At 46.9% G+C, this 288358-nt stretch overlaps 1 protein-coding gene across 1 annotated transcript; it reads left to right on the top strand.

The window, feature by feature from the left end:
- Window positions 1-17972: 17972 nt before the first annotated feature.
- On the top strand, window positions 17973-182301 carry LOC142297459 (vomeronasal type-2 receptor 26-like). Its single transcript, XM_075341685.1, has 5 exons — window positions 17973-17978; window positions 150448-151230; window positions 157321-157539; window positions 166883-167006; window positions 181385-182301. The coding sequence occupies exons 1-5, from the start codon at window positions 17973-17975 to the stop codon at window positions 182299-182301; spliced, it is 2049 nt and encodes a 682-aa protein (XP_075197800.1).
- Window positions 182302-288358: the final 106057 nt, after the last annotated feature.

Consider the following 288358-nt stretch of genomic DNA (forward strand, 5'->3'; position numbering starts at 1 on the left):
CAGCTGCAAGCACCTTTCCAATTAACCAGCAGGGGACAGGATTCCAAGTCTTGTTCCACTAACAGCCCAGATAGAGCGAGACGGAAGCCCAATGAGGGGGATAGGGCGTCTGCAAGTGTCTGTTAACCCCTTCACGACCATGGACGGATCTTTCCGTCATGGATCGTGTCCCGGTAAGCCCCGCCCCCTGCCGCGGGCAGGCGGCGTGGATCGGCACACATATCAGCTGTTTTCAACAGCTGACATGTGTGCCTACATGTTCCGAGTGGAATCGCATTCCACCCGGAACATTAACCCCTTAGATCTTGCTGCCAAAGTCTGGCAGCGAGATCTATATGCGCGCGGCCATCTTTTTTACTTACCGCCGCCCCCTCCGGACGTCACGTGAGTGATCACGTGACGTTCGGTGGTTGCCATCGTAGCACAGGGTCATGTGATGACGCCTGGTGCTACGAAGTTTCACTTTCATTCTTCCTCGGCACGGAGCAGAGGAAGAAAGAAAGTGACTATTTCTGTTGTTTACAGCGGTATAGCTGTGATAAGCAGATAGCGATCAGCAATCGGATTGCTGATCGCTATAGCCCCCTAGGGGGACTAGTAAAATAAAATAAAAAAAGTTAAAAAAAAGTTTTAAAAAATTAAAAAAAAAACAAAAAACCTAAAAGTTCAAATCACCCCCCTTTCCCCCATTGAAAATTAAAGGGTTAAAAAATAAATAAATATACACATATTTGGTATCGCCGCGTTCAGAAATGCCCGATCTATCAAAATATAGAATCAATTAATCTGATTGGTAAACAGCGTAGTGGCAAAAAAATTCCAAACGCCAAAATTACGTTTTTTGGTCGCCGCAAGTTTTACGCAAAATGCAATAACAGGCGATCAAAATGTAGCATCTGCGCAAAAATGCTACCATTAAAAACATCAGCCCGAGACGCAAAAAATAAGCCATCACTGAGCCATAGATCCCAAAAAATAAGAACGCTACGTGTTTCGGAAAATGGCGCAAAACGTGCGCCACTTTTATTGGACAAACTTGTGAATTTTTTTAACCCCTTAGATACAAGTAAACCTATACATGTTTGGTGTCTACAAACTCGCACCGACCTCAGGTATCATACCTACACATCAGTTTTACCATATAGTGAACACCGTGAATAAAACATCCCAAAAACTATTGTGCCATCACACTTTTTTTGCAATTTTTCCACACTTGGAATTTTTTTGCTGCTTTCCAGTACACCATATGGTAAAACTTATGGTTTCATTTAAAAGTACAACTTGTCCCGCAAAAAACAAGCCCTCATATGGCAAGATTGACAGAAAAATAAAAAAGTTACGGCTCTCGGAAGAAGGGGAGCAAAAAACAAAAACGCAAAAACGGAAAGTGCCCCGGGGCTGAAGGGGTTAAAATCCCAAGGGTCAGTTCTCGTGGGCAACAGCTCCCACAAAAAATTCACCGGGAGTGGACTTTCCCCGTTTCATGCAGACTAGTCAACACACAAGACAACAACACTAAAGTGCAGGAGGAAGGGGCCCTGTTCTGTCCACCAGTGTGTGGGACCCAAGCACACCCTTCCGGAGGCTACCGGTTTTCAGCAGTTGGTTTACTATCTGGACTCTGTGATTTTATTCAAAACAGTGAGTACACTGGTATCATCCTATCCAGCCCTGCAGACTGCGTCCCAGCACTCCACCTACACCTGGGCCCTGGGATGACACCTCCCCTACCCATGGAGGGGATACCATCCTGCTGCCTCGCTCCATCAGCCCCGGGCACCTCATAATAAGGCAGCGGCAGTGTTACCAACAATCACTGCAACCTGTGGCGTCACTGACAAACTCTCCCCTGTAAATAACCCCCTTTTTCACTTGTGGGTGATGGACGGCTGCACGAGCCCGGATCCGGCTGCCACTCGAGCCACAGCAACCGCCATAACCCCGGATCCGAGCGTCTCGAACAGCCCCCTGCCGTGGTCTGTCCCACGCCCGCAACATATATGTGTGTGTATGCATGTAAATGCATTTGTGTCTATGTATTTGTGCTAGTCTGTGCATGTGCCTGTATTTGCGTTCTGTGTGCATGTTTGTGCCTACTTGTGTGTCCATGTACACTCCGCATACACACACACCACATACAGTGTGTGCAGACTTGAGCCTTTTTGTCTGCTTATGTGCATGCATGTGCATGTGTCTACATATGTGTGCATGTCTACATGCTTTTGCATCTACATGTCTACATGCTTTTGTGGTGTCTGCATGTCTACATATGTGTGTCTGTGTGTGCATGTTCCTGGCTGCATTCTTGTGTGTTTGTGTGCGTGCATCTGTCTGCGTGGTTATGTATGTGTGTGTGTGTCTGCATTCACGTGCATGTTTGTGTGAATATGTACATGTGTTTGTCTACGTGCACCTGTTTGCATGTGTGTAAATTTTTCTGCATGTGTGTATGTGTCGCGGGTGGAGGAGGGGACGCTGCGCTCTCCCACTGCTCGGGTCCGGCTGCTGCTGCGGCTGCTCGGCGGTGGCTCGAGCGGTGGGCCGGATCCCGGGGACTCGAGCGGCGCTCCTCGCCCGTGAGTGAAAGGGGGATTGGTTTTGGGGATTTATTGTCTGTGACGCCACCCACGGTTGTGGTGAGGTTGGTAACACCACCACTGCTCTGGACGGGGATCCCAGGAGCGATGACAGGGAGCAGCTAGGATGTTGCTTTCTCCCCTCCGTGGGTAGGGGGTTAGATTGTCTCGGGCCCCGGTGATGGGGTAGGGGTGATTGGCAGGCGGGCTACGGGGCCTGGCGAGGTGCAGGGTCGCAGGGGCAGCGCTGTGCCGCACGGCACGGTGGTACTCACTCAGCCCAATGATGTACACAGAGTCTCTGATGAAACAAACAGCTGGATGGACGGGTCCCATGGGTGGCTGCGGTGTTGTGTCTCCCGGCAGGTTGGTGGTGACTGCCTTTCCCTGCACCTGTGTAGTATAACGGTTTCGATGGGTTCCCACCGGTAACCCGCTCCCCAGCTAAGATGGGTGCTGAAGGAGCCCCTTTTGCCCGCAGGCTCTGGCCCTGGGAACTGTAGCCTTGGCGGTGACTGTGTTTCCCTCTCTCGGTTGGCCTGTTGCCTTCTTTCGGGACTTGGCTGCTGGGAAACCCAGGAGGTTCCCTTTAACGGATTTGGAAAATTCAGGGCGACTCCTAGCCTTGCCGGGGTCCGCAAGCCCCTGCCGGATGGTGCTGGCTTCTCTTTGCGTACCAGTCCGGTACCGCCGGGCCACCGCCCGTCCACGGTCCTTATGGCTAGCTCCAATAGGCCACTCCTGCAGACGGTCACCACCGTCTGCCAACCTTGCTATTCCGTCCAGGCCTCACACCCGGACCACTTTCAGTCTGCTCCTTTGCTACTTTACTCCTTCCACTTTCACTGTCCAAACTAATATATCAACTCCCAAAACTAATCTGAGCTCTTTTCCCGCCTCCAGAACTGTGAACTCCTCGGTGGGCGGGACCAACCGCCTGGCCCACCCCCTGGTGTGAACATCAGCCCCTGGAGGGAGGCAACAAGGGTTTTTGTCTGACTTCGGTGTGCCTGACCGGGAGTGTGGGGTGTGTTGTGCTGTTATCTGTGGCCCCTGGCTGGTCCAGGGTGCCACATTCCCCCTTAGTAAAATGCAGACCGTCCGCGGGCTGCCCGTCCATCACCGGTTTTATTTTCACAAACTGGAAAATATGAAAAACGGTTAACAGGTTACAATTATACTAACATCTTCCCACATCGGGAGGTAATCTTACTTTAATGTTACTAATGGTTACGGCTTCCGCTCTCTCCCACCCAAGCAACCTGGCCCTGATGCTGCCCCTAAGCAAACGGGCAGCACCCCTTGACCCCAGTCCAGCACAAGTTGCCAGAGCGGGTTCTGTCCTTTTCAGGGGACCCACGTCCATGGGGAACCCCTGAAACCCCCAGAGGATTGCCACCGGTGGTGGCTGGGCCCCAGCCTGCTCCACTGCGGGCCCTTCCTCTAATCTGCCTCTCCGGAGGCGGCAACAGTGAAGCCACAACATAACTATTTACATACCACAAGTTCGTGGTTGCCCTGCCAGTTCTCGGGCTTGTCCGTAGTAGTCTCTACGCAAAACTTTTCAAACAGTCCCCACGGGGACAACAGTGCTTCGTAGCCAACGGGCTACCCACAAACAAAACTATAGGGTCCCAACGAACACTTGCCGTAGGGTCCCGACGGGGACTGTCAGCTGGGTCCCAGGGGCCATCCACAACACCTGGCTCCGGTACAGCTTCCTCCTGCAGCTTTCCCACAGTCCACCATCAAACAGCACGAGCCCCCAACACCACCCACACACAGGGGTGACACTGTGCCACAGGACTCCATTTTCAGCTGCCGATGATGCGGGTAAGACTGCTCCTCCAACCGGACTCCTTAGAAGAGTTGAGCGCGGTTCGCGGTTCAAGTTTCTCCAGTTCGCGGTTCGAGTGATTTTGGGGGCTGTTCTAGATCGAACTAGAACTTGAACTTTTTGCTAAAGCTCGATAGTTCTAGATACGTTCGAGAACGGTTCTAGCAGCCAAATGCAGGGCTTTTTACAGCTACAGTGTGCAGTAGCCATCGCTGAAAGCCTGCCAGAAGCTGGTAACCAAGATAAACATCGGGTATCCAAGCAAAGCGCTTTGGTTAGTAACCCGATATTTATCCTAGTTACATGCAGGACGCCCACACTTCCCCGCTCAGCTCACTCCGCCCCCTCCTGCACGCGGCATGTACACACACAGACACACACACACACACACTCACACTCACCTGTCCCCAGCCAAGCAGTCCACGACACTGACGTCCACAGCGCCACATGACCCCGCTAGGCTCCACCCATGTTGCACTCCGCCGGCAGCACACATGGCTCCGCTCACCTGGCACTCTGCACACATCGTCCCGCTAGGCTCCACCCACCTGTCACTCTGCACACATTACCCCGCTAGGCTCCGCCCACCTGTCACTCTGCACACATCGTCCCGCTCGGCTTACCTGCGGTGATGAAGTCCCGACCTCAGCGCTGTCACTGTCCTCCATGGCCGCCGCTTGTCACATCACCTTCTCTCGCTTCCGACCCGAGACTGACTAGCGGTGACGTCACGGGCCTCTCGCGATACTTGGCTGTGAAGGTTATTGAACTCAGTGACAGGTGCTGTCAGCAGTGCAGGAGATCAGCGCAGGTAATGTACCTCGCTGACAGCAGCACTTGTCATCCCCTGCAGTGACCTGGGCTGACCCATTGATGTTAGCTCAGGTCACTGCACTGCTCTCCCAGCCAATGGGGAACATCCTGCTCTTCATTGACTGGGACAGTGTGGATCGTCATGGCAACCCCTTGGATTACACCAGACCTGGATTTGTTTTTCTTTCTAATAAATTGGTTGAAGAGGGAATGTATTGGGGAGTGTTTTTTCAAATAAAAATGTGTTTGTCGTCTATTTTTTTTTATTACTGACTGGGTTGGTGATGTCGGGTATCTGATAGACGCCTGACCTCACCAACCCCAGGGCTTGATGCCAGGTGACATTACACATCTGGTATTAACCCCATGTATTACCCCGTTTGCCACCGCACCAGGGCGCGGGATGAGCTGGGGCGAAGCACCAGGATTGGCACATCTAATGGATGCGCCACTTCTGGGGCGGCTGCGGCCTGCTATTTTTAGGCTGGGGAGAGTCCACTAACCATGGACCTCCCTAGTCTATGAATATCAGACCCCAGCTGTCTGCTTTACCTTGGCTGGTGATCCAATTTTGGGGGGACCCCTACGTGTTTTTTTTTTTAATTATTTATTTAATTTAAAGTAACAGCGTGGGGTGCCCTCAGTTTTGGATTACCAGCCAAGGTGAGGCTGCCAGCTGTGGTCTGCAGGCTGCAGCCGTCTGCTTTACCCTAGCTGGCTACAAAAATAGGGGGAACCCTACGTCATTTTTTTTTCATTTTTTTGGCTAAATACAAAGCTAAGCACCCCTTAGTGCCACATGAAAGGCACCAAAGGGTGCAAAATTACAAAATGCAGGAGAGTGGGACATTATGTGTCTTTCTGCCATTATAGTGACAGAAAAGACTGATATGAAGTGCACAAGCACAAGAAAATCACCAGAGCGCTCTACGCTGTGAAAAGCAGAAGAAAATGGCACTGGAGTGAACATGTGACCGCCTCATGTAGGATGAAGCTATGGATCCTGGGTAAATTTATGCATTTTCCCTCCTTCAGTTTTTTTGCAGTACACAAAAAAAACTAAAGGCACACGGATGACAAACAGATGACATACGGACCGTCTACGGAATGGAAACAGATGCCACACGGATGCACCCGTGAAAATAAACAGACTGTTTTTTGCAGACCGCAAAAATGGATCGGTCGTGTTAATGTAGCCTTATTCTGGTCTGCCGTTTATAAACAGCAGGCAGAAATAAGTGAATAACGCCCCCGGTGTCAGAAAATCTCCGGGGTTTCAGGGCTAGCTGAGACCCTGGAGATCATGATTCAGGACGGTTTTTCCGGTCCCCGCTCACGTGATCACAGGTATACACCGTACACCGATGATCACGTTACAGTAAATGACAGCGCCGGTAAAAAATTATTTATCTCCCATCTGGCATGAACAAACATGATAAATCTCCTCCCCGGTCCCCTCCGGTCCCCCGGTGTCGCCAAAGTGCCCCCCCTGATGCCCTCCCAGAAATCCAAGATGGCCGCGCGCACAGCAGCGCACCGGCCGCATTCACCCTACTCCTCTGATTTCTGTCGCATGTGCCATGACACATGCGACAGAAAACTCCTCCCCAGGCCCCGCCAGGTCACCCCCTATAACCCACCGGTGTTCCCCGGTGTCCCACGGTACTTGTGCAGCGTTGATCCCCCCACGGCCCTCTCCTTCACAATAGACGCTGCCGCATGCACAGAGCGGCTGTCAGCTCAGCTTCCTGTGTTCAGACACAGTGAGTGGTGGTTATGCATCTGTAAGCTAAATGGGCGGCACGGTGGCTCAGTGGTTAGCACTGCAGTCTTGTAGCGCTGAGGTCCTGGGTTCAATTCTCACCAAGGACACCATCTGCAAGGAGTTTGTATGTTCTCCCCGTGTTTGCGTGGGTTTCCTCCGGGTACTCCGGTTTCCTCCCACACTCCAAAGACATACAGCGCTATGGAATTAATAACGCTATATAAATGAATAAATTATTATTATTACTGCAATGCCCTGCTCATGAGGTAAGGAACATAATTGATCAGGAGAGCTATATACTACATTTCCAAATGCAGGGATTTGCTTTTATAGTTTCCCTGCTGAACGACTACCAAACATGAGAGTCCGTTATACGCCACAAGAAAACACATCTAAATAGCGAGCTCTGTTGTTTAGTATTCATTCAGCTGGATAACTGGACTTAAAGGGGTATTCCATCTCCAAGATCCTATCCCCAATATATAGTAGGTGGAATAGCAATAATATCAGCAAATACCAATATTTGGAAATGTAGAATAGTTCTCCTGATTAGGCATGCCCTTACCTCATGAGCAGGGCATTGCAGCTTTGGTAGCAACTATTACGACATGGACTCTGCTGCTGTGGACCCGGGGAGAGTGTGTGCAGATTCATTGCACCAACACTTCTCACATGAAGGGTCTGCACTCCTAGAAAATGGGGGATACGTTCCCTGAGTGTCTCCCCCCCATATTCTAGACGGTCCAGAGTCATCGTGTGACCCCTTTATTTTTTTTCTTACAATAAATTGGTGAAAGAGGAAGTGTTTTGGGGACTGTTTTTTCAAATAAATTTCTTTTGTCGATTTTTTTTTTTTTGTTAGTACTGACAGTTTATGATGTTGGGTATCTAATAGACGCCATGACATCACAAACTGCTGGGCTTGATCTCAGGTTACTTTACAGCTAGTATCAACCCGATTTATTACCCCATTTGCTACTGCACCAGGGTACGGGATGAGCTGGGGTGAAGCGCCAGGATTGGCGCATCTAGTGGATGCGCTACGTCTGGGGTGCCTGCGGCCTGCTATTTTTAGGCTGTGAAGGCCCAATAACTATGGACCTTCCCACCCTGAGAATACCAGACCACAGCTGTCCGCTTTACCTTGGCTGGTGATCCAATTTGGGGGGGACCCTACTTTTTTTGTGTAATTATTAATATTTATAAAATAATTATAAAAAAAGAGCCTGGGGGGACCTCCACATTGGATCCCCAACCACGATAAAGCTGCCAGCTGTGGTTTTCAGGCTACAGCCGTCTGCTTTACCCTAGCTGGCTATCACAAATGGGGAGACCCAACGTCATTTTTTTTTAACTATTTTTTAAATAGAAAAAATTAATGGGATTCCCTGTATTTTGATTGCCAGCCAAGGTAACGGCAGGCACATGGGGGTGGCAACCCATAGCTGTCTGCTTTATCTGCGCTGAGAATCAAAAATACCGTGGAGCCCTACGTTATTTTTTTTAAAGAATTATTTTACAGCACTGTGATGTCCAGCAATTAAAATACAGGGAAGCCCATCTTGTTTTTAGTTATTTAAATAAATAATTAAAAAAAATATATATGGGCTCCCGCTGCATTTTTTGTATTGCTAGCTAAGGGTAATCCAAGCAGCTACTGGCTGCTAACCCCCACTGCTTGGTGTTACCTTCACTGGCAATGGAAAATCCAGGGAAGCATTTTTATTTTTTTTGCCAAAAAACTACAAAAAAAGGACATGAGCTTCGCCATATTTTTGTATGCTAGCCAGGGATAGCAGGCAGGTGCTGGAAGAGTTGGATACAGCGCCAGAAGATGGCGCTTCTATGAAAGTGCCATTTTCTGAGGCGGCTGCAGACTGCAATTCACAGCAGTGGGGCCCAGAAAGCTCATGCCAACCTGTGCTGCGGATTCCAATCCCCAGCTGCCTAGTTGTACCTGGCTGGACACAAAAATGGGGCGAAGCCTACGTCATTTGTTTTCTAATTATTTCATGAAATTCATGAAATAATAAAAAAGGGCTTCCCTTTATTTTTGGTTCCCAGCCGGGTACAAATAGGCAACTGGGGGTTGGGGGCAGCCGTACCTGCCTGCTGTAGCTGGCTAGCATACAAAAATATGGCGAAGCCCACATAATTTTTTCAGGGGGCAAAAAACTTCTGCATACAGTCCTGGATGGAGTATGCTGAGCCTTGTAGTTCTGCAGCTGCTGTCTGTCTGTATGGAGAAGAGCAGACAGCAGCTGCAGAACTATAAGGCTCAGCATACTCCATCCAGGACTGAATTTTAATTGAGATTTTTTAAAATAAAAAATCCCCAATAAACCAGCGCTGATAAGAGGTTTTTTTATTAATATTTTATACTTTTTATTGCTATCCTTATTTTAGACACAAATTTATTCAAAACAATTCACACAATAGAACAAGGAAAAAGAAAGAAGAATAAACCACATATGGTAGAAATAAAAATAAAGGTAAAAATAAAGAATAAGTAATTGATAGTGCAGCAAACAGATACCAGGTGTCTGGTTGCAGTACCCCAGCCGGTAGTAGAGCAATTATTAAATCTAGTATAGTATATTAAGTGATGCTTCAAGGCATATGATATTTAATGCCAATTGAAACTATCACTGCAATATGATTTTTCAGATACCTGGAGAGTTTTTTTCAATCCATAAGCAAAAAGGTTTTTAATAGAGGCTTAAATTATAAGCAGCAATTTCAGCGTTACAAGTGCCTTTAAATGAATTTGAAGAAACTGCACTTCAGGATTGTAGTGAGGATGAGGTAAACTCCTATTGGAACACTTGATGAGCTGGGGCACCTCATCCTCACTACAATCCTGAAGTGCAGTTTCTTCAAATTCATTTAAAGGCACTTGTAACGCTGAAATTGCTGCTTATAATTTAAGCCTCTATTAAAAACCTTTTTGCTTATGGATTGAAAAAAACTCTCCAGGTATCTGAAAAATCATATTGCAGTGATAGTTTCAATTGGCATTAAATATCATATGCCTTGAAGCATCACTTAATATACTATACTAGATTTAATAATTGCTCTACTACCGGCTGGGGTACTGCAACCAGACACCTGGTATCTGTTTGCTGCACTATCAATTACTTATTCTTTATTTTTACCTTTATTTTTATTTCTACCATATGTGGTTTATTCTTCTTTCTTTTTCCTTGTTCTATTGTGTGAATTGTTTTGAATAAATTTGTGTCTAAAATAAGGATAGCAATAAAAAGTATAAAATATTAATAAAAAAAACCTCTTATCAGCGCTGGTTTATTGGGGATTTTTTATTTTAAAAAATCTCAATTAAAATTCATTTCTGATTCCAGGCAAATTAAAGGGGATTTTTTGCCTACAAACCTAGCTGCAGATTTAATGGTTATTGGGGTCAAGTGCTAACAATTGTCTGTAGACTACTTGGTATATCCATCCAGGACTGTATGCAGACGTTTTTTGCCCACCAAGAAAATGACGTGGGCTTCGTCATATTTTTGTATGCTAGCAAGGTACAGCAGGCAGCCACGGGCTGCCTCCAACCCCCAGTTGCCTATTTGTACCCGGCTGGGAACCAAAAATATAGGGAAGCCCGTTTTTTTTAATTATTTCACTTATTTCATGAAATAATTAAAAAGCAAATGACGTGGGCTTCGCCCCATTTTTGTGTCCAGCCAGGTACAACTAAGCAGCTGGGGATTGGAATCCGCAGCACAGGTTAGCCCGAGGTTTCTGGGCGCCTCTGCTGCGAATTGCAGTCCGCAGCCGCCCCAGAAAATGGCGCTCTCATAGAAGCGCCATCATCTGGCGCTGTATCCAACTCTTCCAACAGCCCTGGAGCCGGGTGGCTTGTTGGGTAATCATGAGTTAATACTGGCTTTGTTTTACTAGCCAGTATTAAGCCAGAGATTCTTAATGTCAGGCACGTTAGACCCAGCCATTAAGAATCTCCAATAAAGGGGTTAAAAAAAACACCACACAGAGAAAAAATACTTTAATAGAAATAAATACACAGACACATTAGAGACTCCATCTTTATTACCCCCTGTCAGCCCTCCACGATCCGTGGTCTTCTGTCTTTCTCGTTCAACAAATGCAGCTCTGCTCCATCACTGCTGCATGGCGGAAGACGCTGCTGCTCCCCGTGCAGCCTTCACTCCGTGAAGGCTGCACGGGAAGCAGCGTGCAGCCTTCACTCCATGAGTGATCAGTGCTGCTGGCTGTCAGCGGTAACAGCGGTAACGCTGACAGACGCGTTACCATAGCAACGGTGCTCCCTGAGCCGCGGTTAGCGGTGACGTCACCGCTAACTGCGTTGCTATGGCAACGGTGATCTCCGTTAATGACCGGCTGTGTCAGCCGGTCCCTAACGGAACGGGGAGTCGACCGTGTGCTAGAGCATGTTGCCGGTACACGGCGATACACAAATGTGCACCGTGTACCAGAGAGATGCACTCGCAGGTCCTACATGACGCGTCATAGTCATGTGACCAGTCTGTAGCCAATGAGATAATAGCCACGTGACTGGTCACATGGCTATTTTGACGTCACGATAGGTCCTGCATCATTGCTGGCAGTGCTGGTCACCGGGAAGATTCAGCGATGATCGGATGGAATAGCGGCAGGAGACAGAGTGCAGGAGGGATCGCGGGGACCGGTAAGTGTTATGGCAATGTTTATTAACTGTTTGTGTACATTTATCATGCATTTTTATGTGTTTGTGATTGCCTCCCATTATATCCTATAGGTTCGAGTTTGGTTCGTTGAACGTTCGACGAACCGAACTCGAACGGGACGTCCATTCGACGAACCGAACTCGAGCTGAACCACAGCCGGTTCGCTCATCTCTACTCCTTAGCCATGAGGGCCGTCCGGAACGTCAGCAGAGTCCCAATGGGGACCGACAGCAAGGTAACCGGGAACTGCTACCATGCTCTAACTTTTCTTCCTAAATCAGAAATCCTGCGGTGCAGCTGCCTTTGCTGCCGCTCCCGGTGCGGAGCATTTTCTGCTTGCTCCGATTCAGGTGGTGTGGGGGATGGGCCCAGCCAGAGTGCCTCCTTGCCTGCTACGACCGGTACCTTCGGTAATGAGGGACCCCGCTGTTACATGGCCTGCTCTGCCTCCTGGCAGCTGCATCCCCGCCGTGCCTCCGGTGCATCTTTGCTGACGGGCTCAGCCTTCGGCTTCTTCCATGGAAGCGGATCAGGGCGGTCACGGCTTCTGCTGCAGGTCGGTCCGCCGGGGCGGATTGGCAGGGTACCGCTACCGGTGGTGGTGGTAGCGGGCCTAGTGGCAGGGCAGCAGCAGCCAACACGGGTAGCGGGGGAGGTAGCAGGGCGAGCGGGTATGAACCGGGTCCCTCAGCTGCGATGACCGACCCACTAGGGGTACAGGGGCGTGGGTCACTTACCCTCCCTTCCAAGACTCCCTCCACCTCGCGTCTCCGTATGGCCACCACCACTTCCACCATGTCGGCCTCCCACTCCTCCAGGAGGAGCTGCATGCGGACCTGCAGATGGCTGCTTAGCTGGACGGTCCGGACTTCCACCCACGCTGCGGTGCCAGGCGCGGGGACCACGGTGTTGTCGGTCAGACTCAGCATCTTTAGCAGCGGCCTCTTCCAAGAACCAGTAAATGGCCGCAGGGTCCTGGCGTCCCTGCTTCCATAGCCGTGGGCTACATGCGGCCAGACGCCATCAGTCCCCCTTAGTTTCTTTCCGGCTCCTCCTCTACACGGGCGGGGTTTGGGCCTTCGCGCCTCTACTGCTCGAGGAGACGCTCGAGCGGGAATCTTTCGCGCCAAAGATGGCGGCTTCTCAAATTTTCCGGCCGGACACCTCCGGCGGTAACAAGGCGCACCTCTACCCAACGGCAGAGCGGTAGGATCATGTTCGTGACACCAAGTTGTCGCGGGTGGAGGAGGGGATGCTGCGCTCTCCCACTGCTCAGGTCCGGCTGCTGCGGCTGCTCGGCGGTGGCTCGAGCGGTGGGCCGGATCCCGGGGACTCGAGCAGCGCTCCTCGCCCGTGACTGAAAGGGGGATTGGTTTGGGGGATTTATTGTCCGTGACGCCACCCACGGCTGTGGTGAGGTTGGTAACACCACCACTGCTCTGGACGGGGATCCCGGGAGCGATGACTGGGAGCAGCTAGGATGTTGTTTTCTCCCCTCCGTGGGTAGGGGGTTTGGTTGTCCCGGGGCCCGGTGATGGGGTAGGGGTGGTTGACAGGCGGGTTACGAGGCCTGGCGAGGTGCAGGGTCGCAGGGGCAGCGCTGTGCCGCACGGCACGGTGGTACTCACTCAGCCTAATGATGTACACAGAGTCTCTGATGAAACAAACGGCTGGATGGACGGGTCAATCGGGCGGCTGCAGTGTTGTGTCTCCCGGCAGGATGGTGGTGACTGCCTTTCCCTGCACCTGTGTAGTATAACGGTTTCGATGGGTTCCCACCGGTAACCCGCTCCCCAGCTCTTTTTTGGTCCCTCTCCTTCGCAATAAAGAGTCATGTGTCTTACTACAACTCTTGACAAAAATTCTGGCCTCCCCTGGCTCTAAGGATGTTCGTTCAGGTGTTTACTTTTGTTTACGAAAAAGCAGATCACAGACGGCACAAAACTAAAGTAATTTCAAATGTCAACTTTCTGGCTTTAAGAAAAACTGAAAAAAATCATGAAAACAATGTGCAGCCGGTAACGGTTACTTTTCAAGTCCAAACAGGGGAAAAAATTATGGAATCACTCAATTATGAGGAAAAAATTAAGGGATCACCCTGTAAATTTTCATTCCCAAAACTAACATCTGCCTCTAATAAGATCTGCTCGTTAGTCTGCATCTAAAAAGGAGTGATCACACCTTGGAGAGCTGTTGCACTGAGTGGACTGACATGAACCATGGCTCCAACACGAAAGATATCAATTGAAACAAAGGAGAGGATTATCAAACTCTTAAAAGAGGGTAATTCATCACGCATTACAAAAGATGTTCATTGTTCACAGTCAGCTGTGTCTAAAATCTGGACCAAATACAAACAACGTGGGAAGATTGTTAAAGGCAAACATACTGGTAGACCAAGGAAGCCATCAAAGCGTCAAGAAAGGAAACTTTAAGCAAAATGTCTCCAAAACAGGAAATGCATAACAAAACAAATGAGGAACGAATGGGAGGAAACTGGAGTTGATGTCTGTGACCGAACTGTAAGAAACCGCCTAAAGGAAATGGGATTTACATACAGAAAACCTAAACAATAAAAAGATGACTGCCTGAAGAGAAGATGTAAATTTTCACAGTCACTTATGATATGGGGCTGCATGTCAGGTAAAAGCACTGGGAAGATGGCTGTCATTACATCTTTAATAAATGCCCAAGTTTACATTGAAATTTTGGACACTTTACTTATCCCATTAATTGAAAGAATGTTTGGGGATGATGAAATCATTTATCAAGATGATACTGCATCCTGCCAAAGAGCAAAAACTGTGAAAACATTAATTAAAAGAAGAAACAAGGTCAATGACAAAGCCTGCAAATAGTCCGGATCTCAATCCAATTGAAAATCTTTGGTGGAAGTTGAAAAAAATGGTCCATTTGTTTGTTTGTTTTTCATGATTCCCTAATTTTTTCCTCATAATTGAGTGATTCCATAATTTTTCCCCCTGTTTGGTCTTGAATAGTAACTGTTACTGGCTGCACATAATGTTTTCATGATTTTTTTTAGTGCTTCTTAAAGCCAGAAAGTTGCCATTTGAAATGACTTTAGTTTTGTGCCATGTCTGTGATCTGCTTTTTTTAAACAAAAGTAAACAACGGAATGAACATCCTCAGAGCCAGGGGAGGCCATAATTTTTGCCAGGGGTTGTATCTAACGCCGGTTATAGAATCTTGATTCCTGTGATCACTTTTGAAGGAGCTAGTTTCTGTAATAAACTGAGGAGGTGTTACTGTTGCAACTGTGGTGTTTAGGGCTCATTCACATGACCGTTCCGTCTGTCCTGGTCAGTCCCTGTTTTTTTGCGGACCCACGGACAGGACCATCTTTTCAATTTCTTTTGTGTAGGATCGGATGGCACACGGAAGAACTTCCGTGTGCATCCGATCCTAGAAAAAAACACATCAGATGCCATCTGTCCGCTCCGTTATTATGAAACATGTCCTATTCTGATCCGTAGTAACGGACCATGACTCCATACAAGTCAATTGGTCCGCAAAATCCCTGGAAGTCGCACGGAAGTACTTCCATGTGACCTTCATCGGGTGCCAGTGCAGTCTGTGTCCCACTCTCTGCCAGCCCTGCGGCTGCTCACACTGCAGTGTGTCAGTGTCTGCCCGCACAGCAGTATCAGTAGCTTTTCACACAGCAGTGCGGGCAGCCGAAGGATTGACGAGCGCTGCTGTCAGGAGGTTAGATGAGATAATTACCTGCTGTGACGATCTCCTGCTCTCCTGACGTCAGCTGTCACTGCCTTCTATGCCCGCTACGTTCTCACGTCACATCTCGCAGGCAGCCTGAGACTGTCACTAGCGGTGAAGTCACGGGCTCCCGTGAATCTTCGGTGTGAATGCGGTGGACAATGGAAGTCAGTGACAGCGCTGACGTCAGGACTACAGGAGATTGTCACAGCAGGTAATGATCTAATCTAACCTCCTGATGGCAACGCTCGTCATTCCCTGCAGTGACCTAGGCTGACCTCATGATGTTAGCTCAGGTCACTGAACTACTCTCCCAGCCAATGGGGAACATTCTGCTCTTCATTGACTGGGACAGTGACTATGGTATGGATCGTCATGGGACCCCCTTATTGGATTACGCCAGACCCGGATTTGATTGTTCCTTTCAATAAATTGGTGAAAGAGGGAATGTTTTGGGGAGTGTTTTTTCAAATAAAACTTTTATGCTGTCTATTTTTTTTATTACTGACTGGGTTTGTGATGTCGGGTATCTGATAGACGCCGTAACATCACTAACCCCAGGGCTTGATGCCAGGTGACATTACACATCTGGCATCAACCCCATATATTACCCTGTTTGCCACCGCACCAGGGCAATGGGATGAGCTGGGGTGAAGCGCCAGGATTGGCATATCCAATGGATGCACCACTTCTGGGGCGGATGTGGCCTGCTATTTTTAGGCTGGGGAGTGTCAAATAACGGTGGACTTCCCTAGTCTGAGAATACCAGACCACAGCTGTCCGCTTTACCTTGGCTGGTGATCCAATTTGGGAGACCCCATGGTTTTTGTTTTAAATGTATTTATTTAATTTAAAATAACAGCATGGGGTGCCCTCTGTTTTGGATTACCAGCCAAGGTGAAGCTGCCAGCTGTGGTTTGCAGGCTGCAGCCATCTGCTCTACCCTAGCTGACTACAAAAGATAGGGGGGACCACACGTCGGTTTTTTTTAATTATTTATTTATCTCTTGGCTAAATACAAGGCTAAGCACCCTTTAGTGCCACATGAAAGTCACTAAAGGGTGCCAGCTTAGAATATGCAGAGGGGTAGGATATTATATATGTCTTTCTCATCTATCTATCCCTCTCTATCTATCTATCTATCTATCTATCCACCTATCTATCTATTATCTATCCCTCTATCTATCTATCTATTATCTATCCCTCTATCTATCTATCTATCTATCTATCTATCCCTCTATCTATCTATCTATCTATCCCCCTATCTATCTATCTATCTATCTATCTATCCCTCTATCTATCTATCTATCTATCCCTCTATCTATCTATCTATCCCTCTATCTATCTATCCCTCTATCTATTATCTATCCCTCTATCTATCTATCTATCTATCTATCTATCTATCTATCTATCTATCTATCTATCTATCTATCTATCTATCTATCCCTCTATTTATTTATCTATCTATCTATCTCTCTATATATCTATTCCTCTATCTATCTATCTATCTATCTATCCCTCTGTCTATCTATCTATCTATCTATCTATTTATCTATCTATCTAGCCCTCCATTCATTCATTCATCCATCTATCCCTCTATCTCTCTGTCTCTATATCTATCTATCCATCTTTATATCTACCCATCTATTTATCTTTCTAGCTGCTTCCATTTTTTGCGGTCCGCAAAAAAACCGGAAGGCACACGGATGACACAGGGACCGTATATGGAACGTAACGGATGTCACACGGATGACACACGGATGCATCCGTGAAAAAAACTGACCATTTTTTGCAGACCGCAAAAAATGGATTGGTCATGTGAATGTAGCCTTAGCTGCATTGGAGGAGTTTGGAGTGTTTTCCTTTTGTGTCTATTTTCCCTGTCTGTCTCCCTTCCCTTGTGTTGCATTATTGCAGTGGTGACACTTGCCAGCCTTCTCACTAGTCAGGGTGAGCTCAGGGGAAGTGAAGGCCTAGGCACATGATTGGTGATGGACGAAGGATCCATAAAGGGACGTTATTAAGTGCAGGGATCAGCCTCAGGTGAGTGGCAGCGGGTGACCGCACTTCCCTTACCCTAGCGACAGGGCTCACCGTTGTATCGTGTCCAAAAATGAGCATCATCATGGGCACCAAAGTATGTTATTGAAAGGGTTAAATGACTTTGGACCACTGATATGACAATGCAGACACAAAGATAGTGATGCCCCGCATATAAGTCAGGTCGCTCTAAACTGGCCCTAACAAATTTTGGGCATCAAATCTGGTATCAAAGTGGGCAAACAGGCAATTTTCACAGATTTAAATAAGTGCCTGGTGTTTTTAAAGGGTTAAATAACCTTGAGCCCCTGATCTCACACTGACAATAGAGAGACAAGGAAGCCCCGCATCAAACCAGGTCACTCCAGCCTGGACTAAAGCGTTCTGTCAGCAGATCTATGATGTGTGGAGCTGTAACCGTGTGCACTTTTACTGACTAGTACTTTTATCTTTACATAGGACTGACTGGATTTCTCTTCAAAGGAGAAGAAACAACAGACGACATGACGGTAAGAGAAATAAGAGATATGTGTGTTACTCCTGATGGCACTTTGGCCTTACAATGTATATAGAGCCCAGAGAGCAGCGGTTCAGGGCCCATATTCCCGGGTTAAGGAGCGGACGCCCGTATGTACTTAATATTAATGACCCCAGCAGGACGGATGTATGGAGCAGTGGTCCGGTGTCAGCAGCGCTGCGTCCATTGTGGGATGCTGCAGATATCGGAGCACAATCCAGTGGGTGTGGGGAGGGTCTTGTATCACTGGGGGTCTCTGCACTGCTGTAGATTTAGGTGCTGCACTGATATTGGGGTACTGCACTTCCATTATTTAGGTGCTTCACTGTAAGTGCTGAACTTATACTAGGGTCCTGCATAGATATGAGTGAACCTTCCAAAGTTCAGTTCACCGAGCTTTGCCGAACAAATGCTACGCTCGCCGAACCGTACTCCAAACCTTTTCAAACTTTCCGAGCCCCGTTGGATTCAATAGGGATCCAAACCTAAAGCACAGAAAGCACCTTTAAGGAAGTTAAAAACTTACAAAACAGCAAGAATACATTTTACAGTGCAGTACCACTGTTTTTGCAAAACCATTCGCTTCCTAGACATTTGACATAAGAAATATAGGGATGTAGAGGTGGATGAAATAGGTGTAGGGATGACAAACGACAACCTCCCCAACCACACCTATTGCCAATCCATATCATACGCATAAATAGCCTGGGTCTCAGCTTCCCATACACGGTAGGTTTTTTAACTGCATGAGAGGACACACACAAGCTAGGGACCCCAACGTAGAGAAATACTTTGGCGTAGTGTTGGGGCTCTATTGCATTGATCAATTCAGTAGCTAAATTTCTCTTGATTCATATGTTCATGGCAGTAATGCAGGTTCCATTTTTCACATTTTCACTCTTACATATAGCTATTGGATTTTTCAAGTCAGTATTCACACAGCAGTTTCTGCTATTTCATGTATTCCCCTTACATAGTCACTGGTGTGCATACCTTATCTCCCCATAGTGATGTTTTTTAGGTTTTTGCACCCAGTTCAGACTTAGAATGGTGTTCCAAACGTTATTCCTTATTATTTATAGACAGCAGGACAGTGGCATCAATTACCCCTGCCCCCGCATTTCCCCATAGTGTGTCTGAACACCAGGGAATTATGGTCCATGTAATACACAGGATTTGGGCTGGCAATTTAATTTTAAAAATCAAGAGATGCATGAATGACAGGCATAGGTCACTAGGCCATTTGCTCCCAGAGCCCTGCCACTACAGACAAAAGACGATTTGGAGGCCCTACTTGAAACTTTCACATTTCAAAAAATTAAGGTCAGGCAACAGGAAAAGTGGCAACAATTGACACAGGTTACAAATAGTTCAACAAAGCAACCTGGATGCTTGGGATCAGCCCTGAATCAAAATGTTACCTTCACCAAAGCTAATAAGATGACAGACAGGCGTAGGCCTCTTGCTCCCAAAACCCTGGCAATACACTATTGCCTATTCTGCATAGTCTGGGACTGGGGTGGCAAAGTCATTGGACATCAACAACTTGTTCATCTTTATAAAAGTTAGGTGGTCTACGCTTTCAGGGGACAGCTGGATACACTTATCAGTCAATACACCGCCAGGAACACTGAAGACACATTCTGAGAGAACGCTGGCTGCCAGGCAGGCTAAAACCTTCAAGGCATGACTGGCGAGCTCAGGTCACTCTTCCATTTTTGAAGACCAAAATGCAAAAGTATCAAATCTCCCTCCTATGGCATCGATTTTGAGGTTTAGATATTCCTTAACAATCCTCTACAGTTGTTTACTATGTGTTAGATGTCTACTCTGTTCTGCTGGTACATGCGATGGTCTAAGAAATGTGTGCCAAACCTAAAGACATTGCTTCAGTCACTTGAACTGCTGCTGCTAATGTTTCTACGTTGACAACGCGATGTTCCCATGGTTGCAGAATGAAGGTGCTGTTGGATGTGTTGGATGCTTCCATGAGGTCAAAGTCCATGATATGCTTCCCTCCTCCGTCCCCTGCCACCAACCACAGACAAAAGAGACGGGATCAACATATTACTCATCTCTGGAGTTTTCTGCGCCCATCACCTCTTCCTCCTCCATTTGTTCCTTGGCTCCTGCACCTTCACTACCACTTTGTCAGTCACCATGGGCCCGCCTTGATCAATGGACTCCACCCTACCATAACCCCTGCCAGTGCTATGACTGTCTGGACCTCACAGGAAATGAATCCCTTCCACTTCCTCCTCTGCTTCCTCCTCTTCCCCTGGGACCCCCACCTCCTCCCATTGACTATACAAAGTGTGCTCCAACATGTAGCTGAGTGGAACAGTGATGCTGATGATGGCATCATCAGCATAAACCATCTTTTCAGCCATTTTGAAACTGTGCACTGTGGTGCAGACTTCCTTCATCTGTGTCCATTCTGCAATTGTGATTTCCCCACATTCGTACTGCATTGTCCCAGGCTATGCCTCATGGCATAGTGCTTCAGGGTTTGCTGCTTCTGCCACAGTCGCTGTAACATGTGCAGAGTGGCATTCCACCGTGTCAGCACATCGCATAGCAACCGGTTAACCGGTAGGCCAAAAGACCTTTGTAGAATTGCAAGTCGATTAGCTGCAGGATGTGAATGGCGGAAGGGAGCACACAGCGACCGTGCCTTCTACAGCAGCTCATCCAGGCCAGCATAGTCAGCTAGAAATTTCAGTACAACAATGTGCAGGACAGAGCCATGCAAGGCACATGTGTGATGTGGCCCAGGCGTAGGGCCTCCACCAGGTTTGCACCATTATGGAACACAGCCTTCTTTGGCTCCAGGTTCAGTGGAAACAGCCATTTATCAAATGCAGCCCGGATAGCGGTCCACAACTCTGCAGCTGTGTGACTTGCTTCTCCAATGCATATTAATTTCAGCACTGCCTGATTGCGTTGAGCCCTGGCTGAGCTGTACGGAGGTGGGTGGATTCTCTCTGTACTCTTGGAATGTGTTACATTAAGGGAGATGTTGAGGGTGCAGGTGGAGGCCCTAGAGGAGGTGGAGGAAGCGGTAGATCTACAAGTTTGTCTCGCAAGCCTTGGGGATTTCAACACTTGGGAAACAGCCCCTTCCCTGCCTGCCATCTTAGCGACCAAAGTAACCCAGTGCCCAGACAGCAAGATGTAACCCCTCTGGCCATGCTTGCTCATCCAACTGACAGAGGTGAAATGCACCCTGGGAGACACAGAGTTTTTCAAAGAAGAGTTAATGTTGTCTGCGATGTAATGTTGTAGCGCAGGCACAGGTTTATTAGAGAAGTAATGGCAACTGGGCAAATGGCACTGGGGGACTGCTACGGTCATCAGGTTTCGGAAACTGTCTGTATCTACCAGGCAGAAAGGCAGCCTTTCTATGGCCAATAGTTTAGATATGATGAAGTTCAAGCTTATTGTTTAGGCTTGTGTGGGAGGAAATTATCTTTTACGTGACCAAAGCTGCAGGACCAAGGGATGGCCGCTGTGCTGAGAGAAGGTGGAGTAAGGTGTACAAAACCGACCAGTGGACTGTGAGGGAGGTGTAGTGGGAAATGTAATACTAGATTGAAAAACGCGTGGTGTGCTCGGTGGGTCAAAATTAGCAGGCACTATCTCTTCCCTAACAGCTGATATGCTCCCACCCTGACTGAAGTGGGTAAAGTGAAGGTTCTGTGGTCAGAGATCTGTGTGAGAATAGTTTTGACGGTGATGCAGGAACAGGAAGAAGCCATAGACTCAATTGATTTGTTGGCTGGTAGCTGTGTAGGCCTAGTAGTCCACATTTTAGCTCAATAAGATTCCCACAGTAATGCATATTGGTTGCACATGTGCCGATTCATGCATGTAGTAATCAATTTATTTGAATTTTTGCCTCTGAGTCATCATTTACAATGTTAGCAGATAGCAAAAAGGGGTCATCCTTTGCAGTCTCCAAAAAGGCCTAGGGTAGGCAACCCTTCCTGCAAACTGCAGACCTGCTGGCCACAGCCAGAGTTATGGTTGAGGATGTGTCGCAGGCGGGGGGGTGCGCTGCTCGACCGCGCTTGCGGCTCGGGTCCGGCTGCTGCTGCTCGGTGGCTCGAGCGGTGGGCCGGATCCGGGGACTCGAGCGGCGCTCCTCACCCGTGAGTGAAAGGGGTGGTCTGTTGGGGTTTGGGATGTCGGTTTGTGATGCCACCCACGGTGTGTGGTGAGGTTGTGACACCACTGCTGCTCTGTACGGGGATCCCGGGAACGATGACAGGGAGCAGCTGGGATGTTTCTCTCCCCTCCGTGGGTAGGGGGGTTTGGTGGTCCCGGGGCCCGGTGATAGCGACTGGAGGGGGGATGGCAGGAGTTGGGGAGGCGCAGGGTCGCGGGGGCAGCGCTGTGCCGCATGGCACGGTGGTACTCACTCAGCCAGTAACGTACATGGAGTCTCTGGTAAAACAAACGGCTGGATGGACAGGTCCCACAGGCGGCTGCGGTGTTTTTCCGCTGACCACAGTTTGGTAGTGTAAGTCCTTTCCTGCACCTTCTTGTACGATCCTCCTGTGCTCTGGTTTCCAGCTGGCTCCCCGGTTCGGTACCGGTGGGCCACCGCCCAACCCCGGCTACCTACGGTTCCACCAAGATTGTCTTCCCGGCTCCCGCAGACGGCCACTACGTCTGCCTGACTGCTACACGAGAGCCCTAGGCTCCAACCTAGGCCCCCGTCTGCTTCTGCCACTCTGCACACCTCCTCTCCCTTCCTCTGCCTGGACTTGTCTCCGTTGTTTCCTGCTTCAGACCAGCTAGACTCCTCGGTGGGCGTGTCCATCTGCCTGACTCCGCCCACCTGGTGTGTCTGTCTGAACCCGAGGGAGGAAATCAGGTCTCACTGGAGATGACTGCTGTGACCTGCTGGGGGTGTGTGTGTGTGTTGTTACCTGTGGCCCCTGGGTAGTCCAGGGCACCACAGATGCAGTGCTTCTCATGGTTGCATCACTATATGTTTGAGCTGGAATTGCCACTATAACATCCTCCTTCTCCTAGTCCTCATCTGTTTAGCTACTCAGCTACGTTCCTCCTGGTTCACACCAAGTGGAATCTAGAACTTCATTGTCATGCTCCTTTTAGTCCCACTCCTCCTCTTCCTGATATGTCATCACACACAGGACAATATGCGTGCGCCTCAGTACGCATGAGTCTCATCATCATCACCTCAATGCCTGGGGGTTAACATCAGTTGAAGAGGGTCAGGATCCTGCTTGGACCCTACTTTGGCCTGGCCAGGATCCAACTGACAAAGATTTTGGGCATTGGTGCAGATGCTTTCCTCCTCGACTAATGGGAGTTGTTCTCATTTCTGTTTGGATAGGATGAGCTGGCATTTGCTCACTAGAGCTTTGACTATATCAGAACATCCCATATGTACACCTCCAACACCATGCCTATTCCCCCTTCCATGACAACCTCATTGTGATTTAGCACTCATGGTTGATGTACCCTTCCCCTCTCAAACAGATGTTTCACAACCTTACGCCCACAAATGTCCGACACCTGTCACAAATGATAAATTCTTTTTTTCTTGCCTGAGATGGCAATATTGTGAAGGCACTAAAAAGTACCAATACCTAGAAATGTGGTTCTCTGCGTAATTTTTAGCAGTTATAGAAAAGTGTCAGGAGCTACAGTTAGGTCCAGAAATATTTGGACAGTGACACAAGTTTTGTTATTTTAGCTGTTTACAAAAACATGTTCAGAAATACAATTATATATATAATATGGGCTGAAAGTGCACACTCCCAGCTGCAATATGAGAGTTTTCACATCCAAATCGGAGAAAGGGTTTAGGAATCATAGCTCTGTAATGCATAGCCTCCTCTTTTTCAAGGGACCAAAAGTAATTGGACAAGGGACTCTAAGGGCTGCAATTAAATCTGAAGGCATCTCCCTCGTTAACCTGTAATCAATGAAGTAGTTAAAAGGTCTGGGGTTGATTACAGGTGTGTGGTTTTGCATTTGGAAGCTGTTGCTGTGACCAGACAACATGCGGTCTAAGGAACTCTCAATTGAGGTGAAGCAGAACATCCTGAGGCTGAAAAAAAAGAAAAAATCCATCAGAGAGATAGCAGACATGCTTGGAGTAGCAAAATCAACAGTCAGGTACATTCTGAGAAAAAAGGAATTGACTGGTGAGCTTGGGAACTCAAAAAGGCCTGGGCGTCCACGGATGACAACAGTGGTGGATGATCGCCGCATACTTTCTTTGGTGAAGAAGAACCCGTTCACAACATCAACTGAAGTCCAGAACACTCTCAGTGAAGTAGGTGTATCTGTCTCTAAGTCACCAGTAAAGAGAAGACTCCATGAAAGTAAATACAAAGGGTTCACATCTAGATGCAAACCATTCATCAATTCCAAAAATAGACAGGCCAGAGTTAAATTTGCTGAAAAACACCTCATGAAGCCAGCTCAGTTCTGGAAAAGTATTCTATGGACAGATGAGACAAAGATCAACCTGTACCAGAATGATGGGAAGAAAAAAGTGTGGAGAAGAAAGGGAACGGCACATGATCCAAGGCACACCACATCCTCTGTAAAACATGGTGGAGGCAACGTGATGGCATGGGCATGCATGGCTTTCAATGGCACTGGGTCACTTGTGTTTATTGATGACATAACAGCAGACAAGAGTAGCCGGATGAATTCTGAAGTGTACCGGGATATACTTTCAGCCCAGATTCAGCCAAATGCCGCAAAGTTGATCGGACAGCGCTTCATAGTACAGATGGACAATGACCCCAAGCATACAGCCAAAGCTACCCAGGAGTTCATGAGTGCAAAAAAGTGGAACATTCTGCAATGGCCAAGTCAATCACCAGATCTTAACCCAATTGAGCATGCATTTCACTTGCTCAAATCCAGACTTAAGACGGAAAGACCCACAAACAAGCAAGACCTGAAGGCTGCGGCTGTAAAGGCCTGGCAAAGCATTAAGAAGGAGGAAACCCAGCGTTTGATGATGTCCATGGGTCCCAGACTTAAGGCAGTGATTGCCTCCAAAGGATTCGCAACAAAATATTGAAAAAAAAATTTTTTTTTTGAGTTTGGTTTATTTGTCCAATTACTTTTGACCTCCTAAAATGTGGAGTGTTTGTAAAGAAATGTGACAATTCCTACAATTTCTATCAGATATTTTTGTTCAAACCTTCAAATTAAACGTTACAATCTGCACTTGAATTCTGTTGTAGAGGTTTCATTTCAAATCCAATGTGGTGGCATGCAGAGCCCAACTCGCCAAAATTGTGTCACTGTCCAAATATTTCTGGACCTAACTGTATTTAGATTGTTCACTAGCCACTTTAGAGCAGGCACTAATAATCAAGCATACCTATAAATGTTGTTCACTGGCTAATTTGGAGCAGGCAGTAATATGTAGTAATACCTATTTAGGTAATTCACTGGCTACTGTTTAGCAGGCACTCATTAGTACCTATAGTACCTACCCCTATTTCTATCATGAAATGCTGATTTGTGGCACACAGCTTTCCCTACACTACACATCCCTATTCTACATTATCGCTCTCCTATATATCTCAACTACATATCATTAAACTGCTAGCTAAGCTGACTGTCTATCAGCACCGGTGGCAGCACCTTCTCTAATGTTTCACAGTCACAAATTGACGCCAACGTCACATGTGATCATTTTATATGCAGAGGGACATGTGACTTAAGGGTGCTTTACACGCTGCGACATCACTAGCAATTGCTAGCGATGTTGCGTGCGATAATACCTGCCCCCATCGTGTGTGCGATATCGTGTGATCACTTCCGTAGCAAACATTATCGCTACGGCAGCGTCACACGCACATACCTGGTCAGCGACGTCGCTCTGGCCGGCTTCAAAGCGACGTCACATGGCAGCCGTCCAATAGCAGAGGAGGGGCGGAGATGAGCGTGGGTAACATGCCGCCCACCTCCTTCCTTTCGCATTGCCGGAGGAGGCAGGTAAGGAGATGTTCGTCGCACCTGTGGTGTCACACACAGCGATGTGTGCTGCCGCAGGAACGAGGAACAACATCGCTAATAAACAGGCATCGATATTTGTTTTTAGGACGACCTCTCCAGCACCAACGATTTTTGCCTGTTTTGCGATCGTTTAAGATCGCTCGTATGTGTCACACGCTGCGATGTCACTAAGGACGCCGGATGTGCGTCACTAATGACGTGACCCCCGACGATAAATCATTAGCGATATCGCAGCTTGTAAAGCAGCCTTTAGTCAGCCAATGTCACAAATCGTTGTGTCTGAACCTTGTGGATGTTTGCTGCACCGTGATTGGATGCAGGAACATCCGCAAATATAGTTAAGAAAAAAAGGCATTGCACGCACGCTTGGCTTCTCCCAAGTCCCCAACCCCTCTATTCATTAAACACATTTCCCCGTTCATCACACATCACCACATTCCTGTCCAAAAGCAGATCATGTTATTAGAAAAGCATTTTTGGAAAACGCGACCAATGATCGAACGAAACCGAACATTGCTGACTTTTGGGGAAAGTGTTTGGATTACCGAGCTCGAACCAAACAGGCTAAGGCTCGTACCAAATTTGAAATTGACGAATCTTTATCAAACAGGTTCGCTCATCTCTACTCAGCATTACAAGCAGGGCCGGCTCCAGGTTTTTGTGGGCCCTGGGCGAAAGAGTCTCAGTGGGCCCCATCCACACGTAGAGACGCACATACACAGATACGTACACATACAGACATACATACACATACATATTTAAAGACAAATTCACATACATATAGACAGACATAATCCTATACAGCCATATACGCTGACATACATAGATACACGCACACACAGACACATATTATTAATATTGGGAAGTCGGCAGCAGCCTCACTCACCTCCCCCGCTTGTCTCCCGTCCAGCTCCTTCTGGGCATGTGGCTGTGCCACGCTGATTGGTGGCCACAGACAGAGCACACTGACATTGCTATATACACATCACAGGAGGGGCTGAGGGGCTACAGTATATAAATGACAGGAGGAGCTGGGGGCATAGATGTTACTGGGGTAGCATACAACTCTATGGGGCATACACAATACTGGGATGGGTGGCATAGAGCTCTGCGGGGCCACGCATACGGCTCTGGGGTGGCAGTGCATACGGATCTGAGGGTCCTATACAGCTCAAGGAGGGGCACTTACTGCTCTGAGAGGGCCCATGCAGCTTAGGAGTGGTGGCCCATACAGATCGGGGGGGTGGAACATACAGCTCAGATGGAGGGGGGCTCAATACAGATCGGGGGGTGGAACACACAACTCATGTGGGGGGAACCATACAGATCGGGGGGGACATTCAGCTCAGGTGGAGGGGGCCATATGCTTTGCTCAGTATACTGGCTGAAGCTGCGCTGCAGCTCCTCTTCATCTGTGAGTCAGGAGCACACTGAGCGGTAGCTCCGCCCACAGATGCAGGAAGAGCACAGAGCATTCAGCAGTGAATGCTGTGTGCTAGTGTAAGGGGTGGGCAGACCCCTTACAAGGAGGTGTTTTCCCCTGAGAGTTGTTAATGCTGATGATAATAAAAAAATGTTTTTACTGTTTTAGTGGGTCCCCTAGTGGCCCGGTGGGACGGCTGTCCCCATAGAAACAGGGCAGAGGAAAGGAGGAGCCGGCAGCAGAAAGGGGAGGGAGAAAGAGAGTTGTTAAGGAAAAAGTTAGAGTCAGAGGCAGTTGAGTCCGGGACGGGAGAGAAGAAGCAGAAGGGGCAGAGTGTGGCAGCTGGGTGGACAGGAAAGCGAAGGAAAAGAAGAGAAAAAGTGTCCTCAAGGGTGAAGCAGCATTGGTGTTGGTCCAGTCTGTGTTAGCCGGAGTGGGAGCCAGGTGAAGTGGAGTAGCCGGGCACATCCCCACTAGATGAGACGTCCAGAACAGGTTTTCCCCTAGCAAAAGCGTGAAACCATCTGATTTGTTTTGCCTCTGTTACGAAGAAGTGTACAATAAACAAGCCTTCTGCTTCAACCGACCTACGTCTGCAAAGTGTTTGTACATCTGACGGCGTTATCTGCACCACCACACTCTGCCCCACCAAGTCATCTCCTGTCCCAAAAGTGACGGCGGAGCCGGGAGTAAGCCTGCTAGAAAAAGGGGCAACGACTACAATCCCCGAGGCGCCCCTGGCACCCTGTTACATGTGGCGTAGTCAGCAGGATCCGGATTATATGCAAGGGGTCCCGATCCAAGAAGATGGAGACCAAGTGGTGCCTAGGGCACAGGATCCGGATTATTGGCGAAGGGTCCCGATTCCATGGTGGGAAGAACAAGTGGTGCCTAAGGCGTTGGATCGGGCACAAGATGGCGGCAAGATGGCCGCCGTCTTCATGAACACAGTGAGCGCGCGAAGAATTGGCGCCAAAAGAAGAGCCTGGGGCTGGCCGGTGAAGAAAAAGAAGTGCGGAGTGCGCCGCTCAAAGAGGAGAGGTGCTGGCCCCAGGATGCTGATGAAGATATGTGAAGTGGACGGCGTTACAGGAAAAAAGAAGAGCCGCCTTGGCCGGGTCAATGTGATGTGCGAGACTGGGGGTGGAGTGTACCCAAGAGCGGGAAAAGAAGGCCCGCCTCCACCTTCTCCAGCATCTCCACTGTCCCCAGCGCCATTGCAGGAAACGCCAACTCAGAGATTGACTCTGAGCAAAATGGAGACTCCGAGAAAACAGCATGCTGCCGTGGGCGCGCTGGTAGCAACCAGCCTGGGGAGAGGACGCCCGAAGCAGACTGCGGCCGCGGAAGGCCTTGCCCTTACCTTACCGGCTGTGCCAGAAGGACCGGAGCGGCCCACAAAAGTAACCTGGGTCACTACCTGGGATGCCGCGACCGGTGAGACCTCGACTGAAGTCCGGGCCACCTACAAGGCACAGCTACATCCGGGAAACAAAGTCATGGGAACTCCACACCAGTGTCCGGAGGTATTCCCGCCAGTCGAGGTGGGATCTCCAACCCACACAGCAGTTCCGGCCCCGGAAAAGTGACATGCCCGGGAGCTAGAAGAGGACGAGTGGGAATTCTTTTGGGAGCCGGTGAAGCCGACGCCCCTGACTCAGCGAAAGTCCCCATCGCCTGAACCCGATCCGGTGCAGGAGAGATTACTGGCCGAGACCGTGGCCCGCGAAATGATGGCTGGTCCCCTTAGCGACGAGTTTGAACGGCAGTGCACCGTTGGCACCGTAGTCAAATTTAACCAGAAGGAGGGCTATAGATTCATTGAGGATGAAGAGACCGGTGACCATTTCTTCTACAACCGGGTTAACCTGGACACTGAGGGCTTACCACAACGCCTTCATACCTTGTACCCGGGAGAAAAAGTGAAGTTCCGGAGAGAAGTGGGATGCCGGGGCCTATTTGCAGTAGGGGTGACCCGGATACCCACTACACAAGAGGCCGCGCAGTGGCAGCAAGAAATCGAATGGGAAGAGTGCCAATACCTAAGGCGTACCCAACAGAGACCGGTACTGGCTGAGATTTCCCGGCCGAGAAGCACACTGGCGGTATCGCCCGAAGTCATGACAGGACTGAGTGCTGACCCAGAGAAGGGGACCCCGGCGGTGTTGGCAATTCACCAGAGCCTGGTCACACACCCAGTGATCGTCGTGGGCAGCCCACAGCCGTCCCGTTCAGCGACCCCGTCACCCCCGTCGGGGGTTGAAGAGGCAAAGCCGGAGGCAGAGGCACCAGAGCCACCCGTCAACTACGAACCATTCCGGAGGCTGCGCCGCTTGCCAGGTCAGTCCCTTTCTGATTACGTGAGGGCTCAGCGGGCTGAATGGCAACGCGCTTACCACCCCGAGTGACCCAGAATGACCGGAGATAATGGACCTGTTTGTATTGAGTACCGGCGTTGTTAAAGAGCCAGAAAAGTTCCACAGTTTGCAACAATGTTTAAGCTACGGAGCCCGGAAGGAGCCTGATGCTGGACTGAGCCAGGGGCTCCTTCTGTGTTGTCAAAGAAGACTTTCTTGTTTTATGATCCTGCCTTCAAAGACGGGGAGTGCTGTGAAAGCCTCCAGGCAGAAGTCCAGCAAAGACCGGGAGTGCCTGCTGAAGGCCTCCGGGCACACTATCTACCAAGACCGGGAGCTCCCAGGAGGGACTCCGGGCGCCGGACTTGTGCACCCCTTGAGTGTGCCTTGATGTGGACATGTTTGGAGTTTTATAAAAATGATTTTGCTGCTAACTTGTGTTTTTCAGGGTCGTGCCTTGCCGGGAGGCTTAGGCAGAAAGAGGGGAGGAATGTAAGGGGTGGGCAGACCCCTTACAAGGAGGTGTTTTCCCCTGAGAGTTGTTAATGCTGATGTTAATAAAAAAATGTTTTTACTGTTTTAGTGGGTCCCCTAGTGGCCGGGTGGGACGGCTGTCCCCATAGAAACAGGGCAGAGGAAAGGAGGAGCTGGCAGCAGAAAGGGGAGGGAGAAAGAGAGTTGTTAAGGAAAAAGTTAGAGTCAGAGGCAGTTGAGTCCGGGACGGGAGAGAAGAAGCAGAAGGGGCAGAGTGTGGCAGCTGGGTGGATAGGAAAGCGAAGGAAAAGAAGAGAAGAAGTGTCCTCAAGGGTGAAGCAGCATTGGTGTGGGTCCAGTCTGTGTTAGCCGGAGTGGGAGCCAGGTGAAGTGGAGTAGCCGGGCACATCCCCACTAGATGAGACGTCCAGAACAGGTTTTCCCCTAGCAAAAGCGTGAAACCATCTGATTTGTTTTGCCTCTGTTACGAAGAAGTGTACAATAAACATGCCTTCTGGTTCAACCGACCTACGTCTGCAAAGTGTTTGTACATCTAACGGCGTTATCTGCACCACCACACTCTGCCCCACCAAGTCATCTCCTGTCCCAAAAGTGACGGCGGAGCCGGGGGTAAGCCTGCTAGAAAAAGGGGCCACGACTACAATCCCCGAGGCGCCCCTGGCACCCCGTTACACTAGTGTGGCTTAAAGGGCTGGTAACACACATTAAACATTACCTCATCTTGCAGTTCCTGATCGGTGCACAGCTGGATAGGAGCCGCTGGGAGCCGCAAGGAGGCTGCAGCAGCTGAACAACAGGACCTGCCGGGTCATCGGTCATGTGATCAGGCAAGGTCCTTCACCTTCTCAGCCTCCGTTCGGCTCCAGTATGTTTCCTGTCCTGCGCTGCACCGATCATCACATACATCAGTGCAGAGCAAGAAGAGAGTGGGCAGCTCTCTGTGAGCGACCCGGGCTCCCTCATAGCCCTGATGGCGGCCCTGAGTGTGGCTGCCAGCCCAATGGCACTGCAGTCGCCGAAACTCAGTCTGCGGCCTGCAGGACTGAAGATGACCAGTGGGCCCCGCAGCTGTCCAGGGCCCCGGCATTTGCCCATGTGTGCCGGGTGCTGACACCGGCCCTGATGACAAGAATTGGTAGGTCTGCATCTGAATAAACAGGGATTCAATCACAACTATAGCTAGTAGCCCAGTAAGGGATTCATTGCAGAAATGAGTCTCTTACAAATGCTGCTCTCAGATGGGGTTGCAAAAGCTTGTGACAGTTTCCCTTTAAGAGAATTGTGAAATGCAGCCAGCTTCTACAACACCCATAGTCTTCAATGAAGAGATTTATATGTGCACCAGGTGCCCTCCTTTCTAGAGTACTGATTGGGTAGAAGAGCTCCCCATTCTCCAGATATGTGGGCGTCCTGGTAATGGAACCTGCATCTCCAAGACATTTATGGCATGCAATTATGTTGTGCCATAAACCTCCCAAAAGGTAATAACACTGCTTTAAGGTTTACTAAGGGCCTTGGAATTCATTGATATATGGCAATGTGAATAATGTGTGCACCCCCGGTCTAGACAGTAGGAAAATACGCCACATTTAGCCAAGAAGCTCAGCATGGATGGTGTATTTGGTGCATATTTTCCCATTATTGGCTAATTTTACACCATCTAATTACTGGCTTGCTTTGTGCCAATATTTTGCTGCAATTCCAAAACACAGTATCATACTTCCCGTCTGAGCCCCTTACCCACTGAGCCACATTACATTATAGTAACAAGGTTCCTTGTCAAGTGACACTTAAAAGAAAGTCAAGTAATAAATGTAGTGCATGTGTCGCGGGCGGAGGAGGGGACGCTGCGCTCACCCACTGCTCGGGTCCGGCTACTGCTGCTGCTGCTGCTCAGTGGTGGCTCGAGCGGTGGGCCGGATCCCGGGGACTCGAGCGGCGTTCCTGACCAGTGAGTCAAAAGGGGGGAAGGTTTGGGTTTAGGGAATATTGTCCGTGATGCCACCCACGGTTGTGGTGAGGTTGTGACACCATCGCTGCTCTGGACGGGGATCCCGGGAGCGATGGCAGGGAGCAGCTTGGATGTTGTTTCTCCCCTCCGTGGGTAGGGGGTTGGTTGTCCCGGGGCCCGGTGAAGGGGTAAGGATGGATAGGCAGGTTACGGGGCCTGGTGAGGTGCAGGGTCGCGGGGGCAGCGCTGTGCCGCATGGCACGGTGGTACTCACTCAGCCAATGAAGAATACAAAGTCTCCGGTAAAACAAACGGCTGGATGGACGGGTCCCACAGACGGCTGCGGTGTTTCTCCTCCCGGCAGGTTGATGGTGACTGCCTTTCCCTGCACCTGTGTTTTGTGTACGGTTCCAATGGGTTCCCACCGGTAACCCGCTCCCCAGCTTGGATGAGTGCTGAAGAAGCCCCTTTTGCCCGCAGGCTCTGGCCCTGGGAACTGTAGCCTTGGAGGTGACTGTGTTTCCCTCTATGGTTTGAACTGTTGCCTTCAATCGGGTCTTGACTGCTGGGAAACCCCGGAGGTTCCCTTCGCTAACGGATTTGACAATTTCAACGGTGACTCCTAGCCTTGTCGGGGTCCGTAAGCCCTGCCAATTGGTGCTGGCTTCTCTTTGTTCACTGGTCCGGTACCGCCGGGCCACCGCCCGTCCACGGTCCTTACGGCTCACTCTAATCGGCCTCTCCTGCAGACGGTCACCACCGTCTGCCAACCTTGCTGTACCGTCTGGGCCACACACCCGGACGCTGTCAGTCCGCTCCTCTACCACTTCACTTCACTCCTCAAACTAATCTGACTCCTTTTCCCGCCTCCAGGACAGTGAACTCGGTGGGCGGGACCAACCGCCTGGCCCACCCCCTGGTGTGGATATCAGCCCCTGGAGGAAGGCAACAAGGGTTTTGTGTTTGGCTTCGGTGTGCCTAACCGGGGTGTGGGGTGTGTAGGTGCAGTACCTGTGACATCCTGGCTTGTCCAGGGCGCCACACATGGCACAGGTAACATCTTCTTGGTAGAAGCTGAGCCTGATTTCTAGTGCCGTTTGCTTAGTAAATTGCTTTCCTCTCTTGTACTGAATATAGAAAGTATTCTAAACCCGATCCTTTTAAGACCGGGGTCACAGTGGTGTATGGCATCTGGCTGAATATGCTAATGACTTTTGGCTGAATCTCTGCTACGAGCGTGAACCGAGTGTCACCGTGATCTGGTCCTCTCACATGTGAGATTCAGATCACAGCTGAGAGACGGAGAGATTAATTTCTCCATCTTCTCCATTGTCGTTCTCTGTGTATATTGGACACACACACAGGCTCAGTTTGCATGCCCAATGCACCCAGGGCAGAATGCCCCCACATCTCTTCATCAATACTACCGCTAGAGCCATTCTCCTCTAGGACACTGAACCACCTTTAACAGTAAACTCTGAACAAGGCCGTTGCCTGAAACATCAGAGAATTTAAATCTGTCTAAATAAGTTCACTTCCTTTGCTTGGCTTTTTTGAATAAATCAAATTTATATTCGTTACCTTGAGTGTGCAGTGTAACTTTTATACAAATCGGTGGGTTAAACCCAACCACTAGCACCTCATCCTCTTCAGTGTGCATGCCCTTTTCTTATATCGGACTGATGACATCTGAGTGTAGTCCGATGTGTCACCCATAGACTTGTTTAGGTGCGTGTGACCTGAGCCTCGCTGCATTTTTTTATTCTTCAGTCTGATTACAGCTGAGGAAGAACTCGGAGCCCTGACCTGTATCATTGAATAACATTGGGCCGAGTGCCATGCTGTATTTTATCAGATTGACCTCGTCCTATTCATACGCTTCTGTTGTTGAGGATAAGAATTAAGTAACCAAAAATACTTAATTCAGCCATTTCATAGACTCAGGTATATAGTTTAGTTGAGGTAACCTAACACACATATTTATGAATGATTATGTTTTCTACTAACACATATATTCAGTGATTTTCCTTGATACAATATATTAGTATACGTAACTTTAAAGATGGCTCCTACATCCTGGCTAACACCCAAGATGATGAACACAAAGGAGAATTCTCAACGTATGGACTGACCAATCCAGCAGAGACTATGCAAATTCCTATACGTCCTGAGTCCAGCCTGCGATATTTGATTGTACTATATTTTGTTTACACCGTTTACTCCTCTACAACTATAAAGGCTTTGTGAGAAAAATAAACAAGCAGAATTTTTTGGCGCTCGTCATGGAAGAAAGCTCATTACCGATCTCGAATCTGTTATCCTTTCTCGCGTGCACACATGACAATATAATCTGAACACAGCAGTAAGACCTTAAGGCTATGTGTCCACGCTGCAGAAAATGTGCGGATTTTGCCGCGGATTTCTCGCGGAAAAGCCGCGGATTTCCCGAAAATCTGCAGCTCAGGCACTTCCCAGCCATTTCTATGGCATTTTGGAAATGCTGTGCCCATGCTGCGGATTTTTCCGCAGCGGATTTCGTGTGGATTTTGATCCGGAAAAATCTGCAACATGTCAATTATTGTTGCGGATTTTCATCCGGATTTTGGCTTTAAAATTTGGAAAAAAAAAAATCCACACCAAAATCCGCATCAAATCCGCGGCAATTCCGCAGCAAATCCACACCTTTGAAAAGGTGCGGATTTTGTGGGAAAGCCGCGGATTTTGATGCAGAAAAATCCGCAGCTACATTCTCGCGTGGACACATAGCCTAAGAGACTCTTTGTAGTCTCACCTCAACAGTGTCACCCTGGCCTAAAAGGAAAAGAAAGACACCAGACAAAGCTGAATTTATTGATTACTAGAAGGTGGCCCGATTCTACGCATCGGGTATTCTAGAATTTACGTATTGTGTAGTTCATGTATGATTTTTGTTATAGATATAGATGTTGTTGTGTGTAGTTACCAAGTGTTTGTGTAGGGCGCTGTACATGTTCTGGGTGTTGTCTGGGTGTGGCGGGGGGTGAGAGCGGTGTTGTATGTGTGTTGCGTTGTTTGTGGAGCGCTGTGTGTCTGTCGTGTTGTGTGTGTGTGTGTTGCGCGGTTTGTGTGGGTGTGGTGTGTTTTGGGGGGAGGTATGTTTTGTGCAATGTGTGTGTTGTGCGGTATGTGCGTATATTTATGTATGCCGCGGTGTTTGTGTGTTGGGTGTTGTGTGTGTGCAGCGTTGTCTGTGTGTGTGGGTGTCTGTGTATGGCGGTGTTTGTGGTTCCCTGTGTGTGTGTGTGTGTGTGTGTTGGGGGGAGGTGTGCACCTCCCATCATGCTCCATCCCCCATGCTGCGCACCCCCCATCATGCCCCATCCCCTATGCTGCGCATTCCCCATCGTGCTCCATCCCCCATGCTGCGCACCCCCCATCGTGCTCCATCCCCCATGCTGCGCACTCCCCATCGTGCTCCATCCTCCATGCTGCGCACTCCCCATCGTGCTCCATCCTCCATGCTGCGCACTCCCCATCATGCTCCATCCCCCATGCTGCGCACTCCCCATCGTGCTACATCCCCCATGCTGCGCACTCCCCATCGTGCTACATCCCCCATGCTACGCACCCCCCATCGTGCTACATCCCCCATCGTGCTACATCCCCCATCGTGCTACATCCCCCATGCTGCGCACTCCCCATCGTGCTACATCCCCCATGCTGCGCACCCGCCATCGTGCTCCATCCGCCATGCTGCGCACTCCCCATCATGCTACATCCGCCATGCTGCGCACTCCCCATCGTGCTACATCCCCCATGCTGCGCATTCCCCATCGTGCTACATCCCCCATGCTGCGCACTCCCCATCGTGCTACATCCCCCATGCTGCGCACTCCCCATCGTGCTACATCCCCCATGCTGCGCACCCCCCATCGTGCTACATCCCCCATCGTGCTACATCCCCCATCGTGCTACATCCCCCATGCTGCGCACTCCCCATCGTGCTACATCCCCCATGCTGCGCACCCGCCATCGTGCTCCATCCGCCATGCTGCGCACTCCCCATCGTGCTACATCCCCCATGCTGCGCACCTCCCCATCGTGCTACATCCCCCATGCTGCGCACTCCCCATCGTGCTACATCCCCCATGCTGCGCACTCCCCATCGTGCTACATCCCCCATGCTGCACACTCCCCATCGTGCTACATCCCCCATGCTGCGCACTCCCCATCGTGCTACATCCCCCATGCTGCGCACTCCCCATCGTGCTACATCCACCATGCTGCGCACTCCCCATCGTGCTACATCCCCCATGCTGCACACCCCCCATCGTGCTCCATCCCCCATGCTGCGCACCCCCCATCATGCTACATCCCCCATGTTGCGCACTCCCCATCGTGCTACATCCCCCATGCTGCGCACTCCCCATCGTGCTACATCCCCCATGCTACGCACCCCCCATCGTGCTACATCCCCCATCGTGCTACATCCCCCATCGTGCTACATCCCCCATGCTGCGCACTCCCCATCGTGCTACATACCCCATGCTGCGCACCCGCCATCGTGCTCCATCCGCCATGCTGCGCACTCCCCATCATGCTACATCCGCCATGCTGCGCACTCCCCATCGTGCTACATCCCCCATGCTGCGCACTCCCCATCGTGCTACATCCCCCATGCTGCGCACTCCCCATCGTGCTACATCCCCCATGCTGCGCACCCCCCATCGTGCTACATCCCCCATCGTGCTACATCCCCCATCGTGCTACATCCCCCATGCTGCGCACTCCCCATCGTGCTACATCCCCCATGCTGCGCACCCGCCATCGTGCTCCATCCGCCATGCTGCGCACTCCCCATCGTGCTACATCCCCCATGCTGCGCACCTCCCCATCGTGCTACATCCCCCATGCGCACTCCCCATCGTGCTACATCCCCCATGCTGCGCACTCCCCATCGTGCTACATCCCCCATGCTGCGCACTCCCCATCGTGCTACATCCCCCATGCTGCGCACTCCCCATCGTGCTACATCCCCCATGCTGCGCACTCCCCATCGTGCTACATCCCCCATGCTGCGCACTCCCCATCGTGCTACATCCCCCATGCTGCGCACCCCCCATCGTGCTCCATCCCCCATGCTGCGCACCCCCCATCATGCTACATCCCCCATGTTGCGCACTCCCCATCGTGCTACATCCCCCATGCTGCGCACTCCCCATCGTGCTACATCCCCCATGCTGCACACCCCATCGTGCTACATCCCCCATGCTGCGCACCCCCCATCGTGCTACATCCCCCATGCTGCGCACCCCCCATCGTGCTACATCCCCCATGCTGCGCACTCCCCATCGTGCTACATCCCCCATGCTGCGCACCCCATCGTGCTACATCCCCCATGCTGCGCACTCCCCATCGTGCTACATCCCCCATGCTGCGCACTCCCCATCGTGCTACATCCCCCATGCTGCGCACTCCCCATCGTGCTACATCCCCCATGCTGCGCACCCCCCATCGTGCTACATCCCCCATGCTGCGCACTCCCCATCGTGCTACATCCCCCATGCTGCGCACTCCCCATCGTGCTACATCCCCCATGCTAAAATAGTTCTCCTATTATACTTAGAGAGGAGTATAATAGGAGGACTGTAATAGGAGGAGTAGTCCTGGGGGGAGAGGAGTATAATGCCGGCTCCCTGCACATGTGTACCGGGAGCCGGTGTACACTGGTAACTATGATACACATCGGGTAACCAAGGGACCTTAGTTACCCGATGTGTATAATGGTTACCAGCGTTCACGGGCTCCATCAAGATCCCAGCATCGCAAGGTTATGTCTGGCGCTGCTGGGATCGTGACGGAGCCGGTGTAGAAGCAAGCGATATCCCAGGATGTAGTGAGTGTGTGGATGTGATGTGTGAGGTGTGTGTGAGAGTGAGTGTGATCTGATGTGTGTGTGTGTACTCACCTGGGAGTCGGAGCTCCGTGTCAGTTGGGCCAGAGCGAGCGTGCATTGCGTGAGGGGGGCGGGGCCTGCAGAGAGCCGGGGCGAGAGGCCAATCCGTGTGGGGGGGCGGGGCCATGGCGAGCCCAGCAGCCAATCAGCTTTGTGTCACCGTAAGGACACAATTTTGGAGCATGACAGACAGACAGACAGACAGACAGAATAAGGCAATTATATATATAGATATCGATGAGTTCCAAGAAAAGTCACAGGAGCTCATCAAGTAAACAGTTGCCCTAAATGTCAACCATCTCCCAAGAATCCTGTTAAAAAAAATATTTTTTTTTGTGCGTGAATTTTCCATATTTGTACACCTCAGGGATGTGTATTTATCTTCCACCAGGTTAATCTCAAGGAAACACTGACCAAGTTCCTGAAGCCCGTATTACTTTTATCCATGTTCCAAAGCACAAAGGACAAAGTTGACCATCCAGCATGTTTCTTAGCGGAGCCCATCATGCCGCAGGAGTTCTCCCGGGAAGGAGATATCATGATCGGTGGAGCGCTCCAGGTCTACAGGAGCGAAACAGGGATTTTTCTCTCTCACAATATGTACACAGAGAATCATTGTGACTTGTAAGTATAAATCAAGCTGGACGCCCCTAGAAGATGAAAAGGGAAAGAGTCAACCATTAAGTATCTGTATAAACGAAAAAACGGTGTTTTTCAAGATGATGGAAGGATTGTATAATCTACGTACTATCTACGTATCTAGGTTTTATTTTCATTGTTAATTTGCTTACCAAATGCAAAGTGTTAAGTTTTTTTATGTTAACAAAAAACACACCACAAAGATAACTTATCATCATAACGACACAAATAATTGAATAAGAAGTGATCAAAAGTCTTCTGAAAAAAAAAGGGATGAAACAATCCCGCAAAAACCACACTCTTCTAGGGCTCATTTGTAGTGACGGGCGAGTGTGCGCAGAACTGCTCGGTACTCGATCAAGCATCGGGGTGCTCGAGACACTTGGTACTTGATCAAGTATCTGGGCACTCGGGTGCCTTGCCTGAGTCCCCCTCACTCCTGTGTGTTTTGCTGCTGTTTTTCAGCCATTATACATGCAGGGATTGCCTTTCAATCATGGTTATGCTGTAGCCATGATGGCTGCTGGCATTACTGTGATTGGCTGGCCGCATCACGTCATCAGGTTTATATAAGACCCAGCGATGCCATACTTGCTGCGCTGTACCCGGAAATAGTGTAAGGAGAGTTTCTACTGGAGAAGGCACAGTGTGTTACAGCATCACAGTACCTGCTGGTGCAACATTAAACCACCAATCCATTTCAGGGGTAATTGCAATAAATTCAATTCTATACAAATACCGCTTTTATTCTACAATAAGTGAAGGCTAGCTTTTGGAGTAGGGATAGTGTATTAGAGGCATTTAGGCAGGGTTAATTGCATTACAGTTATTGATGAGCTAGCATGCTTGGCACTGCTCTGTACTCATTCGAACAGCAGAGTACTCGCGTGCTCGATCAAGTATCCTGATACTCGGGCGACAGGCTTGAGTCCATGCTCCTCATATTTCAAGGCTGATTTTCAATCAACAAATACATGGGGATTGTGTCACAATGACGATGGGAAAGTGGGCAACCAGGAGTAAAACTGAAACTCTGTCAAACAGCACATGGATAAGACAAAAAGAAATTCAGGAGGAAAACAATAGCAGGATGGAAGCTATAAAACAACAGGGGTAAGCTCCACAACTGCACCAACAGAAAGTACCACTAAACACAACGTTCAGCAGACAGTCTAGGATATCATACCTCACAGACCAACATAGAAAAAACTGTATCTGGCATGGGTGGAAGGATTCAACCAGCATAAAAAGTAGGGAAGCAGTCATGATAGTTCTCCCCACCACATGTGATCAAAGGAGTAAGTAGACCAGCAGAGAATAACTCTTGCTAGTACAGCACTGAATGAAAGCCATGGCACTCACTTCCAGTGAATAAAATCTTCTTTTAATGCAACATAATAAAATTCACCTCTCAATGGAGGCCAAGGCAGGAGTGGGGGGAGGGAATGACAAAGTGCAGACAAGTGCAGATTCGGTCAGAAGATGGACTGAGTCGTGCACCTGTGCTTCTACAGGTCTGAGAAGTGCAGTTGTGTAAAACAGTCCATCATCTGATCGAATATGCACTTGTCTGCGCTTTGTCCTTCCCTGCCCCCACTCTTGCCTTAGCCTCCATTGAGAGGTGAATTTTATGATGTGGCAATAAAAAAAGATTTTATTCACTGGAAGTGAGTGCCATGGATTTCCTTCTGTGCTGAAGTACCTTTGTTTCCCCATGTTCTGGGGGCATCTTTGGTCATGATGAACCCCAATACACAAGTGGGAGGAAATACATCGAGTTTTAGATTTTTTCATTTTTTTTTGATGACTATGGAAAACCTGGATGCCATAGAGAGAAAAGTGTCATGAGGGCATTGATCTGAATACATCGATCAGATAAGTGACTTTGCTCCGTATATATTTTGCCTAATTTATCCTGTCTAAATAGGAAGGAAGAATAGGGCAGTATCTAAGGGATAGCCGCCAAGGAATGGGGGCACCAATTTACCTTTAGGAGGCGTGTAACGCAAGTTATATCTATATTGACAGGTAGCGGACATAAATATTTAAGGGTTTATGTAGATTTGTTGCCCTGTATACACCATCATTACATATAATTGGATGGTGAGCTCCCTACTCAAAAACCTTGGTTGAGGAGTTTAATAGTCAAGGCTTTCTATAGTCTAGAACTTGTTATATTTTCTTGGTGTGAGATAGTATGTGATTTTAAGACATTTGTCAATAAAGGTTTTTTTAGGTATATGAATTAAGGTAGCTTCTGGATACTAAAAAGTAGTTCTTGCCAATTTTAATGGACTGCGCAGAATTCCGCAAACATATTTTTAATTATTACTAGTTAGCAGTGCATGACCTAAAAGTTGCTAGGGAAGTATCTAAAATGTGGTTCTTGTCAATTTTAATTGCCTGCTGAAAATTACGCAAATAGATATATAGGTATTGCTAAATGAGAATGCATGGCCTACAAAGTTGCTGGGAAGTATGTTGGACAATGTGCTTTCCTGGATCTATTCCTATCTTTCTGGCCACTTATTCAGCGTATCATTTGCTGGCTCCACATCTTCTCATCTTCCTCTCACTGTGGGGTCCCTCCAGGTTCAGTCCTTGGCCCTCTTCTTTTCTCCCTCTACACTGCCCCAATTGGACAGACCATCAGTAGATTTGGCTTCCAGTACCATCTTTATGCTGATGACACTCAACTATACACCTCATCCCCTGAGCTCACGCCCGCTGTACTACAGAACACAAGTGACTGCCTGACTGCAGTTTCCAACATCATGTCTGCTCTCTATCTGAAACTTAACATTTCCAAAACTGAACTTCTTCTATTCCTTCTGTCTTCTAACCTTCCTAAAACCGACATATCCCTCTCTGTGTGTGGCATTACTATAACTCCTAGGCAGCAGGCTCGCTATCTGGGTGTTATACTTGACACTAATCTCTCCATCACCTCCTATATACAATCTCTTGCCCACTCTTGTCGCTTGCACCTCAAGAACATCTCTAGAATCTGCCCGTTTCTCACAATAGAAATGACAAAAACCCCCACCATTGCCCTGATCCACTCCCGCCTCCACTACTGTAACTCTCTATTAATTGGTCTCCCCCTAACTAGACTCTCTCTTCTACAGTCCATCCTTAATGCTGAAGCCAGGGTCACCTATCTAGCTAACTGCTACCCGGATGCTTCCTCTCTGTGCCAGTCATTGAACTGGCTACCCATATATCACAGAATCTAATTCAAATTGCTTGTTCTCTCCTACAAAGCTTTCCACTGTGCGGCACCCCCCTACATCTCCACCCTCCTTTCTGTCTATCACCCTACCCTTTCCCTACACTCTGCAAATGACTTTCGACTAACATCCACACTAATCCGAACGTCCCACTCCCGGATCCAAGACTTCTTCTGAATTGCACCAATCCTCTGGAATGCTCTACCCCAAGAAGCTAGGAAGAATCACAACTTACTCAGCTTCAGACGCTCCCTAAAAACGCATCTTTCTAGGGTGGCCTATCACATTCCCAAGCCAAATTAAATTCACATATTCCCTCCACGACCCCTCAGAATATAACTCCACATCAAACTCCACCGCACACAAATACATCCCAAGGTTCTGGCTGACTGATAAAGGATGCCTTTATCTATCTATTTCCTTGTGATGGCTGGATTGTCATTGTAAATAAGCACTTGTACCTTTTCACCCCCCCATCTCATTATAGATCATAAACTCTATGTCACATCCCCACCGGAGCCCGCTCCTGCGACCTCTGCTCTGATCGCCAGACGACGCCATGTTCCCACCATGGATAGAGCACAGGCTCCGCTCATCCACTAGGTTGGGTTTCCCTGGAACCTGCAGTACCACTGGCTAACTGTAGGTGGCATGTGTGTCTTCCATCTGAAGTTGCCAACATTCACCTGCAGCCAATGCAAAGACACCACACCCTTCTTATTTCACCTCCTGTCACATGACCACTGCCAGTGATAGTTCTGTACTCCTGGCTCATGTGCTGTTTGTATTGTGATTCCTGTACGCTGACCTTGCTAGTTTTTTGACTCCCCTCCTGCCTGTCGTTTTTGTACCTTGCTGCCAGTTCCGGATTTGACCCCTGCTTTGTCTCCTCACTACGCCCTTGCCTGCCGATTCTGTTCCTGTTTTGCATCTCCTGGATTTTGACCCTGCCTGATGACCACGGACTACAGTCTACCACAGGTAGCGATCTCTGAGGCTCTGTGTAATTCCAAATCCCTGTAAAGGGGTTAAAGGGTTGCAGGGTTTTTGGGGTCCTGCTTTGTGAGTGGCTTTTCTCTAGACTCTCTCCTTATAGCCAGTCTGAGTCTGTGGCTCCTATCAGGCATTACATTATCACTGGCCCACTAACACAAAAAAAAAATGGATCCTCTCCAAGCTGTGATGGACCAGTGCTGACCCTGTCTGGCTTGGTGTAAGGACTTGAACAGCAGGTGCAAGAGGTCCAAGCTGCTACAGCACCTTCCTCATCATGTCCAGAGTCCCGTCGACATCAAGGGAGCAGATCACGTTGGGGAGACCATCATGGAGAGCCTGGATCTCAGAGACAATCACCTCAGGAGCAGCAACCGCACCTGATTGAGCCCCAGGAAACTCACTCAGGTGCCCAGGTACTCCCTGCAGACCCTATGAAGTTAATGTTACCTGTCTCATTGTCTCACTAGGGAAAAGCTGTGTGGCGACAGGCTTTTATTGATTGTGGATCTGCGGCTAATTTCATAAACTCTGATGTAGTAAGTAGAGATGAGCGAACCGGTCCCGGTTCGGCTCGAGGTCGGTTCGCCGAACGGAGGTCCCGTTCGAGTTCGGTTCGTCGAACGTTCGACGAACCGAACTCGAACCGCATAGGAAACAATGGCAGGCATTCACAAACACATAAAAACACATAGAAAACACCCTCAAAGGTGTCCAAAAGGTGACAAACAACTCACAACACAAAACAAACACATGAGAAAGTGACAAGGACATATACTCATGTGAAAACAAAAGAGCAGGACAAGGAAAAAGAGGAGGAGACACAGATATAGGCATGGCACGCCCTTCTAAAATCATGTAAAACACCGCAAGGTGACTCCAAGCGGAGTCTTCCTTTTTTCCAAAAATTGGGCCACACACACACCCACCCATTCAGTGGCAGCAGTTGTGCCCCAGTTGTACAATTCACAGCTAGGTTTGCATCAAGCACATTCCAAAATACGCCATAATTAACCGTCCCCAGGATGACACCGGGGTAGGTAGCAAAGTCTTTCCTGATCCCAGCTCTGTTCATCTTGGCTCCTTTTAAAAAACACAGCAAGCAAGGGTTACTCCAAGCGGAGTCTCCCTTTTTTCCAAAAATTGGGCCCCACACACACCCACCCCTTCAGTGGCAGCAGTTGTGCCCCAGTTGTACACTTCACAGCTAGATTTGCATCAAGCACATTCAAAAATACGCCATTCTTATCCGTCCCCAGGATGGCACCAGGGTAGGTAGCAAAGTCTTTCCTGATCCCAGCTCTGTTCATCTTGGCTCCTTTTAAAAAACACAGCAAGCAAGGGTTACTCCAAGCGGAGTCTCCCTTTTTTCCAAAAATTGGGCCCCACACACACCCACCCCTTCAGTGGCAGCAGTTGTGCCCTAGTTGCAAACAGGATGTTTTGATTTGCAACAAGCACATTCCAAATCCACAAGCATTTACTCTCCCCAGGATGACACAGGGGTAGTAAATTCCTTCTGGATCCATGACTTGTTCATTTTGATGAATGTCAGTCTGTCCACATTGTCACTGGACAGACGCGTGCGCTTATCTGTCAGCACACACCCAGCAGCACTGAAGACACGTTCAGAGACAACGCTGGCAGCTGGACACGACAAAATCTCCAAGGCGTAACTGGAGAGCTCTGGCCATTTTTCTAGATTTGAAGCCCAAAGGAGCAAGGCTCCATTTGCAAAGTCATGGCATCAATGTTCATTTGGAGATACTCCTGTATCATCCTCTCCAGCCGTTGACTATGTGTCAGACTTGTTGTCTCTGGTGGCCTTGCAAAAGAGGGTCTAAAAAAATTATGAAAAGATTCCATAAAATTGCTGTTACCAGCACCAGATACGGTCCTACTGGTACGGGTAGACTGTTGAAGATGACGAGACCGTCCCATGTTTGGCAAGTTACAACTGGGAGAATCACTCCCTGCACCTGCACGGTTGTTTGGTGGAAAAGCCGAGCTAAGATCGAGTAACAGCTTCTGCTGATACTCCTGCATACGTGCGTCCCTTTCTATGGCTGGAATTATGTCACAAAATTTGGACTTGTACCGGGGATCTAATAGTGTGGCAAGCCAGTAGTCATCATCACTTCTAATTTTGACAATACGAGGGTCATGTTGGAGGTAGTGCAGCAAGAAGGCGCTCATGTGTCTTGCGCAGCCATGCGGACCAAGTCCACACTGTGTTTGTGGCATAGAGGTGCTAACCGTTCTTTCTTCCTCTGACATCTCCCCCCAACCTCTTTCAACTGAAATTTGACCAAGGTCTCCCTCATCTGCTGAGTCTTCCATGTCCATGGACAGTTCGTCCTCCATTTCTTCATGTTCTCCTGCACCTTCCTCAACATTTAGCCTGCTACTATGCGCCCTTGTTGATCCCTGTCCCCCATGGTCCCATGCCTGGTGCCTTGTTGATGATGAATGTCTGGACCTTGGTGATGTTGTTGTGTCTTGCGCATATGAATCCTCCTGTAGTTCATCCCCTTCCTGTTGTCCCACCCCCTGACTCCGAATAATGTTTAGCGTGTGCTCCAGCATGTAAATGACTGGAATCGTCATGCTGATAATGGCATTGTCAGCGCTAAACATATTCGTCGCCATGTCGAAACTGTGCAGAAGGGTGCATAGGTCCTTGATCTGAGACCACTCCATCAGGGTGATCTGACCCACCTCTGCATCTCGTTGGCCCAGGCTATACGTCATGACGTATTGCACCAGGGCTCGGCGGTGCTGCCACAGTCGCTGTAACATGTGGAGAGTTGAATTCCAGCGTGTCGCCACATCGCATTTCAGGCGATGAACCGGCAGGCCGAAAGACTTCTGGAGCGATGCAAGTCGCTCAGCTGCGGCGCTTGAGCGGCGGAAGTGAGCAGACAGTTTTCGTGCCCTGTTCAGAAGGCCATCTAGGCCGGGATAGTGTGTTAAAAATTGCTGGAAGACAAGGTTCAACACGTGAGCCATACAAGGTACATGTGTCACCTTGCCCAGGCGAAGGGCCGCACCCAGGTTTGCAGCATTGTCGCACACGGCCTTACCAGGCTGCAGGTTGAGTGGAGACAACCATTTATTAAACTCGGACCGCAAAGCTGACCACAACTCCTCAGCTGTGTGACTCTTATTCCCAAGACATGTCAAGCTAAAGACCGCCTGATGCCGTTGCGCTCTGCTGCCAGCATAGTAATGAGGGGTGCGTGATTCCTTCTGCGCAGTGAGAACGCTGGTGGCCTGACCAGGCAGGCTTGGGGCGGAGGTGGAGGACCCAGATGAGGTGGAGGATGCAGAAGCAGTGTCGGAACTTGGACAGACAGAGGATTGACACACGTCGTGGGGACGGCAAGACTTGTGCAGCAGACCCTTCACCATCTATCACCATAGTTACCCAGTGCCCAGTCAGCGACATGTAACGTCCCTGTCCATGCTTACTGGTCCAAGTATCGGTGGTGAAATGCACCCGTTCACACACAGAGTTTCTCAAGGAAGCGGTGATGTTGTGTGCGACATGCTGGTGTAGCGCGGGCACACCTTTCTTAGAGAAGTAGTGGCGACTAGGCATCTGGTACTGGGGCACAGCGACAGACATAAGGTCTCTAAAATCCTGTGTGTCCACTAGGCGGAAAGGCAGCATTTCGGTAGCCAACAGCTTACAGAGGGATAGAGTCAACCTCTTAGCTTTGTCATGGGTCGCAGGAAGTGGCCTTTTATTTGACCACATCTGAGGGACAGAGATCTGGCTGCTGTGTGTAGACGGTGTTGAGTAGGGTGTCCCTGGAAAAATGCAGGTTTGTGAGGAAAGTGCAGGTGGAGACATGATGTTGCCTTCATCCAACGTTGGTGCTATCGATGTCTGAGAGGGCTGTACACACTCACTTGTTTCCCCTTCCAAACCAACTGACGACCTACCAAGCAAACTGCCTGTTGCGGTTACAGTGGTGGAAGTTGTGGGTGGAAAAACAGGTGTGACAGCTGTCCCCACAGTCCTAGAATATGACGAGCGCGCGGATGCACTGGAAGGGGCAGGCGGTGGATGGTTCGCTCCGCTAGGCCGCATTGCAGCACGGTGAGCTTCCCACCGGGACATATGATATTTATTCATGTGACGATTCATGGAAGAAGTTGTCAAACTGCTGAGGTTTTGACCTCTACTAAGAGAACCATGACAAATTTTACAGATCACATAATTTGGGCGATCTTTTTCTATGTCAAAAAAGGACCAGGCTAGGCAAGGCTTAGAGGCCATGCGACCTGCTGAGCCCCCCCGACTAGTGCTCAAAGGCAGAGTGGTGGCTGAGGATGCAGTTGTAGACGTGCTACCAGTGCTCCGACTGTGTCCAGGAAGGCGCAAGGTAACTTCGTCATCAGTTGCATCCTCCTCCACCACCTCTGTTGACCTCCTCGAGTGCCTGACTGTGGGTTGACAGTAGGTGGGATCTAGAACTTCATCATCAATTGTTGTGTTTGCACTCCCCTCCCCCTCAGACCGAGCCTCTTCTTGCCCTGACCGAATATTTAAGTTGTCATCCCAATCGGGTATCTGCGTCTCATCTTCATCAGTATGTTCCTCATTGTCTATAACCACAGGTGTTACAGTTTGTGACAAAGGGTCAACATTATGCTCAGAAACTTGGTCCTCACGGCCTGAATCAGAGTCACAAAGGTTCTGGGCATCACTGCAGACCATTTCCTGTTCTGTACTCACTGTAGCTTGGGAGCAGACCTCTGATTCCCAGGCTATAGTGTGACTGAACAGCTCTGCAGACTCAGCCATCTCAGTTCCACCATACTGTGCAGGGCTGATGGAGACTTCAGAGCTGGGAGAAAACAAGTTTGATTGGGATGACAACTCAGAGGACTGGTGTTTTTTGGATGCGGTACTTGAAGTGGCTGAGAGGGCACTTGATGGACCACTTGAGATCCATTCAAGCATTTTCCTTTTTTGGCCATCATCTACCTTTGTTCCTGTTGTTCGTGTCCGTAAAAAAGGGAGCACATTAGATTGTCCACGGTAAGTAGTAGACATCTTACTTTTGCTGGTAGATGGTCTCTCTTCAGCAGATGATAATGGAGCTTTGCCACCTTCCCCACGGACAAACCCTTTTTTTCCTTTTCCACCACGCCTCTTCCCCTTTCCACCAGCATCTGTCATTTTGCCACTCATGTTGATTGCGACAAGATTGTGCACTTAAAATGTGGTAGTAAAAATTGAGAGGTGGTGTAGATTGCAGAGGTGGTCTAGCTTTATTAACAGCAGAATAATAAAGAATAAATATCCCTGACAATGCAACTACGGCCCTTAAACTGGCAGCAGTGTTTGCTAGTATAATGGCTTAGTTATAATGAGTTGGAGTGTGCAATGCAGGCAGAGGTGCTGCAAATGTCTTTGCACTAGTGTGACTAGACAAAAGTCCAATAGCCACGTTTAGGATGCCACTAGGTACACTGTGTGTTTGCTAGTATAATGGCTTAGTTATAATGAGTTTGAGTGTGCAATGCAGGCAGAGGTGCTGCAAATGTCTTTGCACTAGTGGGACTAGACAAAAGTCCAATAGCCACGTTTAGGATGCCACTAGGTACACTGTGTGTTTGCTAGTATATTGGCTTAGTTATAATGAGTTGGAGTGTGCAATGCAGGCAGAGGTGCTGCAAATGTCTTTGCACTAGTGGGACTAGACAACAGTCCAATAGCCACGTTTAGGATGCCACTAGGTACACTGAGTGTTTGCTAGTATAATGGCTTAGTTATAATGAGTTGGAGTGTGCAATGCAGGCAGTCGTGCTGCAAATGTCTTTGCACTAGTGTGACTAGACAAAAGTCCAATAGCCACGTTTAGGATGCCACTAGGTACACTGAGTGTTTGCTAGTATAATGGCTTAGTTATAATGAGTTGGAGTGTGCAATGCAGGCAGAGGTGCTGCAAATGTCTTTGCACTAGTGTGACTAGACAAAAGTCCAATAGCCACGTTTAGGATGCCACTAGGTACACTGAGTGTTTGCTAATATAATGGCTTAGTTATAATGAGTTGGAGTGTGCAATGCAGGCAGAGGTGCTGCAAATATCTTTGCACTAGTGGGACTATAGCAAAGTCCAATAGCCACGTTTAGGATGCCACTAGGTACACTGAGTGTTTGCTAGTATAATGGCTTAGTTATAATGAGTTGGAGTGTGCAATGCAGGCAGAGGTGCTGCAAATATCTTTGCACTAGTGGGACTATAGCAAAGTCCAATAGCCACGTTTAGGATGCCACTAGGTACACTGAGTGTTTGCTAGTATAATGGCTTAGTTATAATGAGTTGGAGTGTGCAATGCAGGCAGAGGTGCTGCAAATGTCTTTGCACTAGTGTGACTAGACAAAAGTCCAATAGCCACGTTTAGGATGCCACTAGGTACACTGAGTGTTTGCTAGTATAATGGCTTAGTTATAATGAGTTGGAGTGTGCAGAGGACAGGAGGGTACAGTGCCAGGATTGTGGGGCTCTGGGTAGAGGAATGGAAGCCTGCCTTTCTATTCCCTCCTAATGGGGAAATGCAGCGACGAAATCCCTGACCTTAGCTACACAGACGCTGTCTCTGTTTTCAGGACCTGTCACCTATGGCTCTGACCCTGCCGGTACGAGCCCTTAAAAGGACTGATGGAAAGTGCTATCCCTATGCTGTCCAGCGCTGTGTATGGAGCGCATACAGCTGTATCAGCGATAGGACTCAGGAGGACGGAGCTGCGCCAGTGATGTCTGACACCAAGGACGCAGAAGGCAGATAATGGCGTCCTGGAGGAAAATGTCCGGTTTTATAATGCAGGGACATGTGACATGGACATCCTATCACACATGCCGTTGCTTTTCTGGCTAAAAGTCCACTTAGCTGTGTGTGTGTCTGGGATTGGCTGACATGCTGGCCCTCCCCACTACACGCGCGCGCTTAGGGAAGGAAGACAAGGAAAAAAAAAAAAAATGGCGATCGCCATTATCCAAACAGCAGTGATCTGAAGGCGCTGTTCCCGCACACTATACACTGAAATTTCATAATAGTGTGAGTCACAGAGTGACTTACACTATTACAGCAGAAAGCCAGCTAGGAATTAGCTGGTTTTTTTGCTGCTAGAACCGTTCTCGAACGTTTCTAGAACTATCGAGCTTTTGCAAAAAGCTCGAGTTCTAGTTCGATCTAGAACAGGCCCCAAAATCACTCGAGCCTAGAACTGGAGAACCTCGAACCTCGAACCGCGCTCAACTCTAGTAGTAAGAGAGCTGGGTTTGCCTTTGCTGAGACTGAACTCTCCATTAAAATCTCTGCTATTGATAGCACCCCTCTCACTCAGGGTGTGGTTACTTTTGTAACTCCAGAGATCTCCATTCTTGTGGGGGCTCTGCATGTAGAATCAGTGTCATTTTTTGCTCTTGAGAACCTGACAGCAGCAGTGGTATTGAGCATGCCATGGCTGCGCAAACATAACCCGGTCATAGACTGGCACCAGGGTGAGATTGTGCGCTGGAGCCCTGAGTGTCAGGAGACGTGTATGTCATTATCTGTTAACCTGACTAGAGCTGAACCTGTCCTCATACCTCATGCATTCAGGGATTTTGCTGACGTGTTCTCTGTTTCTGACTCTGAAAAATTACCTCCACACAGAGAATATGACTGCCTCATAGATTTGGTCCCCAATTCCCGACTCCCCAAGGGTAGGATTTATAATCTTTCTGGTCCAGAACGTCAGGCCATGAAAGATTATATAACAGACAGTCTGCAGAGAGGGTTTATCAGACCATCCAGGTCACCAGTCGGCGATGGATTCTTTTTCGTTGATAAGAAAGATGGTGACCTCCGACCTTGTATTGACTACCGTGAACTTAATGCCATTGCCGTAAAGAATCAGTACCCTCTGCCACTGATCCCCGATCTGTTTAACCAGCTCACAGGAGCCTGGTGGTTTACCAAGCTGGATCTCAGGGGTGCATATAACTTAATCCGCATCAGAGAAGGGGATGAGTGGAAAACAGAATTTAATACTCCAGAGGGACACTATGAGTACCTGGTAATGCCGTTTGGGTTAAGTAATGCGCCGGTGGTCTTTCATGCCTTTGTCAATGACATTTTCAGGGATATCTGTGGTCAATATGTGGTGGTCTATCTGGATGACATCCTGATTTATTCTCCTGATGCTAAGTCACATGTCAAACATGTCCGCACTGTACTCCAGCGACTCAGGGAGAACTCCCTATTTGCTAAGTATGAAAAATGTGGGTTTTTTTTGTTGATGAGGTTAATTTCCTGGGTTATATATTGTCTGCAGAAGGCTTCCGCATGGATCCCTCTAAGCTACAGCCGATTAAGGAGTGGGTACAACCCAAGTCTCTGAAAGCCTTGCAACGTTTCCTTGGGTTTGCAAATTATTATCGCAAATTTATTAGAGATTTTTCCAAGATTGCCAAACCCCTCACTGATTTGACTAAAAAGGGGGCTGATGTGGTAAATTGGAAGCCAGAGGCGAACCATGCCTTCGCTACATTGAAAGAATGTTTTTCCTCAGACCCGATTCTGGTTCAGCCTGACCTTATGCGTCCGTTTATTGTGGAAGTCGATGCATCCGAGGTTGGAGTGGGAGCGGTGCTATCCCAAGGTACTCCATCTCTCACTCAACTCCATCCTTGTGCCTTCTTTTCCCGCAAATTTTCCCCCACCGAGACAAACTATGATATTGGTAATCGTGAGCTGTTGGCCATTAAATGGGCCTTCGAGGAATGGCGCCACTTCCTCGAAGGCGCCAAACATAAGGTCACAGTCATCACAAACCATAAGAACCTCACTTATCTGGAATCTGCTAAGAGACTCAATCCTAGGCAAGCTAGGTGGGCATTGTTCTTCTCCAGATTTGATTTCATGGTGACGTTTCGGCCCGGTACCAAGAACACAAGAGCTGATGCACTTTCCCGTAGCTTCTGTCCCTCTCAGTCAGAAAACATCGAACCAGTCCCTATTTTAGGTAAGGGCATTGTTGTATCATCGGTATCCATAGATTTGATAGAACAAATCCGTGATGCCCAAGACCAGGCCCCTGAAACCACTCCTGACCGTAAACTGTTTGTCGCTTCCCCACTTCGTTTACGGGTACTCCAAGAGTCCCATAATTCTGTCCTTGCAGGTCACCCTGGTATAGGCAATACCCTCCGACTTGTAATTACTAGCTTTTGGTGGCCAACCATAGCAAAGGACTGTAAGGAATACGTACTGGCCTGTGAAACTTGTGCTCGAGCCAAGACACCCCGTACCCGTCCCGCTAGGTTTCTCCAGTATCTACCTATTCCAGAAAGTCCTTGGACCCACCTCTCCATGGACTTCATCACTGACCTTCCACCCTCAGAAGGGAAGACTTGTATCTGGGTAGTATTGGATAGATTCAGCAAACAGTGTCATTTTGTTCCATTGTCCGGTTTACCTAATTCTGAAACGCTTAGCAGGTTGTTCATTAGGCATATTGTGCGGTTACACGGGGTTCCTGAAAATATTGTTTCTGACAGAGGAACGCAGATGGTCTCGAAATTCTGGAGGGCTTTTTGTAAAAAGATTAATATAGAGTTATCTTTTTCTTCCGCCTACCACCCAGAGACCAATAGTCAGACTGAACGTACTAATCAAACATTAGAACAGTATCTCCGGTGTTATGTGTCTGATCATCAGTCTGAGTGGGTGGAATATCTGCCGCTAGCTGAGTTTTCCATTAATAACCAGTATCAGGAGTCTATCCAGACTACCCCGTTTTTCTGCAATTTCGGGTTGCATCCACGTTTTGGGTCCTTTTCTTCCGCTATGGTGGATACTCCTGAGGCTGAAAGCACTGTGAACAAACTGAAGGCTATCTGGTCTGAGGTGAAAGAGAACTTGAAGAGGGCACAGGGTGGTCAAGCCTCAGCTGATAATAAGAGGCGTTCCAAGGGCCCAAGCCTTGGACTTAGGGATAAGGTTGTCCATCCGTCATATTAAGCTCAAGGTTCCTTCTGCTAAGCTGGGTCCCAGATTTATTGGACCTTACGAGATAGTTGAGGTCATCAATCCCACAGCTTTCCGCCTGAACCTCCCTCAGTCCTTCAAGATATCGAACGTGTTCCACAAATCCCTCCTCAAGTTGTATCGTATTCCCATTCATCCAGTCAGGCCCCTTCTCTCCTCCTGTTTTGGTCAAGGGTAACCTGGAGTATGAAGTACAGAGAATCCTTTAGTCCCGTATTGTTAGAGGGGCAGTGCAGTATCTTGTACATTGGAAGGGTTATGGCCCGAAGGAGCGGTCATGGGTCTCAGCAAGTGAGGTCCACACTAAAGGTCTTGTCGGGCGATTTCACCTCCAGTTCCCTGACAAGCCAGGTTTTGAGGGTCCGGTGGCCCCTCGTGGAGGGAGGGTGCTGCCACCAGATGACAAAAATGTCATCAATGAAGCGGAGCCAGCACTGCACATGGGAGCTTGGGAGCTAGCCGGCACGCCGTCGCCGAAAACCTCCCTCTCCCAGTAACCTAGGAAGAGGTTTGCGTACGACGGCGCGCAAGCCGCCCCCATCACAGTGCCGCGCCGCTGGAGGAAGAACCGCTCACCGAAAGTGAAGGCATTGTGCATCAGTACGAACTCCAACAATTCCAGAATCAGGTGTTGTAATGGTGGTGCCCAGTTGCTCATACCCAAGAAATACTCTACTGCCTGCAGGCCATGTTCATGACAGATGTTTGTATATAAGGTCTCAACATCCAGAGCCGCCAGCAGCATCCCACGCTCAACCGTCAAGCCATTTATCCTCCTAAGGACGTCCGAGGTGTCTCTAACATGGGAGGGCAGCGTCTCAACAAGAGGTTGGAGATAGAAATCAATAAATTTGCATACTGCATACTTAACTGGACTTTTTTGTGTCCTCTTCTTTCTACAGTTTTTTCATTTTTGTGCTTCTGGTGGATATTCTCCTATGTCACTAACCTGGTGGTTCTACTGCATTGGATTAGGAGCCGGGAAGGAATACAATATACTGTAAACATCCATATGTGATTACCAATTGGACTTTGTCTTGCTGACTACTGTGTTGCTATATTTGATACTGTTCTATCGTACAGATAATGTAATACTTCTTAATGTATATCACTCAGGATGTTATTATGATGTTATTATATGCATCTCCGCCCTCCTACAGTGCTATGTATTTATTGTAACTTATAATATGACTTGCCCTTTCTTCTGCCAAAAGTGGACATGGCGTTTGCAGTTTCATTTCCTGATCGCGGTTCTGCGCATGCGCAGTGTGCGCGGCTCTCCCTGAAGTGTCTCCTGGGTAATATTGACGTCATCAAAGGGGTTTTCCCTAGCCCAGGTGACGCTGGAGTAGCCGCCCACGCTAGCTCAGCGTGTCTTAGCACTCTGGAGCTGCGACAGGTGCTGCAAATGATTTGATATACACTAGTGTATAAAACCTACCATTCTCTTTCTTTGTCCACGGTCCCCCAAGGAAGTCATCACGAAACACGTGTTGGGACTGCTCCCCATGTGTGTCTGCATGTGAGTGTCCACATAAGGTAAACTCCCTGTTTGGTTATGTGTTGTGGTAATGTGCTTGCGGTTCTCCTATGGATTATTACTCTATCCTTGATACTTTGAGCCTTTGTCTTGCCTATCATTAAAACCACTTACACTGACCCTACTAAGGAGTAAACATACCTGTTTGTTAGCCTTGCTATATCCATGCAGCCCCACATGGGGATTTTTTGCTCGTCACTCTGTGTCATACAACCTTTGTACGTCTCATGATGTTTTTTATATCCCATTCCCATGTAAAACTTATATGCCTGACCCAATAAAGTAAAAAAGTTTTTTTATGTGCAGTTATGTGCGTTTGTATTGGTGGTTCTTGGGCCATGGGATATGATTTAATATGAGGCAAATTTAAAGACTTCGTTTTCTTCCCTTTTTAATATGCTCTTTGAAGTTGTTGCCTCTTACTCTATTAGGTCCTTTATGACTGTCTTGGTTGTTGCTAAACACATTTATAGGTATTGCTAATTAGTCAAAAGTGGCCTATAAAGTGTTAAAGGAAGTAGGTAAAAAGTGGTTCTTTAAAATTTTAATTGCCTACTGAAAATTACGTAAACATATTTATAGGTAATGCTAAATAGCAGTGCATGGCCTAAAAAGTTGCTAGGGAAGTATGTAAAAAGTGTTTTTTGCCAATTTTAATTGCGTGAGGAAAATTACGCAAACAGAGTTTTAGGTATTGTTAGATGAGTGTGGCAGAAAACTTTGCTAAAGAAGTATCTAAAAAATGGTTCTTGTCAATTTGTTTTGCCTGCTGAAAATTACGCAAATAAATATAAAGGTATTGCTAGTTAGCAGTGCGTGGCCTAAACAGTTGCTTGGAAAGTATGTAAAATTATTTCTTGCCAATTTGAATTACCTGCTAAAAATTACATAAACACATGTATAGGGATTGCTAGTTAGTCGTGCTTGATCAACAACATTGCAAAGGAAGTATTAAAAAGTATTTCTTGACAATTTATTTGCCTGCTAAAAATTACGCAAAAACATTTATAGGTATTGCTAGTTTGCAATGCGTGACCAAAAACCTTTGCAGGGAAGTATGTAAAATGTGAGTCTTGCCAATTTTAATTGCATGCTCAAAATTATGCAAACACATTTAAAGGTACTGCTAGGTAGCCGTGCATTGCTTAAAAATTTGCTAGGGAAGTATTTAAAAGTGGTTCTTGCCAATTTTAATTACCTGCTCAAAATTACGCAAAAAAATGTATAGGTATTGCTAGTTAGCAGTGCGTGGCCTAAACAGATGCTTGGGAAGTATTTCAAAAGTATTTCTTGCCAAGTTTAATTGCCTGCTCAAAATTACGTAAACACATGTATAGGTATTGCTAGTTAGTCGTGCGCGACATATAAAGTTGCAAGAGAAGTATTAAAAAGTATTTCTTGCCAATTTTAGTTGCCTGCTGAAAATTACGCAAATAGAGATATAGGTATTGCTAAATGAGCATGGCCTAAAAAGTTGCTGGGAAGTATGTTGGACAATGTGCTTTCCTGGTTCTCATTCTATCTTTCTGGCCACTTATTCAATGTATCATTTGCTGGCTCCACATCTTCTCATCTTCCTCTCACTGTTGGGGTCCCTCAAGGCTCAGTCCTCGGCCCTCTTCTTTTCTCCCTCTACACTGCCCCAATTGGACAGACCATCAGTAGATTTGGCTTCCAGTACCATCTATATGCTGATGACACTCAACTATACACCTCATCCCCTGAGCTCACCCCCGCTGTACTACAGAACACCAGTGACTGCCTGACTGCAGTTTCCAACATCATGTCTGCTCTCTATCTGAAACTTAACATTTCCAAAACTGAACTTCTTCTATTCCTTCCGTCTTCTAACCTTCCTAAAACCGACATATCCCTCTCTGTGTGTGGCATTACTATAACTCCTAGGCAGCAGGCTCGCTGTCTGGGTGTTATATTTGACACCGGTCTCTCCTTCACCTCCTATATACAATCTCTTGCCCACTCTTGTCGCTTGCACCTCAAGAACATCTCTAGAATCCGCCCCTTTCTCACAACAGAAATGACAAAAACCCTCACCGTGGCCCTGATCCACTCCCGCCTCCACTACTGTAACTCTCTATTAATTGGTCTCCCCCTAACTAGACCCTCTCTTCTACAGTCCATCCTTAATGCAAAAGCCATTGAACTGGCTACCCATATATCACAGGATCCAATTCAAATTGCTTGTTCTCTCCTACAAAGCTCTCCACAGTGCGGCACCCCCCTACCTCTCCACCATCCTCTCTGTCTATCACCCTACCCTTTCCCTACACTCTGCAAATGACTTTCGACTAACATCCACACTAATCCAAACTTCCCACTCCCAGATCCAAGACTTCTCCTGAGTTGCACCAATCCTCTGGAATGCTCTACCCCAAGAAGCTAGGAAGAATCACAACTTACTCAGCTTCAGACGCTCCCTAAAAATGCATCTTTTTATGGTGGCCTATCACATTCCCAAGCCAAATTAAATTGACATAGTCCCTCCACAACCCCTCAGAACATAACTCCACATCAAACAGCACAGCACACAAATGCATCCCAAGGTTCTGGCTGACTGATAAAGGATGGATAGTAGAGTTGAGCGTGGTTCGACGTTCGCCAGTTCGAGTGATTTTGGGGGGTGTTCTAGGTAGAACTAGAACTCGAGCTTTTTGCTAAAAGCTCGACAGTTCGAGTTACATTCGAGAATGGTTCGATCAGCAAAAGCAGGGCTTTTTACAGCTACAGTGTACAGGGAGCCATCGCTGGCAGCCTGTGGTAAGCTGGTAACCAAGATAAACATCGGGTATCCAAGCAAAGCGCTTTGGTTAGTAACGATATTTACCCTGGTTACGTGTGCAGGGAGCCGACACTTCCCCGCTCAGCTCCGCCCCCTCCTGAACTCGGCATATACACACACACACACTCACACTCACCTGTCCCCAGCCATGCAGTCCCCGATACTGACGTCCTCAGCGCCACATGGCCCCGCTAGGCTCCACCCACTTTGCACTCCGCCGCCCGGCAAACACATGGCCCCACTAGGATCCGCCCACCTCGCACCCGCACACATGGCCCCGCTCAGCTCCGCCCACCTTGCACCCGCACACATTACTCCGCTAGGCTACGCCCACCTCCCACCCGCACACATGGCCCTGCTCAGCTCCGCCTACCTCGTACCCGCACACATGGCCCCGCTAGGCTCCGCCCACCTCGCACCCGCACACATGGCCCCGCTCAGCTCCGCCCACCTCGCACCCGCACACATTACCCTGCTAGGCTCCGCCCACCTCACACCCGCACACATGGCCCCGCTCAGCTCCGCCCACCTCGCACCCGCACACATGGCCCCGCTCAGCTCCGCCCACCTCGTACCCGCACACATGGCCCCACTCAGCTCCGCCCACCTCGCACCCACACACATGGCCCCGCTCAGCTCCGCCCACCTTGTACCGCACACATGGCCTCGCTAGGCTCTGCCCACCTCGCACCCGCACACATGGCCCCGCTCAGCTCTGCCCACCTTTCACCCGCACACATGGCCCCGCTCAGCATCACCCACCTCGCACCCGCACAAATAGCCCCACTCAGCTCCGCCCACCTTGTACCCGCACACATGGCCCCGCTAGGCTCTGCCCACATCGCACCCGCACACATGGCATCGCTCAGCTCCGCCCACCTCGCACCTGCACACATGGCCCCGCTCAGCTCCGCCCACCTCGCACCCACACACTTGGCCCCGCTCACCTCCGCCCACCTCGCACCCACACACATTGCCCTGCTCAGGTCCGCCCACCTCGTACCCGCACACATTACCCCGCTAGGCTCCGCCCACCTTGCACCTGCACACATGGCCCCGCTCAGCTCTGCCCACCTCATACCCGCACACATGGGCCCGCTAGGCTCCGCCCACCTCGCACCCACACACATTACTCCGCTAGGCTCCGCCCACCTCGCACCCGCACACATGGCCCCGCTCAGCTCCACCCACCTCATACCCGCACACATGGCCCCGCTCAGCTCCGCACACCTCACACCCGCACACATTACCCTGCTTAGCTCCTCCCACCTCTCACTCCGCACACATGGCCCCGCTTGGCTTACCTGCGGTGATGAAGTCCTGCCCTCCCGACCTAAGCGCTGTCACTGTCCTCCATGGCCGCCGCTTCACATTTTCTCTAGCTGCGGAGCTGAGACTGTCCCTAGCGGTGACGTCACAGGTATCGCGATACTTGGCTGTGAACGCGGCGGGCATAGAAGTCATTGACAGGTTTGCTGTCAGCAGTGCAGGAGATCGTCACCGCAGGTAATGTACCTCACTGACAGCAGCACTTGTCATGCCCTGCAGTGACCTGGGCTGACCTATTGATGTCAGCTCAGGTCACTGCATTGCTCTCCCAGCCAATAGGGAACATTCTGTTCTTCATTGACTGGGACAGTGACTATGGTATGGATCGTCATGGGAACCCCTTGGATAACAGCAGACCTAGATTTGTTTTTCTTTCTAATAAATTGGTAAAAGAGGGAATGTTTTGAGGAGTGTGTTTTCCAATAAAAATGTGTTTGTCGTCTATTTTTTTTATTACTGACTGGGTTGGTGATGTCAGGTATCTGATACACGCCTGACATCACTAACCCCAGGGCTTGATGCCAGGTGACATTGCACATCTGGTATTAACCCCCTATATTACCCCATTTGCCACCGCACCAGGGCAATGGGATGAGCTGGAGTGAAGCACCAGGATTAGCGCATCTAATGGATGCGACACTTCTGGGGCGGCTGCGGCCTGCTATTTTTTTATGCTGGGGAGAGTCAAATAACCATGGACCTCCCTAGTCTGAGAATATCAGACCCCAGCTGTCCGCTTTACCTTGGCTGGTGATCCAATTTTTTTTTTTAATTATTTATTTAATTTAAAATAACAGCGTGGGGTGCCCTCAGTTTTGGATTACCAGCCAATGTGAAGCTGCCAGCTGTGGTCTGCAGGCTGCAGCCGTCTGCTTTACCCTAGCTGGCTATCAAAAATAGGGGGAACCCCACGTCATTTTTTTTTTATATGTATTTTTTTTTTTGGCTAAATACAAGGCTAAGCACCCCTTAGTGTCACATGAAAGGCACCAAAGGGTGCAAAATTACAAAATGCAGGAGAGTGGGACATTATGTGTCTTTCTGCCATTATAATGACAGAAAAGACTGATATGAAGTGCACAAGCACAGGAAAATCACCAGAGTGCTCTACGCTGTGAAAAGCAGTAGAAAATGGCACTGGAGTGAACATGTGACCGCCTCATATAGGTTGAAGCTATGGATCCTGGGTAAACTTATGTATTTTCCCTCCTTCAGTTTTTTTGCAGTACGCAAAAAAACGGAAGGCACACAGATGACAAATGGATGACATACGGAACGTAAACGGATGCAACACGGATGCACCCGTGAAAAAAAGGACCGTTTTTTGCGGACCGCAAAAACGGATCGGTCGTGTGAATGTAGCCTTATTCTGATCTGCTGTTTATAAACAGCAGGCAGAAATAAGTGAATAGTGCCCCCCAGCGTCAGAAAATCTCCGGGGTTTCAGGGGGTAGCTGAGACCCTGGAGATCATGATTCAGGCCATTTTTTCCGGTCCCCGCTCACGTGATCACCGGTATACACCGTATACCGGTGATCACGTTACAGTAAATCACAGCGCCGTTAAAAAATTATTTATCTCCCATTTGGCATGAACAAACATGTCAGATGGGAGATAAATCTCCTCACCGGTCCTCTGGTGTTGCCAAAGTGCCCCCCTCCCGGAAATCCAAGATGGCCGTGCGCACAGCAGCGCACTGGCCGCATTCACCCTACTCCTCTGATTTCTGTCGCATGTGCCATGACACATGCGACAGTAAATTCCTCCCCAGGCCCTGCCAGGTCACCCCTCTATAACCTCACCGGTGTTCCCCGGTGTCCCACGGTACCTGTGCAGCGTTGATCCCCCGCGGCCCCCTCCTTCACAATAGACACTGCCGCATGCACAGAGCGGCTGTCAGCTCAGCTTCCTGTGTTCAGACACAGTGAGTGGCGGTAACCATGCATCTGTAAGCTACTGCAATGTCCTGCTCATGAAGTAAGGAACATAGTTGATCAGGAGAGCTATACTACATTTCCAAATGGAGGTATTGGATTTTATAGTTGCCTTGCTGAAACTACCAAACATGAGAGTCCGTTATACGCCACAAGAAAACACGTTTAAATAGCGAGCTCTGTTGTTTAGTATTTATTCAGCTGGATAACTGGACTTAAAGGGGTAGTCCATCTCCAAGATTCTATCCCCAATATATAGTAGGTGGAATAGTAATAATATCAGCAAATACCAATATTTCGAAATGTAGAATAGTTCTCCTGATTAGGCATGCCTTTACCTCGTGAGCAGGGCATTGCAGCTTTGGTAGCAACAGTTACGACATGGACTCTGCTGCTGTGGACCCGGGGAGAGTGGGTGCAGATTCATTGCACCCACACTCCTCACATGGAGGGTCTGCACTCCTAGCAAATGAGGGATACGTTCCCTGAGCGCGTCCCCCCATATTCTAGAAGGTCCAGAGTCATCGTGGGACCCCCTTATTTGTTTTCCTTACAATAAATTGGTGAAAGAGGGAATGTTTTGGGAGTGTTTTTTCAAATAATTTTTTTTTCTTTATTTTTTTTGTTAGTACTGACAGTTTGTGATGTCAGGTATCTGATAGACGCCATGACATCACAAACTGCTGGGCTTGATGTCAGGTGACTTTACAGCTAGTATCAACCCCATTTATTACCCCATTTGCCACTGCACCAGGGCATGGGATGAGCTGAGGTGAAGCGCCAGGATTGGCGCATCTAGTGGATGCGCCACTTCTGGGGCGCCTGCGGCCTGCTATTTTTAGGCTGTGAAGGGCCAATAACTATGGACCTTCCCACCCTGAGAATACCAGACCACAGCTGTCCGCTTTACCTTGGCTGGTAATCCAATATGGGGGGACCCTACTTTTTTTTTTTGTAATTATTAATATTTATAAAATAATTATAAAAAAAGAGCCTGGAGTGACCTCTACATTGGATCCCCAACCACGGTAAAGCTGCCAGCTATGGTTTTCAGGCTACAGCATTCTGCTTTACCCTAGCTGGCTATCAAAAATGGGGGGGCCCAACATCATTTTTTTTGAACTATTTTTTTAAATAAAAAAAAGCACATTTGGACAAGTCAGGTACATTTTGGAAGAAGGTTCTGTGGACTGATGAAACAAAGATTGAGTTGTTTGGTCATACAAAAAGGCGTTATGCATGGAGGCAAAAAAACACGGCATTCCAAGAAAAGCACTTGCTACCCACAGTAAAATTTGGTGGAGGTTGCATCCTGCTTTGGGGCTGTGTGGCCAATGCCGGCACCGGGAATCTTGTTAAAGTTGAGGGTCGCATGGATTCAACTCAGTATCAGCAGATTCTTGACAATAATGTGCAAGGAGCAGTGACGAAGTTGAAGTTATGCAGGGGATGGATATTTCAGCAAGACAATGATCCAAAACACCGCTCCAAATCTACTCAGGCATTCATGCAGAGGAACAATTACAATGTTCTGGAATGGCCATCCCAGTCCCCAGACCTGAATATCATTGAAAATCTGTGGGATGATTTGAAGCGTGCTGTCCATGCTCAGCGACCATCAAACTTAACTGAACTGTAATTGTTTTGTAAACAGGAATGGTCAAATATACCTTCATATAGGATCCAGGAACTCATTAAAAGCTACAGGAAGCGACTAGAGGCTGTTATTTTTGCAAAAGGAGGATCTACAAAATATTAATGTCACTATTATGTTGAGGTGCCCATACTTTTGCACCGGTCAAATTTTGTTTAAATGCGGATTGCACATTTTCTGTTAGTACAATAAACCTCATTTTAATCTAGAAATATTACTGAGTCCATCAGTTATTAGATATATGAAACTGAAATAGCTGTTGCAAAAACCCAAATTGTAAAGAAAAAAGGTTAACATTAGTAGGGGTGCCCAAACTTTTTCATATGACTGTAGTTGTCTGCTTTATCTGCGCTGAGAATCAAAAATACCGTGGAGCGCTACGTCATTTTTTTTTAAAGATTTCTTTTTACAGCACTGTGATGTCTAGCAATCAAAATACAGGGAACCCCATTTTGTTTTTAGTTATTTAAATAAATAATTAAAAAAATATATCTGGGTTCCCGCTGCATTTTTTTGTATTGCTAGCTAAGGGTAATCCAAGCAGCTACTGGCTGCTAACCCCCACTGCTTGGTGTTACCTTCACTGGCAATGGAAAATCCAGGGAAGCATTTTTTATTTTTTTTGCCAAAAAACTACAAAAAAATGACAAGAGCTTCGCCATATTTTTGTATTCTAGCCAGGTACAACAGGCAGGTACGGGCTGCCTCCAACCCCCAGCTGCCTATTTGTACCTCGCTGGGAACTAAAAATATAGGGAAGCCCTTTTTTTAATTATTTCATGAATTTCATGAAATAATTAAAAAAAAAAAAGACGTAGGCTTCGCCCCATTTTTGTGTCCAGCCGGGTACAACTAGGCAGCTGGGGATTGGATCCGCAGCACAGGTTAGCCCGAGCTTTCTGGGCCCCTTTGCTGCGAATTGCAGTCCGCAGACGCCCCTGAAAATGGCGCTCTCATAGAAGCGCCATCTGGCGCTGTATCCAACTCTTCCAGCTGCCCTGATGCCGGTGGCTCGCTGGGTAATAATTATTTCAGTTGATAATATACAGCTAGGCCTAACCCCATTATTACCCAGCGAACCACCCGTCACCAGGGCAGCTGGAGGAGTTGGATACAGCGCCAGAAGATGGCGCTTCTATGAAAGCGACATTTTCTGGGGCGGCTGCGGGCTGCAATTCGCAGCAGAGGGGCCCAGAAAGCTAAGGCCAACCTGTGCTGTGGATTCCAATCCCCAGCTGCCTAGTTGTACCTGGCTGGACACGAAAATATGGCGAATCCCACGTCATTTGTTTTTTAATTATTTCTCGAAATTCATGAAATAATAAAAAAAGGGCTTCCCTATATTTTTGGTTCCCAGCCGGGTACAAATAGGCAGCTGGGGGTTGGGGGCAGCCCGTAGCTGCCTGCTGTACCTGGCTAGCATACAAAAATATGGCAAAGCCCACATAATTTTTTTAGGGGGCAAAAAACTCCTGCATACAGTCCTGGATGGAGTATGCTGAGCCTTGTAGTTCTGCAGTTGCTGTTTTTCTGTATGGAGGAGAGCAGACAGCAGCTGCAGAACTACAAGGCTCAGCATACTCCATCCAGGACTGTATGCAGGAGTTTTTTGCCCACCAAAAAAATTACGTGGGCTTTGCCATATTTTTGTATGCTAGCCGGGTACAGCAAGCACGTATGGGCTGCCCTCTACCCCCCAGCTGCCCATTTGTACCCTGTTGTGAATGTTAGTTATGTCTTGGCTGCTGGGAGGCTCCCTCTGGTGGCCAGGAAGGGTTTGGACATTGACCAGGTGGGTTGTGCAGTGGGTGTTTCCTTTCCTAACTCTCTGCTTATTTAAGTCCTGGTCTGATTGCAGGCTGTTGCCAGCTGTCAGTTGTTCTTGGTATCTCCAGCCTGCTTAATCCTGCTCTACATTTCATCCACTCCAGATAAGTTCTTGCTCTTTATTTATTGCCTGGTTCTTTTGCTTATCTGGGTTTGTCCTTTGTTGTGGTTGGTTTCAGTTTATTTCCTTCCAGGGATTTTCCCCCTCAGTGGATTGTTGAGGAACTCCCTGCAGTTCTGTGTGGAGTTTAGCTCCTTTGAGTCCATGTGTTTATGGCTTGTTGAATTTGTTATAATTCTTGTTTTCTGTTCATTGGTATGACAAGGGCACCTGGTATAGGACGGAGTTCAGATCGAGCGATCTGAGGGCCTTTTTGTACTATCAGGAAGTTGGTATTTTGCAGGGTTTTTCTCTGGCTACCATCAGTCCCTTTCCTGTCCTTTCCTATTTTAGTCAGTGGTGGCCTCACCTTTTGCTAATCCTGTCATCTACCTGTGTATTGTGTTTTTCCTATATCACCGCAGTCTTTGAATGTGGGGGGCTTGCTACTCTTGTCTATTTTCTGAGGCAGAGAGTTATTCATCTTTCCTACCTTTAGGATAGTTAGTTCTCCGGCTGGGTTCGCGGTGCAAAGGATGTTAGTTCACCCCTCGGCTACTTCTAGTTGTGTTGGTTAGTAAGGGGATGGCGGCCAGATTAGTTGCCAAGGCTCTTGTCACCTTTTTGCCAATGATTTGTGGTGATCTTCCATGGTTCCGGATCATAACAGTATCCGGCTGGGAACCAAAAATATAGGGAAGCCCGTTTTTTTTAATTATTTCACTTATTTCATGAAATAATTAAAAAACAAATGATGTGGACTTCACCCCATTTTTGTGTACAGCCAGGTACAACTAGGCAGCTGGGGATTGGAATCCGCAGCACAGGTTGGCCCGAGGTTTCTGGGTGCCTCTGCTGCGAATTGCAATCCGCAGCCGCCCCAGAAAATGGCGCTTTCATAGAAGCGCCATCATCTGGCGCTGTATCCAACTCTTCCAACAGCCCTGGAGCCGGGTGGCTTGTTGGGTAATCATGAGTTAATACTAGCTTTGTTTTACTAGCTAGTATTAAGTCAGAGATTCTTAATGTCAGGTAAGTTTGACCCAGCCATTAAGAATCTCCAATAAAGGGTTAAAAAAAGACACCACACAGAGAAAAAATACTTTAATAGAAATAAATACACGGACACACTTAGAGACTCCATGTTTATTACTCCCTCTCACCCCTCCACGATCCCTGCTCTTCTGTCTTTCTCCTTCAGCCCATTTAGCTCTGCTCCATGAGACAGCACAGCATGGGAGAAAGATGCTGCTGCTCCCCATGCAGTCTTCACTCCGTGAGTGATCAGTGCTGCTGGCTGTTAGCGGTAAAGTTACCGCTGACAGACGGGTTGCCATAGCAACGGTGCTCCGATCATGTGATTCCCGGTGCCGCTGTTAGCGGTGAAGTCAACGCTAACGGGCGCATTGCTATGGCAACGGTGAGCTCCATTATTGACCGGCTGTGGCACCCGGTCCCTAACGGAACGGGGAAGCAGAACGGGGAGTCAACCGTGTGCCAGAGCATGTCACCGGTACACGGCGATACACAAACGTGCACCGTGTACCAGAGAGATGCAATGACAGGACCTAGCATGACGTCAAAGCCATGTGACCAGTCTGTAGCCAATGAGATAATAGACACGGGACTGATCAGATGGCTATTTTGACATCACGACGAAAGGTCCTGTCATCGGTGCTGGTTCCCAGAGGATGCAGCGATCATTGGGAGGAATAGCAACAGGAGACAGAGTGCAGGATGCATCGCGGGTACCGGTAAGTGTTATGGCAATGTTTTATTAACTGTATGTGTACATTTATAATGTGTTTTTATGTGTTTGTGATTGCCTTCCATTATTTCCTATGGGGTTCGAGTGGTTCGTCGAACCAAACTCGAACGCGACCTCCGTTCGACGAACCAAGCTCGAGCCGAACCGCGACCGGTTTGCTCATCTCTAATGGATGGATAAAGGAATCTATCTATTTCCTTGCGATGGCTGGATTGTCATTGTAAATAAGCACTTGTACCTTGTCACCCCCCCATCTCATTATAGATCATGAACTCTAACGAGCAGGGTTGTCTCTTTTCTTTTTATATACTCTAATTATTGTATTTTTTATAACTGTTACTTGTTTATATATGAACCTCCTGAATTGAAAGGAAAAAAAATTGCAGAATATGTTGGCACTAAAGTAATAAAGATTTATTATTATATTATTATTATTTAAGTATTTCTTTCCAATTTTAATTGCCTGCTCAAAATTACACAAACACATTTATAAGTATTGCTAGTTAGTCATAAGTGGCCTATAAAGTGTCAAAGGAAGTAGGTAAAAAGTGGTTCTTTAAAATTTTAATTGCCTACTGAAAATTACGTAAACATATTTATAGGTAACTAGCTGTACTACCCGGCTTCGCCCGGGTTAATAACTGCTGTTAACAAAATAGAATGTATTACCAAAAATGTATTCTGCACACAAAAGCCACAAAACAAATAGATATAAATGTAATTATAATGTCTGTCTCCCCCTCTGTATATATCTCTGTCTTTCTCTATCTCTGTCTGTCTGTCTCTTTCCCTGTCTGTCTCTGACCGTCTCTGTCTCTTTCTCCGTCTGTCTCAATCTCTTTCCCTGTCTGTCTATCTATCTCTTTCACTGTCTGTCTATCTATCTCTGTCACTTTCCCTGTCTGTCTCTTTCCCTGTCTGTCTGTTTCCCTGTGTCTCTCTGTCTCTTTGTCTGTCTCTTTACCTGTCTTTGTCTCTTAACCTGTCTGTCTCTTTCCCTGTCTGTCTCTTTCCCTGTCAGTCTGTCTCTTTGTCTGTGTCTGTCTCTTTGTGTCTGTCTCTTACCCTGTCTATGTCTGTTTATTACCCTGTCTGTGTCTGCCTCTTTCCCTGTCTGTGTCTGTCTTTTTCCCTGGCTGCATTGTGACACGCCAACATTCCATATAAGGACGTTGCTGTACATTCTTCTGACGTTCTGGCTGCACTGTGGCTCCAAGCTCCATTCGCTTTAATTGAAGCAGTTTTTTTGGTGAATAATTGTAAAGAGCGGGGTTAAAACTTCCCCTCAAAACATAGCCTATGACGCTGTCGGGGTCCAGAAGTGTGAGTGTGCAAAATTTTGTGGCTGTAGCTGCGACGGTGCAGATGCCAATCCCGGACATACACACACACACACACACACACACACACACACACACACACACACACACACACACACACACACACACATTCAGCTTTATATATTAGATGCTAAATAGCAGTGCATGGCCTAAAAAGTTGCTAGGGAAGTATGTAAAATGTGTTTTTTGCCAATTTTAATTGCGTGAGGAAAATTATGCAAACATAGTTTTAGGTATTGTTAGTTAGCTGAGTGTGGCTTAAAACTTTGCTAGGGAAGTATCTAAAAAATGGTTCTTGTCAATTTTATTTGCCTGCTGAAATTTATGTAAATAAATATAAAGGTATTGCTAGTTAGCAGTGCGTGGCGTAAACAGTTGCTTGGAAAGTATGTAAAATTATTTCTTGCCAATTTGAATTACCTGCTAAAAATTACGTAAACACATGTATAGGTATTGCTAGTTAGTCGTGCGTGACCATGAAAGTTGCAAGGGAAGTATTAAAAAGTATTTCTTGACAATTTTTGTTGCCTGCTTAAAGTTACTTAAACACATGTATAGGTATTGCTAGTTAGTCGTGCTTGATCAACAACATTGCAAGGGAAGTATTAAAAAGTATTTCTTGACAATTTTAGTTGCCTGCTAAAAATTACGCAAACACATTTATAGGTATTGCTAGTTAGCAATGCGTGACCAAAAACCTTCCCAGGGAAGTATGTAAAATGTGAGTCTTGCCAATTTTAATTGCATGGTCAAAATTACGCAAACACATTTATAGGTACTCCTAGTTAGCCATGCATGGCTTAAAAGTTTGCTAGGGAAGTATCTAAAAGTGGTTCTTGCCAATTTTAGTTACCTGCTCAAAATTACGCAAATAAATGTATAGGTATTGCTAGTTAGCAGTGCGTAGCCTAAACAGATGCTTGGGAAGTATTTCAAAAGTATTTTTTGCCAATTTTAATTGCCTGCTCAAAATTACGTAAACACATGTATAGGTATTGCTTGTTAGTCGTGTGCGATATATAAAGTTGCAAGGGAAGTATTAAAAAGTATTTCTTGCCAATTTTAGTTGCCTGCTAAAAATTACGCAAACACATTCATGGGTATTGCTAGTTAGATATGCGTGACCAAAAACCTTGCCAGGGAAGTATGTAAAATGTGAGTCTTGCCAATTTTAATTGCCTGCTCAAAATTACGCAAACACATTTATAGGTATTGCTAGTTAGCTATGCATGGCTTAAAAATTTGCTAGGGAAGTATGTAAAAAGTGGTTCTTGCAAATTTTAATTTCCTGTTTAAAATGATGCAAACACATTTATATGTAATGCTAATTAGTAGTGTATGGCCTAAAAAGTTGCTAAGGAACTATAGAGAAAGTGGTCCTTGCCAATTTTAGTTGCCTGCTAAAAATTACGCAAACACATTTATAGGTATTGCTAGTTAGCAATGCGTGACCAAAAACCTTCCCAGGGAAGTATGTAAAATGTGAGTCTTGCCAATTTTAATTGCATGGTCAAAATTACGCAAACACATTTATAGGTACTCCTAGTTAGCCATGCATGGCTTAAAAGTTTGCTAGGGAAGTATCTAAAAGTGGTTCTTGCCAATTTTAGTTACCTGCTCAAAATTACGCAAATAAATCTATAGGTATTGCTAGTTAGCAGTGCGTAGCCTAAACAGATGCTTGGGAAGTATTTCAAAAGTATTTCTTGCCAATTTTAATTGCCTGCTCAAAATTACGTAAACACATGTATAGGTATTGCTTGTTAGTCGTGTGCGATATATAAAGTTGGAAGGGAAGTATTAAAAAGTATTTCTTGCCAATTTTAGTTGCCTGCTAAAAATTACGCAAACACATTCATGGGTATTGCTAGTTAGATATGCGTGACCAAAAACCTTGCCAGGGAAGTATGTAAAATGTGAGTCTTGCCAATTTTAATTGCCTGCTCAAAATTACGCAAACACATTTATAGGTATTGCTAGTTAGCTATGCATGGCTTAAAAATTTGCTAGGGAAGTATGTAAAAAGTGGTTCTTGCAAATTTTAATTTCCTGTTTAAAATGATGCAAACACATTTATATGTAATGCTAATTAGTAGTGTATGGCCTAAAAAGTTGCTAAGGAACTATAGAGAAAGTGGTCCTTGCCAATTTTAATTGCCTGCTCAAAATTACGTAAACATATTTTTAGGTATTGCTAGTTAGTCGTGCGTTACCTATAAAGTTGCAAGGGAAGAATTCAAAAAGTATTTCTAGCCAATTTTAATTTCCTGTTAAAAATTACGCAATCATAATTATAGGTACTACTAGATAGCGTTGCGTGGCATAAAAAGTCGTTAGGCAAGTATCTAAAAAGTGGTTCTTGACAATTTTTATTGCCTGCTCAAAATTACACAAACATTTATAGGTATTGCGAGTTAGCAGTGTGTGGCCTCAAAAGTTGCTAGGGAAGTATGTAAAAAGTGGTATTGCCAATTGCAATTGCCTGTTCCGAATTACGCAAACACATTTTTAGGTATTGTTAGTGAGCTGAGCATGGCTTAAAACATTGCTAGGGAAATATCTAAAAAATAGTTCTTGTCGATTTTACTTGGCTACTGAAAATTACGCAAATAAATATACAGGTATTCCTAGTTAGCAGAGTGTAGCCTAAAAGTTGCTAGGGAATTATGTAAAAAGTATTTCTTGCCAATTTTAATTGCCTGCTCAAAATTACGTTAAGACATTCATAGGTATTGCTGGCTATACATGTATGAATTAAAAAGTTGCTAAGGAAGAATCTAAAAAGTGGTTCTTGCCAATTTTAAATACCTGTTTTAAATGATGCAAACACATTTATAGGTAATACTAGTTAGTAGTGTGTGGCCTTAACTGTTGCTAGGGAAGTATGTAAAAAGACGTTTCTGCAAATTTTAATTTCCTGCTCAAAATTACGCAAACACATTTATAGGTATTGCTAGTCACCCCCCATCTCATTATAGATCATAAGCTCTAAAGGCCCTGTCACACACACAGATAAATCTTTGGCAGATCTGTGGTTGCAGTGAAATCATGGACATATTGTTTCATTTGTACACAGCCACAAACCTGGCACTGATTGTCCACAATTTCACTGCAACCACAGAGCTGCCACAGATTCATCTGTCAAAACAAAACAATCTCTGATCTCAGGGAGACCAGTCAGAGAAAACACTGCCGGCAGCCAGCGAGGGTGCTCAAGACAGTGAAATCCTAGGTACATTGCCCCCTGGGAAATATGCAAATCAAAAAGGTCCGTGGAGCCTCTGTTAGGAGTCTCAACACAGAAACCAGCCAGATATCCCTCCGGGAAGGGCCCAGCCAAGGGGTGACTCTTTTTAGGAGACCGCCACAACCACTATATTAAGTGGCCCTTTTAGTCAATATCCAACTTTTTGACAAGTTTAAAGATATGACAAGGGAAATACCAAGGCCAGGTATCCATCCACAGACAGCTGTTTCGGGGTATTGCCCCTCATCAGTGTGGAGTAGGATTCTGGCCGGGTGGGAGCAATGCCTAGTAGACCAACAAAACAAAACAATCACTGATCTCAGGGAGACCAGTCAGAGAAAACACTGCTGGCAGCCAGCGAGGGCGCTCAAGACAGTGAAATCCTAGGTACATTGCCCCCTGGGAAATATGCAAATCAAAAAGGTCCGTGGAGCCTCTGTTAGGAGTCTCAACACAGAAACCAGCCAGATATCCCTCATGGAAGGGCCCAGCCAAGGGGGCAATGTACCTAGGATTTCACTGTCTTGAGCGCCCTCGCTGGCTGCCAGCAGTGTTTTCTCTGACTGGTGTCCCTGAGATCAGTGATTGTTTTGTTTTGTTGGTCTACTAGGCATTGCTCCCACCACCCAGCCAGAATCCTACTCCACACTGATGAAGGGCAATACCCCGAAATGGCTGTCTGTGGATGGATACCTGGCCTTGGTATTTCCCTTGTCATATCTTTAAACTTGTCAAAAAGTTGGATATTGACTAAAAGGGCCACTTAATATGGTGGTTATGGTGGTCTCCTAAAAAGAGTCACCCCTTGGCTGGGCCCTTCCCGGAGGGATATCTGGCTGGTTTCTGTGTTGAGACTCCTAACAGAGGCTCCACGGACCTTTTTGATTTACAGATTTATCTGTGTGTGTGACAGGGCCTTAACGAGCAGAGTTGTCTCTTTTCTTTTTTTATACTCTAATTATTGTATTTTCTATAACTGTTACTTGTTTATATATGAACCTCCTGAATTGAAAGGAAAAAAAATTGCGGAATATATTGGCAATAAAGTAATAAAGATTTATTATTATATTATTATTATTTAAGTATTTCTTTCCAATTTTAATTGCCTGCTCAAAATTACGTAAACACATTTATAGGTATTGCTAGTTAGTCGTAAGTGGCCTATAAAGTGTCAAAGGAAGTAGGTAAAAAGTGGTTCTTCAAAATCTTAATTGCCTACTGAAAATTACGTAAACATATTTATAGGTAATGCTAAATAGCAGTGCATGGCCTAAAAAGTTGCTAGGGAAGTATGTAAAATGTGTTTTTTGCCAATTTTAATTGCGTGAGGAAAATTATGCAAACATATTTTTAGGTATTGTTAGTTAGCTGAGTGTGGCTTAAAACTTTGCTAGGGAAGTATCTAAAAAATGGTTCTTGTCAATTTTATTTGCCTGCTGAAATTTACGCAAATAAATATAGGTATAGTTAGCAGTGTGTGGCCTAAACAGTTGCTTGGAAAGTATGTAAAAAGCATTTCTTGCCAATATTAATTGCCTGCTCAAAATTACGTAAACACATTTATAGGCATTGCTAGTTATACATGTTTGACTTAAAAAGTTGCTAAGGAAGAATCTAAAAAGTGGTTCTTGACAATTTTATATGCCTGTTTTAAATGATGCAAACACATATATAGGTAATACTAGTTAGTAGTGTGTGGCCTAAACAGTTGCTAGGGAAGTATGTAAAAAGACATTCCTGCAAATTTTAATTTCCTGCTCAAAATTATATTAACACATTTATAGGTAATGCTAGTTAGCAGTGCATGACCTAAAAAGTTGCTAGACAAGTATGTAAAAAGTGGTTCTTGCCAGTTTTAATTGCCTGCTCAAAATTACTCAAACACATTTATAGGCATTGCTAGTTAATCATAAGTGGCCTATAAAGTGTCAAAGGAAGTAGCCTTAAGGTGGCTTTACACACTGCAACATCGCAAATGACATCGCTGTAATGTCACCGGTTTTGTGACGTTATAGCGACCTCCCCAGCGACATTGCAGTGTGTGAAACACATCAGCGACCTGGCCCCTGCTGTGAAGTTGTGATCGCTACAAATCGTTCAGGACCATTCTTTGGTCCTTTGTTTCCCGCTGTGCAGCAAAGTTTTAGTGTGTAAAGGGGACTTTACAGCGACTTCGTTAGCGACTTCCCTTTGAAAAAGCTGCTTTACAACGTCCCCAATGACTAGCTAGGTCGTTCTGCAGGTCCGGATCGCTGTTGCGTCGTTGGCCAGGTTTGCCTGTTTGACAGCTCACCAGAGACTTTGTAGCGATCCCGGCCAGGTTGGGATCGCTGGTGGGATCGCTAGAAAGTTTCAGTGTGTAAAGGGGCCTTTACATTTGGCCTCCCTTTGAATTAAAGGAGGTTGTAAAAGGTTCAAAGTTTGGTTTGCTAAAGGTTTGATGAACATACCACTTGTTCTGCTGGACTTGGCGAACCGAATCTTGAGATGTTTGCTCATCTCTATAAATCACCATGTTTAGCCTCATATACAGTTGTATCACATGAACCTACAACTCCCAGTTTGTCCTTAACAATGGTAAGGAGATGCTGGGAGTAGTTGTTTTCAATAGTTATCAGACTGTGGACCATACAGGAACTAAAGTACTGATAAGACACAGGCAGTATCACAGATAAACATTTACATCCAGGTATTTTATAGATGACATCTCCTTTGATCTGAGTTGTTTCCATCCTTTTTGTCTCCATGTAGTACAGATGCCATGATTACATGATTAGATTTCATGCCTACAGCTTGTCTCTGAAGACCTCCTTCTTTGTTCTTCAGCAGCATTTCCTGGCACAGTGCCTTCAAAATTAAAGGTATCATTATACTGCCCCATAATATAAAAATCTCCCATGCTGCACCCCCGAATAAATAACTGCTGTGCTTCCTTCACAAAGTATCTCCACCCACATACACACTGCCCTTATCCAAAATATCCCCCAACAGTGTCCCTCTTCCAAATATCCCCCCACATTACCCCTCTCTATAATATTGCCCTTACACTGACTCTCTACAAATTATCCCCCACAATATACAAATATACCCTCCATGCTGTCCCTCTCTATAATATTGTCCCACACTTCCCCTCTCCATAATATTGACACCACATTGTCTCTGCCCAGAATATACCCCCACTGCCTCTCTCCATAGTATCCCCCAATGCTGCCACTCTCTTTAATATATCTCCTATGCTGCCTTTCTCCATAATATAACCCCCACTCTGCCTCTCTCAATGATATTCCCCCATGCTACCTCTCTCCATAATATACCCCATATTGCCCCTCTCCATAACATCCCCCCACATTGTTACTCTCCATAATATAATCCCCATGCTGACTCTCTCCATAATATACTCGCATGAAGTCCCTCTCCATAATGTTCCCCCATAGTGCCCCTCTCAATAATATCCCCCCACATTTCCCCTCTCCATACTATAACCTCCACATTGCCTATCTCCATAATATACCCCTCCTGCTGCCTCTCTCCATAATATTGCACCACACTTCCTCTCTCCATAATGTCCCCACACAGCTCTCTCCATAATGTCCCCCCACACTTCCCCTCTCCATAATATCACCACACTCAGCTTCTCTCCATAATGTTCCCCACACTGCCTCTCTTCATAATAAACCCCTACACTGCCTCTCTGAAAAATATCCCCCACATTGCCCCTCTCCAAAATATACTCTCTATGCTGACCTTCTCCATAATGTTCCCTAACATTTCCCCTCTCCATAATATTCCCCCATGCTGCCTCTCTTCATAATGTACCCCAACACTTCCCCTCTCCATAACGTCCCCCACAATGCCCTTCTCCATAATATAACTCTTATGCTGTCTCTATCTATAATATACCCCATAAAGCCCCTCTATAATGTCCCCCCATACTGCCCCTTTTCATAATGTCCCCCCACATTGCCCCTTTCCATACCATGTACCTCATGCTGCATCTCTCCATAATCTACTCCATGCTGCCCCTCTCCATAATACTACACCACACTTCCCTTCTACATAATATCCCCAAACACAGCTCTCTCCATAATGTCCCCCCACACTGCCCCTCTCCATACACACTGCCCCTCTCCATAATATTCCCGCACACTGCCCCTCTCCATAATATCCCGCACACTGCCCTTCTCCAATATATCCCCCACACTGCCCCTCTCCATAAAGTCCCCTTACTCTTCCCCTCTCCATAATATCTCCACATTAAGCTTCTCTCCATAATGTCCCCCACACTGCCCCTCTTTATAATATACCCCCAAACTGCCTCTCTCCAGAATATTCCCAACACAATGCCCCTCTGCAAAATATTTCCTCTATATTGCCCCTCTAAAATATTCCCCCCACATGTCCATTTTCTAAAATATGCCCTCTCGCAGACACTGACCCTCTTAATAAAGTACTCCCCCCACTGCCTCTCGCAAAGCTGTGTGCCTTTCATAAATGTTCCTCTATTTAATGCCCTAATGCCCTCCTCACTCATCCAGATTGATTAAACATTTCATCTTCGGCTCCTCCATGGAGTGCTTACCACTGTGTGACGTGTCTTTGTGGCGCCAGCAGCAGTGTGATGATATCAGCATGGTGCTCACCTCATCATGCTGCAGCATGTCAGGGCCCCAGTCCCAGTGCTACACTGTACAAATGTATTTATGGCTCAGAGATGCAAATACATTTGATTAGGAAGGAGGGAGCTGCGGTCACCGCCACTTTCCTCAGCAGCATGTACGCCGGGCAACATTAGTTTGCCTTGCGCACGCGATCATATTGCACAGCAGGGCTGGGGCGGCACAGAACAGCTCAGCACACTGCCTCCTGGTTCTGCTGGTTTTAGCTGTGCAGTGGAATCATGTGTGCAAGGCAAACTAATGTTGCTTGGTGTGCATGCTGCTAAGGAAAGTGCGGTGACTGTAGATTGAGCGGCCCACTAAAGGGACTGGCCCTTCTGGCATTTGCCAGCATTGCCAGATAGCCAGTCTGGCCCTGTATGCAACTTTCCCATGGTGTGGTTTAGTCCTCCCCTCCCTCTTCTCTTAATAGTTTGGGATTATATATCAATACTTCATATGAATTCTCCATCAATATTGACGCTTCCCAATATACAGTAGGTGATCAGGTTATTCTCGCATATCCACTCAGCTCATTCTATGTAATCCACCTTTCACAGTCTGTCTTTTGGGTGTTGTGTGTTTCAGGCCGTCTCTACAATACTTCAGACATCTCCTGGCTTTCCTCTTTGCCATAGAAGAAATAAACAGCAGAAAGGACATCTTACCGAACGTTACCTTGGGTTACACAGTCTTTGCTACCTGCACATCAGATAGAAAAGCTCTCCTAAGCCTCCTGAGTATCATATCAGGGAGAACGTCAATAGCTCCAAATTACAATTGCAACCAAAGGGGTAAATTGGCCGGTATAGTGGGGCACAGACTCTCCTCCTTGTCCACTTCCATGGAAAGAGTAACTGGTATATATCGCTATCCTCAGGTACGTTCCATTATGTGATTAATTTATTTATAATGATTAGTGATGAGCGAGTACCAAAAAGCTCGGGTGCTCGAGGCTCGGGCCGAGCATCCCAAGATACTCGTGTACTCGGCCCGAGCACCGAGCCCAATGTTATCCTATGGGAGACCCGAGTATTTTTATGAAATGACCCCCGGCAGCATGTAGAAACCCTAAAAATGTCACAAAAGTCTTAGAAGAGTGCTCAAATGACATGGCAACAGCATGGGGAAGACCCCTTGAAGCATTTATCACTCAAAAGTCAAAGCTGTGAACAATTTTGTCCGCGTTTTACGCCATTTTTACGGACTCACCAGAAAACCTTCAAAAATGACACCAAAATGAATTTTCATGGCGGAAATGTTAAGGGCACACATACCCAATAGTGAGATAGAGCTGGTGTATGTTACTTTTGGAGATTACATGAAAGATTTTACGTGTAAACATTGTGTGGCACTCCGATGTCCAAAACGCACGTTTTGTGCTTTTTACTAGCGATGTCGGTCATTTTTTTTTTTTCATTCTATCTCCCTCAGTCCATCGGTCGGTCTCTCTGTCTGTCTGTCGGTCTCTCTCTGTCTTGTCTGTCCCCCTCTCACAGTCTGTCGGTCTGTCTCCCCCCTCTCTCATACTCACCGTTCCCCAATCTCCGGCGCGGAGCTGAAGAGCTGTTCACTAAACTTCGGCGGCTTTTCCTCTTTTGAAAAAGCCGGCCGCTCATTAAACAATCTCGTATTCCCTGCTTTCTTGCTTTTCGGCGTCTATGATTGGTTGCAGTGAGACACTCCCCCACGCTGAGTGACAGGTGTCTCACTGCACCCAATCACAGCAGCCGGTGGGCGTGTGTATACTGTGCAGTGAAATAAATAGTTAAATAATTAAAAAAAACGGCGTGCGGTTCCCCCCAATCTTAATACCAGCCAGATAAAGCCATACGGCTGAAGGCTGGTATTCTCAGGATGGGGAGCTCCACGTTATGGGGAGCCCCCCAGCCTAACAATATCAGTCAGCAGCCGCCCAGAATTGCCGCATACATTAGATGCGACAGTTCTGGGACTGTACCCGGCTCTTCCCGATTTGCCCTGGTACGTTGGCAAATCGGGATAATAAGGAGTTAATGGCAGCCCATAGCTGCCAATAAGTCCTAGATTAATCATGTCAGGCGTCTCCCCGAGATTCCTTCCATGATTAATCTGTAAATTACAGTAAATAAACACACACACATCTGAAAAAATCATTTATTAGAAATAAAAAACACAAACCAATTCCCTTGTAACCAATTTAATAAGCCCCAAAAAGCCCTCCATGTCCGGCATAATCCACGGACCTCCAGCGTCGCTTCCAGCTCTGCTGCATGGAGGTGACAGGAGCTGCAGACACCGCCGTTCCGGTCAGCTCCACGCAGCAACTGAAGACAGCCGCGCGATCAGCTGAGCTGTCACTGAGGTTACCCGCGGCCACCGCTGAATCCAACGGTGGCCGTGAGTTACCTGACTGACAGCAGCTGATCGCGCTACTCACCTCAGTTGCTGTGTGAAGCTGACAGGAGCGGCGGTGTCTTCTGCAGCTCCTGTCACCTGCTGCTGTGATTGGGTGCAGTGAGACAGCTGTCACTCAGCGTGGGGCGTGTCTCACTGCAACCAATCATAGGCACCTGTGGGCGAGGAAAGCAAGGAATACGAGATGGCTGTGTGCAGAGCACAGCGCGCCCGCTGGTATAAAGGCTCGGTCACGCTGTGCGGGCCGGCCAATCACTGCAATTCCACAACTAACAGGGCTGTGGCATTGCAGTGGTCTACCAGCCAATCCCTGCATGAGGGCTGGCTCCAACATGCAGGGATGAAGACCACGAGTACAGCACGAGTATTGCGAAATTACTCGGTACCCGCCGAGTAGCCCGAGTACAGTGATACTCGTGCGAGTACCGAGTAGTGACAAGCATGCTCGCTCATCACTAATAATGATGTTTGCCTATTTAACTGTGGATTATACACTGAGGACAGCAAGACAATGCGTCCTATAGAAGGGAACGATGAATGTGTACATTGTACCTTCTATCTCCGTAATATGCTTATAATGTTAACATATTTTATATTGCACAGTTTACATTATGCTGTATTACAATAAGTAGGTGACCTGGCACCTGGAAGAATATCAATGACTCCATGCTGTTGGAAGCTAAGAAACTTAGTGTATTTTGCACTAGGTATATAAGTAAGTGCTACAGTGTTGGGTGTGGATAGTCCTGTATATTTAAAGGATGGATTTTAAACTTTTTAAGCTAGTTAGTGGTGAGCCACACACCAGAACTGAGACAAAGAGCTGGTTGAATAAAAACTGAACACGTCACCAATTGTTTAAGTAATTACATTTCTTGTGGGGTCTAGTTTTCAAAATGGGGTCACTTGTGGGGTCTTTATAATGTTTAGTTCAGGGGCTCTCCAAACGCAATATGGCATCTGCTATCTATTGCAGATTATGTTGCACTCTAAAATTAAAATTGCGCTTCTTCCCTTCTAAGCCCTGCTGCACACCCACTCAGTTAATTGCCACCACATATAAGGTATCGTCGTACTCAGAAGAAGTTGCACGACAAATTTAATGGACAATTTTCTCATGTTGCCCTTTTGAAAATGAAAAATTTGGGGCTAAAGTAACATTTTTGTGGGAAAAAGTAAAATTTTCATTTTTTCCTCCCCCATTTCTTTAGGTCATGTGAAGCACCAAAAGGGTTAATAAATAGGGATGAGCGAATGTATTCACCACTATTCGGTATCCAACGGATAATAGGGTATCTGAGGTATCCGCTATCCGACGGGCTAATATGGTATTCGCTCCAGTACTGTCATTTTTGTTTCTGCACTTCCTGGCGCCATTTTCCAGCCATTGAACACATCTGACGTTTCTTGCCCTCACAGTAATGCCGCAGCCATCTTTGTTGTGGTGTTACTGTGATTGGCTTGGCCGCACAGCGTCATTGGGGCTATATAAGGCATCCGCCATTTTGTGAACAGGCATTCATTTCTGTACTGCCGGTATAGCGAGACTGTACTGTGTGCGGGACAGCATTTATACAACGTTTTTCCAGCCAACTAATACTAGTCTTTCTAACGGCTGAAGATATTTAGCATTAGCTGTTAGCGACAGTGTAAATCATAGAATCAGGTATAGGGACAGTGCAGGTCGTTCTATGAGATAGTGTTCCTGCTGCAGAATCCAAAATAGTCCTTTTAAGGGCTGAAGACAGTGTCCACTGTGTGCTAGCAGCTGTGTAAATCATATAACTGCTGCAAAAAAAAAATCTTATTAGTGCTGCACACGGTCTGTTCCTGCAGTGTGTGATATAGTGACAGCTAGAGCTTAATCACAGGCAGGGAGAGATTTAAAGCTGTCCTTACATCTGCTACTAATAATCAACAATCTCAGTACTGCTACATCCCTTGTGTCTGTTATACCAGCAATAGGTATTACAACTTGCAAAAAAGGTCCCAAAATTGTAAAAACAACTGGTTCAGGTGTAGTGTAGTGCCTGTCAGCCACCATCTCAATTCATAATGTAAGGGGTACTTTGCACGTTGCGACATCGCTACTACGATATCGTCGGGGTCAAGTCGAAAGTGACACACATCCGGCGTTGCAACATGTAAAGCCTAGAAGCACCGATAAACGATTGCAAAAGCGTCATAAATCGGTGATCTGTGTAGTGTCAGACATTTTCATAATGTCGCACCAATAGGAGATACGATGTTGTTCCTCGGTCCTGCGGCAGCACACATCGCTGTGTGTAAAGCCGCAGGAGCAAGGAACATCTCCTTACGTGCCTCCCACGGCTATGCGGAAGGAAGGAGGTGGGCGGGATGTTTACGTCCCGCTCATCTCCACCCCTCCACTTCTATTAGCCACCTGCCGTGTAACGTCGCTGTGACGCCGCACGACCCGCCCCCTTAGGAAGGAGGCGGGTCGCCGGCCAGAGCGACGTTGCAGGGCAAGTGAGTGCATGTGAAGCTGCCGTAGCGATAATGTTCGCTACGGCAGCTATCACAAGATATCACATCTGCGACGGGGGCGGGGTCTATCGAGCACGGCATTGCTAGCATCGGCTAGCGATGTTGCAGCGTGCAAAGTACCCTTAACTGTTACCAAATTTTTATTAATACTAGGTGTCAAGGTCAGTAATTGTGTCTCAAGGCCAGTACCTTCCTACCAGCCACCTAGCATATTTTGGGGGGGCTTCATACCTAACAGCACCTACATAGTGGCTTTCTGCAACTAACACACAGTCTGAGTGTTAGTCAATTTGAAATAATACTTGCTGTCAGGGTCAGTAATTGTGCCTCAAGACTAGAGATGAGCGAACTGGTCCCGGTTCGGCTCGAGGTCGGTTCGCCGAACGGACGTCACGTTCGAGTTCGGTTCGTCGAACATTCGATGAACCAAACTCGAACCAATAGGCTATAATGGGAGGCAATCACAAACACATAAAAATGCATGATAAATGTACACAAACAGTTAATAAACATTGCCATAACACTTACCGGTCCCCGCGATCTCTTCTGCACTTTGTCTCCTGCCGCTATTCCATCCGATGATCGCTGAATCCTCCCGGTGACCGGCACTGCAAGCAGTGATGCAGGACCTATCGTGACGTCAAAATAGCCATGTGACCAGTCACGTGGCTATTATCTCATTGGCTACAGACTGGTCACATGACTATGACGCGTCATGTAGGACCTGCGAGTGCATCTCTCCGGTACACGGTGCACATTTGTGTATCGCCGTGTACCGATGACATGCTCTAGCACACGGTCGACTCCCCGTTCCGTTAGGGACCGGCTGACACAGCCGGTCATTAACGGAGATCACCGTTGCCATAGCAACGCAGTTAGCGGTGACGTCACCGCTAACCGCGGCTCCGGAAGCATCGTTGCTATGGTAAAGCATCTGTCAGCGTTACCGCTAGCAGCACTGATCACTCACGGAGTGAAGGCTGCACGCTGCTTCTCGTGCAGCTTTCACGGAGTGAATGCTCCACAGGAAGCAGCGTCTTCCCCCATGCAGCAGTGATGTAGCAGAGCTGCATTTGTTGAATGAGAAAGACAGAAGAGCAGGATCGTGGAGGGCTGACAGGGGGTAATAAAGATGGAGTCTCTAATGTGTCTGTGTATTTATTTCTATTAAAGTATTTTTTCTCTGTGTGGTGTCTTTTTTTTAACCCTTTATTGGAGATTCTTAATGGCCGGGTCAAACGTGCCTGACATTAAGAATCTCTGGCTTAATACTGGCTAGTAAAACAAAGCCAGTATTAACTCATGATTACCCAACAAGCCACCCGGCTCCAGGGCTGTTGGAAGAGTTGGATACAGCGCCAGATGATGGCGCTTCTATGAGAGCGCCATTTTCTGGGACGGCTGCAGACTGAAATTCGCAGCAGAGGCGCCCAGAAACCTCGGGCTAACCTGTGCTGCGGATTCCAATCCCCAGCGGCCTAGTTGTACCTGGCTGGACACAAAAATGGGGCGAAGCCCACGTCATTTGTTTTTTAATTATTTCATGAAATAAGTGAAATAATTAAAAAAAAAGAGCTTCCCTATATTTTTGGTTCCCAGCCGGGTACAAATAGGCAACTGGGGGTTGGAGGCAGCCCGTGGCTGCCTGCTGTACCTGGCTAGCATACAAAAATATGGCGAAGCCCACGTCATTTTTTTGGTGGGCAAAAAACTTCTGCATACAGTCCTGGATGGAGTATGCTGAGCCTTGTAGTTCTGCAGCTGCTGTCTGCTCTTCTCCATACAGACAGACATATTACAGACACAGTCCGTATTAAGAAAAAAAAATTTTCATAAGCATATATGTTTTTGTCCAAAACAAGTTACAAATGACGTTTTGGCCTGAGCTTTCGTCAGATTGGACTTATCTGCATGTAATCATGAAAAATGACAATAATCAGTATCACATAAGAGTGAGAGAACAATAACATAAACTCGAACAATGTAGAGGTACAATTGGGATGCAGCAAAAAAATTGCAACACAGCAATAAATGAAACACATGATACAAATGTCATAATACAGTACAAGGACAATATAGTAATGACAAATATGGGGTCAGAGTAGGCTTAGACAGCTCTGGTACGAAAGAGATGTCAATCATAAAGTAACGTGCAGTAGGTGTAGAGCTACACTATGCATGGCAGAGCTAATGGGTAGACCGACCATAGAAAAAGAACGGAGAAAAAGTGTAGAAAAAGTGTAGAAAAAGTGTAGAAAAAGTGTAGAAAAAGTGGAGAAAAGGTGGAGAAAAAATGAAGAAAAAGTGGAGAAAAAGTGGAGAAAAAATGTAGAAAAAGTGGAGAAAAGGTGGAGAAAAGGTGGAGAAAAGGTGGAGAAAAGGTGGAGAAAAGGTGGAGAAAAGGTGGAGAAAAAGTGGAGAAAAAGTAAAGAAAAGGTGGAGAAAAAGCGGAGAAAAAGTGGAGAAAAAGTGGAGAAAAGGTTGAGAAAAGGTGGAGAAAAAGTGGAGAAGAAGTGGAGAAAAGGTGGAGAAGAAGTGAAGTGTTTGTTCATGCCAGATGGGAGATAAATAATTTTTTACCGGCGCTGTCATTTACTGCAACGTGATCATCGGTGTACGGTGTATACCTGTGATCACGTGAGCGGGGACCGGAAAAACCGTCCTGAATCATGATCTCCAGGGTCTCAGCTAGCCCTGAAACCCCGGAGATTTTCTGACGCCGGGGGGCGATATTCACTTATTTCTGCCTGCTGTTTATAAACGGCAGATCAGAATAAGGCTACATTAACACGACCGATCCATTTTTGCGGTCTGCAAAAAACAGTCCGTTTTTTTTCACGGGTGCATCCGTGTGGCATCCGTTTTCGTTCCGTAGAGGGTCCGTATGTCATCTGTTTGTCATCCGTGTGCCTTCCGTTTTTTTGTGTACTGCAAAAAAACTGAAGGAGGGTAAGTGCATAAATTTACCCAGGATCCATAGCTTCATCCTACATGAGGCGGTCACATGTTCACTCCAGTGCCATTTTCTACTGCTTTTCACAGCGTAGAGCGCTCTGGTGATTTTCTTGTGCTTGTGCACTTCATATCAGTCTTTTCTGTCATTATAATGGCAGAAAGACACATAATATCCCACTCTCCTGCATTTTGTAATTTTGCACCCTTTGGTGCCTTTCATGTGGCACTAAGGGGTGCTTAGCTTTGTATTTAGCCAAAAAAATGACGTGGGGTTCCCCCTAGTTTTGTAGCCAGCTAGGGTAAAGCAGACGGCTGCAGCCTGCAGACCACAGCTGGCAACCTCACCTTGGCTGGTAATCCAAAACTGAGGGCACCCCACGCTGTTATTTTAAATTAAATAAATAATTAAAAAAAAAAAAACACGTAAGGGTCCCCCCTAAAATTGGATCACCAGCCAAGGTAAAGCAGACAGCTGGGGTCTGATATTCTCAGACTAGGGAGGTCCATGGTTATAGGACTCTCCCCAGCCTAAAAATAGCAGGCCGCAGCCGCCCCAGAAGTGGCGCATCCATTAGATGCGCCAATCCTGGTGCTTCGCCCCAGCTCATCCTGCGCCCTGGTGCGGTGGCAAACGGGGTAATATATGGGGTTAATACCAGATGTGCAATGTCACCTGGCATCAAGCCCTGGGGTTAGTGATGTCAGGCGTGTATCAGATACCTGACATCACCAACCCAGTCAGTAATAAAAAAATAGACGACAAACACATTTTTATTGGAAAACACACTCCTCAAAACATTCCCTCTTTTACCAATTTATTAGAAAGAAAAACAAATCTAGGTCTGCTGTTATCCAAGGGGTTCCCATGACGATCCATACCATAGTCACTGTCCCAGTCAATGAAGAACAGAATGTTCCCTATTGGCTGGGAGAGCAATGCAGTGACCTGAGCTAACATCAATGGGTCAGCCCAGGTCACTGCAGGGCATGACAAGTGCTGCTGTCAGCGAGGTACATTACCTGCGCTGATCTCCAGCACACTGACAGCACCTGTCACTGAGTTCAATGACCGCTGCCTTCACAGCCAAATATCGCGAGAGGCCCGTGACGTCACCGCTAGTCAGTCTCGGGTCGGAAGCGAGAGAAGGTGTTGTGACAAGCGGCGGCCATGGAGGACAGTGACAGCGCTGAGGTCGGGATGGCGGGACTTCATCACCGCAGGTAAGCCGAGCGGGACCGTGTGTGTGTGTGTGTGTGTGTGTGTGTGTTTACGTGTGTACATGCCGCGGGCAGGAGGGGGCGGAGTGAATTGAGCGGGGAAGTGTCGGCTTCCTGCATGTAACTAGGATAAACATCGGGTTACTAACCAAAGCGCTTTTTGCTGCTAGAACCATTCTCGAACGTATCTAGAACTATCGAGCTTTAGCAAAAAGCTCGAGTTCTAGTTCGATCTAGAACAGCCCCCAAAATCACTCGAGCCCCGAACTGGAGAACCTCGAACCGCGAACCGCGCTCAACTCTACTCAAGGCCAGTACCTTCCTAGCAACAACCTTATGATTTTGGGGGCTTCATATCTTACAGCACCTACATAGTGTCTTGCTCTTACAAAAACACAGTGTGAGTGCCAAAAACCAATACTAAAATAAAAGTGTTGTCAAACCCTGTTTTCTTTTGGGGCTGAAAGACATTCACAACATCTTTGTCGACTCCTCCAAGTAGTAGTTTGTCCAATAAAGGTACCTTTTTGGTTTTTAGACTTACAGGAACAGCTATTGTGGCAAACTATTAACACAGGTTTAACAATCCGGCATCAGTGTCGGGCCACTGCCTGTAGAAAAGGTCACATTACAGTATTCACCTTGAATAATGAAACAAAAAAATGGAAAAAGACGGGGTAAGGGCCCTGGACAGTGGTGGTCACCCAAGCAGTGTGATCGAGCCAAAGAAAAAAGGTTCCTGCTTTATCGACCTCTGCCTTCCTATCCCAATTTTCTTGGCCACAGGGGAAAGCACTATTGCGCCCTGAACAGTGCAAACAGGTAACGAGTTGGCTAGCAGAAAATGCCTCCAGTTACTTGTCGAGTAGCAAATCCTAAGGGTCCACACAGACAGACTTGAGTAGCCCAGAGGCTGGCCCATCGAATCCTCAGCCTGGTCCTCCTTCCTCACAACATCAGTATTCTAAGGAAACATATGACACCAAAGCAGGTGACTCTGAGGAACTGTTTACGGGACCCTTTGACCTTTATTGCCTCTCACCGTGCAACACCACCAACGCAGGTGAGGCCGTGGTGTGCAGTTGTGGCGCCCTGGACTAGCCAGGTCGTCACAGGTAACACACACACCCCACGCCCACTAGACAGTTACATTAGCCAAACACAAAACCCTTGTTGCCTCCCTCCAGGGTCTGATGTCCACACCAGGTGGGGCGGAGCCAAGCGGTTGGCCCCGCCCACCGAGGAGTTCACAGTCCTGGAGGCGGGAAAAGTGTCAGATTAGTCTTAGAGGTTGAAGTGAGAGGAGTAAGGTGGCGTGTGCCTGGGTAGTGGCCCAGGCACTAACAACAAGGTTGGCAGACGGTGGTGGCCGTCTGCAGGAGTGGTGGAGCAACATGGAACCGTAGGACCGGGGTCGGGCGGTGGCCCGTCGGTACCGACCGGGGAGTGAAGCGAAGCCAGCACACACAGGCAGGGCCATCGGACCCCAACTAGGCTTGTAGTCGCCCTCAACAGTCAAATCCGAGTGTGACAGGAACCCCAGGGGTTTCCTAACAACCAAAGACCCGTTAGAAGGCAACCGTCTGCACCGTGAGGGTATACAGCTACCGTCTAAGGCTAGAGACCCAAGGACCAGCGCCCACGGGCAAACGGTCTCCTCCGGCATCCATACACCGGGGAGCGGACTACCGTTGGGAATCCATCATAGTCAAACATTACACAAAGGTGCAGGGAAAGACAGCCGCCCTCACCTGTCCGGGGAGAGACACTGCAGCCGGCTGCAGGACCCATCCATCCAGCCATTTGGTTTACCGCAGACTTTGTGAATCCCTTACTGAGTGAGTACACCCGTGCCATCCGGCACCGCGCCGCACTGTCTCTGCAACCCTGCACCTCACCTACCCTGCCTCCCCGTCACACCACCGGGCCCCGGGACCACCAACCCCTACCCACGGAGGGGGAAAACAACAACCCAGCTGCTCCCTACCATCGCTCCCGGGATCCCCGTCACCAGCAGCGGTGGTGCCCATCTTCACCACAACCCGTGGGTGGCGTCATGAACTAAATCCCCAAACCAAAACACCCCTTTCACTCACAGGCCAGGAGCGCCGCTCGAGTCTCCGGATCCGGCCCACCGCTCGAGCCACCGAGCAGCAGTAGCAGCAGCGCAGGACCCGAGCGTGGTGAGCGCAGCGCCCCGCCGCCCGCGACACAGTGATGCACAGATCTTTGAGCACCCAAGGCCAGAAGAAAGCCATGTTGTTGGCCGTGACATGCTGGGCAATCAGGTGGAAGTGTTGGAGGATGATAAGACACAGTTGCCCTCAGGTCAGCCTGAAACCTCCATTCCCGAAGATATTGACCTTCAGGAATTTGAAGATGACATGGTCGATGATGAGGTGACTGATCCAACATGGATGGGTAGGATGGATTGCGAGAACAGCAGTTCAGAGGAGCATGTGCCCATAGTCCGCAATAAGGATGTAAGACATAGGGTTTTTGACCACTGCCAGAACTCAATCAACTGTGCACATGACACCACCACCTGTGCCATCTCAGAGTCCAAGGGTCTGTACACCACCTCAGCAATCTCAGAGTCCAAAGGTCCGTGGTGCAATTGTGTGTCGGACCAAACGGTTGCCATTTGTCAAATCTGTCAGACCAAGCTTAAAAGAGGCAAAAATACTTCCAGCTTGGGCACCTCCAGCATGAGAAATCATATGTTAGCCAAGCACACCACTAGGTGGTTGACAGCTCTAGATGAAAAACACAATTGCCAGACTCAAAACTCTGCCACTTCCCCTGGGCTGTCTGCTTCCCAAACTGTTGTGCAAGAAGGTGGTACTGATGACTCCTTCTCCCAACCTGATGTTGGTCAAACTCAATCATCAACGACATCAGCTTTAGTGTCCCAGTGTTCCGTTCAGTTGTCCTCCTTACCACAGACCTTCGAAAAGAATCAAAAATACCCCGTTACGCACACAGGGGCAGAAACCATAACTGCACACATTGCATGATTGATAGCTCTTGAGATGTTGCCATATCGGCTTGTGGGAACAGAGGTTTTCCACGACCTTTTTGCGGTGTTAGAACATTGGTACTCTGTGCCTAGCCGCCACTATTTTTCTCGTTGTGCCATCCCCGCACGTGTCTGTAAACCTCAAACGGGCTCTCCCCAACGCCCTAACAGTCAGGAAAAACTGTGGAGGAGAGAAGCGCAAAATAGGGTCTTATCTGGTAGACAAGAGAATTATGTAAAGAGGCAGGTACTCACCTGTTTCAGTTTTGACAGGCACAACTCCTCTGCGAGCGTTTAAGCAGAAAGTGCATATAGTGGTCAGCCGCAGCCCCGACGAAAAAGTAGATCACAAGATAGATGAGGGAAAACGGGTTTGATGCTGCGCTAAAAAACACAAATCCAGGAGGTGTGATGAAATCCTTTCCTTTATTTGCACGGGTCAACGCGTTTCGAAGGCATAGCCGCCTTCTTCATCAGGACAAAAACAAAGCAAGAAAGAACAGCATAACATGTGTTGCTGCACAAGGTAAGATATATAGCAATAAACAAAGGAGGTAGCCACGTCGGCAGGAATGACGTCAGTAGACCAGTGACTAATCGCCATGTGGAGCTCTCAGAGAGGAATAAAAAAAGGTGTACCTGTGAGTGAGGAAGAAAAAAAGAGAAAAAGAAAAAAAGAAAGAACGAGGGTGTAACCAGTTTTGGTTTCAAGGGTGCTGGAAGTGTATGAGCAAAGTTGATATCATTAGATCACTAAAACAAAAAACAGTGATCCCAAAATGAATGTGGAAAAAAATATATATACATCTGCAAAAAATATATATATAAAAATATATATATACACCTATGCAAAAATACAAGGCTATAATTATCCAATAAAAAATGATGATATCTGTTGAATAAAGATGTTGCTCCTAAGAAATTTTATTTATTAAATTTATTAAAGTGATCGGATGAAGTGTATTTGGTGCAGGATTGTTGTAATAGAAATACATGTATAAAGAACACTGTGTGGACCGAGGTGAAGAGAGTTCAAGCAGATCGTGGGAAAAAAGATACTGAGCATGCGTGAGCAGTCTCCGCTCATTACCACAGAAACCCGCTACCAAAGGTAATGTGAGGACAGAGCGTGGGAAATAAGAGAAAGCGCATGCGTGAAGAAGAAAATAGAGTAAGGAGAAGGATTACGGAATTAGCCTGTGAAGTCAGACAGAGGCTAAAAAGGACCTCTGCATCTGGAAGACTACAAAAGACAAGCTGAAATATGCCCACATGATGGTAGGATATAACCTGCAACAATGTGGCTCACAATAGCAAAGCATAAACGGGGAACCATGAAGGTGGCTGAGCGCACCCCAAAACTAGAACAATAAGGGAAGAATAATCAAAATGACATACATTGTTTACACAAAAATATCAATATGAATAGAAACAATTACATCCTGAAAGAGCACAATAAAAGATGAAAAATCGGGGAGTAAAAACAGGGGAATAAAAAACATACCGATGTGCATATGCATACATAATATATGTGTATTCACATATACACATACATGCGTGCACAGAAAAAGGAGACAGAAACTGGTTTTAACGCATGGGAGTGGGGGGATGATAAAAACGGTAATAAAAATATTTTGATGAAATGTGGGTTAACGTTTATAAGGCTTGGGGAATGAAGATATGTGGATAAAAAATATATACCGTTTTTATCATCCCCCATCATCATTTATTCATATTGATATTTTTGTGTAAACAATGTATGTCATTTTGATTATTCTTCCCTTATTGTTCTAGTTTTGGGGTGCGCTCAGCCACCTTCATGGTTCCCCGTTTATGCTTTGCTATTGTGAGCCACATTGTTGCAGGTTATATCCTACCATCATATGGGCATATTTCAGCTTGTCTTTTGTAGTCTTCCAGATGCAGAGGTCCTTTTTAGCCTCTGTCTGACTTCACAGGCTAATTCCGTAATCCTTCTCCTTACTCTATTTTCTTCTTCACGCATGCGCTTTCTCTTATTTCCCACGCTCTGTCCTCACATTACCTTTGGTAGCGGGTTTCTGTGGTAATGAGCGGAGACTGCTCACGCATGCTCAGTATCTTTTTTCCCACGATCTGCTTGAACTCTCTTCACCTCGGTCCACACAGTGTTCTTTATACATGTATTTCTATTACAACAATCCTGCACCAAATACACTTCATCCGATCACTTTAATAAATGTAATAAATAAAATTTCTTAGGAGCAACATCTTTATTCAACAGATATCATCATTTTTTATTGGATAATTATATCCTTGTATTTTTGCATAGGTGTATATATATATTTTTATATATATTTTTTTTGCAGATGTATACATATTTTTTGTAACATTCATTTTGGGATCACTGTTTTTTGTTTTAGTGATCTAATGATATCAACTTTGCTCATACACTTCCAGCACCCTTGAAACCAAAACTGGTTACACCCTCGTTCTTTCTTTTTTTCTTTTTCTCTTTTTTTCTTCCTCACTCACAGTTACACCTTTTTTTATTCCTCTCTGAGAGCTCCACGTGGCGATTAGTCACTGGTCTACTGACGTCATTCCTGCCGACGTGGCTACCTCCTTTGTTTATTGCTATATATCTTACCTTGTGCAGCAACACATGTTATGCTGTTCTTTCTTGCTTTGTTTTTGTCCTGATGAAGAAGGCGGCTATGCCTTCGAAACGCGTTGACCCGTGCAAATAAAGGAAAGGATTTCATCACACCTCCTGGATTTGTGGTTTTTAGCGCAGCATCAAACCCGTTTTCCCTCATCTATCTTGTGATCAACGCCATAACAGGGAAGGTCCACTTAACCACAGACACGTGGACAAGCGGACGTGGACAGGGACACTACATCTCATTGACGGCACACTCGGTGAACCTGGTGGTGGCTGGTACAGAGTCTGAGCCGGTAACATCCCACATAATTCCCACACCCAGAATAGCGGGGCCCACTTCAATCACAATTTCAGTAGCCTCCTACACAGCAACAACTCCATCCTACTCTTCATCTGGCTCCTGTGCATCCTCATCAACATCCGCCGGTGTCCAACCATCAACATCATTCCCCAAATGGGATCTCTGCAGCACTGCCTCGGCTAAGTGTCAACACGCTGTACTGAAGCTCATCTGTATTGGTGACAATATCTCACATGGCACCTGAGCTTTTGAAAGCAATAACTGAGCAGACAGATGAATGGCTTGAGTCTTTGGATCTCTGTCTAGGGATGGTAGTGTGCGATAATGGTCGTAATCTGGTGGCGGCTTTAAAGCTTGGAAAGCTTGTACACGTTCCTTGTATAGCCCACGTTGTAAATTTAGTAGTTCAGCACTTTCTCAAGAAATACCCTGGGATATCAGACCTACTTACCAAGGTACGACCTATTAGCACCCATTTCCACAAGTCATCTCCCTCTTTTGCTGGCCTGGCAGTGCTGCAGCAGCGCTTACACTTGCCTCATCACAGACTAATATGTGACCTCCCTACGAGATGGAATTCAACCTATCAGAGCAGCAGAGGGCAGTATCCCAATTCCAGTTGGAACATGCCCGTCAGACGCAGCTGCCAGACATAAGTACTGCCGAGTGGTTGTGAATTGCAGACATTTTTCAGGTCTTGGAGAATTGTGATTACTGTACCAACATTGTGAGCAGTGAGGCTGCTGTTATCAGCGTTACCATTCCACTGATTTGTTTATTGAAACGCTGTCTGGATGGTCTGACTGACCAAAGTGTTCATGCACCCGAGATGTCTATGTAACAGACTTCCTAATGGTTGTTAGTAATCCACACAACCTCGGCCAACAAGCTCAGACCACCTTTGCTCAGCATCATGAGGATGAGGAGGATGATGAAGAACAGGAATATTTTGAAGTTAGTAACCAAGGGATTGACAACCCAAGCTTTAGGGCTGTACAGCATGGATGGCCTGAGGAGGAGCATGAGGAGGAGAGACTGACTGAGGAGGAGAGGAGGTTTAGGGAGACAGAATGTATTCTTTCTTAGCAGTGACACACAAAGGTTTTCAGTTCAGATTCTGGGACACATGGCACAGTTCATGTCACACTGCCTTTATCATGACTGTCGGCTAGTCCACATTTTGCAGACAACAAATATTGGTTATGTACCTTCCTTGACCCATGCTATAAAGACAAATTTTCTTTGCTACTTGTGGAGGCAAATAAGGATTGCACTACGGAAACATTCAAGAGGACTGTAGTGGAGCAGTTGATGAAACGATTACCCTCAGATCATGCTTGCATCAGAGGTAGCATGTCATCTCACGCCACAGGATTACAAGAGAGGGCTACGCATAGGAGCAACACAGGCGGGGGACTAATGTGCCAAAACTGGCCCATTTTCCACAAACCGTCAACTGCGAATCAGATACCGGTTGGGGGAACGATGACAAGGAGGGAACAGTTAAGTAAGACGGTGAGGGACTATGTAGGTGACCGTATCAGCGTGCTTTCCAAGTCTACTGTTCCCTTTAACTATTGGGTTTCCAAGCTCAACACTTGGCCAGGCCTCACTAAGCCATTATACTAGCAAACACTGAGGAAACTTAGTGGCATCCTAAACGTGGCTGTTGGACTTCTGTATAGTCCCACTAGTGCAAAGATATTTGCATCACCTCTGCATTGCACACTCAAACTCATTGTTACTAACCCATTATACTAGCAAACACTGAGTGAACTTAGTGTCATCCTAAACGTGGCTGTTGGACTTCTGTATTGTCCCACTAGTGCAAAGATATTTGCAGCACGTCTGCCTGCATTGCACACTCAAACTCATTGTTACTAAGCCATTATAATACCAAAAATTGAGTAAACTTAGTGGCATACAAGAAGTGGCTGTTGTACTCTATTAGTGCCCCACTGGTGCAAATCTATGTGCAACACCTCTGCATGACACCCTCCTGCTCTGTTTTTAATAAGCTATAATGATTGCCACTAAATGGCAGCATTTTTTGCTTACAAGAAGTGGCTGTTGAACTTCCATTAGTCTCCCACTATTGCAAATCTGTTTGCAGCACCTCTGCATTGCACACTCAGACTCATTGTTACTAAGCCATTATACTAGCAAACACTGAGTAAACTCAGTGGCATCCTAAAAGTGGCTGTTGGACTTCCATTAGTGTCCCACTGGTGAAAAGCTATTTGCCGCACCTCTGCATGGCACCCTCATGCACATTTTGCTACGCTAATTTTATAGCAAACTCAGGGAATTCCTTGCTGCATTTGATAATTAGGAGGGATAGAAAGTGAGGCTTCCTTTACTGTCCTGGTACCCACAGAACACGGCCACTGTACCCACCTGCCCACTTTTGCCACGCTATTTAATTTGCCCAAAGAGCTGACTCTTTTTCTGCCATCCTAAAATTGTCTGGAATACTAAGTTAGTGTTCCTTTGCTGCCAAGCAAGGTACAACACATGTGCATTCTACACTCCTTTCCATTTCTGGAATTAAATTATTAACTGCAGGTAGTCCAGCCAATCTGTGACGAAGGTGCAGATGTGGATAAAATGTAGCCTGCATCCAATGTTGGTTTTCTCGATGTCTGACAGCTCAACAATACCATCTGTTTCCACTTCCAAAACAAGTGATGACCTGCCAATCACACTCCCTGTTGCATGTAAAGGGGTGGAAGTTCAGTGTGAAAAACCATGTGAGACTGCTGTCCCCACAGTCACAGAGGATGAAGAGCACGCAGATGCACTTGATGGGGCAGGCGGTGGTTGCACAGCCCCGCTAGGCCGCATTGTAGCACAGTGAAATTCACATTGCGACGTATGCTTCATTTTAAGTCGTGTACAGAGTGGGCTCCCCAGTATGCAGCAAAACCAGGCAACAGGAAAAGGACTCTAGGCAGTTGGGTTGATAAATGATTGTTTAACTTTACCAAAACAAACAATAAGAACCATGCATACAATTTAAATAATTGAACAATCTATTCTGTTGCCTACTACCTGCTAATCCCTCTGCGTAGCAGTAATTGTGTGTTTGTGCATGTGTGTGTGTGTGTGTGCGAACACGACTTACCAGTGGTGCATCACAAGAGCTTCCAAGTTATCTACCTAAACATAGACAAAACACATTACTCCCCCTGAATACCCTTGTTAGCTGAAGCCTCACAGATAAGGCAGATGATAACAGTGTGAATACAAACCACACAGCTCTGCAACACAGTCATGGAAATCTTGAAAATCAATAGTCAATGCAAACATGTGTCGCTGTCCGTCTATGATTTAAACTGTACGTGACAATTTGACAGTGCAGAGGCAGCAAGTCTTATTGTCTATATAGTCGGACTACCCAGAACAGATATGTGTTTTGCTAATAAAACAAAGTGTTGCGTGCCCGCATTATTGTCTGGGCACAGCCTACCGTACCCGGGTACTGTGATGTCCAGTTGCCAGAAATACAGACTTTACGCTCCTCTCACGGTAAGCAGTATAGACAGCTCCGTAAGAATGTTGGTCTGTGGCACAGGATGCTGCTCACTGGCGTTACGGTACTCCTCACCAATCTCCAAAATGACTCCCCTCACAATTGAATGAAGTGTTTCCGCGGTGGCTCCTTGCTGTAACACACACCTTTAGCTTTTCCTTCTGTTCATAGACAGCATCTCCAAGTCCACACCCGAAGAGCAATTTCTCCTCCACGTCTAAGTGTGGAGAGGCAGCTAGTGCGCTTGCGTGTGCCGATTTACCCCAGCCGCAGCCTAACTACAGTGTTTCGCCTAGTGAGTATGCTCAGCCTGACTGTGCCATTCCTGAGGCTAAGTCTTCATTTCGGGATACAGCGCATGCTACCACACTTAGTGCGAAAAGCCTCTTTGCACAGGTACTTGCATTCCGTGCCGGGTCTAAGTCCTGTTTTGTGCCTAGATACCATGCTAAAGCTGATAGTCTTTTTTCAGAGACTCTATTTCATGCAACTGACCATGCTCAGGCACTTACTGCATCAGAGACTAGGTCCGGTAATTAACTCTTTGGCCCTGCCCCTAATATGGGGGGGCCCATATAGACCACAGGGCATCAGGTGTCCTGACGATGTGGCCAGGCCACTCCCAAATGGCTTGCAGAGGCCCGCCCCTATGACTTGTCACCTCATTATTGATGGTCAGACGATGACTGGTGAGGTGTTTGTGTCGTGGCAGCCATGAGGTCATTATTGAAGTTGCGGTTCCAAATAGGACGCTAGTTATGCCACTCATGACGTATCACTCTGCTTTTGTCTCCAGGAGGTGCATTGTGGTCCACCCTGGTTTGGGGCGGACCCAGGTTATAAAACGGGCTGGAGCCAACAAGGAGGTGCGCAGTCTTCTATTATGCTCCAAAAGAGCACACCTCCATGTGTTGAACCCATTGCGGCTTTAGGCCAGAGGTAGGCAGGGATAGGGCGTCGATGCAGGCCGCCACCACAGTTGGTAACGCAGAACGGTTAAGACCAGCTCCTGTCCTACAAGTCCTGCTTGTGCAGCCCAGTGGCATTAACAGGCCTGCTGCTGCTGATGCGCCTGCTGTCCACAGGTGTGGCCCCAATGCACACGGTCAGCGTACTGAATGGCCCCTGTGATGTTAACAGGGAGTTCCTGGGCTCGGTGGGCGTGTGGACCCTGTGACGCTAACAGGGCTCCCAGTCTCAAGATCCGAGTGGCGTCTAACTCGGTTCAGGCTACTATTAGTTTCATAGCCACACAGATCTGTATCCTCCACCGAACCTTCCAGTTGCCAACCTCTCCTTTTCCATCTGGGAGCACGGTGGACATTGACTGCTGATGGGGATATATACCTTTCTCTTTCTTTTCTTATTAATTTTCGTTATATAGCGGTAACATAGTATATACCACCTTATCCAAATCTGCCAGTCCCACCGTAACAGATGGTGTTTCTTCATCAAATGTTACTTTTGCTTAACCAACAAACCCACGGACAAAAACTTTTTTCCCCTTTCCAACACAACTGTTCCCCTTTCCACCAGCATTTGTCCTTTTTCAACTCATTTGGTATATGACCAAAAGTGCAACTCTGCAGGGACACCGTACTCAATGCCATCTCAGCACAGCAGCCAGCCCTCGGTCCCTCAGATGTAGACAAGTAAAAGAGCATTTCCTCCTATCCATGAGAAAGCATTGAGATTCACTCTGTGCAGCACTGGTGTTTACTGATAAAAGCAGATCTAAGATTGCGTACCACCTTCTGCTGATAATCCTGTATACGTGCGTCCCTTTCTATGACAGGAATTATTTCGCCAAATTTTGTCTTGTACCGGGGATCTAACAGTGTGGCAACCCAGTAGTTAGCATTACTTCGAATTCGTACAATCCGAGGGTCATGTTGTAGGTAGTGCAGCAAGAAGGCGCTCATGTGTCTTGTGCATCCAGGAGGACCAAGTCCTTGGTGTGTTGGTGGCAGAGAGGTGAGAATCGTGCCTCCTTCCTCTGCCCTCTCCCCCAAAACCTCGCACAACCGAAATGTGAGCAAGCTCTCACTCATCTGCTGAGTCTTCCATGCCCATCGCCTGTTCGTCCTCCATTTCTTCATGGGCTCCTGCACCTTCCTCAACAATTTTTGCTGATACTATGCGCCCTTGTTAATCCCTATCCCCCACCATAACTGCCGCCTAGGTGCCGCTCACCGTATGGACCTTGTAGATCTTATTATCCTTTCTGCATATGACTCCTCCTGTACTTCCTCCCCTTCCTCTTGGACCAACACCTGACTCCGAATAATGCATACAGTGTGCTCCATCTTGTAGATGACCAGAATTGTCACGCTGAGAATGGCATCGCCAGTGCTAAACATCTTCGTCGACATTTGTAAACTGTGTAGAAGGGTGCATAGGTCCTTGATCTGACACCACTCCAGCAGCGTGATCTGCACCACCTCTGGATCAAGTTAGCCCAGGGTATACGTCATACCGTATTTCAGCAGGGCTCTGCGGTGCTGCCACACACACTGCAACATGTGCAGATTCCAATTCCTGCGTGTCAGAACATCGCATTTCCGGCGTTTAACCGCCAGACCCTAAGACTTCCGGAGCGATGAAAGTTGTTGAGCTGCTGGGTGCGAAGGATGAAAGTGAGCACATAGCAGCGTGCCTGCTGCACAAGGCCATGTAGGCCGGGATGGTGTTTTAAAAATTGCTGGAGAATTAGATTCAACACGTGAGACATACAAGTCACGTGTGTCACATTGCCCTGACGAAGGGCCGCAGACAGGTTTGCATCATTGCCGCACACGGCTGTTAAGTCACCAACGTAGTCCACTCAATCAATTTGTACTCTGGTCCCAATGGGAAGACACCACACCCTTTTTTAGGCCCCTCCTGTCTGCAGACCACTGCCAGACAAAGCTATGAACCTCTTGTTACTGTTACCCCCAGTTCAGTTTTATGAGTTTGTGTGCTTGTTACCTGACTACTTTTCCTGCTTGCTGTTTATGTACCTCGTTGGCCGATCCACATTTCACCTCTGCTTGTTTTCTGATTAAGTCCTGGCCATCCCAGTCTGTTCCTCTTCCTGTTTTTGACCATGCATGACTACTATTCTCTGGAACCGCAGCCTTCCACAGGTATTGATTAACTTGGGCCCTGTGTAATTCCAAATCACTGTATAGGGGTTAAAGGGTTTCAGGGTTCTGGGTGTCCAGCTTGGTGAGTGGCTTGCCTCTAGCCTATCCTTTACAGCCCATCTGAGTGTGTCGATCCAGGCAGGCGTTATACCGTGCCCTCTGCAGAAGGCCATGTAGGCCGGGTGTTATGATCCGGAACCATGGAAGACCACCACAAATCATTGGCAAAAAGGTGACAAGAGCATTGGCAACTAATCTGGCCGCCATCCCCTTACTAACCAACACAACTAGAAGTAGCCGAGGGGTGAACTAACATCCTGTGCACCGCGAACCCAGCCGGAGAACTAACTATCCTAAAGGTAGGAAAGATGAATAACTCTCTGCCTCAGAAAATAGACAAGAATAGCAAGTCCCCCACATTCAAAGACTGCGGAGATATAGGAAAAACACAATACACAGGTAGATGACAGGATTAGCAAAACATGAGGCCCCCACTGACTAAAATAGGAAAGGACAGGAAAGGGACTGATGGTTGCCAGAGAAAAACCCTACAAAATACCAACTTCCTGATAGTACAAAAAGGCCCTCAGATCGCTCGATCTGAACTCCGTCCTATACCAGGTGCCCTTGTCATACCAATGAACAGAAAACAAGAATCATAACAAAGTCAACAAGCCACAAACACATGGACCCAAAGGAGCTATACTCCACACAAAACTGCAGGGAGTTCCTCAACAATCCACTGAGGGGGAAAATCCCTGCAAGCAAATAAACTGAAAATAACCACAGCAAAATGACAAACCCAGATAAACAAAAGAACAGACAATAAATAAAGAGCAAGCACTTATCTGGGGAAGATGTGGTGTAAGGCAGGATTAAGCAGGCTAGAGATACAAAGAACAACTGACATCCGGCAACAGCCTGCAATCAGACCAGGACTTAAATAAGCAGAGAGTTAGGAAAGGAAACACCCACTGCACAACACACCTGATCTCTGTCCAAACCCTTCCTGGCCACCAGAGGGAGCCTCCCAGCAGCCAAGACATAACTAACATTCACAACAGCCGGCATAGTGTTTTAAAAATTGCTGGACAACCAGGTTCAACACGTGAGCCATACAAGGCACGTGTGTCACATTGCCCTGAAGAAGGGTCGCAGACTGGTTTGCATCATTGTCGCACCCGACCTTCCCTGGCTGCTGGTTGAGTGTAGACAACCATTGATGAAACTCGGTCTCACTCTCCAGAGCTAACCATCCACAATTCCTCAGCGGTGTCTCACATTTCCCCTACATTTCAAAGTAAACATTTGACCGCCTGATGACCTTGAGGTCTGCTGCCAGCCTAGTAAGGAGGTGTGTGGGATTCCTTGGGCGCAGTTACAAGGAACTGTGGCCTGACCACACAGGGTTTGGGCCGAGGTGGAGGACCCACACAAGGTTGAGGAGGCAGAAGCAGTGGAGGAACTTGTACATACAGAGGAAGGATTGACACACAAGTCGTGGGGACGGCAAGACTTGTACAGCAATCCCTTCTCCATCTCTCACCATAGTTACCCAGTGCCCAGTCAGCAACATGTAACTCCCCTGTCCATGCTTACTGGTCCAAGTATCTGTGGTGAAATGCACCGTCACACAGAGTTTCTCAAGGAATCGGTGAGGTTGTGTGCGACCTACTGTGGTAGCGCGGGCACGCCTTTTTTGGAGAAGGAGTGACGACTGGCCATCAGCTCTTGGGGCACTGCAATGGGCATAAGGTCTCGAAAATCCTCGGTCTCAAAAGGGTGTAAAGGCAGCCTTTCTGTTGCCAACAAGTTGCAGATGATGAAACTCAACCTCTTAGGCATGTCATGCCCTTCGAAAATCATGTAAAACACAGCGAGGGGACTCCAACCACAGTCTCCCTCATTTCCACTAATTGGGCCACACACACCCCACTTGACTGGCATCACTTGATCCCCCTTTTCAAAATGAAACAGATGCTTTGCATGAAGCACTCTCAAAAATACGCGTGCCTTTCGCCTCCCCTGGATGACCCAGGGGAAGAAAAGTCCTCTGAGAGCCATGACTTGTTCATCTTGGTTCTTTTACATACACAGCGAGGGGGACTCCAACCACAGTCTCCCTCGTTTCCACTAATTGGGCCACACACACCCCACTTGACTGGCATCACTTGATCCCCCTTTTCAAAATGAAACAGATGCTTTGCATGAAGCACTCTCAAAAATACCCAGGGGAAGAAAAGTCCTCTGAGAGCCATGTCCACATTGTCAGTGGACAGACACGTGTGCTTATCTGCCAGCAGACCCCCAGCAGCACTGAAGACAGGTTCCGAGAGAACGCTGGCTGCAGGACACGACAAGATCCCCAAGGCGTACGTGGCAAGCTAAGGCAATTTATCCAGATTGGAAGCCTAAAATGAGCAGGGCTCAAGTTGCACAATAATGGCATCGACGTTTCCTTGCATATACTCATATATCTGTGTGTCCTCCTCTTTTTCCTTGTCCAGCTCTCTTGTTTTTGCATGAGTATATGTCCTTGTCACTTTCCCATGTGTTTGTGTTGTGTTGAGTTGTTTGTCACCTTTTGGACACCTTTGAGGGTGTTTTCTAGGTGTTTTTCTGTGTTTGTGATTGCCTGCCATTGTTTCCTATGCGGTTCGAGTTCGGTTCGCCGGACGTTCGACGAACCGAACTCGAACGGGACCTCCGTTCGACAAACCGAACTCGAGCCGAACCACGGCCGGTTCGCTCATCTCTAGTTGGGAGTACCGACTGATGCTGGGCTCCATAGTGTCTGAACCATTATTCCCTGGGGAAACATAATGTATTAAACTGCTTGGCATGTTATGCCTTGTTGCAAATCCTACCAATTTTTTGAAAAAAAAAATTGTTGGGAGTACCCACTGATGCAGTGCTCCATAGTGTCTGAACCATTATCCCCTGGGGAAACTGAATTTTTTAAAATCCTCGGTGTTAGCTAGTGGAATAAAGCCTGAGTTCCAGACTCCAAACTATGCCACTTCCCCATGGCTGCCTGCTTGTCAAACTGGTGTGCAAGAAGGTGGCGCTGATGCCTCCTTCTCCCAAGCTGATGTTGGCCAAACTCAATCATCAACGACCACATCCGCTTCAGTGACCCAGCGTTCCATGCAGTTGTCCATATCACAGACCTTCAAAAAGAAACGAAAATACCGTATTACACACCTAAGGGCAGAAACCATAACTGCACACATTGCACGATTTATGGCCCTTCAGATTTTGCCGTATCAGCTTGTGGGAACAGAGGCGTTCTTCTGACGGTGTGAGAAAATGAATGTATTAAATCCTTGGCATGTTATGCCCTGTTGCTTATGCTACAATTTTTTTAAAAAAATAAGCTGTTGGGAGCTCTTGGGAGTACCTTGTGATGCTTTGCTAAATGATGTCTGAACCACAACACCCTAGGGGAACTGAATATAGTAAACTCCTTGGCATGTTTTGCCCTGTTGCTTATCCTACCATTTTTTTTTAAATAAGCTGTTGGGAGTAACTTCTGATGCTGTGCTACATGGTGTTTGAACCATTCCCCTCTGGGTAAACTGATTTTTTTTAAATCCTCGGTGTTAGCTAGTGGAATAAAGCCTGAGTTCAAGAGTGAAACAACTGCCACTTCCACGGTGCTGCATGCTTCACAAACTGCGGTCTAGGAAGCAGGTGATGATGCCTCCTGCTCCCAACCTGCTTTTGGTCAGATGCAATCATCAATGACATCAGCTTCGATGTCCCAGCATGGTGGTCATTTGTCCATAAAACATACATTTCTGAATCATTTGAATAGAATTTGAATAGAGGGCCACTGGAGCCGGTGGTGCTGGTGGGGGAGGAGGAGGAGGAAGAGGGCAAGGTCAACATCCAAATGACCACATTGGCAATAGCACTGTAAAGTGTTATGGAGTACATATTCCAACTTTCACACTAATGATATAGGGGACGCAGAAAACTACAAATGACTGCCATCCCTCTCCAGTGTATGTTACAGGGCCCACCTGAGAAGTCTGAGATTTGAGAACAGCTAGTGGCCCTTAGAGGGCCACTGGAGCCGGTGGTGCTGGTGGAGGAGGAGGGCAAGGTCAACATCCCAATGGGCACATTGTAACTGACCTTCTAAAGTGCTGTCAAATATGTCCCAAAAAAGGAGGGGTGAGACAGACACCAATATAATGTATAAGTTACAGCCCTTTCTAATCGAAAAAGGAAAAATGTAAAAAACAAAATGTGTGAACATATGCTAAAGTGGGGTTTTTTTTGGGAGGACGGGGCTTGATTTGACGTTTTATTACATTTATTAGGCACTAGAAACTGTTTCTTAGCAATTTCCCCTCTTTTACTTTGGTTTGAGAGCTGTTCTGGCGACTACGTAAATGCTGCGTGCTGCTCTGACCACGTTATTCCAAGACACCAGAAATGCAGTCAGGCCCCTTCTACAGGCTGTGCCCATACAGTTTCAGCCTTTTTCCATCCATTTCAGCCTTTTCCTCAGTCACCACAGGTCACCGACAGGTTCAACGTAAAATTATTCGAGTTTCCCATAGACTTACATTGGGGGTCAAATATTCGCGAATACTCGAATAGTGGTGAGGTATTAACCCGATATCCGTCAAAGCGAATAATAGGGTATTTGATCATCCCTATTAATAAACTTGTTGAATGTGGTTTTGAGCAGATTGAGGACAGCAGTTTTTAGAATGGTGTCACTTGCTGGTGTTTTCTGTCACCCAGGTCGCTCAAAGTTTCTTCAAATGTGATATGAACCCTGAAAAAATGGTTTTGTAAATTTTATTGGAAAAAATTTGAAATTTCTGATAAACTTTTAACCCTTGTAACTTCCTAACAAAAAATGTTGTTTCAAAAATTGTGTTGATGTAAATTAGACATGTGGGAAATGTTTACTTATTAACTACTTTGTTTGAAATTAGCAAAAATAATTACATTTTCATCAAATCTCCAATATTTTCAAAAATAAACACAAAAAATATTGTCTTAAATTCACCACTACCAATATAAAACACTTGATTTTATTCAAATAGTTTAAAACATAATGAAGTTACAATTTGTGTAGCAGCATCTGACGTGTTTCGGACTAATGAATCCTTAGTCCTACGATTAAATACTCATTTGTCTGAAACTCATCATCAGTTGCTGCTACATGAATTTTAGCCTCACTCTGATTTAAACTATTTGGAATAAAGACAAGAGTTGAATATTGGTGCTGGATCTCACTTCACTACTTTGTCTATATACCGTGGATGCCAGCCACTTGGCTGTTGTGAATGTTAGTTATGTCTTGGCTGCTGGGAGGCTCCCTCTGGTGGCCAGGAATGGTTTGGACAGAGACCAGGTGTGTTGTGTAGTGGGTGTTTCCTTTCCTAACTCTCTGCTTATTTAAGTCCTGGTCTGATTGCAGGCTGTTGCCGGATGTCAGTTGTTCTTTGTATCTCTAGCCTGCTTATTCCTGCTCTACATCACATCCACTCCAGATAAGTTCTTGCTCTTTATTTATTGCCTGGTTCTTTTGCTTATCTGGGTTTGTCATTTGTTGTGGTTGGTTTCAGTTTATTTCCTTCCCGGGATTTTCCCCCTCAGTGGATTGTTGAGGAACTCCCTGCAGTTCTGTGTGGAGTATAGCTCCTTTGGGTCCATGTGTTTATGGCTTCTTGAATTTGTTATAATTCTTGTTTTCTGTTCATTGGTATGACAAGGGCACCTGGTATAGGACGGAGTTCAGATCAAGCGATCTGAGGGCCTTTTTGTACTATCAGGAAGTTGGTATTTTGCAGGGTTTTTCTCTGGCTACCATCAGTCCCTTTCCTGTCCTTTCCTATTTTAGTCAGCGGGGGCCTCACCTTTTGCTAATCCTGTCATCTACCTGTGTATTGTGTTTTTCCTATATCTCCGCAGTCTTTGAATGTGGGGGGCTTGCTATTCTTGTCTATTTTCTGAGGCAGAGAGTTATTCATCTTTCCTACCTTTAGGATAGTTAGTTCTCCGGCTGGGTTCGCGGTGCACAGGATGTTAGTTCACCCCTCGGCTACTTCTAGTTGTGATGGTTAGTAAGGGGATGGCGGCCAGATTAGTTGCCAATGCTCTTGTCACCTTTTTGCCAATGATTTGTGGTGGTCTTCCATGGTTCCGGATCATGACAGTACATCCGGCCAAACAAATTTAAAGGGTACTCTTAAGAAGGAAAAAAAAAAAAGCTGCTGAGAAATTTTTTTTTTTTTTGGTGTTTTTCCTCTTCTTCTTTGGGTTCTGTGGAAGATTTCTTTTGTCTAGCATGGATGAATTGGGTGAGCGTGTTGCTCATCTTGATGCGAAGGTTCGTCGTATAGAGTCTTATCTTGTACAGACTCCCCTTGCAGAGCCTAAAATTCCTGTTCCTGAATTTTTTTTTGGGAGATAGGTCGAGATTTTTGAGCTTCAAAAATAATTGTAAATTATTTTTTGACCTGCGCCCTAAGTCCTCAGGGAATCCCGTACAGCAGGTTAAGATTGTCATCTCCTTGCTGCGTGGTGACCCTCAGGACTGGGCCTTCTCTTTAGCGTCTGATGATCCGATTCTCAATGATGTGGACTCCTTTTTTCAGGCCTTAGGATTATTATATGACGAACCCAATATTGTGGACCAAGCAGAAAAGGTCTTGTTGTCCTTAACTCAGGGTTTGGATTCTGCAGAAACGTTTTGTCAGAAATTTCGTAAGTGGGCGGTCCTTACCAAATGGAATGATGATGCGCTTGCGGCTCTTTTTCGCAAGGGTATTGCGGATGCTGTGAAGGATGTAATGGTAGGATTTCCCGTCCCTTCTGGTCTTGATGCCTCTATGACCTTGGCCATTCAGATTGATAGGCGTTTATGTGAGCACAGGAAGATACCTGCTGGTTTTGTGCCTGTGGAACAGTCTTTGGAGCCTATGGAGTGTGATAGGGTCCTTTCTAATGCTAGTCGGCAGGGGTTCAGACGGAAGAATAGACTGTGCTTCTATTGTGGAGACGCTTCTCATAACATCTCTGTCTGCCCTAAACGTGAAAGGAGATTGGCTACTTCTGTTACTGTGGGTTCTTTGCAACCTAAGTTTATTTTGTCTGCCACATTGATTTGCTCATTGTCTTCCTTTTCTGCATTTGCCTTTGTGGACTCAGGGGTAGCGCTCAATTTGATGGATTTTGGGTTTGCTAGGGATTGTGGTTTTCCCATGGTTCCTTTGCAAACTCCTATTCCTTTAAGGGGCATTGATGCTACCCCTTTGGCAGAACATAAACCCCAATTTTGGACCCAGGTGCATATGAGAGTTGCACCAGCGCATCAGGAAACTTGTACATTTTTAGTATTACATAATCTACAGGATACCTTGGTACTGGGATTTCCGTGGTTGCAGACCCATAATCCGGTTCTTGACTGGAGATCCTTGTCGGTAGTTAGTTGGGGTTGTCAAGGTGTGCATCAGGACCTTTCCGTGTCGTCCACGTCTGCTCAGGCAGTTGATGTTCCGGCTTTCTTGTCTGATTTCCGTGATGTATTTAATGACCAGGAATCTGATTCTCTGCCCCCACACCGGGACTGTGACTGTGCCGTTGAGTTGGTGCCCGGTTGTAAATTTCCCAAGGGGCGGATTTTCAACTTGTCTGTGCCCGAACATGATGCCATGTGGTCATACATCAGAGAATCATTGGAGAAGGGGCACATTCGGCCCTCATCTTCTCCTTTGGGTGCTGGCTTCTTCTTTGTTGCTAAGAAAGATCGTTCGTTGAGACCTTGTATTGATTACCGTCTTCTTAATAAAATTACAGTCAAATATCAGTACCCTTTGCCTCTGATGTCTGATCTGTTTTCTAGAGTGCAGAGTGCCAAATGGTTTACGAAGCTGGATCTCAAGGGTGCGTATAATCTCATCCGTATTAAGGAGGGTGATGAATGGAAGACGGCTTTTAATACTCCTGAGGGGCATTTTGAGTACCTAGTGATGCCTTTTGGGCTCACTAATGCACCCTCCGTCTTCCAGGCCTTCATGAATGATATTTTTCGGGACCTTATTGGTAAATTTTTGATGGTGTATTTGGATGATATCTTGATTTTTTCTGATGATTGGGACTCTCATGTGGGGCAAGTACGGGAGGTTTTTCAGATACTTAAGGATAATGCACTGTACGTTAAGGGGTCAAAGTGCCTCTTTGGGGTGCAAAGGATTTCCTTTTTGGGCTTCATCCTGTATCCCTCCGCTATTGAAATGGACCCGGTTAAGGTTCAGGCTATTTACGACTGGGTGCAACCGACTTCTCTAAAATCCCTGCAGCGGTTTTTGGGGTTTGCTAATTTTTACCGTAAATTTATAGCCAATTTTTCTGCCATTGTCAAACCTCTGACATATTTGACAAAGAAGGGAGCTGATGCTGAGCATTGGACCCCTGAGGCTATTGTGGCCTTCCAGGAGCTTAAAAGGCGATTCACTTCAGCCCCAGTTCTGCAGCAACCTGATGTGTCTCGCCCATTTCAAGTTGAGATTGATGCCTCAGAGATCGAAGCAGGTGCTGTTCTGTCTCAACGAGACGCCACTTCGGGTAAACTTAAGCCCTGTGCCTTTTTCTCTCGGAAGTTTGCTCCTTCTGAACGGAATTATGATGTGGGGAACCGGGAATTATTGGCTATGAAGTGGGCATTTGAAGAGTGGAGGCATTGGTTGGAGGGGGCTAGGAATCAAGTGGTGGTGCTTACGGACCACAAGAATCTCATCTATCTGGAATCGGCCAAGAGGTTGAATCCTCGGCAGGCCAGGCGGGCTTTGTTTTTTACCCGGTTTAATTTTGTGGTCTCTTTTTTGCCGGGCACCAAGAATGTTAAGGCCGATGCCCTTTCCAGGAGTTTCTGCGCTGACTCTTTGGAGGTTGTCGAACTGTCTACTATCCTGACTGATGGTGTTGTTTTCTCGGCTATTTCGCCTGATCTGCGGTTGGCACTGGCGAAATTTCAGGGGGATAAACCTGAGAGATGTCCTACAGGGAAACTGTTTGTCCCAGACCAATGGAGAGACCGAGTTGTCTCTGAGGTTCATTGCTCTGTTTTGGCGGGTCATCCTGGCATTTTTGGTACTCTGGATCTTGTGAGACGCTCTTTTTGGTGGCCTTCCCTGTCCCGAGATATCCGTCGTTTTGTGCAGTCGTATGGAGTTTGTTCTAGGTCCAAGCCCTGTTGTTCACGTTCTAGTGGGCTATTATTGCCTTTGCCTGTACCTAAGAAACCTTGGACGCACATCTCTATGGATTTTATTTCAGAGCTTCCCGTCTCTCAGAAAATGACTGTGATTTGGGTGATCTGTGACAGATTCTTCAAGATGGTCCACTTGGTTCCCCTAGCTAAGTTGCCGTCTTCATCAGAGTTGGTGCCTTTGTTTTTGCAACATGTTGTCCGTTTGCATGGTATTCCCGAAAACATTGTTTCTGACAGAGGGGTGCAGTTTGTATCCAGGTTTTGGAGGATTCTTTGCTCCAAATTGGGTGTTCAGCTGTCTTTCTCCTCGGCGTTTCATCCTCAGACCAACGGTCAGACTAAAAGGGCTAACCAGACCCTGGAGACCTATTTACGGTGTTTTGTTTCTGCGGATCAGGATGACTGGGTTTCGTTTTTGCCTTTGGCTGAATTTGCCCTTAACAATAGAGCTAGCTCTACCACATTGGTGTCCCCCTTTTTCTGCAATTTTGGGTATCACCCTAGGTTCCTCTCAGGACAGCTTGAGGCGTCTGACTGTCCGGGGGTGGATTCGGTGGTCAACAGAATGCAGCAGATTTGGGGGCAGGTAGTGGATAAATTGTTTCAGTCCCAAGAAACTGCCCAAAAGTTTGCCAACCGGCGTCGGACTGTTGGTCCCCGGTTTAAAGTAGGGGACATGGTGTGGTTGTCCTCTAAAAATATTCCTATGAGAGTTCCGTCTCCTAAATTTAAGCCCAGATTTATTGGACCTTTATAAGATTTCGAAGATTATTAATCCTGTATCTTTCCGTTTGACTCTGCCTGCGTCATTTAAGATTCACAATGTCTTCCATAAGTCCTTGTTGAAGAAACATGCGGAGCCGGCAGTTCCTGCAGCAGCGCCTCCTGACCCTGTTTTGGTACAAGGGGATCTGGAGTATGAGGTTGAAAAAATTCTGGATTCCCGTCGCAGTAGGCGTCAGCTTCAGTACATTGTGAAATGGAAGGGTTATGGGCAGGAAGATAACTCTTGGGTTGTGGCTTCTGACATTCATGCGGACAGGTTGGTTCGCGCCTTCCATCATGCTCATCCCGAGCGACCCGGTGGCGTGGGTGAGAGTTCGGTGACCCCTCCTCAAGGGGGGGTACTGTTGTGAATGTTAGTTATGTCTTGGCTGCTGGGAGGCTCCCTCTGGTGGCCAGGAAGGGTTTGGACAAAGATCAGGTGGGTTGTGCAGTGGGTGTTTCCTTTGCTAACTCTCTGCTTATTTAAGTCCTGGTCTGATTGCAGGCTGTTGCTGGATGTCAGTTGTTCTTTGTATCTCTAGCCTGCTTAATCCTGCTCTACATCACATCCACTCCAGATAAGTTCTTGCTCTTTATTTATTGCCTGGTTCTTTTGCTTATCTGGGTTTGTCATTTGTTGTGGTTGGTTTCAGTTTATTTCCTTCCAGGGATTTTCCCCCTCAGTGGATTGTTGAGGAACTCCCTGCAGTTCTGTGTGGAGTATAGCTCCTTTGGGTCCATGTGTTTATGGCTTGTTGAATTTGTTATAATTCTTGTTTTCTGTTTATTGGTATGACAAGGGCACCTGGTATAGGAAGGAGGTGAGATCGAGCGATCTGAGGGCTGTTAGGGCCAGGTGGACGGGCAGACCCAGGAGGTGGATCCACTGGGCTGAACACCTCACCGAAGGCAAGGTGCCCGGTAGCCGGAGCACTACGGGTAGCAGGACAGTCCGTTCAGAGGAGTGGAGTGTAGAAGTCCCTGGGACCACGGAGTCACTGAAGGTAGTCCGGGTGACGGAGCTCAGGTTCGGAGGCCGAGATGACGTCAGGCAGAGTCCGGAATCGATGGAGCGAGAAGACGGGTCACCACAGGGATCGGAGATGGTATGAACTGACGGGACGGCAGACCGTCACCGTTCGGGGTTCGGGTATCGTCAGGACCGGTTGGCGAGGCAGGAGCGGCTCTAGGAGAGAGATAGGTAAGTATACCAGAAGACACAAGGAGACCTGACTCCTAGCTTAGCAAAACACGAAGAACAGGCCCCGCCCACTTGGAAAGGATCTCCCTATATACCCTGTACCTGATTCTTCAATATCCTGTTGGAGGACACTGGCCCTTTAAGAGAGGGTCAATGACCGCGTGCGCGCCCTAATGCGCATGCGCGAGGCCCGGGTGCCAGAAGCCAGAGCAGGGAGCGGTGAACAGGAGGCCGGAGAGCCGGGCTGGAGCAGAGTTGCCGACGGGCGCCGGGAGCGGGGACCGGGCTGCCTGGGGACCGCAGGTGATGGGGCATGGAGGCTGTGGAGCGGGGGACGCCTGGCAGAGGAGCCGGGGAGCGTGGCAGGGGATCCGGGGAGCGTGGCAGGGGAGCCGGAGAGCGTGACAGTACCCCCTCCCCCACGCCCCCCTCCCCGCAACCGGGACAGGAAGGCACGTATCAGGGGAGTACCCACATTCTCCCGGGGTTCCCAGGACCTATCCTCAGGACCATACCCTGCCCAGTCCACCAGGAAGAACTGTCGGCCCCGTACGGTTTTCATGGCCACAATATCCCTTACCGCATAGATGTCATCATCAGCAATAGGAGGAGGAGCAGAACTGGCAGCAGCGGAGAAGGGACCAAGGACAACCGGCTTGAGCAGGGAGACGTGGAAGGAGTTGGGTATTCTCATCGTGGCCGGGAGCTGCAGCTTGTAGGAGACCTCGTTTATTTTGCTGAGGACTTTAAACGGCCCGATGTAGCGAGGACCCAGCTTGTATGATGGTAGCTTCAATCGGACGTACTTGGAAGCAAGCCAGACCAGATCTCCTGGAGAGAAACACGGAGCATCCAGACGCCTCTTGTCTGCGTGTCTCTTCATCCGCAGGGAAGCACGTCCAAGGGACGTCTTGACAGAGTCCCAAATTGTTGTAAAGTCACGGACTACAGCATCAGCAACAGGGACATCCGAGGAAGAGGATACAGGTAAAGGGACGGAAGGCTGAAGTCCGTAAATGACATGGAAGGGAGAGCTGGAGGAGGACTCACTGACGTGGTGGTTATGGGAGAATTCAGCCCAAGGAAGAAGCGTGGACCAGTCGTCGTGATGGGCGTTAACGTAGTGATGTAAGAAGGAGGTCAAGATCTGATTGACTCGTTCCACTTGGCCATTTGACTGAGGATGGTAGGCTGAAGAAAAGTCCAGAGTCACTCCCAGATGTTTGCAGAGAGCCCTCCAGAAGCGGGAGGTAAACTGAGTTCCTCTGTCGGACACAATGTGTGATGGAAAGCCATGCAACCGGAAGATGTGCTGTATGTAGGCGTCAGCGAGTTCCTGGGCAGAGGGCAGTCCAGCCATAGGGACGAAATGAGCCATTTTGGAGAACCGATCCACCACGACCCATATGTCTGTGTGTCCGGAGGACAGGGGCAAGTCTGTAATAAAGTCCATTACAATGTGTTGCCACGGAACGGAGGGTATAGGCAGAGGCAGAAGACGACCATATGGCAGGTGTTTGGGCGTCTTGTTCCTGGCACAAGAGGAGCAGGCTGAGACAAAAGAAGCGACGTCCGTGCGAAGGGATGGCCACCAGTAGTGATGTACAATTGTACTCCATGTTTTCTTCTGACCAGCATGGCCGGCTATTTTCGAGGCATGGCCCCAGTGCAACACTTTTTGCCTGTCAGTCTCAGAGACATAGGTCTTCCCGGGCGGTATCTGGGCCAGGGTGACAGGGGCCACCGGAATGATTTTACTTGGGCAGATGATGGGCTGGGATGTCTCCTCCTCCTGTTCCATGGGCATGAATGACCTGGACAAGGCATCTGCTCGCACATTCTTGTCCGCGGGTCGAAAATGGAGCTGAAAATCGAACCTGGCAAAGAACAAGGACCACCTGGCTTGCCGTGGGTTCAGTCGCTGAGCGGACCGCAGGTATTCCAGGTTCTTGTGGTCCGTGTAAATGATCACGGGGTACACTGCTCCCTCCAGAAGGTAGCGCCATTCCTCCAGAGCCAGTTTGACTGCTAATAGCTCTCGGTCACCGATGGTGTAGTTGCGTTCAGGCGCTGAGAAGCCCTTGGAGTAGAAACCGCAAGTAACCATCTTCCCGGAGGAGGACTTCTGCATGAGCACTGCTCCGGCTCCCGAGGAGGAGGCATCCACCTCCAAGGTGAACTGTCGGTTTAACTCAGGACGGTGGAGCACAGGGGAGGAAGCAAATGCCTGTTTCAGGGAGCCAAACGCAGCATAGGCCGCAGGTGACCAGTCCTTTGGATTAGCCCCCTTCTTGGTCAAGGCGGAGAGAGATGCAGTCAGGGCAGAGAAGTGAGGGATGAACTGACAGTAATAGTTTGCGAATCCAAGAAAGCGTTGGATTGCCTTCAGTCCGGAAGGAGGGGGCCAGTTAAGAATGGAAGACACCTTCTCCGGGTCTATCTGCAGGCCGGTATCGGAGATTACGTAACCCAGGAAGGGAAGAGAAGACTGCTCGAAGACACACTTCTCGTACTTGGCGTACAGCCGATTCTCTCTCAGTCTTTGTAGTACCAGCTGCACGTTCTCTCTCTGTGGGTCTGGAGGTCCGGAGAGAAGACCAGGATATCATCAAGATACACCACCACACAGACGAAGAGAAGGTCCCGGAACACGTCGTTCACCAATTCCTGAAAGACTGCTGGTGCGTTACACAGGCCGAAGGGCATCACACAGTATTCATAGTGCCCATCGCGAGTATTGAATGCGGTCTTCCATTCGTCCCCAGAGCGGATGCGGACCAGGTTGTAGGCACCCCGAAGATCCAACTTGGTAAACACACTAGCTCCTCTAAGCCGATGAAACAATTCGGGGATGAGCGGCAGGGGGTATTTATTTTTCACGGTGATTTGATTCAATCCCCGGTAGTCAATGCATGGGCGTAGGTCGCCCTCTTTCTTCTTAACGAAGAAGAAGCCTGCTCCAGCAGGAGAGGAGGATCTCCGAATGAATCCCCTTGCCAGGTTCTCCGTGATGTAGGCAGACATGGCCCTTGTTTCAGCAGGAGACAGAGGATATATCCGTCCTCGAGGTGGTGTAGTTCCCGGGAGTAGGTCGATGGCACAGTCATAAGGACGATGTGGCGGCAGTACCTCTGACTCCTTTTTATCAAAGACGTCCGCGAAGGACCAATAGCCCGAGGGCAGTCCCGGTAGGGACTCCGGAACCGGAGGTCGTCGGATGGGCTGTATAGTCTTCAGACAGTTCTCGTGGCAAGAGGAGCCCCATCGAGTGATTTCACCAGTACACCAGCTGACTGACGGTTCGTGTGTCCGTAACCAGGGGAGTCCCAGCAGGATTTGATGAGACATGTGTGAAAGGACGTAGAGAGCGATGTTCTCGGTGTGCAGGGCACCGATACGTAGTTCCACCGGCTTGGTGATCCACGAGATGGTGTCAGAGAGGGGTCTCCCATCTACAGAGGCAATCACGAGGGGTTTTTTCGAGTGGAGTAACAGGCACCTGGTACTTGTCCACCGTGGCCTGCTGGATGAAATTGCCTGCTGCCCCGGAATCGAGGTACGCCTCGGCCGTGAACCGCATCTCTCCCGTTGTCACTTGAACAGTCCACGTAACCGGGTCTGAGAGAGTCCCAGCACCTAGGGTGGCCTCTCCTACCAACCCTAGGCTTTGGAGTTTCCCGGCCTCTCTGGACAGGAACGTAGCAGGTGTGTGCCCTCTCCGCAGTAGAAGCAGAGGCCCTTGGCGAGCCGTTCTGCTCGGCGTTGTTCGGACTGCCGCAAACGGTCAATCTGCATGGGCTCGTGGACAGAGACACCAGACGACGCTGACTGAAGTATGGCGGGCTTCTGCGGAGGAGAGGAATGCCGTATCGGACGTCTCTCACGGGACACCTCTTTGGATCGTTCCTGGAATCTGAGGTCCACGCGGGTGGTTAGTGTGATCAGGGCATCCAGGGTGGAAGGAACATCGCGGCCTGCCAGCTCGTCCTTAATACGACTGGAGAGTCCTTCCCAGAAGGCGGCGGTGAGGGCTTCATTGTTCCACCCCAATTCTGAGGCCAAAGTGCGGAAGCGGATGGCATACTGCCCCACCGTCATGGTCCCCTGACGTAGCCTGAGGAGTGATGAGGCGGATGCGGCGGCACGTCCGGGTTTGTCAAAGGTGGTTCTAAACGCCTGCAGGAAGTCCTGGATGTTAGTGGTCACAGGGTCCTCCTTCTCCCACAAGGGGTTCATCCAGGCCAGTGCCTCACCCTCTAGATGGGACATCACAAACGCCACCTTGGCTTGGTCGGAGGCAAACAGGTGCGGAAGCAGCTTGAAATGGAGGGAGCACTGGTTTAAGAATCCTCTGCAGGTCTTGGGATCTCCGGCATATCGGGGTGGAGAGGCCAAGCGGAGTTTAGAAGCTTCCGAGGTAGCCGCCACGGGAACCGTGGCCGTGGACTGTGCAGTAGTAGCCTGAGATGCCAGGGACATGGCAGTCGCTTGCAGCGTGTTCAGGCGGGTATCCACCGAGGACATGAAGGCCAGCATGCGGGACTGGGTCTCGCGCTGTCGTACGAGTTCCTGCTGCAAGGTGCCCAGCTGGGTCGCTAGTGCTTCGGCGGGATCCATGGCCTGTTCTTACTGTTAGGGCCAGGTGGACGGGCAGACCCAGGAGGTGGATCCACTGGGCTGAACACCTCACCGAAGGCAAGGTGCCCGGTAGCCGGAGCACTACGGGTAGCAGGACAGTCCGTTCAGAGGAGTGGAGTGTAGAAGTCCCTGGGACCACGGAGTCACTGAAGGTAGTCCGGGTGACGGAGCTCAGGTTCGGAGGCCGAGATGACGTCAGGCAGAGTCCGGAACCGATGGAGCGAGAAGACGGGTCACCACAGGGATCGGAGATGGTATGAACTGACGGGATGGCAGACCGTCACCGTTCGGGGTTCGGGTATCGTCAGGACCGGTTGGCGAGGCAGGAGCGGCTCTAGGAGAGAGATAGGTAAGTATACCAGAAGACACAAGGAGACCTGACTCCTAGCTTAGCAAAACACGAAGAACAGGCCCCGCCCACTTGGAAAGGATCTCCCTATATACCCTGTACCTGATTCTTCAATATCCTGTTGGAGGACACTGGCCCTTTAAGAGAGGATCAATGACCGCGCGCGCGCCCTAATGCGCATGCGCAAGGCCCGGGTGCAAGAAGCCAGAGCAGGGAGCGGTGAACAGGAGGCAGGAGAGCCGGGCTGGAGCAGAGTTGCCGACGGGCGCCGGGAGCGGGGACCGGGCTGCCTGGGGACCGCAGGTGATGGGGCATGGAAGCTGTGGAGCGGGGGACGCCTGGCAGAGGAGCCGGGGAGCGAGGCAGGGGAGCCAGGGAGCGTGGCAGGGGAGCCGGAGAGCGTGACAAGGGCCTTTTTGTACTATCAGGAAGTTGGTATTTTGCAGGGTTTTTCTCTGGCTACCATCAGTCCCTTTCCTGTCCTTTCCTATTTTAGTCAGCGGGGGCCTCACCTTTTTTCTAATCCTGTCATCTACCTGTGTATTGTGTTTTTCCTATATCACCGCAGTCTTTGAATGTGGGGGGCTTGCTATTCTTGTCTATTTTCTGAGGCAGAGAGTTATTCATCTTTCCTACCTTTAGGATAGTTAGTTCTCCGGCTGGGTTCGCGGTGCACAGGATGTTAGTTCACCCCTCGGCTACTTCTAGTTGTGTTGGCTAGTAAGGGGATGGCGGCCAGATTAGTTGCCAATGCTCTTGTCACCTTTTTGCCAATGATTTGTGATGGTCTTCCATGGTTCCGGATCATAACACTTGGCTCTATGCACCTGCTCCGGAACTCTGGCTGCTAACAGCAATCATGAAGCTGATAATGGTATGAATCCGGTGGTGAGCTGATAAATTTAGGAAAGGAGACAAGTTTAACACTATCATGAGGTACAATATGCCATGAAAAAATGTTCTTAGAATCATTAGAAGCCTTCCAGAGTTATTAACTCATTAAGTGACACTGGTCAGAATTGAAAAAATTGGCGTGGTGGTGATATCAGGCTGGGGTTGAAGGGGTTAAACATTAGAAGAAAGTAAGGTGCAAAAAGCCATAGAAAGTCTTGACACCACCTGAAATGTATCAGTAATTAGAAAGTAATTCTGCTACTCATTAAAAAATATCATCTGGTTCATCTGTTGGCTTTTTTTAAAAAGGTGTCAAATTACAATTTGACACATACAGTAAGAAACGTATCATGATGGGTAAAACCAGTGAGCTGTCTCAAGTACAAATAGGAGAACTTGTTTGAAAAAGGTTCATCAATTTCAAATTCGGCATGAGCCTTGACTTGTTTGGTTCTCGATTGGATTCACACTTTTCTTAAAAACTGGCAAAGACCGGTTTTGTTTGGTAACTGTTTTCGGTTGTACTAATGCTTTTCTTCTACTTAATTATAACTTTGGCTAGGATAATGGTGCTGCATGATGAGTGGGGGAGGGGAGAAGTCAGAGGAGTGGTGGACTGTTTCTTATTTTTTCTTAACTTTGTGTGGATCTTCTGGCAGCCAATCAAAGGAGAGGTCAGAGGAGCGGCGGACTGTTTTTTATTTTTTCTTAACTTTAGTGTGGATTTTCCGTCAGCCAATTATGGCGCAGAAAACATCCACAAAGTTCAGACACAAAGGCTAATGTCATTGGCTGCTCAAGTCACCTGTCCCTCTGCCTAAAAGATGCAAACATGCGGTGCCTATGCCATTTTATGACTGCTTCAGCCGCCTCTGCTGCTGTTGCTGCTGCTAGACAGACAGTTTAAGAAGTAGCAGGACAATACTGAGATGTGCGTGCCAAAAAATATAAAATATAACTTTTATTACATCTATTAAAAGATAAAAGCACACAAACAAACAAGAGACTGCAAATAAGCAGTCGATGTCCCACTGAGAGAAATCAAATAGGAGAAAATGACCATGGTATGGGGAGGAGAACCACCCAACACAGTTATTTATCAAAAAACTGTTATAAGGTGGCCATGAAACTCCTAAAGGAATTCACAGGGGAAAAATAGCCTGTTTAAGGCACAGTTATTACACTTACAAGAAAAAGCAGATTGATAAGTGTAGCCTGGAATAAACATTGCACTCAAAGCTTGATAGATGGATTTATACCCTTAAAACACAAACCCCGTTTGGCCTAAACAAGACTGTTATCTTTAGTTGTTTTTTGCACGTATTAGGTACTTTAATTAAGATCTTGCAGGGATTCTCCAGGGTTTTTTGGGACAGCCACCGTGGAATGGGGAAACCCAAAACTTTAAGGTGTTACCAACTCTGTCGTTAGACAGGAACCAGAGTCTAGGAACTTCTAGGGATTTTTATTTAATAGTTAGTGTTATTCTACTACTCTCTTCTTCCAACTAGGCATGTTTGTATTCTTGTCCTAACCCAACAGTTCCCTCCCTACGGATTGAGTCAATTAGAGTTGTTGGGGCCTCAATGATACATGTTATGGTCAGGAGACCGCTGATATTCCCTTAAATATCCCATTCACGGGTGAATTCCTTCTCTATCCAGGGATAGCAGGAACTCAAGAACTATGAATTACTACCCCAAGAGTCCAGGAGGAAAAAACAGGTAAACCCCAAAAATGGAGCACAAGAGTGGTTGGAAACTAACTGGCAGAAACCCCTGACTATATATCCACAACTAGAAATAGCGGTGGAGCGTGCCTACTCTACCTAGACACCTCATCACCACCTAAGAAACTAGCTAGCCTCGAAGATGAAGATAGAAATCCTAACTTGCCTCAGAGCAGCCCCAAAGGGATAGTTAAAGCCCTCAACATATTTTGTCGATGATATAAGAAGCAAACAATACACAGTTGGTTAGTAATAAACTTGAGCAAAGAGAGGCCCTGCTAACTAAGACACAAATGGATAGGATAGATCACTGGGTGTTGCCAGCAAAAACCCTAATATATGCCAGCTCCAGATGAACAAAATTCACTTAGGACCACACGATCCTCCACCCACTACATCAGGGAACTCTTTTGTGGGACACCGGGCAGGATTAGCATCCAAAGAGGTTGTCACAAAAATGGCTTAGTAGCAATTGTCATAGGCAGAAAAATATTTAATGTCCAACACGACTAATAATGAGCAGTATATTAAAGCCTTACATGTGGATTATGTCCCCACATGTGGATTATGTCCTTACATGTGGATTATATCCTTACATGTGGATTATGTCCCTATATGTGGATTATGTCCCTACATGTGGATCATGTCCCTATATGTGGATTATATCCCTACATGTGGATTATATTCCTACATGTGGATCATGTCCCTATATGTGGATTATATTCCTATATGTGGATTATATCCCTACATGTGGATTATGTCCTTACATGTGGATTATTTCCTTACATTTATAATACTGGAGTGTTTAGTTCCCACAGCCATTGGTCAGAACTAAAACATCAAAACATTCATGAACTTTGTATGTCGGCTGCATATTGCATCCACTCAGTAGACACATCTCCCAAAATATCTATGATTTACATATTAAAACTACATGCAGCCCATTGGGGGCATCTAGACATTTTCTTCAAGAACACAGTGGAGATGTGTCCAGTCTTAAGGGCGCTTTACACGCAGCGACATCGCTAGCAATGTTGCTGGTGAAGCACCCACCCACGTCGGTTGTGCGTCACGGGCAAATCGCTGCCCGTGGCGCACAACATCGCTTACACCCATCACACGCACTTACCTTCCTAGCGACGTCGCTGTGGTTGGCAAACCACCTCCTTTCTAAGGGGGCGGTTCGTTCGGCATGACAGTGGCGTCACTAAGCAGCCACCCAATAGAAGCGGAGGGGCGGAGATGAGCGGGCCGAACATCCTGCCCACCTCCTTCCTTCCTCATTGCGGGCGGCCGCAGGTACGGTAATGTTCCTCGTTCCTGCAGTGTCACACATAGCGATGTGTGCTGCCGCAGGAACGACGAATAACCTGGGTCCTGCAACAGCAACGATATTTGGGAAAGGAACGACGTGTCAACGATCAACGATAAGGTAAATAATTTTGATCGTTAATGGTTGCTCGTAGGTGTCACATGCTACGACGTCGCTAACGAGGCCGGATGTGCGTCACGAATTCCGTGACCCCAACGACATCTCGTTAGCGATGTCGCAGCATGTGAAGCTCGCTTTAGAGTTAATATAAAGATAATACTTCAGCAGTCAAGTGCAAAATAAAAAAAAAATAAAGAAAAAATAAAAATTCTTTTTCTGCAATATTTTTTCTTTTAATGCAATATTGAAGACATGTCATTTATCCCAATGCTTCGGCTGGAGGCGTCAGCCTTTTTTCAGGTGAGCATGTCTGTATGTGACACAAGATGGTTTTATCAGAACAGCACATTGACTGTATCAAAATAATATACATTTTATACAAGATTTACAAAAATCATTGTAAGTCAAAAAAATCAAAGAATAAACTCATGGATCATCAATAGATCATAATGGTGTGTAGGTAGAGTACGTAATCTAAATATATCAAAGGTGAAAAAGGAAAAGCACTGGACATGTCAGGAGAAGTATTCTGGATGGGGAAGAGTAAAAAGGCCGGTGTGAAGGTATAAATGTAAGTTCCTGCAGAAAGAAATGTAGCATTAGTGTGTGACACACCCACCAGAGCCGTAGGGCACTCAGAACTAGGCCGGTTCTCATCTGGGAGAATGTCACGGTGGCAGAGCTCGACTCCGTGATCCTAGCAGTGTCGTTTAAATGACGTGGGGGATATATTTACTTGGGATATGTCATGACGCCACCCATGGTATGCAGCAAGATGGGAGCTGCCGCTGCTATTTAGTTCCCTTGGGGTTGGTGGTGATGCAGCTGAGTTGGTATAGCTCTCCACAGGTAGAGCTGGGCCCCAGGGCTGTCGATAGAAGAGTCTATGGTGTTGAGTTGCAATGGTGGGGTGCAGAGCCAGGGGCGCAGGCAATAACTGGGCTACAGAGGAATGCAGTCACGAGTTCTTTACTCACTGTTGATAGCTCCAGGTTATCACGACTAGTCAGAGGCTGCCCTCGGAGTGTTGGGTCCTGCTGTGATGGGTCCCAGCCGATTCCCGGATAGTTCAGAGGCACAACCCGGTACACTCTTCTGTGTTCCTTCCCTGGTCATCTTCCTGCTCTGGCCTCTCTTGCCGGCCCTGCGCCTCACACACAGTGCTTTGAGCCGGTGTCCCTTTTTATGGGATTGTCTTTCCTGCCTTCTCCCTTGGTCCTATGTGGTCATCTTTTCAGCGGGTATGTGCGGTGGTGGCTTCAGTACTTGAAGTAACCTGAGCCTCTGGTTTACTAGCTGAGCCTTCTAGTTTTCCACTAGTCTAGGGACCGCTTCCCTCTCATGGCCAAGTCCCTCCACACCGGTATACAGGCTGTGGATGCGAGACCACGGGTGGATGGCTCTAAGACTCCTTCTTTCTTGAACCTGGGACGAGCTGCTCCAGCTCCAGACCCCAGGACCTTTCTCCTCTGCATCCACTTCCTGACTGACTAACGTTCTACAGTCTGCTCCCACTAACTAAACCCCACCTCCAGACTGGCTTCAGGACGGTACTTTCCCTAAAGTGCAACTCGCCCTAACCACGGCCTAATGGAGTGTCGATAAATTAAGAGTGTGTGTGTGCAACGATTTGTGACCTCCTCCTTACCTGGGAATGGGATACCACACCTCTGGCTGAGGTGCAGTACCTCTGTGGCGGCTGGACCCTCAGGGGCGCCACATATGCATATACTGAATAAAAGAAAAAGGTTATAGCTATAGCCTAAGATGCCTCAATACCGTAATTGTATACCTGAAGTATAGTAAATGTATGGGTGGATATAAGGGTAATGTTATAAACGCCCAGGTACCTGAAATGTATTTGTAGTTGTAAGATGAGTAGAGATGTGTGAGTACCATAATATTCTTATTCGCCACACTTATAACGAATACTTCATTGTTGTGAATACTGTCTGGTGGAGTTCCGCTCTTGGACGCCCTCCTTTGGTCGCTGAGGTTAGTGGTTAGATTCTGTTCCCCAGTTCTACACACCTGGTTGGCAACTCAAACCTTGATTTTGGATGTAGATGTGTGCTGGCTGTTTATCTCTGCCAGTTGCCTGAAATTCCATAGACTATAGGAGTCTGTCTCTTGTCCCTCTAGCTTCCCCGTTACCAAGCTAAGCTAAGTTAATGGTTTTGCTTCATACTTTTCGTGTGTTATTTGCTTATGCTTCTGTGAATTATCTCTGAAGGGTTTTTTTTGTATCGTATCCTGTTTTGTTTGTGCCTTCAGACTAGGAAAAACCTTCAGAGATAATTCACAGAAGCATAAGCAAATAACACACGAAAAGTATGAAGCAAAACCATGAACTTAGCTTAGCTTGGTAGCGGGGAAGCTAGAGGGACAAGAGACAGACTCCTATAGTCTCTGGAATTTCAGGCAACTGGCAGGGATAAACAGCCCGCACACACCTACATCCAAAAGCAAGGTTTGAGCTGCCAACCAGGTGTGTAGCTGTGTGTAACTGGGGAACAGAATCTAACCACTAACCTCAGCGACCACAGGAGGGAGTCCAAGAGCGGAACTCCACCAGACAGTATTCACAACACTTCATAATATTCGTGTATACGTTGCGAATAGTGAGTACAATGCAAGTGAAAGGGAAATGGGAGAAATATTTTGCTGGACCCAACAAAGATGTTTGGAGGCCTGAGGAAAAGACTGAAATGGATGGGAAAGTGATGAAACTGACTGGGGAGAGCCTGGAGAATATGCATTTCTGACTCACATATGATTTCTGGTAAAGAGGATGTCACAGTATCATGCCACCTTTTCTCTCTCTCTCTCTCTCTCTCTCTGTCTCTCCAAGCCGCTTCATACTCGCCAATTAGCGGCACAGCGCAGCTGTCACACTGCTCCCACAGCCTCTCTTCTTCTTCTCTACCCACTCAAAAGGCTCATACATATTCACTACATCCACTCATTAGCCTAATTAAATATTCACTGCTTCTCCCAACCACCTGCGTCTGTGATTGGTTGCAGTGAGACCCACCCCCACGCTGAGTGACAGCTGTCTGACTGCAAACTATTACAGCCGCCAGTAGACTAGTTTATATCGTACAGTAAATAAAGAAATAATTAAAAAAACAATGTGCTACATCTGACACTCACAGCAAGCGTCCTAGAACAAGACTGCCCGCTTTGAGGCTCAGGCCGCAACTGAAGTAAACCACACAATCTGCTGGCATGTCACTCAGAATGAATGCCGAGAACCCGTGACGTCACTGCCGTGACACACACCATCCTGTGGGGCTCACAGCTGTGACATCAGGGGTTCACCCGAGTTCATTCTGAACATGCGTCGCTCAGAATGAATGCAGGTGAACCCATGACGTCACTGCCGTGACACACGCCATTCTGTGGGGCCTGTGTCACCTCTTGTGCAGCATGTACTGACCTTGGTCCCCGGCAGCCCCTCCTGTAATAGCTGTGTGTTCTGCCAGGATGAACTGCCGAGACGCCCCAGGCTGACACCAGGTGGTAGGCTGTGATCGCCGCTTGCCGCAGCATGTACTGACCTCGGTCCCTGGCAGCTCCTCCTGTCAGAGCTGTGTGCTGTGTGTTTTTGTATCCGATTGCCACCTCGTCTGTTGACGAGTATTTGATTGATCACCTGGTATCTAAGCTGTGCTATGCTATGTCTGTGTTGTATAATGTGTGCGGATATGGTGTATGTCTTCATCTGATAGTAGACTTATGTTTGCTGATTCCATCTTGGATATGTTGCATGGTTTCACCAACATATTCGAGACCACATGGGCATTTGATGTGGTAGATGACGAATGAGGAGTCGCATGTGAACATATTTTTAATTGGAAATTTTTTACCAGTACGTGGGTGACTAAAGGCGTCACCTTTGGTTATTTTTCAGCACTGCGCACAGTGTAGGCATGGAAAATTGCTGTTACCAATAGTGGACAGTGTGTTCTGTTTGAGAGCCTGTTTGGAAGAGCCGATGTCAGCTCGTACAAGATGACCTCTGAGAATTTCGCGATGTGAAATTCAGGTATTTTCCAGGTAAGCTGCACTCAGGAGGCTCCAGTGTCTATGATGGTGTTTGTGGCGCCCTGGACAAGCCAGGGGCCACAGGTAACAACACACACACACCCCCACCCCCAGCAGTTCACAGCAGACATCCAGAGTGAGACCTGGTTTCTTCCTCGGGTTCAGACAGACACACCAGGTGGGCGGAGTCATGCAGATGGGCACGCCCACCGAGGAGTTTAGCTGGCCTGAGGCAGGAAACAAGTCCAGAAAAGTCCAGGCAGAAGAAGAGAGAGGAGGTCTGCAGAGTGGCAGACGCAGACTGGGGCCTAGGTTGGAGTTTAGGGCCCTCGTGTAGAGAGTCAGGCAGACGGTAGTGGCCGTCTGCAAGAGCCGGGAAGACAGTCTGGTGGATCCGTAGGTAGCCGGGGCTGGGCGGTGGCCCACCGGTACCGAACCAGGGAGCCAGCTGGAAACCGGTGCGTAGGAGGAGCGCACAGAAGGTGCAGGAAAGGACTTACATTACCAACCTGGGGTCAGGGGAGAACGACCGCAGCCGCCTGTGGGATCCGTCCATCCAGCCGTTTGTTTCATCAGAGACTCCGTATGTGTTACTGGCTGAGTGAGTACCACCGTGCCATGCGGCACAGCGCTGCCCCCACGACCCTGCACCTCACCAGGCCCCGTAACCCGCCTGCCATCATACATCCCTACCCCTCACCGGCCCCCGGGACAACCAAACCCCCTACCCACGGAGGGGAGAACCAACATCAAAGCTGCTCCCTGTCATCGCTCCCGGGATCCCCGTTCAGAGCAGCGGTGGTGTCACAACCTCACCACAACCGTGGGTGGCGTCACAGACAATAAATCCCCAAAACCATTCCCCTTTTCACTCACGGGCGAGGAACGCCACTCGAGTCCCCGGGATCCGGCCCACCGCTCGAGCCACCACCGAGCAGCAGCAGAAGCAGCCGGACCCGAGCAGTGGGAGAGCGCAGCGTCCCCTCCTCCGCCCACGACATGTTTCTAATGAGTGGATGGAATGGATGGTAGGTAATAATGAAAGAAACTTGTTTGGTTTTAGTCTTTTTGTGTGGTTCAGTAGTGCTGGATTGTTTGATTATGGCTGAAGGGTATCCCCTCCCTTTCTCAAAATCTGTCAAACATTTCTTTGTGTCTGATAGCTTGCTGTATAGGATCAGAGACTATTCTTTCAATTATTTTGTGCTAAGATTTAGTAAGTGTCCATTTTATGTGCTTGGGGTGACAGCTAGAATAGAGCAATAAGCCATTGCGGTCGGTAGGCTTGGTATAAAGGTCTGTCCAAATGGTCCCGGTAGGTGTGAGGTGAACTATCGTGTCTAAAAAATTGATTTGGTTCTTATCATGGTGTGTGGTGAAAGAAAGATTGGGAAAAGAGTTATTAAGATGTTGAAAAAATAACTTCAATGTCTCATGGTCCCGATGCCAGAGCACAAATACATCGTCAATGTATCTCTTATAAAATTGTATGGGAGAATAATGGGCGAGTATATACAAATCTTTCTTCGAAGTGGGCCATGAAGATATTTGTGCAAGGGGGAGTCACGTTCAAGCCCATGACTGTGCCCCAAGTTTGTATGTAGAACTGGTCTTTCAACAAAAATAGTTTTTTCTCGAACACAATATGTATGATGTCTGGGCAAAAGGTCTTTTGTTTATTGGTTATTTCACTTCTAGAATCTAGGAACCATTCAAATGCACTGATACTTTGTGAGTGTTTGATGCTGGTATACAGGCTGTTCACATCTAGGATGACCTAGATGGTGTCCTTGGGTACTGTGTCTAGTGTTCTGAGATGGTGCAGAAAGTCTGAGGTGTCTTTTAGGTATGAGGGATAAGTTATATTCAAGTGTTATGGAGAGCAGAGAGAAAAGATAGTCGGTGTCAGTGATGATGGATCTGCCTGGTGGGTGTTGGAGGTTTTTATGTATTTTTTGAAGTGTATAAAAGACAGGTGTGATAGGTTTGTTGTTAATGAGGAATTCAGCTAATTTTTTGTCAATGGTACTTTCTTTTGCATGATGTGATGCTCAAAAGTTTCACTAATCTGGGTTTTAAGAGATGAGGGTGGATCTCTGGTGACATGGCAATATGTGAAGTGGTCACTTAGTTGTTCCCATATCTCGGTGATGTGATAGGATTTGGGTAGGACTATGATTGTGCCACCTATATCCTTGGGTTTTATGATAATCTGCTTATTTTCTTTCAGGCTTTGTATAGCACCGCTTTCATCAGGTGTTATGTTTAATTTGCATGGTTCATTTTCCAATGTCTCTAGTAATGATTTCTATGTCAGATTTGACCAATGAAATGTACATTTTGATTGGATGGTAGTGTTTCGGGGGTCGAAGGTGCTTTTGACCCTGAGATAAAGGGAATTGAGCCTAAAAAGTGTATTACTGCTGGGTGTGGTGGTGGCTGTCGGAGTTATTTCAGGAGTGTCGCAATGAGCACATAGTCTCGGGTTTCTGTAAAATCTATTAAAGGGGTGGTTCACCCATTTTTTTTATTTTCTCTATCAGTGTAACTTACTATTTCAGTTGTCTTCTTAATTGCCTTCTATTTCCAGTTCTGGCACTGAGCTGCGCTATCCTGCTCGCTCAGTGCCGGTCACATCATCCCCGGATGCTGTGGCCGCTGGCATCCGCTGATGTCATGTCAACTTCCGGGCTCTGAAAGTTATCGTTACATCAGCAGCTGCAGCTGCCTCTGATCCTGAGTGACTGGGCTGTGGGCGGTGACTACCGCACGTCAAATCCTAGCATGAGGAGTATAGGATGGTTTACTTATCCACCCTGCAGCTGTGTGCAGAGCCGACACCAGGAGCGAGAGGAGAGGGAGAGGACGAGTCACTTCCTGTGAGTATGTTATCGCACGGGGGGGGGGGGTAGTGGAGGTGGGATGATAAGCAGAGCCCAGTGTGTGTGTGTGTGTGTGTGTGCAGGGGAGTTCTGAGTGGATGTGAGATACAGGCCACTGCAAAGGATTATGGGAGTTGTAGGAACTGAACCCAGGAAGTCAGGAGAGAGATTAACCCCATCAGAACTGGAGCCAGCAATAAGGAAGTGCTGCTAGAGCATGATAAAAGGTAATATTGCTGAAATAACATAATAGATGTGTGGAGAGGCACATATTAGCAAGATTTAGGAGAAAACAAAATCAGCTTTGGTAACTGAACAACTTCTTTCAGTTCTTGCTCTAATTGGTGAGTGTCAAAGGAGGGTGTGGAATAAAAAGAGAGCCCTTTCTGTAATACCTGTATTTCTGCTGGCGACAGATTGTGTGAGGAGATATTGTCGATCTATACCAGATCTATATCTATAGGCACAGCAAGCCTATTGACCCTTCTACAGTTACTCTTTAACTGCCATTGGACCACCCTGGCCCAACGGGCAAAAAGGTTCCAACCCCAAAAGGTATACGCAGCCCTGTTAAATTCAGTATGCTGTACATACAGTGCACAAGCCACCTTGATGATATGCCTTCCTAGTACGTACACTCATCCTACAACTACATTTCAGGTGTTAGAGGATAGGGGCAAGATGTGACATAAAATGTCGCATAAAATGCAGACTACACCCTAATAATTAATGCATCAATAGGAGGACCAAGGGGATAGTAGTCAAAGGTCATACACAGGACCCGTTAATTAAAAATAACATCAACGCTACTTTTTTGCAAAAATATAACAAATATTTATTGAATATAATAAATAGCAAAAAAGTGACATGAACAAGTGAAAAAGTGTATATTAAACAGAGATCAGGCTCAAAAAGGGGTGTCACTGAAGTTCAGAACCAGGGGTCCACCATCCATCAGGGGGACAGTATCAAAAATGGTGAGGGCATGGTCTGGTAAACCTCCGGACAATAGATTAAAGATTACTCCAATATCACAAAAGATGCACACACATTTCAGCGAGCATTGAAGGTAACAATATCTATAAGGAGTCTAGTGACTGGAGGGTCAGACCATGAACCCAATATAAATAGCATAGCAGGCAGGTAGCAATAACAATATATACCAGTTTATGTTAAATAATCCCTATCCTGCACTCACCCATGATAGTAAATGTGGAACCCGAGCAAAACGTGCCCCGACGCGCACGTTTCGTTGTCTTCTTCGGGGGGGCCGTGGACGTCGGGGCACGTTTTGCTCGGGTTCCACATTTACTATCATGGGTGAGTGCAGGATAGGGATTATTTAACATAAACTGGTATATATTGTTATTGCTACCTGCCTGCTATGCTATTTATATTGGGTTCATGGTCTGACCCTCCGGTCACTAGACTCCTTATAGATATTGTTACCTTCAATGCTCGCTGAAATGTGTGTGCATCTTTTGTGATATTGGAGTAATCTTTAATCTATTGTCCGGAGGTTTACCAGACCATGCCCTCACCATTTTTGATACTGTCCCCCTGATGGATGGTGGACCCCTGGTTCTGAACTTCAGTGACACCCCTTTTTGAGCCTGATCTCTGTTTAATGTACACTTTTTCACTTGTTCATGTCACTTTTTTGCTATTTATTATATTCAATAAATATTTGTTATATTTTTGCAAAAAAGTAGCGTTGATGTTATTTTTAATTAACGGGTCCTGTGTATGACCTTTGACTACTATCCCCTTGGTCCTCCTATTGATGAACTACATTTCAGGTGCCTGGGTGTATATAACATTACCACAACCAGAATCTTACTACTTTTATATAAAACCGTATAATTTTATTAGTATCAAAATTACGTACATAACAAACAATTTAAAAGGTCAAGAAGGAGAGAGGAAAGATAATCTTACCCTATCCTTTCCCTTCCTAAATACGGGGGTTGGCGTACTAGATGTGAAGACGCCCCCGTTCCACGACGATTATCCCTAGGTAGTGCCCTCCCTACTAGATTATTTGTGTATTCCCTCTCAGATAGAATCAACCCCTAAAGCGGTAACACCACAGTGAGGAAGAAGTGCTCAGTCCACAGTGGCTAATTTGTCTGTATCACCACTCAGACGGGTAGGGATTCGGGGCCTGGGGGGGTCGTCAGATATCCATAAGTCTATGTGCTCAGTAGCAGAAACAGATAGATAAGTCACATATTTTATGAAAACAATTCAAGAATTTCCCGACGCGTTTCGCCCTTGTCAATATCAATATTCAGGGGCTCATCAGGGGCTTTTCAACATTTTCTTGAAAAGAATTTTCCGTTTTTGAACAAATCTGTGACAAACACAACAAAATAAAACCCACATTAGTTACAGGTCCAAAGATCCAATTAAATAGCGAGTGTAGGTGTATGTAAAGAACACCGATACTGACCAACAGTAGTGCATTTGCCCCCTCGGGGGTGTATAGGAGGTTAATGTGCTGCCTACTCGGCTGGTCTATCATAGGGCGTATCACGATGAATTTTTCACCTATGTAGGTAAACACATTATTAATATACTTTCCAAAAGTAACAACCATTCTCCCTGGGGTAAGGACCGTACATCAAGAGACAGTACCTTTCTAAATGATGGTTCCTGTGTCACTCAGAAATCAATGATATCCACAGCACTACTGGACTCTATCAAGAGAAATCAGACACCGATTTGCTCCCTGATTAGGGCATTTGGGGACAAGTATGCAACTAAGTACATAATAGCAATGGTTCCATATTCGGTCCCCAGTATTAAATTACCTGGAATAGTTATGCTTGATCCACCCTGGACCATGTTTACATCACTCACAACAGTGGCTGAGGGATGTGGAAGACAATGGTACAGAGGACCCAGATTAACACTAATATAACTGGGAGAGAGGGGAGCCAGCACGATCTGAAATTGGCATGCATCATATAAAAAGTGCAAATTCACAGATTTATTCCAACTGTACTGTAATATAAATGAGATTTTTAGCAAATAATTGATCAATTTTTTGAGCCACCCCGGCCAACGTCACGGCAAATCTCAATAGGGGGGTCCTACTCTATATTCTGTATTTCATGTGCCATGCGGCCTCCTAGATAAAGTTAAAAGCAGAACCATAATGGAGCACACATACCTGTAACCTGTATATATAGCCGCTTCTATGTTGCAAAAGAGGCAATAGTGGATAGAGGCCAGCCCAGGTCCCAGCGTGTGGAGCAAGCTCTACACATACCAGGACAATATCAGAACTGACCCTCCCAGTGCCAGACAGCAACCATTGATAAAGGCGGACCAGATCCAAGTATGGTGCTTAATTAGCAATGCCTGTGGAAAGGGTGAGGCAACTGAATGTGTACAGCTACCAACAGGAGGAATATATTGCAAACCAAGATCAGGCGTGCATAGCATGGTGGTGACCAGCCACCAGACATTTGTAGCATAACTACAACCAGAGAGAGAGGGGAGCCAGCACGATCTTAAAATGGCATGCATCATATAAAAAGTGCAAATTCACAGATTTATTCCAACTGTACTGTAATATAAATGAGATTTTTAGCAAATAATTGATCAATTCTTTGAGCCACCCCTGCCACGTCTCGGCAAATCTCAGTAGGGGGGTCCTACTCTATATTCTGTATTTCATGTGCCATGCGGCCTCCTAGATAAAGTTAAAAGCAGAACCATAATGGAGCACACATACCTGTAACCTGTATATAGCTGCTTCCATGTTGCAAAAGAGGCAATTGTGGATAGAGGCCAGCCCAGGTCCCAGCATGTGGAGCAAGCTCTACACATACCAGGACTATATCAGAACTGATCCTCCCAGTGCCAAACAGCAACCATTGATAAAGGCGGTCCAGATCCAGAGCTTGTCATCTGTACTTTTTCTGACAAGTCTCTTTTATTAGACTTTATTTACATCTTTGTAATTTCACACTGAGACGTGTCATACTTGTAGCCCTGAATCGTAATACATCTCTGCTCACCCCCGGTTCTATCTCCGCTGTCACTAAATGACTGCTGGAGGGGTTGATTACGCAAAGATGTATGCGTTTACCCACTCCCCTTTCATTTATGTGACGCAATGTTGTCCCGTGCGCACGCCTCCATTCTCCCCTCCCTGCGCCCGATCCCGATGGCCTCCGCAACGCTGACTACTTACGTCACCGCTGGAGAGCCGGAAGTGATGCGGGCGGGGGCGGAGACTTGAACACGCGCGCCGTCATCTGGACACAAGTGACACTCTGACTCACCTATTAGCTGGTGAGCCGGAAGTGATGCGGGAGGGGGCAGTGACATGAACATGCATGCCGTGATCTAGGCATGATTGACAGCTTGATTCACCTATCAGCTCTGGCGATTTGACTTATAAACCTCACCTGGCTACACACTCCTTACTGGCACTTTTTTTTTTATACTTCCCCCTTATGAAGCTCTAGGCGAGACACGTAGGGGCACACAACTCTGCGATCTGGGTAAGTGTGACTAGGCTTGTGGGATGTATTTGTGATACACTCTGGTTGATACTCTTGTGTTTTCTTGGGGCAGTTTTAGTCCTTAAACATATGATTTGGTATATGGAGTCTCCATTTACATGGATGTGACGTATTCCACCCTTTATTTATCTAATTAGCCTAGTCTACTCTGCCTCCCCCATGGGACATTGCTCCAACTGTTATGTGAGTTACTTTGGCATCCCATGAGGGATATAATGACCAGCCTATTTTCCATGCCTGGGATAATGTGCTGCTTTTCCCTGTCTTCGTTCACTCTGTGATCTTTATACATATATATTTTTTGTACTGAACTATATTTATATATAATGATAATCCAACCTGATTTTTATCTGATCTTATAATAAAGATGATTTTTACATGCATTATCCATGGTTGTGATTTTGACTAGCTATGATTCTTTTCTTCTGCACGCCGAGTCCTTTTCTCTCTTTGGTTCATTATTGCTAACTATGTTGCGCACAATGGTTTGTTGATCCAGTACCTCTATATTAAACCACCATGCAAGCGCCAGCACTTAACCATATTAAACAGGACAAATATCGCACTGCGCATGCGCAAGCACTTTGTGCAAATTTCAACAACTAGGAACCTGCTCTGCCGGTTCTGGGGATGGAAATAAGAGATGCACATCACCCGATCACGTGACCGGAAGTGACGTGAGCGGTTACTATACACGCTGGGACAATGAAGTATGAGGCGTTACGTCATTTCCGTTTCCCCCTCATGGTGGCGCCAAAATTCTGCTTTAAATAGCCCACTTCTTTTTACTGGGTCAGCGACCGCTGGACGCCAGACCTGGAACCCTCCACACGGACTGCTACAAGGTAGGACCCCTATGTGAAGATGTAATTTACCCTCTCACTGTATATGCTGTGATACTATGTCATGATATGCATATTTCCCTGGTTGTATTAGTTGTAATTCATGTATTTCCTTGGGGGAGCTACTGATCTCAATGTGTCTCTCTCATACAATTGTAGTCTTGGCATCTAATGTGATTATGTAAATAGCCTGTCCTCTTCTTTCCAGAGTTGTGTATCTAATCTGTAATTGAATTGGCCAGTGAAGGAATAGTCATTGTTCTGCACAGCAGGGGATCCCTTCATCTACTGTGGCTGGCAGACATATAGGAGCCCTGTGATGGACCAAACCATTGATGATAGGATGTGTGACCCCCACCCCCTGAACATGGTGGGCTGGTCAAGGAGCACAGACAATGCATTTCCCTTTTTGTAACTTCAGAGTGAGCTGAAACTTGAAGAGAGCAGGAGCCCAGCCTGGGTGGCTGTGGACACCGACGGAGCTAGGCCTGTGTGGCGGCCCGTGGGATTGTGTGGAACTCTTTGGACTACTGTAAGGACGATTGCTTTGTAATCCGGTCCGAGGATTGTCGGGAAGGGCCCCCGAATCTGTTTTACGTGGACTTATCGTGTGCTGTTCCAGTGTTCTTGTGAATAAACCTGTTGGATCGTTCCTCGGCCTGTTGTCTCTCCTTGCTCTGCTGTACACCCCGTCACAATCTGGTGGCAGCGGCGGGATCAGAGCAGAAGAAATGGAGGACAACAGCCAATCGACGTCTGAAACCAGAACCTCAGGATACAGGAACTGGACTGTGGCGAGTCTACAAACAAAGGCCCGTGAATTAGGTGTCGGCTACAAAGGACTCTCTAAGGAGCAACTAATTGAGGCATTGGAACACGCTTGCCTGCAAGATGGCACCGAGGAACAATTTCCACAGCAAGGGGAGCAAAGACGGGAGCCGGAGGTGAATACCCAAAAAAGTCAATGGGTTGTGTGGTACAAGGAAAAGATGGCACTGCTTGGAGATGAGGCCACCATAGAAGATAAGAGGGAGGCCATGCGTGGAGCTGAAGAGAAGGAGCGCAGGATGGAGGAGATGGCATTGCTGGATAAGCAGCTCGCTGTGGAAGCCGCGAGAGGTTCCAGACAGACTGTAACCCCAGCACCCATCATGAGGGAACTTCCCAGAGTGTCCCGCAAAGACTTCAAGCAGTTTAATGAGGCTGCTGGTGACATTGAGGGCTTCTTCCAGGACTTTGAGCATCAGTGTCGATTAATGGAAGTCCCAGAAAGGGAGCGCGTCCGGCATCTGGTTGGGCTCCTAGAGGGGGGAGCTGCTGAAGCCTATAGAGCTATGGACCCTCGGTGGAACTGTGAGTATGCGGAGATTAAACAGACTATTCTAGAACATTATGCTGTAACGCCAGACACTTACAGGACTCAGTTCCGTGCTTTAGCCTGTGATGGGGAAGTGTCTTTTAAGATATATGCTCATAGACTCAAACAAATATGTAATCGCTGGCTGGAGGCAGAGGAGGCCTTATCTTGGGAGACCTTCCTGCAGGTCATCCTAAAAGAACAATTCTTTGCCCAGTGCCCCGCTGAGATCCGGGAATGGGTGCATGAGAGAAAACCAGCGACAGTGGAGGAAGCTGCTGCTCTCGCTGATGAGGCTCTCACCATCAAGCCTCAGTGGAGGGTTCTGTTGGAGGATGGAGAGACGCCTAACAGCTCCACAACACCGGATGCCCCCAGTTATTCTGTCCCCATTGTTCCCCGTTCCTCTAAGCCACCACATGTTGATACCCGTGTTAATGTGCCTCCAGTTGCTTCTACTGCACTTTCTGGAATACGCCGGGGAGAGGAAGTAACAGAGCGCAGGTGTTATGTTTGTAGGCATCCCGGGCATTTGCAGGCCTCATGCCCAGCCAGGCCGTGGAGGAATCATCCTCAAACCCCTACAGCACCTTCAGGTGGGAGCCGGCCTCCAAGTTCCCCTACCCCTTACCCAAGAGGACGCCTTGGATGGAGGGAGACCCAGCTCAGATGCTATCAATGTGGACAGCCAGGGCATCGGCAAGTCTCCTGCCCAGCTGTTCAAATGAGGACTGATCCTGCACCCAATCGGATTGTTAATTATTTACAGCCCAGTGCCATGGAGGAAGATGTGGCACCGTTATGTGAGGACTGGCCTAGTGACTCAGCCCCCCATGTTGCACCACCAGGAGTTTACGGGGTGCGACCCGCAGTTATGACGACTTCTGCTCATCGAGGTAAGCACTTGCAGGAGGTTGTGCTGGATGGACAGAGACTTGTTGGATTTTGTGACTCGGGTGCTTTCCTCACACTGGCTGATCCCCGAGTGGTTCGGCCTGAGGCAATCCATAGAGGACCTGGGATTGTTATTGAACTGGCTGGTGGACAATGGAGGACTATTCCCACAGCCACTGTGGATCTGAACTTTGGTTTTGGGGTCAGGCGATGTGTGGTTGGGGTGATGGGTGGTCTGCCTGCAGCTGTTCTCCTGGGCAATGATGTGGGAGAGCTACGATGCCAATTCGTGGCTGCATGAAGCCACATGTAAGTAATGCTCTGCCTGTGTGTACTTAACCAGTGACCTGTAGAGGTCCCTAGTACGTACACAAGTTGGGAGGGGGAGGGATTGTGAAGATGTAATTTACCCTCTCACTGTATATGCTGTGATACTATGTCATGATATGCATATTTCCCTGGTTGTATTAGTTGTAATTCATGTATTTCCTTGGGGGAGCTACTGATCTCAATGTGTCTCTCTCATACAATTGTAGTCTTGGCATCTAATGTGATTATGTAAATAGCCTGTCCTCTTCTTTCCAGAGTTGTGTATCTAATCTGTAATTGAATTGGCCAGTGAAGGAATAGTCATTGTTCTGCACAGCAGGGGATCCCTTCATCTACTGTGGCTGGCAGACATATAGGAGCCCTGTGATGGACCAAACCATTGATGATAGGATGTGTGACCCCCACCCCCTGAACATGGTGGGCTGGTCAAGGAGCACAGACAATGCATTTCCCTTTTTGTAACTTCAGAGTGAGCTGAAACTTGAAGAGAGCAGGAGCCCAGCCTGGGTGGCTGTGGACACGGACGGAGCTAGGCCTGTGTGGCGGCCCGTGGGATTGTGTGGAACTCTTTGGACTACTGTAAGGACGATTGCTTTGTAATCCGGTCCGAGGATTGTCGGGAAGGGCCCCCAAATCTGTTTTACGTGGACTTATCGTGTGCTGTTCCAGTGTTCTTGTGAATAAACCTGTTGGATCGTTCCTCGGCCTGTTGTCTCTCCTTGCTCTGCTGTACACCCCGTCACACCCTACAACTATTTTCTTGTGAGCAACATAAGAATCAGGTGTCTAAATAGTGTTTCTATATATCTGTACTTTAGACACCGGTTGCTGTGGATCTCTGTGGTTACCCCTTGCCCCATTGTGGGAAAGCAACCAGGTATGTCTCTTTTATCTTGGGGAGAGGAAAAGGGCTGGTCCCTTATTATATGGAATTACAAATGAATCCCTCTTGCTTATACAGGACTTTGGGTTATATGTACCCCCTTTTCTAATACTGGAGGCTGCATAAGTGATCATATTGCCACTGGTAAGTGGCTGACCATGTGAAAATATTCACTGCGTCTGATGCACATAAGGTACTGCCCTACAGCTCTATGTCATTTATACACCTCTTATGTTGTCCAGTTATATTAGTGTTAATCTGGGTCCTCTGTACCATTGTCTTTCTAGGTCCCCCCTAGTTTAGCAAATTGATTCTGTTGGTGGCTATACATACAGCCACATCCCTCAGCCACTGTTGTGAGTGATATAAACATGGTCCAGGGTGGATCAAGCATAACTATTCCAGGTAATTTAATACTGGGGACCGAATATGGAACCATTGCTATTATGTACTTAGTTGCATACTTGTCCCCAAATGCCCTAATCAGGGAGCAAATCGGTGTCTGATTTCTCTTGATAGTGTCCAGTAGTGCTGTGGATATCATTGATTTCTGAGTGACACAGGAACCATCATTTAGAAAGGTACTGTCTCTTGATGTATGGTCCTTACCCCAGGGAGAATGGTTGTTACTTTTGGAAAGTATATTAATAATGTGTTTACTTACAGAGGTGAAAAATTCATCCTGATACGCCCTATGATAGACCAGCTGAGTAGGCAGCACATTAACCTCCTATACACCCCCGAGGTGGCAAATCCACTACTGTTGGTCAGTATCGGTGTTCTTTACATACACCTACACTCGCTATTTAATTGGATCTTTGGACCTGTAACTAATGTAGGTTTTATTTTGTTGTGTTTGTCACAGATTTGTTCAAAAACGGAAAATTCTTTTCAAGAAAATGTTGAAAAGCCCCTGATGAGCCCCTGAATATTGATATTGACAAGGGCGAAATGCGTCAGGAAATTCTTGAATTGCTTTCATAAAATATGTGACTTATCTATCTGTTTCTGCTACTGAGCACATAGACTTATGGATATCTGATGACCCCCCCCAGGCCCCGAATCCCCACCCGTCTGAGTGGTGATACAGACAAATTAGCCACTGTGGACTGAGCACTTCTTCCTCACTGTGGTGTTACCGCTTTAGGGGTTGATTCTATCTGAGAGGGAATACACTCATAATCTAGTAGGTAGGGCATTACCTAGGGATAATCGTCGTGAAACGGAGGCGTCTTCACATCTAGTACGCCGACCCCCGTATTTAGGAAGGGAAAGGATAGGGTAAGATTATCTTTCCTCTCTCCTTCTTGAGCTTTTAAATTGTTTGTTATGTACGTAATTTTGATACTAATAAAATTATATGGTTTTATATAAAAGTAGTAAGATTCTGGTTGTGGTAAATATCTACTTTGAGCATCCATAATTGGTATATAGTGTATATAACATTACCCTTATATCCACCCATACATTTACTCTACTTCAGGTATACAATTATGGCATTGTGGCATCTTAGGCTACAGCTATAACCTTTTTCTTGTATTCAGTATTTGCATACTAATTAGAGATGAGCGAACCGGCTGTGGTTGGGCTCGAGTTCGGTTCATCGAACGGAGGTCTCGTTCGAGTTCAGTTCGGCGAACGTTTGACGAACCGAACTCGAACCGCATAGGAAACAATGGCAGGCAATCACAAACACATAAAAACACCTAGAAAACACCCTCAAAGGTGTCCAAAAGGTGACAAACAACTCACAACACAACACAAACACATGGGAAAGTGACAAGGACATATACTCATGCGAAAACAAAAGAGCTGGACAAGGAAAAAGAGGAGGAGACACAGATATGGGTATATGCAAGGGAACGTCCATGCCATTACTGTGCAACTTGAGCCCTGCTCATTTTAGGCTTCCAATCTGGATAAATTGCCTGAGCTCACCACGTACGCCTTGGGGATCTTGTTCTGTCCCGCAGCCAGCGTTTTCTCGGAACAAGTCCTCAGTGCTGCTGGGGGTCTGCTGACAGATAAGCACACGCATCTGTCCACTGACAATGTGGACAGACTAACGTTCACCAAGATGAACAAGTCATGGCTCTCAGAGGACTTTTCTTCCTCTGGCTCATCCAGGGGAGGCGAAAGGCACGCGTATTTTTGAGAGTGCTTCATGCAAAGCATCTTTTTCATCTTGAAAATGGGGGTCAACTGATGCCAGTCAAGTGGGGTGTGTGTGGCCCAATTAGTGGAAATGAGGGAGACTGTGGTTGGAGTCCCCTTGCTGTGTTTTACATGCTTTTAGAAGGGCATGATATGGCTTAAAGCTTGACTTTCAGCATCTGCAAACTGTTGGTTACCAAAATGCTGCCTTTCCAACCTTTTTAACCGAAGATTTTCGAGACCTTATGCCCATCGCAGTGCCCCAAGAGCCGATGCCCAGGCGCCACTGCTTCTCCAACAAAGGCGTCCACGCGCTACACCAGCATGTCGCACCAAACATCATCGCTTCTTTGAGAAACTGTGTGACAGGGTGCATTTCACCACAGATACTTGGCCCAATAAGCATGGACAGGGGCGTTACATGTCGCTGACTGGCCAATGGGTTACTGTGGGGAGAGATGGAGAAGGGTCTGCTGTACAAGTCTTGCTGTCCCCACGAGTTGTATCAATCCTTCCTCTGTATGTAGAAGTTAATACACTGCTTCTGCCTCCTCAACCTCGTGTGGGTCCTTCACCTCGGCCCAAACCCTGTGTGGTCAGGGCACCCTTCCTTGTAACTGCGCACAAGGAAAACCACACACCTCCTTACTATGCTGGCAGCAGAGCTCAATGCCATCATGCGGTCAAATGTTTACTTTGAAATGTATGGGAAATGTGAGTCACACCGCTGAGAAGTTGTGGACGGTTAGCTCTGGAGACCAAGTTTCATCATTGGTTGTCTCCACTCAACCAGCAGCCAGGGAAGGCCGAGTGTGACAATGATGCAAACATGGGTGCGGCCCTTCGTCGTGACAATGTGACACACGTGCCTTGTGTGGCTCACGTGTTGAATCTAATTCTCCAGCAATTTTTAAAACACCATCCCGGCCTACATGGCCTTGTGCAGCGGGCACGCTGCTATGTGCTCACTTCCATCGTTCGCACACAGCAGCTCAACAAATTTCGTCGCTCCAGAAGTCTTTAGGTCTGGTGGTTAAACGCCTGAAATGCGATGTGCCGACACGCAGGAATTTGAATCTGCACATGTTGCGGCGTTTGGCAGCACCGCCGAACCCTGCTGCAATATGGTATGACATATAGCCTGGCCTAACTTGATCCAGAGGTGGTGCAGATCACGCTGCTGGAGTTGTGTCAGATCAAGGACCTATGCACCCTTCTACACAGTTTACAAATGTCGACGAAGATGTTTAGCACTAGCGATGCCATTCTCAGCGTGACAATTCTGGTCATCTACATGATGGAGCACACTGTAAGCATTATTCGGAGTCAGGTGTTGGTCCAAGAGGAAGGGGAGGAAGTACAGGAGGAGTCATATGCGGAAGGGGTAACAAGATCTACGAGGTCCAGATGGTCAGCGGCACCTAGGCGGCAGTCATGGTGGGGGATAGGGATTAACAAGGGCGCATAGTATCAGCAAAAAGTGTTGAGGAAGGTGCAGGAGCCATGAAGAAATGGAGGACGAACTGGCGATGGGCATGGAAGACTCAGCAGATGAGTGAGAGCTTGCTCACATTTCGGTTGTGCGAGGTTGGGGGGAGAGGGCAGAGGAAGGAGGCACGATTCTCACCTCTCTGCCACCAACACACCAAGGACTTGGTCCTCCTGGATGCACAAGACACATGAGCGCCTTCTTGCTGCACTACCTACAACATGACCCTCGGATTGTACGAATTCGAAGTAATGCTAACTACTGGGTTGCCACACTGTTAGATCCCCGGTACAAGACAAAATTTGGTGAAATAATTCCTGCCATAGAAAGGGACGCACGTATACAGTAGTATCTTCAGAAGGTGGTACGCAATCTTCGATCTGCTTTTCCACTAAACACCAGTGCTGCACAGAGTGAATCTCAACGCTTTGTCATGGATAGGAGGAAATGGTCTTTTACTTGTCCACATCTGAGGGACCGAGGGCTGGCTGCTGTGCTGAGATGGCATTGAGTACGGTGTCCCTGCAGAGTTGCACTTTTGGTCATATACAAAATGAGTTGAAAAAGGACAGATGCTGGTGGAAAGGGGAACAGGTGTGTTGGAAAGGGGAAAAAAAGTTTTTGTCCGTGGGTTTGGTGGTTAAGCAAAAGTAACATTTGATGAAGAAACACCATCTGTTATGGTGGGACTGGCAGATTTGGATAAGGTGGTATATACTATGTTACCACTATATAACGAAAATTAATAAGAAAAGAAAGAGAAAGGTATATATCCCCATCAGCAGTCAGTGTCCACCGTGCTCCCAGATGGAAAAGGAGAGGTTGGCAACTGGAAGGTTAGGTGGAGGATACAGAGCTGTGTGGCTATGAAACTAATAGTAGCCTGAACCGAGTTAGACGCCACTCGGATCTGGAGACTGGGAGCCTTGTTAGCGTCACAGGGTCCACACGCCCATCCAGCCCAGGAACTCCCTGTTAACATCACAGGGGCCATTGAGTACACTGACCATGTGCATTGGGGCCACACTTGTGGACAGCAGGCGCATCAGCAGCAGCAGGCCTGTTAATGCAACTGGGCTGCACAAGCAGGACTGGTAGGACAGGAGCTGGTCTTAACCGTTCTGCGTTACCAACTGTGGTGGTGGCCTGCATCGACGCCCTATCCCTGCCTACCTCTGGCCTAAAGCCGCAATGGGTTCAACACATGGAGGTGTGCTCTTTCGGAGCATAATAGAAGACTGCGCACCTCCTTGTTGGCTTCAGCCCGTTTTATAACGTGGGTCCGCCCCAAACCAGGGTGGACCACAATGCACCTCCTGGAGACAAAAGCAGAGTGACACGTCATGAGTGGCATAACTAACGTCCTATTTGGAACCGCAGCTTCAATAATGACCTCATGGCTGCCACGACACAAACACCTCACCAGTCATCGTCTGACCATCAATAATGAGGTGACAAGTCATAGGGGCGGGCCTCTGCAAGCCATTTGGGAGTGGCCTGGCAACATCGTCAGGACACCTGATGCCCTGTGGTCTATATGGGCCCCCCACATCAGGGGCAGGGCCAAAGAGTTCATTACCGGACCTAGTCTCTGATGCAGTAAGTGCCTGAGCATGCTCAGTAGCATGAAATACAGTCTCTGAAAAAAGACTATCAGCTTTAGCATGGTGTCTAGGCACAAAACAGGACTTAGACCCGGCACGGAATGCAAGTACCTGTGCAAATAGGCTTTTTGCACTAAGTGTGGGAGCATGCGCTGTATAACGAAATGAAGACTTAGCCTCAGGAATGGCACAGTCAGGCTGAGCATACTCACTAGGCGAAACACTGTAGTTAGGCTGCGGCTGGGGTAAATCGGCACACGCAAGCGCACTAGCTGCCTCTCCACACTTAGACGTGGAGGAGAAATTGTTCTTCGGGTGTGGACTTGGAGATGCTGTCTATGAACAGAAGGAAAAGCTAAAGGTGTGTGTTACAGCAAGGAGCCATCGCGGAAACACTTTGTTCAATTGTGAGGGGAGTCATTTTGGAGTTTGGTGAGGAGTACCGTAACGCCATTGAGCAGCATCCTGTGCCACAGACCAACATTCTTACGGTGCTGTCTATACTGCTTACCGTGAGAGGAGCGTAAAGTCTGTATTTCTGGCAACTGGACATCACAGTACCCGGGTACGGTAGGCTGTGCCCAGACAATAATGCGGGCACGCAACACTTTGTTTTATTAGCAAAACACATATCTGTTCTGGGTAGGCCGACTATTTATAGACAATAAGACTTGCTGCCTCTGCACTGTCAAATTGTCACATACAGTTTAAATCATAGAGGGACAGCAACACATGTTTGCATTGACTGTTGATTTTCAAGATTACCATGACTGTGTTGCAGAGCTGTGTGGTTTGCATTCACACTGTTATCATCTGCCTTATCTGTGAGGCTTCAGCTAACAAGGGTATTCAGGGGGGGTCATGTGTTTTGACTATGTTTAGGTAGATAACTGGGAAGCTCTTGTGATGCGCCACTGGTAAGTCGTGTTCGCACACACACACACACACGCACAAACACACAATTACTGCTACGCAGAGGGATTAGCAGGTAGTAGGCAACAGAATAGATTGTTCAATTATTTAAATTGTATGCATGGTTCTTATTGTTTGTTTTGGTAAAGTTAAACAATCATTTATCAACCCAACTGCCTAGAGTCCTTTTCCTGTTGCCTGGTTTTGCTGCATACTGGGTAGCCCACCCTGTACACGACTTAAAATGAAGCATAAGTCGCAATGTGAATTTCACTGTGCTACAATGCAGCTTTGCGTGCCTGTGCAACCACCGCCTGCCCCATCAAGTGCATCTGCGTGCTCTTCATCCTCTGTGACTGTGGGGACAGCAGTCTCACATGGTTTTTCACACTGCACTTCCACCCCTTTACACGCAACAGGGAGTGTGATTGGCAGGTCATCACTTGTTTTGGAAGTGGAAACAGATGGTATTGTTGAGCTGTCAGACATCGAGAAAACCAACATTGGATGCAGGCTACATTATATCCACATCTGCACCTTCGTCACAGATTGGCTGGACTACCTGCAGTTAATAATTGCATTCCAGAAATGGAAAGGAGTGTAGAATGCACAGGTGTTGTACCTTGCTTGGCAGCAAAGGAACACTAACTTAGTATTACAGACAATTTTAGGAAGGCAGAAAAAGAGTCAGCTCTTTGGGCAAATTAAATAGCGTGGCAAAAGTGGACAGGTGGGTACAGGGGCCGTGTTCTGTGGGTACCAGGACAGTAAAGGAAGCCTCACTTTCTATCCCTCCTAATGATCAAATGCAGCAAGGAATTCCTGAGTTTGCTATAAAATTAGCATAGCAAAATGTGCATGAGGGTGTCATGCATAGGTGCTGCACATAGATTTGCACCAGTGGGACACTAATGGAAGTCCAACAGCCAGTTCTTGTATGCCACTAAATGGCAGCATTTTTTGCTATTATTATAGCTTATTAAAAACAGAGCAGGAGGGTGTCATGCAGAGGTGCTAGAAATAGCTTGGCACCAGTGGGACAATAATGGAGTCCAACAGCCACTTTTAGGATGCCACTAAGTTTCCTCAGTGTTTGCTAGTATAATGGCTTAGTAACAATGAGTTTGAGTGTGCAATGCAGACAGAGGTGCTGCAAATATCTTTGCACTAGTGGGACAATACAGAAGTCCAACAGCCTTGTTTAGGATGCCACTAGGTTCACTCAGTGTTTGCTAGTATAATGGCTTAGGCCATGTGCGCACTTTGCTTTTTACCTGCTTTTTACCTGCTTTTTCAACTGCAGCGTTTAATGCCAAAATGGTTGTGTTCTGCTTTTCAAGCAAAGTCTATGGGAATTTGGGTTTCTTGTCCGCACTTTGCAGTTCAAACTGCAGCCTTTTTGTTGCAGAACTTTGGTCAAAAACTCAGCTTTGCAGTGCCAAGCCCAAATGGCAAAAACAATTGTCATGTTTTTGTTTTTACCATTTGAGTTTTGAACTGCAAAGCTGAGTTTTTGACCAAAGTTCTGCAACAAAAAGGCTGCAGTTTGAACTGCAAAGTGCGGACAAGAAACCCAAATTCCCATAGACTTTGCTTGAAAAGCAGAACACAACCATTTTGGCATTAAACGCTGCAGTTGAAAAAGCAGGTAAAAAGCAGGTAAAAAGCAAAGTGCGCACATAGCCTTAGTAACATTGAGTTTGAGTGTGCAATGCAGACGTGCTGCAAATATCTTTGCACTAGTGGGACACTAATGGAAGTCCAACAGCCACTTTTAGGATGCCACGAAGTTCACTCAGTGTTTGCTAGTATAATGGCTTAGTAACAATGAGTTGGAGTGTGCAAAGGACAGGAGGGTACAGTGGCAGGGTTGTGGGTCTGGGTAGAGGAAAGGAAGCCTCCCTTTCTATCCCTCCTAATGGGGAAATGCAGCGAGGAAATCCCTGACCTTAGCTACACAGACACTGTCATCTTGTGTAGCTGTTAAACTCTGTTTTCACGGCCCTGACTGTCACCTATGGCTCTGACCCTGCTGGTATTAGCCCTTACAAGGACTAATAGAAACTTCTATCCCTATTCTGTACAGCGCTGTGTATGGAGCGTACACAGCAGTATCGGAGACAGGAGCTACGCCAGTGATGACTGACACCACGGACGCAGAAGGCAGATAATGGCGTGCTGGAGGAAAATGTCCGGTTTTATAATGCAGGGACATGTGACATGGACATCCTATCACACATGCCGTTGCTTCTCTGGCTAAAAGTCCACTTAGCTGTGTGTGTGTCTGGGATTGGCTGACATGCTGGCCCGCCCCACTACACGTGCGCGCTTAGGGAAGGAAGACAAGGGAAAAAAAAAATGGCGATTATCCAAACAGCAGTGATCTGAATGCGCTGTTCCCGCACACTATACACTGAAATTTCATAATAGTGGGAGTCAAAGAGTGACTTACACTATTACAGCGGAAAGCCAGCTAGTAATTAGCTTGTCTTTTTGCTGCTAGAACCGTTCTTGAACGTATCTAGAACTATCGAGCTTTAGCAAAAAGCTCGAGTTCTAGTTCGATCTAGAACAGCCCCAAAATCACTCGAGCCGCGAACTGGAGAACCTCGAACCGCGAACCGTGCTCAACTCTAATACTGATGTTACATATCTTTCTCCAGGAACTCTAACATTTATTCCTTCACACCGGCTTTTTCCCTCTTCCCCTTCCAGATGACTCCTCCCGACACGTCCACTGCTTTTCGTTTTTGACCTTTGATATATTTAGATTACGTATTTACTTACACGCCATCATGATCTATTGATGAGCCATCATTTTATTCTTTGATTTTTTTTGACTTACAATGACTTTTGTAACTATGGATTTTTGTAAATATTGTATAAAATGTATATTATTTTGATACAGTTGTTATGGACAAGATTATGAATTATTATGAGTATATAAGTATATAAGAGTTACATGGAGATATCCATAAAGAACAGGATTTAAGATGGTGTTTGAACTGTATCCCACATATCTCTTGGCATAAGACTCAGACAGACAGTCTGGGCTATTCTTGTGACAAGTGAATCATGCTGACATTGCTTAATATAAATGAGGAACCAAGCACATTACAGTAAATTGTATATCACAGAATAAGCTGTTCTACTTTATCCAATAGGAGACGTGTTACGTATTCTTGGCACCTAGCCAATAAGGTTATATATATTTGTACAACTTCCGGAAATAAATCAGTCTTACTTTCTATTCATATCCGAGTACGTCTCTCTGGTGTGTGTGAAAGATAGTGGTTATGCATGCTACCACGAGTGACTCATAATTTGGACTGCAGACAGTTTAAGAGGCATGCATGACTAGATTGCATCAACCTAAATTAAGGCCTTATCATTTGGCGCCCAACGAACCTTAGGACGGAGCTCTGGATGGCGGACGGCCGTGCTGACACCTTCAGTCGAAAGGCAACTACGCGAGAGGTGGAGGTGCACACTCCAAACGCAGGTGAGAAAATTTGTATAATCTCACCTTGCAAACCTCATGCGTGTACTTGCATTTCGAAGGGGGGGTTGGGCTGTCCCAGTCTAGACACCTAATGACCGCCATCTCGCATGAGATAAGCCGTCCTAAGAGATCCCACACAAAGGTGGTCAGGTTCACCTTAAGCTGTCTGTATAAATTGTAAATCACATGAAATGTAATGTGGTTTTTGTCTGCTCTAGGAGAAAAGCAGAAGTTCTGTGTTTTATTTTTCTCTGACTTAACTGCAAGGGAAAATGAGGAAGTTGTTATATACGCTGCATATATGAATATATATGGTTATATCTGCAGGTGAGATCAGCCACCTGGATGGTGTATATAGTGTCCTTATTGTTATGTCATTGTGTTGACCTGTGTCTACCTGTTGAGATGTCTGTCTATTTGCAGCAGGTGGAGTACTTGCTGGTATCGCTCTAATCACTGTGTTTGCAGCGAGGCTGCCAGAAAGAGGAAGTGTCACGTAATGTAGTGAGAGCTGTCTTTGAGTGAAGAAAAAGAAAAAAAAAAAAACTCTGAAGATGTACTTTGAAGTATGATGTTTATGTATACTGCTATGTATACTATGAGATACACTGGTGTGTAACAAACCCGGTCGATAGTTGATGTTTGATAAGGCCTTGGACGGACCTGATCTTCGGGGATAGAAGATTTGGAAGGGTTTTCTATGTACGGGTGCAGTCTTGTATAAAGTTACAAAAGTGGGGGACTGACCCTGACTGTTACCTGGTACGGTGTTCCTGCTAAGCAGTGAGTTTAAGTTGTACTCATTGGTCTTGTTTTAGTGGATGTCAGTGTATTCTTACCTAGGAATTGAATATACTGGGGAAAACCCTTGATGTCAGGCTTAATCATTGAGTATTGATGTTCTGGACGGATTTGTTCAAAGAAGGTGTATATAGTGTGAACAGAGGTTACTAGTACATGAAGTAAGAGATAGTGAGGGTGAATTTAGTTTCTATCACCCGCGTGACACTACTTCCTGGTAGGACAGCCCGTTTGTGTTTGTGGTTTGTGGACTGAGGTAGAAATTCTGTGTATTCTGTGGATGTGGATAGTCGCTGGTCTAGGAGAGAAAGTGGCTAGCTCAGTCGGTAGAGCATCAGACATCCAGGTTGACGTGTTAGTTTTGGGTCGTATACCCTTGAAGCATGGGGTCTAATCAGTCCACACCTGTCAAGTTAACGGCAGAAGAATTAGTAAGCGAACGAGAAGGAAAAAAGTATGTTAAAAATGATGAAGTCGCTCTTGAAGGTGGCAGGAATCACTGCCAAGAAAGGGAGATTAGAGGAGCAGGAATGGAAAGATGTTTTGTCAAATAAGCGAGGGATCTTGAAAGATAAAGATCTCCTTATGGATGTAGATATTTCTATATTGCACCAGATCAGAAAATGGCACCTCAGGAAGTGGCCAAGCCCATTAGGAAACAACGCCCCCCTCCTCATAAGTCGTCCCCAGAGGGTTGGACTTGTGTAGTTTGTTCCCCTGCCCACCAAACGCCCTCCCTAGCCTGCCCAGACATCATTTCAGGTTGGGCCGCACCTAGTTCCCTTTTCCAGCCATCTTCAGTCCCAAGGCCACTGGCCTATTTGTTGCTGGAGCAGCAGAAGACACCGAGGGGTGTCAGGAAGATGACAATGATTTAACAATGATTCACCCCACCACCAGAACTTATTTGTATAGGCTCACCCAGATTAAAGCTGGGGATTCTTTCTGGCCAGTAATGAAGCCAGGTTTGCAGGTTTACAGTGAGGGTGCGTGTACCTTATCACCCAAGTGACACTGGAAGATGTTTTATGTATAATGTACGCAGTTTTTGGTGTGAAACACCGTAGGAGAGTTGAAAGGAAAGAAAAAAAAAAAAAAAAACAGGGAAGTGTTAGTTTCCATTTCAGTCCTGTGAATGAAATTCTGTGAAGTTTAGTTGTAAATGACACACGTATGTTGAAATGGAGAATTCTAGATGAGAATTGATGAGTAATTCTGAATCTAGCAACTGCACTATGTGTATTTTACCTGTCTGTGGAGCACTGTGTCCACGTAAGCCCACCCCATTATTTTCTGTTCTGAATGTAGATTTCTTTCTGTCACTCAGTGTTTTACTCAGCCCTGGGTGGGGTATGGTATGGGGATATTATTGCAGGGTCTGACAGGAGATAGGGATACGCTGGAGGCTCGGCCCTGACCACCATCAGGTCTACCGTCGAGATGAGGGCGAGTACAGGGTCCCTAGTTACAGGGTCAGCCCAGGGGTCCCTATATAATCCGTATTCCCAGTGACAGATTGAATACCTCCTGAATGTAGATGTCACAATACATGTCACTCCCTCCCAGGACTCTTCAGACGCCATTTTTGGCCAACACCTACTTCCTCTTTTAGCGGCTGTTTCTTATCGGTAATTATCTTTAGTGGATGTTTTAACTCAGACACTACATAGTTCATTTTTAGACGCCATTTTAGTCCAGCCGACACCCAGTTCCCCATTTTTGTTTATGCAGCCAAAGTCACTGCTCTGTTTATTGCTGACATAGCAGGGACTGCAGAGGGGGGAGACAGGGACCTGGAACACACACACTCCATTTTTGGTCATATATGCAGTTTTTCCCACTAATGAACCTTAGCAGAGGTTATTGCTGATAGTCCTGTGGAAACCTTTTCCCTTCACTTTTGCATGTTTGTTTTTGCTGTATGTTATACAATTTAGTAGACCATATAGACTGCTCACTATTAGTCCTGGTGGACAGTGAATATTTTTCTGCCTATGGCAGTTGCTGCTTAGCCTGGTTTTGAGATATTTTCACTTGTATGTTATCCTGCCGGTAGCTTGCACAAGAGTTCCCTGATAGAGAGGGTGGAGGTTCATGTGGTCCCAAGGGGACATTGATCTTCAGGAGTTGGTATATATTAGGGTTTTCGTTGGCAGCACCCAGTAATCCTTTGTGTCTTAGTTTGCAGGGTCTGACAGGAGATAGGGATACGCTGGAGGCTCGGCCCTGACCACCATCAGGTCTACCGTCGGGATGAGGGAGAGTGCAGGGCCCCCAGTTACGGGGTCAGCACAGGAGAGGTAGAGTAGATACGCTCCACTGCTTTTTCCTAGTTGTGTATATGTAGTCAGGGGGTGCTGCTTGGTAGTTTCCAAACCCTCTTGTGCTCTTTTCTCTTTCCCCGGGGTTTTAGGGGATCTTAGTTTTTAGAATTTCAGTGTTCTCCTGACCCCAAGTTACACTCATTGCTCTTTCTTACGAACCTAGGTATAGTCCTTTGTATCAAGTCTCCCCAACGTGGGACGAACCTAGGTATAGTCCTTTGTATCAGGTCTCCGAGAGCCCATATGCAAACAACTACAGCTGGTAACTCCTGCGTTGCAGTCACAGTCACTCACCTGAGTTACAGTCACAGTCACCTGAGTTACAGACACAGTCACCTGAAGAGTATCATCACGGCATCTCCAGCCCAGAAGTCATTCTACCTGTTTGCCATGGAGGAAGACAGCAGCCCTTTGAACACTACTCAGCCAGATTGAACACATACCTAAAGCACCAGTTGAAGATCAGTGCCCGTATGACATCACTGCTCCCTGACAAAGTCACCATCTCCCGGTGTGGGGTCCTTAATCCTGCTGAACTTCTCCCTCTTCCAAGGGGGGAGTGTCCCACCTCTGACACCTTGGTGGAAGAGGTAGTCGACTCTGGCATAGCTGAAGAAATTGGTACATACATGGGTATGGTGCTGGTAGCAGAAGATGCTGTGCTGATAGAGCAGTCGCTACCCGCATGCCTGTCTGTGAAGAAGCAGATGTATGTGCTCTCGCTGAAGCCTGCAAGATGGCAGCCAGCATCTACTCTGTGGAGGACAAGAGACTTGATCACTGCCAATGGAACTGTACGCCGCCATGAGGCCATAGAAGAACGGATGGAAGCTTTGCTATTGCCAGACAGAGTCGCGGTGAGCAGGGTTGAGGCCTACATTGGAGGAGTCAAGGGAAGCAGTAAGAAGTGCCCTCACTGACAGAACATCCAAAGAAGCCCCAAGACCACTTACGAGAGAAACAGTCAGTCAATCTGTGCTTTTCGAATGACCCAGATGTGAAGAAGAAAGGAAGGATGGAAAGTCTTGAGAAAACGTTGTCCTGACCCTACAAGAGCAAGTCCCAGAAGAAGAAGAGGACTGAGATAGGGTGCAGCTGCGGGCTCCCGGAGACCATAGAAAGTGGCTAGTGACCTGCTTTCACTGCCAGCCAAAGAGATATGGCAGGCCTTAGACACAGAACTGACTCTACACACCCCATACCAGCCACAGAATAGAGGGAAGGTTGGGAGGATGGGGCAGTGTAGAAGGCAAGGGCATGAGAGTCTTCGCTTGCATTGTTCAGTGTCAGACACACCCCAGCAGGGACCACTAGGTTGAGACCCTATGAAATCCTGTTTAGAAGTACCCCCAGATACTTCAACTAAGCTTGTTGTTTGTTTAAACATGTGCCTAATACACGTTTTTGAGTTTTCTCCTCCAGATCCAACCAGATCTAGATTTCTCTCTCTTTTCTTTTTCTCTCTCCTCTTTTCCTCTCTCTTTTCCTCTCTCTTTTCTCTTTTCCTCTCTCTCTCTCCCTCTCTTCTCAATCTCTCTCTCTTTCTCTCTCTCTTCTCTCACTCTTTTTCTTTCGGACGAAGATCCATGCATTCCACTACAAAGAGATGTCGGACCTGCCTGAGACCGGGAGATGGCTGTCTTCCCTCTTCTACCCGATACTTTGTGCCAGGATGATGATATCTAAGCATGTGGACTGGAAGACGACTCTACATCCCACCTTTGATGTCCCACCATTTCCGCCTGAGGACTGAGGAGCATGAGACTCTGAGTGAACCCAACCCTGATAAATATTAGCCAATTAAAGGACTACTGCCACGTTCCCCCTTCCTGAATAACGTGGGCCAGCGGAACATAGCCATGAGGACAGTCTAGAGAATACGATCAGGATCTGGCTTCCTATGCATAGTCTGTTGGGTGGGGAGATTCATCCACAAGGGATGGGGTATCTCGTATGTGAGTGAGGTAACCATCAGCATTAGGACAGATCAATAGACCTGGAAAAGTAAGGAAAGACTTTTTGGCTATCTCCAAAGGGGGGACTGTTATGGACAAGATTATGAATTATTATGAGTATATAAGTATATAAGAGTTACATGGAGATATCCATAAAGAACAGGATTTAAGATGGTGTTTGAACTGTACCCCACATATCTCTTGGCATAAGACTCAGACAGACAGTCTGGGCTATTCTTGTGACAAGTGAATCATGCTGACATTGCTTAATATAAATGAGGAACCAAGCACATTACAGTAAATTGTATATCACAGAATAAGCTGTTCTACTTTATCCAATAGGAGACGTGTTACGTATTCTTGGCACCTAGCCAATAAGGTTATATATATTTGTACAACTTCCGGAAATAAATCAGTCTTACTTTCTATTCATATCCGAGTACGTCTCTCTGGTGTGTGTGAAAGATAGTGGTTATTCATGCTACCACGAGTGACTCATAATTTGGACTGCAGACAGTTTAAGAGGGATGCATGACTAGATTGCATCAACCTAAATTAAGGCCTTATCACAGTCAATGTGCTGTTCTGATAAAACCATCTTGTGTCACACACAGACATACTCAGCTTAAAAAAGGCTGACGCCTCCAGCCGAAACATTGGGATAAGCGACACGTCTTTAATATTTTGACTTTGTGTACACAATAAAAGTATTGCGGAAAAAGAAGACTGTTTTTTTTTTTAATTTTTTGATTTTCTACTTGGGTGCCGAAGTGTTATTTTTATATTAGTACTTTATCTTTTTGACTTCAGAGCACAAATTGCCTTAACCTAAGAGCAAGGGTTAGGTTAGAGCTAAGGATTAAGAAAAACTATCACGCTCCCAAACACAGGTGGCAACAGAGAACAAGCCTTGTATAAAAAAAGAAGCCTTCTGGATCCTCACGCTTGATTCCCGGATTCCAATAGGACTGAAGTTGACATCTGATTTGTTTTATATTTATTAATGTTGCACAGGGTTTTTCCACTTCATTCATATTCATTTGAAACGTGTTCTAATATCCTAATGGTTTGTAGTTAATTCATTCCTATATGTCATGTTTTGTAAATATTTAAAAAATGTATGGGACCTGTCTATCATGTGATGTGTAGGCACTGGTTATCTCATCCCCCATTAATCCTTATAAAGTGGAGGTTCCTACATGGTACTACTATATTATGAATAAGATCGGAAATGATCGAAACGCATAATATACAAAATAATAAGTGTAATGGGATACCACTATATCATCCATGAGTAAGCGAGTATAATACTTCGAAACGTACGTCAGATGTTTCTGGGGGCTCCCTCCTACCGCCCGCTTGCTCCAGCGCTGTCACCCTGACTGGTAAATATGCCTCTCTGCTCCCTCCTCCCGCTGGGATCCACAGTTTAGCCATTGGCTGTTCCAATTGTTTGGGGGGTATACTTTAGGAGTGCAGAGGCGGTGTACTTTTCAGTGCTGGTCCGAGCTTAGCCCAGCCCATCTTTTCTCACACTGGTGTCATCTGTATATAGGTCTTATTGTAACAGCATTATTGTATTCATGTATGTATCTGTATTGATTTTAATATTCTACATCAATAAAGACTTTCAGATTTTTCCTGTAAAACTCCTTTTTTTCTTGTTTTAAATATCCTAATGGTTTGTAGTTAATTCATAGCTATATGTCATGTTTTGTAAATATTTAAAAAATGTATAGGACCTGTCTATCATGTGATGTGTAGGCATTTGTTATCCCATGCCTCATTAATCGTTATAAAGTGGAGGTTCCTACATGGTACTACTATATTATGAATAAGATCGGAAATGATCGAAACGCATAATATACAAAATAATAAGTGTAATGGGACATTGAACCCCTTTGTTTTGCCACATGCTGGTGGTTTTTAAGAAATTAAATAAACTGAATGTTAACTTTACTTGGATGTTGTGCTGGGAAATCTTTTCTTAGTAGCCCCCCAAATAGTATGATTGCACCATATAACCCCCCAAATTGTATTATCGCCCCAAAATAGCTTGATTTCTCCCCAAATATCATAATGGACCTGCAAAATGCCCTGCCAAAAAATTTCACCACATAGCCTTCCAAAGAATATAATGGCTCCTACATAGCCCTTGAAATATAATAGCCCCCACATAGCCCTCCATACAGTATCATCACTTTTATAAAAAATGAATTGATCTAAAAATAGAAGAAAACACTCATCTCTCCTCATCCCCCCGTTCTCCGGTTTCTGCAGAGTGTAGCCTGACACCCTGCACATCTCGGCGGCATGGCGGGAGCTATGTAGTGACATCACCGCGACTGCTGTACTGTGACGTTAGTTAGAGTCATGACTTTCAACTATATTGGCAACTAGGATATCGACACAATTGAATGTGCAATGGCGGGAGAGGGATGGGGGTGGGTCGGCGCTGACATTGGGCCCAGCTCTGGCACCAGACCCCATCGACTTACTGATCCCATAGTGGCTGTGTTCTCTGCCGCTACCCTGTTTCCCCAAACATAATCGAAAAATCTCCCCACTAATCCAGTAGCTTGTCTGATCAGAAACTTAAAATTTCACAATAAAAATTCTGTTGATAGAGATGGAGATCTGCCGGATATTATTATTTTTGTATTCTATGGAGAATATTTGATTGTTTTTTGACATTTTTTATTTTTTTCAGCTCAGTTATGCAAAAAAGGATTCATTTTTTGAACATAAGATGAGTTCTCCCTCGCTCTATCACACTTTCCCCAGACAGAGAGCTCAGTATAAATCCCTCGTACTTTTACTCAGACATTTGAGATGGACTTGGGTGGGGATCATCTCTTCAGAAGATGAGAGCAGCCAACGTTCCAGTGTGAAGCTGAAGGAGATATTAAGAGAGAACGGGATCTGCATTGAGTTCTCCATAACTCTCCATAAGCAGACAATGCTTAAAGATGCTCGGGCCGTAAAGACATTAGAGATGTCCTCCTGTAATGCTGTGATTTTGAATTTTAACTTAGATGAACCGATATTCTTTGAACTTGCGAGGCAGAAAGCATCCAGAAAAGTTTTAATTTCACTTTTCTCCTTTCCAAATTTCGTGAATGCCAAGATAATCAAACATCTCAATAGCTCTCTGATGCTGAGCCTACACAAGGTGGAGATTCCTGGTCTAAAGAACTTTCTTCTGGCTGTCGATGCCCAAAAATATGACAATTATTTCACTTTGAGGGAAATGTGGACAAAAACATTTCAATGCTTGCCGGATACCTTCATGGATGTGTCTGAGACGCCCTGTAATCAGACGATTGATGTTCATCTCTATGATGAATTGTTGTACGATGTGGAGAACTTTCGAGTCACCTTCCAAGTGTACGCCGCCGTCTACGCCCTGGCACATGCAATACATGATATTTTTGAGCAAAGTGATACAGAAGAACCTTCACTGGACCCACAACGGAGCTGGCCACACTGGAAGGTAATGTAACATGGCTGCTTACAGAAGAAGTGAAGGTAGAAATGTGCAGCATGGATATAGCTCTGACAAGTAGCTCCCCTATAAAAAAGACAATCACCATTTGATTTCATTAACAAATCTGTGGTGCAGCAGCATGCAAAGCCTTTGAGATACTTTCATCTTAACTTTTTCCAGATGAGGCCAATATTCATTTTTTCAGGCTATTTTTCATTGTCCTCTTCCAAGAGACATCACTTTTTACTTTTCCATCAACATAGGTGTGTTTTTTGCAGCACATTTTTGGTTGTGAATGACACTATAGATTTACTTATACAATCTACTACAAAATAAATATTTAAATGAGGAAGAGGTAGAGTCATGGCCAAAAGTGTTGGGACTCAAAAAATAAAGTATTTCACTCAGAAAATTATTGCAATTACACATGTTAATTTCCTTTAATTGTTATTGGAATAACACACAAAAAAAATAGAGAAAAAAAGGCAAATTGGACATAATTTCACACAAAACCTCCAAAATGGCCTGACAAAATTTTTGTAAACTTTTCAAAATTGTGGAAAAACAAATTTTCAAAATTCTGGGGAAAAATTTGTTTGAAAACAATTGTTTCAAAATTGTGGAAAAACAAGTATGTGATTCTTCTTCAGACTCAGCTGTGGCAATTAAACAGGTGTGGGCAATATGAAAATCCTACCTGAAAACAGATATAAAGAGAAGTTGACTCAATCTTTGCATTTTGTGTCTGTGTATGCCACACTAAGCATGGAGTACAGAAAGTACAGAAAAGGGGAGTAGAAAACTGTTTGAGTCCTTGTAAACCAAAATTTTTGAAAAATATCAACAATCTCAAAATGACAAGTCCATCTCCAGATATCTTGATGTTCCTTTGTCCACATTGCACAACATAATCAATAAGTGTTCAACCGTGGCATTATAGCTATTTTTCCTGGATGTGGACAACAACAAAACATTGATCAAAAGTTGCAAGGCAGGATAGTCCGGAAGGTGAATAGGCAGCCAAAAATCAAGTTCAAAGAAATTAAAGCTGTCCTGCAAGATCCGGGTGCATCAGTGTCAACACAAACTATCCTCCCACATCTGAATGAAATGAAGCCTTATGGAGGAGACCCAGGCTGATCTTACTGCTGACTCAGAGACAGAAAAAAGCCAGACTGCAGTTCAACAAAATGTACAGTACAGACCAAAGGTTTAGACACATCTTCTCATTCAAAGAGTTTTCTTTATTTTCATGACTCTAAAAATTGTAGATTCACATTGAAGGCATCAAAACTATGAATTAAAATATGTGGAATGAAATACTTAAAGTGTGAAACAACTGAAAATATGTCTAATATTCTAGGTTCTTCACAGTAGCCGCCTTTTGCTTTGATTACTACTTTGCACACTCTTGGCATTCTCTTGATGAGCTTCAAGAGGTAGTCACCAGAAATGGTCTTCTAACAGTCTTGAAGGAGTTCTCAGAGATGCTTAGCACTTGTTGGCCTTTTGCCTTCACTCTGCGGTCGAGCGCACCCTAAACCATCTTGATTGGGTTCAGGTCTGGTGACTGTGGAGACCAGGTCATCTGGCGTAGCACCCCATCACTCTCCTTCTTAGTCAAATAGCCCTTACACCACCTGGAGGTGTTTTTGGGGTCATTGTCCTGTTGAAAAATAAACGATGGTCCAACTAAATGCAAATCGGATTGAATAGCACGCCGCTGCAAGATGCTGTGGTAGACATGCTGGTTCAGTATGCCTTCAATTTTGAATAAATCCCCAACAGTGTCACCAGCAAAGCACCCCCACACCATCACACCTCCTCCTCTATGCTTCATGGTGGGAACCAGGCATAAAGTGTCCATCTGTTCACCTTTTCTACAAAGACACGGTGGTTGGATCCAAAGATCTCAAATTTGGACTCATCAGACCAGAGCACAGATTTCCACTGGTCTAATGTCCATTCATTGTGCTTTTTAGCCCAAACAAGTCTCTTCTGCTTGTTGCCTGTCCTTAGCAGTCGTTTCCTAGCAGCTATTTTACCATGAAGGCTGCTGCACAAAGTCTCCTCTTAATAGTTGTTCTAGAGATGAGAAGGTGTGTCCAAACTTTTCGTCTTTACTGTACATCAAAATTTTTCTGGGGAATTATCTTGAGGACAAATAAGACCAAAATAGAGCTTTTTGGTGAAGTACATCAGTCTACTGTTTACAAAAAAATGGAATAAGCCCTACAAAGAAAAGAACACAAGACATAGTCACATATGGTGGAGGCCAGAGATTTTTTGGAATTGATTTGCTGCTTTTGGCACTGAGGTCCTTGACTGTGTGCAAGGCATCATGAAATCTGAAGATTACCAAAGGATTTTGGGTCACAATGTAGTGCCCAGTGACAAAAAGCTGGGTTTGTGTCCTAGGTCATGGGTCTTTCAGTGGGACAGTAACACTAAACACTTCAAGAAGCCCCAGAAATGCATAAAAACTAAGCTCTGGAGAGTTCTGAAGCGGCCACAATGAGTTTGCTCTAAATTTCATTGACACTTGTGGAAAGATCTTAAAATTGCTGTTGGGAGAAGACGTCTTCAAATATGAGAGACCTGGAGCAGTTTTTAAAGAAGAGTCCAAATTTCCAGGTCAGATGAGTAAGAAGCTTGTGGACGGTCATAGGAAGCAACTGATTGCAGTTATTTATTTAAAAGGGTAATGGGGGTGCAGCTAATTATTAATTTGAGGAGGCCAAAAATTGTGTTCATTTTTGAGTCTTTTTGTGTGACTATATGTCCAACAATTTTTGTGTTGGTCCAATACACACAATGGAAATAAACATGTATATACAGTCATATGAAAAAGTTTGGGCACCCCTATTAATGTTAACCTTTTTTCTTTATAACAATTTGGGTTTTTGCTATTTCAGTGTCATATATCTAATAACTGATGGACTGAGTAATATTTCTGGATTGAAATGAGGTTTATTGTACTAACAGAAAATGTGCATCCGCATTTAAACAAAATTTGACCGGTGCAAAAGTATGGGCACCCTTATCAATTTCTTGATTTGAACACTCCTAACTACTTTTTACTGACTTACTAAAGCACTAAATTGGTTTTGTAACCTCATTGAGCTTTGAACTTCATAGAAAGGTGTATCCAATCATGAGAAAAGGTATTTAAGGTGGCCACTTGCAAGTTGTTCTCCTATTTGAATCTCATATGAAGAGTGGCATCATGGGCTCCTCAAAACAACTCTCAAATGATCTGAAAACAAAGATTATTCAACATAGTTGTTCAGGGGAAGGATACAAAAAGTTGTCTCAGAGATTTAAACTGTCAGTTTCCACTGTGAGGAACATAGTAAGGAAATGGAAGAACACAGGTACAGTTCTTGTTAAGCCCAGAAGTGGCAGGCCAAGAAAAATATCAGAAAGGCAGAGAAGAAGAATGGTGAGAACAGTCAAGGACAATCCACAGACTACCTCCAAAGACCTGCAGCATCATCTTGCTGCAGATGGTGTCAATGTGAATCGGTCAACAATATAGCACACTTTGCACAAGGAGAAGCTGTATGGGAGAGTGATGCAAAAGAAGCCGTTTCTGCAAGCACGCCACAAACAGTCGCCTGAGGTATGCAAAAGCACATTTGGACAAGCCAGTTACATTTTGGAAGAAGGTCCTGTGGACTGATGAAACAAAGATTGAGTTGTTTAGTCATACAAAAAGGCATTATGCATGGAGGAAAAAAAACACGGCATTCCAAGAAAAGCCCTTGCTACCCACAGTGAAATTTGGTGGAGGCTCCATCATGCTTTGGGGCTGTGTGGCCAATGCCGGCACCGGGAATCTTGTTAAGGCCTGAAACACACATCCGTGAAACACGTGCGTGTTTGGTCCGTTTCCGTGTATACTGGAGACACGGCCAAAGTGCACCAAGGTTATTGTATGATAAAAGCTCCACGTGCATTTTTGATGCATGTCCGTTTGTCCGTGTCCGTGATCCGTACCTGTGTGCGTTTTGCACGGCAGCATGTCCGCTTTCTGCACGCAACACGCAGCACGGACTCAATGAAAGTCAATGGGTCTGTGCGCACGTCCGAGTGGCACGGACGCATCTCTGTTTGCTCCCTATACGTTTTGTGCTTTTCGCTGATCGCGCTACTCACCTCATTTGCTGCGTGGAGCTGACAGGAGCGGCGGTGTATTCTGCAGCTCCTGTCACCTGCATGTAGCAGAGCTGGATGCGACGCTGGAGGTCCGTGGATTACGCCGGACATGGAGGGCTTTGTCGGGGTTAATAAATTGGTGATGAGGGACTTTGTTAGTGTTTTTTATTTCTAATAAATTATTTTTTCGGGTGTGTGTGTGTGTTTTTTTTAATGTCACTTACAGATTAATCATGGAGGGTGTCTCATAGATGCCTGACATGATTAATCTAGGACTTATTGGCAGCTGTGGGCTGCCAATAACTCCTTATTACCCCGATTTGCCCACGCACCAGGGCAAATCGGGAAGAGCCAGGTACAGTCCCAGAACTGTCGCATCTAATGTATGCGGCAATTCTGGGCGGCTGCTGACTGATATTGTTAGGCTGGGGGGCTCCCCATAATGTGGGGCTCCCCATCCTGAGAATACCAGCCTTCAGCCGTATGGCTTTATCTGGCTGGTATTAAAATGTTTTTTTTAATTATTTATTTATTTATTTCCATACTCCATAGTGACACGCCCACCGGCTGCTGTGATTGGGTGCAGTGAGACATCTGTCACTCAGCGTGGGGGCGTGTCTCACTGCAACCAATCATAGGCGCCGGTGGGGGGAGAAAGCAGGGAATACGAGATTGTTTAATGAGCGGCCGGCTTTTTCAAATTAGAAAAAGCCGCCGGAGCAGTGTGAACGCCGTGCAGCGCCAGTGATCGGTGATCGGTGAGTATGAGAGAGAGGGGGATACTTCAGTCACTCGGGGGATAAGCGGTCACCGGTGAATCCTTCACAGGTGACCGCTAATCAGTACACGGCACACAGACAGAGCCGCGGCATGACAATGAAGTCGGGTGAAGTTCACCCGAGTTCATTCTCATCCCACTACTCTGTCTTCCGACATGTAGTAACGACATTTTGCATCACACACGTACATTTCACACGGATAACACACACACATGTCAGTTATTTCACTCACGCACACACGGACATTCCACACGCACATACGGCTAGCATACGGGATACACACAGGCCACACATACTATAAAAATGGACCTAAAAAACGGAAAACGGACCCAAAAAATGGCCCGTATCACACGTGCATGGTTTTAACGGATGTGTGTTGGAGCCCTAAAGTTGAGGGTCGCATGGATTCAACTAAGTATCAGCAGATTCTTGACAATAATGTGGAAGAATCAGTGATGAAGTTGAAGTTACGCAGGGGATGGATATTTCAGCAAGACAATGATCCAAAACACCGCTCCAAATCTACTCAGGCATTCATGCAGAGGAACAATTACAATGTTCTGGAATGGCCATCCCAGTCCCCAGACCTGAATATCATTGAACATCTGTGGGATGATGTGAAGCGGCTGTCCATGCTCAGCGACCATCAAACTTAACTGAACTGGAATTGTTTTGTAAACAGGAATGGTCAAATCTACCTTCATCCAGGATCCAAGAACTCATTAAAAGCTACAGGAAGCGACTAGAGGCTGTGATTTTTGCAAAAGGAGGATCTACAAAATATTAATGTCACTTTTATGTTGAGGTGCTCATACTTTTGCACCGGTCAAATTTAGTTTAAATGCGGATTGCACATTTTCTGTTAGTACAATAAACCTCATTTCAACCCAGAAATATTACTCAGTCCATCAGTTATTAGATATATGAAACTGAAATAGCTGTTGCAAAAACCCAAATTGTTATAAAGAAAAAAGGTTAACATTAATAGGGGTGCGCAAACTTTTTCATATGACTGTAACAAGACATGTGTAACTGCAATGAATTTCTGGGAGATACTTCATTTTCTGGAACGATTTCAAGGCTGCCATCATTTTCGGCCATGACTATATCTGTAGAGTTTGGCTTTCCGGAGTTTATTATATATGATTTCTATTTACAGCTCAATCGTTATCTAAAGAACATTCATTTTAAGACCCGAGGAGAAGAGGAGGTTTATTTTAATGAAGATGGGCACTTTTTAGCAAAAATCGATATCTTAAACCTTATAGTTTTTCCAAACAAGTCTCTTGATAGACGGACAGTTGGCTTTTATGATGAAAGCAGTGACCAGTTTCATATCAACACCAGCGCCATCATGTGGAGTGGAAAGGTTTCTCAGGTATGTGGCTTCACCCTTCATCACTATTGATATCACCTGAGACCACCATAGCAGCAGAGCTAAGAGCATTAGGTTATTGAAGGTGTAAGTAATGAATATTTTTTTTTAATGCTCTCTACTCAATACACCAGCAACCTCTGGCACTCCAGTTGGTGCAAAACATGACCTGACAGCCTCCAGACAGGTAGTGCCGGTAAAAAATTGTAGTTTTACTACATCTGGATTGCTGTACGTTGCTTTAGAAACCTCTGTAAGAAGACAACCAAATACATTGTAAATGGCCAGTATTTATCTAGGCCAAGGCACTGTTACTATAACTGCCTGCTCAAAATTTGCCAGTGAACTAGCTAAATAGATCTTGGCACTTTTAGTGCCTGCTCAAAATTAACCATTGAACCAGATTTCTAGGTCTTCACACATGGCACTTTTGCTGCATTTTTTAACTATTTTTACAATGGTTTTTACCTTGGTTTTATGCAAATCCATGCTACTAAAATATTGCCTTCACAATCGGTGGTGCATGTGCTGTACTACACACACATCAGTACTCTAACAGTCACCAATGCCGGCACATACCTTCACAATATGCTCTCTCATTGGTCCACCCACATTTAAAAAGCCCACTCCTTCCTCCCCAATGCAAGTCTCCTGACAAAGATAGGATGAAACGCGCGTTGGGTAGGCAGGGGCATCTCAACACCACTGACCACGTGTAAGTTTACAATCATAGTTTATTATGGTACAACTGGTTCCAATACTTGGAATGTTAATTTAAACCTCTACAGGACTGTACTGTTTGTGTTAGGTGATGTAGTTATAGAAAATACGGTAATTGTATGATTTTTATTTATTTTTTTTTACTTTTGGTAAACACACCTTATGAACTAGATATATATTATTGCATGTTGGCCTTGTGTATGAAGTATAAGGTCTCCTACATTACCTGGCAGCACTTGTTATGTTTAGGAATATTATGAGAATGTTTTTATTTATTATGTTAATAAAATTGAGAGTTTCATATACTCGATGTGTGGACCCTTTTATGTTACATGTACAGTAGGTTGTTCTTTAAAGCAATTAATAGTCGTATAAAATAGTTACTATACAACTATGTGGTTTAAAAGTATATCAAATCCATTGTGGATATGTTTTATTATGGAGGTGATGCATAAACCACCTAGACATGTATTGATCACAAATGTGAGGGAAAGGAGACTGATCCTAGATGTTTGTAGACAATTTAATGTCTTGCGCATGGTAAATGTTCTTTTAATGAAGTAGTACTGGTACCTGGGCAGGCTTAAAATACTGTACACTAACTGTTATTGTGACGCCCTGGCAAAACCAGGTAGTCACAGATGACTGTACCCCCTACCACGGGTACAGAAATCGCCTCCTCCTTGGGAATTAACACCACATCCCACACAAAGGAACACCAGCCACAAAGCCTAGTTGCCCCCACATGACAGCCGGGACACACCAGTGGCCGGGACCAGGCGGATGGGAGCGCCTACCTAGGGGTCTTGAGGTGACAGGGGGTGGGAACCAGTCAGTTTTCAGTTAGAGTTTCAGTTGAGAGTTTCAGTTGGAGTAGAGTAAAGTTGGAGTCAAGGAGCTGAAGTGCAACGTGGTAAGGGTTGGAGCCCTTGGACCACGGGGGAACCATCTAGGTGGCAGACAGCAGTATAGGGCCACAGGCGAAGGAGATCTGGTCGTGGGAGACCTGAAGTGGACCGGGGCAGGGTTGTAGCCCGCCGGTACCGACAACGGAAATCTGGTCCGGGGTACCTGGACCCTAGGACGAGGCAAGCTTCAAGCCTCTTGTTAATTGACCTGGGGACAAGGTACCAGGCCTTGTTTCCGAAGAGAGAAGCCCAGAGAGATCAAACCCGCAGCCCACCGCGGGGGATAGGGTGTCCACCAAGAACCTATTAAAATCCCACGGGTCAGAGTTTGCGGGCAATGGCTCCCTCTGCGTACAAAGCTGCAGGGGAGCGGATTTCTCCCGTTCCAAGCAGGTTTAATCAACACACAGCAAGACACAAGTGCAGGAGGAAGGGTCCCTACCTTGCTAGCCCATGTGCGGGACCACCACACCTCTCCAACCGGCATCCAGCCTTGGTTTACAGTACAGACTCTGTGTGGATTCTTCATAATCGTGAGTACACCGGTGTCACCCGGCGTCCCAGCACTGCTCCCTACCTACACACCTGGGCCCCCGGGACTACACCTCCCCTACCCGTGGATGGGATACCACCTTGCTGCCCAATACCATCGGTCCCGGACACTGACCCCAAGAGGCAGCGGCGGTGCCACCATCCCATCGCCACAACCCACGGGTGGCATCACAGACAAAAACTATCTCCCCTGTAAATACCCCCCTTTTCACAGTTGCGAGGATGGGCGGTTGCACGAGCCCCGGGTCTGGTCACCACTCAAGCCCCAGACACGATCCCGGACCCGAGCACAACGAGCAGCTCCTCTGCTGTGGAGCGGCACCCGTCCGCGACATTATGTCAACCATAGGCACATGACGGGCCATCTATTCCCAGCTATTGGTGAGGTGCTTCTGAGCCTGTAAGGCATCAGGAGAACTCAAGGTGTTTAACCTGTGGAGGAATATGTGACCTGGAAACATGAAGTCTCAGGAGTAGAGATGAGCGAACCGGTCGCAGTTCGGCTCGAGCTCGGTTTGCTGAACCGAGGTCTGGTTCGCGTTCGGTTCGGCGAACCGCTTGAACCACATAGGAAACAATGGGAGGCAATCACAAACACATAAAAACCCCTAGAAAACACCCTCAAAGGTGTCCAAAAGGTGACAAACAACTCACAACACAAACACATGGGAAAGTGACTAGGACATATACTCATGCGAAAACAAAAGAGCTGGACAATGAAAAAAAGGAGACACAGATATAGGCATGGCATGCCCTTCTAAAATGATGTAAAACACCGCAAGGTGACTCCAAGCGGAGTCTCCCTTTTTTCCAAAAATTGGGCCACACACACACCCACCCCTTCAGTGGCAGCACTTGTGCCCTAGTTGTACACTTCACAGATAGATTTGCATCAAGCACATTCAAAAATACGCCATCCTTAACCGTCCCCAGGATGACACCGGGGTAGGTAGCAAAGTCTTTGCTGAACCATGACTTGTTCATCTTGGCTCCTTTTTAAAAACAAAGTAAGCAAGGGTTACTCCAAGCAGAACGCAAGAAAAGGGGGGGAGCCAGCACTGCTCATGAATGGCATGCAACAATAAAGAAATAAAAAGTGTAAAATTCACAAATTCATTCCTACTGTAAAAATTCAATGAGATTTTTTGCAAATGATTGATCAATGATTTGAGCCCCCCTGCCCCGTCACGGCAAATCTCTATAGGGGGGTCCCTAACGCTATATTATAAATTATTATGTACCATAAGGTCTCATATAATGAGCAGGACCACATGAAAACACCACTTACCTGAGACATGTCTGGACTGCTCCCATGCTGCCAGGACTGACAACCTTGTTCCGCCCTCATCCATGTTTGCTGGTCTGGCACTGTGAGGGCCAGTCCTGACATTGTGCTGGTGTGTGTGGTTCTGCCACACACACTGGCACCTGGGCTGCCTTTATTCGCGGTTGTCAGTTCTGGCAGCATGGGAGCGGTCCAGACATGTCTCGGGTAAGTGGTGTTTTCATGTGGTCCTGCTCATTATATGAGACCTTATCGTACATAATAATTTATAATATAGCGTTAGGGACCCCCCTATAGAGATTTGCCGTGACGGGGCAGGGTGGCTCAAATCATTGATCAATCATTTGCAAAAAAATCGCATTGAATTTTTACAGTAGGAATGAATTTGTGAATTTACACTTTTTATTTCTTTATTGTTGCATGCCATTCATGAGCAGTGCTGGCTCCCCCCTTACTTCAAGCGGAATCTCCCTTTTTTCCACAAATTGGGCCACACAGACACCCACCCCTTCAGTGGCAGCACTTGTGCCCCAGTTGTACAATTCACAGGTAGATTTACATCAAGCACATTCCAAATCCACAAGCATTTAGTCTCCCCAGGATGACACAGTGGTAGTAAATTCCTTGTGGATCCATGACTTGTTCATTTTGATGAACGTTAGTCTGTCCACATTGTCACTGGACAGATGTGTGCGCTTATCTGTCAGCACACACCCAGCAGCACTGAAGACACAATCAAAGACAACGCTGGCAGCTGGACACGACAAGATCTCCAAGGCGTAAGTGGCGAGCTCAGGCCATTTTTCAAGATTTGAAGCCCAAAATGAGCAAGGCTCCATTTGCAAAGTCATGGCATCGATGTTCATTTGGAGATACTCCTGGGAGATTCACTCCGTGCACCACGGTTGATTGGTGGAGAAGCCGAGCTAAGATCGAGTAACAGCTTCTGCTGATACTCCTGCATACGTGCGTCCCTTTCTATGGCTTCTGCTGATACTCCTGCATACGTGCGTCCCTTTCTATGGCTGGAATTATGTCACAAAATTTGGACTTGTACCGGGGATCTAATAGTGTGCAAGCCAGTAGTCATCATCACTTCAAATTTTGACAATACGAGGGTCATGTTGTAGGTAGTGCAGCAAGAAGGCGCTCATATGTCTTGCGCAGCCATGCGGACCAAGTCCACGCTGTGTTTGTGGCATAGAGGTGCTATAACCGTTCTTTCTTCCTCTGACATCTCCCCCCAACCTCTTTCAACTGAAATTTGACCAAGGTCTCCCTCATCCGCTGAGTCTTCCATGTCCATGGACAGTTCGTCCTTCATTTATTCATGTTTTCCTGCACCTTCCTCAACATTTCGCCTGCTATCATGCACCCTTGTTGATCCCTGTCCCGCATGGTCCCATGCCTGCCGCGTTGGTGATGATGAACGTCTGGACCTTGGTGATGTTGTTGTGTCTTGCGCATATGAATCCTCCTGTAGTTCTTCCCCTTCCTGTTGTCCCACCCCCTGACTCCGAATAGTGTTTAGCGTGTGCTCCAGCATGTAAATGTAATTGTCATGCTGATAATGGCATTGTCAGCGCTAAACATATTCGTCGCCATGTCAAAACTGTGCAGAAGGGTGCATAGGTCCTTGATCTGAGACCACTCCATCAGGGTGATCTGCCCCACCACTGCATCTCGTTGGCCCAGGCTATACGTCATGACGTATTGCACCAGTGCTCGGCGGTGCTGACACAGTCGCTGTAACATGTGGAGAGTCGAATTCCAGTGTGTCGGCACATCGCATTTCAGGCGATGAACCGGCAGGCTGAAAGACTTCTGTAGCGATGCAAGTCGCTCAGCTGCGGCGCTTGAACGGCGGAAGTGAGCAGACAGTTTTCGTGCCCTGTTCAGAAGGCCATCTAGGCCGGGATAGTGTGTTAAAAATTGTTGGACAACAAGGTTCAACACGTGAGCCATACAAGGCACGTGTGTCACCTTGCCCAGGCGAAGGGCCGCACCCAGGTTGGCAGCATTGTCGCACACTGCCTTACCAGGCTGCAGGTTGAGTGGAGACAACCATTTACCAAACTCAGTCTCCAGAGCTGCCCACAACTCAGCCGCTGTGTGACTCTTAGTTCCAAGACATTTCAAGCTAAAGACCGCTTGATGCTGTTGCTCTCTGCTGTCAGCATAGTAATGAGGGGTGCGTGATTTCTTCTGCGCAGTTCCAACGCTGGAGGCCTGACCAGGCAGGCTTGGGGCGGAGGTGGAGGACCCAGATGAGGTTAAGGAGGCAGAAGCAGTGGAGGAACTTGGACAGACAGAGGATTGACGCCCAAGTCGTGGGGACGGCAAGATTTGTGCAGCAGACCCTTCACCATCAATCACCATAGTTACCCAGTGCCCAGTCAGCGACATGTAACGTCCCTGTCCATACTTACTGGTCCAAGTATCGGTGGTGAAATGCACCCGTTCACACACAGAGTTTCTCAAGGAAGCGGTGATGTTGTGTGCGACATGTTGGTGTAGCGCAGGCACACCTTTTTTAGAGAAGTAGTAGCGACTGGGCATCTGGTACTGGGGCACAGCGACAGACATAAGGTCTCTAAAATCCTGTGTGGCCACCAGGCAGAAACGCAGCATTTCGGTAGCCAAGAGCTTACAGAGGGATAAAGTCAACCTCTTAGCTTTGTCATGGGTCGCAGGAAATGGCCTTTTATTTGTCCACATCTGGGGGACAGAGATCTGCCTGCTGTGTGTAGACGGTGGTGAGTAGGGTGTCCCTGAAAAAATGCAGGTTTGTGAGGAAAGTGCAGGAGTAGACATGATGTTGCCTTCATCCAATGTTGATGCTATCGATGTCTGAGAGAGCTGTACACATGCACTTGTTTCCCCTTCCAAACCAACTGACGACCTACCAAGCAAACTGCCTGTTGCACAGTGGTGGAAGTTGTGCGTGGAAAACCCGGTGTAACAGCTGTCCCCACAGTCCTAGAAGATGAAGAGCGCGCGGATGCACTGGAAGGGGTAGGCAGTGGATGGTCCACTCCGCTATGCCGCATTGCAGCACGGTGAGCTTCCCACTGGGACATATGATATTTATTCATGTGACGATTCATGGAAGAAGTTGTCAAACTGCTGAGGTTTTTGCCTCTACTAACAGATTCCCGACAAATTTTACAGATCACATGATTTGGGCGATCCCTTGCAAGGTCAAAAAAGGACCAGGCTAGGCAAGGCTTAGAGGGCATGCGACTTGCTGAGCCACCCCGACTAGTGCTCAGAGGCAGAGTGGTGGCTGAGGATGCAGTTTTAGACGTGCTACCAGTACTCCTCCTCTGTCCAGGAAGGTGCAAGGTAACTTCGTCGTTAGTAGCATCCTCCTCCACCGCCTCTGTTGACCTACTCGAGTGCCTGACTTTGGGTTGACAGTAGGTGGGATCTAGAAGTTCCTCATCAAGCGTTGTGTTTGCACTCCCCTCCCCCTCAGACCGAGCCTCTTCCTGCCCTGAACGAATATTTAAGTTGTCATCCCAATCTGGTATCTGCGTCTCATTGTCATCAGTATGTTCCTCATTGTCTATTACAACAGGTGTTTCAGTTTGTGAATAAGGGTCAACATTATGCTCATGAACTTGGTCATCACAGCCTAAATCTGAGTCACAAAGGTTTTGGGCATCACTGCAGACCATTTACTGGTCTGTACTCACTGTAGCTTGGGAGCAGCAGACCTCTGATTCCCAGGCTATAGTGTGACTGAACAGCTCTGCAGACGCAGCCTTCTCTGTTCCACCATACTGTGTAGGGCGGATGGAGACTTGAGAGCTGGGAGAAAGCAAGTGTGATTGGGATGGGAACTCAGAGGACTGGTGTTTTTTGGATGTGGTAGTTGAGGTGGCGGAAAGGGCACTTGTTGGACCACTTGAGATCAATTCAAGCATTTTCTTTTTTTGGCCATCATTTACCTTTGTTCCAGTTGTTCGTGTTCGTTAAAAAGGAGCACATCTGATTGTCCACGGAAAGTAGTAGACATTTTACTTTTGCTGGAATATGACCTATCTTCAGCAGATGTTAATGGAGCTTTGTCACCTTCCCCACGGACACAAACTTTTTTTCCTTTTCCAACACGCCTGTTCCCCTTTCCACCAGCATCTGTCATTTTGCCACTCATTTATATTGCGACAAGATTGTGCACTTAAAATGTGTTAGTAAAAATTGAGAGGTGGTGTAGATTGCAGTGTTGGTCTACCTTTATTAACAGCAGAATAAACAAAAAAAACTATCCCGGACAATGCAACTATGGCCCTTAAACTGGCAGCACAGTTTGCTATTCTAATAGCTTAGTAAAAATGAGTTTGAGTGTGCAATGCAGAGGTGCTGCAAATATCTTTGCACCATTGGGACACTAATGAAGTCCAACAGCCACTTTTAGGATGCAACTAAGTTTCCTCAGTGTTTGCTAGTATAATAGCTCAGTAAAAATGAGCTTGAGTGTGCAAAGGGCAGGAGGGTACAGTGGCCGGGTTGTGGGTCAGTGTAGAGGAAAGGAAGCCTGACATTATATCCCTCCTAATGGTGACATGCAGCAGGTAAGTCCCTGAGCTTAGCTACACAGACGCTGTTATCTGTAGCTGTTAAAACCTCTTTCCTCGGACCTGACTGTCACCTATGGCTCTGAGCCTGCTGTAATTAGCCCTTGCAAGGGCTGAAAGAAACTTATATCCCTATTCTGTATAGCACTGTGTGTAGAGCGTACACAGCAGTATCGGAGACAGGAGCTGCGCCAGCGGTGACTGACACCCAGACGCAGAAGGCAGATAATGGCGTCAAGATGGGCAGATGCCCGTATTTATAATGCAGGGACATGTGACATGGACATCCTATCACACATGCCGTTGCTTCTGTGGCTAAAAGTCCATTTAGCTGTGTGTGTGTCTGGCATTGGCTGACATGCTGACCCGCCCCACTACACGCGCGCGCTTAGGGAAGGAAGACAAGAAAAGAAAAAAAAATGGCGATTGCCATTATCCCAGCAGCAGTGATCTGAATGCGCTGTTCCCGCACACTATACGCTGAAATTTCATAACAGTGTGAGTCACAGAGTGACTTACACTATTACAGTGGAAAGCCAGCTAGTAATTAGCTTAGCTTTTTGCTGCAAGAACCGTTCTCGAACGTAACTAGAACTATCGAGCTTTTAACAAAAAGCTCGAGTTCTAGTTCTATCTAGAACACCCCCCAAAATCACTCGAACCGCGAACTGGAGAACCTCGAACCACAAACCGCGCTCAACTCTACTCAGGAGGAAGGAGTTTCAAGAACATGGTGCTATAGGAACATAGTCAGAGCTCCATGAAGAAGGAAACTCAACAGTAATTTATGAAGGACTTCCTATTCCAGTCTACATCCACAGGTATGCCGGAGAAAAGTGCACCGAATATATCAGGTGGCGTGCACCTTTACTATATCTCTGATGTGTCTTTACACTGGAATGTGAAATGTGACAGAAGTTGGAGCAGATTTCAGCTTCAAACTACACATAGATTTCTGGCATGCAATACCTATGTAGCTTTTGCTAAGGTCCTTTTTTTGCAGACACAAAGGGTTTTTGCAATGTCAGGAAGATTGTTTTGTGATTTTTGCAACTTTTTGATTCCAGTAAATTAGTAAAAAGAGACTGAAATTCCCATATCATGTTTGGACTACATGAAGGTAATTTTGTTGTTTTCGTTCTGAGAGCACATTATCCAGCGGTTTTACAAGATGAATATTTTGTAGATGTTTCGTGCATATCTATCTATCTATCTATCTATCTATCTATCTATTTATCTATCTATCTATCCCTCTATCTATCTATCTATATCTGTGTTTACTTGGCCATTTTATTATCTAGATGCCCACATCGATGTGCAGTGTGAGTTGCCCCCCTGGATACCAAAAAATCCCACAGAAAGGTCATCAGGAATGTTGCTACGACTGTGCCCCGTGTCCAGAAAGAGAGATCGCTAATAAGACCGGTTGGTATCTCACGATGATAAACTATTTCTCCAACTGTATAAAGTACCTGGTTATGAAGTGTCCATCATGAAGGACGTCTCTCCCATTAACCATGGATCGCAAAAACAGGACAAAAGGAGTATAGCATGCAAAAGTATTTAATTGAAATAAATTAATCAATTTTCAGTCAAAAATGACAATCTTTGTATCATAAATAAGACAAAAGGACAGCAAACATGTGTAATTCATGGTAGTGACATGTCATAGGCAATAAAAGTGGGTAGAAGGTGGGCAAGATGGATATCTGATATATAATAAAGTGCAAGTGCAAGTGCAAAAAATCCCAGAATATAGCAGCAAGAAATGGCATGGATCGGATACAAATTATGTTGTACCATAATCCAGCATAACTCAGTATATACTAGTGGGAAGACCACCTCCCCCATACCATAAAGACCTCAAAGTACGTTTCACTAATCTTACCAATATTGCCACATAAATTAGCCAGCTTCCTCAGGGGGATACATCATATCTATCCTGTCCATACCATTCCTTGCTGCTGTATTCTGGGATTTTTTGCACATGCACTTGCACTTTATTATATATCAGATATACTTCTTCCCCACCTTCTACCCCCTTTTACTGCCTAAGACATGCCACTACCATGAATTATACATGTTTGCTGTCCTTTTGTTTTTTTTATGTCTGACTTTTTGATACAAAGATTGTAATTTTTGACCGAAAATAGATTAATTTATTTCAATAAAAAACGTTTGCATGCTATACTGCTTTTCTCCTGTTTTTGCTGTTAGTATGGAGTTTATTCACATATCCTCATGGCCCATATAGATATGGGCCTATTTGCACCACACAAGATGGTATTATTGGGATTTTGGTTGATAATCATTAATGGATGTATACAGTATATGGAAGTGAGACACTTTGATGAAATTTACTAAGAGGATTTTAGTAAAAGACGAGTCAGGCCGTATTCATACATTGCGGCTGCGGTGCAATTATTTGCCACAATCTCAGTAAATCTGCAACTTTTTATTGTTCCATGGTTGTAGCAAAATCAGCAACATGGTCACAACTCGTGAAAGAGGCCTTAAAATCTCCCCTTCAGTACAAATTCACTGACAGATTCTTAGAAAGCTCATCCTAAAAAAGCCAAATGGTGCTACATTTTTAATAAACCCACAATGAATGCATTTAAGTAAAAAAAAAAACTCCCCCCAGTCACCTTACTCTTAGTTTCCATATTCTTCAAAGAACGTAATGGTGGTAGGGTTAAAATGATGATTATGATGATGAGACTCAAGTGGTCCCTCGGGATCTGACTGCTGTTCCAAATTATATTGTCATGTGTGCACGCGAGAAAGAACGATAACAGACACTATAACAGACACTATATCGGTTATGGACCTTCTCCATGACGGGCGCTGACCAACTGGTCTTTATTGTTTGAAACTTTCTATAGCTCTCGAGAAGTGAAGGGTGTGGACAAAATACAGTCCAATCAAGTATCGCAGGCTGGACTCAGGACATATAGAAATTAGCATAGTCTCTTCCTGATAGGTCAGTCCAGGCTTAGGAGTTTCTTTGTTCATCATCCCGGGTGTAGACAGGATATGGCAGCCATCTTCAAATTACATATACTGATATATACTGTGTTGATGAAAATACACTAAATATGCAATATACATATATATATATATATATATATATATATATATATATATATATATACGTGTTAGTAAGGAACAAAGACATGCATAAATATGTGGGTTAGTTTACATCTACTAAACTATATACCTGAGTCTATGAAATGGCTGAATTAAGCATTTCTGGTTACTTAATTCTTATCCTCCACAGTCCCCCCTAAAGACTTATTTCTGCCATTTCTAAATTCTAAGGGTAATGTGTTCCCTTAGGAAGAGAGGTAGAAAGATCTGTTGGAAAAACCTGCCTAACTAAACGTTTAGGCATGGGAAGAAAGGAAAAGGGGTTTTCTTCACCGGTTTGAGACCAAGGACTCCTAGGCGAGTCCTCACCCTTTGTAGTTGGACTTTCCCATATCTCAAGATTCTCTAAATCCTCTCTTCTAACTGTTCTGGCAATGATGGTCTGAGACTGTACAGATTTTTTTGAAAAGGATAAATATGAGCAGGACGCTCAGTGCAGCTCTGGTTGGTCGACCCTTCTGCAATGCGAGGTGTGGATCCATAGATTTTTCTGTGGTTGGATAGGCTTATCTAGTGTTGACTCATGGCTCTTTTTACGCTTGTCCTTTAGAATCAATCAGTCTCCTGACCGGAGACCATACGCTACTAGCTCTGATTTAAGATCTGAAATTGGAAAATTCACCTGTTTATCATACTATTTAGTCAATCATATAAAAATTGTACATGCCTGTGCTAAACCAAAAAATATCTTACATAAAAACCTGTTTATTACAAAAAGAAAACAAAACATACATTTTGTACACGATTTACCAGTTTCTACTTTTCTATAAAATATACATTTTTTGTAAACCCATTTTTTTTTTACATACCACCATCATTTGCTTCTCAGCAATAACGTCGTTTTCTGCACTGGAATGCCTTTGACCAAACCTGGAGAGAAATCTACACAACACGCACAGACTTGCATACAACGTGCTCATGATATACATCTATAATCAGTTTGCAGTCTCTAAAAATGGGTAGAGCAGGTGCAGGGTGCTTTTGCGTACTCTTTACAGTTTTTTTTCTCACTTCGTTTTAGGCACATGTCTTACAAGACCGGGTGAGTTTGCCTACCTGGGTACTGAAACTTGGTGTCACCAAAGCACACACTGATAACTGTCTTTTACAGATTTTAGTCCATAGGTTACCTTGGCCATCATTAAGAAGGGCTCTCATGGTAGAGAAAGCTTACCACCCCTTGTCCACAGACCTTCCTCAGTCAGTTGGCTCCCTGCATGTCACACTCCATTCCTTGTTGATTTGCTTGTTCCTGTAAGGATTTAAGAACACAAGGAGTGACAGAAGTCACTAATGTGACAGGTGTCACCGACGTATGGTCCATATTGGTGAAAGACTCTCAACTCGTGGCCCGTTCACTGCTTCTTTATCAGCTGCACCTGTGCGGGCATCTCCATCCGATTCCATCAGCTCAGATCTAGACTTTCTCTTCAGTATACCTAGCCTATTTGACAACAGGAAAAATCTACAACCTACATACACATCTAAAGACTCTTACCCACTCCTGTTCTACCCATCTAGAGAAGGCATTTAATACGCCAATGCCTCCTGTACCGATAGGAGGGGAGGGAGTGGTTCAAAGTTTGATTACCTCATGTTGTGTAAACCGTAGCATATCCTGTGTAGAATCGACCAACATCTTGTTCCATCTATGAAAACAAAAAACTAAAAAATATACATTAGATCATTCTTATAACTTTAACTCTGACAATAATACAGTTAGTTTTCATCTATACTTCACGACTAAAAATACTAAATAAATAAATAAACAAATAAACATATAAGACAAGGCTTTCCTATTTCAGTTAACAGATATGCCTCATAGCAATCTAGTAAATATAACTATTGCAAGGGAAAAGCCAGCTTCAAAACCTATCTAATACGCCTGCTGCGCCCTCTACTGTTCGAGAATACAACTAATAACTTCTTCCCTCCTTGTTTTTTAGTTTTTGTTTACCAATGTGGCAAAATTCAGAGTTTTTATGCTGGTATTCCCTAAAAGAAAAAATAAGACAGCAGGTAATAAATTAGCTACATACTAGAAACTAAAATTGGACAAACACTGAAAATAACGTATATCATACAACAATATACATTGCTGGGAAATTTTAAAACCTTACGATAAACAACACAGTTCATATATACTGTATCCACAAGGAAAGAAAACCTTTGGTAGTAGAAATAACTGGGACATGATAAGGTGACAGCTGTGACTGGGTGGCTAACCTGCAAAAAAATATAAATTGTTTAGAAAAAAATCGTACAAACAGAAAAGGGGATAGGGTCACAAAATAAAAATATATTGTTTGAATAAATCGCCATTAAAAAACAAAACAACACAGAAAATAATTCACATATCTCATGTAATCTAATTTTCCCTGCAAAATTAATTGACTCATTCAGGTATGAGCAGGAAACTAAAAATGAGAAATCCTGAACTCTGAGGGTTAAACAGAACGTATTTCACCATCCGGAAAAAACACATTCCATTCTTATCTGTTAGTAGAAGCCAGAGAGAAAGGAAAAAACCCTCATCTTCTATTTTAAAAAGACATAGCCATGAAAACATCTTACGCTCCACAGCACACATCTCCACTGGATGCATTATATATTTTCCTTTTTTCTTTCTACAAATGGATTTGCTACCTTCTGACATCAGTAGGGGTAAGTAGTTTATGATTTTGTTTTTTTAGATTAACTAACACAATACAAAGATATGTATTTACCTACCTCTATTCTATTTTATGCTATAATGATGCAGGACTTCTAAAATACCAATTGATTGTATGTGGACAGATACCTCTTTCTATTTATCAATTCTGTAAAAGTTTCGCTTATTTATCTGTGACTTACATTTATTGGATTGCTGAGTAAACAAATATACTATTTTACACGTATACAAATGTGTTAGTCATATATACCAGAGAACACCCCTCACCTCTTCCCCCCCCCTTAAAAAAGGAAAAAAAAAGTCTAAAGGGGATGGGTGGAGAGCTGTGGACAAAGAGCCATTGAGAGGGCTTATGGCTTATGAGGTGTACTGCCATCAGTGGGTGTAGCAAGATGGCTGCCACAGGAAGTTCCAGGCACCTGACTTCCGGGTGTAAGTCCATGTTGTGACTCCCTGGGTGTAATGGGAGGGGTTGGAACTACGGACGAAGCCAGGGGTGTTACTTTTAATGGCTGTAAACCAGTTTGCATTCCAGCATACAAAGGAGGGGTTTGATTAATACCAAATGTAATGACTTCTAAAGGAGAACAATGAGACGAGGCAGCTGGAGAAAGACATTTAGTGATTCTAGAAACAGCAACAGACAGTGAATGGGGTCTTTGTCCTCCAGTATACCCTCACTGGAGATTAATATGGACTTTTGTACATCGGTTGCAGCCTGCCATTTGGTGGTAGTCCAACTACTTTACACAATTCTTTACAATCTTTTGTATACTGTTTCCCGCTCTTTTTTTTTTAAACTAGGGCGATCGCGTTCTCAGCTCCAACTAAAAAAACACATTTCTTTTTGAACAGAGTATGCATAGTGCTGTAATTGGATTGGCCACATCCAACTGAATCCTTTTCCCTCCTCCCCTGCTATGTAATAAGGACACACTTATGACGTCCAACGTATGAATACAATACCGTTCCTCATACGTCCCTATTTCTGGCATCTTACATAGCAGTGCATGAGTTAATACTCAGGGGAATACGCTGATTCAAACACTTATCTTCCACCGGAACCCCTCCCCCTCTTTGCCGTATAAAGAGGACGCAGTTTTCGCATCCAACACGTGGATACTAATACCGTTCTCCACGTGTTCCTATTTCTCCGGCTATAAACACGGAAATAGATGTGATACAATCACTGGGGGGAAACACTGGTTCCCTTATCTCTCTGTTCCAAAAACAAACTCAATTGCAAAATACTAAAAACGCATAAGCCAACTAGTTTATGTTCTAAATTCCAAACAAAATAGCACTTGTAGACTAGCTGGGCTCCGTGCTCTCTCCCAGTCACTCACACTAGCCCCCTCCTTCTTGTTTCCTTAATGTAAAGACTACGGCAGTGGGTAAGTGACCCCTTCTTCCTCTTCCCTCTCAGTGAAAGAATGCAGCTGCATCCGTGGGCTCCTGCTCCCCCCTCCCTCTGCCTTTTCGCTCCAAGGAGCGATAGGTAATTCGCTAACCCCCTTTCTCTTCTCAGCTGAAAGACTGCAGGGACGTAGCTGCGGAAATCGACCCCCACTCTGTCCCTGATTAAACAGCCGGTGGGTGTATGACCCCCCTTCTTCTTCGCTACTAATTCCAACAACTGCAGACAATTAACTCTTTGAGAACTAAGTCAGAGCTAAAGCAAAGAAATTACAAACCTTCTGGGAAGCTGAAAGCCCCCCTCCCTCTTTGCAACTCAGAAATACAGACAGCCAGTCAGATCCGTAAGACCTACTGTACCAGCACCTATGGGTCTGGGTTCCTTCCTTCTCTAGGTCACCGGCGAGTGACAGTCACACCGTTAGGTCTCCGGTGCACTACCACTCTCCGTACTAGTGACCACTACCTTTCACCAGGCGTCTCTCGATCCACAGATAGAAAAACACATACAATGTATATGATTCTTACCGCGGATGAGGGTGATCAATCCTATCGAGCAACACCTGGATACTTGTGGAGTAGCCCCCAGACGTCCGGAAACTGGAAGATCTGACTCGCTCTTTTTTGTGGCTCCACCATTGGCGCGACAACTGATAAGGTTAAAATGATGATTATGATGATGGGACTCAAGTGGTCCCTCGGGATCTGACTGCTGTTCCAAATTATATGGTCATGTATGCACGCGATAAAGAACGATAACAGACATTATATCGGTTATGGACCTTCTCCATGATGGGCGCTGACCAACTGGTCTTTATTGTTTGAAACTTTCTATAGCTCTCGAGAAGTGAAGGGTGTGGACAAAATACAGTCCAATCAAGTATCGCAGGCTGGACTCAGGACATATAGAAATTAGCATAGTCTCTTCCTGATTGGTCAGTCCAGGCTTAGGAGTTTCTTTGTTCATCATCCCGGGTGTAGGCAGGATATGGCAGCCATCTTCAAATTACATATACTGATATATACTGTGTTAAGGAAAATACACTAAATATGCAATATATATATATATATATATATATATATATATATATATATATATATATATATATAAAAGTGTTAGTAAGGAGAAAAGACATGCATAAATATGTGGGTTAGTTTACATCTACTAAACTATATACCTGAGTCTATGAAATGGCTGAATTAAGTATTTCTGGTTACTTAATTCTTATCCTCAACAATGGGGTAAGAGTCACTGAGAGAAATGGAGAGTTTGACTTTGGGCTAGTATGTAAAAATTTGTCTGGTAGTCGGGCTAAGGACATAGGAGTGTCCAAGCGGGTACATCAGAACATAACATAAACATAACCTTTTTAATTGAAAAATTAATACTGCTCCCAAGAAGGAGAGTTTTTTCAAAAATGATTATAAACAGAATCACATGAAAGGTGGGGTACTAGTGATGGGCGAGCATGGAAGTCACTGCTCGATACTCAAATCCCCGCCCCAGTTTTTGTGGTTACTTTTCAGCAACTAACAATGTGGTGGTTGAGTGCCAATGAAGGTAAAGGGCTATTTACACGATGCGACATCGCTAACGATATATCGTCGGGGTCACGGTGTTTGTGACGCACATCCGGCGTCAGTAGCAACATCGCAATGTGTGACACGTACGAGCAACCTTCAACGATCGCAAAAGAGGTAAAAATCGTTGGTTTTGAAGAGGTCGTTTATTTGCCAAAAATCGTTGTATGTGCAGTAATGAGGTTGTTCCTCGTTCCTGCAGCAGCACACATCTCTATGTGTAACACCGCAGGAACAAGGAACATCTCCTTACCTGCGTCCATCGGCGATGCGGAAGGATGGAGGTGGGCGGGATGTTACGTCCCGCTCATCTCCGCCCCTCCGCTTCTATTGGGTGGCCGCTTAGTGACGTCATTATGACGCCGAACAAACCGCCCCCTTAGAAACGAGGCGGTTCGCCGGTCACAGCGTCATCGCTAGGCAGGTAAGTATGTGTGACTGTTCCTAGCAATGTTGTGCGCCACGGGCGGCGATGTGCCCGTGACGCACAACCGACGAGGACGGGTACGCTCGCTAGGGTTCTCGCTAGCAAGATCGCAGCGTGTAAAGTTCCCTTTATACCATAGCCATATTGGCTACTGGCATTGCTGAGGTTGGCTGGCAGCATAGCATCATCAGGTCTATATATGACCCGGTATATTGCATCTCGGCTCACTCTACCCCGGAAACAGTGTTGGGATAGCTGCTGGAGAAGGGATTATACCCTTGCAGTCCTGCTACAACAGGAATCCAAAAGTTCTTTTCTGGGCTAATTCTATTCTATTCTCCAATAATGCTCCTCTTAGCTGCCATTAGTGTAGTGCTAGCTGCTGGAGCAGGAATAGTGTATTATAGGCATCTAAGCAGGATTTATTGTCTTACATTTCTTGCTGCTACAACGTAAATCAAAAGTAATTTTCAGGCCTACATCTATTCTATTCTAATCCCTATTTGTACTGCTCTTAGCTGCATACCCAATCTAAAATGCACATGGCGCATGGTAACGAATGAGAAAGTGGATGTCAGGCTGATGGTGGTGAATGCAGAGGCCATGACTGTTGGCAAGTGCAAACTGTGTCTGCTGTGGGAGCACAATAAACACACTCATAATCTAGACCATTGGTTCCCAACCTGTCACTCGCGAGCCACATGTGGCTCACCTACTGCTCACATGTGGCTCGCCGTCGGTCACCGAGAATGTACAGCACCACAGGACCATCTGTTTCTCAGGGCCGGAGGTTATTTGTGGGCAGCTGATCCAGGGCCCCCATGCTCTGAGAGGCCCCCAGCCTTTCAATCATAAACCTCAGCGATAGCACAAGTTGTGAGAAGGCGGGCAACTTTTCCCTATAGCACACACACAACGCAAGTTCCCAGGCCAAAGGTAACTGTTCCCTTGTCTTGCGCTTTTTTCAAGAATGTGTTGATTATAAAAAAATGTACCTTTGCAATCTATGCAGTACCAAGATTAGCAGACCTCTACAAGCCATGCTCAAGCACATGTCATCAAAGCACCCGACTAAGTGGGTTGAACGCATGGGTACACAATCAGTGTCTGCGGGTGACACTAATTCCTCCTCCCTTGTGCTGCTTGCTTGCCAATTCCCCTGTACAGGACACATATGCAGATGCCTCCTGCCTTCACCTGTCATTGCACATTTGCAACCACTTCTGATTCTTTGTCGCAGCGCAGCATTCAGCTCTCCCTACTCCAGGCTTTTGAATGAAAGTGGAAATAGGCAGCCACCCACCCTCGGGCCCAAACACTAAACTGCCACATTACCAGACTGCTTGTCTTGGATATGTTGCTGTTTAGGCTTTTGAACACTAAAGGGTACTTTACACGCTGCGATATCGCTATCGATATCGCTAGAGAGCGTACCCTCCCCCGTCTGTTCTGCGTCACGGTCATATCGCTGCCCGTGGCGCACAACATCGCTTACACCCGTCACATGGAATTACGTTCCCTGCGGCGTTGCTGTGGCCGGTGAACCGCCTCCTTTCTAAGGGGGCGGTACGTGCGGCATCACAGTGACATCACACGGCAGCCGTTCAATAGAAGTGGAGGGGCGGAGATGAGAGGGACGAACATCCCGCCCACCTCCTTCCTCCCTCATTGCGGCCGGCTGCAGGTACGAGTTTGTTGCTCGTTCCTGCGGTGTCACACATAGCGATGTGTGCTACCGCAGGAACGACAAACAACCTCGCTACTGAATAGACAACGATTTTTCGAAAGTGAACGACGTCTCACATACCAACGATTTTTGCCTCTTTTGCGATCGTTTAAGATCAATCATACGTGTAACACGCTGCAACGTCGCTAATGACGCCGGATGTGCATCACAAACACCGTGACTATGACGATATATCATTAGCGATCTCGCAGCATGTAAATGGCCCTTAAGGCTTTCCACAAAATCATGCCAACAACAGTACTTTGGAACTCGGTCTCCAGACACCACTATTTCACCAGGTGTTCTGCCTCTGCAGTATACAAGCACGTGTCCCATAACATCACCTGTTCCTTCACCAACGCAATTACTGAGAAGGGCCACTTAACCACAAACACATGGACAAGTGCTTGTGTGACGCCCTGGCAAAACCAGAGACTGCACAGATATTCCAGGTGCAGGACTCCATCCTCCTTGGCATACCAACACAAACCCACACCCATGTACACCAGCCAGCATAGCCTAGTCCCCCCCAGGGCAATAGGAACCAGTGGGTGGGACCAGGCAGATAGAGCGCCCACCTAGGGGTCCTGAGGTGTTCTGGGAGGGAACAAGACAGAACAGTACTGACAGAGGAAGTGAGAGCAGTGTGGAGTGACAGCGGAGTCAGGAGTTGGAGCCCCTGGACTATCGGACTACTGACTAGGTGGCAGTTGGCAGATAGGGCCACAGGCGATGGAGATCTGGTCATGGGAGACCTTAAGTTCACCGGGGCAGGGTTGTAGCCCATCGCTGCCGACAGCGGGAATCCGATCCGGAGGCCGTGCACAGTCGGGGTGCCTGGACCTTAGGGCAAGGACAGCTTCAGGCACCTTGTCAATTAGCCAGCAGGGGACAAGATTCCTCATCTTGTCCCACTAGTAGCCCATATAGAGCAAGACGGAAGCCCAACGCGGGGGATAGGGCGTCTGCAAGTGCCTGCAAAAATCCCAAGGGTCAGATCTCGCGGGCCACAGCTCCCACAGCAAAGACACAGGGAGTGGACTTACCCCGTTTTATATGGACTAGTCAACACACAAGACAATACAGAAGTGCAGGAGGAAGGGCCCCTGTCCTGTCTACCGGTGTGCGGGACCCGAGCACACACCTCCGGAGCCGTGGAGGGGATACCATCCTACTGTCCCACCCCATCAGCCCCGGGCGCCCCATACCAAGGCAGTGGCAGTGTTACCAATAATCACCGCAACCCACGGGTGGCGTCACACTGACAAACTCTCCCCTGTAAATAACCCCTTTATTACATTGTGGGCGACGGACTGCTGCAAGAGTCCCGGATCCGGCTGCCACTCGAGCCACCGCCACAATCCCGGTTCCGAGCGTCTCGAGTAGCTCCCCACTGGCCTTGGCCGGCACCCCCGCCCGCGACACTAGCGGTGCTGGAATCTGCTTTTCCCGGTTTCGCATCACCAATGCTAACCACTTCCGTGACACATATCTCGCATCCAGGACCTGTGTAGCTGCTACATTACAATAGTAATATGTCCACCTGTTTTTCAGTAACAGCCATAAGCCATAAGCCATCTACGGTGTCTGTCAGGTTATTCCTGACACTGCTCAGAATATATCCCAGACACTGCTCAGAAAAGTGACTGTTCTCCAGTGTTAGAAGGATCACAAGTTCTCAGTTGGGTTTAGGTCCAGTGAAGAAGGTGCTGGGTTGTTATTCTCAATCTTAAAGGTCTTTAATGGCACCGAGCAGTGGAGTCTTTGATGCTGCATAAGAGCCTTGTACTGCAGAACAATGACTGTTTCCTGGACAGATGCAGAATTTTTTAAGCACCACTGCTGGAAGACTATGTCTTCTAACAACAGAAGGAGGTTTGGGAGTTAATTTTAAGTCCATCTTCAACCTGAAAAGGTCCAACTATCTCCTCTGTAATAATCCCACCCTAAAGCAGGACACCACTTTCTTCTTGTTGGGTTCTGAGTGGAATCAAAGGTCTGTATCCATTACTGATCCAACCACAGACCAATTAATCTGCTGTTCAGAGTCACTCTCATCTCATCTGTCCATAAAACCTGTGAACAATCTGCCTCAGATATTTCTTGTCGCAGTCCTGACATTTCTCTTCTGTGTCATGTCTGATTCTTCTCATATCTTTGGTAGTTCATGTCATCTTTATTTTCTCTGGGGATAGTTTAGGAAAGCGGGTATGCTGCACTGCTGGGTGTATCCAATCCCTTGATCCTGGTGAAAGTATTAGGCTGGGACCACACGGGGATCTACTGCGATCCTCGCATGACACTAGGCTCACCCTGGCAGCACAGCGGGAGCCGAGTGTCATGCGAGTGTCACTGCGACTGAGGTCCAATCAAGCGATCGAACCTAAGCTGCGTGGGGCGGGACGACTCGGAGGAGGGGAGGGCTGGAGCTGCAGAGGGGAGAGAGGGATTTATCTCTCTCTCTCCTCCGTAGCTGGCTATTGCCACCAGTGTACTGCGAGTGCAGTGCGATTTTTCTCTTGCCCCACAGACTTGAATGGGTGCGAGAAAAACCAGGATCGCATTACAGTCGTAGCATGCTGCGATTGTTTTCTCGGTCCGATTAAGGCTGAGAAAATAATTGCTCATGGGTGCTGACACATAAGGCCGCTTTACACGCTGCGATATCGTGACCGATATCGCTAGCGTGGATACCCGCCCCCATCGGTTGTGCGACATAGGCAAATGGCTGCCCATGGCGCACAACATCGCCCAGACCCGTCACACTACTTACCTGCCCTGCGACGTCGCTGTGACCGGCGAACCGCCTCCTTTCTAAGAGGGCGGTTCGTTGAGCGACGTCACAGCTGCGTCACTGAACCGCCGCCCAATAGAAGAAGAGGGGCGGAGATGAGCGGGATGAACATCCCGCCCACCTTCTTCCATCTGCATTGTGGGCGGGAGGCAGGTAAGGAGAGGTTCCTCGTTCCTGCGGTGTCACACGTACCGATGTGTGCTGCCGCAGGAACAAGGAACAACATCGTTACTGCTGCAGCAACGATATTCGAGAATGGACCCCCATGTCACCGATGAGCGATTTTGCACGTTTTTGCAACGATGCAAAATCGCTCAAAGGTGTCACACGCAACGGCATCGCTAAAGCGACCGGATGTGCGTCACAAATTCCGTGACCCCAACGAGATCGCTTGAGCGATGTCACAGCGTGTAAAGCGGCCTATAGGCTAATATTGGTCCAAGTGGAATGTGATGTTTTATCTCATTCCACTCGCTCCGATTTTCATGCCGTGTGTTCTAGGCCTTATGTAGTGCGGTTTATTTTCTTTGTGTTTTGTCTGCCTTGTTCTGACTCCTTGATCAGATGCACATCAGCAGCTCAGGTCACTCGCTGTCTTCAAATTACATGCATTACCATGTTGGATCTTCTAACCTTTGGAGTTTAGCAGCTTAAACCCTGTGGTCTCACACAACCCCACCAGGTGAGCAGAACCTCTTCTTATCACTATTTTAACGTGGATGACATCCTATTGTGCTTTCCTTGTTCTCTTAGCAATTTTTTTGGGGATTTTTTTCTCATGTTTTTATTCCCTGGTAACTATATACAAGAAACCTTTTGCTGGTTCTGTGGTCGCCCCAATATCTGATCAGCGTCAGGAGCTATGTCCTCTGTAGATGGGGAACAATCTGTTACTTCTAAGGGCTACTTTGCACACTACGACATCGCACGTGTGATGTCGGTGGGGTCAAATCGAATGTGACGCACATCCAAAGTCACTTGCGATGTCGTAGTGTATAAAACCTTTTTGATATGATGAACGAGCGCAAAAGCGTCGTTATCGTATCATCGGTGTAGTCTCCGACATTTCCATAATGCCGGTGCTGCGACAGGTGCCATGTTGCTCCTCGTTCCTGCGGCAGCACACATCGCTGTGTGTAAAGCCGCAGGAGCGAGGAACATTACCTTACCTGCGTCCCGGCTGCTATGAGAAGGAAGGAGGTGGGCGGGATGTTTACATCCTGCTCATCTCCGCCCCTCCGTTGCTATTGGCCGTCTGCCGTGTGATGTCGCTGTGACGCCGCATGGCCCGCCCCCTTATGAAGGAGGCGGGTCGCCGGCCAGAGCGACGTCGCACGACAGGTGAGTGCATGTGAAGCTGCCGTAGCGATAATGATCGCTACGGCATCTATCACAAGATATCGCACGTACGACGGGGGCGGGGACTATCGCACTAGACATCGTAGCATTGGCTTGCGATGTCGTAATGTGCAAAGCCCGCCTAAGACTCGGGGAAAACTCTTTGTTGGCCTAATTTTCCTAAGGAGACCAAGCTCCTACTAATTCTATACACCCCAACAAAGAGTTCATCCAATCAGCATTCAGTATTATACAGTTTGGAGGTGGGAAATCTGCAGAAAGTGATGACCTGGTCACAATACTCGTTGTAGATGAAAATCACAAAGCCAATAGAGAGCTAAGAAAGTCAATGGAGAATTTACCTTTTATCATCTGCAGTTTCTGCTGAAATTAGTATGAAACAGCTGTGCTAATCGCTTTGTTCTCCTGGAGATAAACCTTTCTCATAGAGAACATGGAAGCTCTTAGCCAAATGATTACTCCTGTGTATGGGAGGGCCGGCCAAGAAGGCGATCAGCCAGACAATCGACTGGAGGTTTATTTGGTCATCCCACATTTATTTTACTTAGGGGTCTGCTGAGACCATAAAAAGAAGCAGTCGATTTGCATTCAATATTCTGGTCAAAATTTAATGAAGTCCTCATTAGTAGCTTCTTTTATTTGCTTGAAGGATGATGTCATGTACTAATGTGTTTTCTAGATATGGAAAAATGCTTGAAGTGTCCTGATGATCAGTGGTCTAATGAGATAAGAGACACCTGCATCCCAAGAACCCTTGAGTTCCTGTCCTACAATGACCCCCTGGGGTTATGTCTTGTTGTCATTGCTCTACTCTTCTGCCTCTTGACCACTCTTATATTATGGATGTTTATCAAGTACAAGCACACAGCGATTGTCAGAGCTAATAATCGTAACCTCAGCTTCATCCTCCTCCTCTCACTCATCTTATCATTTCTCTGCCCTCTGCTCTTTGTTGGAAAGCCCATGAAGATGTCTTGTCTCCTTCGGCAAGTTGCTTTCGGGAACATTTTTACAATTGCTGTTGCTTCAGTTTTAGCCAAAACCGTTACCGTTGTCCTGGCTTTTAGAGTCACCAAACCTGAAAGATCCTTGAGGAGATTTATCGGGAGACATCTTGCTACATCACTCTTGTTAGTGTCTTGTTTTGGTGAATTCTTGATTTGTGTGTTTTGGTTATCCTTGGCTCCACCATTCCCAGTATATAACACTGAGATGGAGGCAGGAAAGATAATCCTGCAATGTAATGAAGGATCTGTCGTTGCTTTCTACATGGCCATAGGCTACATTGGATTTCTGGCTGTGTTGAGCTTTTTAGTAGCCTTCATGGCCCGGAAACTTCCAGACACCTTCAATGAGGCTCAGTACATCACCTTCAGCATGCTGGTTTTCTTTAGTGTGTGGATCTCCTTCATCCCGGCCTATATCAGCACCAAGGGGAAATATATGGTGGCTGTGGAGGTTTTCGCCATCACAGCTTCCAGTGCTGGACTTCTGAGCTGTATCTTCATTCCCAAATGTTACATTATTCTACTGAGACCAGAACTGAACACAAAGGCCAATTTAGTTATCAGAAATGTTAAAAAGCTTAAAAATTAGTTGACATGTGCAGTAAGATTAGTATGAGGTGTAGGTCACAAATGCATGAGAAGCAATAGGATGTTCATAGAGAAAGAATATCTGTAATTCTTCCAGTTAGACAGTAAATTGTTGTATTATTTTCTCTAAATTATATAATAAAGATATATTATTCTGTGTGAAGGTTTTGTAGGTATTTTTTTTAATTAAGGGGAATCGGTCAGCAAATTGTCATTCCACAAAATTACTTATATGTGCATTTTGCTCTTTTAAAGACAAGTCCAGCAATCCCTTTCATGGCTGGTCTATTACTCCATCTGATAAATCAGCATTGTACTAATATGTAAATTAGACAGAAGGGCTATGGGGTAGATCTGAAGCCTCTGTCACTGCAGTTCTATTCCCTGCTGAGCAATGCTTTCTCCTGCCTGACTGGCAGCTTATTTGCCTAAAGTCGCACAGGCAGTGCTGGGCAGGAAATAGAGCTGAAGTGACGCAGGCAATACACAATTGCATATTAAATGCTGATTACTTAGGAATGAAGGGAAGGAGGGACTGTCAAAGTAAAAATATTTCTGAACAATATCTCCCTTGTAGTGCCCCATGATTTTTACAATGTTATTTTCTACTTTCATGTTGAAGGTGCCAGATCATCTTCTTAACCCCCAAATGACATTTATGACAGTCATTAAGGTGCCGATGATGGATGGGCTCTCACTCAAAGATTTGCGTCATTGTCAGGTCCCTTGCCATTCCAGCTGCTTTGCATTGCATCTTTCACAAACAGATTGAGTATTATTCCACGCAAGTGACACTGCTTGCAGTCACTAGGGGGAGCCAACCACTCTAGAATGCAGGGAATCTTGACAGCGACACAGATTTGTAGTGGCAGACTGTCAAGGTAGAGATTTTTGGTGAAGACTGCTAACGGAGTCTTTGTTTGGGATATCCAGAGACGGTGCTGTATTAGCTATATATCAGTGCCAATATATCAATGTATATAAGACAATGAACACACAGACATGCTCTCTCTTTCAGCCAGTGTCATCAACTGACTCGTGTATTCAATAGATCCAATTATACAGTAAGCATGAATAACTCCCCAATTTCTAACAGCACATTGCCTGCCTCCCGTACATTCCTTCTGTGGGAACATTACTGATAACACTTTTGCAGCTTCACATTCTGGCTTCATTATCTTTGGTTAACTCCTTCATGATTATACAACTTAGAATTATATTATGGGTCTATGCAATGGCTACATAGACAGACAGATAATTATACATCTACATCTACATTTTGATTATTTATATACACAGATATTCTTATTACGTTATTACAGTCCCCCCTTAATAAAATATCTGTGAATGTTGTCAACTTCAAATTTTAAAATTTTCCCCATTTAGATATATTTTATTATTTGGGACTTTAATTACATCTATATCTATATATGTGGGATTTTTATGAGATTGTTGTTTAATTTAACACTACAGACTTTGACTCCCCCCTTAAGTACTTATTTTATTCATTAAAAATAACTTTTTGATTTATAGGGGCTATTACTCTCATTAGAGCACATTATCCTGATTAATAAAGATTGAATCTAGACCTTATTTAAAAATTAGCACATAATCAAAAAACAAAAAAAAACAAAAGAACATTTGCTACAAATTGTCTATGGTCCTTCTTTCCAGATATGAAACAAAAAGGAAGATGCTTGGTCAGTGCTAGTCCACTTAGGGCCACTTTGTGAACCTGGATAATCTGCTCTTGATAAAAAAAAAGCAACAAAACATGTATACAGTTTGTGGTGCAGACTTGGAAAAACCTTCTGGGATAATGGGTAGAATAGCAGCCGTTTTCTGCTTCGGTTGTGTCGAGTCCATTGGTTTCTGAGATGTCACGTTAACTCGCATGTCACTCCCAGTGCTCAGCAGACTAGGCCGGGGAGACATCAGCCTGATGGGATAGGCTCCTCCAAAACTTTTCCCGAGATGAGAGAATCCATACCTAGTATTTTATATTAAGGAAAATCACTGAATATATTCATATGAGTTGGTAGGAGACAAAAACATTTGTAAATGGTTAGATTACATTAACCAAACCACATTTTTGGGTCTATGAAATGGCTGAATTAAGTATTTTAGATTACTCAATTCGTACCCTCAACAGTCCCCCCTTTGACTCATTTCTGCCATTTCTAAATACTAAATAAGCAAGGATGATTGACCTTAGGGAGATCAACATCCAGCACCACGGAAACACCATCACGTGTTTCTCAACGCAGTGATTCTAGAACAAGGCCCCTTGGGAAAAAATGGAAAACAGGACTGCTGCGGAAACACCATCACATGTCTCAACGCTGGCAGGAAACTGGCTAGTTTCCTGCCAGTGTTGAGACATGTGATGGTGTTTCCGCAGCAGTCCTGTTTTGCATTTCTAAATACTAAGGGTACCGTGTTCCCTTAGGAAAAGAGGAAGAAAGATCTGTTGGGAAATCCTGCCTGACTGAACGTTGAGACATGGGTAAAGAGGGGAATGGGATTTCTTCACCGGTTTGAGACCACGGACCCCTAGGCGAGTCCTCACCCTTTGTAGTTGGACTTTCCCATGTCTGAAGGTTCTCTAAATCCTCTCTTCTAACTGTTTTGGCAATGATGGTTTGGGGCTGTACAGGTATTTTTGTAAAGAATAAATATGAGCTGGACGCTCAGTGCAGCTCCGGTGGATCGACCCTTCTGCAATGCGGGGTGTGAATCCATGTTGTCCTGCCGTTGAGCTTTATCGAAATTTCTGTGTCCTTTTAGGATTAATCAGTCTCCTGACCGAAAACCATATACTACTAACTCTGATTTAGGATCTGAAATTAGAAAATACCCTTGTTTATTTCTCTATTAGTCAATCATATGATGATTATACGTGCTTTGCGCTAGACCAAAAAAAAACATTTTACATCGGAACCTGTTTATTACTAAAGAGAAATAAAACACACACTACAGAGAAACAAAACACACATTAAAGAGAAACAAAACACACATTGGTTCACAACTTATTAGTTTGTTTTTTTACATATCACTTGCATTATGTGGATTTTCAGCAATGATGATGTTTTCTGCACTGGAAAGCCTCTGACCAGACCTGGAAAGAAATCTACACAACACGCACAGACTTGCATACAATGTGCTCATGATATAGATCCATAATCAGTTTTCAGTCTCTAAGAATGGGTAGAGCAGGTGCAGGGTGTTTCTACGGACTCTCTCCAGTTTTTCCTCATTGTTTTAAGAACGTGTTTTACAAGACTGGGTACTGAACCCTGGCATCACCAAAGCGCACACTGATATTTGTTTTTCACAGATTTTAGTCCATGTTACTTGGGCCATCATTAAGAAGAGATCTCATGGCAGAGAAAGCTTACCGCCCTTCATCCACAGACCTTCCTCAGTGCCACCTCCAGAAGCCAACCGAGGAAGGAGCCTCATCCAGAGTGGCGGCTAGCTGAGGAAGGGGCGACATCCATAGCAGTGGCCGGCCATGGAAGGGGCGTCATCCATAGTGGTGGCCGGTCATGGAAGGGGTGTCATCCATAGCGGTGGCCGGTGATGGAAGGGGCATCATCCATAGCGGTGGCCGGCCATGGAAGGGGTGTCATTCATAGCAGTTGCTGGCCGAGGAAGGGGCGTCATCCATAACGGCGGCCGGCCAAGGATGGGTCATCATCTCTAACAGCGGCCGGTTGAGGAAGGGCCATAATCCATAGCAGCGGCAAACTGAGTTAGAGGCGTCATCCATAGCGGTTGCCAGCCTAGGAAGGGACTCTACACATAGTATGACTTTATAATTCTCACCAGTATCACTGTATGAGGTTATAACTCTGGAACACTTCAATAGATTCCAGTGATTTTGGGAATTTTTTTGTGACATATTGTACTTCATGATAGTGGTAAATTTAAGACAATTTTTTTTTATTTGTGGAAATATCAGAAATTTTGCAAAAATGTTTGCAATTTTCAAACTTGGAATTTTTCTGCCCTTAACTGAGAGAGTTCTGTCACACAAAATAGTAAATAAATATAATTTCTCACATGTCTGCTGCACATCAGCGCAATTTTTGAAACATCATTTTTTTCTGTTTGGAAGTTAGAAGGGTTCAAAATTTATGAGCTATTTCTTATTTTTCCAACAAAGCTTACAAAACCATTTTTTTAGGGACCAGATCACATTTGAAGTGACTTTGAAAGGACTATGTGAAAGAAAATATCCAAAATTGACCCCTTTTTAAAAACTGCACAGCTCCGACTGCTCAAAATCACCAAGACGTTTATTAAACCTTCAGGTGCTTCACAGGAATGATTGCAATGTGGAAGGAAAAAAAAATTACTTTTTCCCACAAAAATGTTATTTTAGCCCCAAATTTAGCATTTTCACAAGGGTAACAAGAGAAAATACATCATACAATTTGTTGTGCAATTTCTTTTGAGTACACAGATACCCAATATGTGGTGGAAAACAATTGAATTCTGGAGCGCAAAAGTGTCTGGAATAGATAGCGGACCCCCTGATGTGCTTATAAAACAGTGTAGCTCCCCCACAAGTCGCCTCATTTTGGAAACTAAGCACCTCAAGTAATGTTTATAGATGTTTGCTGAGCACCTTGAACCCTCAGATGCCTCATAGAATTTTATAACATTGAGCTGTGAAGATAAAAAAAAAAAAAAAACAATACATTTTTACTACAAAATGGTTACTTCAACCAGATAGCTTTTCCACAAAGGTAACAGGAGAAATTGCACCATAAAATTTAAAGTGCAATTTCTTTTGAGTATGCTGATACCTCATATGTGGTGGGAATCAACTGTTTGGATGTACGGCGAGGGTTGGAAGGGAAGAAGCACAATTTGACTGCAAAATTGGCTAAAATCGTTAGCGAATACGATATTGTGTTTGGATACCCCCTCATCTGCCTAAACAATGGAGCTCACCCACAAGTGACCCTATTTTTTAACCGAAACCCATTAAGGAATTTATACATAGGGTTGGTTAGCACCGTGAACCTCCAGGTGTTTCATGGAACTTTATAACAATAAGCCATGAAAATAAAACAATACATTTTTAACCTACAAATTGTTGATTTAACCCTAACATTTTCAAAATCACTGGGGTAACAGGAGACAATGGACCTTACAAATTGTTGTGCAATTTCTCCTGAGTTAACCAATAACCCATATGTAGTCAAAAACTACTTTTGAGGCACAGTACAAAGTAAAAAAAGGGAAGGAGCTCAATATTGGAGTGTAGATTTAGTTTGAATGTTTTGTTGGTGCCATGTCACACATGCAAAGCCTCTGAAGGACCAGAACAAAAGAAACCCCCCACAAGTGACCCTATTTTAGCAGTCAATGAATTCACCCAGGGGTGTAGTGAGCATATTGACAGTACAGTTGTGTCACAAAATTTTACACTATTAGGCAGTGAAGAAAAAAAAAATTACATCTTTACTGATAAACTGTTGTTTTAACCACATACTTCCAATTTTCACAAGGGAAATAAGTAAAAAGGGCCTCAGAATTTATTATTATTATTATTATTTATTATTATAGCGCCATTTATTCCATGGCGCTTTACAAGTGAAAGAGGGTATACGTACAACAATCATTAACAGTACAAAACAGACTGGTATAGGAGGAGAGAGGACCGTGCCCACGAGGGCTCACAGTCTACAGGGAATGGGTGATGGTACAATAGGTGAGGACAGAGCTGGTTGCGCAGTGGTGTACTGGACTGAGGGCTATTGTAGGTTGTAGGCTTGTTGGAAGAGGTGGGTCTTGAGGTTCCTCTTGAAGCTTTCCACGGTAGGGAAGAGTCTGATATGCTGAGGTAGAGCGTTCCAGAGTATGGGGGAGGCACGGGAGAAATCTTGTACGCGATTGTGGGAAGAGGAGATAAGAGAGGAGTAGAGAAGGAGATCTTGTGAGGATCTGAGGTTGCGTGCAGGTAGGTACTGGGAGATTAGGTCACAGATGTAAGGAGGAGACAGGTTGTGGATGGCTTTGTATGTCATGGTTAATGTTTTGAACTGGAGTCGTTGGGCGATGGGAAGCCAGTGAAGGGATTGGCAGAGTGGCGAGGCTGGGGAATAGCGGGGGGAGAGATGGATTAAGCGGGCCGCAGAGTTTAGGATAGATTGGAGGGGTGCAAGAGTGTTGAAAAGGAGAGAGTAGGAGGTTGCAGTAGTTGAGGCGGGAGATGATGAGGGCATACACTAATGTTTTTGCTGATTCTTGGTTAAGGAAAGCACGGATCCAGGAGATATTTTTGAGTTGTAGTCTGCATGAGGTGAAGAGGGCTTGGATGTGTGGCTTGAAGGATAGAGCAGAGTCGATGGTTACTCCAAGGCAACAAGCTTGTGAGACTGGGGAGAGTGAGCAAGCATCAAGTTTGATGGAAAGGCTTGTTGGAGGAGATGAGTGAGGAGGAGGAAAGACAATGAACTCTGTTTTGTCCATGTTAAGCTTTAGGAATCGCGCAGAGAAGAAGGATGCAATAGCAGACAGACATTGTGGAATTTTGGTTAGTAGAGAGGTAATGTCAGGTCCAGAGAGGTAGATCTGTGTGTCATCAGCATAGAAATGATACTGAAAGCCATGGGACTCTATGAGCTGTCCCAGGCTGAAGGTGTAGATGGAGAAACACAGGGGTCCAAGAACTGAGCCTTGCGGGACACCGACTGATAGGGGGCGAGATGAGGAAGTGGTGTGAGAATGGGAGACGCTGAAAGTTCGGTCGTTAGGTATGAGGATATCCAAGATAGGGCCAAGTCTGTGATGCCCAGAGACGAGAGAATCTGTAGTAGGAGGGAATGGTCTACTGTGTCGAAGGTAGAGGACAGGTCCAGGAGGAGGAGGATAGAGTAGTGTCACTTGGCTTCGGCGGTTAGTAGATCATTGGTGACTTTGATTAGGGCAGTTTCAGTAGTGATGTGGTCGGAAGCCAGATTGTAGCCAGTCTAAGAGGGAGCAGGAGGAGAGGTATGAGCACAACTTAAGATGGACATGCTGTTCCAGTAGTTTTGAGGCATAGGGGAGAAGGGATATGGGGCGATAGTTTGACACAGAGGATGGGTCAAGGGAGGGCTTTGTGAGGATGGGTGTAATTGAGGCATGTTTAAAGCATAAGGGGAATACACCACTTGTTAGTGACAGGTTGAAGAGATGGGTTAGGGCTGGGATGAGGACTGCGGTGATGTTGGGGATGAAGTGCGATGTGAGCAGGTCAAGTGCACAGGTGGTCTTGAGAGTAGAGTGGAAAGATTGTTTTCTGTCATGGTGGAGAAGCTGGATTTGGAGGAAGAGGGCTGAGTATCTATGATGAGGGGCTGGGGTGATTGTGGGCCAAAGCTTGCTCTGATGTTGTCAATCTTCTGCTTGAAGAAAGAGGCAAAGTCTTCAGCTGAGATGAGAGGAGAGGGAGGTGGTGCTGGAGGACAGAGGAGAGGAGAGGGAGGTGGTGCCGGAGGACGGAGGAGAGAATTGAAAGTGTTGAATAGATGTTTAGGGTTGTGAGAGAAAGAAGATATGAGGGATGAGAAGTAGATTTGTTTTGCGGCAGTGAGTGTGGACTTGAAAGTGGTGAGAAACTCTTTATATTCAATGAAGTGCTCAGTGGAATGAGACCTCTTCCATCTGCGCTCAGCAATTCTGGAAGCCTGTCTCAGTTGTTTAGTCTGACTCGTGAGCCAGGGTTGCCTGTTGATTGTGCGGGTTTTGGTGTGTGTGAGGGGGGCAGCTGATTCGAGAGCTGCAGAGATGGTGGTGTTGTATAAAGTTGCAGCAGCATCTGCATCGTGTAAAAATGCAATGTCTGTGAGAGGGAGAAGGGACTGAGAAAGGGAGTGTAAATCAAGGTGTTTGATATTTCAGGGTGTGAAAGTTTGTGGAGGGGGGGTTGCGTACTTGGAGAAGAGAGGGAGGAGAATGTGAGTAGGTTGTGGTCAGACAGGGGGAGAGGCGAGTTAGAGAGGTTAGATAGGGAACAGAGGCGAGTGAAGATGAGGTCCGTCGTGTGGCCATCTTTGTGAGTGGCTGCAGAGGACCATTGGATGAGACCGAAGGAGGCAGTGAGTGTTAGAAGTTTGGAGACAGATGAGTGGGAAGTATCAATGGGGATGTTGAAATCACCCATGATGATGGTGGGGATGTTGGTGGAAAGGAAGTGTGATAGCCAGGTGATGAAATGGTCAAAAAAGGCAGTGGCTGGCCCTGGAGGGCAGTAAATGACAGCCAGTTGAAGGTTGGAGGGGGCGTAGATGCGTACGGAGTGCTCCTCAAAAGAGGGAAGAGTAACAGAGGGTGGTAGTGGAATTGGTGTAAAGGAGCATTGGTCGGACAGGAGCAAACCAACTCCTCCAGCATGCTTGTTACTGGGGTGGGGGGTGTGAGAGAGTTGGAGACCGCCATAAGAAAGTGCAGCATGAGAGGATGTGTCAGAGGGGGTGAGCCAGGTTTCTGTGATGGCGAGGAAGGAGAGTTTATTAGTGATGAAAAGATCATGAATGTGGGTTAGTTTGTTGCAGACAGAGCGAGCGTTCCATAGAGCCCTTGTTAGTGGGACTGGGGGAGCGGGGGCTGGGTGGATGGGTATTTGGTTAGAAGGGTTGATGAAATTTGTGATAGGTTGTGGATGAGGGTTTGAAGTGACAATGGGGATGTGGTGAAGAGGGACAGGATTAGGAGAGATAATATCTCCAGCAGTGAGGAGAAGCAGTGAGAGTGTTAGTAAGTGGGAGCAGGAGAGGCCATGAGATGGACGTGTGTGTCTGGAGACACTGGGTGAAATGTGGAGGAAAATATCTGAGGAGAGGGTGAGATGGGTGGGGAGGATGGAGGGAGAGATGGATGGGGAGGATGGAGGGAGAGATGGATGGGGAGGATGGAGGGAGAGATGGATGGGGAGGATGGAGGGAGAGATGAAAAGTTCATTACAGGGTTTAGGTATCAGAGGGGGCAGTAGAAAGTGAAGTATTATAGGGGTGAAAGAGAAGAAAAACACAAACATTGTTTACAGTGTCTATGTATCCAGTTACCTTCCGGTCACTTCCGGACCAATTCTGGCCTAATTCAATGCATCATACTTATATGGTGCAGACTTATCATAGTGCAGATGAAAAGTCTTGGGCAGACTTTTTAGTTGCCCCAATATATACATATACAAGTGCAATCAGCTGTGAAGGGGTGGGGTGCAGAAGGACCTCTTGATCATTCAATCAAAGAAGCCGAATGCGACATCACATAGGCAGAGTAAACAAAGGTCATAAAAGGAAGGTGGGGAACTGGGGGAAGAGGTCACAGTGAGAAGTTGGAGCATGCCAGGGAGATATTGAAGCAAAGAGAGAACAGGTCAGGTATTTTGGGAAAGTAGAGTGGATGGCTTAACATACCAGGTATTAGCACACACAATTTCTCCTGAATGTGGCAATACCCCACATGTGACTGTACAGCACTGTGGGTCCACACCACAGGACTTGGGAGGGAAGGAGCACCATTTGATTTTTGGAACACAGATTTTCCTTGAATAGTTTGTGGACTCCATTTCTAGAGCCCCTAAGTGCCAGAACAAAAGACTTTCCCTCAAGTGACCACATTTTGGAAATTACACACCTCTGGAAGTTCATCTAAGAGTGTAGGGACTATTTAAGATCTATTTAAGATCTGGAAAACAACCATGGAGTCAAATGCAGTGAATATTGCAGAATTACAATTTGCAAATAAGCCCTGGTTGTGCCCAGTACATTGTAGTGCCCGTACATGGTGCCCAGCTCGTGCATTTGGAAACCTGCATCCTGTAATTTAAGTGAGCTCTCCTCACTATGACAATGCTAACATGTGGATGCTAACTGTGGTTTAGGCACATTGGGAGGCTCAAAAGAGAGGGGGCATTTGGATCTAAGAGAGCAGATTTTGCTTAATTTCATTTTTGAGGGGGAGAGACATAGCATTTTTTCAGAGCCTTTTTGTTACCAGTAACATGGAAATGTGGCGCCCTGGGCAAGCCAGGACATCACGAGCACTACACCAACACACCCCACACTCCCGGTCAGGCACACCTAAGTCAGACAAAAACCCTTGTTGCCTTCCTCCAGGGGCTGATGTCCACACCAGGGGGTGGGCCAGGCGGTTGGTCCCACCCACTGAGGAGTTCACAGTCCTGGAGGTGGGAAAAGCAGGCAGTTCAGTTTGGGAAGTGAAAGTGGAAGGAGGAAAGGAGCAGTAGAGCAGCCTGAAGTTGGTCCAGGTGTGTGGCCCGGACGGATAAGCAAGGTTGGCAGACGGTGGTGACCGTCTGCAGGAGTGGCCTATTGGAGCTAGCCGTAAGGACCGTGGACGGACGGTGGCCCGGCGGTACCGGACCGGTACGCAAAGAGAAGCCAGCACCATCCGGCAGGGGCTTACGGACCCCGACAAGGCTAGTGTGGCGCCCTGGACAAGCCAGGGGCCACAGAGAACAACACCAACACACCCCACACTCCCGGTCAGGCATACCGAAGTCAGACACAATCCCTTGTTGCCTTCCTCCAGGGGCTGATGTTCACACCAGAGAGTGGGCCAGGCGGTTGGCCCCGCCCACCGAGGAGTTCACAGTCCTGGAGGCGGGAAAACCAGGCAGATCAGTTTTGAGTAGAGTTAAGAGAGGAGTAAAGTAGCAGTTGAGCAGCCTGAAGTTGGTCTGGGTGTGTGGCCCGGACAGATCAGCAAGGTTGGCAGACGGTGGTGACCCTCTGCAGGAGTAGCCTATCAGAGCTTACCGTAAAGACCGTGGACAGGCGGTGGCCCGGCGATACCGGACCGGCATGCAAAGAGAAGCCAGCGCCATTTGGCAGGGGCTTACGGACCCCGGCAAGGCTAGGAGTCACCGTGAATTTGCCAAATTCGTTAGTGAAGGGAACCATCCTAGGTTTCCCAACAGCCAAGTCCCGACAGAAGGCAACAGTCCAACCAAGAGAGGGTGACACCGTCACCGCTAAGGCAACCGTTTCCCAGGGCCAGAGCCTGCGGGTAAAAGGGGCTCCTCCAGCCCATATCCAAGCTGGGGAGCGGGTTACCGGTGGGAACCCATTGGAACCATCTACCGTACATAGGTGCAGGGAAAGGCAGTCACCATCAACCTGCCGGGAGAAACAACACCGCAGCCGTCTGTGGGACTCGTCCATCCAGCCGTGTGTTTTACCGAGAACTGTGTCCTCATCATTGGCTGAGTGAGTACCACCGTGCCGTACGGCACAGCGCTGCCCCCGCGACCCTGCACCGCACCAGGCCCCGTAACCCGCCTGCCATCCATCCCTACCCCATCACCGGGCCCCGGGACAACCAACCCCCTACCCACGGAGGGGAGAACTAACATCAAAGCTGCTCCCTGTCACTGTTCCCGGGATCCCCGTCCAGAGCAGCGGTAGTGTCACCAATATCACCACAACCGTGGGTGGCGTCACGGACAATAATCAAATCCCCACAATCAAATCCCCTTTTCACTCACGGGCGAGAAACGCCGCTCGAGTCCCCGGGATCTGGCCCACCACTCGAGCCACCACCAAGCAGCGGCAGCCGCAGCAGCGGCCGGACCTGAGCAGTGGGAGAGCGCTGCGTCCCCTTCTCCGCCCGCGACAACTTGGCGTCACGAACAGGATCCTACCGTTCTAACGACTGGTGGAAGTGCGCCTTGTGTGACCGCCGGAGGTGTCCGGCCGGAAAATTTGAAAAGCCGCCATCTTGGGCGCGAAGAATTCCCGCTTGGACGTCTCCTCGAGTAGTAGAAGCGCGAAGGCCAAAACCCCGCCCCTGTAGAGGAGGAGCCGGAAAGAGACTAAGGGGACGGAAACAAGATGTCTGCGCCCGATGGAGCCGCTGGAAGAGGGCTATACTACAATAGACCCACTTCCTTACAATGGGCACTTCAGGTATACAGGCCCTCATGCACGTCTGTATGCAGGGGCATTGGTGAACCTCACAATTTTGGACTGCCCTGGCAAAGGAAAATACTACAAAGACTCACTTCCTCAAAATGGGCACATTAGACTCAAGAGGCCTTCATGTACGTCTCTTCTCAGGGACATCGGAGTGCCACACAATGTTTTCACGTAAAATCTTTCATGTAATCTCCAAAAGTAACATACACCAGCTCTATCTCACTATTGGGTATGTGCCCTTAACATTTCCACCATAAAAATTCATTTTGGTGTCATTTTTGAAAGTTTTCTGGTGAGTCCGTAAAAATGGCGTAAAACGCGGACAAAATTGTTCACAGCTGTGACTTTTGAGTGATAAATGCTTCAAGGGGTCTTCCCCATGCTGTTGCCATGTCATTTGAGCACTCTTCTGAGACTTTTGTGACATTTTTAGGGTTTCTACATGCTGCCGGGGGTCATTTCATAAAAATACTCGGGTCTCCCATAGGATAACATTGGGCTCGGTGCTCGGGCCGAGTACACGAGTATCTTGGGATGCTCGGCCCGAGCCTCGAGCACCCGAGCTTTTTAGTACTCGCTCATCACTAATAAAGAGTTGTATTTGTGTTAGCTATCCCAAAATTGCCATTTATTAATCTAAATCATAGTAAATGTGTGGTCCTATCCAAAATTGCTAACTCATAATTTAAATAGTGCCAAATCTGTGATCTAGTCAAATATTGCAATTTCATCATCTGCATAGTAGAAATTGTGTGGTCCAGTCCAAATTTACAATTTTAGCATCTAAAAAGGGCAAAATTTGTCATCCAGACAAAAATGGCCATTTCATCATCTATATAGTAGAAATTGTGTGGTCCAGCCCAACATTGCTATTTCATCATCTAAATAGTGTCAAATTTGTAATTCAGTAAAAAATTGTCAATTCATCAAATAAAGAATTATGAATGTGTTGGCCAGCCCAAAATTGCAATTTCACCATCAAAAAAGTGCGAAATCTTTCATCCATCCAAAAATTTTCATATCATCATTTAAATAGTGGTAATTGTGCGGTCTAGCTCATTGTTGCTATTTCATTATGTAAATAGTGCGAAATATGTCATCTAGCCAAAAATTGGCATTTTATTGTGTAAATAGTGGTAATTCTGTGGTTGAGCTCTAGATTGCTATTTCATCATCTAAATCAGGGGTCTCAAACTCAGCTGGGGGAATGGGCCGCATATAGAAAAAAAAATGAGAGGGGCCGCATTCTTTGCAGGACAAAGTGACATGTTTAGTGATTCCATGTTTTTTTCTATACACTTTTGGATCACTTTTTTGACATTTTTTGCTTGTTTATTATAACAACCATGCATTTTTTGTTTAGTTAAGTTTAAATATAAAAAAGCATGTTTAATGGCAAAAAAATGTTCATGCTTTATTTTGATTTTTTTTTCCCCTTTTATCAACTTCTTGTAATATTGTTTTACAATTAGCAGCATCATTTAGTAATCTCAGCCAACATCTTGTAGTAATGTCCCCATGCTGCAATACTGTCCCCATCTGTGTGCCCTGTAATAAGGTGCTCATCCTTGTGGTTTTTTTTCCCATCCTTGTGGTATTGTGCCCCTCCTTGTGGTATTGTGCCCATCCTTGTGCTCTGTAGTATTGTGTCCAGCAGTATTGTTCTCATCCTTGTGGTATTTTGCTCAGTAGTATTGTGCCCATCCATGTACCCTGTAGTATTATGCCCATCCTTGTATATTGTGCCCAGAAGTATTGTGCCCATCCTTGTGCACTGTAGTATTATGCACATCCTTGTGGTATTGTGCCCAGTAGTATTGTGCCCATCCTTGTGCTCTTAGTATTGTGCCCAGTAGTATTGTGCTCATCCTTGTGCCCTGTAGTATTGTGCCCATCTTTGTGCCCTGTAGTCTTGTGCTCATCCTTGTGATATTGTGCCCAGTAGTATTGTGCCCATCCTTGTGCCCTGTAGTATTGTACCCAGTAGTATTGTGCTCATCCTTGTGCCCTGTAGTATTGCGCCCATCCTTGTAGTATTGTGCCCATCTTTGTAGTATTTTGCCCATCCTTGTGCCCTGTAGTACTGGGCCCAGTAGTATTGTGCCCATCCATGTAGTATTGTGGCCATCCTTCCGGTATTGTGCCCATCCTTGTAGTACTGTGCCCAGTAGTATTGTGCCAATTCCTGTGCCCTGTAGTATTGTGCCCAGTAGTATTGTGCTCATCCTTGCGATATTATGCCCAGTAGTATTGTGCCCATTCTTGTACCTTGTAGTATTGTTCCCAATAGTATTGTGCCCAGTAGTATTGTGCTCATCCTTGTAATATTAGAAGAAGCTGTGGAAAATAAAGCGCAATAGGGTCTTACCCTCGTATGTAGGGGTATAAGATGGGGGAGCAATACTACTCACCAAATGTGGTTGTGAGAGTCACAACCACTATAATCGCATGTAGAAAAAGACCAAGGCAGCAGCAATCCAAAACCGGCAGATAACAGAGAGAGGTAGAAACCGGGTTCTTCAAAGCCGCGCCAATGATCACCAGCCAGAGGATCAGATTAATGAAGCTTTATTATTGCATATTGCGTTTCAGGAGCCCTGCTCCCTTCCTCAGGACCATCAGACATAAGCCAGCATCAAATCTCCATGATTTGATGTTGGCTTATGTCTGATGGTCCTGAGGAAGGGAGCAGGGCTCCTGAAATGCGTAGACCTATGCAATAATAAAGCTTCATTAATGTGATCCTCTGGGTGGTGATCATTGGCGCGGCTTTGAAGAACCCGGTTTCTATCTCTCTCTGTTATCATCCTTGTAATATTGTGCACAGTACTTTTGTGCCCGTCCTTGTACTTTTGTGCCCATCCTTGTAGTATTGTGCCCAGTAATTTTGTGCCCATCCTTGTAGTATTGTGCCCAGTAGTTTTGTGCCCATTCTTGTAGTTTTGTGCCCATCCTTGTATTACTGTGCCCAGTAGTTTTGTGCCCATCCTTGCAGTATTGTGCCCAGTACTTTTGTGCCCATCCTCGTAGTATTATGCCCATTAGTATTGTGCACATCCACACACACACACACACACACACACACACAGTGAGGAGACGGCAGCACTCCAAACCCTGATCACGGGCATGGGCAGCAGCGGTCTCCTGCGGAGGAGACATGCAGCCCCGCAGGTCAGGGCCCGTCGTGTCCAGGACACAGCGGGTCCTGATTGGGAGCACATAGCGGGTCCTTATCGTGAGCATGTACCTGCTTGTTGTGGCCCGAGACAATCGCTGCCCTATGCTGGGGGTTGGCGCCGGCAGGACTTTACTACAACTGAATAATTTGCAGTGCCGCGCAGAGGAGATGGCTGCTGCCTGCCAGTCAGATGTAAGGAGGTGACGTCATACAGCGACATCACTTCCTTGCGTCTGATTGGTGGGCAGCAGCCATTGGTATAACGTGAACAGCTCCTCTGCGCAGCACCGCAAATGATTCAATTGTAGTAAAGTCCTGTTGGCGCCGCCCCCGGCATAGAGCTGCAATTGTCACTAGGTCTGCAGGCCGCAACAAGCAGCCTCAGGGGCCGCATGCGGACCGTATGTTTGAGACTTCTGATCTAAATAGTGCAAAATCGATCATCCAGCCAAAAATTGCATTTCATTATCTAAATTGTGGTAATTGTGTGGTCAAGTCCAAAATTGCTATTTCATCATCTAAATAGTGCCAAATCTGTCATCCAGTCAAAAGCTGCTATTTAATCATATAAAGAATTGTAATTGCGTTGGCCAGTCCAAAATTCCTATTTGATCATCAAAAAAATGCCAAATCTTTCATCCATCCTAAAATTGCAATATGTTCATTTAAATAGTGGTAATTGCATGGTCTAGCCCAAAATTGCTAATTCTTTATGTAAATAGTACCAAATCTATTATCCAGCCAAAAATTGGCATTTCTTCATTTAACACTAGAAGTCCCAGAAATTTCGAGCTCCCCCCTGAAGTCCCGAAAGAGGGTCAAATGACACTATACAATAAACTGAATAGAACTAACTAGAAACTAAATGGTTAAACTCAATGGAAAACAACCACCTCCTGTGGTGCGACAGTAATGGCCATAAATACAAAACAAAAGACGGTCATTATAGGAAGTTAGCTAATATCCTTCAGGTCATTCGACCCGTCTCTGGGTTCCAAAGGTAGAAATGTTAAATGACCCCTCTCTGGGACTTCTAGTGTTAAATATTGGTAATGATGTGGTCCAGTGCAAAATTGCTATTCCATGAACGAATTGTTGCCAAAGCTGTCATCCAGCCAAAAAAAATTTCATTTCATCATCTCAATTGTGGTCATTCCGTGGTCAAGCCTAAGTTGAAAGTCTATCAACCAGACTAAAATTGCCATTTCAGCATCTACGTAGTAGAAATTGTGTGGTCCAGCGCAAAGTTGCTATTGCATCATGCAAATAATGCAAACGCTGCGATCCAGCAAATAATTTGCTATTTCATCATCTAAATTGTGGCAATTGCCTGGGCCAGCCCAAAATTGCTTTTTCATCATGTAAATAGTACAAAATCTTTCATCCAGCCAAAACTTACCATTTCATCATCTAAATAGTGGTAGTTCTGTGGTCCAGCCCAACATTGCTATTTCATCTTCTAAATAATGTAAAATTTGTCATCCAGCCAAAAATTGCAATTTCATCATATAAAGAGTTGTATTTGTGTTGGCTATCCCAAAATTGTTATTTCTTCATCTAAATCATGGTAATTGTGTGGTCCTGTCCAAAATTGTTAATTCATAATTTTAGTAGTGCCAAATCTGGGATCTAGTCCAAAATTTCAATTTCATCATCTACATAGTAGAAATTGTGTGATCCAGTCCAAATTTGCAATTTCAGCATCTAAAAAAAGCGAAATCTGTCATCCAGACTTAAATGTCATCATTTAAATAGTGGTAATAGTGTGGTCCAGCCGACAAATGCTATTACATGATTTAAAAAGTGCCAAATCAGTCATCAGCCAAGAATTGCCATTTCATGATCTAAATATTGGTAATTGTCTGGTCTAGCCCAACATTTCTGTTTCATCATCTAAATAATGTAAAATCTGTCATCCAGCTAAAAGTTGCCATTTCATAAAAATTGTGATGATTGTGTGGTCCAGTGCAAAATTGCTATTTCATCATCTAAAAAGTGGCAAATCTGTCACCCAGCCAAAAATGAGCATACCATCATCTAAAATTGCTGTTTCATCATCTAAATAATGCAAAATCTGTCATCCAGTTAAAAATTGCCATACAAATAGTTGTATTTGTGTGGTACACTCCAAGATTGTTATTTTAACTAGTGCAAAATCTATTATGCTGCCAAAAATTGCCATTTCATCATTTAAATCATGGTAATTGTGTGGGCCAGCTTAAAATTGTTAATTCATGATCTAAATACTGCGAAATCTGTCATCCAGCCAAAAGTGACAATTTCATCATATAAATAGTGATAATGCTGTGGTCTAGTGCAAAATTGCTATTTCATCATTAGAGATGAGCCACCCCCTGGCATTCGAGTTCGGTTCGGTTTGTCGAACGGAGGCCCCGTTCGACAAACGTTCGACGAACCGCTCAACGAATCACTCGAACCCCATTGAAAACAATGGCAGGCAAACACAAGCACATAAAAACACATAGAAAACACATTCAAAGGTGTCCAAAAGGTGACAAACAACTCCCAAGACACCACAAACACATGGGAAAGTGACAAGGACATATACTCATGCGAAAACAAAAGAGCTGGACGAGTAAAAAGAGGAGGAGACACAGATATAGGCATGTCATGCCCTTCTAAAATCATGTAAAACACCGCAAGGTGACTCCAAGCGGAGTCTCCCTTTTTTTTCCAAAAACTGGGCCCCACACACACCCACCCCTTCAGTGGCAGTACTTGTGCCCCAGTTGTACACTTCACAGCTAGATTTGCATCAAGCACATTAAAAAATACGCCATAATTAACCGTCCCCAGGATGACACCGGGGTAGGTAGATAAAGTCTTTCCTGATCCCAGCGCTGTGCATCTTGGATCATTTTTAAAAACAATGTAAGCAAGGGTTACTCCAAGCGGAGTCTCCCTTTTTTCCAAAAATTGGGCCACACAGACACCCCATCAGTGGCAGCACTTGTGCCCTAGTTGCAAACAGGATGTTTTGATTTGCATCAAGCACATTCCAAATCCACAAGCATTTACTTTCCCCAGGATGACACCGGGGTAGTAAATTCCTTGTGGATCTATGACTTGTTCATTTTGATGAACGTTAGTCTGTCCACATTGTCACTGGACAGACGCGTTCGCTTATCTGTCAGCACACACCCAGCAGCACTGAAGACACGTTCAGAGACAACGCTGGCAGCTGGACACGACAAAATCTCCAAGGCGTAAGTTGAGAGCTCTGGCCATTTTTCAAGATTTGAAACCCAAAATAAGCAAGGCTCCAGTTGCAAAGTCATGGCATCAATGTTCATTTGGAGATACTCCTGTATCATCCTCTCCAGCCGTTGACTATGTGTCAGACTTGTTGTCTCTGGTGGCCTTGCAAAGGACGGTCTAAAAAAATTATGAAAAGATTCAATAAAATTGCTGTTACCAGCACGAGATACGGTGCTACTGGTCCGGGTAGACTGTTGAAGATGACGAGACCGCCCATGTCAAGTTACAACTGGGAGATTCACTCCCTGCACCTGCATGGTTGTGTGGTGGAAAAGCCGAGCTAAGATCGAGTAACAGCTTCTGCTGATACTCCTGCATACGTGCGTCCCTTTCTATGGCTGGAATTATGCCACAAAATTTGGACTTGTACCGGGGATCTAATAGTGTGGCAAGCCAGTAGTCATCATCACTTCTAATTTTGACAATACGAGGGTCATGTTGGAGGTAGTGCAGCAAGAAGGCTCTCATGTGTCTTGCGCAGCCATGTGGTCCAAGTCCACGCTGTGTTTGTGGCATAGAGGTGCTAACCGTTCTTTCTTCCTCTGACATCTCCCCCCAACCTCTTTCAACAGAAATTTGACCAAGGTCTCCCTCATCCGCTGAGTCTTCCATGTCCATGGACAGCTCGTCCTTCATTTCTTCATGTTCTCTTGCACCTTCCTCAACATTTCGCCTGCAACCATGCGCCCTTGTTGATCCCTGTCCCCCATCGTCCCATGCCTGCCACGTTGGTGATGATGAACGTCTGGACCTTGGTGATGTTGTTGTGTCTTGCGCATATGAATCCTCCTGTAGTTCCTCCCCTTCCTGTTGTCTCACCCCCTGACTCCGAATAGTGTTTAGCGTGTGCTCCAGCATGTAAATGACTGGAATTGTCATGCTGATAATGGCATTGTCAGCGCTAAACATATTCGTCGCCATGTCAAAACTGTGCAGAATGGTACATAGGTCCTTGATCTGAGACCACTCCATCAGGGTGATCTTCCCCACCTCTGCATCTCGTTGGCCCAGGCTATACGTCATGACGTATTGCACCAGGGCTCGGCGGTGCTGCCACAGTCGCTGTAACATGTGGAGAGTCGAATTCCAGCGTGTCAGCACATCGCATTTCAGGCGATGAACCAGCAGGCCGAAAGACTTCTGGAGCGATGCAAGTCGCTCAGCTGCGGCGGTTGAATGGCGGAAGTGAGCAGACAGTTTTCGTGCCCTGGTCAGAAGGCCATCTAGGCCGGGATAGAGTGTTAAAAATTGCTGGACAACAAGGTTCAACACGTGAGCCATACAAGGCACGTGTGTCACCTTGCCCAGGCGAAGGGCCGCACCCAGGTTTGCAGCATTGTCGCACACGGCCTTACCAGGCTGCAGGTTGAGTGGAGACAACCATTTATTAAACTCAGTCTCCAGAGCTGCCCACAACTCAGCCGCTGTATGACTCCTATTTCCAAGACATGTCAAGCTAAAGACCGCCTGATGCCGTTGCGCTCTGCTGCCAGCATAGTAATGAGGGGTGCGTAATTCCTTCTGCGCAGTGCGAACGCTGGTGGCCTCACCAGGCAGGCTTGGGGCGGAGGTGGAGGACCCAGATGAGGTGGAGGAGGCAGAAGCAGTGGCGGAACTTGGACAGACAGAGGATTGACACACAAGTCGTGGGGACAGCAAGACTTGTGCAGCAGACCCTTCACCATCTATCACCATAGTTACCCAGTTCCCAGTCAGCGACATGTAACGTCCCTGTCCATGCTTACTGGTCCAAGTATCGGTGGTGAAATGCACCCGTTGACACACAGAGTTTCTCAAGGAAGCGGTGATGTTGTGTGCGACATGCTGGTGTAGCGCGGGGACACCTTTCTTAGAGAAGTAGTGGTGACTGGGCATCTGGTACTGGGGCCCAGCGACAGACATAAGGTCTCTAAAATCCTGTGTGTCCACCAGGCGGGAGGGATAAAGTCAACCTCTTAGCTTTGTCATGGGTCGCAGGAAATGGCCTTTTATTTGTCCACATCTGAGGGACAGAGATCTGGCTGCTGTGTGTAGACGGTGTTGAGTAGGGTGTCCCTGGAAAAATGCAGCTTTGTGAGGAAAGTGCAGGCGTAGACATGATGTCGCCTTCATCCAACGTTGGTGCTATCGATGTCTGAGAGAGCTGTACGCACGTACTTGTTTCCCCTTCCAAACCAACTGATGACCTACCAAGCAAACTGCCTGTTGCGGTTACAGTGGTGGAAGTTGTGCGTGGAAAACCAGGTGTGACAGCTGTCCCCACAGTCCTAGAAGATGAAGAGCGCGCGGATGCACTAGAAGGGGCAGGCGGTGGATGGTTCGCTCCGCTAGGCCGCATTGCAGCACGGTGAGCTTCCCACTGGGACATATGATATTTTTTCATGTGACGATTCATGGAAGAAGTTGTCAAACTGCTGAGGTTTTGCCCTCTACTAACAGAATCACGACAAATTTTACAGATCACATAATTTGGGCGATCTTTTCCTATGTCAAAAAAGGACCAGGCTAGGCAAGGCTTAGAGGGCATGCGACCTGCTGATCCACCCCGACTAGTGCTCAGAGGCAGAGTGGTGGCTGAGTATGCAGTTGTAGACGTGCTACCAGTACTCCTACTCTGTCCAGGAAGGCGCAAGGTAACTTCGTCGTCAGTTGCATCCTCCTCCACCGTCTCTGTTGACCTCCTCGAGGGCCTGACTGTGGGTTTACAGTAGGTGGGATCTAGAACTTCCTCATCAATTGTTGTGTTTGCACTCCCCTCACCCTCAGACCGAGCCTCTTCTTGCCCTGACCGAATATTTAAGTTGTCATCCCAATCTGGTATCTGCGTCTCATCGTCATCAGTATGTTCCTCATTGTCTATAACAACAAGTGTTACAGTTTGTGAAAAAGGGTCAACATTATGCTCAGAAACTTGGTCCTCACGGCCTGAATCAGAGTCACAAAGGTTCTGGGCATCACTGCAGACCATTTCCTGGTCTGTACTCACTGTAGCTTGGGAGCAGACCTCTGATTCCCAGGCTATAGTGTGACTGAACAGCTCTGCAGACTCAGCCATCTCAGTTCCACCATACTGTGCAGGGCGGATGGAGACTTCAGAGCTGGGAGAAAGCAAGTTTGATTGGGATGACAACTCAGAGGACTGAAGTTTTTTGGATGCGGTAGTTGAGGTGGCGGAGAGGGCACTTGTTGGACCACTTGAGATCCATTCAAGCATTTTCCTTTTTTGGCCATCATCTACCTTTGTTCCAGTTGTTCGTGTCCGTAAAAAAGGGAGCACATCGGTTTGTTCACGGTAAGTAGTAGACATCTTACTTTTGCTGGAAGATGGCCTATCTTCAGCAGATGATAATGGAGCTTTGCCACCTTCCCCACGGACAAACCCTTTTTTTCCTTTTCCAACACGCCTCTTCCCCTTTCGACCAGCATCTGTCATTTTGCCACTCATTTTGATAGCAAAAAGATTGTGCACTTAAAATGTGGTAGTAAAAATTGAGAGGTGGTGTAGATTGCAGCGGTGGTCTATCTTTATTAACAGCAGAATAAACAACAATAATTATCCCTGACAGTGACAATGCAACTACGGCCCTTAAACTGGCAGCATAGTTTGCTAGTATAATGGCTTAGTAACAATGAGTTTGAGTGTGCAATGCAAGCAGACGTGCGGCAAATATCTTTGCACTAGTGGGTCAATACAGAAGTCCATCAGCCACGTTTAGGATGCCACTAAGTTCACTCAGTGTTTACTAGTATAATGGCTTAGTAACAATGAGTTGGAGTGTGCAAAGGGCAGGAGGGTACAATGGCAGGGTTGTGGGTCTCTGGGTAGAGGAAAGGAAGCCTGCCTTTCTATCCCTCCTAATGGGGAAATGCAGCGAGGAAATCCCTGACCTTAGCTACACAGACGCTGTCATCTTGCGTAGCTGTTAAACTCTGTTTTCACGGACCTGTCACCTATGGCTCTGACCCTGCCGGTATTAGCCCTTAAAAGGACTGATAGAAAGTGCTATCCTTATTCTGTACAGCGCTGTGTATAGAGCGTACACAGCAGTATCGGAGATAGGCGCTCCGCCAGCGGTGACTGACACCAAGGACGCAGAAGGCAGATAATGGCGTGCTGGAGGAAAATGTCTGGTTTTAAAATGCAGGGACATGTGACATGGACATCCTATCACACATGCCGCTGCTTCTCTGGCTAAAAGTCCACTTAGCTGTGTGTGTGTCTGGGATTGGCTGACATACTGGCCCTCCCCACTACACGCGCGCGCTTAGGGAAAGAAGACAAGGGAAAAAAAAAAAATGGCGATCGCCATTATCCATACAGCAGTGATCTGAATGCGCTGTTCCCGCACTCTATACACTGAAATTTCATAATAGTGTGAGTCACAGAGTGACTTACACTATTACAGCGGAAAGCCAGCTAGGAATTAGCTTGTCTTTTTGCTGCTAGAACCGTTCTCGAACGTATCTAGAACTATCGAGTTTTAGCAAAAAGCTCGAGTTCTAGTTCGATCTAGAACAGCCCCCAAAATCACTCGAGCCGCGAACTGGAGAACCTCGAACCGCGAACCGCGCTCAACTCTAATTATAAATTCTCTCAGTATATCATTATTATTATTATTATTATTATTATTATTTATTATTATAGCGCCATTTATTCCATGGCGCTTTACAAGTGAAAGAGGGTATACGTACAACAATCATTAACAGTACAAGACAGACTGGTATAGGAGGAGAGAGGACCCTGCCCGCGAGGGCTCACAGTCTACAGGGAATGGGTGATGGTACAATAGGTGAGGACAGAGCTGGTTGCGCAGTGGTCTACTGGGCTGAGGGCTATTGTAGGTTGTAGGCTTGTTGGAAGAGGTGGGTCTTGAGGTTCCTCTTGAAGCTTTCCACAGTAGGGGAGAGTCTGATGTGCTGAGGTAGAGCGTTCCAGAGTATGGGGGATGCACGGGAGAAATCTTGTACACGATTGTGGGAAGAGGAAATAAGAGAGGAGCAGAGAAGGAGATCTTGTGAGGATCTAAGGTTGCGTGCAGGTAGGTACTGGGAGACTAGGTCACAGATGTAGGGAGGAGACAGGTTGTGCATGGCTTTGTATGTCATGGTTAATGTTTTGAACTGGAGTCGTTGGGCGATGGGAAGCCAGTGAAGGGATTGGCAGAGTGGCGAGGCTGGGGAGTAGCGAGGGGAGAGGTGGATTAAGCGGGCTGCAGAGTTTAGGATAGATTGGAGGGGTGCAAGAGTGTTGGAAGGGAGGCCAGAGAGCAGGAGGTTGCAGTAGTCGAGGCGGGAGATGATGAGGGCATGCACTAATGTTTTTGAAGATTCTTGGTTAAGAAAAGCACGGATCCGGGAGATATTTTTGAGTTGTAATCGGCATGAGTTGAAGAGGGCTTGGATGTGTGGCTTGAAGGATAGAGCAGAGTCGAGGGTTACTCCAAGGCAACGAGCTTGTGAGACTGGGGTGAGTGAGCAACCATCAAGTTTGATGGAAAGGCTTGTTGGAGGAGGTGAGTGAGGAGGAGGAAAGACAATAAACTCTGTTTTGTCCATGTTAAGTTTTAGGAATCGTGCAGAGAAGAAGGATGAAATAGCAGACAAACATTGTGGTATTTTGGTTAGTAGAGAGGTAATGTCAGGTCCAGAGAGGTAGATCTGTGTGTCATCGGCATAGAGATGATACTGGAAGCCGTGGGACTCTATGAGCTGTCCCAAGCCGAAGGTATAGATGGAGAACAGCAGGGGTCCAAGAACTGAGCCTTGAGGGACACCGACAGATAGGGGGCGAGCTGAGGAAGTGGTGTGAGAATGGGAGACGCTGAAAGTTCGGTCGGTTAGGTATGAGGAGATCCAAGATAGGGCCAAGTCTGTGATGCCCAGAGATGAGAGAATCTGTAGTAGGAGGGAATGGTCTACTGTGTCGAAGGCAGAGGACAGGTCCAGGAGGAGGAGGATAGAGTAGTGTCGCTTGGCTTTGGCGGTTAGTAGATCATTGGTGACTTTGGTTAGGGCAGTTTCGGTAGAATGATGTGGTCGGAAGCCAGATTGAAGCCGGTCAAAGAGGGAGCAGGAGGAGAGGTATGAGGACAATTCAAGATGGACATGCTGTTCCAGTAGTTTTGAGGCATAGGGGAGAAGGGATATGGGGCGATAGTTTGACACAGAGGATGGGTGAAGGGAGGGCTTTTTGAGGATGGGTGTAATAGAGGCATGTTTAAAGCATGAAGGGAATACACCACTTGCTAGTGATAGGTTGAAGAGATGGGTTAGGGCTGGGATGAGGACTGCGGTGATGTTGGGGATGAGGTGCGATGGGAGCGGGTCCAGTGCACAGGTGGTTAGATGTGATCTTGAGAGTAGAGTGGAGAGATTGTTTTCTGTCATGGTGGAGAAGCTGGATTTGGAGGAAGAGGGATGAGTTGCTATGATGAGGGGCTGTGGTGATTGTGGGCCAAAGCTTGCTCTGATGTTGTCAATCTTCCGCTTGAAGAAAGAGGCAAAGTCTTCAGCTGAGATGAGAGGAGAGGGAGGTGGTGCCGGAGGACGGAGGAGAGAATTGAAAGTGTTGAATAGCTGTTTAGGGTTGTGAGAGAGAGAAGATATGAGGGATGAGAAGTAGGTTTGTTTTGCAGCAGTGAGTGTGGACTTGAAAGTGGTGAGGGACTCTTTATATGCAATGAAGTGCTCAGTGGAATGAGACCTCTTCCATCTGCGCTCAGCAATTCTGGAAGCCCGTCTAAGTTCTTTAGTCTGCCTTGTGTGCCAGGGTTGCCTGTTGATTGTGCGGGTTTTGGTGTGTGTGAGGGGGGCAGCTGATTCGAGAGCTGCAGAGATTGTAGTGTTGTATAAAGTTGCAGCGGCATCTGCATCATGTAGAAATGCAATGTCTGTGAGGGGGAGAAGGGACTGAGAAAGGGCGTGTAAATCAATGTGTTTGATATTTCTGCGAGGGTATGAAAATTTGTGGAGGGGGGGTTGCATACTTGGAGAAGAGAGGGAAGAGAATGTGAGTAGGTTGTGGTCAGACAGGGGGAGAGGTGAGTATCATGAATACCTCTTTGTTCATTGTTCATTCTGGCTTCATTATCTCTGTTAACACCTTACTGTACACACATCTTATAATCATGTTATGGCATCTATGTGATTGTCATATAGACACACAGATAAGTATGCAACAAAATCTATACTTTATTAATTACATACACAGATCATCTTATCACATCTGGAAAAATGGCCTATAGGCCAGGCCTACCCTCACTGTGCAGGTATTTGTCAGGTTGTCTGAAGTTGTTGCCTGACCTAGGGCCCTGTGCCCTGTCGGTGCTCTGGTTCCAGAGGTACCTGATTGTACCCTCCCTGGCAAGCACTCTCCTTGCCACCAAGGTCACTGCTACTGTGACCCCCTGGACCCCAGGGGTCACAGTACACTAACAGCACACACACCCCCTCCCCTGGGTAGGTGACACCAGTCAAACAGAAACCCTTGTTGCCACCCTCCAGACTTGATGTCCACACCAGGTGGGGCGGAGCAAGGCAGTTGGCCCCGCCCGCAGAGGAGTTCACAGGCCTGGAGGTGGGAAAAGACAGAGGAGAGTGTGGTAGACAGTGGAAGTGAGAGTACTGAAACTGTTGGTGTCTGGGTTGGAGCCCAGGCACGTTCAGCAAGGTCGGCAGACAGTGGTGGCCGTCTGCAGGAGTCGGTGTAGGTCAGCGGAACCGTAGGACCGGGGTCGGGCGATGGTCCGCCGGTACCGAACCGGGGAGCAGACTAAAGCCAAGCACCAAGGCAGGGTACTCAGACCCCGACCAGGCTCGGAGCCGCCGTAAAGGTCAAATTCTCTGATTGCGGTCTGGACCTCAGGGGTTCATTCCCACCTAAGTCCCGTCAGAAGGAAACAGCCCAACCTGTCTGGATAAGTGCCACCACCAAGGGGCAGAGATCCTAGGGCCAGCGCCTGCGGGCAAAACAGGCTCTCCCGACACGTACACGTCAGGGAGCGGACTACCCGTGGGAAGCCATAGGGGTCAAACACTTACACATAGGTGCAGGGAATGACAGCCACCATCAACCCGTCCGGGGAGAGTGAAAACACCACAGCCGGCTGTTGGCCCCGTCCATCCAGCCGTTTGGTTTACCAGAGACTCTGTCCTTCTGTGTCTGAGTGAGTACAACAGTGCCATCCGGCACCACGCTGCACCACAATGTTGCACCCGCGATCACGCTGCCTCCCCGCATCGGCACCTGCACCTATTCCCTTCACCCTACTCCCCAACGGATGCCCTGGGACCGACAGACCCTACCCACGGAGGGGTCACCACCTTAGCTGCTCTCCGCCATCGCTCCCGGGATTCCCCGTCACCAGCAGCAGTGGTGCTTACCATCACCACAACCCGTTGGTGGCGTCACGACCGACATCCCAAACATCCACCAAAACCCTCCCCTCTTCACTTGTGGGCGAGGAGGCGCTGCTCGAGCCCCGGGTCCGGCCCCGTGCTCGAGCCACCGAGGAGCAGAAGCACCGGACCCGAGCACCAGCGAGTCCAGGCGAGCGGCGTTCCCACCCCTCTGATGTTCTGTCTGTCTGTCCCCTGCCATTGGGTTGTCATCTAGTGGGCTGGACTGGCTCCATCTCTGGGTGGCCATCCATTGGGTCCTGGACTAGTCAGTCACCAATAAATGGGAGTGGGAACTGGGGATGTAATGTGTTTTGGTGGTACTGGCACTGGTCTTCCAGGTCCCTGAGGGTAGGCCCTGCATCTTTGTCAGGATGAAGTAACTAGTGGTGCCCTGATAAGTTCAGGGGCACTACACTTATTCCTTCTGTGTAGGTCTATGGTTCCATACTAGTCAATGGCACAACTGCCTCCATATTGGCTCCAGGCCTTGTCTTACACATGGATCCTGAGATGTTTGCTCCTCATGAGCAGCTGCACATGGCTGATCGATACGTTTGTTCCTCCACAATTAATTTTCTATTTGGAAACATTTAATTATCTGTCACTCATGAAAATTATTTTTTTATTTCCTGCACAGAAGTGACATCTGCCACCTGCTGCCCCATGAAGAAGAGACAAACATCTGCATTTATAAGAGCATCTGGGTGCTCAGGAGGGGGGTGACCGGCTTATACGCTGTGCATCGTGTGGAGCTGCATCACTGTAAGTAACACTTCACTATAGGGGGGTGATAATGGGGGGCGCCCATAGGACAACTGTTTAGGGCTTGTAGGGTCTGACATTGGGTTTTCTTGGTCTCTGCTGTCAGTGAATGGGAAGATTGTTGCATTTACAGCTGAGATTTCATTATCCTTGTATCCAGTGCAGATCATTCTTCTAGACTGATTCTCCTGATACATTGTAGCAGCTCAGGACGGGGCTTTCTGCTGCTGATTATTGTCTGAGGCTTTCTTACTTCTACACTTTATATTTGTGACATGTTTCCATGTCATATTTGTTATATAAGTAACAGCATCAGACAATGTATCATTATATGTAGAAGGGTCCTCACAGAGGATTGTCTAGACTGGATACTAGTGTAACAAACCCTCAGCTGTGGAAAGTATTCTGTATCTTCAGGGTTACTGTGAGTGAACAGAAGCAAGAATTTTACTTTTGAAATAATGAGATCTTTATAAAATCTATCAGAAAGTGTCAGAACTTCTCACTGTGCAGCAGGTGATTCCTTATTGATTTTGGGGTCCTCTTCTGCTCCGGTGATCAGATATCCGGGCACTTTATCCCCATAGTTCCTGATGAGCAGGGGCCGCCTCCACCGCACAATTCTCTTTGGTGTTGCTTTGCTTTTTCCGGCAGCGCCATGGAGGATGAATGGAGTGGTGGTCAGACGTCCGGCCGGTCACTCCATTCTGTCGGGGATAAAAGTTCTGATCATCAGTGCGAGTCCCAGCAGTCAGACCCCCACACATCCAAAAGCGTTCAAAATCAGCAATGCAAGTCAATAGGTCCATGAAAAAATCGGACCACTCGCGGATGACATCTAAGTGTCATCTGATATTCACATAGTGTCAGAATGAAGGAGGTGGAGAAATAATTTTTCTCTTTATTTCTTGACATATGAGAAAATCAGAACACACTCGTTTCATACTCTGGTTAAAGTCTTATCAGTATAATCTGTCCAATTATCTCGTATGTGAGAAAAACGGACGTGTGAAAAAGGGAAAATAGAGAAATTGTGTAGTAAGGGTGAATGCTCCCAGCAGAAAATGATCATTTTTACAAATATTTTATTATATGTTCAAAATCTTCACATGTCCAGAATAAGACAAAAAGAGGACGGGGAGAGTCACCGGTAACGGAGGAGCAGAGAGCAGGGGAGGGGAAGAGGCACCGGTAACGGAGGAGCAGAGAGCAGGCGAGGGGGAGAGTCACCGGTAATGGAGGAGCAGAGAGGGGGAGTCACTGGTAACGGAGAGCAGAGAGCAGGAGAGGGGGAGAGTCACCGGTAATGGAGGAGCAGAGAGCAGGAGAGGGGGAGAGTCACCGGTAATGGAGGAGCAGAGAGGGGGAGAGTCACTGGTAACGGAGGAGCAGAGAGCAGGAGACGGGGAGAGTCACCGGTAACGGAGGAGCAGAGAGCAGGAGAGGGGGAGAGTCACCGGTAATGGAGGAGCAGAGAGGGGGAGAGTCACTGGTAACGGAGGAGCAGAGAGCAGGAGAGGGGGAGAGTCACCGGTAATGGAGGAGCAGAGAGCAGGAGAGGGGGAGAGTCACTGGTAACGGAGGAGCAGAGAGCAGGAGAGGGGGAGAGTCACCGGTAATGGAGGAGCAGAGAGGGGGAGAGTCATTGGTAACGGAGGAGCTGAGAGCAGGAGACGGGGAGAGTCACCGGTAACGGAGGAGCAGAGAGCAGGAGAGGGGGAGAGTCACCGGTAATGGAGGAGCAGGGAGCAGGAGAGCGGGAGAGTCACTGGTAACGGAGGAGCAGAGAGCAGGAGAGGTAGACATTCATCTCTAGTCTTCTATTTTAAGACTAGTTTTATTTCTCTATTTCATTTTTATTTCATTTCTTTCTTTACATTTTTATATATTTGTCCATGTTTTTATTGACATTTTAATCTCTTAGGCCTTGTGCGCACACTGCTTTTTTTGCTGCATTTTTGCTGCTAGTTTGGTGCAGTTTTGGGTGTTGTTTGGTCCTCCTAACCTGCATGTATGACCTTCCCCAGCAAAGTCTATGAGAAAACCGAAATGCTGTGCGCACGTTGCTTCTTTTTTGCCTGCAGTTTTGGGTGCAGAAAAAAAGAAGCAGCATGTCACTTGTTTTCTGATTTTCTACATTTTTCCCTGCGTTTTTCCATTAAATATAGTGAAAAAAGGGGCAAAAATGCACCAAAACAAGGCGAACCCCCCTAAAAAGCAGCAAAAATGCATGCTTTTTTATGCGTTTTTTCATCCAGAGGGGTGCGTTTTTTGCTCAAGAAACAAAACTGCAGTGTGCTCACATAGCCTTACACCTTATGTTGCTTTTCCTGCTCTCTGCTCCTCCGTTACCGGTGACTCTCCCCCTCTCCTGCTCTCTGCTCCTCCGTTACCGGTGACTCTCCCCCTCTCCTGCTCTCTGCTCCTCCGTTACCGGTGACTCTCCCCCTCTCCTGCTCTCTGCTCCTCCGTTACCGGTGACTCTCCCCCTCTCCTGCTCTCTGCTCCTCCGTTACCGGTGACTCTCCCCCTCTCCTGCTCTCTGCTCCTCCGTTACCGGTGACTCTCCCCCTCTCCTGCTCTCTGTCCTCCGTTACCGGTGACTCTCCCTGTCCTCCTCTCTTTCTATCTTATTCTGATCCCCTCTTGTTGTACTTTCATGCATATGTAGAGACTTTGAACATAGAATAGAATATTTCTAAAAATGATCATTTACTGTTTACTGCTGTTTCTTTCGTTCCAGGGGGATTCCGCTTCTCTGCACATTTTTTCTATTTTCTCTGATGTATAAATGTTAGAACGTGTTTTTCTCTGTATTTTATGTCCACTTTCTTCTTCTGTATATGGTGATGATTGTTTATCATTTTATCTTCATCTTTTGTGACATTTACTTTACAGTGGAACCTCGGTTTACGAGTAATTTGATGTGCGAGTATTTCGCTACATGAGCAAAGCTTTCTGTAAATTTGTAATTCGGTTTACGAGCAAGCTTTGCTATATGAGCAAATACTCGCCATACACACTTCCGGGTCCGTACTTTAACCGCGCTCTGACCCGCGCTTGCAGTCCACACAAACATGCACAAACACACACACACATAATATGCTTACCTACCCTCCGTTCCCTCGACAGCCTCTTCCCTGGTTCTTGTAGTCCGCACGTATGTGGATCCAGTAACCATCGCGACCGATGCAGGTCAGGAGATGCCGCTGTCAGTGCTTTCCAAAGCCAATCAGAAGCAAGCGGTTCATGCCTTTGACGTCAGTGCGCTGGCCAATCAGAGGCAAGCGGCTCATGTGTATGACGTTTGCTGATGAAGTGCTGACAGCAGCAGCTCCTGCATTGGTCGCAAAGGTTACTGGATACACATACCTGTGGACTACAAGAACAAGGGAAGAGGCCGCCGAGGGAACGGAGGATTGGTGAGCATAATATGAGTGTGTGTTTGTGCATGTGTGGAATGGCACAATAGCGGACCAGGATTGGACATTGCTACAAGTTGTGGAACGAATTGTCTGAGTTTCAATTATTCCCTATGGGAAATTTTGCTTTGCTAGACAAGTAACTTGGTTTAGGAGCACACTCCCAGAACGGATTGTTCTCGTAAACCAAGGTTCCACTGTATTTTTATAAACAGCACAAAGTCATGTCAGCTCACCTTTGTAGTCCCTTCTTTACGTTCGTGCTACGTTATTGATTAAGGCTTGTAGATGAGCTGAAACGTATTGAGCTGTAACTTGCCATACACCCTAGAGTGTTTTTAGATTTTTTTTCTTTTGAATGTACGGTATATGCAATGGATATTTTCAGATTGAAGAAATGCCATGCAAGATTTTACTAAATGGTGCTTTACACGGTGCAACATTGCTAGCGATTGCTAGCAATTTCGCGAGCGATTGCACCTGCCCCCGTCGTGGTGCGAAATTTGGTGCTCGCTGCCGTAGCGAACATTATCGCTACGGCAGCGTCACACGCACATACCTTGTCAGCAACATCGCTGTGACGTCACTAAGCGGCCGGCCAATAGAAGTGGAGGGGCGGATGTTCTACATTGCCGGTGGACACAGGTAAGGAGATGTTCGTCGTTCCTGCAGTGTCACACATAGCGATGTGTGATGCTGCAGGAATGAGGAACAACATCGTACCTGCAGCTCCAACGATAATAAGGAAAGGAGCGACGTGTCAACATTCACCGTTTTTGAACGATTTTGCGATTGTTGATCGTCGCTCTTTGGTGTCACACGTTGCGATGTTGCTACCGGCGCCCGATGTTCGTCACTAACGATGTGACCCCGACATCGGTAGCAATGTCGCAGCTTGTAAAGCACCCTTTATTCCTGGTGGAATTCCTTCCCTCGCTGGATCGTGTATGGTTTTTACTTTACTTTATTGTTGTTGCAGAACAGTAATGTGAACAAGGTCAAGGAGGGCTGAGGCATCATTTCTAGTGATGGGCAAATGTAATCAGCACTGCTTGTTACTCGATCAAGCATTAGGGTGCAGCATTAGGTTGTTCAATTGAGTAACGGACAGTGCCGCACCGCGTGGTGCTCAGGTTACAGTGCAGCAGCTTCTTTCACTGATTGGAGCAGCACACTGAAGCCGCTAAATGCAGGGACTCCTTAGTGCTGAAGAGCTCCTGGGAGAGGGTACTTTACCCTGTTACTGATCATAAAAATCTTCTATACGTCGAGTATGCTAAGCACCTTAAGCCTGCTTTACATGGTACGATCGATCGTGCGATTTCACAATCGATCGTACCCGCCCGTGTCATTTGTGCGTCACGGGCAATTGATTGCTCGTTGCACACAAAGTTGTTAACCCCCCGTCACACGTACTTACCTCTCGTGCGACGTTGCTGAGGGCGGCGAACATCCTCTTCCTGAAGTGGGAGAGATGTTCGGCGTCACCATGACGTCACACGGCGGCCGGCCAATAGAAGCAGAGGGGCGGAGATGAGCGGGATGTAAACATCCCGCCCACCTCCTTCCTTCCGCATTGCCGGCGGGAGCCGCGGGACGCAGGTATGCGATGTTCATCGTTCCCGTGGTATCACACGGAGCGACGTGTGCTGCCACGGGAACGATGAACAACCGGCGCCATGATTATTAAACAATTTTATGAAACCTAGCGACGAGTACAGTGTGAGAGTCTGAAATGTGATTGTGTCAGCAGTGCACTAGGACCCTGTGACTTCTGCCTGCACTGATCAGCAGGGTTTTGGGTCAGAGACCCTGTAGATGCAAAAGTTACCTCAGAGAAAAGTGTGCTGAGGCCGGGCTGCCTGAGAGAGACAGTTATGTGACTGCGGGCTAAAAAAAAAACAGTCTGAAAAGAGAAAGAGATCAGAGAGACTGTTGGAGACTATTTTTTTTTCTTTTTCATTATCTTTTCCTCACAAAAGAACCAGGAGCGGTGCTGAAGAAATTGGACCGTGTTGTGTGAGACACAAGAGCTCCGATTTCCTGAGGGGAGGTCTGTTCTCTGGACCGAGGAAGCTGTGTTCTGTCTGAGGATTACTATAGAGCTGTGGGCCTGAGGCCTAAAACACACGTCCTTGATAACCACGCACGTGTAATACGGGCCATTTTTCATGTCCGTAATCCGTTTTTTGGTCCGTAAATAATGCACGTTTGGTGGCTGTGTGTCCGGCGTATGGTAACCACGTGTGCGTGTGGAAAGGCTGTGTGTGCGTGTGAAAATTAACTGACGTGTGTGTGTTGTCCGTGTGAAATATCCGTGTGTGATGTTAAATGTCGTTGATACATGCCGGCTGACAGCAGACAGAGTCGCGCGCTGAGAATGAACTCGGGTGAACTTCACCCGACTTCATCCTCATACCGCGGCTCTGTCTGTGTCGCGTCCTGACTAGCGGTCACCCGTGAAGGACTCACCGGTGACCGCTAATCACCAGAGTGACTGAATGGAGTACCCCTCTTGCATACTCACCGTTCCCCGATCCCCAGCGCGGCGCTGCACGGCTGTTCTCTAAACTCCGGCGGCTTTTCCTCTCTTGAAAAAGCCGGCCACTCATTAATCAATCTCGTATTCCCTGCTTTCCCCGCCCACCGGCAAATATGATTGGTTGCAGTGAGACACGCCCACACGCTGAGTGAAAGCTGTGTCACTGCACCCAATCACAGCAGCCGGTGTGCGTGTCTATACTGTGCAGTAAAATAAATAAATAATTTAAAAAAACGGCGTGCGGTCCCCCCTATTTTAATACCAGCCAGATAAAGCCATACAGCTGTAGGCTGGTATTCTCAGGATGGGGAGCCCCACGTTATGGGGAGCCCCCCAGCCTAACAATATCAGCCAGCAGACGCCCAGAATTGCCGCATACATTAGATGTGACAGTTCTGGAACTGTACCCGGCTCTTCCCGATTTGCCCTGGTGCGTTGTCAAATCGGGGTAATAAGGAGTTAATGGCAGCCCATAGCTGCCACTAAATCCTAGATTAATCATGTCAGGCGTCTCCCCGAGATACCTTCCATGATTAATCTGTAAGTTATGCTTCCAGCTCTGCTGCATGAAGGTGCCTGGAGCAGCAGAAGACACATCCGCTCCTGTCAGCTCCATGCAGCAAATGAAGAGAGCCGCGTGATCAGCTGAGCTGTCACTGAGGTTACTCGCGGCCACCGCTGGATCCAGTGACAGCGGGTAATCTCAGTGACAGCTCAGCTGATCACGTGGCTCTCTTCATTTGCTGCGTGGAGGTGACAGGAGCGGCGGTGTCTTCTGCTGCTCCGGTCACCTTCATGCAGCAGAGCTGAAAGCGTCGCTGGACCATCCTGGATTATGCCGGACATGGAGGGCTTTGTCGGGCTGATTAAATTGGTGAACCAGGGAATGTGTGTGTTTTTTTTTATTTCTAATAAAGGATTTTTCAGGTGTGTGTGTTTATTTACTGTAATTTGCAGATCAATCATGGAAGGTATCTCGGGGAGATGCCTGACACGATTAATCTAGGATTTAGTGGCAGCTATGGGCTGCCATTAACTCCTTATTACCCCGATTTGCCAACGCACCAGGGCAAATCAGGAAGAGCCGGGTACTGTCCCAGAACAGTTGCATCTAATGTATGTGGCCATTCTGGACAGCTGCTGACTGATATTGTTAGGCTAGGGGGCTCCCCATAACGTGGAGCTCCCCATCCTGAGAATACCAGCCTTCAGCCGTATGGCTTTATCTGGCTGGTATTAAAATTGGGGGGACCGCACGCCGTTTTTTTTAATTATTTATTTATTTATTTCTATACTCCATAGTGACACGCCCACCAGCTGCTGTGATTGGGTGCAGTGAGACACCTGTCACTCAGCGTGGGGGCGTGTCTCACTGCAACCCATCATAGGCGCCGGTGGGCGGGGAAAGCAGGGAATACGAGATTGTTTAATGAGCGGCCGGCTTTTTCAAATTAGAAAAAGCAGCCGGAGCAGTGTGAACGCCGTGCAGCACCACGCCGGGGATCGGTGAGTATGAGAGAGGGGGGGAAACTTCAGTCACTCGGGGGATTAGCGGTCACCGGTGAATCCTTCACAGGTGACCGCTAATCAGTACACGGCACACAGACAGAGCCGCGGCATGACAATGAAGTTGGGTGAAGTTCACCCGAGTTCATTCTCATCCCGCTACTCTGTCTTCCGACATGTAGTAACGACATTTTGCATTACACACGGACATTTCTCACGGACAACATAACCACACATCCGTGCAAGGAACGTTTTATTTGGACTCCCATAGGCTAACATTATGTCCGTGTGTGTGTGCTCCGTCCCAAAAACGAACATGCTTCCGTGCCAAACGGAGCAAAAAACGTGGGACGCACACGAACACACGGAAGATCAAATAACACGCAGTGTGTCTTTTAACATAGAACAACATATGTGCACGTTTGGTCGTATCTCCGGTATGTACGGAAACGGACCAAACACGCACGTTTTAAACGGATGTGTGTTGCAGGCCTGAGACCGTGTTCTGTGTGGAGTAATTGGCTGATATCGACTAAGGCGGGCTTTGCACACTACGACATCGCAGGCCGATGCTGCGATGCCGAGTGCGATAGTGCCCGCCCCCGTCACAGCAGCGATATGTGGTGATAGCTGGCGTAGCGAAAGTTATCGCTACGCCAGCTTCACACACACACTCACCTGCCGTGCGACGTCCCTGTGGCCGGCGACCCGCCTCCTTGTTAAGGGGGCGGGTTGTGCGGCGTCACTGCGACGTCACACGGCAGGCGGCCAATCAGAGCGGAGGGGCGGAGATGAGCAGGATGTAAACATCCTGCCCACCTCCTTCCTTCCGCATATCCTACGGAAGCCGCAGTGAGGCCGGTAGGAGACGTTCCTCGCTCCTGCGACTTCACACACAGCGATGTGTGCTGCCGCAAGAGCGAGGAACAACATCGGACCATTGCGTCAGCGTAATTATGGATTACGCCGACGCTGTACCGATGATACGATTACGACGCTTTTGCGCTCGTTAATCGTATCATCCAGCCTTTACACACTGCGATGTCGCATGCGATGCCGGAAGTGCGTCATTTTCAATTTGACCCCACCGACATCGCACCTGCGATGTCGCAGTGTGCAAAGTGCCCCTTAGTCCGGGGTCCCTGCATGGCAGGACCGGGGTGAAGACATCCTTAGAGCAAGAAGAAGATTTTTGTGTTTCCTTTTTCTTCCTTCTTTGGAATTATATACAGCGGACTCGGACCACAGGCCTGTGTGAAACTTCCCTTGAAGCTAACGGTACCATAGTTTTAAGATACCCGGGTATCCCTTTGTTCAGTGTAAAAGCAAATTTAAAACTTTGTTATTAGTGGTGATAAGTTATACTCAGTGCGTTACCTCAGAGGTTCCCTCAGATGCTCCCATTGGATTTACACCTCTTGCCTTTACAGTTAATTGTTTTTCTTTGTTCAACCTGGTGTGAGTAGGTAAATTTATTCCCAATTCCTGAGGTAATATACATAACCCGGTAACTCTGAGATCGGCGCATTGATTCCGGCTAAAAGCTGAGTGTGTTAATTCCACTTTTGTGGTGCTTTGAGGGGTTCTTAAGTCAGTCATTATTTATACTGAATCATACTTATTCTCAACCCAGTAAAGGAACCCTTGTTTATTTCTGCCTCAGTCTCGGTTTGTGACCCACTGGATTCTCTTCGGACCTACGATCATTACAACACTACTCACGATTTGTGAGCGATACTGCGTCGCTAGGAGATGTCACACAGGCCGACGTCGCAAGAGACGCCGGATGTGCGTCCCAAAAACCGTGACCCCGACGATCTATCGCACGATAGATCGTCTCGTGTAAAGCCCCTTTAATCTTAGACAAGCTAGGTGGTCCTTATTTTTTACCAAGTTTAATTTTGAGGTTACTTTTCATACAAGAGTGAAAAATATCAAAGCTGATGCTTTATCCCAGAGATTTCCTTGGGTAGGTAGCTCAGAAGGACGTAATAGATTTTGTGTCTACCTGTAATCTTTGCGCACATTCTAAGACCCCACATATTTGTCTGTCTGGATCTCTCCTACCATTGACTATACCTAACAGACCATGGACTCATTTATCTGTGGAATTTATTGCTGACCCTCCTTTGTTTACTGGTAAAGTGGTAATCTAAGTAGTGGTGAAAAGATTAAGTAAAATGGTGCACTGCATTACTCTACCTGTTCTCTGTAATGCAAAAATGTTAGCTCATGTGTTTGTTTCTGAGATCGTGAAGCTTCACTGGGTTACCTCTGATGTGTTCTCAGATTAGGCGACGCAGTTTGTTTCTAAAATTAAAGGGCGGTTTTGTTCTCGTCTGGGGGTTACATATCTTTTGCCTCAGCATCCCATCCTCAATATAACCGGCAGACTGAAGTCATAAATCAAAGTTTGGTGATTTACTTAGGGTGTTTTTGTCGTGGGCGGAGGAGGGGGCGCTGCGCTCTCCCACTGCTCGGGTCCGACTGCTACTGCTCGGTGGTGGCTCGAGCGGTGGGCCGAATCCCGGGGACTCGAGCGGCGCTCCTCGCCCGTGAGTGAAAAGGGGAATGGTTTTGGGGATTTATTGTCCGTGACGCCACCCACGGTTGTGGTGAGGTTGTGACTTCACCGCTGCTCTGGATGGGGATCCCAGGAGCGGTGACAGGGAGCAGCTTGGATGTTGGTTCTCCCCTCCGTGGGTAGGGGGTTTGGTTGTCCCGGGGCCCGGTGAGGGGTAGGGATGGATGGCAGGCGGGCTACGGGGCCTGGTGACGTGCAGGGTTGCGGGGGCAGCGTTGTGCCGCACGGAGGCACCCCGGAGGTTCCCTTCGCTAATGGATTTGACAATTTCAGCGGCGACTCCTAGCCTTGTCGGGGTCCGTAAGCCCTGCCGGTTGTTTCTGGCTTCTCTTTGTGTACTGGTCCGGTACCGCCGGGCCACCGCCCGTCCACGGTCCTTACGGTTGGCTCCAATAGGCCTCTCCTGCAGACGGTCACCACCGTCTGCCAACCTGGCTGTACTGTCCGGGCCACACACCCGGACGCTGTCAGTCTGCTCAGCTACCACTTCTCCTGAACTCCAAACTAATCTGAACTGTTTTCCCGCCTCCAGGACTGTGAATTCCTCAGTGGGCGGGACCAACCGCCTGGCGCACCCCCTGGTGTGGACATCAGCCCCTGGAGGGAGGCAACAAGGATTTTTGTTTGACTTCGGTGTGCCTGACTGGGGTGTGGGGTGTGTTGGTGTAGTACCTGTGATGTCCTGGCTTGTCCAGGGCGCCACATTCCCCCTTAGTAAAATGCAGACTGTCCGCGGGCTGCCCGTCCATCACCGGTTTTATTTTCACAACTGAAAAGAGATAAAACGGTAAACATAAAAACAAGCATATTAAATCTTCCCACATCGGGAGGCACATTTCTTAAACGTTGCTAACAGTAACGGCTTCCGCTCTCTCCCACCCAAGCAACCTGGCCCTGATGCTACCCCTAAGCAAACGGGCAGCATCCCTTGAACCCAGTCCAGCACAAGTTGCCCGAGTGGGTTCTGTCCTTTTCAGGGGACCCACGTCCATGGAGAACCCCTGAACCCCCCCCCCGGAGGATCGCCACCGGTTTCGGTAGTGGCGGGCCTGGGCCATCCCATTCCTCCAGGCCCATCCTCCAAATCAGCCTCTCTGGAGGCGGTAACGGTTTAAGCCATAAAACATTGTTTTATTTACAGACCACAAGTTCGTGGTTGCCCTGCCAGTTCTCGGGCTTGTCCGTAGCAGTTTCTACGCATTGGTTGTAAACAGTCCCCACGGGGACAACAGTTGCCGGCAACGACCGGTTTTAAATCAGGGTTGGTCAATCAGGTGAACTTCGGTTGATCACTCTTATCATTTGTAACTTTCAAACACAGTACTGGTGGTCCCAACGGGGACAACTTACAGCGGGGCTCCGCTGCCATCACTCTGACTCTTCGCTGTCGGCTGGGGGGGGGTGCGCGGTAGACACTCGGGCCTCTTGACTGCCCCTCAGCTTTGCATCCAACGCGAACCACCCCCTCTCCCCGCAGTGCCGGGTGTACTGCACTAAGTCTCTTGGCATTAGGTTGCGGCCCGGGTGCTCCTCCGGCAGGTGGGCGTTGACATCCCGCCGGGCTACAAAGACTTCAGCCTCCAGGCCTGGCTCGTATATAAAGCCATAGCCCCGACGGACATCAAACCGCCTCACCTGTCCCTCATAGAGTAGGCCCCGGACACGGAAAGTTGCTTGGCGGAGGCTCTCTTTCTCCCAGATTGTACGGGCCACCAACTCCGCCTTCTTTCTCTCCTTCTCAGCAATCTCTGGGCCCAGCGGTGTCGGTTCCCTGTCCCAATACGGGGCTGCTGCAAGCTCCGGCGCACAAGTCGGGCCCTGCGAGACCTTCTGGACACTGCCCACCACTGGCAATCTGGATGGAAGGTCCCGCGGTGACTTGGCCTGGGGTGCTGCCCTGCAGCGGCAACCCGGCGCAACCTCAGCCGAGGTGTGGGGGATGGGCGCAGGGGTCCTCTTCCGCTGGGCCTCCTGCACGGAGCGGCCTGTCGGCTCCGGCTCGGGGGAAGTCTCCGCAGATGCCTCCGGTTCAGGCTTCGGCACCTTCCATGGAAGCGGTCCCGATCGGTCACGGGCTCCGGCTGCAGGCCGGTCCGCCTGGGCGGATGTGCGGGGTACCGCTACCGGTTGTGGTGGTAGCGGGCCTAGTGGCGGGGTAGCAGCAGCCAACGCGGGTAGCGGGGGAGGTAGCAGGGTGAGCGGGTATGGACCGGGTCCCTCGGCCGCGATGACCGACCCACTAGGGGTACAGGGGCGTGGGTCACTTACCCTCCCTTCCAAAACTCCCTCCTCCTCGTGTCTCCATACGGTCGCCACAACCTCTGCCATGTCGACCTCCCACTCCTCCAAGAGGAGTTGCATTTTGACCTGCAGCCGTTGTTGGAGCTGGGCGCTCCGGACCTCCACCCACGCCTCGGTTCCAGGCGCGGGGGCTACGGTGCTGCGGGATGGCATATACATCGCTCCGGCGGCCTCTTCCAGGAACCAACCACAAGATGGCCGCAGGGTCCTGGCGTCCCTGCTTTTATAGCCGCGGGCTACATACGGTCAGACGCCATCAGTCCCCCTTAGTCTTTTTCCGACTCCTCCTCTACAGGGGTGGGGTTTCGGCTTTCGCGCCTCCACTGCTCGAGGAGACGCACGAGCGGGGACTTTTCGCGCCCAAGATGGCGGCTTCTCAAATTTTTCGGCCGGACACCTCCGGCGGTCACAAGGCGCACCTCTACCAGACGGCAGAGTGATAAGATCCTGTTTGTGACGCCAAGTTGTCGTGGGCGGAGGAGGAGATGCTGCGCTCTCCCACTGCTCGGGTCCGGCTGCTGCTGCTCTGTAGTGGCTCGAGTGGTGGGCCGGATCCCGGGGACTCGAGTGGCGCTCCTCCCCCGTGAGTGAAAAGGGGAATGGTTTTGGGGATTTATTGTCCGTGACACCACCCACGGTTGTGGTGAGGTTGTGACACCACCACTGCTCTGGACGGGGATCCCGGGAGCGGTGACAGGGAGCAGCTTGGATGTTGGTTCTCCCCTCCGTGGGTAGGGGGTTTGGTTGTCCCGGGGCCCGGTGAGGGGTTGGGATGGATGGCAGGCGGGCTACGGGGCCCGGTGAGGTGCAGGGTCGCGGGGGCAGCGTTGTGCCGCACGGCACAGTGGTACTCACTCAGCCAATCATGAACACAAAGTCTCCGGTAAAACAAACAGCTGGATGAACGGGTCCCACAGACGGCTGCGGTGTTTTTCCTCCCGGCAGGTTGATGGTGACTGCCTTTCCCTGCACCTGTGTGTTGTGTACGGCTCCAATGGGTTCCCACTGGTAACCCGCTCCCCAGCTTTGATGATGGCTGAAGGAGCCCCTTTTGCCCGCAGGCTCTGGCCCTGGGGACTGTAGCCTTGGCGGTGACTGTTTCCCTCTATCGGTTGGACTGTTGCCTTCAATCGGGACTTGGCTGCTGGGAAACCCCAGAGGTTCCCTTTGCTAACGGATTTGACAATTTCAGCGGCGACTCCTAGCCTTGTCGGGGTCCGTAAGCCCTGCCGGTTGGTGCTGGCTTCTCTTTGCGTACCGGTCCGGTACCGCCGGGCCACCGCCCGTCCACGGTCCTTACGGCTGGCTCCAATAGGCCTCTCCTGCAGACGGTCACCACCGTCTGCCAACCTTTCTGTACTGTCCGGGCCACACACCCGGACGCTGTCAGTCTGCTCAGCTACCACTTCTCCTGAACTCCAAACTAATCTGAACTGTTTTCCCGCCTCCAGGACTGTGAACTCCTCGGTGGGCGGGACCAACCGCCTGGCCCACCCCCTGGTTTGGACATCAGCCCCTGGAGGGAGGCAACAAGGATTTTTGTTTGACTTCGGTGTGCCTGACCGGGGTGTGGGGTGTGTTGGTGTAGCACCTGTGACGTCCTGGCTTGTCCAGGGCGCCACATTTTGTGTGCAAAAAGTAGGAAAAATGGTCATCTTACCTTCCTTTGGCTTAGTTTGATTTAATTATCGTCGCAATGAATCCACTGGTAAGTCAACATTTTTTGGTGCCCACAGGTTTTACACTTGGTTCTGTGCTTTCAAAAGGGAGGTATCTTCGAGGGTTCCGGTGGAGAAATTATTTTCCTCATCGCTCTCTTCTATTTGGCATGGAGTACTGAACAACCTAAGGGTTATATGGGATAGCTACATATGCTTTGGCTGATAAAAGACTTTTGTCAGGTCCAGACCTATGTGTAAATGATTATATATGGTTATCCACTAGGTATAGCAAGTTGAAGATTCTGTCTTGGAAATTTGGTCTTAGGTTTATCGGTCCATATAAATTAATCGCTGTTATTAACCCTGTTGCCTTTCAGCACTTAAAATACGCAATGTTTTTCACAGGTAATTGCTTAAGAAGTGTATTGCATCAATCACCTTTGCTATTGCTTTCAGTTATTGTTGATAGGAACTTAAAGTTTCAGTTGCCAAGAATCATGAATTCTTGCTTTGTTCACTGTTCTCTTCAATATTTGGTTCACTAGAGGAGGTGTGGTCCTGAGGAAAGAATGTGGGTACCAGCACCAGAAGTTAATTACAGTAGGTAGATACGTTCCTTCCATGCACCAGACAAGTCCGGACCTGAGAATCCTCATAGAAGTCGGGAACTGTCCCCCCTTCTAGGAGTGTGTACTGCTCTGGGGAGACCTCTGTCGACTCTGGGATCAGAAGGTCACAGATTTCTTGCAGATCCACTACTTGTATTTCAGTAAAATCTACTTGTAAGGGTTAAGGACTCTTTCCTATCTGGCTAACCTTTGTAGCCTTAATCCCAAGTGTAGCTCATTTGTGACCCTTCCCATTCACTATAAAAAAGTCTATCTAACGCCAGTTATAGAATCCTTATTCCTGTTATCATTTTGGAAAGAACTAGTCTCTGGAAGAAGCTAAAGAGTCTTTACAGTTGCAGCTGTGGTGTTCAACTGCATTGGAGGAGCTTGGAGTGTTTTCCTTTTACATCTCTGTCTCCCTTTCCTTATGTTGTATGATTGCAGTGGTAACACTTGCCGGTCTGCTCACTAGCCAGGGTGAGCTCAGGGTAAGTGAGGGGCTAGGCACGTGATTGGTGATAAGGGAAAGACCTGAATATGGACGTTAAGTAGTGCAGGGATCAGCCACAGGTGAGTGTCAGGAGGTTACCCCACTCCTCTCTCACTAGCGCCAGGGCTCACCGTTGTATTGTTTTCACGATGGGGTGCTAGCTAGGAGTTCCGTTATATCTGCTCAAACCCTGGTTTTCACTGCATGACAGTATTTTTATGATAAATACATGAAACTCTTGTTTGAAAAAAACATGTTAGTGATACAAATTGCATCAGTAAACAAGACATTGGGGCAGTGTAATATCAATACAGACATGACAGATTCCCTTTAAAAGCAGTTGCAAAAGTTATAAAACTGGAACAAAAATGGGCATCGTAATGGGCACTAAAGTATGTTATTGAAAGGGTTAGATTACTTTGTGTTGGTATATGCAACAGTTGAGGACTTCTTTGTTTGTGTGAAGGAGGACTTTATGCTGGTCTAACAGTAGATGGCGATGTTGTGTAACGTTTCCTTACGCACTGTATTGTAAAAAAGTATTTTTTACTTCCTGTTTTTTTCTCTTCCTGGTGCAGTTCTGAATGTCTGTGCATATTTACCTCATGTTCTGAGAAGTAAAAAGCTTGTTATCCCTTGTAATCTGCTCTGTGAAGTTTCTTCTGCAACTGGGAAACTAGAAGCTGTGCAACACTTTGGATCACTGATATGACAATGCAGACACAGACAGTGATGCATTCCATCTAATTCAGGTTACTCTAGTGTGGCCCAAACGGGTTTTGGGCATCAAAACTGGTATCAAAGTGGGCAAATAGCCAATTTTCACAGATCTGAAAAAGTAATTGGTGTTTACAAAGGGTTAAATGACCTTGAGCCACTGATCTCACATTGCCAATACACAGACAGGGATGCCCCGCATCAAACCAGGTCACCCAAGCCTGGACTAAATGGGTTCTGTCATCAGATGTCTGATGTGTTGAGCTGTGATTCTGTGCGCTTTTACTGACTAGTACTTTTATCTTTACATAGGACTGACTGGACATCTCTTGAAAGGAAAATAAACAACAGACGACATGACGGTAAGAGAAATAAGAGATATGTGTCTTACTCCTGATGGCACTTTGGCCTTACTATGTATATAGAGTCCAGAAAGCAGCCATTCAGGACCCTTATTGCTGGGTGGAGGAGCGGCCGTCCGTATGGACAATAATACTAATGACCCCAGCAGGACGGACGTTATGTGTGAATGGAGCAGTGGTCCGGCGTCTGCAGCGCTGCGTCCTTCATTGTCAGTGGGACGCTGCAGATAGTGGAGCACAATCCAGTGTGTTTGGGGACGGTCCTGTGTTACTGGGGGTCTCTGCACTAATGTAGATCAAGGTGCTGCACTATCGGGGTGCTGCTCAGATATTGGAGTGCTGTACTGCTGTAGATTTAAGTGCTGTACTGATATACATTTAGGTGCTGTACTGCTGTAGATCTAGGTGCTGCACTGATATTGGGGTTCTGCTCTGACATTGAGTGCTGCACTGATATTGGAGTGCTTTACTTCTGTAGATTTAGGTGCTGCACTGATGCTGGGGTCCTGCACTCATATTATGGTGCTGCCTTTTTAGTGAACTTTCTAAAGTAGCATGTAGCTATGGTCAGCGAGGCTCAAAGACCTTCTTGTGTTTGATGGACCTTTCCCACCTGGTGAATTGCACAGTCAGAGATTTGCATTCTCTCTTTTATCTTCTCACATTTCAGTACTCTGCAGCGGCATACACACTCCCAGCATCAGAACTCAGGAGGATGTTCTCTGTGGATGGAGTAACCGCCCTATGCTCTCCGGCTCCGGGTTGCTCCATCCTGCTGGACACTAGGCTCAGTGAGTTACCAACATTACCACCTTAGTGAATCCTATGTGAGGTATACAGCATAATTAATTATATGGTATGGGCCTGTGTATATATAATATAGTAAGGTGCTGGTGGAAAGCATATAGTGTTAACTACACAATATACACCATACACACAGGCACAGCGCCATGTTAAATGCTATATACACAGCTCTACATTATATTCTAGAATTTAGGCAATGTACTAGTATTCTCCTGTCCTGTATAATGGGTGTAATTATCACATTTGCTGTATCTGTATTATATATATATATATATATATATATACATATACAGTATATATATATATATATATATATATATATATACAGTTAGGTCCAGAAATATTTGGCCAGTGACACAATTTTGGCGAGTTGGGCTCTGCATGCCACCACATTGGATTTGAAATGAAATCTCTACAACAGAATTCAAGTGCAGATTGTAACGTTTAATTTGAAGGTTTGAACAAAAATATCTGATAGAAATTGTAGGAATTGTCACATTTCTTTACAAACACTCCACATTTTAGAAGGTCAAAAGTAATTGGACAAATAAACCAAACCCAAACAAAATATTTTTATTTTCAATATTTTGTTGCGAATCCTTTGGAGGCAATCACTGCCTTAAGTCTGGAACCCATGGACATCACCAAACGCTGGGTTTCCTCCTTCTTAATGCTTTGCCAGGCCTTTACAGCCGCAGCCTTCAGGTCTTGCTTGTTTGTGGGTCTTTCCGTCTTAAGTCTGGATTTGAGCAAGTGAAATGCATGCTCAATTGGGTTAAGATCTGGTGATTGACTTGGCCATTGCAGAATGTTCCACTTGTTTGCACTCATGAACTCCTGGGTAGCTTTGGCTGTATGCTTGGGGTCATTGTCCATCTGTACTATGAAGCGCCGTCCGATCAACTTTGCGGCATTTGGCTGAATCTGGGCTGAAAGTATATCCCGGTACACTTCAGAATTCATCCGGCTACTCTTGTCTGCTGTTATGTCATCAATAAACACAAGTGACCCAGTGCCATTGAAAGCCATGCATGCCCATGCCATCACGTTGCCTCCACCATGTTTTACAGAGGGTGTGGTGTGCCTTGGATCATGTGCCGTTCCCTTTCTTCTCCAAACTTTTTTCTTCCCATCATTCTGGTACAGGTTGATCTTGGTCCCATCTGTCCATAGAATACTTTTCCAGAACTGAGCCGGCTTCATGAGGTGTTTTTCAGCAAATGTAACTCTGGCCTGTCTATTTTTGGAATTGATGAATGGTTTGCATCTAGATGTGAACCCTTTGTATTTACTTTCATGGAGTCTTCTCTTTACTGTTGACTTAGAGACAGATATATATATATATATATATATATATATATATATATATATATATATATATATATATATATATATATAATACACACAGTGCCTTGGCAAAGATTTGGCCCCCTTAAACTTTTCAACCTTTTCCCACATTTCAGGCTTCAAACAAAGATGAAAATGTTAATGTTCTGGTGAAGAATCAACAACAAGTGGCACAATTGTGAAGGTGAACAAAAATTATTGCTTGTTTTAATCCTTTTTAAAAAATAAATAACTGAAAATTGGGTTGTGCAATATTATTCATCCCCTTTACTTTCAGTGCAGCAAACTCACTCCAGAAGTTGATTGAGGATCTCTGAATGATGCAATGTTGTCCTAAATGACTGATGATGATAAATATAAGCCCCTGTGTGTAATCAAGTCTCCGTATAATGCCCCTGCTCTGTGATAGTCTCAGGGTTCTGTTTAAAGCACAGAGAGCATCATGAAGACCAAGAAACACAACAGGCAGGTCCGTGATACTGTTGTGGAGAAGTTTAAAGCCGGATTTGGTTACAAAAATATTTACACAACTTTAAACATCCCAAGGAGCACTGTGCAAGCGATCATATTGTAATGGAAGGAGTATCATACCACTGCAAATCTACCAAGACCCGGCCGTCCATCCAAACTGTCATCTCACACAAGGAGAAGACTGATCAGAGATGCAGCCAAGAGGCCCATGATCACTCCGGATGATCTGCAGAGATCTACAGCTGAGGTGGGAGAGTCTGTCCATAGGACAACAATCAGTCGTACACTGCACAAATCTGGCCTTTATGGAAGAGTGGCAAGAAGAAAGCCATTTCTCAAAGATATCCATAAAAAGTGTCGTCTAAAGTTTGCCACAAGCCACCTGGAGACACCAAACATGTGGAAGAAGGTGGTCTGGTCAGATGAAACCAAAATCGAACTATTTGGGCACAATGCCAAACGATATGTTTGGTGTAAAAGCAACACAGCTCATCACCCTGAACACACCATCCCCTCTGTCAAACATGGTGGTGGCAGCATCATAGTTTGGGCCTGCTTTTCTTCAGCAGGGACAGGGAAGATGGTTAAAATTATTGGGAAGATGGATGGAGCCAAATACAGGACCATTTTTGAAGAAAACCTGCTGGAGTCTGCAAAAGACCTGAGACTGGGACGGAGAGTTGTCTTCCAACAAGACAATTAACCCAAATATAAAGCAAAATCTACAATGGAATGGTTCACAAATAACCGTATCCAGGTGTTAGAATGGCCAAGTCACAGTCCAGACCTGAACCCAATCGAGAATCTGTGGAAAGAGCTGAAAACTGCTGTTCACAAACGCCTCCATCCAACCTCACTCAGCTCCAGCTGTTTACAAAGGAAGAATGGGCGAGAATTTCAGCTTCTCCATGTGCAAAACTGATAGACACATCCCCCAAGAGACTTGTGCTGTAATCGCAGCAAAAGGGGGTGCTACAAAGTATTCACTTACAGGGGATGAATAATATTGCACGCCACAATTTTCACTTAAAGTTTAAAATAAGCAATACATTTCGTTCAACTTCAAAATTGTGTCACTTGTTGTTGATTCTTCACCAGAACATTAACATTTTTTATCTTTATGTATGAAGCCTGAAATGTGGGAAAAGGATGAAAAATTCAACCTGTATACTGGGTGCAATCTTTGGTATCTTTATTATTCTGTATATATACACTGCACAGGACTGCTTCTCCTGTCCTGTATACTGGGTGTAATCCTCAGTATCTGCGTTATTATGTATATATACACTGCACAGGACTATATATATATATATATATATATACACTGTGTGCAAAATTATTAGGCAAATGAGTATTTTGATCACATGATACTTGTTATACACGTCGTCCTACTCCAAGCTGTATAGGCTGAGAGGCAACTACCAATGAAGTAAATCCGGTGATGTGCATCTCTGTAATGAGGAGGGGTGCGGTGTACTGACATCAACACCCTATATACGTTGTGCTTAATTATTAGGCAACTTCCTTTCCTTTGGCAAAATGGGTCAGAAGAGAGATTTGACGGGCTCTGAAAACTCCAAAATTGTGAGATGTCTTGCAGAGGGATGCAGCAGTCTTGAAATTGCCCAACGTTTGAAGCGTGATCACCGAACAATCAATTGTTTCATGGCAAATAGCCAACAGGGTCGCAAGAAGCGTGTTGGGTAAAAAAGGCGCAAAATAACTGTCCATGAATTGAGGATAATCAAGCGTGAAGCTGCCAAGATGCCATTTGCCACCAGTTTTGCCATATTTCAGAGCTGCAACGTTACTGGCGTATCAAAAAGCACAAGGTGTGCCATACTCAGGGACATGGCCAAGGTAAGGAAGGCTGAAAAACGACCACTGCTGAACAAGAAACAGAAGATAAAACCTCAAGACTGGGCCAAGAAATATCTTAAGACTGATTTTTCAAAAGTTTTATGGACTGATGAAATGAAAGTGACTCTTTATGGGGCAGATGGATGTGCCAAAGGCTGGATCAGTAAAGGGCAGAGAGCTCCACTCCGACTCATACGCCAGCAAGGTGGAGGTGGGGACTGGTATGGGCTGGGATCATCAAAGATCAACTTGTGGGACCTTTTTGGGTTGAGGATGGAGTGAAGCGCAACTCCCAGACCTACTGCCAGTTTCTGGAAGACAATTTCTTCAAGCAGTGGTACAGGAAGAAGTCGCTATCGTTCAATAAAAACATGATTTTCATGCAGGACAATGCTCCATCACATGCATCCTACTACTCCACAGCATGGCTGGCCAGTAAAGGTCTAAAAGATGAAAAAATAATGCATGGCCCCCTTGTTCACCTGATCTGAACCCCATAGAGAACCTGCCGTCCCTCATAAAATGTGAGATCTACAGGGAGGGGAAACAGTGCACCTCTGGGAGCAGTGTCTGGAGGCTGTGGTGACTGCTGCACGCAATGTGGACCATAACCAGTGGTCGGAGGGGGCGATATTGGGCACTCATTTTTTTAGGTTTTGTTTTTGCATGACAGAAATGTTTATTTCTAAATTTTGTGCAGTTCTATTGGTTTACCTGGGGAAAATAAACAAGTGAGATGGGAATATATTTGGTTTTTATTAAGTTGCCTAATAATTCTGCAAAGTAATAGTTACCTGCACAAACAGATCCTCCTAAGATAGCCAAATCTAAAAAAAAAACCACTCCAACTGCCAAAAATATTAAGCTTTGATATTGAGTCTTTTAGGTTGGTTGAGAACATAATTGTTGATAAATAATAAAAACAATCCTCTAAAATACAACTTGCCTAATAATTCTGCACATGGTGTACATATATATATATATATATATATATAAATATATATATATATATATTCCTTTGGCAGCAGTGCATCCATGCCGGAATGGCCTAGAAATTTCTGTACAACCAGGTTGAGCACATGACACATACAAGGCATATGTGTGCTGTCGCCCGGATGTAGTTCCTCCACCAGGTTTGCACCATTGTCAGACAAGATCTTCAGGCTGAGTGGAGACAGCCATTAATAAATCTCAGCCTGGATAGTGGTCCACAACTCTGCAGCTGTGTGACTGCGCTCTCCAATGCATATTAATTTCTGCACTCCCTGATTGCTTTGACTTACAGACACGATGTGGCTTGGCATTTCAATTTTAAAAATAAAAAGGGGATGAGTGACAGGGTTATGACTTTTGCCCCCATATCCCTGCCAGTAAAGACAACACACAATTTTGAGACCCCATTTGAATTCTCCACATTTCCAAATTTTAAGGCCAGACAACAGGAAATGTGGCAACAATTGGCACAGACTACAAATAGTCCACCGGTGCAACATGGATGCTTGGGACTGGCCCTGTAACAAGCCCTGAACCAGCATGCATTTTTACCACCACCAAAGACAGCAAGATAACAGACAGGCATAGGCCTCTACCTCCCAGGAGCCTGGCACTACAAACCAGACACAACTTGCAGGACAGGAGGACAGTGGCATCAATTCCCCCCCCATTTCCTCATAGTGTATTTGCATTGTAGAGAGGTATGGTCCATGGAACACACAAGATGTAGCTCAGCATTTCAATTTTAAAAATCAAGAGGTGCATAACTGAAAGAATAAGGCCTCTTGCTTCTACACATCTGCCAGTACAGACAAGACACAACTTGGAGACCTATATTGGAGTCTTGAGATTTAAAAACCTTTCAGGTAGACAGCAGGACAGTGGCATCAATTCCCCCTCCATTTATCCATAGTGTCTTTGCACAGCAGTGAGGTATGGTTCATGCAAAACACAGGATATGGCCTGGCATTTTAATTGAAAAAATCAAAAGGTACATGAGTAACTGGATTAGGCCTCTTCCTCCCTCATTTCTGCCAGTGCAGGCAAGACACAGCTTGGATACCAACCTTGGAGTCTTGAGATTTTAAAACCTTTCAAGCAGTCATCAGTACAGTTGTGTCAATTGCCCCCCTTTCCATTTCTGCAGAGTGTCTTTGATCATCAGAGAGGCTTGATCCATGCAACGCACAGGATGTGGCCTGGCATTTCATTTTTAAAAATAACAAGTGGGATGAGTGACAATATTAGGCCCCTTGCTCTCACATCTCTGCCAGGACAGACAAGACACAACATGGAGACCCATCTTGGAGTCTTGATATTTAAAAACATTGCAGACAGACAGCAGAATAGTGGCATCAATTCCCCCTCCCATTTCCTCTATGTGTCTTCTTTGCACAGCAGGGAAGTATGGTCCATGAAAAACACAGGATGTGGCATCAGTGTCTCACATGGGTCAAAAATAACCGGCATGGTCACTTTTGTAACAGCTGATCACTCACACTCTCACCACGACTGTGGTGGGTAAACAAGTGGAGGTTCTGTAGTCAGAGACCTGTGTGAGAATAGTTTCCACGCTGATACAGAAGGAGGAAGAAGTAGCAGATGTGGTTAATTTGGTTACTGGCGGTGGGGTAGTCTTGATTGTCCACATTTTAGCGCAGTAAAATTCCCACAATAATGCATGTTGGTGTCGCAGTTCATGCATGTAATAGTCACATTATTTGAAATTTTGTCTTTGCTTACAATTTTGATGGATAACAAAAGTTGTGACATCCTTTTTAATCTCAAAAAAGGCCCAGGCTAGGCAACCCTTACAGCAAACTGTAGACCCGTGACCGCTGCTTGCCACAGCCAGAGTTGTGGCTGAAGATGCAGAGCTTCTCATGGTTGCATCACTATGTGTTTGGGTGGGAATCGCCAATGTAGCATCCTCGTCTTCCTTCTCCTCATGCCTCTGGGCCCACACCAAGTGGGATCTACTACTTCATTGTCATACTCTATGTATTACCACTCCTCCTCTTCCTGACCTGACATCACAGAACAGTACATGTGCACCTCAGTTATCTGAGTCTCATCTGCATAACGCCCACCCCTAGGGGTTAACGTCAGTTGACGAGGGTTGTGATCCAGCTTGGACCCTACTTCGTCCAGGCCAGAATCCAACTCACAAAGATTTGGGGCATCAGTTTAGATACTTTCTTCCCCAAGAGTCTGGGAATTTTTGGAGCACACCCCTGATGCCCATGTGAAAGAATAAGTGAGCAGCTCTGCAGACTCTTCCATGTGTGGTTCCTCAGTCAGTTTGTCGGTTGGAGAGTTTTGATGCAAGGGGAAACAAGTGTAATTGAGGTGGCACCTCTGAGGAAGGAACTGTGTGTGATATTTACAGTGCCTACAAGTAGTATTCAACCCCCTGCAGATTTAGCAGGTTTGATAAGATGCAAATAAGTTAGAGCCTGCAAACTTCAAACAAGAGCAGGATTTATTAACAGATGCATAAATCTTACAAACCAACAAGTTTTGTTGCTCAGTTAAATTTTAATAAATTTTCAACATAAAAGTGTGGGTCAATTATTATTCAACCCCTAGGTTTAATATTTTGTGTAATAACCCTTGTTTGCAATTACAGCTAATAATTGTCTTTTATAAGACCTGATCAGGCCGGCATAGGTCTCTGGAGTTATCTTGGCCCACTCCTCCATGCAGATCTTCTCCAAGTTATCTAGGTTCTTTGGGTGTCTCATGTGGACTTTAATCTTGAGCTCCTTCCACAAGTTTTCAATTGGGTTAAGGTCAGGAGACTGACTAGGCCACTGCAACACCTTGATTTTTTCCCTCTTGAACCAGGCCTTGGTTTTCTTGGCTGTGTGCTTTGGGTCGTTGTCTTGTTGGAAGATGAAATGACGACCCATCTTAAGATCCTTGATGGAGGAGCGGAGGTTCCTTGCCAAAATCTCCAGGTAGGCCGTGCTATCCATCTTCCCATGGATGCGGACCAGATGGCCAGGCCCCTTGGCTGAGAAACAGCCCCACAGCATGATGCTGCCACCACCATGCTTGACTGTAGGGATGGTATTCTTGGGGTCGTATGCAGTGCCATCCAGTCTCCAAACGTCACGTGTGTGGTTGGCACCAAAGATCTCGATCTTGGTCTCATCAGACCAGAGAACCTTGAACCAGTCTGTCTCAGAGTCCTCCAAGTGATCATGAGCAAACTGTAGACGAGCCTTGACATGACGCTTTGAAAGTAAAGGTGCCTTACGGGCTCGTCTGGAACGGAGACCATTGCGGTGGAGTACGTTACTTATGGTGTTGACTTAAACCAATGTCCCCACTGCCTGGCCTCGGCACGGGAGGAAACTTTCAAAGGCTGTCCAGGCCGTGGAAGGCTAACAGTAGTTCCATAAGCCTTCCACTTCCGGATGATGCTCCCAACAATGGAGACAGGTAGGCCCAACTCCTTGGAAAGGGTTTTGTACCACTTGCCAGCCTTGTGACCCTCCACGATCTTGTCTCTGATGGCCTTGGAATGCTCCTTTGTCTTTCCCATGTTGACCATGTCTGAGTGCTGTTCACAAGTTTGGGGAGGGTCTTAATTAGTCAGAAAAGGCTTGAAAAAGAGATAATTAATCCAAACATGTGAAGCTCATTGTTCTTTGTGCCTGAAATACTTCTTAATACTTTAGGGGAACCAAACAGAATTCTGGTGGTTTGAGGGGTTGAATAATAAATGACCCTCTGAATAAACTTTTCACAATTTAAAAAAAAAAAAAAAGAAATAACATTCTTTTTTGCTGCATTTCACACTTCCAGGCTGATCTACAGTCCAAATGTCACAATGCCAAGTTATTCCGAATGTGTAAACCTGCTAAATCTGCAGGGGGTTGAATACTACTTGTAGGCACTGTAGGTGCAGGAAGAAGAGAAGAGATCACTTGATGCAGCGCTTGCCATCCACTCTAGAACATGCTGTTTATCAGCCTCATTTTGCAGTGATGTGCAGCTGCTAAAGAAATCTAGTGGAGTGGGCTATTCAGTAGCAGAAGTTGTTCTCATTTCTCTTGGGATAGGATGAGCCAGTGTTTGTGTCGCGGGCGGAGGAGGGGATGCCGCGCTCTCCCACTGCTCGGCTCCGGCTGCTGCTTCTCGGTGGTGGCTCGAGCGGTGGGCCGGATCCCGGGGACTCGAGCGGCGCTCCTCGCCCGTGAGTGAAAGGGGGGATGGTTTTGGGAGTTTATTGTCCGTGATGCCCCCCACGGTTGTGGTGAGATTGGTGACACCACAGCTGCTCTGGACGGGGATCCCGGGAGCGATGACAGGGAGCAGCTAGAATGTTATGCTCTCCCCTCCGTGTGTAGGGGGGTTGGTTGTCCCGGGGCCCGGTGATGGGGTAGGGATGGATGGCAGGCGGGTTACGGGGCCTGGCGAGGTGCAGGGTCGCGGGGGCAGTGCTGTGCCGCACAGCACGGTGGTACTCACTCAGCCCAATGATGTACATAGAGTCTTTGTTGAAACAAACGGCTGCATGGACGGGTCCCACAGACGGCTGCAGTGTTGTTTCTCCCGGCAGGTTGGTGGTGACTGCCTTTCCCTGCACCTGTGTAGTGTAACGGTTCCAATGGGTTCCCACCGGTAACCCGCTCCCCAGCTTGGATGGGTGCTGAAGGAGCCCCTTTTGCCCGCAGGCTCTGGCCCTGGGAACTGTAGCCTTGGCGGTGACTGTGTTTCCCTCTCTCGGTTGGACTGTTGCCTTCTGTCGGGACTTGGCTGTTGGGAAACCCAGGAGGTTCCCTTCGCTAACGGATTTGGCAAATTGCACGGCGACTCCTAGCCTTGCCGGGGTCCGTAAGCCCCTGCCGATGGTGCTGGCTTCTCTTTGCCTACCGGTCCGGTACCGCCGGGCCACCGCCCGTCCACGGTCCTTACGGTTAGCTCCAATAGGCCTCTCCTGCAGACGGTCACCACCGTCTGCCAACCTTGCTGTTCTGTCCGGGCCACACACCCGGACAAACTTCAGTCTGCTCTACTGCCACTTCCTCTCTCCACTCCTCTCCAAACTGAACTCCAAACTTCAACTGACTGTTTTTCTCGCCTCCAGGACTGTGAACTCCTCGGTGGGCGGGACCAACCGCCTGGCCCACCCCCTGGTGTGAACATCAGCCCCTGGAGGGAGGCAACAAGGGTTTTGTCTGACTTCGGTGTGCCTGACCGGGAGTGTGGGGTGTGTTGTGTAATGTTTGTGACGTCCTGGCTGGTCCAGGGCGCCACATTTGCCCAGCAGAGCTTTGACTAACATTAGAACATCCCACATGTACACCTCGAACACCCCGCTTATTCACCCTTCCATCACAACCTTGTTATGATTTACCACTCATGGTTGATGTACCCTTTAAAACCGATGTTTCACAATCCTACACCCACACCTGTCAGACACCTGACACAAAAGATAAATTCTTTATTTCTTGCCTGAGATGGCAATATTGTGAAGGCTCTAAAAAGTACCAAAAGCTAGAAATGTGGTTCACTGCGTAATTTGAAAATTGAAAAAGAAAATCCAGTAAGCGATCCTTTAAAAGACCAAAATCCTTATTGTCCAAAAACTAAAATGGAGATGTACAAAAAAAAACAGATAGCCACAAATATCAAAAAACAGACGCGTTTTGGAAGTTATTCCTTAGTCATTGTTTTTGACAAAAACCTTTGTTGTATGGCGTTTTACGTCATTGGGGTTGCAAAAAGCTTGTGACAGATTCAATTTAAGAGAATTGTGAAATGCAGCCAGCTACTACAACACCCATAGTCTTCAATAAAGAGATTTATATGTGCACCAGGTGCCCTCCTTTCTAGAGTACTGATTGGGTAGAAGACCCCCCATTCTCCAGATATGTGGGCGTCCTGGTAATTGAACCTGGATCATTTACACATTTATGGCATGCAATTCTGATATATCATAAATCTATTAAAAGGTAATAACTAGAGATGAGCGAACCGGTCGCGGTTCGGCTCGAGGTTGGTTCGCCGAACGGACCTCCCGTTCGAGTTCGGTTCGTCGAACGTTCGACGAACCGAACTCGAACTGCATAGGAAACAATGGCAGGCAATCACAAACACAGAAAAACACCTAGAAAACACCCTCAAAGGTGTCCTAAAGGTGACAAACAACTCAAACACATTGGAAAGTGACAAGGACATATACTCATGCGAAAACAAAACAGCTGGACAAGGAAAAAGAGGAGGACACACAGATATAGGCATGGCACGCCCTTCTAAAATCATGTAAAACACCGCAAGGTGACTCCAAGCGGAGTCTCCCTTTTTTCCAAAAATTGGGCCACACACACACCCACCCCTTCAGTGGCAGCACTTGTGCCCCAGTTGTACACTTCACAGCTACATTTGCATCAAGCACATTCAAAAATACACCATTCTTATCCGTCCCCAGGATGACACCGGGGTAGGTAGCAAAGTCTTTCCTGATCCCAGCTCTGTTCATCTTGGCTTCTTTTAAAAACACAGCAAGCAAGGGTTACTCCAAGCGGAGTCTCCCTTTTTTCCAAAAATTGGGCCACACAGACACCCACCCCATCAGTGGCAGCACTTGGGCCCTAGTTGCAAACAGGATGTTTTGATTTGCATCAAGCACATTCAAAAATACGCCATTCTTATCCGTCCCCAGGATGACACCGGGGTACGTAGATAAAGTCTTTGCTGATCCATGACTTGTTCATCTTGGCTTCTTTTAAAAACAATGTAAGCAAGGGTTACTCCAAGCGGAGTCTCCCTTTTTTTCCAAAAATTGGGCCACACAGACACCCACCCCATCAGTGGCAGCACTTGGGCCCTAGTTGCAAACAGGATGTTTTGATTTGCATCAAGCACATTCAAAAATACGCCATTCTTATCCGTCCCCAGGATGACACCGGGGTAGGTAGCAAAGTCTTTCCTGATCCCAGCTCTGTTCATCTTGGCTTCTTTTAAAAACACAGCAAGCAAGGGTTACTCCAAGCGGAGTCTCCCTTTTTTCCAAAAATTGGGCCCACACACACCCACCCCTTCAGTGGCAGCAGTTGTGCCCCAGTTGTACACTTCACAGCTAGATTTGCATCAAGCACATTCAAAAATACGCCATTCTTATCCGTCCCCAGGATGACACCGGGGTAGGTAGCAAAGTCTTTCCTGATCCCAGCTCTGTTCATCTTGGCTTCTTTTAAAAACACAGCAAGCAAGGGTTACTCCAAGCGGAGTCTCCCTTTTTTCCAAAAATTGGGCCACACAGACACCCACCCCATCAGTGGCAGCACTTGGGCCCTAGTTGCAAACAGGATGTTTTGATTTGCATCAAGCACATTCAAAAATACGCCATTCTTATCCGTCCCCAGGATGACACCGGGGTAGGTAGCAAAGTCTTTCCTGATCCCAGCTCTGTTCATCTTGGCTTCTTTTAAAAACACAGCAAGCAAGGGTTACTCCAAGCGGAGTCTCCCTTTTTTCCAAAAATTGGGCCACACAGACACCCACCCCATCAGTGGCAGCACTTGGGCCCTAGTTGCAAACAGGATGTTTTGATTTGCATCAAGCACATTCAAAAATACGCCATTCTTATCCGTCCCCAGGATGACACCGGGGTACGTAGATAAAGTCTTTGCTGATCCATGACTTGTTCATCTTGGCTTCTTTTAAAAACAATGTAAGCAAGGGTTACTCCAAGCGGAGTCTCCCTTTTTTTCCAAAAATTGGGCCACACAGACACCCACCCCATCAATTGGCAGCACTTGGGCCCTAGTTGCAAACAGGATGTTTTGATTTGCATCAAGCACATTCAAAAATACGCCATTCTTATCCGTCCCCAGGATGACACTGGGGTAGGTAGCAAAGTCTTTCCTGATCCCAGCTCTGTTCATCTTGGCTTCTTTTAAAAACACAGCAAGCAAGGGTTACTCCAAGCGGAGTCTCCCTTTTTTCCAAAAATTGGGCCACACAGACACCCACCCCATCAGTGGCAGCAGTTGTGCCCCAGTTGTACACTTCACAGCTAGATTTGCATCAAGCACATTCAAAAATACGCCATTCTTATCCGTCCCCAGGATGACACCGGGGTAGGTAGCAAAGTCTTTCCTGATCCCAGCTCTGTTCATCTTGGCTTCTTTTAAAAACACAGCAAGCAAGGGTTACTCCAAGCGGAGTCTCCCTTTTTTCCAAAAATTGGGCCACACAGACACCCACCCCATCAGTGGCAGCACTTGGGCCCTAGTTGCAAACAGGATGTTTTGATTTGCATCAAGCACATTCCAAATCCACAAGCATTTACTCTCCCCAGGATGACACAGGGGTAGTAAATTCCTTCTGGATCCATGACTTGTTCATTTTGATGAACGTCAGTCTGTCCACATTGTCACTGGACAGACGCGTGCGCTTATCTGTCAGCACACACCCAGCAGCACTGAATACACGTTCAGAGACAACGCTGGCAGCTGGACACGACAAAATCTCCAAGGCGTAACTGGAGAGCTCTGGCCATTTTTCTATGTTTGAAGCCCAAAAGGAGCAAGGCTCCAGTTGCACAGTCATGGCATCGATGTTCATTTGGAGATACTCCTGTATCATCCTCTCCAGCCGTTGAGTATGTGTCAGACTTGTTGTCTCTGGTGGCCTTGCAAAAGAGGGTCTAAAAAAATTATGAAAAGATTCCATAAAATTGCTGTTACCGGCACCAGATACGGTCCTACTGGTACGGGTAGACTGGTGAAGATGACGAGACCGTCCCATGTTTGTCAAGTTACAACTGGGAGATTCCCTCCCTGCACCTGCACGGTTGTTTAGTGGAAAAGCCGAGCTAAGATCGAGTAACAGCTTCTGCTGATACTCCTGCATACGTGCGTCCCTTTCTATGGCTGGAATTATGTCACAAAATTTGGACTTGTACCGGGGATCTAATAGTGTGGCAATCCAGTAGTCATCATCACTTCTAATTTTGACAATACGACTGTCATGTTGGAGGTAGTGCAACAAGAAGGCACTCATGTGTCTTGCGCAGCCATGCGGACCAAGTCCACGCTGTGTTTGTGGCATAGAGGTGCTAACCATTCTTTCTTCCTCTGACATCTCCCCCCAACCTCTTTCAACTGAAATTTGACCAAGGTCTCCCTCATCCGCTGAGTCTTCCATGTCCATGGACAGTTCGTCCTCCATTTCTTCATGTTCTCCTGCACCTTGCTCAACATTTCGCCTGCTACTATGCGCCCTTGTCGATCCCTGTTCCCCATGGTCCCATGCCTGCTGCGTTGGTGATGATGAACGTCTGGATCTTGGTGATGTTGTTGTCCCTTGCACATATGAATCCTCCTGTAGTTCCTCCCCTTCATGTTGTCCCACCCCCTGACTCCGAATAGTGTTTAGCGTGTGCTCCAGCATGTAAATGACTGGAATCGTCATGCTGATAATGGCATTGTCAGAGCTAAACATATTCGTCGCCATGTCGAAACTGTGCAGAAGGGTGCATAGGTCCTTGATCTGAGACCACTCCATCAGGTTGATCTGCCCCACCTCTGCATCTCGTTGGCCCAGGCTATACGTCATGACGTATTGCACCAGGGCTCTGCGGTGCTGCCACAGTCGCTGTAACATGTGTAGAGTTGAATTCCAGCGTGTCGCCACATCGCATTTCAGGCGATGAACCGGCAGGCCGAAAGACTTCTGGAGCGATGCAAGTCGCTCAGCTGCGGCGTTTGAACGCCGGAAGTGAGCAGACAGTTTTCGTGCCCTGTTCAGAAGGCCATCTAGGCCGGGATAGTGTGTTAAAAATTGCTGCACGACAAGGTTCAACACGTGAGCCATACAAGGTACGTGTGTCACCTTGCCCAGGCGAAGGGCCGCACCCAGGTTTGCAGCATTGTCGCACACGGCCTTACCAGGCTGCAGGTTAAGTGGAGACAACCATTTATTAAACTCGGACCGCAGAGCTGACCACAACTCCTCAGCTGTGTGACTCTTATTACCAAGACATGTCAAGCTAAAGACCGCCTGATGCCGTTGCGCTCGGCTGCCAGCATAGTAATGAGGCGTGCGTGATTCCTTCTGCGCAGTGAGAACGCTGGTGGCCTGACCAGGCAGGCTTGGGGCGGAGGTGGAGGACCCAGATGAGGTGGAGGATGCAGAAGCTGTGGCGGAACTTGGACAGACAGAGGATTGACACACAAGTCGTGGGGACGGCAAGACTTGTGCAGCAGACCCTTCACCATCTATCACCATAGTTACCCAGTGCCCAGTCAGCGACATGTAACGTCCCTGTCCATGCTTACTGGTCCAAGTATCGGTGGTGAAATGCACCCGTTCACACACAGAGTTTCTCAAGGAAGCGGTGATGTTGTGTGCGACATGCTGGTGTAGCGCGGGCACACCTTTCTTAGAGAAGTAGTGGCGACTAGGCATCTGGTACTGGGGCACAGCGACAGACATAAGGTCTCTAAAATCCTGTGTGTCCACTAGGCGGAAAGGCAGCATTTCGGTAGCCAACAGCTTACAGAGGGATAGAGTCAACCTCTTAGCTTTGTCATGGGTCGGAGGAAGTGGCCTTTTATTTGACCACATCTGAGGGACAGAGATCTGGCTGCTGTGTGTAGACGGTGTTGAGTAGGGTGTCCCTGGAAAAATGCAGGTTTGTGAGGAAAGTGCAGGCGGAGACATGATGTTGCCTTCATCCAACGTTGGTGCTATCGATGTCTGAGAGAGCTGTACACACTCACTTGTTTCCCCTTCCAAACCAACTGACGACCTTACAAGCAAACTGCCTGTTGCGGTTACAGTGGTGGAAGTTTTGCGTGGAAAAACAGGTGTGACAGCTGTCCCCACAGTCCTAGAAGATGAAGAGCGCGCGGATGCACTGGAAGGGGCGGGCGGTGGATGGTTCGCTCCGCTAGCCGGCATTGCAGCACGGTGAGCTTCCCACCGGGACTTATGATATTTATTCATGTGACGATTCATGGAAGAAGTTGTCAAACTGCTGAGGTTTTGACCTCTACTAACAGAATCATGACAAATGTTACATATCACATGAGTTGGGCGATCTTTTTCGATGTGAAAAAAGGCCCAGGCTAGGCAAGGCTTAGAGGCCATGCGACCTGTTGATCCACCCCGAATAATGCTCATAGGCAGAGTGGTGGCTGAGGATGCAGTTGTAGACGTGCTACCAGTGCTCCGACTCTGTCCAGGAAGGCGCAAGGTAACTTCGTCGTCGGTTGCATCCTCCTCCACCGCCTCTGTTGACCTCCTCGAGTGCCTGACTGGGGGTTGACAGTAGGTGGGATCTAGAACGTCATCATCAATTGTTGTGTTTGCACTCCCCTCCCCCTCAGACCGAGCCTCTTCTTGCCCTGACCGAATATTTAAGTTGTCATCCCAATCGGGTATCTGCGTCTCATCTTCATCAGTATGTTCCTCATTGTCTATAACCACAGGTGTTACAGTTTGTGACAAAGGGTCAACATTATGCTCAGAAACTTGGTCCTCACGGCCTGAATCTGAGTCACAAAGGTTCTGGGCATCACTGCAGACCATTTCCTGTTCTGTACTCACTGTAGCTTGGGAGCAGACCTCTGATTCCCAGGCTATAGTGTGACTGAACAGCTCTGCAGACTCAGCCATCTCAGTTCCACCATACTGTGCAGGGCTGATGGAGACTTCAGAGCTGGGAGAAATCAAGTGTGATTGGGATGACAACTCAGAGGAATGGTGTTTTTTGGATGCGGTACTTGAAGTGGCTGAGAGGGCACTTGTTGGACCACTTGAGATCCATTCAAGCATTTTCCTTTTTTGCCCATCATCTACCTTTGTTCCTCTTGTTCGTGTCCGTAAAAAAGGGAGCACATCGGATTGTCCACAATAAGTAGTAGACATCTTACTTTTGCTAGTAGATGGTCTATCTTCAGCAGATGATAATGGGGCTTTGCCACCTTCCCCACTGACAAAACATTTTTTGCCTTTTCCACCACGCCTCTTCCCCTTTCCACCAGCATCTGTCATTTTGCCACTCATGTTGATTGCGACAAGATTGTGGACTGAAAATGTGGTAGTAAAAATTGAGAGGTGGTGAAGATTGCAGTGGTGGTCTAGCTTTATTAACAGCAGAATAATAAAGAATAAATATCCCTGACAATGTAACTTAGTTATAATTCGTTGGAGTGTGCAACGCAGGCAGACGTGCTGCAAATGTCTTGGCACTAGTGGGACTATAGCAAAGTCCAATAGCCACGTATAGGATGCCACTAGGTACACTGAGTGTTTGCTAGTATAATGGCTTCGTTATAATTAGTTGGAGTGTGCAACGCAGGCAGATGCGCTCTGCAAATGTCTTGGCACTAGTGGGACTATAGCAAAGTCCAATAGCCACGTATAGGATGCCACTAGGTACACTGAGTGTTTGCTAGTATAATGGCTTCGTTATAATTAGTTGTAGTGTGCAATGCAGGCAGACGTGCTCTGCAAATGTCTTGGCACTAGTGGGACTATAGCAAAGTCCAATAGCCACGTATAGGATGCCACTAGGTACACTGTGTGTTTGCTAGTATAATGGCTGAGTTTAAAAAACTTGGAGTGTGCAATGCAGGCAGATGTGCTCTGCTAATGTCTTTGCACTAGTGGGACTATAGCAAAGTCCAATAGCCACGTATAGGATGCCACTAGGTACACTGAGTGTTTGCTAGTATAATGGCTTCGTTATAATTAGTTGGAGTGTGCAACGCAGGCAGATGCGCTCTGCAAATGTCTTGGCACTAGAGGGACTATAGCAAAGTCCAATAGCCACGTATAGGATGCCACTAGGTACACTGAGTGTGTGCTAGTATAATGGCTTCGTTATAATTAGTTGGAGTGTGCAACGCAGGCAGATGCGCTCTGCAAATGTCTTGGCACTAGTGGGACTATAGCAAAGTCCAATAGCCACGTATAGGATGCCACTAGGTACACTGAGTGTTTGCTAGTATAATGGCTTCGTTATAATTAGTTGGAGTGTGCAACGCAGGCAGATGCGTTCTGCAAATGTCTTGGCACTAGTGGGACTATAGCAAAGTCCAATAGCCACGTATAGGATGCCACTAGGTACACTGAGTGTTTGCTAGTATAATGGCTGAGTTTAAAAAACTTGGAGTGTGCAATGCAGGCAGATGTGCTCTGCTAATGTCTTTGCACTAGTGGGACTATAGCAAAGTCCAATAGCCACGTATAGGATGCCACTAGGTACACTGAGTGTTTGCTAGTATAATGGCTGAGTTTAAAAAACTTGGAGTGTGCAATGCAGGCAGATGTGCTCTGCTAATGTCTTTGCACTAGTGGGACTATAGCAAAGTCCAATAGCCACGTATAGGATGCCACTAGGTACACTGAGTGTGTGCTAGTATAATGGCTTAGTTATAATGAGTTGGAGTGTGCAACGCAGGCAGATGCGCTCTGCAAATGTCTTGGCCCTAGTGGGACTATAGCAAAGTCCAATAGCCACGTTTAGGATGCCACTAGGTACACTGAGTGTTTGCTAGTATAATGGCTTCGTTATAATTAGTTGGAGTGTGCAACGCAGGCAGATGCGCTCTGCAAATGTCTTGGCACTAGTGGGACTATAGCAAAGTCCAATAGCCACGTATAGGATGCCACTAGGTACACTGAGTGTTTGCTAGTATAATGGCTTCGTTATAATTTGTTGTAGTGTGCAACGCAGGCAGATGCGCTCTGCAAATGTCTTGGCACTAGTGGGACTATAGCAAAGTCCAATAGCCACGTATAGGATGCCACTAGGTACACTGAGTGTGTGCTAGTATAATGGCTTCGTTATAATTAGTTGGAGTGTGCAACGCAGGCAGATGCGCTCTGCAAATGTCTTGGCACTAGTGGGACTATAGCAAAGTCCAATAGCCACGTATAGGATGCCACTAGGTACACTGAGTGTTTGCTAGTATAATGGCTGAGTTTAAAAAACTTGGAGTGTGCAATGCAGGCAGATGTGCTCTGCTAATGTCTTTGCACTAGTGGGACTATAGCAAAGTCCAATAGCCACGTATAGGATGCCACTAGGTACACTGAGTGTTTGCTAGTATAATGGCTTAGTTATAATGAGTTGGAGTGTGCAACGCAGGCAGATGCGCTCTGCAAATGTCTTGGCACTAGTGGGACTATAGCAAAGTCCAATAGCCACGTATAGGATGCCACTAGGTACACTGAGTGTTTGCTAGTATAATGGCTTCGTTATAATTTGTTGGAGTGTGCAACGCAGGCAGATGCGCTCTGCAAATGTCTTGGCACTAGTGGGACTATAGCAAAGTCCAATAGCCACGTATAGGATGCCACTAGGTACACTGAGTGTTTGCTAGTATAATGGCTTCGTTATAATTAGTTGGAGTGTGCAACGCAGGCAGATGTGCTCTGCAAATGTCTTGGCACTAGTGGGACTATAGCAAAGTCCAATAGCCACGTATAGGATGCCACTAGGTACACTGAGTGTTTGCTAGTATAATGGCTTCGTTATAATTAGTTGGAGTGTGCAACGCAGGCAGATGCGCTCTGCAAATGTCTTGGCCCTAGTGGGACTATAGCAAAGTCCAATAGCCACGTATAGGATGCCACTAGGTACACTGAGTGTTTGCTAGTATAATGGCTTAGTTATAATGAGTTGGAGTGTGCAACGCAGGCAGACGTGCTGCAAATGTCTTTGCACTAGTGTGACTAGACAAATGTCCAATAGCCACGTATAGGATGCCACTAGGTACACTGAGTTTGTGCTAGTATAATGGCTTCGTTATAATTAGTTGGAGTGTGCAACGCAGGCAGATGCGCTCTGCAAAAGTCTTGGCACTAGTGGGACTATAGCAAAGTCCAATAGCCACGTATAGGATGCCACTAGGTACACTGAGTGTTTGCTAGTATAATGGCTTAGTTATAATGAGTTGGAGTGTGCAATGCAGGCAGAGGTGCTGCAAATGTCTTGGCACTAGTGGGACTATAGCAAAGTCCAATAGCCACGTATAGGATGCCACTAGGTACACTGAGTGTGTGCTAGTATAATGGCTTAGTTATAATTAGTTGGAGTGTGCAACGCAGGCAGATGCGCTCTGCAAATGTCTTGGCACTAGTGGGACTATAGCAAAGTCCAATAGCCACGTATAGGATGCCACTAGGTACACTGAGTGTGTGCTAGTATAATGGCTTCGTTATAATTAGTTGGAGTGTGCAACGCAGGCAGATGCGCTCTGCAAATGTCTTGGCACTAGTGGGACTATAGCAAAGTCCAATAGCCACGTATAGGATGCCACTAGGTACACTGAGTGTTTGCTAGTATAATGGCTTCGTTATAATTTGTTGGAGTGTGCAACGCAGGCAGATGCGCTCTGCAAATGTCTTGGCACTAGTGGGACTATAGCAAAGTCCAATAGCCACGTATAGGATGCCACTAGGTACACTGAGTGTTTGCTAGTATAATGGCTTCGTTATAATTAGTTGGAGTGTGCAACGCAGGCAGATGTGCTCTGCAAATGTCTTGGCACTAGTGGGACTATAGCAAAGTCCAATAGCCACGTATAGGATGCCACTAGGTACACTGAGTGTTTGCTAGTATAATGGCTTCGTTATAATTAGTTGGAGTGTGCAACGCAGGCAGATGCGTTCTGCAAATGTCTTTGCACTAGTGGGACTATAGCAAAGTCCAATAGCCACGTATAGGATGCCACTAGGTACACTGAGTGTTTGCTAGTATAATGGCTTGGTTAGAATGAGTTGTAGTGTGCAATGCAGGCAGATGCGCTCTGCAAATGTCTTTGCACTAGTGGGACTATAGCAAAGTCCAATAGCCACGTTTAGGATGCCACTAGGTACACTGAGTGTTTGCTAGTATAATGGCTTAGTTATAATGAGTTGGAGTGTGCAGAGGACAGGAGGGTACAGTGCCAGGATTGTGGGTCTCTGGGTAGAGGAATGGAAGCCTGCCTTTCTATTCCCTCCTAATGGTGAAATGCAGGGAGGAAATCCCTGACCTGGGCTGCACAGACGCTGTCGCTGTTTTCAGGACCTGTCACCTATGGCTCTGACCCTGCCGGTACGAGCCCTTAAAAGGACTGCTAGAATGTGCTCTCCCTAAGCTGTCTAACGCTGTGTATGCAGCGCATACAGCTGTATCGGCGATAGGACAAAGGACGGAGCTGCGACAGTGATGTCTGACACCAAAGACGCAGAAGGCAGATAATGGCGATCGTGAAGAAAATGTCCGGTTTTATAATGCAGGGACATGTGACATGCAGATCCTATCACACATGCCGTTGCTTCTCTGCCTCAAAGTCCACTTAGGTGTGTGTGTGTCTGTGATTGGCTGACATGCTGGCCCGCCCCACAAGACGCGCGCGCTTAGGGAAGGAAGACAAGAAAAAAAAAAAAAAAATGGCGATCGCCATTATAGAAACAGCAGTGATCTGAAGGCGCTGTTCACGCACACTATACACTGAAATGTGATAATAGTTTGATTCACAGAGTGACTTACACTATTACAGCAGAAACCAAGCTAGGATTTAGCTGTTTTTTGGCTGCTAGAACCGTTCTCGAACGTTTCTAGAACTATCGAGCTTTTGCAAAAAGCTCGAGTTCTAGTTCGATCTAGAACATGCCCCAAAATCACTCGAGCCGCGAACTGGAGAACCACGAACCACGAACCGCGCTCAACTCTAGTAATAACACTGCTTAAAGTTTTATTGCGGCTCTTGGAATTCATTCAATATGGCAACATGAAAAGTTTGTGCACCCCTGGTCTAGACAGTAGGTAAATACGCCAAATTTAGGCAAGTAGCTCAGCATGGATGGTGTATTTGGTGCACCTTTTGCCATTATTGGCTAACTTTACACCATCTAATTACTGGCTTGTTTTGTGCCAGTATTTTCTTGGAATTTTGGAACACAGTATCATACTTCCCATCTGAGCCCCTTACCCACTGAGCCACATCACATTATAGTAACAATGTTCCTTGTAAAGCGACATGTAAAAAAAAAGTCAAGTAATAAATGTAGTGCATGGCACGGGTAACATTTTAGTGACACAAGCTGAGCCTGATTTCTAGTGCCGTTTGCTTAGTAAATTGCTTTACTCTCTTGTACTGAATGTAGAAAGTAACCCACACCCGATCCTTCTAAGACCGGGGTCACAGTGGTGTATGGCATCTGGCTGAATATGCTAATGACTTTTGGCCGAATTTCTGTTACGAGTGTGAGCCGAGTGTCACCGTGATCTGGTCCTCTCACATGCGAGACTCAGATCACAGCTGAGAGAAGGAGAAATTAATTTCTCCTTCTTTTTCATTATCGTTCTCTGTGTATATTGGACTGATGACACCCGAGTCTAGTCCGATGTGTCTCTCGCACCCATAGACTTGTTTAGGTGCATGTGACTTATATACCAATACAAATTGCGTAAAGTAGATATATAGCCAAACCAGAGTCAAACTACTTTAAATCGATCACTGGACGCCACACTTGGTTTCTCCCATACGGACCTGTTTAAGATACTGGTTGCTGTGGTTCCCTACGGCTATTCCTTGCCCCACTGTGGGACAGCAACTAGGATTTATTTTGGGTACTTGTACTTCTCCTCTGATATCGGTGGCTGCATAAGCATTACATGGCCGTTGGTAAATAGGATACCAGTCGAAGATATTCACTTTGGCTGATATATATTAGTGCAATTGTTCCTACTATGGACTAGATGTATTTAGCCACATCTCACAGTCCTTATTCTGAGCAACGTAACGCATATTCCAGGGTGGATTAGGCACAAATATCCCAGGGTCCAGTTCTGATTGTGCATATTTTTAATCTATGAGTAAGACAGGAACCTCTACTTAGAAAGGTGAATAAGTCATCCTGACAAGCCCCATGATAGACCAGCTGAGTAGGCAGCTTATTATCTTCCTATACCCATCTGAAGGGAACAATATTTACCACTGCTGATTTGTTCAAAATTGGATACTTCTTTTCAAGAACATGTTGAAAAGCCCCTGATGAGCCCCTGAATATTGACAAGGGTGAAACGCGTCGGGCATTTCTTGAACTAGTTTATATATGGAATATGAACTATGGCTCTATTTGACAAATTGTATTGTAGTTATAATTAATGTGACTCTCACTTCTAACATTTATACTGAGCACATGGACTCATAAATATATGACGACTTCCCTAGGTCCCATACCCTCAATCACCCAAGTGGTGATACAGACAAATTAGCCACTGCGGACTGAGCACCTCTTCCTCACTGTGGTGTTACTACTTTAGGGGTTGATTCTATCTAATAGGGGTTACATCTTACCCGTTAGGGAGGGCCTTAATTAGGGTTAGCCGTCGTGGAACGGGGGCGTCTTCACATTAGGACGCCGACCCCCGTCGTTGAGTAAGGGCTAGGTCAGGGAAGTTTTTTCTTCCTCCCTTTCTCAAACCTCCAATTTTAAATACATGTTTGTACGTGATTTGATTAATAAAATTCTATATAATTTTTAAAGTAGTTTGACTCTGGTTTGGTTAGGTGCATGTGACCCAAGACTCATTGCAATTTTTTTTCCCTCAGTCTGATTACAGCTGAGGAGAAACTCGGAGAACTGACCTATATCATTGAATAACATTGGGCTGAGTGCCATGCTGTTTTTTATCAGATTGACTCCATCCTATTCATACGCTTGTGTCACTCCGCTCTAAAAGGAAAGGAAGACAGCATACAAAGCTGAATTTATGGATTATACTGGTCAGTTCCAAGAACAGTCACAGGAGCTCATCAAGTAAACAGTTAGCCTAAATGTCAACTGTGAGACACGGGGCTCTGTGGGTGCTCTCGTCCACTGGCCCGGCCGCCTTTAGAAAGATTGCATGGATCAGAGCTCATCCTAAACTCCTTACCCGTGGGCAGAACACTACTCAGACAACACAGGGTGTAGGAACCACAATAATTAGACTTTATTGGATCCCCAACAGTAAAAGGCATATAACACAGAATCATGCAAACCACACGATGTAACAGACAACAGAGTCTCACCTTCCACTGGCTCACCAGGGAGTAGACTATTTGTGCCTTCAGAGCTTCCAGGGCCACATACCCCAAACCAGCATCACCCTGCTTTTGGCAGGCACCCACCGAAAACAGGATAGTGACAAGCATAGCGACTTCACGAGCACAGCAAAGTCTGTAGCCAGGTAACCAAATCGTCCCCAACCTGGGTTTCTTTCAGTTGAACCCTAGAATTGTTGGCGGTGCTCCTGCACAATACAATCCAGTTTCTGATTCCTTAACCAGTGCTAAAGTGCCTAGACCTACACAGGGTAAAGGACTTCCAATCGGGACCAAAACCCCTAGATTGAAGCCATGTAGCAAAAAGAATATGCTGGGGACTCAAGCAGTCCCTTTTTATATCTCTCAGGCACTCATCCCAGGGAATGTGGTCTTACCGGATTGATGGAATAAGGCTGTGCTCTAATTTGGTGGCATTCCAATCCACATAGGTGGTTCTCCTGTATAATTCTCCTCTGAGTGAGGTAGACAGAGAGGCTGAGGGAATTACATTAAATTAGCAATACACAACGTCAGACAATGGATGGCTCCGATGAGTCCAATGGAAAACAATGATTTAACAAACAAAAGGGACCCATGTCTGGCCAAATTAACAACATTAACCCCTGATGGACATTGAACACGGCTGTGTCTTCACATCAACCATCTCCAAAGAAACCTATAAACAAAGTATTTCCTGTGTGCATGACTTTTCCATTTTTGTACATCTCACATATGTGTATCTATCTCTCAATAGGCTGATCTGCAGGAAACAATGGTCTCATACCTGAAACCTTTATTACTATTATCCATGTTACCAAACACAACAGACAAAGCTGAACGTCCATGTTTCTTAGAGGAGTCCATCATGCCGCAGGAGTTCTCCCGGGAAGGCGACATCATGATCGGTGGAGTGCTGCAGGTCTACAGGAGCGAAACAGGGATTTTTCTCCCTCAGGATATGTATGTACCAACAGAGCATTGTTGCTTCTTGTAAGTATAATTCAAGCTGGAAGATAAAGTCAACACTTAGTCACCAGTGAATACACAACAAAACGGTATTTTTAAGGTGAAGGAAGGATTGTATAAGCTACGTAAACCTTTGCGCAGGTTTTGATTTCATTGTTAAATTGCTAACTAAATGCAGAGTGTTAACATTACAAAAAAACAAATAAAATAATGCTTTTTGATCATACTGACACACTAAAAATTGAATCAGATGAAATTAAAAAGTCTTCTGTAAAAAAAAACGGTATGACACGAACCCACGAAAAACCCATGCTCTAATACGGCTCATCCATAGTGACGGGCAAGCGTGCTCGGCACTGCACAGTAATCAATCAAGCATCAGGGTGCTCGAAATGCTCGGTACTCAATCAAGTATCCCGGTACTCAAGTCCACGCCCTGAGGTTTCAGCCACTAAACATGCTATGATTGCCTTCCAATCACGGTTATGCTGTAGCCATGATGGCCATGTTGGCTACTGACATTACTGTGATTGGCTGCCGAATCATGTTATTAGGTCTATATAAGACCCAGAGATGCCGTTCTTGCTGCGCTGTACCCAGAAATAGTGTAGGGAGAGTTTTATACTGTACAAGGGAACGTATGTTACAGCATCGCAGTACCTGCTGGTGCCACATTAAAGCAATAGTCCATTTCAGGACTAATTAAAATAGATTCTATTATATATGAATACCGCTCTTATTCTGCAATAATTGTAGGGCTAGATTTTTGAGTAACGATAGTATATTCCAGGTATTACAGTATAGCCAGGGTTCATTGCATTACAGTCAGGGATGGGCGAGTGTGCTCGGCTCTGATCAGTACTCTATTGAACAGCGGAGTGCTCAAGACTCAATTTCGTATCCTGGTGCTCGGGCGACATGCTTGAGTCTGCGCCCCCCATGCCTCCTGGCTGATTTTCAACCACTAAATATATGGGGATTGTGTCACAATGACTATGGGATAGTGTGGAACTGGAGCTCCTAAACTGTCCTTTAAGCTGGGGGACCATTATTATCCATAATCTCAGGGATGCTCCAGATGGTGAAGATGCCTGAGTCTCCTCCCTGGCTCTGTTCCTGACCAGTCCTGATCTGATTACCCCTCCCCCAATGAGGTAACAGGAGAGGAGTGTGATGAAACCCACAGATAAAGTCAGACAAGGGAAAATCAAAACACTGTCAAATAGCAGGCAGACACACAGGATAAGAAAATAAGAGATTCAGGAGGAAAACAAGAGCAGGAAGGAAGCTACAAAACAACAGGGGTAAACTCCACAACTGCACCAAGCAAATAAGCACAACTTTAACAAGACAGTCTGGGACATCACACCTCACAGACCAACATAGAAAATACTGTTGTGACTATTATCAGAGATGGTTCTTTTCCCGAGAATGTTTCTGGGCTCCCTTTGGTGGCCAGTGCTAGTAGTGAGTCTGATTCTGCATCTGTCGCTCAGACAGATGCAGGAGATGATTGCTGTTCCAGGAAGCCTACGGAGCTCAGCCTGGGGGAATAAAGGAAGGCAGTTTCTGTCTAGCCTTTGCCGGTGATCATTGTTTCTGCTCCATGAGAAATTGTCCTGAATGCTGACCTCCAGCTTTAAGGCTTTTGTCTTTCCCTGTAGGTTCTGTTTTTGCATTTTTTTCTGCTCCTTTTTGGATTCTTCAGGAATGATTTTTGCAGCATTTTTTTCTGCTCCTTTGCATCGGTTTTGTTTCCATGCCATTCTGGTCAGCAGCTATGCCTGATAAGTATTTTTGTTTTTCCCTTTTTTTGTTATTTCCTTCTGAGATTTAATTAGTTCTCATACACCTATTTGTTTCTTGCATGTGAATAAGAGCTCTCCCTGCACTTTGTTTGGAGGACAAATTATTCCCAGCATGAAAGGAAGTTTCGCTCCCAGTCTGATCTAGAGTTTGTATTTTTGTATCTCATCTATTTGCACAAGAGTTCCTGATATAGTGGGAGGAAAGATCTTGTGATCTTTTAAAGGAATTTTTGATTATCAGATGTTGGTATTTTTTTAGAGTTTTTGCTGGCTGCAATCAGCAAATCTATCATATCCTTTTGTATCTAGCTAGCAGGGCCTCACTGTGCTTAACCTTATACTTTACATCTGTGTGTTGTTTTCTTCTTATATCACCATCATTATATGTTGGGGGTTTGTCTCTTTCCTTTGGGGCTATTCTGAGGCAAGTTAGGATTCCTCATTTTATCTTTGAGGTTAGTTAGTTCTCCGGCGGTGACGAGGCATCCAGGTTGGTTAGGAACGCTCCACGGCTAATTCTAGTTTTGTTGTGCAGTTAGTGGATTGCAGCCAGCTAAGTTTCCAACTACTCTTATGCATTATCTTCCGTCATTTTTATGGGTTTTTTGCAAGATCTTTTCTGGTCTCCTGACCATAACAATATACTATAGCTAACGTGGGTGGAATGACTCAACCAGCATAAAAGGTAGAGGAGCAGATTTGATAGGTCTCCTCACAACAAGTAATCAAAAGAGTAATTAGACCAGCACAGATTAACTCTTGCTAGCCTGCCTATGAATCAGCACACAATAGGTCGACGCCCTAGTCTGCCGGTGTTGATTCCAGACAGAAGAGAAACTATTGGGCGGAGTGTCATCTGCACTCTCAACAGAGGAAAATGCCACCATGACAGTCAGTGAAGTTTGAACAAAACTGTGTGTGATACATGGCCTGACAATCACAGTAATGCTGCAGCCATGCTGCCAACTGACATTACTGTGATTGGCCAGCTGCATAGCGCATTCGGGTCTCTATAAGACTTGGTGATGCCATGCTGGGCACACTGTACCCAAATATAGTATAGGGAGAATATATGCAGAAGAAGGGACAGTGTGTTATAGAAGTACAACAGTTACCATCAGTTGTTTTCAGGACTATTTCCAATAGTCTAGTCTTTAATAATAATGCTCTTAGTCTGCAATTAGTGTAGGGTTAGTTTCTGGAGTAGGGATATTGTATTAGCGGCACTTAGGCAGGGTTCATTGTCTTACATACCATGTTGCTACTTACACCAAGAGTCCTTTTTAGGGTTAATTTAAATACATTCTATACTCTAAAATTACCACTCTTAGCTGTAACTAAGATATTCACAGAAAAAAAACTGCAAAAGGTCATGAATATAATAGATTTTATTAATGTATTGAATAAAACAAAGAATTAAGGAAAAATAGTCGCACAAAAAGATATAATAAAAACGAGGGGCGATGTGCTAGGTACAGTTTATATTTCATAACAACAGCTATATATATATATATATACACAGAAATCCGAATAAATTATTTATAAAAAATTTCCTCATGAAGACAGAAGCTATGAAAATATAATCTCATAAATACAACAGTCAAAAATATCCAGATAATAAAAATATATAAGAAATATATAAAAAAAAAGTGCAGGAGTGCAAGAAAAATTCAAAAAGTCAACAATGACCCAAATATTTAAACCTGATAATTTAGTAATTCATAAATAGCACAAATAGATAATAGATGTTCAAACAAGCTATTATATAAAGCTGAGTGTGTGTATGTATGTATGTATGTATTGTGAGACTGTGACCGGGGTTATCTATGACGGCCGGTATGTCTCGCCCCGGTTGTGCTCACTCCATGATAGAAAGTAAATCCACTATAGGGTTAATGCTGTTTCCCTACAGGCTGAAGGAAGGGTTAAATAGAATCAGGAACAAGGGCAGGTGTGCCGGGTGTGAGGGAGTGAACAGAACTCCCTGAGTTTTCTGCTGGAGAGGCACATGTATTGTGTTATGGACTTTTGTTTGGACATTAAAACCGTGTGCTGTGAACCTTAATGCCTGGATCCCGTGTCTTCTGCTGCGCAGCCGACCGTGCTACCTCACATATGGTGGAGAATGCGGGCATGACAGCCGGTGAGGTGTAGCATCCATCCCTGGTGACCCAGCTGCGCATGTCCTGGATTCGAGCGGCTATACTACAGCCCAAACCCGGCGACGCCATGGAGGACATACTAAAGCATTTGGCTCAGGCTAATGCACAGCAGCAACAGGCTAATGCACAGCAGCAACAGGCTAATGCACAGCAGCAACAGACCAATGCACACCTGCTCCAATCCTTGCAAGTGCAGGAAAAAAAATTCCAAGAACAGATGGATCAGGCCAATGCACGTCAGCAGCAAGCCTTGCAATTGCAGGAAAAAAGGCACCAAGAACAGATGGTTCTCCTGGCCAAGTCGATCCGTGCCGGACCGGCAGCAACAACCCCGGGACCGGGTGACGACGGCAGCGTCCGGAAAGCGGTGAGACAAGCGTTGCAAAAGATGACCCCGGGTGATGATGTGGAAGCGTTCCTGGCGGTGTTTGAGCGGGTGGCCGAGCGGGAAAAGCTGCCGACCCCGCAGTGGGCTGAGGTATTGTCACCCTATCTGACGGGGGAACCCCAAAAAGCGTACCTGGACCTCTGTACCGAGGACGCCATTGACTATGTGACCCTGAAAGCCGAAATACTGGCTCGGTTGGGGGTGAATACCTATGTACGGGCTCAGCGGGTAAATCAGTGGTTCTTTGAGGAAGCCAAACCCGTACGCTCCCAGGCCTATGACTTGTTGCATCTTGTAAAAAAGTGGTTGCAGCCTGACACTCTGAGCCCGGCGCAAATGGTGGAAAGGGTAGTAGTGGATCGTTTTGTGCGCACTTTACCCGTCACCGTTCAACGGTGGGTTGGACAGGGTGACCCGAGTACCCTGGACCAATTAGTGTCCCTGGTAGAGCGGCATGTGGCTACGCAGGACTTGATACGGGACACTGAGACTTTGCGTACCACCCGTCGGTCCGGCCCCTCCAAGCCTAGGGCCAAGGACCCACCGCTGACAACGGTGCAGGAGTCCCCTACCGTCCCGTCTGAGACCGCGGCCGCCATTCCTGAGGTCCGGAAGGTTCTGTACCCTAAACGACAACCCGTCAAGGGGGTTTCCGTCCCCATTAGATGTTGGCGGTGCCAGCGGGTGGGACATATGGAAGCCCAGTGTCCACTCACCACGGAGCCCATGGATTGTGGGGTTACCCGGCGGGGTTCAATGTATGCTCAGGTGGTGTGTACCGCTGACCTGGTCTCCCCAGAGACGGAGCCCCACTTTTGCCAATACAGGTGAATGGATGTCCGGTTACAGGATTGTTGGATTCCGGAAGCTTAGTGACCCTTGTGCGATCCACCTTGAGGGCTAAAGTAAAGGCCACAGGACGCACCGTGGGGGTGGTTTGCATACATGGGGACCGCCGCGACTATCCCACGGGGATTGTCACCATCACAGCACCTTGCGGTCAGGTGCAACATGAAGTGGGACTTCTTAACACTCTTCCTTATGACGTGATCCTAGGAAGGGATCTGCCCTATTTTTGGACTTTATGGAGGGGACCCCCTAAGTCCCCTCAGATATTGGTTGGTCCGGGACCTGAGCCCTACAATCCTGAATCCGGGACACCTGCCGTAGGGGTCACCATGATAGGGACAGAGTGTGAACCCGGTAGGTCGCCCCTAGAGGTATTGGCAGGAGAGGCTGAGACGGTCGAGCCCATCCCGGAGTTGGAGGCGTCCCCGGATACGTTTGGGACAGCCCAACTCCAGGACCCTACGTTGATACATGCCCGGAGTCGGGTGACAGTAGTTGACGGGGTGGCACAGCTGCCCGGTGCCCAGGTAAGGTACCCCCATTTCGCTCTTAAGCAGGATTTACTCTACCGGGTAGATGAAATACGGGGCGTGGGGGTAGAACAGTTGGTGGTGCCCCAGCCGCATCGCCGGCGGGTCCTCGACTTGGCTCATAAACACCTGATGAGTGGCCACCTAGGGGTCAAGAAAACGCAGGAGCGAATATTGCAAAGGTTCTATTGGCCCGGGGTCTTTGGGGAGGTAAAACGGTTCTGCGAAACCTGCCCGGAGTGTCAGCTTACCGCACCCCTGACCCATTTTCGCAGTCCGTTGGTACCGTTACCCATTATAGAAGTCCCTTTTGAACGGATAGGGATGGATCTGGTGGGGCCCCTCGTAAAGTCCGCTCGAGGGCACCAACACATCCTAGTGATCGTTGACTATGCCACCCGGTATCCCGAGGCAATACCTCTCAGACATACTGCAGCAAAGCTTATAGCTCGGGAGTTGTTTGCTGTGTTCTGCCGGGTGGGGTTGCCCAAGGAGATCCTTACGGATCAGGGGACCCCATTCATGTCTAAAGTGACCAAAGAGCTATGCCGGCTACTCCAGATCAAGCAGTTGCGTACGTCTGTGTATCATCCTCAGACGGATGAGTTAGTAGAACGATTCAATAAAACCCTGAAAACCATGCTCAAAAGGGTGATCTCCAAAGACGGGAAGGACTGGGATATGATGCTTCCCTATTTGATGTTTGCCATACGAGAGGTGCCACAGGCATCCACGGGGTTTTCGCCTTTTGAATTGTTATACGGGCGACATCCCCGTGGATTGTTGGACCTGGCAAAAGAAACATGGGAACAAGAGCCCACCCCCCATAAAAGTGTGATCGAACACATTTTAGGTATGCAGAACCGCATAAGCGCGGTCATGCCAATTGTGAAGGAGCATTTACAGGAGGCTCAGGCCGCGCAAAGCGGCCGCTACAATAGACAAGCCACCGTGCGGACCTTTAAACCCGGGGATCGGGTGTTGGTATTAATCCCCACGGCGGAGAGTAAATTCCTGGCTCAGTGGCAAGGCCCCTACGAGATAAAGGAATGAGTCGGGGTGGTTAACTATAAAGTATTGCAGCCCGGTAGGCGGAAACCTGAACAAATATACCATGTCAACCTATTAAAACCTTGGCAGGAACGGGAAAGCCTGATGGCTGTTTTTTCCCCACCTCCCTCCTCTTCGGGTCGTTCACATCCGGCTCCAGCGACCTCCGGAGAGGACGAACCGGAAGTAAGGATTGGAGAAGCCCTCACCAAGCAGCAGAGGCGAGAGGCCAGACGGTTGGTTCAGCAGAACCCCGATGTCTTCTCCGAGCTGCCCGGTAGGACCAGTCTGATACGAAACGATATTGTCACCGAGCCCCACCTGAAGGTACGCCTGAAGTCATACCGGGTACCGGAGGCTCGACGACAAGCCATATCGGAGGAAGTAAAGACAATGTTACGCCTGGGGGTCATCGAAAAATCCCGGAGTGAATGGGCTAGTCCGATTGTCCTAATACCAAAACCCGATGGCTCCTTAAGGTTCTGCAATGACTTTAGGAGATTGAACGAAATATCCAAGTTCGATCTCTACCCCATGCCCCGGGTGGATGAGCTGATTGATAGGCTGGGACAGGCGCGATATTTTACCACGCTCGACCTGACCAAGGGGTACTGGCAGGTGCCACTAACGGAGTCCGCCAAGGAGAAAACCGCTTTTGTTACGCCGGAGGGTCTCTTCCACTATGTTGTCTTGCCTTTTGGGTTACATGGCACTCCGGCCACGTTCCAGAGGTTGATGGACTTAGTGCTGGAACCCCACCAGGCGTATGCATCAGCGTACCTGGATGACATCATTATTTACAGCTCCGATTGGCAGACCCACTTGGAACAGGTACAAGCGGTGGTGGACGCGCTTCGAACAGCCGGATTGACAGCCAATCCCAAGAAATGTGCATTGGGACTCACGGAAGCCCGCTACTTGGGCTACGTGATAGGCCAAGGAGTGATTAAGCCCCAAATTAACAAGGTTGAGGCGATCCAGAAGTGGCCTAGACCCCTGACCACGAAGCAGGTTAGGGCCTTCCTGGGTATCGTGGGGTACTACAGGAGGTTTGTAAAGGATTTTGCGGGACTATCAGCCCCCTTGATGGACCTTCTCAAAGGCAAGAAGTCCGTCATGGTGCGCTGGACTCCGCAGGCCGAGGACTCCTTCCGGGCCCTGAAGGAGGTCCTGTGCGGACAGCCCGTTCTGGTCAACCCTGATTTCCGGAAGGAGTTCATTGTACAGACTGACGCCTCGGAGGTCGGCCTGGGGGCAGTGCTGTCTCAGGTGGTTCAGGGGGAGGAACACCCCGTCACCTTCTTGAGTAGGAAGCTCACCCCTCCCGAGCGGAATTATAGCGTAGTGGAGAAGGAGTGCCTGGCGATCAAGTGGGCCTTGGAGTCCCTACGCTATTACCTGCTGGGACGGCAGTTTCGCTTGGTGACGGATCACTCTCCACTGGTCTGGATGAGGTCCGCCAAGGAACGGAATGCCCGGGTTACCCGGTGGTTCCTTTCTCTGCAGAACTTCCGGTTTACGGTTGAACACCGGGCCGGTAGGTTGCAGGGCAACACCGATGCCTTGTCCCGCGGCCCGTGTTTGATGGCTGGAGTTCAACCCCGCACGTTTGAACTGAGGGGAGGGGTATGTGAGACTGTGACCGGGGTTATCTATGACGGCCGGTATGTCTCGCCCCGGTTGTGCTCACTCCATGATAGAAAGTAAATCCACTATAGGGTTAATGCTGTTTCCCTACAGGCTGAAGGAAGGGTTAAATAGAATCAGGAACAAGGGCAGGTGTGCCGGGTGTGAGGGAGTGAACAGAACTCCCTGAGTTTTCTGCTGGAGAGGCACATGTATTGTGTTATGGACTTTTGTTTGGACATTAAAACCGTGTGCTGTGAACCTTAATGCCTGGATCCCGTGTCTTCTGCTGCGCAGCCGACCGTGCTACCTCACAGTATGTCTATATGTATGTATGTGTGTGTGTGTGTGTGTATGTATGTCCACTAAAAGAATTCGCACAGTACAATAACGACACCCCATGTGACTCAGGGAACGTCATAGAGTATGTTTTGAGAAGAAATTTTAACACCGCATTTTACAGTTATTCACCAAAAAACCTGCCTCAATTAACGTCAAGGGAGCTAGGAAGCACAATGCAGCCAGAACTTCAGAAGAATACATGGCCACGCCCTTAAATGGAATGTTGGTGTGTCACAATGCAGCCAGGGAAAGAGACAGGCAGAGACAGGGAAAGAAACAAACATGGAAAGAGACAGGGAAAGAGACAGACATACAGGGAAAGAGACAGACATACAGGGAAAGAGACAGACAGATAGGGAAAGAGACAGACAGACAGGGAAAGAGACAAACAGGGAAAGAGACAGACAGACAGGGAAAGAGACAGAAGTAAGGAAGGGAGCACGGTCTGATAGAGCGCTAAGGAGGCCACAGTATTAGATTAATTTTTGTGGAATTTATTGTTTTCTATCAGCCACAAAGCGTTTTGATATACACAATATCTTCATCACCTGATGAAGATATTGTGTATATTGAAAGGCGTTGTGGCTGATAGAAAACAATAAATTCTACAAAAATTAATCTAATACTGTGGCCTACTTAGCGCTCTATCAGACCGTGCTCCCTTCCTTACTGCTGATCTTCCCCCCTGTGGGTCCACGGCAAGAGCTGCTTGATACGGAGGTCAGATGACCAGAGACGCCCAGTGATCTGTCACGTGACCAGCTCTTCAGGAATCTGCTTCCCTAGATGGACATCGTGGGCTAACAGGTCAGAAGATTACTGACACCACACTCCCGTCTTACTGAGGGCTGCACAACCACATCAGGTGAGCAGATTATTTTTCTCCTCCTCACCAGTATCTCCCAGACCCTTCACATGTGCTCCCTTGTTTAATTTTTTATTCAGGGAAAGAGACAGAGACAGGGAAAGAGACAGATAGACAGGGAAAGAGACAGAGAGACAGGGACAAAGACAGACAGACAGGGAAAGAGACAGAGAGACAGGGAAAGAGACAGACAGACAGGGAAAGAGATAAAAGAGATAGAGACAGACAAATAAAGAGCTAGAGACAGAGAGAGAGACAGAGACTGGGAGAGAAACAGAGACACAGTTACTATCCTTGGCAATGCCAGGTGCTACAGCTAGTACGAGAATAAAGTGCAAAAGGAAATTCAAAACAACTGAACAATCAATAAATATATGTATAAAGTGAATATCTGCAAATAGTATTCTTTTTGATTTAATAACCGAAGGGTCTCTAAAAATGTTTTTCAAAATCAATACTATCTGGTATATCAATAACTAATACAGAAGAATAATATTAAATATGTATAACAGTCATCTCTAAATACAATGTAATATCCAACATAGGATTGTATACTAGAGGAATCTGTCCTACACCAATAACATCTACACTTGAATCTGTGGCGCTCAAGGACTAAGCATTTCCATTTAGGGTGCTTTCACAATCCGGTTTTTGCTGTCAAGCACATTCTGGTGAATACCGGGTAAAACGGATCTGGCGGTGAAATTTCTGTGTCCGGCTGCCAGATAGGATACACAAGGGAACGTTTTTTGTCATCGGCGTGTTGTAAAGTAAAAGCCTATGGGCACCAGATCCGTCATAATGCGGCTAAAAACGCATTCCAACAACGAATCCAGTTTTTTTTAACTGAGCATGCTCAGATGTGTAAATTCCTTTCTGGTTAGAGAATATCTCTCTCTCTGTCTCTCTCTCTCTCGGTTTGTCGATGACAGTCTCTCTCTCTCTGTCGGTCTCTCTCTCTCTGTCCGTCGATTGGTCTCTCTCTCTGTCTGTCTGTCTCTCTCTGTCTGTCTGTCTCTCCCTCTCTTTCATACTCACTGATCACCGATCACCGGTGCGGAGATGCACGGCTGTCACAAAGCTCCCGCGGCTTCTGCTGCTTTTAAAACGCCGACCGCTCATTATTCCATCTCATATTCACTGCTTCACTCGCCCACCTGGCGCTTATGATTGGTTGAAGTTAGACGAACCCCCACGCTAAGTGACATCTGTCTCACTGCAACCAATCACAGCCATCGGTGGGTGTGTCTAAATCTTGCAGTAAAATAAATAAATAAATTATTAAAAAAAAAAAACGGCGTCTGGTCACACCCCAATTTTGATACCAGCCAAGGTAAAACCCCATGGCTGAAGGCTGGTATTCTCAGAATGGGGAGCTCCACGTTATGGAGAGCACCCTAGCCTAACAATATCAGCCAGCAGCCGCCCGGAATTGGCGCATCCATTAGATATAACAGTCCTAGGACTCTACCCAGCTCATCCCGAATTTCCCTGGTGCGGTGGCAATCAGGGTAAGGAGGAGTTAGTGGCACTGCCACTAACTCCTAGCTTAGTGATGGCAGGCGTCTATCACTAAACTGTAGTGAAAGTAAATAAACACAAACACCGAAAAATCACCTTTATTTGAAATAAAAAACAAAAAAACACCCTCTTTCACCACTATATTCATCCCCAAATACCCCTCCAGGTCCGATGTAATCCACACGAGGTCCCACGATGCTTTCAGCTCTGCTACATCGGAAGCTGACACGAGCAGCCGTAGAGCACAACTGCTCTCTGTGAGCTCCACAGAGCAACTGAAGTGAGTCATGCTCTCAGAGAGCGGTGACGTCACTCAGGTTACCCGTGGCCACAGCTGGATTCTCGGTAAAAACTGCTACAACAGATCCGTTTATTATGCCAGATCCGTCGCATCAGTTAAACCACAATCTGCGATAAATCCATTGCATCAGGCACAAACTGGATGTGTGAGAGCACCCTTAGCACCCTTAGCACCCTTAGGGCTCTTGCGCACGTTGCTTTTTTTTTGTGTTTTTCACAGAGCTGACAGCGAGCGGCCACAGACCACGACCGCTCTCTGTCAGCTCCATGCAGCAACTGAAGTGAGCCGTGCGATCAGAGGTGACGTCACTCAGGTGACCCGCAGCCACAGCTCTCAGGTGGAGGACTCCAACAGTGGCCATGGGTCACCTGAGTGACGGCACCGCTGATTGCGCGGCTCACTTCTGTCACTCGGGATTTGCGGTCACAGGTGAGTCCTTCACGTGTGACCGCAAATCAGGCTGCGACACAGATAGAGAGAGAGCCACGCGATGTCAGTGAACTCGGGTGAAGCTCTGACGTCACTGCTGCGGACTCCTGTGCCCTGGCACTGACCTCGGAGGTTCATCTGAGTTTATGACAGCACACACAGACAGAGCCGCGTGATGACAATGAAGTCGGGTGAAGTTCATCTGAGTTTATTCTCATCGCCCGGCTCTGTCTGTGTCTGCTATCAGCGGGCATGTAGCAGAGCTGGATTGCCGAGGGACCGCACTGAGAAAAATGCCTCCAAAACGCATGGAAAATGCATGCACAATGCATCCAAAATACATGCGCTTTGGATGCATTCTTTTTGTCAACACGCAGCGTCAAGTCTGCCACAGGGTGCATTTATTTCTGCACTAGTCAGGACGCAATGTGTGCATGAGCCCTTAGTAAGGTACACCAGGTTAACAAACAGGTATAGCTGTACAGAGCATATATCCATCACCACTGTTCAACTAGTGAGACCCAGAGTAAAGCTATAAACATCAACAAATATGTGTTAATAACATTCCAGCTGTTCCAATAAAGTCCACGCACCAAAAAATGATATCTCATTACGGTCTAGTGTATCAATGGTGGACAGGCAGGACGGGCTAACAAATGCAAGTAACAGTCACTCCTATCCTTATTCTGTAGCCCAAAGTGAAGCTCTATGTGTAGAAGCTATGGGCACAAGTGAAGGCAGCCGAGAGATAAATATTAGTGTCAACATTACCTAGGTATGGAGGACACCGCCCTCACACCTGACACATCCTTCCTATAACGCCTGGGTCTATAATCATTGTCTGCTAGTGACTGCCTCTTCCCCTGTGCTATGTGCTGAGCTTGCCCTGTCCCGGACGCAGGCACGGATGTCTCTGGCTCTGCGTCTGTCCGTGCACATTCGCAGCCACCATCAGCAAATACGTCTGCTTTCTTGTCCCAGCGCACCGTTCAGCTGTCTCTCCCCCAGGCCTTCCAACACAAGCAGAAATAGTTAGACCCAGAAATAAATGGACAGTGACCGAATCTTCGTGATTTCAGCTCTGCAGGCCGCTATTTTTGGTTTTAAAGTGAAACAACTGAGATGCAATTGAAGTGGAGACTTTCAGGTTTAATTAAATGGGTTGAAAATAAATATCCTGTGAAATGTTTAGGAATTGCAACTTTTTTCTACAAATTCTCCTCATTTCAGAGACTCAAAAGTAATTGAACACATTTACTTTCCCATAAATAAAATGTTCATTTTTAATTCTTCATAGAGAATCCTTTACAGGCAATAACTGCCTGAAGCCTGGAACCATGGACATCACCAAGCGCTGGTTTTCCTCCATATTGATGCTTTGCCACCTTTACTGCCGCTGACTAGAGCTGCTTGGACTGGCAAAAGCCGGGACCGGCGGATCAGTGCTCAATTAAAAAAAAAACCCCGATCTGCTATGAAATCCGGTGCCCAAATAAATCAACGGGGACAAGAATCCAGAGATTAAAAACGTTGGTGGAGGGGATAGGGCAGTAGGAGCGTGCACGGTATACTCACCCAAGGCTGTGTCATGGTGGCAAACTCCTTCCGGGTCAGGCTTTTCCCTTCTGAAGACGACAATTCAAAATTCACTGTTTTGCTCGTCCACCAGTGCGTGTAATTGGTTGCAGTTAGATGTACCACCACTCTGAGTTGCAGCGTGGCAGCTGACTGCAACCAATCACAGGCACCAGGACGGCCGGTGGGCAAGGAAAGCAGTGCAAGTGTCTGTGGGTCAGTATGGTGAGCGTACATGTAGACAGAAACACATGCACAATCCTTTCAGAAGTGTGTGCGGCTGTGCCTTTGATACAATGTCACACTCGTGCAAGTCTGGCATGACATCAGCCACCACGGCCCGCCACTCTCTGAACATGAGCATGCATGTACCAAAAAACACATGCACGCTGCTGTCAGAAGTGTGCGTGGCTGTCTTTTGATGCGATGTCACACTCGTACAAGTCTGGCATGACATCAGCCGGCACGGCCTGCCACTCTCTGAACATGAGCATGCATGTACCAAAAAACACATGCACGCTCCTGTCAGAAGTGTGCGCGGGTGTTGCGGTGATGCGATGTCAGACTCGTACAAGTCTGACAGGACATCACCCGACATGGCCGGCCGTTCGCTGAACATGAGCGTGCATGTACCTAGAAATACATGTACGCTTCTGTCAGAGTGCACGGCTGTGCCGGTGATGCGATGTCAGACTCGTGTGAGTCCCTCACAGTATGACTCCAGCCTAAGAGAAACCGCATGCAGCTTTTTTTTTTAATTTAAATACTTAAAAAAAACAACTTGCGGTCCCCCCTAATTTTCTTCCCCATCCAAGATAAAACCAGCTGGAGGCTGGTAGTCTCAGCTCGCAGCCTCCTGGTATTGCCGCATCCATTAGATGGGACAATCCCGGTGCTTTACCGGCTCTTCCCAAATTGCCCTGGTGCGTTGGCAATAGGGGTACTGAGGGGGTAATAACAGCGCACAGCTACTACTAAGCCCTAGATTAGTGATAGCACAGGCGTCTATGAGATACCTGCATCACACTAACCTGTAAATGAATGTAGATAATCACACACACAAAAAAAAAAATCCTTTATTTGAAAAAAATACAAAAATGCACCCTTCTTCACCAGTTTATTAACCCCCAACACCCTGCAGGTCCGGCGTAATCCACATGAGGTCCCATTACGACGCATCCAGCTCTCCTACATCCCACAGTCAGCGACCATAGAGAACGACCGCTGGCTGCGAGTGTAGCCTATGACTGAGCCACGATGACTGCAGGCAGGTGCTGTCACAGGCTGGGGGCGGATCTGCCTGCAACTAATCACAGACAACAGGATGGCTGGTAGGCGGGGAAAGCCTGGAAAGCTGTACCGTGCAGAACGGGAAGTGAATGTGCAACCCAGAAGCAGTTTGCCGACATGACACCGAGTCTCGTAAGTATGAAACTCACTTAATTCTTATTTTCTTTATTTTTCAATTAATTTCTCCAGTGCCGGATCCAGATCATGCACCCGGTATCCCCGATCCGGGTCCACAACCCGAGCATCTTTGAAACCAAATTTTGCAGTCCGTATCCGCTCAGCCCTACTGCTGACTTCAGTTGTTGCTTGATTGTGGGTCTTTCTGCCTTAATTTTTGTCTTAAGCATGTGAAATAAATGCTCAATGAGGTTCAGATCTGGTGATTAACATGAACATTGCAGAATATTCCACTTCTGTGCCTTAAAAAAAACTCTTGGGTTGCTTTTGCAGTATGTTTTGGGTCATTGTCTATCCAATAACCTGTTCTGCATTTGGTTGAATCTGAGCAGAAGGTATAGCCCTGAACACCTCTGAATTCATCCGACTGCTTTTGTCTTTAAATAGGTATTTGAGACATGGTCAAACAGGGAAGCCTTAGGCTATGTGGCCACGTTGCGTTTTTTCATGCTTTTCAGCAGCGTTTTCAACTGCACCTTTTTAATGCCAAAATAGTGTACATGCGTTTTGATTTTCCAGCAAAGTCTATGAGAAATAGGGATTTCTTGTGCACACCATGTTGTTCTAAACGCTGCGTGAAATTTGCATATTTTTGGACAAAAACTCTGCTTTTAAAGAAGCAGCATGTCAATTGTTTTTGCCATTTTGGCTGCGTTTCCCATCCATTCAATTTAATAAAAAACTGCAGCGTTTCTAAAAGCACCGGAAAAGCACTAAAAACTCATGAAAACAGCAAGGTGCGCATAGGCTACTTTCTTTGCGTTTTACATGCATTTTTAAAGCCAAAAGCATTGTCCTTTCTACCAGAGGATGCTTTTTGAACTGCAACTACCTCGACGCAACGTGGGCACATAGCCTTAAAGCACAGTCTTAGGAGTACTTCCTATAAGGCCTCTTTCACACGTCCATGAAAATCACGCACGTTTTTACAGATGTGTCAAAGGTGTGTTTTGCCCTCCGTGAGCCATGTTTATAGCACACGTGTTCTCCGTGTGTTATCCGTGATAACAGACGGAGAACGGGAACTTTCTGCTCACCTGTCCCTGGCGTCGCTGTCCGTGGTGCTGATCTTCGGTCTCCGGTCCTGCCGACTCCCCGCTGCTGCTGCTTCCGGCTGCTGTTAAGTGAATATGCAATAAGCATAATGAGCGGCGGTCAGAAGCAAGTGACAGCAGCGGCAGAGACCGCAGGGCTGGAGAAGGTGAGTAAAGTTGTTTTTTTTTCTCACAGATACATGTGTTTTCTCCGGTGTGTGTCACACGGTTCACATCTGTGTGGTCCATTTGTGTTCTGTGTGACCCGTTTGCGTTCCGTGTGACACCCGTGATGCCGGAGAGAAAACGGATATGTCTACAAGTGGAGCACATGGGCACACGTATGCTCCACACGTACACACGGTCCATGGCATAACACGCACATGGGCTCAGACCCATTGATTTTAATGGGTCTACGTGTGCCCATGTCTCCGGTACGTGAGGAAACTGACCAAACACGTACCAGAGGCACGGACGTGTGAAAGAGGCCTGAGGCAGAACAGATAACCCTATATGAGAGTGCTGAAAAAAGTGCAATACATAAATAAAAATGATCAAATATGCAACATAAAGTATATTTAATAAATAAGAGGTCAAAACAATGCAAAGAGTACATACAAGCAGAAAATGGTATACCGCTTGCCTGCCAATCCTTATACATAAAGGGATGCAGGAGGACTTTAGAGAGGCTAAAACCTGGGGCAAAGATACTCTTGGGGGGAAAATAGACGAGTTGAACGTTTCAAGACCAAATCTCCGGTGAGGTGTCTGTGATCACAGTAATTTGGGTCAGAAGGAGAGGCAGCTAGGGTGGGAAGAGCGCCTGCGTAGCCAAGTTTAATGGGGACCGGGTCCCAGGGGTCAATGGTGTACTCTGCGATCATCTAGAATTTATTTGTATAAACATTTTATGTCTTTATTTGTCACTGTATTGTCGGGTTAAAATGTCACGCTGTTTAAAACTTCCCAAGGACCACATTTCACATTTCAATGCCCGAAGAAAGGGAATTTAAGATAGACAACACCTTCACCTCAGGTGCACAGTAGTAATTGAACTTGCAATCTCCTCTCTCAGGATGGAAAGTTGAGGATAAAAAGTCTTGTTGAGATCCCAAATGGGGCCTTTATTATAGCACTGAGGTGCACATTATTCACTGTTTTATATGGTACACCTGAAGAAGGATCTCTGAATAGAGCCGAAACGCGTTGTTTTATGTTATGCGATCTATTGCATCTTTATTGACTCCATCTGTGGTATCTCCGACGGAGACAACACATTGAACGGGCAGCAGAACAGCACTCCAGCAATAAGGATATATTTTACATGACAAATAAAACTCTGTTGTACAGTGAAATGTAAAACCTAAATGTAAAATCTAATAATCCCCCTACCGAGTGCAGGCAAAAAAACCAGTGAAAGAGGAAAAGTGACCCAAAGACAATAAATATAAAATATATATTTTTTTATTTTATTAAATTCATTTTTAAAGACATATATTACCCGAGCATAACAATAAAAGACAGGAGATTCCCGAGCAATAGCAGCAGGACAAATGCAAAGTGACTTGCAAAACCCTATAGCAATATTACAGAGCATATAGATAAAATGTACTAGACAGTGCTGTGCAAACCTACAGTATAAAGAAACATTACAGAGCATGCAATTAAAGTGCTAGACATTGCTGTGCAAACCCGCAGTACACTGTGTGCAGAATTATTAGGCAACTTGGATTTTAGAGGATTTTTTTATTATTGATCAACAACTATGTTATCACTCTCACTCACAAAGCTCTCCACATTTCTGCACCACCCTACAGTTCCTTCCTCATCTCTGCCTATCACCCCACCCATCCTCTCCACGGTTCTGCACCCCCCTACATCTCCCCCCTCATCTCCATCTATCACCCCACCCGTTCTCTCCACAGATCTGCACCCCCCTATATCTCCTCCCTCATCTCTGTCTATCACCCCACCTGTGCCCTCCGCTCTGCACCGCTCTACATCTCCTCCCTCATCTCCATCTATCACCCCACCCGTTCTCTCCACAGATCTGCACCCCCCTATATCTCCTCCCTCATCTCTGTCTATCACCCCACCTGTGCCCTCCGCTCTGCACCGCTCTACATCTCCTCCCTCATCTCTGTCTATCACCCCACCTGTGCCCTCCGCTCTGCACCGCTCTACATCTCCTCCCTCATCTCTGTCTATCACCCCACCTGTGCCCTCCGCTCTGCACCACCCTACATCTCCTCCCTCATCTCTGTCTATCACCCCACCTGTGCCCTCCGCTCTGCACCACCCTACATCTCCTCCCTCATCTCTGTCTATCACCCCACCCGTGCCCTCCGCTCTGCACCACCCTACATCTCCTCCCTCATCTCTGTCTATCACCCCACCTGTGCCCTCCGCTCTGCACCGCTCTACATCTCCTCCCTCATCTCTGTCTATCACCCCACCTGTGCCCTCCGCTCTGCACCACCCAACATCTCCTCCCTCATCTCTGTCTATCACCCCACCTGTGCCCTCCGCTCTGCACCACCCTACATCTCCTCCCTCATCTCTGTCTATCACCCCACCTGTGCCCTCCGCTCTGCACCACCCTACATCTCCTCCCTCATCTCTGTCTATCACCCCACCTGTGCCCTCCGCTCTGCACCACCCTACATCTCCTCCCTCATCTCTGTCTATCACCCCACCTGTGCCCTCCGCTCTGCACCACCCTACATCTCCTCCCTCATCTCTGTCTATCACCCCACCTGTGCCCTCCGCTCTGCACCACCCTACATCTCCTCCCTCATCTCTGTCTATCACCCCACCTGTGCCCTCCGCTCTGCACCACCCTACATCTCCTCCCTCATCTCTGTCTATCACCCCACCTGTGCCCTCCGCTCTGCACCACCCTACATCTCCTCCCTCATCTCTGTCTATCACCCCACCTGTGCCCTTTGCTCTGCTAATGACCTAACACTGACATCCTGAACAATTCGAACCTCGCACTCCCGTCTTCAAGATTTCTCACGAGCTGCGCCAATGCTCTGGAACACACTACCAAGAGAAATCTGATTAATTCCCAACATCCACACCTTTAAGCGGGCCCTAAAAACACATTTCTCTAGACCAGCCTATCACCTCACTGCCCTGATCTAATCTAGTCCCTTTCTGCCCTTCCTAAAAAATGTACTTCCAACTCTTGTCCCCTGTACCTGTATAAATTCTGGCCGACGACAGGTTCATACAGCTGCTTTAATCCCCTATTAAATCGATATATAACAAGCTTCCCCCCCCCATTCACCTTTTGTGTCTCCCCTATTTCCTCATAGACTGTAGCTTACGAGCAGGGCCCTCGCTTCTCCTGGTATCTTCATTTTGTTATTTTGTATTGTCTCATATTGTCTGTACATGTCCCCTCTGAATTGTAAAGCGCTGCGGAATATGTTGGCGCTATAGAAATAAAACATTATTATTATTATTATGTCTCAATCAGCCCAAAAGACTCATAAATACAAAGCTTAATATTTTTGGCAGTTGGAGGGGTTTTTAGATTTGGCTATTAGGGGGATATCTGTTTGTGCAGGTGACTATTACTGTGCAGAATTATTAGGCAACTTAATAAAAACCAAATCTATTCCCATCTCACTTGTTTATTGTCACCAGGTAAACCAATATACAGTTAGGTCCAGAAATCTTTGGCCAGTGACACAATTTTGGCGAGTTGGGCTCTGCATGCCACCACATTGGATTTGAAATGAAACCTCTACAACAGAATTCAAGTGCAGATTGTAACGTTTAATTTGAAGGTTTGAACAAAAATATCTGATAGAAATTGTAGGAATTGTCACATTTCTTTACAAACACTCCACATTTTAGGAGGTCAAAAGTAATTGGACAAATAAACCAAACCCAAACAAAATATTTTTATTTTCAATATTTTGTTGCGAATCCTTTGGAGGCAATCACTGCCTTAAGTCTGGAACCCATGAACATCACCAAACGCTGGGTTTCCTCCTTCTAATGATTTGCCAGGCCTTTACAGCCGCAGCCTTCAGGTCTTGCTTGTTTGTGGGTCTTTCCATCTTAAGTCTGGATTTGAGCAAGTGAAATGCATGCTCAATTGGGTTAAGATCTGGTGATTGACTTGGCCATTGCAGAATGTTCCACTTTTTTGCACTCATGAACTCCTGGGTAGCTTTGGCTGTATGCTTGGGGTCATTGTCCATCTGTACTATGAAGCGCCGTCCGATCAACTTTGCGGCATTTGGCTGAATCTGGGCTGAAAGTATATCCCGGTATACTTCAGAATTCATCCGGCTACTCTTGTCTGCTGTTATATCATCAATAAACACAAGTGACCCAGTGCCATTGAAAGCCATGCATGCCCATGCCATCATGTTGCCTCCACCATGTTTTACAGAGGATGTGGTGTGCCTTGGATCATGTGCCGTTCCCTTTCTTCTCCAAACTTTTTTCTTCCCATCATTCTGGTACAGGTTGATCTTTGTCTCATCTGTCCATAGAATACTTTTCCAGAACTGAGCTGGCTTCATGAGGTGTTTTTCAGCAAATTTAACTCTGGCCTGTCTATTTTTGGAATTGATGAATGGTTTGCATCTAGATGTGAACCCTTTGTATTTACTTTCATGGAGTCTTCTCTTTACTGTTAACTTAGAGACAGATACACCTACTTCACTGAGAGTGTTCTGGACTTCAGTTGATGTTGTGAACGGGTTCTTCTTCACCAAAGAAAGTATGCGGCGATCATCCACCACTGTTGTCATCCGTGGACGCCCAGGCCTTTTTGAGTTCCCAAGCTCACCAGTCAATTCCTTTTTTCTCAGAATGTACCCGACTGTTGATTTTGCTACTCCAAGCATGTCTGCTATCTCTCTGATGGATTTTTTCTTTTTTTTCAGCCTCAGGATGTTCTGCTTCACCTCAATTGAGAGTTCCTTAGACCGCATGTTGTCTGGTCACAGCAACAGCTTCCAAATGCAAAACCACACACCTGTAGTCAACCCCAGACCTTTTAACTACTTCATTGATTACAGGTTAACGAGGGAGACGCCTTCAGAGTTAATTGCAGCCCTTAGAGTCCCTTGTCCAATTACTTTTGGTCCCTTTAAAAAGAGGAGGCTATGCATTACAGAGCTATGATTCCTAAACCCTTTCTCCGATTTGGATGTGAAAACTCTCATATTGCAGCTGGGAGTGTGCACTTTCAGCCCATATTATATATAGAATTGTATTTCTGAACATGTTTTTGTAAACAGCTAAAATAACAAAACTTGTGTCACTGTCCAAATATTTCTGGACCTAACTGTAACTGCACAAAATGTAGAAATAAACATTTCTGACTTGCAAAAACAAAACCCAAAAAATGAGTAACCAATATAGCCCCCTTTCTTTCTGATGACACTCAGCAGCCGACCATCCATAGATTCTGTCATTGCTTGATCTGTTTACGATCCACATTGCGTGCAGCAGCCACCACAGCCTCCAGACACCACAGCCTCCAGACACTGCTCCCAGAGGTGCACTGTTTTCCCTCCCTGTAGATCTCACATTTTATGAGGGACCACAGGTTCTCTATGGGGTTCAGATCAGGGGAACAAGGGGGCCATGTCATTATTTTCTCATCTTTTAGACCTTTACTGGCCAGCCACGCTGTGGAGTAGTTGGATGCATGTGATGGAGCATTATCCTGCATGAAAATCATGTTTTTCTTGAACGATACTGACTTCTTCCTGTACCACTGCTTGAAGATGTTGTCTTCCAGAAACTGACAGTAGGTCTTGGAGTTGAGCTTCACTCCATCCTCAACCTGAAAAGGTCCCACAAGTTGATCTTTGATGATCCCAGCCCATACCAGTACCCACCTCCACCTTGCTGGTGTCTGAGTCGGAGTGGAGCTCTCTGCCCTTTACTGACCCAGCCTCTGGCGCATCCATCTGCCCATCAAGAGTCACTCTCATTTCATCAGTCCATAAAACCTGTGAAGAATCAGTCTTAAGATATTTCTTGGCCCAGTCTTAGCGTTTTATCTTATGTTTCTTGTTCACAGGTGGTGGTTTTTCAGCCTTCCTTACCTTGGCCATGTCCCTGACTATGGCACACCTTGTGCTTTTTGATACTCCAGTAACGTTGCAGCTCTGAAATATGGCCAAACTGGTGGCAAATGGCATCTTGGCAGCTTCACGCTGGATTTTTCTCAATTCATGGGCAGTTATTTTGCGCCTTTTTTGACCAACACGCTTCTTGCGACCCTGTTGGCTATTTGCATGAAACGCTTGATTGTTCGGTGATCACGCTTCAAACGTTTGGCAATTTCAAGACTGCTGCATCCTTCTGCAAGACATCTCACAATTTTGGACTTTTCAGAGCCTGTCACATCTCTCTTTTGACCCATTTTGCCAAAGGAAAGGAAGTTGCCTAATAATTAAGCACCCCTTATATAGGGTGTTGTCATTACACCGCACCCCTCCTCATTACAGAGATGCACATCACCTGATTTACTTAATTGGTAGTTGGTTCTCAAGCCTATACAGCTTGGAGTAGGACGACATGTATAAAAAGTATCATGTGATCACAATACTCATTTGCCTAATAATTCTGCACACAATGTATAAAGAAACATTACAGCGCATGCAATTAAACTGCTAGACAGTGCTGTGCAAAATCCGCAGTATAATGAATCATATACGAATCACACTGCATAAATGCGGCTAGAAGTAAGCTAAAAATACCACGGGGCTCAATAAAGTATATCTGCAGGTGTAAGGTGCTGAAACCCAAGTAGGAATTTCTAAGAAAAAGCAAGAAGAGTTAATAATCATATACCTTATACCTTAATTGTAGGTGTGGGTGGTCCAAGTGACCCGTTTGAATGCTGCGGACCCCGACACATGTTTCGTGACTTCCTCAGGGGGTGCTGAGTGAAGATGTAAATAAAGGTGTCCCTTTTATAGCTGGAAGCCGGATTAAAATGCGCACGCTGGGAGATCATGAGTTGCAGCCGCGTCATGTGACTTCCGGCCGCTGGGCTGTGGTATGCAAGCACACAAAGATATATAGCATATGAAAAAATTATGAAAAAGTACTGAGAAATATATGTAAGGGAAACTGTGTGTAATGAATTGGCGGCGCCGTAGCCGCAAGTAGCCTGCAGCGGTTCATGTTATGCCCAGGCACCAGCCGCCGTTTTTGGCCGTGCCTCGGTCGTTCAGCTGGCTGCTTCCTCCTCCATTTCTAAGTGTGGAGAGCCTAAGTCCAGTGTTTCGCCTACTGAGCATGCTCTGCCTGATAGTGCCATTTATGAGGCTAATTCCTCGGTTCAGGCTACTGAGCATGCTCCTACACTTAGTGCAAAAAGCCTCTTTGCACAGGTACTTGGACATCGTGCCATATCTAAGTCCTGTGTTGTGCCTACAGAGCATGCAGAAGCTGATAGTCTGCTTTCTGAGACTTGTTCAGGCTACTGAGCATGCTCAGGCACTTAGTGCATCAGAGGCTAGGTCCGTTAAAGATCTTACTGGGAATGTCTGTGATGTGGCAGGCCCTGATAGGCCAGCACGCATTAGGTGTCCTGATGATGTGGCCACTCTGGACTGACTCGCGGAGGCATGCCCCTATGAGACGACACCTCACCATTGGTTGGCAGATGATGACTGGTGAGGTGTTTGGGGCGTGGCTGCCATGAGGTCATCAGTGACGTGGTGATTTCGGATAGGCCGCTAGTGATGTCAGTGATGACGTGGCACTCTGCTATTGGCTCCTGGAGGTGCCATTGTGGTCCACTCTGGGTTTGGGGCGGATCCTAGGTAATAAAAGGGGCTGGAGACAACATGGAGGTGCACAGTCTTCACTTGTGCTCAGACACAGCACACCTCCATGTGTTGAGCCGATTATGGTCTCCTACTGCCCAGTTCTGTTAGTGCAGCACAGTGGTGTTAACTGGGCTGCTGCTGCTGCTGTGCCACCTTTCCTGTTGTGCCCCCTATGCTCACAGACAGCGTACCCCAGGACACCTGTCGGGTTAACAGGGAGTTTCTGGGCTGGTGTACTGTGCCCAGTACCACTAGTGTCAGGGCTTAGGTGCAGAGGTCTCGCTGTATGGGAACCAGTGGTTAACCGGCTGGGACCTAGGGGCATGGCAGACAGGCCGGCGTAGTGCCAGCATTAAGCTGGGGGTGCTAGTGGACCGCCTAGGTAGACACAACGTAGGGCTGGGTGTGTGAACCCTGTGATGCGAGCAGGGTTCACAGTCTCCTGATCCAAGTGCTATTTAACTTGGATCAGGTCCCTATTATTTCTGAGCCACCCTGCTCTGTATCCTCCGCCTAACCTTCAGGTTGCCAGCAGCTCCTTTGTCATCTGGAGCACGGTGGACCCCGACTGGCTATTGGGATATACAGTACAGAACCTTATCCTAATCTGCCAGTCCCCCCATAACAGTCTGTCAGCGTAAAAGTGTGTATGTGTGAGAGTATTGTGCCGTGTGGCACCAAATATATATACAGGAAAAAGTGTCTGCTAAAAGTGTAAGAATAATGTGCTATATGTAGAACCAAAAAAAAAATAGGGAATAAAAAATATCAAATGAAAAATAAAATGCAGATGCTAAAGACAGCAAAAATACATAAATACAAAATAAGGTGATATCAGAGGAAAACTAAATATGTGGAGAAGACATTGACAGTGCAGGTGTAATGGCTACATATAGATAGTATATGAAGGGCCTAAATAGAGTGAAAATATTTACCCAACAATAATAATGATAAATTGACATAATATAGGTTAAAATAGACCATATACTGTATATGTGTCGCCCCCAACAGCGGATCGAACCGCTCGGGTCCGGGGGTAGTGTCCGTTCATGGCTCAAGGGTCTCCGGGGGCTCAGGGGCCACACTCTAAAGTAAAAGGGGAATATTTATAAGGGAGTTATAGTTCGTGATGCCACCTGTGGTGTGTGGTAACTGGGGGTACCACCGCTGCCATTGGGAGTACCCGGGGTGATGGAGTGGGGCAGCAAGGTGTCATTGCCCTCCACGGGTAGGGGCTGGCTCCGGGAATCTGGATGGTGCTACTGGGTGCCGTGAAGGGGATATCACTCATGTACTCACTCAGTCAATAAGCATACGCTGACAACCGGGTAAACCAAGTCTCTGGGTGCCGCTGCCTCTCAAGGGGAGCTCGTCCGGGTGCCGTCCCCTGCAGTGCTGCCTGGTGATCCGTTGTGGCCCAGTAGTCTGAAACTTGCCGGGCCCCGCTCCCCACTGTGGCTAAGTGTGGGAGCCTGCTCTCATGACTCACACTTGGGATTTTAGTGGGCTGCTTGTATGGAAGGCCCTATACCCCTCGTTGCACTAGTACCCCGATTCTGGAGCAAGTGGGAACAGTCCATAAAGGCTCCGTTCTCTGCAGGTGAATTGCCGAGTTGCCTGAAGCTTCTCCGTGACCTAGGGTCCATGAACCTCGCCGTGCCTTCGGTCCCGGACCGGTGATAGGACCAGGCTGCCGACCGTTCTCTTTGGCAGGTCCAGGCACCTCACCTCAATCCCCAGCAACTGGGGGTCTGACTTCTCTAGATCCAGGCCACCATCTGCAACCTAGTCAGCTAGTCCTGAGAGCCACTACTCCCAGCCTCTTCTGAGCTCCTCTCAGCTCGAGGGCTACCTCTCTTCTCCTCTTCCACTTCACTTCTACACTCCTCACTTCCCCTCCCTGACCCCTAGGTTGGCGACCGCTCAAGCCATCCATTGGTGTGTCTGGTGGGTGTGGTGCAGGGTGTATCTAGGATTTGATTTGCTGTTGGAGGCAACACTGTAGGATGGGGACCCAGAACCATGAGAGAGGCAGAATACTGCATGGAAGGGCAGCTTGTGCAGTACCCTGTGACGACCTGATAGTCCAGGGGCGTCACATATAACCATAAATATGTAAATTAATATCACCATTAACAGATTACTAAAATTAAAAAAGGTAAATAATATTTGGTACAAAGTAAAAAAAGAAAACAATGATATAAAGAAACCAAATAATCACAGTAATAAGGAAAAAATAAAAAGAAAAGATAATAAATATAGAAATAATGATAATTCTCATAGAAATGTCCATGCGTATATCAGACAGTGTGATAATGAATGTCTCCTCAGTAATATGGAGATTGATTTACAGCGTGCAAGAGGTCCACATCAAGTCCACTTCAGGTATCCCAGCAGGCGACAGACTTAGAACTGACAGATGGCAAAAACATGTCAAGGGGTATATACTAAAAACAAAATAAATATAATAAAATTAATATCCAGATTAAACAGATGAGAGGTCAGCAAATAAAACATGACCTTCACCTAACTTATCTGATACTTCAATTACGAGGATGACTTCAGAGTATGTAAAATAGACCCACCTAATAAGAAAATATATCAAACGGGTGGGAAACCCAAGTAAGGTAATTTATAAGAAAGCACCAAAACCCAAAATGCTCATTGAGGCCATTAGGCGCAATGCTATTCAGCCGATATATCCATTTGCTCTCTATATTTGCAAGGGTCTTAGATAAATTGTTACCCCTGATGCCCATACTGACCTGCTCAATTCCCCTCACTCGAAGGAGGTTGTAATTGGATTAGTGCTAATGGAAGAAGTGCCTTACTATAGTTTTGAGTTGTGAGGGATCCTCAGTTGTCAAGCCTTACTCATCGTCCCGTACATGCTCCCAAGTACATATTCTTAATTCTCGGTTGGTGAGGCCGATGTAAATTTTCTTACAGGGGCATGCCACCATATAGATAACCCCTTTAAAGGAGCAATTCAATAGCTGTCAGATTTCAAAGATCTTAGAATGATCAAAGTTGTAAAATTCTTTGCTCTTAATAGTGATGAGCGAGTACTAAAAAGCTCGGGTGCTCGAGGCTCGGGCCGAGCATCCCAAGATACTCGTGTACTCGGCCCGAGCACCGAGCCCAATGTTATCCTATGGGAGACCCGAGTATTTTTATCAAATGACCCCCGGCAGCATGTAGAAACCCTAAAAATGTCACAAAATTCTCAGAAGAGTGCTCAAATGACATGGCAACAGCATGGGGAAGACCCCTTGAAGCATTTATCACTCAAAAGTCACAGCTGTGAACAATTTTGTCCGCGTTTTACGCCATTTTTACGGACTCACCAGAAAACCTTCAAAAATGACACCAAAATGAATTTTCATGGCGGAAATGTTAAGGGCACATACCCAATAGTGAGATAGAGCTGGTGTATGTTACTTTTTGAGATTAATACATGAAAGATTTTACGTAAAACATTGTGTGGCACTCCGATGTCCCTGAGAAGAGACGTACATGAAGGCCTCTTGAGTCTAATGTGCCCATTTTGAGGAAGTGAGTCTTTGTAGTATTTTCCTTTGCCAGGGCAGTCCAAAATTGTGAGGTTCACCAATGCCCCTGCATACAGACGTGCATGAGGGCCTGTAAACCTGAAGTGCCCATTGTAAGGAAGTGGGTCTATTGTAGTATAGCCCTTTGGCAGGGCAGCCAAAAATTGGGAGGCTCCACGTTGTCCCTGGATAGAGACGTGCATGAGGGCCTGTAAACCTGAAGTGCCCATTGTAAGGAAGTGGGTCTATTGTAGTATAGCCCTTTGGCAGGGCAGCCAAAAATTGGGAGGCTCCACGTTGTCCCTGGATAGAGACCTGTTAGGTTCTTAGTGCCTCCGTGCTTGCATTTAAAAACCGCACGTGTGTGCCTGTTGGTGGCAGCGTTAAGGTGCACTTGTGTGCGTTTTGCAAAAACTTGGATATAACGCACAAGTCTAGTGAATACACGTCAGCACAGCATTGCAAAATGCACAAGGGCGTTGGCAACGAACAAGGAAGTGGACGTGATGGTGGTGCAGGCAGAGACCGAGGTCGTGTGCAAGCTCTAATTTCGCCACAACAAAGGGCCACATCTACTCGCTCGCACGTCCTGTCCCAATTTCTTGGGGACCGCAGCAGTACACCGCTCTTGAACCAAGACCAGTGTCAACAGGTTGTTAGTTGGATAGCGGATAATGCTTCCAGTCAGATTGGCACCACCACAAACACTCTGTCTTCCACATGGTCAAGTGTCAGTAGCCGTGATACTGCACCGCACATTTCAGAACCTGATCCTCCTTCCTACCACAAGGCTGAGTACACGTCCATGGACATTACTGATCCCACACTTGGACACTCGGAAGAGCTGTTCACGTTTCCATTCACACATTCTGGCCTCTCGCCAGCTCCTGTTGAAGTGGGTCATGACGAGATTGTATGTACAGATGCCCAAATATTTGAGCAGCCACGTTCTCACGAAGTTGGCAACGTGTCTCAACAAGGGGTGGACGATGATGAGACACAATTGTCAGGAAGTCAGGAGGAGGAGCAGGGTGCGGAAGAGGAAGACGACGTGGTGGATGATCCAGTAACTGACCCAACCTGGCAGGAGGATATGCAGAGCGAGGACAGCAGTGCACAGGGGGAGGGAGGCGTAGAATCCCAACAGGCAGTAAGAAGCAGGGTGGTGGCCCCAGGCAGACGTCAGGCAACCGTTCCCCGGAACAACAACACGACACAAGATGCCTGTACAAATGTTAGGTCTTCCCGAGTCTGGCAGTTTTTTAAGTTGGCTCCAGATGATTCTAAAAAGGCCATTTGCAACACCTCCCATGCCAGCATCAGCAGGGGTACCAAAACTAGCAGCCTGACCACCACCAGCATGATCAGGCACATGTCAGCCAAGCACCCGACTTTGTGGGATGTACAACAGAGTCGAGGAGCAGTGCTTGCTGATGTCACTGCTATGTCTTCGCTTGTTGTGCATGCGAGCCAATCCCCTGTCCATGCTGCCCGCGAACAAGCCTCCTCCGGCCCTGCACCTGCAGTTGCCCACGCAGAAATAATACCATCATCAAGCACGTCCTTGTCCCAGCGCAGCGTTCAGTCATCCATTTAGCAAACCTTTGAACGCAGGCGCAAATACACTGCCAACGCCCCACATGCCACACTTCTAAATGCTAACATTTCGCGACTGCTTGCGCTGGAAATGTTGCCTTTTAGGCTGGTGGAGACAGAAGCATTCCGCGACCTGATGGCGGCAGCTGTCCCACGTTACTCGGTCCCCAGCCACCACTATTTCTCCCGGTGTGCCGTCCCTGCATTGCATAACCACGTGTCACAAAACATCACACGTGCCCTGAACAACGCTGTTTCAGCCAAAGTCCACCTAACCACAGACACGTGGACAAGTGCTTGTGGGCAAGGCCGCTACATCTCGTTGACGGCACACTGGGTTAATATTGTGGAAGCTGGGACCCAGTCTGAGCGAGGGACGGAACACGTCCTTCCCACACCAAGTTTTGCAGGCCCTACCTCAGTCAGGGTTTCACCCACACTCTACAGCTCCGGAATGTCATGCTCCTCAGCCTCCTCCTCCTCCTGCGCATCCTCATCCACTTTACCCTCCACACCAGTCCCAAGCTGGAAGTGTCGCAGGCGGAGGAAAGGACGCTGCGCTCTCCCACTGCTCGGGTCCGGCTGCCGCTGCTCTACGGCAGCTGCTCCTCGGTGGCTCGAGCGATGGCCGGATCCCGGGGACTCGAGCGGCGCTCCTCGCCCGTGAGTGAAAAGGGGTGGTTTGGGTTTTGGGGATATTGTCCGTGACGCCACCCACGGTTGTGGTGATTGTGTGGACACCACCGCTGCTCTGGACGGGGATCCCGGGAGCCTGTGACAGGGAGCAGCTTTGTTGTTATTTCTCCCCTCCGTGGGTAGGGGGGTTGGTTGTCCCGGGGCCCGGTGATGGGGTAGAGATGGATGACAGGCGGGTTGCGGGGCCTGATGAGGTGCAGGGTCGCAGGGGCAGCGCTGTGCCGCACGGCACGGAGGTACTCACTCAGCCCAATGATGATGACACAGTTCACGGTAAAACAAGCGGCTGGATGGACAGGTCCCTCGGACGGCTGCGGTTGTTCCTTCCTGTAGGTTAGTGATGACTGTCTCTCCCTGCACCTAAGTTCAGTGTTGGTAGCGATGGGTTCCCACCGGTAACCCGCTCCCCGACCTGGATATGGGCCGGAGGAGCCCCTTTTGCCCACAGGCGCTGGCCCTGGGGGACGGTTGCCCTTGGCGGTGGCGGTGTCTCCCCTTCACGGTTGGACGGTTGCCTTCTATCGGGACTTGGCTGTTTGGAAACCCGGAGGTCCCCTTCACTAACGGATTTGGCAAATTCACGGTGACACCAAGCCTTGCCGGGATCCGAAAGGCCCCTGCCAATGGTGCTGGCTTCTCTTTGTATACCGATCCGGTACCGCCGGGTCACCACCCGTCCACGGTCCTTACGGCAGACTCCAATCGGCCTCCACTGCAGACGGTCACCACATCCTGCCAACCTTGCTGTCCTGTCCGGGCCACACACCCGGACCAACTTCAGGCTCTTTGCTGTCACTTTTCTCCTCTCTACTACTTTCCTCCTTCCACTTCCTTAGCTTAACTCTCACTGCCTGTGTTTTCCCTCCTCCAGGACTGTGAACTCCTTGGTGGGTGGAGACCAACCACCTGGCCCCACCCCCTGGTGTGGACAACAGCCCCTGGGGAAGGCAACAAGGATTTTGTGTTTTGACTATGATGTGCCTGCAGGGAGTGTGGGGTGTGTAAGTGTTGTGCTCTGTGGCCCCTGGCTTGTCCAGGGCGACACAGAAGCACTGCAGCACTGCCTCGGCGAAGCGGCAACAGGCTGTGCTGAAGCTAATCTGCATGGGTGACAAACCCCACAATGCAGAAGAGGTGTGGACAGCTCTGAAACAGCAGGCAGATCACTGGCTCACACCTCTGAACCTAAAGCCAGGAAAGGTTGTATGTGACAATGGCCGGAACCTGGTGGCGGCTTTGAGGTGAGGCCTGCTGACACATGGTTCATGCGTGGCCCATGTGCTCAACCTCGTGGTTCAGCGGTTTCTAAAGTCATACCCAGAGCTGTCTGATCTGCTGGTAAAAGTTCGCCGCCTGTCTGCACATTTTCGAAAGTCACCTACTGCTTCAGCCGGCCTTGCCGGCTTTCAGCGCCATTTGCATCTTCCGGCTCACAGACTGGTGTGTGATGTCCCCACGCGTTGGAATTCAAGTCTGCACATGTTGGTCAGGATATGTGAGCAGAAGAGGGCAGTTGTTGAGTACCTGCTTCACCTAAGCCGTAGGGAAATGGGTCAAACTCCACACATAACACCTGAGGAGTGGAGATGGATGTCCGACCTATGTACCATCTGCCAAAGCTTTGAGGACTCCACCAAGATGGTGAGCGGCGATGACGACATTATTAGCATCACCATACCGCTTCTCTGCCTTCTAAAATGGTCTCTGCTCAAAAAACAACCATGATGCATTGCAGGCGGAGCGCGATGAGTTTGAGCAAGAAACAGTAGTGGGTGTGGGTGATAACACAGCCCAGGTGAGCCCAGCCTCATCTCATCACAACGTGCAGTGGAGGACTATGACGAGGAGGAGGATGAAGACATGGAGCAACTCTCCGGCCAAATTGAGGATATGACATGCAGTCATATCCTCGGTTCAGCGTGGCTGGCCAGAGGACAGGGTAGATGATGAGGAGGAGGAGGAGGACAGCATGTTCAGTCATCGTGTTGGTCAGGATACTAAAGTAATGGCTGTTAAGAGTCTGGCACACATGGCTGACTTTATGGTAAGCTGCCTGTCTCGTGACCCTCGCGTTAAGAACATCTTGGCCGACAATCATTACTGGTTGGTAACACTGTTAGACCCACGCTACAAGCAGAACTTTATGTCTCATATTCCCGAGGCGGAGAGGTCAGGCAAAATTCAGCAGTTCCAGAAGGCCATAGTCACGGAAGTAGGCAAAGCATTCCCCTCACAAAACGCTAGCGGCATAGGTCAGGAATCAGTGGACAACCAAGGCGTACAGCCGAGAGGGGCACAAGTCCAATCCGCCAGAGGTAGGGGAACAGTCTTCAAGATGTGGGACAGTTTTCTCAGCCCCTCACATACCACAGCCCCTGAGGTGCGGGGTAGTGCCACAAGAAATCCTAAGTTTGCCCAGATGCTCAAGGAGTACCTTGCAGATCAAACAACTGTACTCCGACATTCCTCTGTGCCTTACAATTAATGGGTATCCAAGCTGGACACGTGGCATGAATTGGCTCTCTACGCCTTGGAAGTCCTGGCCTGCCCTGCCGCTAGCGTTTTGTCACAGCGTGTTTTTAGTGCCGCAGGTGGAATCATTACAGATAAACGCACCCGCCTGTCAACTGAAAATGCTGACAGGCTGACTCTGATCAAGATGAACAAGGGTTGGATTGGGCCAGACTTCACCACACCACCAGCAAATGACAGCGGAATTTAAAGTTTGTAACGGGAATTTGCCATGTACCTCCACTCACCCATGGTAACACACTTCTGGACTTTGGATAATCGCTGGACTGCTCCTTCTTCTCCTCATGCGCCATCATGGTGACCGTTACAATAGTTAGGCCGTTGTTTCAGGTATACCCCCAGTGGTACATTTTTTCGCTCCTTTGCAATGGGAACAATGTTTTGAGGCCCTCATGCACATCTCTATCCAGGGACAATGTGGAGCCTCCAAATTTTTGGCTGCCCTGCCTAAGGGCTATACTACAATAGACCCACTTCCTTACAATGGGCACTTCAGGTTTACAGGTCATCATGCACGTCTCTATCCAGGGACAATATGGAGCCTGACGCTGCCACCGACTGCCTCACACATGCGGTTTTTAAATGCAAGCACGGATGCACTAAGAACCTAACAGGTTTTTAGGAGCGACAATTACTGAGAAGTCTGACACTATCAGACACTGCTGACTGACGTGTATTATTCACTAGACTTGTGCGTTATATAATAGTTTGTGCAAAACGTGCACCTGTACGCTGCCACCGACAGGCACACACGTGCGGTTTTTAAATGCAAGCACGGACGCACTAAGAACCTAACAGGTTTTTAGGAGCGACAATTACTGAGAAGTCTGACACTATCAGACACTGCTGACTGACGTGTATTATACACTAGACTTGTGCGTTATATAATAGTTTGTACAAAACGTGCGCCTGTACGCTGCCACCGACAGGCACACACGTGCGGTTTTTAAATGCAAGCATGGACGCACTAAGAACCTAACAGGTTTTTAGGAGCGACAATTACTGAGAAGTCTGACACTATCAGACACTGCTGACTGACGTGTATTATTCACTAGACTTGTGCGTTATATAATAGTTTGTGCAAATCGTGCACCTGTACGCTGCCACCGACAGGCACACACGTGCGGTTTTTAAATGCAAGCACGGACGCACTAAGAACCTAACAGGTTTTTAGGAGCGACAATTACTGAGAAGTCTGACACTATCAGACACTGCTGACTGACGTGTAATATTCACTAGACTTGTGCGTTATATAATAGTTTGTGCAAAACGTGCACCTGTACGCTGCCACCGACAGGCACACACGTGCGGTTTTTAAATGCAAGCACGGACGCACTAAGAACCTAACAGGTTTTTAGGAGCGACAATTACTGAGAAGTCTGACACTATTTGGACTGTTTTAGACTGTGTACACCAGCCCCAGATATGATGAAGGCTGGTATACGGTCACCACTAGGAATGGCTATATACCCTGCCTGCCTGTATACTGCTACAATAAATCAACATTGCGTCCATGTTGATATATTATCTTCATGTTAATTGTATTGTTATTAAGCTTAGCCATGAAGGTATCCAAATCCGAAGAGGTTCCCTTCCAGACGAAAAGTACATCGTCTATGTACCTCATCCATTGATGGATTTTAGCAATTCCCGGTAAAGGTTCACTGACAAATATCACCCTTTCCAATGCTCCTAAAAAAAGGTTTGGCTATGAAGATGCGCATGAAGCCCCCATTGCAGTTCCTTGAATATAAATTTGTTTATCAAAACAAAAACAATTATGTGTTAGAATAAATTCTAAGAGTAGTAGTAATAAATGTGATGTTTTAGGATTGATGTTGCTATTACACAGGAACCATGTTGTTGCCTTGAGGTTTTATATTGTACATGAGCCTTATGTGCTCACGTTAGGTGAGTCCAATAATTACATATATTGCAAATAAAAGTTTAAAGGTTTACTACACTCGAAAAAGCGCCGCACCGTGTTTTTTCTTTCATTCCTACAGGGGGATATATTGAATCATTATTCCCCATCAGTATTGACGCTTCCCAATATACAGTAGGTGGTCAGGTCATTCTCGCATATCCACTCAGCTCATTCTATGTAATCTACCATTCACAGTCTGTCTTTTTGGTTTTGTATGTTGCAGCCCGTCTCTACAATACTTCAGACATCTCCTGGCTTTCCTCTTTGCCATAGAAGAAATAAACAGCAGAGAGGACATTTTACCGAACGTTACCTTGGGTTACACAGTCTTTGCTACGTGCACATCAGATAAAAAAGCTCTCCTGAGCCTGCTGAGTATTATTTCCGGGAGGACGTCAATAGCTCCAAATTACAATTGCAACCAAAGGGGTAAATTGGCCGGTATAGTAGGACACCGACTCTCCTCCTTGTCCATTTCCATGGAAAGCGTAACTGGTATCTATCGGTATCCTCAGGTACGTTCCTTTATGTAATTTATTTCTAATGATAGCTGCCTAATTTATTATTATAATTTATTATTATTATTATTATTATAGCGCTATTAATTCCATGGAGCTTTACAAGTTTAAAAGATTATACATAAAAACTAGTACAACAATCATTAACAGTACAAAACAGAATGGTATAGTAGGAGAGATATCCTGCCCGTGAGGGCTCACACTCCACAGGTAATGGGTGAAGGTACAAGGTGAGGACAGATCTGGTTGCGCAGTGGTGTACTGGACTGCGGGTTATTGTAGGTTGTAGGCTTGTCGGAAGAGGTGGGTCTCTTCAGGTTCCTCTTGAAGCTTTTCATGATAGGAAAGAGTCTGATATGCTGGGGTAGAACATTCCAGAGTATGGGGGGAGGCACGGGAGAAATCTTGCATGCGATTGTAGGAAGAGGAGATAAGAGAGGAGTAGAGAAGGAGATCTTGTGAGGATCTGAGGTTACGTGCAGGTAAGTACCGGGAGACTAGGTCACAGATGTAAAGAGGAGCCAGGTTGTAGATGGCTTTGTAGGTCATGGTTAATTGTTACATCTCGTGGCTCTCCTGAGGCAAGGACTGAGGCAGTCTCCCATTCCTTGCCTGCCACGAGCACTCCTGCTCAGCAGCGCCGAAGGTCTGCCAGACTGCGCAGTGTGCAGGAGATACCTTCTCAGAGAGGCAGCAGAAGGGTGACACCTAGTGGTTCTCCTGTTACAAGGAGTGAAGCGGTCTCCCATTCCTGGCCTGCCGCAGACTCTCCTGCTCAGCGGCCCCAAAGGTCTGCGAGGCTGCGCAATGTGCAGAGGTTTACTGCTCAGGGAAGCAGTGAGATTCCCGTTATCTCTGCACATTGTGAGACCGAGGATCCCGCCTCTATTTCCCAGAGGCAGGAGGGTGAGCATGTGCAATGCGTGGTGGGTCCTGATTCGCTTACTGACGTCACACGGCTTGATGACAAGGCTGGTGACGTGGTCAATCCTGACTGGCCAGGCTGGGACGTCGTGGACCCTGATTGGGTCAAGTCCGTCATCTCCGCCTCGCGCCCGCCCTCGGGTGGAGCTGCACCTCCTTAAAAGCTCCCCCTGCCATCATGGCGGCGCGCGACCGTCCTTCTATGTTTGGATGTCTGGCAGCGTGCTGCCACGCCACTGCTCAGGCATTACTGTCTCTTGTGGGCTTGGCCCTTGCTGCTCCGGCAGTACCTCGTTTGCAGGCCGTGTTCCTGCCTTGCTGCTCCGGCAGTACCCCCGTCAACAGGCCGTGTTCCTGTCCCAGGTGAGCTCCTCAAGTCTCCATTGGACTCACCTGCTTATTGAAAGCACACGTGCGTGGGCACCTCTGTGCTACCCTCGTGCCATATTCTCGTGACTTCCACTGGCACACGTGCGTGGGCACCTCTGTGCTTCCCCGTGCAACAGGTACACCGAGACGTGAGATCTGTGCCATACAACCCTCATGGGTTAGGGCAGATCGGTGTACATAGATCGTCTGTGACATTCCAGACGATCGCTAGCAGCAACCCGCTCACTCTTCACCCACCATAGCGGCGGTCCCTTACACCGCACAGTGGACCTTGACCGGCGGAAGCAGTCCATTTCCCATCTTGGCACGCTTCCCCGGGTCCCCCTCGTAACAGTTAATGTTTTGAACTGGAGTCTTTGGGCAATGGAAAGCCAGTGAAGGCATTGGCAGAGTGGTGAGGCTGGGAAATAGCGAGGGGAGAGGTGGATTAAGCGGGCTGCAGAGTTCAGGATAGATTGGAAGAGTGTTGGAAGGGAGACCAGAGTGCAGGAGGTTGCAGTAGTCGAGGCGGGAAATGATGAGGGCATGTACTAATGTTTTTGCTGATTCTTGGTTAAGGAAGGCACGTATCCGGGAGATACGAATTATACACTGTGGGCAGCATGACAACGTTTTCTATAGAAGGGAATAATGAATGTGTACATTGTACCTTCAATCCGTAATATGCTTATAATGTTAACTGCTATGAATACGTTTTCCAGTTTGGGGCTCCCTCTTGTGGTCAGTGCTGGCGGTGCAGTTGATGTGTGGAATGAAAGCGACACACCTGTAGAGGACTGGCAATCAGGGTCAGATTGGACTATTTAACTTAGTAGCTTTCTCTTGTTACTTGCCAGTGGTCAGTTGTTCCTGTGTGTTAAGGACATTCTGTAACCAGCTCTACTCACTTCCAGAACTACTCTAAGAT

Source organism: Anomaloglossus baeobatrachus, chromosome 3 (genome assembly GCF_048569485.1).
Source record: "Anomaloglossus baeobatrachus isolate aAnoBae1 chromosome 3, aAnoBae1.hap1, whole genome shotgun sequence".
Lineage (NCBI taxonomy): Eukaryota > Metazoa > Chordata > Amphibia > Anura > Aromobatidae > Anomaloglossus > Anomaloglossus baeobatrachus.

Coding starts and splice junctions, on each gene's coding strand:
- LOC142297459 (XM_075341685.1), top strand. Junction 151,231..157,320: donor GGAGCTGGCCACACTGGAAG/GTAATGTAACAT, acceptor TTCTATTTACAG/CTCAATCGTTATCTAAAGAA. Junction 157,540..166,882: donor GGAGTGGAAAGGTTTCTCAG/GTATGTGGCTTC, acceptor TTTATTATCTAG/ATGCCCACATCGATGTGCAG.